Genomic DNA, 280175 nt, shown 5'->3' with positions numbered 1-280175 from the left:
TGACAGGGAGCATCGCAACTCAAGAACCAAACTCAATGATTAGGTTTGACAAATCAATACTAGCCAAGCTAGTATACGGAAATGACCCGCATCGAATTCACTTGACTTCGTGTAAAGGGACGTGCCATCCATAAGCCAATTAAGGAGAATAATTGACCTGACGAAGTGGAAGACATGAGACTTCATGTCCTCCTTGTACTCCAGGTCCACTTAATCGTTTGCAAATCAGTGAAGGGTAATGTTGTATCACTTCCAGTTGTTTAACTTCTAAAAAATTCGTGACTAACACGCTCTCTCTTACAGGATCACCTAACCATCAAAGATGCGGAAAACAAATCAATGAAAGGCATGTCAGACTTTGATAAGCTTTCTCAAACAAAGTATCATCAAAGCAAATGACAGAAAATCTTCAGGCCTCAAATCACATGCGATTTTGGCAAGACTAATTGATCTACTTGTACATCTTCTCTTCTGCGGGGGCAAAAAGCAAAGATGCCCGATCAGATTCCCAATCCTTGGCTGATCATTCATGTGCCATATCCCTAATCAATAGGAACAACCATTGACACCCCTTTGTGAATAACCCTTTTGATGTTCAAAACTTAACAATACTATTTTGTTGACCCTCAAAGCTACCAACAATGTCTTTTTAAGCCAAAACCATTCATTTGTTCTGAGAGTACAAACTCCATCACATTTAAAATACTGCATGCCTCTTTCCAGATGAATTTTGCATGATGATTTTGTCTGTCTAAATCTTTGATTCTATTAAGGATTATTAGAATAGATAGCTAAGTGAAGAATACAATATTAATTAAGCATGTCGGATGAGGCGCGTCAGAATGATGACAGGCAAACCATATCCTACACACAATCTCTTATCTATACACTTGTGAGATGAGCGTAGAAGATTACATGGCTGCAAGGTAAAGAGTTCTCTCGCGAATGGTACGATAACCAAAATAGTGAGAGGCATTCCATCACTCACCCCATTGAGCCCCATACACTGGTGAAGCTTCTCTCATACCCCCGTCAAGAACCACTCCACATTGGGGCAGAGCGGAGGCAAAGCAGCATCACAAGGTGAGAAGAGAGATAGAAATTCTCTTGCTTGCACTTGCATCAATCTTTGAGTGTCTTTATTGCATATGAACACTTGCGTTAATTTAAGTGCCCTAGAGTCGTGAAGAGCAATTCTTTCTTTACGCACTTGTATCCATTGTACGACATGATTGAGTCTGTAAATTCACCCTCACGTGGAGGCAAAGCAGAAGTTGCTGCCACTTGAGCAATATAATCATAAACGCCAACAAAAGATGAAGACTCCATAGTCTAACAAAGGCATTTGCTTGAACTTGTCAAGATCAGTTCCTCAAGCAACAAGAACAAAAAACTGGGGCATAAAAAAGCAGTGTACCTGGTAAAAGCAAGGTCAATGCCCATAAATGAAGAACTGGAATAAAAAATAAGGGCATGAAAAAGTAGTGTGCCTGGTAAAAGCAAGGCCAATGCCCTCCAGTCAAAAATATTCTCAAGAGAAGTTATTGTTGTGGTTCAATTGATAGAGCCTCCATTTGACAGTTAAAAAAAAAGACCGATGACAAATGCCAAGGCAATCACCAACTCTTACCCTCTTGCATGTGAGCCAAGTCTACGTTATATTCCCATTGTAAAAGTCTCTTCATACTAGGGGCACTTCAATTAACGTAGGATTTCATATGTGCATAAGCATCACTCGAAGAAGTATGACCAAGATTACTCTATCTCTTTTTGCAGGATTCTTGACTTGCAAACCCGGAGATGATCGTGTGGCACTTCGTTCACGAACCTTGACCTCAACGGTCCCATTTGATGAGCCGTTGACTAAGTCTTCATCACAATTTCAATGAAGACCTCTCACAATAGTAAAGTCGTACCACTTGCGAGAATACTCGGACCCCTATTGACATGATGACAGTGAGATAGTGTGGTCCTTATAAATCCTGCATTAATGGTCATGATAGCCTTTTCCAAGAGAGTGAGTGAAAAGTCCTTTAGACTGAAAGTCCCTCATCTGGCATGCTCAAGACATCTACATTCTAAATGAAGGTTGTCTTTCAAAATCTTCCCCAGTGGAAATTAAATGATGCAAAATTGACAAAATTATCATGCATGAATCTCATTTGAACTCATGAATTTACACATATACAATCATGTGTGCATATTGTATAAATAGTAGACATACTCTCAGAGATTGGAGATATTGCCAGGTAAGCATATCCTTATCCCCTTATCTTTGAGTACCCACCACTTGCCGAGTACTCCCTCTTATTGACACTCGACCTATTCAAGTTGTCCCCAGAGTATTGATACTTGTGACTGACCAAGTATCCTTTAATCTTTGAACACCTACCGCTATCTAGGTATCCCCTTATCTTCAAGTACCTGCTGCCATCTAGGTACTCCCTTTTTATGACACTCAACCTATCCGAGTTGTCCCAAAATTACATCATTGAATACTCAAGTATTCTACTGTGTTGTGCACCTGCAATTACCCAACCATCCAAGTAAGCCTTGTACTACATTCAAATTCCCACTGCCAGAAGGTGAGAGACCTTCATGAATATCCAAGGTACGTCCTCGACATTCCCAATTACCAGGAGGTGAGAGACCTTCACGAATATGCGGGGCACGCCCTCGATATTCCCATTACTAGGAGGTGAGAGACCTTCACGAATATCTCAGGTACGCCCTCGATATTCCCAATTACCAGGAGGTGAGAGACATTCACGAACATCCCAGGTACGTCCTCAATATTCCCTTTTACCAGGAGGTGAGAGACCTTCATGAATATGCGAGGCACGTCCTCAATATTCCCAATTACTAGGAGGTGAGAGACCTTCATGAATATCCAAGGTACGTCCTCGATATTCCAACTACCAGGAGGTGAGAGGCCTTCACAAATATCCCAGATACGTCCTCGATATTCCCATTTACCAGGAGGTGAGAGACCTTCATGAATATGCGAGGCACGTCCTCAATATTCCCAATTATCATAAGGTGAGAGACCTTCATGAATATCCAAGGTACGTCCTCGACATTCCCAATTACTAGGAGGTGAGAGACCTTCACGAATATGCGAGGCACGCCCTCGATATTCCCATTACCAAAAGGTGAGAGACCTTCACGAATATCTCAGGTACGCCCTCGATATTCCCAATTACCAGGAGGTGAGAGACCTTCACGAATATCCCAGATACGTCCTCGATATTCCCCTTTACCAGGAGGTGAGAGACCTTCATGAATATGCGAGGCACGTCCTCAATATTCTCAATTACCAGGAGGTGAGAGACCTTCATGAATATCCAAGGTACATCCTCGATATTCCAACTACCAGGAGATGAGAGGCCTTCACGAATATCCCAGGTACGTCATCGATATTCCCCTTTACCAGGAGGTGAGAGATCTTCATGAATATGCGAGGCACGTCCTCAATATTCCCAATTACCAGGAGGTGAGAGACCTTCATGAATATCCAAGGTACGTCCTCGATATTCCAACTACCAGGAGGTGAGAGACCTTCACGAATATGCGAGACCCGTCCTCAATAATCCCAATTACCAGGAGGTGAGAGACCTTCATGAATATCCAAGGTACGCCATCGATATTCCCGTTACTAAGAGGTGAAAGACCTTCACGAATATCCTAGATACGCCCTCGATATTTCCCAATTGCTAAGAGGTGGAACACCTTTACAAATATCCAAGGTATCTTCCAGAATTGATGCCCTGAGAAAGGTCCCCGCATCCTCCCGAGAAAAGTCGGGTACCAGCTGTTATCTTTGACAGAGGTCAGACACCCCCACAAAACAAATGCACTGAGAAAGGTCGACGCATCTCCCGAGAAAGGTCGGGTACTAACTGGTGTCCTCGATACAAATCAGGCACCCACAAATGAGATGCCCTCGAGAAAGGTCGGTGCATCTTCCGTCAAGGCGACCGAGGAATGGTTCGGGTCCTGGAGAAGGAATTTCCCGTCACGGCGACCGAAGAATGGTTCGGGTCCGAGACAAACCACTGATTACTCCAACAAGCGACCGAAGAATGGTTTGGGTCCTAGAGGAGTAATCTCTCGTCAAGGCGATCGAAGAAAGGTTCGGATCCTAGACAAATCATTGATTGTTTTAACAGGCGACCGAAGAATGGTTCGGGTCCTGGAGAAGCAATTTCCCATCACGGCAACCGAAGAATGGTTCGGGTCTTGGAGGAGCAATGTCCCGTCAAGGCGACCGAAGAAAAGTTCGGGTCCTAGACAAATCATTGATTGTTTTAACAGGCGACCAAAGAATGGTTCGGGTCGTGGAGAAGCAATTTCCCGTCACGACGACCGAAGAATGGTTCGGGTCCTGGAGGAGCAATCTACCGTCAAGGTGACCGAAGAAAGGTTCGGGTCCTAGACAAACCATTGATTGTTTTAACAGGCGACCGAAGAATGGTTCGGGTCCTGGAGAAGCAATTTCCCGTCACGGCGACTGAAGAATAGTTCGGGCCCGAGACAAACCACCGATTGCTCCAACAGGCGACCGAAGAATGGTTCGAGTCCTGGAGGAGCAATCTCCCGTCAAGGCGACCGAAGAAAAGTTCGGGTCCTAGACAAACCATTGATTATTTTAACAGGCGACCGAAGAATGGTTTGGGTCCTGGAGAAACAATTTCCCGTCATGACGACCGAAGAATGGTTCGGGTCCTGGAGGAGCAATTTCCCGTCAAGGCGATCGAAGAAAGGTTCGGGTCCTAGACAAATCATTGATTGTTTTAACAAGCGACCGAAGAATGGTTCGAGCCTTGGAAAAGCAACCTCCTCATATCACCAAGTAAGATGACGCCTTGATACTTGCCAAACTCGGGGTTCACACCCTATCTCACTCACTCCCGGTAAGTAACTACAAGTATCTTCTTATATGTCTTAGTATATGTAAAGCTATATTGCTTTTTTTTTTTGCATAGAATAATAGGTTTCAAATAAAATATAATATAATCTACTACGCATGCACGGGTAAAATTTAGGCATCAGTTTGTCTTTGAATGCAACCTCTACGAACTCACCTTCAAAGAGGGGTAGCTGTTAACGCCTAAATTATTTGTTTTTAATTAGGTTATTTTATAAATAAAAAAAGGTTTTATTTTATTTTCTTTGTCTCAGAAAAAATGAAAAAACAGGAAAAAAGCGGAAAAGTCCTTGCATGGGCCCGTAAGGCCCATTTCTGCATTGGCCCGGCCCCGCCAGGTCGTCTCCTTCCTCACGCCTCTGCAACGCACGCGCAGGGGGCACGACGGAGGGTAAGGGAGTGGACGGACAGCGATGGCGCACGTGAAGCAGGGGGGTGGTTGGCGTCGGATTGGACGCTGGTTCGGTCGGCGAGGGCTGTGGTAGCCGCCAGTCGACCCGGTCGAGCTCCGTCGACTAGCTGCCCCTCGGCCTATAAATAGGCCTCCATTTCCATCGTCGAAAGATACACACAGAGAGAGGAAGAGTCGGATCTAGGGCTTGCAAACCTCGAACAACCCACTAAGAGACTTCAGGGGAGGTCCGAGGTCGAACGGCCAAGGATCCGAGGCTCGCCGGAGGAGACGGAGAGAGAGAGAGGGAGCCAAATTGAGTCGCAACCCTTGGACACCCCACTGAGAGACTTCAGGGGGGCCGAGGGCTCGCGGCCTCAGATATGAGCCTCACTGGAGGGGAGAGCAGAGAGAGAGAGATAGAGAGGGAGAGAGAGACGCAGGAGGGAAAGGGATTCACGTGGGTCTCACCGTCGCCATCTTCGCCCTCGTCGCGCCGTCGCCGAGCAGGTATCACGCTTGTCCGTCGCCGTCGCCATCTCCCTCTCCATAGTCCAATCATCTCCGCCGTCGCCGCCGTCTTCGCCGTCGTCGTCACTGTAACTCCTTGGCGCCTCGATTCGGAAACCCTAGGGTTCCCGATTTTCCGGGTCGCAATCCCGGGTTGTCAGGTCGAACCCGGATCAAGAACCGAGTAGGGATTCCGTGAATCCCGGGGGCGGCGGAGTTCGGGTCGCAAATCGGAGCCGGGTCGGGTAGGGTTCGCCGAGGAGTCGAGTCGCAGAGCTAGTTTTGGGGTCGGGCGGGCGTCCCCAAACGCCCACCACGGCGTCGTTTGAGTAAAAAAAAAAAAAAAAAAATCCGAGTCGGGCCCGTGCGCGTGCGGTGCGGTCGCCGACCTGAGTCGGACCCAACCCGCGGATCCGACTCGGTTCAGTTTTTCTAATATTTTTAAATAAATAATAAATAATAAATAATTTATTTCAAAAAATAAAAAAAATAATTTATTTTTGAAAAAATATTAAAAAATGTTTTAATTTCCAGAAAATCGAAAAATATTTAAAAATGTTGAAAATTGTTTTATTTTCTAAAAAATCGAGAAAAATCAAAAATAATTTATTTTCCAAAAATATTTTGAAAAATATTAAAAAAATATTTTATTTTCCGAAAAATCAAAAAAATCAAAAATATTCCATATTTTCCAAAAAATACCAAAAATCCAAAAAAGCCAAAAATTCATGAAAAAGCCAAAAAAATTCAGAAAAAGCCAAAAAGACTTGTATTTTTCCAAAAATACCAAAAAATCCCTTTTATGTCCAAAAATTAGAAAAAGACTCAAAAAATGTTTTTCCTCCCAAAATGCATGGAAAATCCCTCGAACATCCAAAAACCTCAAGGTTTAAACAAGATTAGGTACCGAAAGGGTATTAGTAATTAATTAGTATAATCAAGTCCACGATCCTAATTTCTCTGGTTGTGCAAGAGTGAGTATTTCTCCCAATAATTCGCTTGGGTTTCTAATCAACCCACCCCAAATCGATTAGTGGCGACTCCATTTTAAAAATTGATTTACAGGTTAAAAACTTGAACCATTAAGTCGTGAATTGGTGGACTTGGGAGAGTCTGAGCTTAATAATTTCAGCCGAGCCATTAGCCTCCTTAGGCGCCCGTACCCAATTGGGCGCCGAAAAAAAGAGGTCGTGACAATTAGCTTATATTCGATGAACAAAACTATATGTTATATGATAGGCCCCGCCCCCATAAATCCATAACATTCCTTCCATGATTCTATGTTTAAAGTTTGGATAAGTCCAATATTAACAATACTTCGTAACAACATCATAGTGTACATTTGCAATTATTGATCTCAATGTTCTTCATATTTTGGGCGACTTCATTTACTCAATTAGCTTCTCTTCAATGAACAAGACCATATGTTAGGAAAATAAGCATATTTGTTAACGCAAAACCGAACTTGGATCTGTCTCATGCTCATTCAAAAGCCAAAAAATAGCTGCCTTACATTGATGGGATGGGGTAGTCAAGATCATGAAACTAAGCAAAACAATCGACGTAGGTACGTGACGCAAATATTTCCGACATAGGCACAAGGAGAATGGGGAGGTGCTAACATTGCTCTAAGTAGGTAATTCATGGATGGGATGGGGTATACAACCAAGCGGTCTAATGAGTTCCTCTCCTCTTTGGCAACTTCCTAATTAGGGTTTTGTCTAGTTATAATTAAAGGTCCTTGGATGACTATGGAAACATTTCACAAAGTGACATTGCTAGCCAGTAAATATCCCTATAAAAATACATTTTCGACACCAGAACATCTGGAGTACCAAAACTTGGCATGAAGGAACACTTAAGTGCCAAAAATTAGAAAAGTGACACTTACACCTGTTTCGTAATGTTTTATTCCTCCCAATTTCGGGTCTTTTATTTCTCGAAACAAAAAAAAAAACAAAAATCCATGTAATAACATTAATTACCTTTTCTATTCCCAGGAAGTAAAAAGTGGTTGGGGAATAAATTTGGAATAGAAATAAAAATTCTTATTCCCAGAAAAAAAAAAAAAAAAAAAAAAAAAAAAAAAAAAAAAAAAAATCTAGAAATAAATTATTTTTCTTTTCTTTTCTTCTTTTCTTTTTCGTTGCCCTTCTTCGCCCCTAGCTGCCGCCCTTGCTATACAGCCAACCGCCGGCTACCGTCACCCGCCATCAACCACCGGCTACTTTGCCACTCACCGGCCGCTGCCACCTACCGCCCATCGCTGGCCAATTGCCGGCCGACCGCCACCGACTGCCAATAGCCGATAAGCCAGCCACTGCTCGCCAATCAATCGCCAGCCATTGATTGCCGTCATTGACCTTCAACCCACCACTAATGACCATTGACGCCACCGCTTGCCTTCAAAAGCGCCGCCGCCCGGTTGGGCGATTGATTGATCGCGCGCCGCCCGCCGCCACCAACCATAGTGGTGTTGTCGATCAAGGCCAGCCAATGGCAGCAAGTGGCGATCGGCGGTCAACGATCCGCTAGCCAAATAAGCATTCGACCATGGCAATTAGTGGTGGAAGGCGGCGATCGGCATCTTCGGCGGTCAACAGCAACTAGGGAGGACAAGGAGTGGCAACGATCGGCGACGATAAAGAAGAATAAAAAATAAAAATAAAGAAATTCTACATTACGAAAAAATTTGTAAATTGTACCGAACGCATTCCTATTCTTTTTCATTCCAAGAATAGGAATTTTATGTAGTTATCAAACGCATTCTTTTATTGAGAAATTATTCTAGGGAATAGAAATAAAAAAAGACTATTTCTGAAAAAAAAAAAAATTCATGGAATAGAAGCGTTACTATACGGACCCTTAAGTGTCAAAATCATAGTAAAATGAATTAATTTAGTGTCAACGACAAGAAAATCTAGTCGAATACCGATGTAGCAATTTTCCAGCGAGGCAAATGCAAAACGATGTCGTTTTGTGCGTTAACATGGCTAGAGAAGTGCAAAATCGATGTCACTTTGTTGTTGACATGGCTAAATAAGTAATATAAAAATTAATTAAATTAAATTAAAACTAAATTAAAATTTAAAACAAAAAACAAAAAAAAAACAAAAAGAAGAAGAAGAAGAAAAAAAGAAGAATAAGAAGAAGATGATGATGATGATGAACAGCCGCAAGGATCATCTTCTTCCTCCTTTTCTTTTTTTAAAAAATTGATTTTAAATTTAATTTAATTAATTTTCAAATTCAAAATCAAATTCGCACCAAAATGACATTGTTTTTGCATTTCTTACCGAGTCAGCTCTCTGATAAGCCACATAGGCTAGCAAAATTAATAAAAAAATTGCCACATAAGATTTCCAGTGAGATTCACTAGAACTGACACTAAATTGTCCTATTTTTCAAAAAAGATAGCACTTAAATATCAATTTCCTAATTTTTTATACTTAAATATCTCTTTGTGCTAAGTTTTGGCACTTTGAGTGTTCTTTTGCCGTATAACCATCTGGGATTCGCCCTAGTGGCCACCCTTCCAACATGGAAGGGGGAGGTGAGGGGTTCAAATCCCTGAAGATGGGGTGGGGACGAGTAAGTTTCAAAAGTGGGTTTCGACTCCCACGCCCTGCAAGAAACAGGACAAAAAGTCTGAGAGTGAGTGTAGAGTAGGCATAGAGTAGGACTGATAAAAAAAAAATGTTCTTTTGCCGTATATTTTCTTAATTAGGTTTTGTATATGGTGAGTACATCTAATTATTTTCCTTTCCTAACAGTCGAAAAGCTGAGTAAGTTCGCGTGCCTGTTTCTCTACTACTAAGGGCCATTTCTTGGAAGAGGAAGGGTCATCCTAACCGCCTCTACCGTCTAATTGTCTATTGGAAAAGTGTCTTTTTCATGAAATAAAAATGGCATTGGTGTAGTTATGTTGGCTGTGCTTTATGGGTAATAAAAAGATTAACCAGTTAAAAAACGTATATCACTAAAAAAACAAAAACAAAAAAACAAAAAAGGATCAGGAAAACGTAAATGAATAATTACTTCCAGGGTCAGAATGTAACTTAATTGACATGGGATTCGTGGGAAGTTTTTTTTTCACTTTTTTTGGGTCGGTGGCGTCATGAGAAGATTAATTGTTCTAGACTTACTCGATCGAGATGGCTAATGAACACACTTGTTCTTAAACCGTATTCTCAAGGGTAATCACGATTTCTTTCTCTTTCTACACTCCATTTAATTACAGATTCCATGACTTAAAGTGGCTTCTTCAAATGAATGTTACGCATTAACCCAATCATATTAAGACTATGTAACGTGTAAATGATGAGTCAACTCTTCCAGTCGCATCAAAGAGCTTCATTCACTAGTTTAATCTCATCACATGTGATCTCATTTCAATAGTGTTCTACGATCATTTTGCAGGATGACACTAGAAATTTCCAGTATAAATTATGAGCGCATTTCTTCTCGGACAATTTCATTTTCCTAGACTTTCTAACTGGGATGTCCAACCTTGATTTGAGATGCCTTGATGAGGATATTTGGATTAGGACACCCAAAAAAAAAAACGATCACAGCAATGTGAATTAGATTCTAGCTGGACTAAACTACATCAATCTCACAATGTCGACCCTCCACAGAGGCGCGTTGCTATCATAGAAACTAGCAGAGGTAAGAAATATGCCGAAGCCAACACTGTATAAATCTCAGGACGAAGTATCTCGCAAAATATTCTTATAAGATAGAGGAATTAAAAATTAGCATATGGAGCCCGGTGGGCTCGGCGGATCTGGGCATCAAAAAAAAAAAAAAAAATAGCATATGGATATGATAGCGCATTGCCAGAGACCGCAATTCGTGCCTCTCGTATTTCTTCAGGTTGCCTTCTTTCGCGTCTTTGAGTTCTTTCCTTGAGATTCAGCTTTCTTCTTCAACCTGTTTACAGACGGTTTCCGCTTCTTGGTTCGCAGCTTTGCGGGCAATTCTTTGTCGCCATCGTCATTCTTCTCACTCGAAGGAGAGTCCCTCATCACTTCATCTTCATCGAACTAAGAACCAAGTCGTCCTTAATGTCTTCGTCTGAAGCTGCTCCTTCAAGCTTCTTTTTCTTACCCTCCTCTTCCACCTTGGCAGGCTTGACCCTGCGATTTCAAATGTATTGCATCAGAAAATTGACAACGGCGCCCATCACAAGCACATGGCCGTGCGAAGAGAACGAGGTGAGGGATCGGAACCATGCTTAGAGTCACTCCCAGGAAGCCAAGAAGAGCCAAAGACTGCAGCTTGCTCCTTTATGGCATCGCCCTCCCCATCAATCTCAGACATTTGTTCCCCAAGGACACGGGACTTCTCTCCAACAAGAAACATTGCAGACAAAGTCAGGAAACAGAAAAACGGTAATGAATTATGGTGCCAAATGCACCGACATAGCCATAATCAATGACATGATCAAGACCTAAATTGCCTCAAGGTATCACTACGTTGCTGGCCTGTTGTCGCAGTGTTACAACATACCGGGACAAAGGACTAGCCCTTTTTTCTTATCCTACAATCGAACAAACATCGTTTATTAAGACGATCTCAACTTCAAGAAGTTAAGGATTAATTGAGTAGCAACGAAAGAACGAATGAGATGAAATATGTGCTGGTCAACTGGTTTAGGGTTTTTCCGACCCAAAAAAACTGGTTGAGGGTTTTGAAGTTTTGGCCAAGAAAATACTAGTTTGTCTGAATTATTCAATCATGAAGGCCAGGGCCTTATGATGCCATAAATTGCTATCCCAGCAGTAGAAACTAATGTACAACTCCCTCCACGCAACTTCTCAACAAACTTTCCCAGAGTATCCAAATTGAGCTGCCCCTGTTATTTCGCTAACTATGAAATCGGCAGGAGCCACGTTCAGGATCAAAACTCACCCAGCTGTATGACCCGTACACTGGAAACACATAGCACTTATATGTTAGTAAGATTCTCCTAATTTTTACAGGGAAAACCCTTTCAAAATCAAAAGTAAAAAAATCACGGTGCCACGCTAGATAATCTCTTCGCTATCGATACTAAATATACTAGAAACACATGACCTATACAAGGTACTTTAATAAATATAACAAGATGCACCAATTATTAAATAAATTAGTATAGTATCAAATTCTCGTTGATTATTTAAGCAATACTTCATATAATAATCTGTGTAACTCCCATTTCGTGGAGGATGAAGTGATCGTGCTTATCGCACGAACCATCAGATTATCTAGTAGAAAAGTGTCAATTTGTCTTTTATGTAATTGTGTTAACTATGCTTTATGGGGTAAGTAAAAGGTTGGCCAATAAGAAAATGTACAACGCCCTTGTAAATAGAATAATACGAAACCGTACAACGTTATGTCATATTAGCTTTCCAATTGTAAATCGGGATAGAACATTATAAGATTTCCCGAAAACCAAAACTATCATTTTCCGATACTATCCTGTGATCAGCTGAGGGTGGAACTATATATTTCCTTGAAGAATGATAAGCTCGTTTCTTCTCAGACTATCCAGTTCTCCTCCCATATTTGGTACCGAAACTTTCTAATTGGAATGTCTGACCTTGATCCGAGATATCGACCAAAGCAATGTGCTAGATTATCGCTAGGCATCGATCTCACAATGTCGACCTCCCACACAGGTGCTCTGCTATCACAGGAACAAGTGTAGGTAAGGACAATGTCGAAGCCGACACTGATTAAATAAGACCGGAGTATCTCATCGCAAAATTTTCTCATGAGAGAGACGTAAAAATTAACTTATATCGCGCACACCGAGGACCACAAATGATGCATCTCGTTTTTCTTGTCAGGTTGCCTTCTTCCTCTTCTTTGAGTTCTTTCCTTGAGATTCAGCATTCTTCTTCGACCTTTTATTGGCCGCTTTCCGCTTCTTGGTTTTCTGCTTTGCAGGCAATTCTTTGTCACCGTCGCCATCCTTCTCACTAAAAGGAGAGTCCCTCATATCTTCATCTTCATCGGAACTAAGAACCAAGTCCTCCACAATGTCTTCGTCCGAAGCTAGTCCTCCTTCAAGCTGCTCGGCGTTTCTCTTCTTTTTCTTCTTTTTCTTTTTCTTACCATCTTGCTCCACCTTAGGAGGCTTGACACTGCGATTTCCAATATATTGCATCAGAAAACTGACAACAGCACCCACCACAACCACACGGCAGTGTGCAGAGAACAAGGTGAGGGATCAGAAACATACTTGGAATCACTCCCAGGAAGCCAAGAGGAACTAAAGACCGCAGAACCTTGCTCGTTTATGGCGTTGTCCTCCTCGTCACTGTCGGACATTTGTTCCCCAAAGACAGAGGACTTCTCTCCAACAAGAACGCTGGACATTGCAGACAAGTAAGGAAACAGAAAAACCAAAAAGAATTATGGTGCCAAATGCACCAATATAGCCATTAGTAATGACATGATCAAGACCTGGATCGCATCAAGGCGTCGCTACGTTGCTGGGCCCGTTGGCGTAGCGTTACAGCATACTGGGACAAAGGACTAGCCCCCGATTTTTTCTCAGCCTACGATCAATTAAACAACTTTTATGTCTGAAAGACCATCCCAACCTCAAGAAGTTAAAGAATTAGTAAGTAGAAATGAAAGAACAAACAAGATGAAATATGTCCTAGTCGACTGGTTTAGGGTTTTGCAGTTTTGGCCAAGAAAACACTGGTTTATCTGAATTATTCGACCATAGAGACTGATTTACGACTACCTCTACGCAACTTCTCAACAAACTTTTTCAGAGGATACAAAATGAGCTGACACTTTTATTTTTGCAAAATAAACAGCACGAACCACCTTCAGGACCAAAACTCACCCAACCGTATGACCTGTACACTGGAAAAACATCGCCCTTATATTGCTAAAGGGAGGGAGGTTGTGCACAAGTATAGGAACCGCTTTCAGAAGTTCAGAAAAACAAATGCCTCAATCAATTGTACTGTGTGAATTTCTATGCGACGCCTAGAACATGAAAGGCAAAGAGAACTCTACCAACCTCAAATACTGATGATGCCACAGGATCATTGGGAAGAAAAGAGATCGAAGTGCGCCTCCTATTTGTAAATTCTGAAGTGGCATCAATCTATGATGTAAAGTAACAGAACATCAGATAAAATAGCCCGAGTTTTATCAGCAGAAAACAATCGATAAACGTGTGGTCCACCTAACTCTTAATGTAAAACCCAGAGCTTGTATGCACAACCCTTTTTTGGTTTCATATGTAACAATTATTGTATGGTCTACCTTATACCTGACGAATAAGCTGCCTCATTTCTTTCCGGAACCTTTCAACTTTCGTAGACTTGCAAAAGCCTCGCAATCTCACTGATGGGATAAAAGAAAGCTCAAAAAATGCAATAGAATAACTCCATTGTGCCAAGTGTTCAGCAAGTTCTTCAATTACAGCATAGACACAAGCTTCCTGGAATGCTCTAGTTTTTAAGGTGGGTTTGCTTACCTGAAAAGGGAGACAGGGAAAATAGCAGAGAATTAAGCTTTGACACGCAATTTAGGAAAAAGTTAAAGATGGTTTTTCCCCAAGAACAACCACCTTTAAAATGGCACGCAAATCAACAGCTTTGCCAACACCTCCTGTGGCAGACCTATTCAGCTCTTTCATTTCCAGCATGTCCAAAAGAAGCATTGAAACGGGTATGAAAGTAGAAGTTGCAGCCGCAATTCGGTTGAGCATTCTGACACATCTTAATCTAAGAGGAAAATAGCGAGCAGTTGGAACTAGACGAGCAACTCCCAATATTATTTGGGTCAGAGGATAGGCAAGAGGCCGAAAATCAGCTTCTGAGCTGTAAGCACAGACAGCTCCAGTCCATAGCTCAAGGCAGTTTATAAATTTCCATTCATAAACCTTCCGAAATGCTTCCTACATAAGAGGAGCACAACAATATCAGGATAAGCAGAGAATTCTGAAACAAGAAGAAACTACCAGACATGTACGTAGATAATCACTTTATTCGCATGAAGCAGATAAAAGTCTTCCAGGTTATGTCAAGTACATGGATATTAATTCCAACCCTTGGAAGCTCATATGTCACGTACAAGGCAAGAATAGGGAATTTATACACTTGGAAAGGCAATGGAGTAAAGGGCACATAAAAGTGTGTATTTCGATTTGCTGCGACAAGCTGCCTCAAAAACTATATCAGGAGGGAGTCATTACTATATGAGAAAAGAAAAGGATAAACCATACCTTAGTCTTCATGGTAAGTGCCTCTCGCAAAATCATTCCCAGTTGCCTAATAAAAACAAAGGCATGTTGATATGCAGTTGCAAGATCTACCCCGAGAAGTTCGATTACACAGTTTCCAAGAAACTGTATGTGCTGAAGTTTAGAAGCATTCACAAACTGGCAATTTAGAACATAGGCTTTGTATACCCCTTTATAGCATTCGTCCAAACAATCAGAACCAATCCGAACACATAGGTCTCTTAAGAAAAGGAAGGAGACAACAGGTAATGCACCTCCCCCTGTTCCCCAGAAGTGAAGAGCAACCTGAAATGAGCAAATGAATATATCTTATTTCTTGAGTGCTCGAGAAATTAGCAAATATCATAACAACTTATCTGACTAAAGGCACACAATGCTCCTGCTAGTGCTATGACAAAAGTAGGCACAATCAGCCCCTGAATTTCACGTTACATATGGTAGAGAGTCACATCATATGCGTAGCAACCACTAGTTTATATCTGCACTGTCATAAGAGTGTTGAGAACTTGGAGAAAATGTAAAATTATGACCAGAAGCCAAGTAGAAATGGGAATACTCACACTGAGATTTCGAAGAGGTAGAGAAGACAAAAGAGAGTGTATACATTTAGTGCATACCTTAATGTACCTCCTCAAGAGGCTTGGAAGAGCGGCCAGCAGTGAGGTGGAACATTTGAGACGCCTCAGAGTAAAGGATATCATTTCGGTGTCCGTCATCTGGTTCAGAATGTGCAGTGCATTGCCAAGGTAAGACTTAACCATGTGATTGTAATTCTTCCACTGTCTTGTGTTCATCAGGTCTTTTATTGTCTCTTTCTTACCACCAGAAGCTGGAAGTTTCAACAATTTCCGAAGTATTCCATCCATTTCAGTCAGCACAAAGATCATGATTTTGTTAAATACACTGCTAGACATGGTTCCAAGCCTTGCAGAAGAATCACCCCCCTCATCATCACCATAGTGGCTTGCCCACCTGAAAGCTCTCATTAAAGAACGAATAGCTCCCACTTTCCCACTTTCTTTGATTGATTTACACCAGGAATCAACCATTTCGGCAGTGACAATGTTTTTAGAAGGTTTCTCCTCAAAATCTAGATCTCCTTGAATACTTTCATCATCCACCACTGTTTCTACACCTTCGATATCTGAATCAGCACTTTCCTACACAGTTAAGCAGGTACTATGGCAACAATTCCCTTGGACATACTTCATAGACAGTTCATTCAAGGCACCACTTACCTCAATGTCCTCATCATCAAATTCTAGAAGCTCTTGATCATGCTCCTTCAAAAATTGAAAGAAATCTGGATCCTGCAAGAAAATATTTATAGAGTAGTGATGCAAAAGAATCTGAAAAGGCAAGTAAAAAGTCATAATGGACATAGGGGTTGTTCACCCCAAAAGCAGAAAACCAAAAGAGAAATGGCCCAGGATTCAGATAAAGGGAGTTCCCACAAGCTGAACCAATATAGAACTTTTAAGATTGTCATTCGAACCTTTCAGTACAGTCTCCCTCTTCAACCATCATTGTGTAAAGTAATAAGAGGAAAGGGCAATGGTCAAATTGACTTCAACAGGTTAATAAACGTAGATGGTGAAAAATGCTAGCAAAGACACTTGCATCTGACGAGACAATGATCGTCACATAATAACTTAAAACGCCCCACCTTTTCCTGAAGTCTGTGTAGTTGCTCCTTGTGCTCCTTAGCTTTATTCTTAGATTTCGACATTCTTCTGCTTCCAGTGCTCCCTTCCTCGTCCTCATCGCTTAATTCATAATCTAAACTCTCCACTGGAAGAACATTATAAAAATCATAGGCAAAGTATGTAAGAACAATCGACCCTTTAACCGCAAATACAAGTCAAACAGAGCATATTAAGCCAGATTAACGTCTAAGCAAAGATAAATTAATCGAATGGATTTATAGGAAGAAGACCTGTATCATCCGCATCCATGCCGAATGTTGACAAGCTTTCTTGCTTTGCCTCCGGCAGATTAACAATTAACGCTTGAACCGAACGCACCAGACTTCACCGGCGCATGAACCTGAATCGAAGTTTCGGATACATTTTCCTTCAGATTTTCGCACAGTTCGCACGGAATTTGTCAAGCAAAGTGGAAGAACTAACGAGCAAGAAACACGGAAGAGCTAGCAATTGACCGGTGACTACGCCAGAACCGTCACTAACTTGCAAGAAATAAGACAGATGCAAGATGATAAATTTCCGAATTCACTGCGCAAAAACGTCGTGATAAGAGCATTTCGATAGAACGAGGACATCCATTGAGCAAATGCAATCTCGACTGCGATCAAAGAACATGCTTTTTTTCTTTTTTTGTTGACATCTTCTTCCCGCCTTTCCATCTATAAAACCTATCACCAACATTCGAAACCACAAATACCTCGAAGACGTAAAAAAAACAGGGCATAACAAAAACTCGTTTCGCCAGAGCAACCGAGCGCGAGCGAGACAAAAGAAGGAATGCGTCCGTCTCCTGCATCGTAGCTCCTACAGGAGTAAGCGAGACACGAGAGACACGAGCGAGCGAGCGAGCTTACGGAGTGCGGTAAGGCTCGACGGAAGCGCCGCCGTGGCGGTGGCGGCTGCGGCTGCGGCTGCGGCGACGGCGGTGGCTCGATGGCGGGCGGTCGGCTCGGTGGAGGAGGAAGGGTCGAGGGTCGGTCGGCGGGAGGGGCGAGAAACGAACGAGAGGGAGATGAGCCGCGCGCGTGCAAACCGAGCGCTGCGTGTTTTTTAGGGTTTTAGACTTAAAAAGAGTGAAGAAGTACTGAGCTTGGTAATTAGCGAAATTAATCAGAGATTATGTATCGAATAAAATCTTCGATCGCCAAATGCTGGCAACTCTTCGATCTTCGTTTCCCATATTCCTTCCTGCTTTAGGTTTCCCGAATGCCAGGTTGAGGGAGACTTGTGCAAATATGAGGTGGAAGAAGCGAAAGTAAAATCATGCTCAATCGACTTTTACATTTTAAAACTTTTTTGGAAATTCATGCATACGATTGACTTGTTTTTTCTAATTATTAGTGTCGAACGATGCATCATAATTAAGACATGAGTAGGTACGGGTAAGCTTATAAAATGAGATTTTTATATTTCATAGGAATATGTCTTATTTGAAATTGGAAAGTATTTGTCTTTTTATTTAAATTCAAAATATTATTCAAGCCTACAAAAATAGATTATATATGCCAATTACCATGATTTTTTAAAGGATTTTAGGTGTTTTGAATTGCATAGAAATCATTGTGCCATTTAGAAGATTTTTAAAAAAAATTAATAATAAGGTATGAGTAAAATGGGACGAATATATCGGTAGGATTACAGAAAGAGATAATTTAGAGTATTGAAATTTTATATATTTATTATCGTAAAAAACATCTTTATTCTTGCTAGATTCAATGCTTTTGTTCAACCCCTCAAATGTTTATGGCACATGAAATAATGTTTAAAATACGTATATTTTTTTTGGTCTGTTGAGCTAAACACGGTAATAAATCAAAATGGGGATAAAGACTATAGTTGAAGCAAAAGGTTAAAATTCGTTGAGGAATAAAAAGAGCAAAATTCAAACCGGAGGCACCGGGCCTCAAAACCCAAGCAGGATGACAAGAGGTGTAATTTGAAGCGGTGGACACATGTAAATAAATGCCCACTTTTGTTGCTCACATTACAATTTTGCCAATGGGAGGAAGGAAAGCATGGCATCCCCATTTTGTTAATTGTGGAGAGATATACTTTTTAATTTTTAATATCAATCGGCCCGGTCCAGGCCATTCGGGCTTCAGTGTCTTGAAGCAAAAAAAGTCGGACCGGCCAGAACCGAAAAACACCTTCAGGTCCGGCGGCCCGGCCCGAGACAATCAAAGCCCGAAAAGGCAGGGGCTGGGGTTTCCCGGTTTTCTTCCCGCTCCTTTTCTTCTTGCCAGAGGCCGTCTCCGTCAGTCTCCCGCGGGGCCCACCAATCTCTAATGGGCCGAAGCGCATTTCCGACCGTTTAGGCTTTTGGGCACAAAACTCTCCTGCAAGCATTCTATAACGCGGTACTTTGAACCTACGGGACTGATCAGTGCCAGTGATCAGCTTTGTTTGATGGCAGGGCACTTCTATGGTCCACCGAGGGACGAATTCTGGAGCCATTAACTCCTTACATATGCACAAAATGTTAAAAGCTCTGTGATTGACGTGTGAGATTCTCTTCTTTCTTCTCTTCTTTCTTCTTTTTTTTTGTCTCTGAAATCTTCCCGGATATAGATAGTCGTTGGTCACAATCGGACAATCTCGGGATTCTTACCACCACCTCAGTGAGGATATGCCAACCCATGCATATGTCAGTGGGAAAAGCATTTTATATGTCGGTCGGTCACATGACTAACATGGTATGCCACATAAATTAAAATATCTCTAATTTTTCGTTAGTTTTGTTACATCACGTCATTCTTACACGAGGTAACCCTGGAGTGAAGTACCTTCACCTGATGAGAAATTCCTTCCTTTCACTCGAATTAGTGGACACATCAATCTCCCTGTGTTTGTCTGCATATTTTTTCTTAAGACTCCACGATGATGACGGCGATGTAGCATCCAGCTGGGTTCGGCGAGGGAGGTGCCGGTGCCGGTGCCGGTGCCTCCTCACCCGTTCTGTAAAGTCAGCCGTGAGGATCCAGCTGCCGACATTTCTCGACAATCAAAGCCCCGCTGCGACGGAGGTACCCGTACACCGTCCCCCCGCGCCATGGCCACAGCTGTTTGATGTGAAGTAACATGCGTTCCTAAGGTAGTAAATACTCCCTGTGGTCGTCTGACAATAATGTTCCTTTTTTTCTTGTCAGAGTAAGTAAGGCCCCGTGTCGAAGTGGGCACCAGTGGACTAAAAGCAGAAATAGCCCTCTTCATCTCAAGGCACCTCGAAGACACAAATAACTGCACATTCTAATAAAATAATTTATTCAAATAGCAAATTTTATATTTTCCAAAATAGATTTAATAAGACTAGATGCCACAAAGAAAACACGATATTTTCCCATTGCGGCAAATTTGACATGTCCTTTCGAACGTAAACAACCAAAAAATCTGAGCCTCCTTTTACTCCTACCAATAATAGCATCATCTAACATTCCATCCATTTTCATCGTTTATCTCATCACATGTTAACAAACGCAACTCTCATCACAAGTACCTAGAAAGTTTTTACATAATAGGACAATTCGGATAAAGGTTTGGATTAAAACACTTTTTTTTTTAATAAAAGGTAAGAAATATATTAACTTAAGTCAAAAGAACAAGCTATATAACAAGAACTTAGCACCATGAACTTATACTCCCAAAGACAAGAATAGTCAAAGTGAGTGGAAAAGTGCCAGGTAAAACAAGCCCACTTGCACAGGAGCAAAGGAATGCCAACAGATATTATTTTTTGGCATGTAGGTGAAGTTTTGTACATTTTTTAGTAAATTTGAAAAGACGTATTTTTCGCGACAGCGAAAAGTGACGTTTTTTTCTGCTATTAAAGAGTCATGTTGAATTTATTATACGGTGAAAAAGTCGTGTTTCCTTCTTCTTCTTTTTTTCCTTTTTGACTTTTGGTTTATTCATTAAGACTAAAAACAGTGTTAAAAAAGGACACTGATTTAACATTTACTATTTACAAAAGATATTTAAGCTGGGGCTTTCCCATTTCTACAATATTAATCGATGGAAGAGTCTTTACTTAATTCAAATACCAAGATAGCACTATTGTAAATTTTGCTTCCGCTCGTATTCTTTTCCTTTTGCATACTGAAACGATGAATTGAATCTATACGAATTGGTTTATAACCCCATCAGAAACAAGAAATACATATCAAAGTATAGTTGCACGCATTTGTGTCGCGGCATTACGTTTGACATTCATGCTTGATAGTTTTGCTTAAGATAGGACAGATTTCACATGAAAAAGGTGCACAAGATGTAGACGGAATTGTGAATCATGTTACTCCATGGGACACGTGGGGCATCTTAATGTCCTATTTGCGTAACTCTCAATTTACACCGACAGATTATCTTAAAAGGATGTGGCCTTCTCACATCACGACACATACACACACTTGAGGAGGTCAAATCAAACACGACTCCAATAGCTTCCATGCTAAACACTTGAAAATCTACAAGGATGATTAATTGCTTAATAGTACATCATATATATCGAGCATTTGCGTCACGGCATTACATTTGACATTCATGCCTGATAGTTTTGCTTAAGATATGATGGATTTTACATGAAAAAGTTGCACAAGATGTAGACGAAACTGTGAATCATGTTATTCCATGGGACACATGGCGCATCTTAATGTCCTATTTGCAAATCTCTCAATTTACACCGACGGATTATCTTAAAAGGAATGGCAATGGCCCTTTTCACATCACAACACATAAATACACTTGAGGAGGTCAAATCAAACACGACTCTAATAGCTTCCACGCTAAACACATAAAAATCCACGAGGATGATTAATTGTAACAAAATGTTAGTAGCAGTGTATAAGATGATATTATTTTTAAGATACACGTATTGAGTTGTATTAGAGAACTTTCACATCAAAAAGTCGATGTGGTATAGAGTAAATAATATCCTCATTGATTTAATTTTTTAGTGAAGAATATGGGTCAAATTAGATATCTCGACAGGCTCATACTTGGGCTCCTTCTTAATGATTTTCTATAAATGTTAGCAAGAGTAGATGGCAGATTAAAAGGTCCCAAATCAGTCTCTTCAATTTAAGTTGAGATAGTTTGATGTATGAGGGCACGTGAATTAAAGATGTCAAAGAAATCCCATATTAAAGAACTGGTATGATATGGCGGCCCATTAATTCAAATGAATATAAAGGCGGCAAATAAATCTCTTTCTCGAATTTCTGCTTCCACGGTGCACTGTCGAGATGCATTAAAGTCCCAGGCGCGACCTGATCGAAGACGGGTGTGGAATTGCCGCGCGGATCTTCACCTCATTCGAGCAGCTATTCATAGGAGTTCGTCCTTACATCCGATGTCTCCGGACCACACAATTGATGGCTTAGGAAAGACTTGCTGGATTATTTCGACAGACGTACCCCCATCCGTTTTGGCGTCTCGTCGGAGGTTGATGAAGGTTGGTGAAAGTTGGCCAAACTGCTGGAAAAAACATTGAAGGCTGCACTTCCGAAGGGGCGTCAGCGAGGCAGATGCGGCTCATTAAACGTGGCTGAACCCTGCAGACGCGACTGCAGGTCCATCGAAGACCACGGAATTTTCTGAAATCGGGCAATGTGGTTGGGCTTTGATTTGACGTGGATTTGAGCTCGCGGCTCGGCCTTGGGAGGAGTCGCTTTCTCCTTTGTCGGATGACAGTCGGTGAAACGGGAGATCAGTAGCCAAGCGCGAGTCCCGACAGCTCGATCTTCTTCGATTGGAACTTGAAAAGGCAACTTATCGAGATCAACCAAAACTAGGAATGAAGATAGCAAATCGCAGCATGTCTCGAGAGTTTTTGTTTTCGTGGAAACCTTATGATTTTGGACGTGTTGCTATTACACACCACAAATGGTAAATGTGTCGTGAAAATTACGCATTGAATAGAATCAAGGCACGCATAACAAAATTTATATTTCTCGATTTTTTCGTTTTCTGCATTCACTGAAGCATTTAAAACAAAAATTCATTTGATAACGTAATTTGATTTCTTATTTTCGAAATAGATTTCTATTAAAAAAAATAGAAATCAAAGAAATCGAAACTAAAATTTTTAACTTCTCGTTTCGAAATATAAATCAGAAGTTGAAATCAAGCCATATAAAAGAATCTTGTGCTTTCTTGCTAATTTAATTCACTCATAACCACAACTTCACAAATTATTGCTAATTTTCTTTTTCTTATTTTGCTCATGTTTTTTTTTTTTTGATGACTTCCTCATTAGGATGAAAGACAGTCGAATGGTCCCCAATTTTCAAAAATGACCAAAGTTCTTAAATACTTACTTAAAAGCAATAGGGCTCTTTCTTCCTAGAAATGGCACACGTATGGCCAGTTGAAGAAAAAATTCTTATGCAATAGATGAATAAAAAACGTGCCTAGAAATTTAATCTTATATCTTTACGAATTCAAAATTCTTGCAAAATCAAAATAATTAGATTGTTACACAATCTTGAATTTTAATTCGAAGGCAAGAAATTCAAGAGAATCTCTCTCTTTGCTATGCAAGGGCCAGTAAAGATTCATTGAGCAACAATAAAAAAAAATTAGGGATAAGCAATTGAACTGATTTAATTCGAGAATCAAAATAAACCGACCTTCCCCCGATTGGTTCCTAACCATAAACATTATTTCAAGGTATAATTCTCATATATTCATTTACACCATCAATTTTATTTTGTTGATAATCTTATATAATACTAGTTTTTGATCAAATGACAGAGCTATATGGGTGCCATTATATATGTACCATTAATGGCACCCATATTCATGTTTCCGCGGTACTTGTCTGAATCTACACAGGATGAACTTGCAAACGATACATTGACCAAGGAGGGAAATCAAATAAATACGCTTAGGAAAACCATTGCCAATAAAATGACAATCGATAATAATATGCTGGAAATTTGATGAAATTGTATTTTCAACTTTTGTAATGTACTATTATTTTGTATTTGATGATTTCCTATGTTATTATCTAATCAATTTATATTCTTAGAAATATAAATTTTATTTTTTTATCAAACGGATTTCTGTTCTAGAAATAAAATTTTTGAGTTGTTATCAAACGAATTTCTTTGCTCATAAACTTGTCCGAGGAATACAAATTGAGAAATTAATTTATGGCTAGAAATCAATTTTGGAATAGAAATTTTGTCATGCGAGCCCTCATAGTTCTCGGAGGATATTGACTTCCAAAATCGATAGATAAAGACGTATTGAAGAGAAATGTAGAACAAGGAAAGATGAAAAGAGAGCCCACAACACCCCGCAGCTCATGGAAAGGCCTGTTGTGTTATGAGAAGTTTAGCAAAAACAATTTTATGCTAAGCACCACAAATTTAGCAAAAACATTATTGTATGATAAGTTCTAGGGCCCGTTTGGTAATTGGCCACTTTTTGGCTTTTTTTTTTATTTTTTATTCCCGTAATAAAAAAAGAACATAAATTAATTTGGTAACTTCATCTAATTTTTTTACTCCCAAAAACAAATGAATAGATTTAAAACAAAAAAAAAAAAAATTACTTCTTTATTTTCGAAAACAATTCTAGAATTAAGTCAATTTTTTTTTCTCTTTTTTTTTTCTTCCTCCTCATCTAACTGGTCGTTAATACGAAAAATTTTAAGAACTGTACCAAATGCATTTTTTCTTTTTCTATTCCAAAAATAGAACGGTTATCAAATCTTTCAAATCTTCGAAATTCATTTAGGAAATAGAATTAAAAAAAAAGTATTTATGAGTATAAATTATTATGAAAAATAAAATGATTACCAATCAGGTATTGCCACTTCGTTTCTACGTGCATTTTGATTTTCCACGAACGGTCTGTTGTGTTCTGCAAAACCAAAAAATATTTTGCCAGAAAGAATTTCTTATTTGCTGCCATGTTGTACAACTTCAAAAAACTAGCTGGCAAAAAGTACTTTTTATCATCCGCGAACGCTGATAGCTATTTTTAATTGAAAATCCCAAAAAAGTCATCTTCCGAATACGCTTTGGCTTACACCCCCTCCATCGATCAAAATACTGCCGCTGTCCAGCTGTCCATTGTACCTGGCATAGCCAGCACAAATTGCAACGCCATCCCTGACGGCCGCGCATGCATCATGGTTCACTCCTCTTGAAAGAACAATGATATTTTTTTTTTTCACTTGTTTATTTGATCTACTCTGTCAAGTGACAGAGATATGTGATTTTGCACTAGTGGAATATTATTTTTGTTTAAATTGTTATAAATTACAGTCCAAAAATTTGAACCAATAAGTAAAAGGAGACTGCATATATATGAAGAAAATATAAGACCCATTATCAAGTAATGTAAAATAATATTTTACCTTCTCTCTCAAGTACAAGCCAAATTAGAGTACGGTTTTCGGAAATAAATTTTACTCATAAATAATTATTTTTTATTTCATTCCCTATACGAGTTTCTGAATATTTGAAAACGTTTGATAAATGTCTAAAAATTTTATTTCCGAAATAAAAGTGGGTTTGGTACGAGCCTTAATTTTTTTTTTTTTTTTTTGTAATTTAAGGTTTCTTTTTAATTTTTTAATATTTTTTAATATTTTCTCTTTTTCTTTTTATTTCTTTCTTTTTCTTTTTCCTTCTCATTTTCTTTTTCTTCCTCTAATTGGTAGCTAGTCAACATTCGGCTAGGTGAGGTCTTGGTGACCTTGCCGGAGCCTCACCAAGCCAGGGCAAACTCAGTCTCGCTAGATCTAAGCGAGATCAAGTCTCGTTGATGGCTAGGCAAGGTCGTCGAAGCCTCGTCCGACCAATCGCCGGCCATTCGCTAGAGGAAGAAGAGGAGAAGGTAAAGAAGAAAAGAAAAATAGAAATGACTTGATTCTACAATTGTTATGGGTAAAGAATCAACTTTTTTAAAAATTTTATTCCAAATTTATTCTTGGAACAAAAAATGTTATCAGACAGATTTCTATTCTTTTTTTGTTCTGAGGATAAAAAAAAAAGAATTATTTGGCACGTTACCAAACACTCCCTTAAGAGCCGCACATAAAATTCAAATACAACAAACAAACATACGCCAAAGGGATAAAATTGGCTTTGATATCATATTTGAAAGTTTTACCTAAAAACTTAAATTGAATGCTAAACCTGCCAAAATAAATCGTAGCCAATTTCTTAACCTATATTTGAGAAGCTGAGTTGTTATATGTGTTAATTATATTCACTAAATTGGGCTGAAATGATAAAGCCCAAAAATATACAAAATAATTATATTCCTAAGCTTCGTTTGTTTTGTGAAAATATATTTTCCGACATTTGGATCACTTGGAAAAATGCATCAACATAAAAAGTTTTCCTAGTCAATGGAAAATGTTATTCTACTAAAATTTAAATTCAGGAAAATGATTCTTTTTTTTTAAATACAAGTAAGTGTTGGCACTTGGAAAACTCTGTACTTAGGCTTGGGAACCCGAACGCTTGTTCTTAGACCCTTAATAGTGGGGCCGGGTCCCTATAGCCCATGCTTGAGTCCATCTAGGCCACGCCCGAGACCCTCGTGCTTGTGCTTGCTACGTTCGAAAATATTGACGGCAAGCTCAAGATCTCAACGCCCGTGCTCAAGTCCGTCAAGGCCAAAAAATTTCCAAAATAATCGAATTTTCATGATATCGTTTTAATTTAATTTCTTTTTTTCCTTTTTCCTTTTTCCTCTATTGATTGCCGAGCCTTGGAAACCAGCCACGAGCGTAGTTGAGCTTAAGCCTTCCAAAGGTTGGCGAGGCTTGACCTTGCCCAAGGTCAATCCTCTCCTACGTCTTGTCGCCAAGGCTTGATGCCCCTCGACCAATGAAGGAAGAAGGAAAAGAAAGAAAGAAAAGAAAAGAAAATATTATTAAAAAATCCTTTTTTTTTTTAAAGTAAAATTTTTTATGTTAGCATAGCCGTGTCTTGTAAGATGGCTGTCGTCTACATTAGCAAATTCTAAATAGATTTTAATTACCAAACGGCTAGAGATATTTTCCAGTTCATTTTAAAGTTTCAACCAAATATTGGAAAATATTGTCACTTTGTATAGAATATTGTTTAGAAATGTCACATTTTTCGTGAAATAAATGGAGCCTTAGACCCAATTCATTTTTATGACTCTCTTTTCACTCTCTTGCCCCTCACTCGATTTTGCATTTGCTCACTTTACCCTGTTATCTTAGTTTGAGTATGAGTTTTTCTAAATTCGATTAAATATATAAGTGTCTTAGCAATATGGTTGAATTGGGTATGTGTTAGAAATACGTTGTTCGATTGCCGTTGATGCATCTCACCTAGCCATTCGCTCATGCCGCCCCACCGTCCTCAAGCTGCCCCATTAACTCATTGCAGATCGACAAACAACCAGGCGCAACCGTACTTTTGAGACCTCGCCAGAACCGAGTCAACACTTACTTTGGACTAGAGGCAAGTGAACTACTTTCCGTTCATGCCATGTGGGTCGACTTCCGTACGTCAAGGTCGATTTCCTCAAATTTTAGTTGCCTTGGTTGTTTTCATGCTTAATTGTGTTTATCGATGGTTTCAAAATATATGTGTTGTAAGTAGCATTAATATTTTCTTATGTTGCGTATATTAATATGTTGTTAGAATGCTGGATATTGAAGAGTACATTGGTTTGAGCTTAATTGACATGAGTCGTGGATGAATCCGAAGTTACGATGATTTTCGGGTCAATTTACGGTATGTCGAATTTTGTTAATTTTGTGCAAGTCTTTGTGGTAAAAATTTGATGGGAATTTCTTCATGAAAGTTATGCATTATGTCTTGTTCTATGACAAACTTTAATTTTAGATTTTTCAGAATTTGTACGTGCAAAATATATTTAAAAAACTATGCAAGTCCCAAATTATTTTTATAAGCCATTTGGAACCTTTGCTCGGTTTCCGTTTTCTATGAGATTTTTGATAAACAATTTGGACTAGTGTCCGTAATAATTTCCATGATTTTTGGAGTTTAATCAGGCATCCAAAATGCCATTTCCCGAACCTGTTGTAATTGGCTTTGTGCCCTGTTTTGTTCCGAATTATATAAAATTATTGGGACTTGTATGTGTTAAACCGGACTTCCAGTTTTTCATAGAAAAACATTCCTCAAATCTTGCCCATGTTGTGTTAAAGTTTCATGATTTTTCGAACTGATTTACTTTGTGAAAGCCCTTATTTTTGACAAGCGGGCACGCTGCCCTTTTTCTGCCAGTTTTAGCTAAACTTCCTTTTGTAAACCGACCTTTTTGACTTATGTGGTATAAATCGGTGGGTAGCTTGCTTGCTAAGCTTTGTGCTCACTAATGATTGATCATTAATTCTCAAATCAATGGCATTTTGAGAAGACCAAGTCAAGACTTTGGACATGTTGTGAGTGGAAATAGGTGACATTGTACATATGTGGTACCTAGGTTGGGATGACGTAGTTGACAGAATTTGGCATGGTTGGATTAGTGATGTTTTGTTGTTCCCCAATGTACCCGGCCTATAAGCTAAAGTACATAAATAATAAATGAAATAAGATCGCTTAATTTATAATTCAATTTTATATGTCATGGGTGTGCTTTGACTAGACACGCTTCTACATATTTTAAAAAAAAAAAAAAAAAAAGAAAAAAGCTGAATAAGTACGTTTTTTTTTTTTTTTTATCTAGGGAACCCCGTATAGCCGACAGCCGGTGGGTAAATTCTGGGGCGACGCTAGTAGAGCACCTAACCCCTCCATCCTGGGTAGACTTCATGGGAGCTCTTATCCAGCTAAGCCAGGCGGTGATTAAGTATGTTAGTTATGATGTGTTAGTTGTCACAATAACTAATTTAATTTGAAAATCCCGCAAAGTCATTTTCTGAGTACGCTTCGGCTTTCACCACCTCCGTCGATAGAAAATACGGCCGTCGTCCACTGTACCTGCATAGCCAGCACAAATTGCGACGCCATCCCTGCCGGCCAAAACATGCATCGTGGTTCACTCCTCTTAAAAAGAATACCGAGTTTTCATTTTATCTCCTCGTGTCAAGCGACGGAGATACGTGACTTTGCACTCGAAGTCGTTTTTCGATACCAAAAGTATTGTTCTAGTGGAATATTAATTTTCGTAAAAATTGTTATAAAGTACAATCCACAAATTTGAATCAATAGACGGAGGAAGACTGCACACATACACATATATAAACAAAATATAAAACGTGTTATCAAGTAATGTTGAAAAATATTTTAACTTCCCTCTTAGGTACAGGTTGAATTAAGTGCCGACTTAAAATTTGAATACGACAGACAAACATACGCCAAAGGGATAAAAATGGCTTTAATACCATATTTGAAAATCCAACCCAAAAACTTAAGTGAACGTTAAACCTATTAAGATAAATTGTAGCCAATTTCTTAACCCATATTGAACGAGCTGAGTTGTTGTATATGTTTGTTATATTCACTAAATGGATTTAAAATGGTAAAAACCCAAAATAATATTAATATAAATAGATCCACGACTTTTCTTGGGTTCCGTTTGTTTCGTGAAAGAATATATTTCAAATTTTGGATTGCTTAGAAAAATGAGTTAACATAAAAAGTTTTCAAGCTTTTCTATTAAAAACTTAAATCTAGGAAAATGATTTATTCTTTTAAAAGTCAAAAAACATTTTTAAAAATGAATAAATATTAGTATTTGGAAAACTCTGGCTTGAATACAACCTCAACGCTTGTTCTTTAGACACTTAGCACTGGGCTAGCTCCCTAGACCCTAGCACAAATCCACCTAGCCGCACTCGGGACCCTAGAGCCCCTGCTCCTAGGCTTGGTAATATCGATGTCGAGCTCAAGTCATCGATACTCGTGCTCGGGTCCATTGGGCAATATGGCCAAATCGACTACGTGTTAAGAATGAGTTGGGTCGAGTATGAGTCGTTATATATATATATATATATATATATATATATATAACATTCATGGTCAAGCGTTGTAGCGCAATATTTCAACGCCGGCAAAGACAATTAAGGAATCACCGGACCAACGTGGTGGGTCACTTGGTCATAGAAACAATGGCATGATTACGAATATTATCTTTATTCGCGCGGCGAGGAATCCTAGGACAGCCTGTTAATTTCGCTGCCCCGCTCGCGAGCCGACCCAAAAGGATAATTTAAAAAAAAAAAAAAGGAATATCTCCCTGGAGATGCAAAGTCGGAACCAGGAACCCGACCAAAGAATAGCAGAAAACGGACAAGGAGCGACCACCGTTTGGAGTTAGAGACAGAGGATTTCAAATATTCCAAGATCGCCCGTCGCGAAATTCGAGGGGGAACGCCACGTGAGGCTCACGTGTTGCCCTCCCTGTCTCGTCCTCTCCCCACGTACGCCGCGAATCTCTGCCGGGTGGTTGGCGACTTCCCTCGTTGTCGCCAAAAAATCACGACCATTTTCCTTGGAATTTACATATGATCCGTTAATTTTGAGAATGCGTTTCGATTGTGTTATTTCCGCGAAATAAAAAAAATAACCATATTTTTTAATCTGATGATATTTTCCAACGCTTCCGTCCAAAATGCAATTTTTTGGTGTCGTTTTTTTCACCTAGAGAAATTGGACCATGCATGCAACTCAAATAGGCACATATCATCTCAAGGAGAGTGAACTTGAGATATATCCGTCATAATTTGTTTACCAACTTTCCTAATGATTTGAGAGAGAGAGAGCGCATCTTGAGATTTCTGACCAAATTCGATGCATTCGAAATCGAAATGCACCTGTACGTACCTAGGTCGTAATAGGCTTGTATTTACCACGGTGACGATAAGGTTTAATTTTAATGACAGCTCTTGCGAGAATATCCATGTTGGATATGCACACACAAAGCTCGGCTTATTCCCTTCGACGGCATACACCAGTAATTATGCCTTGATTTTATTTTCCTCGTTACCAGTGTTTTGTCGATCAACAACTAAGATGACGACACACACGATCGATCATTTTCACTATGATAAGCAAGGAACCCTCGAATTTTAATTTCAGAGATGTATGATCTCTTAAGAAGCCGGGATGCGATGGAAAGAATTTCACCTAAGGGGTGGGGTTTCCCGATCTCGAACAAAGACGACGCTTGCCGTCATTGAGAGTTCACTTTCGTGGCAAGTTAGCCAACAACACAAAGCTAATCATCCCCCCACCGCCTTCCTTCTCTTTCTAAAAAGGGAACCAAATCATCAAACACAAAAATGGGATATCTAATAGATCAATCTATCGGTAGTTGGATAGGCACCTCTCCATTTCCACGAAAATCACCTGCTAAAATTTGTAACTTTCCACGTTGGCAAAATCGATGAGAAAATAAGATATCTGAAAATGCAAGTCAATGAGTCTATAATAGGCTTTGGTCCGTAGAGATCACGTCAAAGTTGCATACTATCGAAAAGAAGACCTCTCCTCATTATTCGAATTTTTGCTTGATTCAAATTTATCGTAATTTTTTTTATCGCAAAAAATTCAAAACTAATACATCCGTGATAAATAGAATAAAAATTTTTTTTTTTTTACCATGAAAAGCCTTTTACCTTTGTTAGTTTCCATTATATGAATTAATAACACAAAAAATTGCAAATTGGTATACCTCTCAACTACTATGTATTATCCAACTCAGTAATTTACAATAAAATTTAACAAAAATTAATGAATGATAAATTTATCATAAGTATATCAATTTGAGTTTTTTAATCAGTAAAAATTAATTTCGTGATATTAACTTGTGTAATTATATAATTGAGAAATGATTACATTACAGTTTTTATTGTATTGTGAGGATAATAGTTTATTTTGAATAACAAAATACTAGATCACAAATAATTATTACCTATTGTAGGATTCACTTTTTCAAGAATTTGTACATTAATAAATTGTTATTCTCACAGTATCCCAAAATTGTTATACTAACAAAACCCTTATATAATCTAATGCGATTGGATTCCCTTCTTTTCATCAGTAAAAAAAAAAAAAAGAATAGTAAAAATGAAATATATAATACATACGGTCGCGTCACGGGGAATATAGAGGCCACCACCCCAAGGGAACACGCCCGTGAACACAACAGAAAAGAAAAGAAAAAAAAAAAAAAAACCAAAGGGCAAAACGACTCATTTTTTTATTGAGCGCGGAAAGTCTGTCTGCATGCATCGCATTTTGACATTTTGACATACGGATCTCAAATCAAAGCGACGAATGCATGGCTCGTCGCTTTCAAAAAGAGCCAGACGGGAGCCCTTGGGAGGACGATCGGGCGGCAACTCCGCCGGCTGCCGGAAAGGGACCCACGGCCGGGACCGCGCCATTGACTCGTGGCCACGTGTCGGGGGGAAGGGAGGAGGATACACTTCACGGTCCGAGAGCAGCTGGCCGCGACGAAATCTGTGTGTTTTCCTTCTCTTTTACTACTGCTGTTGTCGTTGTTGTTATTATTATTATTATTATTATTATTATCATCTTTTTATTTTTATTTTTAAAAGAGTCCGAGGACGAAGCGACGCTCCATAAATACCCGGGGAGGCTCTGCGGAGGAGAGACGAGCTCCAGACGCCATTAACGCTCGAGAAGGAAGCTCCGCGACGGAGATCGGCGCAGCGAAGAAGCGCTTCTCTGGAGACACAGGAGAAAGAGAGAGAGAGAGAGAGCGCTTCCTCGTAGAAGGTAGCGGAGACCGAGGTTCGTTCGTTCCCCTCTTTCCTTGTCCAATCATGTATCAGTGCATGTCCAGATATCGATGGTCTCGCCGACCGATCTCCTTCTCGAATCCTGTTCCATGAATCTCTCGTCCCCGTTCGTACCTTAAATCCCCGCTCGAATCGCATGCGAACCTCTCTCGCGTCAAAGCTAGTGATTCTCCCTCGGGTCGTCGGATTGGAATTTTCTTCTCTTCTCCTGTCTCGAATCGCCGAACGAGAAGCGAAGCTTCGGCCGGCGTGATGAATTCGGGCGAAGCTTATTCAGTCTTTCGTTTTCCCGCTTACGTGTTTGCCGAGTTGCATGCGGTCGCTCAACGCTCCGTAACGGCGCGCTCGACAACGTCGCCGGCATCCGTTTTTCTGCTGCTCCTTTTCCTTCTCCCTCTCGACTCGCTTCAACGGAGGTCTGCTGGTTTTCGAAGAAGGCGGGAATGATCTTCCTGTCAAACATCGCCTTTTTAATTTCAGAAAATAAAGAGATTAGCTGAAGTTGCGAAGCAAATTCTTATTCTTTTTTTTCTATTTCGAAAGAAAGAAGAAGAAAAAAAACGGGATAATTACCAAATATGCCATCTTCTCTCTTTGTTATTTAAACCGCCGGAGCGATTTCTGATGTTTTCTGAAATCGACTTCGACCGGAAACTTTAACTCCGGAACAGTTCGAAGTCGCGATCCTTGATTATTTTGCGATCTTTGTCCTGATGTGTTTGGCTCGAAAGTCCGGACGGCGTTGTCGACGAGGGGCAAATCATCACCCTTTTTTCACGTGGGAGGGGATGAGTCACGGAACCTCCCTTCGTCCACGTCACGACCGCCACTCGCTAGGGGGTGAAGTTTAGTACCGATTGAGGGAGAGTGACGATGGGGACATTGTGTCGACCGTGCTGATGATGAAATCTCGTGCCTTCTTCCCTTTGACTTTTCGAGTTATTCATCGATCTCGTCGCCGGAGGCCGGCGTGAATCTGTAAATCAAAATGCATGGCATAAGCAAGAGATGTGTTTCTCTTTGTGAGGAATTAGAACGATTTGGTAAATATTTTTTTTAAGAATCGAACGGAAAAGATATTTCGGTAGTTCAGGAGAATTCTCTGTTAAGCAATCATTTTTTAAGGAGAATATTTGCCGTATTATTTATTATTCGCAAAACGATTGGAACATTGTCCTTTTTTTTCAAGTATTTAGCAAGTATCTCACGCCTGCTCTACGTATTATAAAAATTGGCACGTTTACGATGCTTGGCGATACGGTGTATTATCAAATGCACGTGTACGACGCCACAGATACAACACCAGATATATCCATCTCCTCTCTTTTTCTTCTAAATATGAATTTTGGGTCTGCCTTTGGGGGGCAAAATCGTAAAATCAAAAGTCCAGCACTTGAGCTCCCAATTCCTCGAATCATTGGCCTTTAAACTAGGACCTAAACCTTTATTTTTGTCCAACTTTTTCTGGGTCAAGTTCTCGTCCTACTTTGGTGACTTTAAAGTCCTCGCGATCTTCCGCCGAATTTAAGTTCATTTTCCTCGAATAGGCCCGACATCTGGAAAGTCGATTTGCTTTCTGTTAGGCCATTTTGCGTATGAAGTGAATACGGGCAAAAGGAAGAACCGGATCGACCCGCATTAGCGCCTAGTTCACATGTACGCATGTGAGACCTGCCGTTGAGGTGTTAGCGACGTGACTTCGGCCTGAATTTTGATCTGTGTGATATATAGGGAAGGGGTTGGTTTTTGCTTATTCCTCCCGGGGCAACCATACCTGGCTGAGGATTCTCTAGCATTAATGATGCGCGCGCCAGTGTCGTCATGTGACTAGCTCGCTTCGTTTGGCGCGAGATGTAAACCGGAAAGATTTCCCCTTTAAAGTAAGGGGGGAAGAGGCTATCCGTAACTCGACCATTCATTCACTGACCAAATCGATCCCTTCGTCTTCTAGCTCTCCCCGGACCGTACGCCACCTCAAACCACACAAGCGCTGGCGAACGACAGAAGCCCGTGAAGACCCCCCCCCGTCGTCTCTATCTCCCTCGTTATATATGAGAGGATGTAAGATCTTTTGGGTTGTCTGAGCTGTGGTGGTTTCCTTTCAGGGCGTGGAGGGGAAGTCCAAGTTTGAGGAGGTTGTGGCTGCAGCAATGGGGGCTGGAGGCAGGATGTCCGTGCCGAGCAAGACCGACGAAGGTGGCCTCCGGAGAGTGCCCCACGCGAAGCCCCCGTTCACCCTCGGGGAGATCAAGAAGGCCATCCCGCCCCACTGCTTCCAGCGCTCCCTCGCCCGCTCCTTCTCCTACGTCGCCTCCGACCTCGCCCTGGCCCTCGCCTTCGCCGTCGTCGCCGCCTCCTGCTTCCCGCTCCTCCCGGCCCCGCTCGCCTCCCTCGCCTGGCCCGTCTACTGGGCCTGCCAGGGCTGCGTCCTCACCGGCGTCTGGGTCATCGCCCACGAGTGCGGCCACCACGCCTTCAGCGACTACCAGTGGGTCGACGACGCCGTCGGCCTCGTCCTCCACTCGGCGCTGCTGGTCCCCTACTTCTCGTGGAAGTACAGCCACCGCCGCCACCATTCCAACACGGGCTCGCTCGAGCGCGACGAGGTGTTCGTCCCCAAGCCCAAGTCCAGCATGCCGTGGTTCTCCAAGTACCTGAACAACCCGCCCTGCCGGTCCCTCTCCCTTGCGGTCACGCTCACCCTCGGCTGGCCCTTGTACCTCGCCTTCAACGTGTCGGGCCGCCCCTACGATCGGTTCACCTGCCACTACGACCCGTACGGCCCCATCTACTCGGACCGGGAGAGGCTCCAGATATTCGTCTCCGACGCGGGGATCATGGCCGCGACGTACGGGCTCTACCGCGTCGCGGCCGCCAAGGGCCTGGCCTGGCTCGTCTGCATGTACGGCGTCCCGCTGCTCATCGTGAACGCGTTCCTGGTGACGATCACGTTCCTGCAGCACACCCACGCGGCGCTCCCGCACTACGACTCGTCGGAGTGGGACTGGCTGAGGGGGGCCCTGGCGACGGTGGACCGGGACTACGGGGTGCTCAACAAGGTCTTCCACAACATCACCGACACGCACGTCGCGCACCATCTGTTCTCCACGATGCCGCACTACCACGCGATGGAGGCCACCAAGGCGATCAAGCCGATCCTGGGGGAGTATTACCATTTCGACGGCACGCCGGTGCACAAGGCCATATGGAGGGAGGCGAGGGAGTGTCTCTACGTGGAGCCGGACGAAGGCAGCGAGAGCAAGGGCGTCTTCTGGTACAAGAACAAGTTCTGAGACGGGTTGCTCCCTCGTTTCGGGACATGGGTTGTCATAAGGAAAAGCAATATGTAGCAGCTTCAGTTTGTAATGTTATAACAAAGATTCGCTTGTCCCCGATGATGATAGGCATGTTTTAGTCTTGGGGTCGAATTGGATCTGATGGTGGGCTTTGTAATGGAAAGCTTAGTGTGTTAAAAATGTGTGGCTGGTTTGCTCTATTTGGAAGATTCACTACGTAAGCTCGTCCCCATCTCCTTTTCCTGGATATTCGTTACTTTACAAGTGCGATTACGTCTAGCGAGTCCCATTGGACCTTCCGCCGGTTTGCACTATTGTGACGCGCCTGGACTTGACATGTTCCATGGGGAAGGGCAATTCGCTGGACAAATGCACGTTGTAGGGGGCACTTATAATGGATCACCGAAGGACATGGATCTGTTCGAGCAAAAATTAAAAAGGACGCGGATTTGCAAATTCTAGGTCCTGTTCCTGCACGCTGAGTAATCATGACTGTTTGTCGGCAATTACTGCAAAGTAGTCGTGACGTTTCCACTCAGGAGATGAAGATGAAGGCAGGCCCGAGTTGATTAAGAACATGCCTGTGTGCTTAAAGTTCTCCCTCAGGAACAAGCAGAACCATGCAGCCAAATCCGCCGTACACTGATAATGATAGATTACCATGTTATGCGTCTACCTTTTCAATCAGTTCATATATCACGCCGCACTACACCCCAATAATGTTAGAGATTAGCTCTCAAATTCATTCACTAGCTACCACGGCCGATCCAGGAACCTCTAGGGACTTGCCTGAAAGTAATGATGAAAGAACACCAAACGCAGCATTTCACACAATAGGTTTTTACTACCGAGAATAATTTCTTTTCAAAAATAGTTTTTTTTTTTTCTATTCTTTGAAACAATTTATGAGTAAAAATAATGTGTTTTGTAACTATATAAATTTTCTGTTTTCGAAATAAAAAAGAATAATTGATTCATAATTTTTATATTTATTCGTTTTTTCTTTTTACTTACGGATTGTCAAACACCAATTGGCGGTTCCTGCCGCATGGCCGCCAACACTCGCCGCCAACCGCCGCTACACAATTGCCGCCCACAACCCACAAGCCACAGGAGGGTGTCGACAGTCAAGCAACGGCGATAGTAGTCGGTGGCGACATCCAATGGGTTGTGGGCAGCAGTTATGCGGTGATGAGCGATGGCAATGCCTGCAGTCGGCAGGCGGCCAACGGTGGCCGTGGCAAAAAAGAAGAACAAAAGAAAAATAGAAAAGAAAAAATTACTTATTTCTAGAAATTATCCCCGAGAATAATAAGTTACTTTTTTTTTTCTTATTTCTGTTTTAGATCTATCCCCTTACTACTTTTCTAATCCGAGGAATATAAAAATAAGTTAATGTTATCAAACGAATTTCTGTTCTTTTTTCGTTTCAAAGAACAAAAGAACATAAATCGGGATAAACAAAAACGTTACCATGCAGTTACTGTGCCGATTCATAAAGATATGTAACAACTTTTGCAGGCTGATTTTGTCATCCCTCTCTCTCTTCTACCTAACTTTTCGCTCAAGGCTATGAATGCTGTTGATACCACAGAAATATGTTTTACTCTCTGATACTAACAATGGACGCCCTAGCCATAGCCCTACTGGCGCTGACGGAGCAGTCACTTGATTTCCTGACTTTAATTTGCTGGGTTAAATATGTTTTACTCTCTGATACTAACAATGGACGCCCTAGCCATAGCCCTATTGGCGCTGACGGAGCAGTCACTTGATTTCCTGACTTTAATTTGCTGGGTTCTGCATTTCAACTATGAAACAAGTCTGTCTAACAAATACGTCGAGATAACACGCCAAGTTCCTGTCAATTTATACAGTAGAAGAACAGCTTAAGTGCCATAACTTAACACGGGAAGACACTTAAGTGCCATAACTTTGAAATGGACTTGAGTGCCAGTTTTGAAGTTAAATATGACACTTAAGTGCCACTTCAGCGAAAATCCGGCCTAATGGCTTATGTGACGACTTTCCGGCGAGTTTGGTCCAAAACGGCGTCGTTTTGCATACGACATGGTGGAGAAAATGTAAAAAACGACGCCGTTTCGTGTCTACGTGTAAATAATAATATAAAAATTAATTAAATTAGATTAAAAATTAATTTTATTTAAAATATTCAAAAAATTTAAAAATTAAGAAAAAATTTAAAATTTAAAAAAATTAAGAATTTTTTTTTTAAAAAAAAGGGGAGGTCGAACGAGGCGGCCGAGGGTGAGCCTTCACCGCCGCCGCCTCCCCGCCGTCGCCGGGAAGGGTCGGCGACGGTGGGGGGAGGGTCAGCCGGGGTCGCCGGCCCCCGGCCAACCAACGGCGGGGTAGTGTGGGCGAGGGCTCGCCGGCCCTCGCCGGCCCCGGCCGGGCCCGACGACCCCGGCCGACCCTCCCCACTCCGTCGTGGCCCTTCCCGGTGGCGACGGGGAGGCGGCGAGGGCTCGGCCCTCGGTCGCCCGTTTGACCTCCCTTTTTTTTTCTTAATTTTTTTTAATTTTAAATTTTTTAATTTTTTTGAATATTTTAAATAAAATTAATTTTAAATCTAATTTAATTAATTTTTATATTATTATTTACACGTAGACACGAAGCTGCGTCGTTTTTGCATTTTTTCCGCCACGACAGCGTGTAAAACGATGCCATTTTAGACCAAACTCGTCGGAAAATTGCCACGTCAACCATTTGGCCGGATTTTCGCCGGAGTGGCACTTAAGTGTCTTATTTTACTTCGATATTAGCACTTAAGTGTCTTATTTTACTTCGATATTAGCACTTAAGTGTCTTATTTTACTTCGATATTAGTACTTAAGTGTACTATTTTAAAGTTATGATACTAAGTGTCCCTCCGTGTCAAGTTATGGCAATTCAAGTGTCCCAACCTTTCAATTTATACATACATGAAGTGCATACTCTTTCGATTTTTAAAGTTCCCCCTCATGAACAAGCAGAACCATGCAGTCAAATCCACTGTACACTGATAGTGATAGATGACCATGTTATGCGCCTACCTTTCAATCTGTTCATATATCATGCCGCACTGCCCCAGTAATGTTAGAGATTAGCTCTGAAATTCTTTCATTAGCCAAACGCAGCATTTCACGCAACTAATGGCACACATAATAACGTTTTTACTCCAAGAAAAAATTTCTTTTAATAGATAGTTTTTTTTCTATTTTTACTCACTGGAACAATTTCTAAGTAAATAACGTGTCTAGTAACTATATAAAATTTTTATTTTCGGAATAGGAAAAGAATAAAATTACGTTTGGTATGATTCATAAATTTTTATATTTATCTATTTTTTCTTTTTGCTCATGGACCGCCGATCGCTGACCGCTGCTTGCCACCACACGGTCGCTGATGCCCACCTTTGACCATCGACCTTCACTGCCGCTGCACGATTGTCACCCATAGCCCACCCATGTGAGAGGGGGTGACGGCTCGTGGGCTGTGGGCAACTGTCATGCGACGGCAGTTGGCGATCGTCAGTTGGCGGCAAAGGCCAATGGATTGTGGGTAGCAATCGTGTGGCAGCAGGTGCCATCGTCAGTAGTCAGACAACGACAACGACGGCGATTGACGGTCGGTGGTCGACCGATAGTTGGCGAGTCAACCGGCGGTGGCGCAGTAAGGAAGAAGAAGAAGAAGAATAATAATAATAATAATAATAAAACAAAAAAATGACTTATTTCTAGAAATTCCGAAAATAAGAAGCTATTTTTCTTATTTTTGTTCCAAATCTATTCCTCAGCTACTTTTCTGCTCTTTTTTTGTTCTGGGAAACAAAAGAACGGAAATTGAGAGAAACATAAACGTTAACATGCAGGTCCTAAGTTACTGTGCCGATTGAGAAAGATATGTAACAACTTTTGCAGGCTGATTTTGTCATCCCTCTCTCTCTTCTGCCTAACTTTTCGCTCAAGGCTAGGAATGATGTTGATACCACAAAGAATATACGTTTTACTCTCTGATACCAACAATGGACGCCCTAGCCATAGCACTACTGGTGCTGACGGAGTAGTCACCTGATTTCCTCACTTTAATTTGCTGGGTTCTGCATTTCCAACTATGAAACAAGTCTGTCTAACAAATACGTCGAGATAACATGTTCTCCAAGTTCCTGCCAATTTATACATACATGAAGTGCATACTCTTTCAATTTTCAAATAACTAACAAAATTCCTCAACGTGGTGGCTACATAAGTTGTCGAGCCCAAATAGAGCGAGCTCTTCTTTTCAATCAACAGTCTTAGGACAGCATGACTCTATCCATTCACATTCGTAGTTAGAAAGACATAAGTAAGATGATAATGATGATTTATAGAATTTCCAAAGGAGAAACAAGCCTTAGGGTTTGTCATAAACAACATAAGAAGTACACAAATGAAACTGTAATAAGACAGAAAACTGCAGTCGACTCAAGATGCAAATTTACCCATATCAGAAATAAAACTTCTTTGTGAAACACGACTCTCAGCAAATGATCAGTACAGACCAGAGTCATGACAGACATACTAGGACTCATGACAGACTAAACATAACCTAACTATCACATCAAATGACAACTGTAGAGTCATGATGCTCAAACTAGGGACTCATTAAACACCACGGAGTAGATAAAATTCTCAAACATTGACAAAAAGACCAGAGATTACGACAATGATTAAAACTACTAAAGCAAAGCAAAATTGACCCTAAAACTGACAAGACAGTTTTCTTTGCCATTTCGACACATTACTACTTGGTTCATTTTCCATCCTCAGAGTCATTAAGGGAATTCCACTTTGACAACAGAAGCATTTTCAAACCCCTGGCTTGTAGCAGCTTCAGGAGACGACCCACCAGCACCTGGCTGAAGGTTCTCGGTGGCATTGAGGAGTGCCTCAAGTTTTCTTTTCCTTGCATGGCCGCTCATATGGCCTCCCAATGCATAACCAGTAGGAAAAGACATGTTACACAGAGTACACACATAATTGCGGGGGAAATTAGATTGGGGTGTGCTGCCTCTCATCCTTAGCAAATCCTCTTGTGAGTTCCTCAGCCAGGAATTGTTTGACATAAATCCAGCAGTACCACGGAATCCGAGAACCTGAGTGGCAACTTCAGTATCCAGTGGAACCTGCTGAGACCTCATGGGGATGAATTCAGGAGCATAGAGTGAAGATGGCAAGATCCCAACACGGAATGGCTCAATTACCAAAGCACAGTGAGGACCAGCATTTTCCAAAAATGAAGTTAGACCATTTCTGTCACCATAGGGGTGACGGTTGATCCGATAAATGGAACCATTAAATGGCTCAAAACAATATTGCAGGTTAGTCATGTCTCCTAATAGGCTAATAAGACCAGATACGTCAACCATGGAGAAAGACGGCTCAAAAACTCTAGAAGAATCAGAGATCAAGTAAGAAGCATGAACCTGATTGTTTACCAGAATAAGAGCATTTGATTCAACATTTGGTGATAAGGAAGATCCAAAAGCAACAGGATTATAAAAGGAGTACTGCGGCAAAATGAAGCGGTTTGGGCTGTATGTGGTCTGGATGTTATTTGGGAACTCAAAGGCTCTCTGAGTTGGGTCAGGCATAATGGGAAGCAGATTCCCAACCCTTAGTCCCCTAGGACAATTAGCTTGTGCCTCCATTGTTGGAAGAACACTCCCGTGAATCTCAAGAAGATGAAGAGAAATTGTGAGATACCTCTCTAAACCAGTAAGACACATTGTATAGTGCTGAAAGACAGAGTCTTAAATAGCCATATCACGGGTGTGGAGAAATCAATGCAGACCCATAGAAACATCGTAGGAGATTGTGCTAGTAATTAATTCTTTGCCGAGTTTAACATAAGCATAACCATAACCAAGAGTGATTTCAGCTGGCAAAGGTCAACCGAACTTTAGTGCATTCATTATATTTCCGCATCCGTGGCATTACATTTACAACACTAGTCGACAAACGAATTCAATGACATGCAATTGTTAGAAAGAGGAGGATATCCCAGCAAATTCAAGTACAATCTTCCCACCCCTTAAATAAATAAACAAATAAAGTATATTATAAGGAACTCAAAACGCTTATTGGTAAAACAGACTCCATTTACCCCTTTAAGGCCTTTGGAAAGTTGGCAAAGAAAACACAGAAATCAATATGATATCAAACACAACCAACAGAACTTATGTTTTAATCTCAGGCATGTCAATATTCTTAAACAATTCCATGATGGGGACATAAAAATGCCATTCCACGCATGAGAATAGTGTTCCCAGTATTTAAACATCACACGACACTCCCGTTATAACGATTGACACTAAAAGATTAACATAAGCTTCTGTGAAACCAGGGTATTGAATGGATGGAGGAGGTTATATTACACTCATTAATTGAAAAGATAAAATATCTATTACTGGCAAACAAGAACAAACGAACATTTAAAGAAGGTGCATAAAATTCTAGCATTGTAATGCAAGCACATACGTCAAAGAGAAAATATGGCAAACATCAGGCCCCGGTCAAACATGCATGAAGGAACAAATAAAGAAGGTGCATAAAACTCTAGCACTTTAGTGCATACACATATGTCAATGAGAAAATATAGCAAACAAGCACGGTCATTGGCCAATTGATTCTTTTCTCTCCTTTTGTGTGATTTTCTTCTCTATCGAACGGTTTCCCTTTAAGTCGGACTGCCTAGAGTAAATGTAACAGGGAGACCACAAATTAGATGTTCATATAACACAATGGTGAGAATGCAAGATCAACTATTCCAAAAGAGTGAACATATCCGATATCTTGGATCTATTCCAGAGATGGATACAAAAATCAACAAAAACATCATCCATAGTTTACAAATGGGAAAGATGAAGTAGAGAAGCGCATGTGGTGCTTTGAGTAGCCACCATCATTTAAGGCTTCTTTTTTTGGGGAGAGAATGGAGGGGATTAAAATGAGAGTTGGGTGTGGAAAATTTTGAAAGTGTTGAATTTTATGTGAGAGTGAATTGAAGGGAAATTCATTTTTCTTCTCCCACCCCATGTTTCCTCTCTTCTCCTAACTCCCAAACAAAACACAAGTCTTAGAAAAAACTCTACAAGAGACAATAATAAGGCTAGCAAAATGCTGTCGCACTCAAGTATGCATGGTAGGACATGTGGCACAGTTTTATGCACCTTCTCTTATGTGTATTTGAGCATCTTTTGCCCCGTAATGGTAATGGATGCTTATTCTTTTCAATTCATGGTTAATTCAACAACTTGTGACCCCACAAGCCCATGTTAATCTTCCAATTTTAATCATCTAGGAGGAGCGCCTTATAATGTCTAACTACTTTTGATGCCTTTCTTGTTTGTGACTTGCACATTTGTTGGGCTATAGCAGAGTTTTCAGAGGAACTCTTGCCTTGGCTAGGTTGAAACCATTGTCAAGATAGAAAAGCTTGTCTTTTTAGTCCTCACTCCCAATTTTTTGAATTATTATTTGAAACAAAAGAAATGGAGAGCTATAAAAAATGATAATAGTCATATGAAGCTAGTTGGCTACCAACTTTCTTTCTGCATTCTAGCAGTAACTCCTTAGATCTTTGTTGCAATCTTCTCTAACTTCTAGGTTACATATTAGATGCACTCCCCAGTGCTCTTCAATATATTTACCTCTCAAAAACACCAAGAAATCTCAAAATAGGTGTACTAGAGATAAAAATGCTTAGTAGAATGTCTTGGCCCCTCTGAGAAGATGAGAATAGGAATGAATCTAATACAGAGAAAGTGGGTTTGGCCCCAGATGAGGATAGGCAGGATGAAACTTATTTGAATCGGTTTGGACACGTAAGAAGATATCCTTTGGATGCTTGAATGAGAAGCCTCGAAGATGAAAGGGGTTAAGTGATCTTTCGAAGCTATAAGATGCAAAATTGCATTGGAAGGGGAGCATTGGCCTTAGGGGAGCCTCAGTTGCACAGGGGTAAATACAGCAGAAACAAGCGGGAGTTCATTGCGGTCATGGTACTAGAAAATAGAATCCTAGGATAGCACCTTATATGTCTGGCTAAGCATAACGTATTCCTATTATAGATCTTACTGAAAATGCTCATTTTTTAAGATAAGTGTGCTTTATTCATCTATGCGGAAAATGGGGGAAACAATGATTGAATAAGTCTCCCTTTCTCTGTAGTGGGTCACGACTCCTCCTTCCCCTTCTTCAAATTCCAAATTTGTATTTTCATAAAAATCATCTTTATGAGATATGACTAAGTGCTTTGGTCTAGCAAACTACTATATTTAACAGAAAGCTATTGATGTTCAAATATTTTCACTCCTCTTGCTCAGTGAAAGTGTTTCTTTCTTTTGTCTTGGATGAAAAGAGTACGGAATGACATGGAAGGAGACGATGAAGAAACATAAATAGTACTTAAATCTAACAAAAGGCTTTGTAAAAGGACAACAGCAGGAAGCAGTGGCATGACTTGACATATGCAATTCCACTTAGGGAGATAAGACTCTACTTCTTGCTTCTTCTTTGGGTTAATACGGCCATGGGATAGGATCTTCAAAACAAAGAGTTCACACGTGAGGAAAAAATTCACCTAAAGCCAAGAAGTCGCAAGAAAAGGGTGCCTGAGTGAACCTTTTCTCCTCCTTTCTCTGAGACTTCTTAGTTTCAGATGTATGTTTGTTTTAGACAAAAAGTCCAAGATCATGACAATTGGCTCTTTCATAATGCACAGGATTTATGAATGTTTAGCCAATTTCTTCGGTTATCACTAGCAAAATCTCCAATTGCTTATTTCCTTGATCCAGGGATTTCTGCCTATGTCATCACTTGTTATGCCATTTTATTCAAGATATAAAATCGTCAAGAAGATGTTGATTATCAATGGTTTGGATCCTGAATAATTCTAGGATGAGAAGTACTTCACGTCTCCTTATCAATCCCACTGTATTCTCCTTTATTTACAGGCAGTTTTGGTAAGTATGGGATCCTATCAGAGAAATATTAATGGAGGAGTACAAATCTTGCCTATCAAAAGGAGGAAGGACTGCTCTTGTCCCAAGCACACTGTCAAGCTTACCTCCTCTTTTATATCACCTTTTCTTTTTACCTTACTAATAACAAAAGGCGAGGGGATCACATGGATTTCAATCAAGAGCCATTTGCAAGGTTTCAAGTATAGTCTGGCAAGTCTGGGATGGAAAAGGATCAAATTAACAATCAGCAAGAAATTTGGGCATATTTTGATATAGCCTTTCGTGGGAAGTGACTGTCTGTGTAGGCCTATGGTCGAAAATAATTAAGTTCAGAAAGTTGTATTGTACCAAAAATTTTCTACTGAAAATCTAGTTCGACTTCAAAAGTTGGGCCAGACTCTCATGGTTTGGGGAACTTGTCAAAATATATTAGTCAACAGTGACAACATTTCTTTAATCAACTAATTTTGTCATTGGCTCTGTAAGTCGATTTCTTCTTGAAAAATTGCCGGTGTAACTCATCATCCTTGCAAAGCCAGTATCTAGACTTGTTCTCCACTGCTGGAGATAATTAAACAACAGCATGCTTCAACTTTTTGAAAATTGACAACAGAAGAGTATGAATGACAGATTTTCTAAGGAACTTCAGAGACTGGGTGCCAGAACGATTACTGGCCATTTGCATAACTAGAGAAGGCAGCCATTCCAAGAAGAAGAAACTACGAATGGGCTATTGCTTGTAAGACCCTTTAAGCTGTTGGTCTCAAGCAAATAATCTGGAAGTCTTTGTCTCAAGCAAAATCTTAGGAAGATGATCTAGAAGTCTTGGTCTCAAGCAAAATCTTTTCCCTGTTTTGAAGGCTTTTGAACATGTACCTTGAGGAAGAAATTCTTGGAAAACAGATGTCACCTTTGCAAAGAAAGGAAAAAGTACATAAACCACTTCTTATTCCACTGTTTGTGATACTGCCATATGGTCTTTTTTCGTTTTTTTTTTTTTTTTTTTTCGAGACTTCAGTGAAAATTGCCAAAGAAGCTTCTTGTAAAATAAAAGGGAAAATAACATCCTTCAGATCTACAAACCCTACAATTCATTCCTCTTCCAACTCTGTAGCTAGTGTGAAGGGAGAGAAACAGAAAACTTCATTTATGGAGAGGAGAGGAATATTTTCGATGGGATGATAGGATCTCATTATTGGGTGCCAATGGCCTTACTACACTTTTAACTGATCATTCCTGGAATATGAATCTTGTGTTTTCGATACATCACAAAATGAGTGCAGAGTTGTAGTTTTACATCTAGTAAGGTACAATAATCACCATTTTAAAATTTCTAGATACATCAGTTTCAGCTTAAGGAGTGCCCTGACATCACTTGTCAACATCTTCCTTGTCAAGCATCACTGTCTTGGTTTCTAGGATTAATTATCAGGCTGAATCCAAACCAAATGCGATCGATGTCCAATAACTTGTGGACACTTTCTCTTGTAAACGATCCTACATGGGCACCTTCAGGTGCTTCATAAGTCGAGTACTCTCCTTATTATCAAACCGAAAAAAAAAGTAACAATGCCATTTTGATGATGGCCGTAACTAGAAAAGCCAGGATAAGAAATGTCAATGCCGTCTCTTAGAATATAAAGCGTGAAATTATAGCATGTCATCCTTCACATTCTTACAATCGCACAGGTATTGGCAACATCGGCCTCAGCACACCAATCAACCAAAGTCATTGCTAGAGTAAAGACATCATGAGATGATATCCTAAACAGGTTTCTAACATGTGCCTATCAATTAGCAAGACTTCCCATCGAGAGAGTAGCATTCGTTCGCCAGGCCTTACCTGGAAGAGACGGCCGGCATTTGCTCGGCACGCCACGGCAGGTCAAGTGATTTCCGGCGCGAACCGAGCTAGGCTTTGGCCGAGCGCCCGCACCGGGGAGCCAAGAACGGTCCTGCTCCTAATCCTTCCTCGCCTGCCTGAAAATCAAGAGCCGGGATCCTCGAAGTCGGAAACGCGGGAAAAAACGAGAAACGGCTCGAGGCGGCGGTTCCTTTTAGCGGACGCCGGGTGGAGAGAGAGAGAGAGAGGGAAACCTGCGCGGCTCCGGCCACCGAGTTCGTCGTCCATGTTCCGGCGCGACTCGATCTTCCGGCGAACGTCCGCCGCTCGCGAGCCTTCCGGCGCGGGAAGAGAGACGGCTTGGGGTTTTGATATTTTGAAGAATCGGAGGGAGCACCGAGGGGAAGGGACTGATGGAAAAGGGGAGAGGGATCGCGCGCGCGCCTCGGCATTAGCACCCAGGTGTGAAATTTTTCCTCTTTCTTATTGAATATTATAAAAAATTAATACCACCATAAATCCCGACCTAGGATAAATTTATCTCAACCAACCAAAAATTCTAAACTAGTGTAATTATAATAAATTTAATTTTTATTTATTTTCATCAAATTTTATTGATGTCCCAAAAAATAATAAACTGATGGTATAAACTCCAAATTAATGCACTCGTTATATGTTATATGTTATCGAACTCGGTAATTTGAAAATAAAATTTAACGAAAACTAATTGATGGTAAACTTATCATAAATATATTTTTGAAGTAAATTTATCATGAATATATAGATGCTTTTGTTATATTAATCTTATTATAAATACAAACTTTTGGCCTAATATTTGATTAATTGTCGTACAGTACTCAACACGACGCATACTTCATCAAGTCCACATTTGCACTTAATCAGCCTATTAGATGGTGTTTCTTTCTGGGTTGCTTTCAGTGCGTGTGAGCCGACCTCACGTGCTCCCATGGACGAGGTTGCGTCTTGTAATGCTAAATTGACTTCACATGCACCGAGAGCGTAAAAAACCGCGCAACGTGGTAGCGGCAGATCACAAGCTCAATGGAAGCACAAAGGGAATGTACAGTGAAGTGTGAACCACGCAATGTGGTAATGACGTGGAGAAAAAAAAAATGTCGAATATGAGTAAAATATTTCAGAATTTGAAGCTAGTTTTTTTTTTGACATGAAAACACATATATATTGATTAAAGCAGAAGATTACATCCTGCAGCTAAAGCTTCCGAATAAAAAAGATCAAGCAGATCCTGCGGAAGAGGAAAGGAAAGAGAGAGTCTTTGGGCTGGGTAAGCTAACCGGGCTTTGGCGGCCCAGTCGGCTACTAGGTTAGCCGAATGACAACAGTGTTGCAAAGAGAGGAAAGGAAAATTGGAAAGCCAAATTAGGGTTTCTTCGACCACTGGACGCTGCTCCCATGGCGGCAAGCGAAGACCATTCATGATTTCAACAAGTTGAAGACAGTCCGTATGAAGATCGATGGGAGTATGATGGAGTCCTCGTTGATATAGATGTTGGAGGGATAGATTTAGCGCGTGGAGCTCCGATTCAAAAGGTGAGTGTGCTGTAAAACCTGTGGAAAAGATGTCGGTAAGGTTGCCGCGGTGATCTCTGCAGATACTGGCCATAGAGCCTTCCGAGGAGCCTTCTGTATAATTGCCATCGATATTGCATTTCAGAACACCTTTGGCCGGAGGTCGCTAGAGCTGATCGGGTTGTACAGTGTCAATACCAGATTGTAAACTCGATCGAGGGGGTGCCACACCTGAAGACTGATATGCGAGTACTTGGGCTATTGCCGATTCCACGACCATGGAGGGATTCAGACAGTGATTCCGAAAAACAGAGTTGTTTCGTTTCTTCCAGATCTGCCAAAAGATGGTCGCAACTGTCTCGAGCCGGGGAGAATGATCAGGTAAAAGTACACTCTCAATTAACCACTGTGTAATACTAGAAACCGAGTTGGTTGATGAAACCAAATCGATCTGTGAGTGTGACCAGATGGGTTTTGTCCATGGACACTAGATTAACAAGTGTTCTATTGTTTCAGGATCAGACTGGCAACATATTGGGCAGGAAAGGTCTGGAACAATCCGACGGTAGAAGAGATTAGCACGAGTTGCAAGAGCATTCTGGCAGACGGACCAGAGGAAAATACGGACTCTAGGGGTGATCTTCATCAACCATATTTGGCGCTAGAGCTGCTGATTCGTCCGGTAAGAGCTTAAACCCTGTAACTCTTGATGTGGCTGGGCTGATTGTTTAAGTGCATGATAGTTACTCTTAACCGTGTATGTACCAGTCGATGTAGCTGACCATATAAGCTTATCTTAGGAAAATAGTGGCCTGATAGGTAACGATTGTATTTGTTGAACTACCTGTTCTTCATAAAATTGACGAATAATAGACATCTTCCAGGATTGTGTTTGCTGATCAATAATGTCTGCTACTTTAAGTGGTTCCTCACGAGCAGTAGGTCGGTAGATGATTCCCATAGGTAGCCAGTGATCACCTCGAATGCATATAGAAGCTCCATCCCCAACAGACCAGCGTAAATTTGGTAGAATGGTATCCCGTCCTTTTAGAATACTTTGCCACCCCCATGATGGCCTACTTCCTCGGACAGCCAACTGAAAATTGGAAGACCGAAAATACAAAGCTTTAAACAGAGTCCCCCATAGCGAATCAGGATTAGTTAATAGACGCCAGGCCTGCTTCCCCAAGAGTGCCTTGTTCATAGATAACAAATCACGAAATCCCATACCCCCTTGAGTTTTCTAAGTTTGCAAAACCTCCCAACTCTTCAAATGCACCCCTCCCCTGTGTAGATTAGTTCTCCACTAGAAACGCGCAATACACTTCTCAATAGATGAACAAATGGAAATAGGCAACTGAAATATCATCATTGCATACTGTGGAATAGCTTGAATAACAGATTTAATAAGGATTTCCTTACCCCCCTTAGAAATGAACTTCTCCTTCCATCCCTCAAGCTTAGCGTTAACTCGGGCAATAATCCATGAGAACATTTCTTTCCTCGACCGTCCCCAATCCGATGGTAGGCCTAGATATTTTCCAAACCTTTGTAAAATTGGAACTCGAAACTCCTTAGACAGATTATGCTGTAAGGTGATAGGACAATTCTTGGAAAAGATTAGGCCAGATTTGTTCCGATTTATCAACTGACCAGTTGCCATACAATAGATGTTCAAAAGTTCTGCTAGATTGTGACATTCTGAAGTCGTTCCGGCTAAAAAGAAGATGACGTTGTCAGCAAAAAATAAATGTGATAACGTAGGACACCATCGATTCAAACGTAAGCCTTTGAGATGGCTGAAACTGATAGCTTGAGTGATTAGCAAGGATAAAACATTTGCAACTAGAATAAATAGATAGGGTGAAATGGGATCACCTTGCCGCAGGCCTCGAGTTGGAGAGAAATAGGGTAGGATTTCTCCATTAAACTTAACACCGAGGGTTGAAGTAGTAACACAAAGCATGATCCAACCTACCCATTTTGGGTGAAAGCCTAGCTTGAGTAGGTAATCTCTTAAGAAATCCCATTCAATCTCGTCATAGGCTTTTTTTCATATCTGTTTTCAGAATAGCATTGAAAGTGGTGGTGGTCTTATGTGTGCGGAAATGATGGAGAACTTCTTGTACAACGAGAATATTATCTTGGATTTGGCGGCCTTGGACAAAGGCTGATTGTTCTTTAGAAATGAGATCATTCAATAAGGGTTTGAGTCGATTGGCAAGCACTTTAGAAATAACTTTGTATGCGAAATTGCATAAACTGATGGGACGGTATTGGTCCAGAGTTTCAGGTTGGGGTATTTTGGGAATGAGGGTAAGTATAGTTTGATTGAGGGTTGGAGGCAAATCCTGAAATAGCATAAAATTCTGGACTAAGTTAAACAAGCTGTCTTTAACTGTTTCCCAATGCTGTTGATAAAACAGGCCCGTCAAACCATCCGGTCCCGGAGCTTTGGTGGCTGCCATGTGGAAAGTGGCCTGGCGAACTTCATCTAGGGTAATGTCAATGGTCAGCTGGTGGTTCATCTCCGGTGTTACAACTGCACTGCACCGATCGAGGAGCGGGAGGTAGTTACGAGAACCCTCTGAAGTATAGAGCGTTGAAAAATAGGAAAGGGTCATATTCTGAAGGGCTGGTAAGTCTCGTATCCACTGCTGATGTTCATCTTGTAAGACAGTTATACGGTTGCGTTGTCGACGCTGAATAGTGGATGCATGAAAGAAACGAGTATTTTTATCTCCCCATTTGAGCCATTTGATTCGAGAACGTAAGGCCCAATATTGTTCCTCTCGTTGCCAGATTTGTCGTATTTCTTCTTTCAGAAGTGATAGCTGTTGCTTATCAACTGGAGACGTCTGATTGATAAGGAGTTTTAATCTTTCCTGCAGGATCAGTAGTTGCTGTTGACCATTGGAGAATTTACTACGACTCCATCTTTGAAGGGCTACTGTAACATTCCTGACATTCCGAGGGAAATCAGCGTGTTGTGAGACAGGCAAATTCCATGCTGTTGAAATAATTTGGCTACATTCCGGGTCATCATTCCAGAAGGCTTCAAAGATAAAGAATCGGCTCACTTTGCGGAGGGTAGGTGATGTATTAAGTACCAGGGGACAGTGGTCAGAACCCACTGGTGGCAGGGCAATCACTTCAGCTGCAGGGAACATTAAACGCCAGCTCATCGAGCATACCATCCGATCAAGTTTGGCTTTGACTAGCTCCTCGCCATCTCGATTATTGAGCCAGGTAAACTTACAGCCTTTGCCTTCTAGTTCAGTGAATGCACAATCATCCAACATGGTTCGAAATGACTGCATTCGGTGTTGTAAGGCAGGTCGTTTACTAAACTTCTCCCAAGGGTAGAGGACATCATTGAAATCACCAGCACAGAGCCAAGGTAAGGTATTGTGGGAATGAATGTGTCTAAGGTCATCCTGCACCTTTGGCGTTGGTGAAAATCAGTAGGAGCATGGAGAAAGGTAAGACGAATTTTCCTTCTTTGCTGGCCTAGATCGCAAGACATGTCTAACCAGAATTGTGTGGCTGTGATGATCTTTAAAGAGATAGGATCATTCCAAAAAGCTGCTAATCCTCCCGCCTGACCAACCGGATCAACTATAAAGGAGTGTGAAAATGATAGAATTTGTTGCACTTGTTTCGGCTTTCTTTGCAGAATTTTTGTTTCCATAAGTAGTATAATATCGGGCTTTTCTACGGTCATCAAGGCCCGTAGTGTTCGAACTTGTCGGGGATTGCCCAAACCCCGACGGTTCCAACAGATGAGCTTCATTTGTGAACGGGTGGCTGTTTAGGGCCAGCCACCAGTGCCCGATCTTCAGCTTCCGGTGTTAAGAAGACAGGTGCATCCAGCAAATTAAGGTCAGAAGGTTCATTGATGATAACACTCTTAGATTCATATGGGCTATATCTTCTCTATTTTTTGGCCGCTCCAAGAGGAGGTTTCAATCGAATATTAAGTTGCTTTCTGGATATGTTGCTGTCCATAGGTGAGGGTAGAACAGCCTTTTGCTTTTGGTCAGCTGCTACCAGGGCTGTGCTGTGTGTTCCCACTGGAAGTTGAAGTGATACTGACGGTACAACAGACTCAATTCGGTAATCTGTTGGCTCTCTGTTTGAACTTGCATCCATTATCATAGAAGGAGAAGATAGCAATTGAGTTGTAGCTCTTTTGTAGGGGGAGTTTCAGGAATAATTTCCTTTGTTTGCTCTGGCAAATCTGGTGAGTCATAAAATAGCTTCTAATAAGGGCTATGTAGTCTAACTTCAGCTCGGAGCCAAGGCCCATAGGCCATCTTTTCTCTCCCCTCATGTTTATCGTCCATGTAGGGAACATCTTGACAGTACATGGCGTAATGGCCTAGTTTGCCACAGGAAAAGCAGAAATGAGGCATCCGTTCGTATCGAAATTCCAGCCAAAACGGTTTGCCCTGTATTCAAATCAGCTTTCCAGTAATTAGAGGTTCATTCACATTGAGCTGAACACGAACTCTACCTGTCTTAGATGTATAGCCATCCTTGGAGTCCATCTTCACAGCTTTGATCTCACCAAGGTGCCGGATGACTTTTTCTTAGCATGCGTTCAGAGTACCATTCAAGAGGTAAGCCAATTACTTGTATCCAAAAATCACAGGTTGAGAAATCATAGCAGTGGAGAGAGGTATTAGGGATCCAGTGTTTAAAATTAACCAAGTGGCCATTAAAAAGCCAATGTCCACCCTCGAGAATTTTTTTCATATCTTCATGGGTCTTTAACTTGGTAATATAAAAACCTGTGTCAGTCTGTTTTATCTCTGCAGTATCGATACGCCATGCCTTCTAAGTGTGGTTTGAAGTGCTGGAAGGTTAATAGATGGATCTGTCAAAATTTTTGCAACGAGAGTGAGTTGGCATTCCTCTACCGTGTCAGCAGGTGGGTCTTCATCCCAATCTTCAATAATATGTTCTGTCGTAAGTCGACTCAGACTAGAATAGAGAGCGGCTAGGCGTGAGGATGTGGTTGAGCTATGGGAGTCCATCGTGAGAAGAATCTCATGGAGTTAAGCGGATAAAATAGCAATAGTATCCACTAGAAGTGCTGTAGATGAAGAAGAAGCTACATTTCGATCCCATGCAAGGCAATCTCCAAGAAAAAAGACATGCAGAAGCTACCCGTGACTATCGGCGTCAAATTGTGCGGAGGCACCCGGATTCCGAGTCAGACCAGCGAGAGAGATGAAACCAATGCCGGAAGAAAGAGGAAATCTTCAAGCCATGCATTCCGTCGCAGGTGGGAGGAAAGCAATAACATCAAAATGGGGAAAAAAGATGATGGTTTGCCAAATCGATGGCTAATGATGTAGTTTCTGGGTTGAGTAGCTTGTAGAAATTACTGTTGATATTCAATAGATGGTTAAGGATGATGGTTTAGGATGAGGGTTTGAAAAGAAACTGCCATCTGAGGAAGAGAGAGCTCGACCTTCGATCGGGGTATTATCAAGTACGGATCGCTGAGGGGGACGAGCCAAAGACAGCATGTGTGACCCGCTATGGATCATACGAGTTCCTTGTCATGCCATTTGGCTTGACCAATGCGCCGGCTACGTTCTGCACACTCATGAACAAGGTACTGCACCCGTTCCTTGATCGGTTCGTTGTAGTTTATCTTGATGATATAGTGATATATAGCCGGACGCTTGAGGAGCATGTTGAGCATTTGAGTCGAGTTTTTTGGACCCTCCGAGAGAACGACTTGTATGTGAAACGTGAGAAATGTGCCTTTGCACAAAAAGAGATTCCGTTCCTTGGGCACATCGTTGGGGGCGGACGTGTGCGGATGGACACGGCCAAGATCCGTGCCATTGTCGATTGGGAGCCACCAACCAAGGTGACTGAGCTAAGATCCTTTCTTGGTCTCACGAACTACTACCGGCGCTTCATCCGGGAGTATTCGCGCCTCACCGTGCCACTCACGGACATGCTGAAGAAAGAAAGGCCGTGGGAGTGGATGGATCGGTGTCAAGAGACGTTCGAGCGGTTGAAACGAACCATGACCAAAGAGCCGGTGCTTATGCTGCCCAGCTACACCAAGCCATATGAGGTGGAAACCGATGCTTCTGATTTTGCCATCGGTGGTGTCTTGATGCAAGAAGGTCATCCGGTGGCCTTCGAATCCCGAAAGTTGAATGATGCCGAGCGACGATACACGGTCCAAGAAAAGGAGATGACCGCGGTGGTGTGCCTTCGCACATGGAGGCACTATATCTTGGGATCCCGGTTCGTCGTGAGGACCGACAATGTGGCTACGAGCTACTTCCAAACTCGAAGAAGCTCGGCCCGAAACAAGCTCGGTGGCAAGACTTTCGGCCGAGTTCGATTATGTGCTGGAGTATAAGCCCGGAAAGTCCAATTCCGTGGCCGACGCCTTAAGCAGGAAGTTCGAATTGGCCAATGTGATGAGCAGGCCCGATTGCCCGTGGGTTGATCGTATTAAGGAGGGGCTGAAGCATGATCAAAGAGCCCAAGCCCTCCTTCAATACGCACAAAAGGGCTTGACGAGGATATTTTGGCTAGAGGATGGCCTCCTCTACACCAAAGGACGGCGACTCTATGTGCCGCTCCACGGGAAGCTTCGGAAGGAAGTCCTAAAAGAGTGCCACGACTCCAAATGGGCGGGACATCCGGGGATCCACCGCACCATGGTGCTCGTTGAAGATCAATACTTCTGGCCGCATATGCGGGATGATGTGGAGACATACGTGCGGACGTGCCTTGTACGCCAACAAGACAAGATAGAGCAACGGGCCCCGCGGGGCTCCTTGAATCGTTGCCCATCCCGGAACGTCCATGGGAGAGCGTCTCCATGGACTTCATTGTGAATTTGCCCAAGTCCGAAGGGTGTCGGGCTCTCATGGTTGTGGTAGATCGCCTCTCCAAATATGCGACATTTGTGCCAACCACAACGGAATGCCCAGCCGAGGAAGCTGCCAAGCTGTTCCTCAAGCACGTCGTCAAATATTGGGGCGTTCCACGCACGATCGTGAGCGATCGCGACCCTCGGTTCATCGGACGGCTTTGGACCAAGCTCTTCAAGTTGCTGGGGACGAGTTTCAATCTTTCCACCAGCATGCATCCGCAGACCGACAAACAAACCGAGCGAGTGAACGGATTGCTGGAGATCTATCTTCGGCATTATGTGAGCAATACGCAAGCGAACTGGGCACGGCTGATTGACGTGGCCCAATTCTCTTACAACTTGCAGCGGAGCGAGTCCACGAGTCAAAGCCCGTTCGAAATTGTGACCGGACAACAGCCACTCACGCCAAGCGCAATCGCTTCGGGATATCGAGGAAGTAGCCCGGCCGCATACAAACTCGCTAAGGAATGGGGTGAGCACGTGGACTTGGCTCGGGCGTGTTTGGATAGGGCCGCGAAACGCACGAAGAAATGGGCTGACAGAAAGCGACGGCATGTGGAGTTTCAGGTCGGAGACTTGGTGCTAGTCAAGTTGCACCTCATCCTTCGGTACAGAAACGTGAACAAAGGGCTGATCCGTCGCTATGAAGGCCCATTTCGAGTGATACAACGGATCGGAAAGGTGGCGTACAAGCTGGACATACCGTCTAAGTTGAGGCTCCACCCCGTGTTCCATGTGAGCATGTTGAAGCCGTTTCACGTGGACGAGGATGATCCGGATCGGGGCACATCACAGCGAGCGCCCCTTGGGGTGAAGACCTCCTATGATCGGGATATTGAGTGTATCCTGGCGGATTGGACCATACGAAAGAAGTATCGGGCACCAAGGAAGGAGTACCTCGTCCAGTGGAGAGGCCTTCCTGAGAGTGAAGCAAGCTGGGAACCCTTCGAGGCTCTGTGGGAATTCAAGGGGCACATCGAAGCCTTCCATGCCAAGGACGCGACGAGGGCGTCGCCGCATTAGGTGGGGGAGAATGACACGGCCCACGGACAAGCATGATCCAAGATCGTCCGTGAGGGACCGTGTCACGTACAAAGGGCTGCCGAAGCGGCCCACGAACGACCCATGAGCGAAGGAGCGGAAGGCCCATGCGCAGCCCGTGAGCAACCCCGGGCGACGTTCGAGCGGCCGTGACGGTTCGGCCTGGTCGCGTGTCGAGACGGACCGCAACCCCGATCTTGCTTCGACACACGCCCGGGTCCGCCCAAGGCCGACGTGCGCGACCCATGGACTTCCCAAGGGCTGCCGGATGCGAGACCATCGAGTAGCCTTCGAGTAGCTGTTGTATAGCTGGTAATGATTATACGGATTCAAAATGAACCGTTGGATCGGAGGGACGATCCACGGTCGAGATGCAACCCACTCTTGTATAAATAGGGATCTCTCTCCCACTTTGTAATCAGTTCGTTCACAAGCAATATACACTCTCTTTGCCCATTCGGTTCTTGTGTTCGAGCGAGTGTGTGTAAGGCTAACTTGGGATCACCGATCCTAAGGCCGCGCGGTGTTTGATCGACCGAAATTGATCGACCCGTGACAAGTGGTATCAGAGCCATCATTTCCAAACAAAATGGCCAATCCTCGCGCTGATGTTTCGATCGTTCAAGACAATGAGCGTGAAGATCGTGGGCGTTCAGCCAGGAGGGCTAACCGGTTGAGAAAGGCTCGTGATGCCTCGTGTGCGAGGGATCCGAAGAGGGATCTGGAAAACCGTCTGACGGCCATAGAGGAGACCGTCACAGACGTCCAGGCGTTCACGGACGACCTGCACCAGACTATTGAAGGAGCGGAAGCTGGTAGGGAGGAACTCTTGGCCGAAGTGCAAGAGCTCCAAGCCGGCATGGGAGAGCTCCGTGTCGAGGTGCAAGGATCCTTCATGCACGAGCTGCAGCAGCGGGATGAGACTTGGGAAGCCGCGATGGTGGCCATAAGGGCGGAAATGGCGGAAGTGAAGGGCAAGCTCGTGGAGCTTGAAGCAGCACGCGTGAACGGGGTGATCACCGTGCGAGTCCGTGCGATGCACCCAAACCAAAGGAGTTCAAGGGCTCCCGGGTGGCAAAGGACGTGGACAACTTCCTATGGTACATGGAGCGATACTTCCAGACCACGGGGACAACCGACGACGTGATCCGGGTAAACACCGCAGCCATGTATTTATCTGATGATGCGCTGTTGTGGTGGAGACGTCGGTCGGATGGTAGGAATATCGAGCCTATCGTGACCTGGGCTCGGTTCGTCGAAGAGTTTCGGCGAACCTACTATCCCGCTTATGCGGAAGAGGAAGCCCGAGGGGAACTCAAGCGCCTAGAGCAGAAGGGCGGAGTTCGTGAATATGTGAAGCGGTTCTGAGTCTTGCTCCAAATCCCGTCCATGACCGAGACGGAGGCGTTTCACCGTTCATGGGCGGACTCAAACCTTGGGTCAAGGGGAGCTCAAACGGTGCAATGCAACGGACCTCACCTGAGCCACTTCGTGGCCGAGTCCCTTGTTGAATACGGGCCGGCAAACACCACCAAGCCCGACTTTCGATCGAGAGAAAAGGCCCTTTGGTGGGGAGATCGAGGCCGGTTCCCTCGACCAAATCTTTGGCGGACCACCGTCGACTCCTCATAGGAATCAACCCGAGTCGAGCAACGCGAGGTACCAACACAAGGCACGCACTTACAAGTGCTTCTTTTGTGACGGTCCCCATATGGCTCGGGATTGCCCGAAGAGAGGAAAGTTGGCGGCCCTGTGCAAGGAGGACAAGCCGCGAGAGGAGGCGCGGTTGGGATCGTTGCGGATCCTTGGAACGATCAAGGCCTCCAAGAAGGCCAAAGAACCGAAAGGAATGATGTTCGTAGACGTGAAGATCGGGGGTACCACGATGAGTGCACTCATGGATACTAGGGCGTCCGATCTGTTCATATCCAAAGAGGCTGCGAAGGAACAGCATCTTCCGGTCGAGGCAAATGAGTCCGGTTGGCTCAAGACGGTGAATTCCAGGGAAGTCCCGACCAGCGGCATGGCCAGGGGCGTGGAGTTTCACCTAGGTCCTTGGACCAGCAAAGAAGATATCGAGGTAATCCCCCTTGATGACTACGACTTCGTACTCGGTTTGGGATTTCTCGACCGGATCAATGCGGGTGTCATGCCCTTCGCGGATTGCATATGCATTCTGGACAAGCGGTGCCAATGCATGGTCCCGATCTATCGTGAATCGGGACGCGATAGGAAGATGCTATCGGCCATGCAGCTTGCTAAAGGGCTGAAGAAAGGAGAGGCAACCTTCTTGGCGGCATTGAAGGAGGAGGGCGCGGAGGAAAGCTCGGTACCGGAAGAAGTATCCCGAGTCCTCGATGCCTTCCAGGATGTGATGCCGCCTGAACTGCCCAAGAAGCTGCCTCCTCGGAGAGAGGTCGACCATCGGATCGAGCCGGTACCCGATGCTCGACCACCGGCCATGTCTCCTATCGCATGGCCCCGCCCGAGTTGGAGGGCGAGGAAACAGCTCAAAGAGCTGTTGGATCTTTGGATATGTTCGGCCATCAAGGCCCCGTTCGGTGCCCCGGTCTTGTTCCAAAAGAAGCATGACGGATCCCTCCGTATTTGAAGCTAGTTGAGATTTGTGGTTTGTGGTAAATAGAGAAAAAGTGCAATGGATTCCCGTCATCAATGGAGATTACAAGCCTGTGCTTATATGCAGGGTGAGAAGGCAATTGGATTTAATTACAAGTAATGTAAATTATGCTAACCCTATCAATCTCCTTAAACTCAAAGTGACTAGAATGAAGTCAGCTAGAATTTTGGAAAAAACATCCAAATGCCCTTAGTTACATGTTTCTTGGGGAAGAGATCAACAGTCTGGTTGACGAATAAACTGGAGATGAGTTGAATAGTGCCACAACAAAAAGTTATATCGAATGAAATGGCAATCTATCTCATTGCATTTCACGTGTTTATGGAAAATGTAATTATTTTGAATTTGGATAACACTCGATTGTTGGTTAAGGACTGCCCTGCTATGATGACGCAATCTCGTTTCTTTCGGTAGCCATCACAGCCATAATAATTTTGATGTCGCATTAGGAATAGCTTGCTCAATATTGCGTATCTGTTTTAGAGCAAGTAATAATGATTTGTTTCTTGATGCACCATGAAATAAGTGAAGTTCCCAAAAATAAATGATGGCCTCTAGTGGAGCGACAAGCTAAGTTGTTAGGCAACTTCGGAACAAGTCGTTAACTCCAATTTAGATTAAACAAAAAAGTGAAGGTCACGAAACAACACGCTTTCGACGCAGCGAAGGATTTGAAGAACAACGACAAATTTGGGTGCATATGGTAATATTTCTATTATAGGGAACAATTTATTTTGAGAAATAATTCTTTTTTATTTCTATTATATGGAGTAATTTATGAATAAAATAATGTGTTTGGTAAATATAAAAAAGTTATATTATCGGAATAGAAAAAAATAAAAATATAATTTATAAATTTTCATATTTTTTTTTTCAGTTTTGCTTCTTGCTCGCCAATTGTTACGTACGGCAATTGGCCAGCTGTGGGAGGTGGTTAGTGGTTAGTTGATGGCGGCTAGTGATGGCTGGCTAGAGGCAGACAGCGATCGATTGGCAATGAAGGACAGGCAGTCAGTTGGTGATGGTTAGGTGATTAGCGGCAACCAGCGATGGGCGGGGGTAGGTGGCTGGCAGTAAACAATGCCCGCAGGTGGCAGTGAATGGAAGGGTGACAATTGCGACAAGGAAGAAGAAAAGAAAAATAGAAAATGAAAAAAAAAATGACTTATTTTTATAAATTATTCCCGGAAACAATAAATTATATTTTTTTAAACTTTTTTTTTGTTCCAAATCTATTTCCGACCACATTTCTATTCCAAGGAATAAAAAAATTAATCGATGTTACTAAACGAATTTATGTTCTTTTTTTGTTATGTGGAATAAAAAAATACAAATCGAGAGAAATAGAAAGGTTACTATGCAGTCCTTTTAAGTACTGTTTGATAATGCTCTAGGGAACATTTGTTTATATTATTTTATTCCCTGTAACAGAAATATAATAGAAACGCGTCTGGGAGCGGAAACACGGAAACAAAAAACAAAAACAAAATTGTTTATTGTTCTTGGAAACAACTTTAAAAATAAGTTTTTATTTTTTCCTCCTTTCTTTTCTTTCTTTTTCTCTTCCTTTCTTATTCCCTTAGTTGGTCGTCGACCTTGGCAATGGCTGGCGATCGGCTAGATGAGACTCACCCCTGGCGAGGTCATCCTAAGCTTGCTGACCACCGATGAGATGAGGCCCCCTCGAGCCTCATCATGCTTAAGTGAGGCTCAACCTCGCCAAATCTGGGTGAGGCCGAGCTTCACTCAACCATGGCGAGGCTTGACCTCACCTAATCACCATGAGATCGGCATCACCTGGGTGGGTGAGGTTGACCTCACACTAGCTAGGCAAGGTTGAGCCAAGGTGAGGCTCAGGGGGACCTTACCGGCCCTTGCTTAGCTAGTCACCGGTTGGCTAAGAAGCACCGACACTCTTTAGAAACCTTCATGTCATGTTTGACACTTCAACATGCTTCCACATGCTTCGACACGTTCCAACATGCAATCAACGAGTGTCAAGAAATCCAACATGTGGTCAATTTTTCCTAACACACTTTGACACGCATGGGATCAATTTTAAAATTTTTCAATACTTTAGAGGTCAAAATATAAATATATGAAAAAATAATGAAAATAACAAAAATAAAAGAGAAAGAAGAAAATTATCATTCTCAAGTTTCTCAATTATAAGTTTTGACTTTTCCCGTGAGTAATGATGGAACGCCCCTCTTCTCACCGGCATTGCTCCATCGCCTCGCAAACTTAAAGTTGTGATTTTTTTTTTTTTTTTTTGCTTCTTTTTTGCCTCTCAACGCTTGTGACTTCTCTCTTTTGGTCTATGTCATTGGCTTGTGAGTTATCTCTCATATTTTCCATGGCAAATTTAGTTATTTCATTTTCTTTGAGTTTTTGTCCTAGATTTTCATTTTTCTTGAATCTTGTTTTGGAGAGAAGCTCAAAGCCAGTCTATATCATGAATTCCAAACTCTGTTTGGGACTAAGAAATCTCACTAATCTCTGACAAGTGTAAGAAAACAGGACATGTTTCTTCAAATTTACTCTTTTGTGTTAGCAAATTTTGAATTTCTCATTCAATCTCTGTTAAATTAAAACAATGAATGATATTAACAAAAGTTAGATTAATATTTTTAGTATAAATTAATTCTATGCTCATTTTATTATTATTTATTTATTTTCGCATTTATATATATTTCATATATAACGTGTCGGAACGTGTTAAAATTATCTATTTTTTTAGACCGGCGCATTGCGGCGTGTCGTGTCACGTGTTGCTTGTCCGTATTTGTGCTACATAGCCGGCTGGCTATGGCCAAGACCGACAATCGATTAGAGGAAGGAGAAGAAAAAGAAAAAAGAAAAGAAAATAATGTAATAAAATTATTAATAAATTAAAATAAATTATAAGTCACAAAAATATTTGAGGTAATACCAAATGTATTTTTGTTCTGAAAATAGAAATTTTATATAATTACTAAACACCTTAAAATACTCAGAAATTGTTCCCGGGAATAAAAAAAATGATTATGAAAAGAAAATATTTCCATGAATATAAATGTTACCAAACACGGCCTTAACTATCGTTAGAAAGTATGATTCCAAATAATAGTTCATCATGGACATTAAATTGGCATCAATCTTAAGAGGATACATGTTTTTTTTATGGTTGTTTATGTTATCTATAGTATGTAACCGGTACATATAATCTTTTTCCGTGTATCTTCCGTTAGACAACATATCAAATTTATATATCGGTAGGATATTATTCTTGATAATTTGGTTTGAAATTTGTTACCTAGGAATTGCATTAAGTAGCTTAAAAAAATCATAGGTTTTAATGCAATCTCCATTCTCGTAATGTCGATAATCAGTGTTATGGAAAATTGAAGATCTTTTGTTTTGTAAAAAATGAATAATTAAAAGATATAATTTGTTTCGCTTCAAAAAATAGATGAATGATAGATTTTTTTTAATCGAAGAAAATATTTAAGAGATAAATTTTTGTTAATAATGAAAACTAAGTCTTTTTAATTGACTAATTATTTCGAGTAATAAGCCCTATCATTTTATAAAAAAACTGGTTTTATCACATGCAGCAAGTGCCGTGGGGATCTCGCCATTAATGTAGATTTCCTTCCGTCCTAAGTTTCAAAATACTAAAGCGGCGTTTCTTCTTCGGAGGGCTTTAGAAAAGGGAGGACCCCCACGTGGCCACGCGGCGGCTCGCCATTCGTCGAAAGCAAAGGGTTTTGTCCTCTCTTTTCCGTTCCCACCCCAATCGAAAAAAGTCACCGGATCGCACCCGGTGGTCCGTTCCCGCAGAAGGCAGGTTGCTTCTCCGCGTCAATCGAAACATCATCTAGAAATCGAGAGAGAGAGAGAGAGCGTTCACCGAGTCCACGCGTCATGCCCGACTGGCTATAGCCGGTTAACCACCAGCCAGTCCCTCCCGCCGATCGGCTCGAATCGGATCCCGCTGTCGCGTTCCGTTCTCCATTTTTTCAAAACCCACTCCCCCAAACAGGCGAACAACCATCTCTCCTCCTTCGACTTCGAAGCTTGCTGAAGGAGGAGAAGAAGAAGGAAGGAAGGAAGGAAAGGAAGCTGAAAGAGAGGAGAAAAGCCGAAGACCCCCCCTGCTTGCTTCTGGCCTGAGTCAGCGAGGAGGGGAAGGGATCGGCTCAGCTCCTTCGGGGCCGCATCCGGTGAGCTCGCCCCGCCTTCCATTTCCGTCCCTCATCCCGTTACCGGAATCTGGAGTGACCGGGAACTGTCCGCGGATCCCAGATCTTCCGGTTTTTCCCGCCGGCCGCGGTCGCTCTTTCATCCTCTAAATCGGCGCGAGCCGGCTGGCGGGTTTCGCTTCGTTTTGGTTCGGGATTGGCGTTGGCGCGGCTCGATTCTTTCGGTTGTCCTAGCCACGGTGCAGTTGTCGAATTTTTTTTGATTTTTTTGATTTTTTGGAGTTTTAGGGGAATTGCTAGCGGTTGCTTGTTTCCGATATGGAAATGCTAATGCTCGCGGAGCATTCGCGCTCGGATACTCTGTCTAGTTTGGTTGCTTGCGGCATTCGTTAGGTCTGTAGGTGGTGGAACTGGGTTCGGCTGTCGGATTGGTTTTGACCTCGGTTGCTCCGAACTCGCGTTGCTTTTGCGTGCAGGGGTAGAAGATGTCTCGAGTCGAGCATCTTTGGGAGAGGCTCGTGAGGGCTGCGCTGAGGAGGGAAAGGACGGGGACCGATGCTTATGGACGTCCCGTCACTGGAATTGCCGGGTTCGTGCCATCTTCGCTCGCAAATAACAGGGTCATAGATGAAATCCTGAGAGCTGCAGATGAGATTCAAGATGAAGACCCCACTGTCTCTAGAATTTGTATGTATTCGTAACTTTTTTTTTTTTTTTTTCTTTTGGCCATGTCTTCTCCCCCACTTGTCCTGATTTTGAATGCACTTTTAACGTTTCCTTGGTGCACTGAAGTAAGTTGGTTCTGCTAATGGGGTTCATTTCGTGGCGAACCATTTTCCGTGGGAAAATGTTGTGCCCTGTGCTCTTAGAGGAAAATATCGAGTGTAGTTAGGTTCCTTGGTATTCTTGAAACTTCAGTCAAGCCTACTCCAATGATCTTATATTTCTTTTCACAATTGCCGGTGTGAATATTAAGTTGCTTTCAGTCATATTTGGTCAATGCTGTCATTATCACTGTTGAAGTACTTCTGAACCTATAGAATTGTTTTTATCATCTGACAAGTGACATAGCTGATGTCCCATGATGCATTATTTGCTTACAATGCGAAACTGTAAATTTTGCAATGAGAAATCCCAGCACATGAATTTCTCGCAATGCTTAATCTTCATTCTGCATTGGTCTCCTCCTTTATATGGTTAGTGGTTATTGCAAAGATGAGACCGTGAGATTGTTGTTTTTCCACATGCTATTCGGTAAACACATGCATTCTCTAGCTGCCTGGCATTCATTTAATGGATTAGTCCATCCATTTATACTATGGGGGGTCTCGATAAACTTTGTATACCCTTAAAGTGCATTATAAGCGTATACCCAACTGGAATGTATAGGATGTACGGGCATGTCTTTTACTAGTTTTACATCACAATGCACATGTCATGTATTCAAGAACTGTAAAAAGTACTTGCGAGTGTTATTTAGTATGTGATGTCGAGAACGATTGGGTAAAAGATATTTTTTTTAGGAAGCATGATAGAAGAACCTGGAAGAATTTGCCTGTACCTGGATATCATTGGTTACAAGAAACATCTGCATATACCATAGCTCCAGTAGCACACTCATGTTTAGTATCCTTACTGTTTTACTGTAATTCTTTTCTCAAATCGAGTAACATTTACCTTGCACAAATTTCCAATAATACTACTACAGAATTCTGGATATGGTTTTCAACATCTATGTATTTAGTGCCAAGTCCAACCATATTTGAAGTGGTGTCAGATAAAAGGTCATATTGTTGAAAAGGATCGTAGAGATGTATCAATAACTTCCATCGAAGACCTTAGCATGCCAAGAGAAAGCAATCATCATATGTAATTGCTTAAGGCTAGTCAGAATACTTCCTCTGATGCTTCAGAGGGCATCCTTTTCTTACAATCACCCAGATTTCTTATAACGGTGCTAGTGATGCACAATCAATCTGATCAAAAATTGCAAACCTTGTACTATTATGGAATAAACATCAAGTTATAAAAGTAAACTGTGGAAGCTTTTCAAATCAAGAAGAAATAGATTTTGTACGAGGAAGTGAAATTTGTGTAAAATGCACAATGTGTACCCAAATGAAGTAAAACAACACAATAGAAAATTTATGACCTATAGGAAAGTATGATGAGGAATTAACAAATCACAATTAAATTGAATACATACAGAATGGTCAAGGGGAAGTCGCAAAAGCACTCAGAAAACTTCCAGGAGCAATGTCTTACCCTATATTTGGATGGGCTTTCTGTCATCAATAGTCGGTTTGGACAGCATATTAGGGAACTTTTAAACAATGAGTATCTTTGGCGAAGGAACCTTACGATAGTTTTTGTTGGGGAGTGGGCAGTTCGTCCTCCTGCTCTCAAATATTGATAATTGGCTTTATAAACTTATTATGTCTCTCGCTGAAAGCCGGCGTTGTTTGACTATCCCTCAAACGGTCATAGGATGCCTACTTTCATGCAGGCAGTGCAAGGGTGTGGATTTTTGATAGGAACTTTTCGAGTCCTCTGCCCCCATATATGGTTAGAGAGAAATAGAAGAATTTTGGAAGGACACTAGATGAAGAAAATCTTTTGAAGGCATTCTTATACAAATCTCTCGCAGAATGGATGGCTTCCTGATCTTGCATATTGTTTTAGTCATTTTTATTTTCTTTCTTGCATACTATACTCTTCCCTTTGTTTTTCTTAATCTCTTTTTTGGGGTACCACCTCTTTTATACTTCCTGAACTCATTGGTTATGCTCTTCTCATTTTCTTTATTAAAGAATATTTTTTCCAACAGAAGTATATGACTGTTTACCTGTTTTGTTGGATTTATTGATTTACGAAGGAAGTTGGTTGCTGAAAGTGCTACCTTTGTCGTGTTACCCTTGCATGTCCAAGAATCCAAGCTGACTGGAAAAACTCATTTTTGGATATATTGTTTGTGGGACCCATTTGATCTCCTATTTTGCCTTTTCTAATACTTGTTGATTCTCTTCACCAACTTGCAGTGTGTGAGCATGCGTATTCAATTGCCCAGACTCTCGATCCCAACAGCGAAGGAAGAGGTGTTTTACAATTCAAGACTGGTTTAATGTCAGTAATTAAGGTTTGTATTCCATGGACACTGTTCTATGCTGCAGACTCTCTGTATATATTTTATTGATTGGCGATTTTAGATTTACATGCTAGTACCTATGTGCACTGGACATTGTTCTATGGTTGTGCTTTCCATTGATGCAATGTACTCTCTGTACTGTGTGCACACATGCACACACCCACCCACCCAAGGACACCGAGAAACACATCTAGGTACTCTTAGACTGATGGATTGACTAACTTTTGCCTATATAACGTGGCGAGTTGCTTCAATAGATCTACCTAAGGTGGATCCTGGAGCTGACTTTTTGAATGAATAGAGGAACAAATTTATCCACTGTTATAGCAGGACAGACATTTCCTTTCTGCCTTCGAAAACCCCAGCCCTAATTCTTTGTTTCCATTTATCCCCAAGTTCCCAACTTTTTGAGCACACAATTTCACTACCAACTCTCCTGCATCTTCCTTATTTTTATGGCTCCACCTGTTAATCTATTTATACTTTGATTATCATTTTTCTCACTTTTCTACTATTGGACAGCGTTCCCATTTAATGATTGAATTTCAAGCTGCTTTCTCTAGAGGTAGATGTATGGTCGAAAATTCAGTGAGATTGAATATATAATTGGGGAAAATGTATTAAGTTTTCTTGGGACATTTGGGATGGAAAGTTTTTGATTTTAGGGGGCTGCAAGGGCATTGCAGGTTGGCTCCAAGTCCCAATTGTTGATAAGCTCTGATACAGGGTAATATTCTTCTTAGATTCTCTTATTTGCATGGTTACTATGATGTTTCTCAGGATTTTGGCATAATGGACCATTTCAATTTTTTGTGCACAATGACGAGGCTCGTCTTTATTGAATTCCAAAATCTAGATGTTTCCTTCCACCTTTTTCATTCATGTTCTTTGGCAACTTACAGGTGATTTCACATCATCAGCAAAGCTAGAAATTTTTGTTCTCAGTCATCTCTTGTTGGGTATTTTGGTTTTCCTATCCTTGGTGCATATATTATTCACTGCGCTTTCTTTGCCCCTTCAAGCCTATCAGAACACCAATGCAGAGTGTATAGACATTCAAAGGCTTAAAAAGTTAATCTCAAGCAGCTTTATTCATAGGTCCATTCAATATCTTTGTCCATCATTTGAAATTTATAACATACAATAGCTGCTAAACCTATGAGATGGTAATATGTATTAAAGGGTGGTATCATGATTTTTTCTCCACAAGGTGCTTGCTTCATTTTCCTTCTGAATTAATTTTCAGCAAAAGCTTGCAAAGAGGGAAGGTGGGACCATTGATAGAAGCCAAGACGTTGCTCGTTTGCAAGACTTCTATAAACTCTACAGAGAGAAAAATAACGTAGTCAAACTGCGAGAAGAAGAGATGAAATTGAGGGAATCTGCTGATCACACTGGAAATCTTGGCGAGTATGTTTTGTCTTGGTCCTCCTTTTTTAGCATTTTTCTGGGTCTTTTAGTGAACTTCTTCCTATCTATCTAAAGAAGGTTGTTGTCAAATCTTCATTTCTCCTATCTAGAGGAAAGGACATGCATTTTTATCTCACTTTGCGTAGGCGATTTAGGATAAGATATTTTTCTCATCTTGATTGTTCTTGTTTCAGGAAGAGACATGAATTTGTTATCATGTTTTTGCATCTAGTTTCTGTGAATATGTAGAAGTTGATTGCGATGAAGAATTTGTCAGACCTTGTCACTTGAACTTATTTGTAGTATTGTAGGCCTTAAAAAACGTTATCGAGATTCATCTTTAGATCAAGATCAATGCTATGTTTTCTTGAATAGGACCTTTTGTCCTTCTAGTTGTGCAAGTTAGGGTAAAGTACATTCATTTGTATGACTACTTCCCTTAAAATGACATTTAATGCAGTATAGCATGGTAGACAGTTGCAAAATTTCACCTTTGCTACAGTAATCTCTTTACTGCAATGTTTTGATATATTGGTTGCTTGTGAGAAGGACTTACACGTGTATCCAACTTGATAGTAGCTCTGTATAGCAAACTCATAAACTGGCACTAGAATGGCTGAAATTCATAGTTGCTGGGCTCGATGCAGAATTTCACTGATGCAGAGGCCAATATATAGATTCATCCCTGTATTTCACATATTTCCCTTATCCTGTAGATAAAGGTGGTTTTTCTGGTATTCCCCTCATAAACAGAGTACAGTTTGTGTGAATTTGTATTATTGTACAATGGATGCATAACTTGTTAGTAAAAAGGATTATATTAATGACTTCTAGTTGTTTCTTTGCTGATAAATATAGACGTTGAGTGTCATGCTCTTAGACAATAGCATAAAGTACAGACAAACCTTTTTTTACCATGTGAATTTGACTGCATGGACCTTTATACGCTCTTGAGCTCTATCTTGTACCACATCCTCCATTATCCAAGGCCATTCTATCCTGATCTTGTTTCATGTCTTACCTTTATAATTTGCCGTAGTTCCCTATCATGACAACCTTTTCCTCTTCTGCGTTTTGGAACAATTACTAATTGTCATGGTAATTATAGGCTGGAGAGAAAGACACTGAAGAGGAAAAGAGTGTCTGCAACGCTGAAGGTTTTACGGTCAGTGCTGGAGCAGCTGAGGGCAGAAATTCCAGAAGAGGTTTGATTAACCACCATTGTTTCGAAAGAAAGCATATAAAATTGATGTACTATCATCTGTTGCCAAAGGAAGACAATTTATCCGCCCAAGTCCTTGGAGAATCGAGTGAATGAAACATTCTGAGCTTATGGCTGGAATACTGAGCTATAGCTTCCTTCACTGGTTTTTTTATTTTTTTTTAATATATTTGTGTATGTGTTCATTTTTTGTTATCTTAATGAATGAATGATACATCTGATTGGGAAAAATAAATCTCAGCTCAGCTCTCTACTAATTAGTCTTATGACATTCATTTTGGCAGCTGAAACGAATGATGGAATCTGATGTTGCCATGACGGAGGATCTTGTTGCTTATAATATTATACCTTTGGACGCTCCAAGCACAACAAATGTTATAGCGACTCTCCCCGAGGTTATTCATTTTTATTGCCAGACCAGATCTGCCATGCTTTTGTCATTTTCCTGACTTGGAAGGGTCTTACTCAGTTACTTTTTGTTAGGTTCGGGCAGCAATTTCAGCTTTAAGTTACTTTAGAGGCCTGCCAGAATTGCCTGCAGATTATCCAATTCCTGCTACAAGACATGCGGATATATTTGATTTTCTTCATTATGTTTTTGGGTTTCAGGTTTGTATTTGCGTGATGGCTTGCATCCTGAATCTCCTTTTGATATTCTGGATGGTTTAGTACAATTGTTTGTGTGTAAATAGATGACTATCCTGCATGATAACTTCTGCTCCTCTTTCACCATTTCCTCTTTCATTGGTTATATAGAATATACCAAAGAAAAATATGCCAATACTTTCTGTTCTTAAGGCACGCATTTGATTGACCCAATATGGATATATCAAGTTAGTTCTAGGTAGTTAATGGGGAACGAAAAGTATTTTAAGAGGTGTTAGCTTAAGAAGAAATTTTTTAATGCTGTGTGATAGAATAATCAAATATTAAATCACACTTTCATCTAATAGCTTAAGCTTTTAGAATAGTTGACTATGGTCCCTCAGAATCTAACATGTTGTCAAAGATGGAGGTCTTGAGTTTAAATTTTTCCAAGCCCCATTTGCCTCCTTATTTAAATATGTTCATGCTTAGTGTTCAGCAAGAAAAGATTAGACTAAGCATGAGGGTAAGTGATAGAATAATCAAATATTAAACCACGCCTCATCTAATAGCTTAAGCTTTTAGAACAGTTGACAGTATGGAAACGAGTGTAGGATTAATTTGATAAACTTAATTGCATTAATTAAGGTTGTGAGTACAGTTCCCACTGATTAATGTGAACAACCACTAACAATATACCAATATCTATGTATTTGGGTGCTTGGCACGGTAGTCCATTCGAGGGGAATGTGATGGCCCTTTTCTGTTCTGAATAAGGCTTATGCAACATGTGTGCTTAATAGCATACATTGTATACAGGTGCAAATTCATACAGATAGGGACTGGAGTCTGGATATTGTTGTAGCTTCTAATTTGTCATGGAAGGTTATGCCCTTTTGGGAGATTTGGTTTATATTATGTTTGGTGGTGGTGTTCATGCAAATGTATTGGTGGTACTGTACCTACAAGGCATTTGAATTTGGAGTATGTTTATGAAAAGCAGCACCTCAGGCGTTCTATATTGTAGCAGGTCTTGTCAGATGCTATGAAAATCAAGTTATAGTTTTGTTTGCCAAATCATGTCTGCTTTAGTGTGTGCTTTGGGTCATGGCCCATGTTCTGTCTTCGTCGCATTGTGGGTTATTGATGGGACAATATGTCTTAATTGGTCTTGGTCATTGGCTTGCGTTGAATTGCTGTATGGACAGGTGGAGCGTTCAGTTTGCAGTTCAATAGGTCCAATTAGTTGAACCCGACTGCTAGAACTATGGTGTACCAATCTACATATAAACCAGTTATTAAATAAAATTTGGCTGGTTGAACTTCTGGTTTAATATCTATGCATATTTATTTCACGGTACAGGCGGCACTATCGCTGTTTTCTTTATTATGCTTGCTCAATGAATATGCATATCCTGAATTTGCATCCCACCTTTACGCCCTTTCTAAACTTATTGTTCATTACACCTCCTGAATTTTGGCTATATTACAGCAGTACCCCTTGGATTCCCTGATTTTACTTGAATTGCCTTCCTTATTATATTACTTATGTCAGCAAGTGACATGTGAGTTCATCTCATGAGAATCTAATTATGCTGCTTTCAGAAAGACAATGTCTCCAATCAGCGGGAACATGTGGTTCATCTTCTTGCGAATGAACAGTCTCAACTTTCCATACTTGAGGAAACTGAACCAGTGAGTTACCTTGACAAGTTAAATTCACATGCTTCAAGTGCTGTATTTGCTTATTCGGTTATGTGTATACTGTCCAAGATTGTAATTTGACTGGTATAAAATGCTTCTGCCTGCACAGAAATTCCCTAGTTCTTTGTATCTCATAATTGGTAAAAATTCACTGATGGCACCACATTGATTTTTGTTATTAGCCTGTGGAAAATACCTTCTGAAAGCTAGAGCTCAACAGCTGTAGCACTTTTAATGAATTATACATTTGTGAATAATAGGAATATGATCAATTCGTTGATGTGGATGTTCTTTAAGGAGCAGGTTTGGAAAAGGATCTTAAGAGTGTCAAGGGTTGGGTTGGGAGGGCGTGCCAAGTCAAAAGTCCTTTTCTATGCAATCAACCATAATGGAATTGATGCTTTCATTATCAAAGACTTTCAAATGCAAAATGTGAACCGATATGCTATGTGAGAGAATATAATCCCTCCATTCCTCCTTTTTGCAGCAGCATCTGTTGAAGAAGATAACCCTTTTAGATCGTTGGAATGCAATCCCAACCTTACTAATGCGGATAGCGCTACCTTGATTGTCATTCTTCTCTTCTAATTAGTTCTTCCGAGAAATTATCTTAACTCCTAGCAAGATGATTTCCAGAAAAGCTGTAAATGGGAGCAAAGACTTTATGATCTGTACCCCTTCCTGGCAATGCACTTTTTCTACTGCGAATGTGCTGATTGACCTGACCCTAGAGGAACCAACATCTTCGGATCCATAACTCCCCTTTTATGATGAATAAAACCTTACTATCAACTTGTGCTGTCTTCTGAGACAAAGTCCTTGAAATTAATTGGAAAGTTCAATTGTAGCAACTGATTGTCATTGGTTGTCCATCATGACCAGTTGACGTGCTTTGTGCAGGGATTTGAATTTTTATTTGGATACTTTCAATGTGATTATTGGCTAATGGTGGATATTTATTTGTTTCACTTCAGAAATTACATGAAGCTGCTGTTGATAATGTGTATAAGAAGTCGCTAGATAATTATATTAAGTGGTGCAACTACTTGATCCTTCGACCAGTATGGGGCGGGTATATTTTGATGTTCCCTTCTCAATTCTTTTGAAATTCCATTTTGAGGGATTCCTGTCATGGTTTTGGCAATTGAGTATTCACTCGGTGAATCTCTGCAGTTTTGATGCTGTTAGCAAGGAGAAGAAGCTACTGTTTGTTTCACTGTACTTCTTGATATGGGGTGAAGCTGCTAATATTCGATTCTTGCCAGAGTGCCTATGTTACATATTCCATCATGTAAGATTTTGTCCTTTTACTTTCTCTCTGTGTTTCTTTTCTGCTTGTTCTTTCTTCCTTTTCACCATCCTTAATTTCCATGATGCCGTATGAACTCTGAGACTTGATGTGCAGATGGCAAGGGAAATGGATGAGATATTAAAGCAGAGGATTGCACAGCGAGCTCATAGTTGTTCTTCTGATGATGGTGTTTCACCGTTTCTTGATCGGGTGATTGCTCCATTATATGAAGTGGTTGCAGCGGTAGGCCTCGGATTCTTTGCTTTATATCTAATCAATTGCAAACGCATCTGTTGCTAAAGTAGGAAACTCTCTCTCTCTCTCTCTCTCTCACACACACACACACACACACATATGTACACACACACGCATGTGCCCATTAGGCAGTAACTAGTTTTTTGCCTCTATGAGATCTTATTTGCGGGTAAATGTTCTTTAGAATGGATAGGTTGTTTCGCTCGTCACCTCAAGGAGCTTTTTTGACATTCATTTTGATGGATGAGAGCACAAATGTTGATCACATCGTGTCATTCTGTGATAGTGTCAATGCTCAGTGGGAATATCAGTGGTTTTGCTGTTTTAACTTTCCAAATTCACAGTGAGTCCAGACTTAAGTAGGCACATTCATTGGTTGAGCAGTTTAATTTAATAGAAACGAATTTACTATGATCTAGCTATTACCCTTACTTCTTTTGTAACTCTTTTTTTCCACAAATGCCTTTTTCTTTGTCTTTAAATTACTTTTGTGTTCTGTGTTTTCTTCAGTACCACTGTATTTTTTAAGTACGGCACATACTTGACAGTTGGTTTTCTTTTTTTGCATCTTTGTGCAATGTGATTATTTCTTTTATTGCGTTGCAAAAGAAGATAAAGAAATTTGCCAGACTGTATATGGACTTTGTGCTTCTTGTTTTGTGAGTGATTGTGCTGGTCTTATTTTTTTGTAATTTGCAACGGGTGCATGCTGGATCTTGAGTTTGATCATATTGCCATCTTTGGGCTGATCTGAAACTACCTTCTGTATAGTCTTGTAGCTTTGGTTAGTATTTAGTAAGCAAATGGGCATGAGCATAAGACTCTAGTTGCATGGCATGGGAATGGTTAAGATTGCCATTTCGCAGTTTAACAATTAACAACCAATAAAACCAGGAGCTTATTTGCCATGCATTTGCTTCTTTGAAACTGTGCCATGGAAATGTAGATATCTGGACATAAAGTTGGTAAATTTGTCCATTATTGTACAGTGAAGGAAGAAGTGACACGTGGAACTCTTACTTTTTCTATGTAGAAAAGAGGAAGGTTTCTTATTTAGACTGTTTATTGCTTCAAAATGTATGTCCTTATTTAGTAGTGTGTCCTCAAAGGCTCTACTTGGCTGTGTGAAATATCAGTCCCAATGTCTGGCAACGTCTTTACTCTTTTCAGTGTTCTGATGGTAAATGGGCCTGGTGAATGTTTTGTTTAATTGATGTTTAGGTCCTGTTGGCGTGCGTTTAGTAGGGAATTGAATTGAACATACCAATTTGCCAATCATGAGTGGTGTCTACAATGTTAAATTTTGTGTAAAGAGGATTGGCAGCCGATGAATGCCATCTTGGCTGTAGATTGTGATGAGATGCTCCATCTATTGTCGAAAAAACTTGAATGACATTTTCACTTGCATCATCTGAGTGTTAGTCATCTATTCCTTTCCATTTTATCTTTGTAACATGTGACATACAGGAGGCTGGAAACAATGACAATGGCAGGGCTCCACATTCTTCCTGGAGAAACTATGATGATTTTAATGAATACTTCTGGTAATGTTTAGTATCCATCTTTGTGTCTGTCATTAGCGGCTTTCTCTTTGATGGTTGGCTCAATGTTATGGCACTGTTGGCAGGTCGCTTCATTGCATTGACCTGAGCTGGCCATGGCGAAAAGATTCCTCCTTCTTTCAAAAGCCAAAACCAAAGGCGAAGGTATAAATCCAGCCTTTGTATTTGTTTTTCAGCCTGTGCATCTATCACCTGCCTTTTTATCCTCCTATTCTACCTCTTATGCATGTTGACCAGTATTTCTTAATTTTCTTTTCGCTTATTACAGATTCTTCTTCGAACTAGTGGAAAGAAGCGTCAGGGGAAAACATCATTTGTGGAGCACCGCACTTTCCTTCATCTTTACCATAGCTTCCATCGACTCTGGATCTTTCTTGCTATGATGTTTCAGGTTTGCATGAGTTTAATTTGAATAACTCTTATTTTTCCTTGTCAACTTGATGCGCTCTCTTAACTCACTTAGTTTTTACGTCTTAGTCTCCAAAGCTCATATTGTGAAAACAAAATGCTAAATCTATTTTGCATTAGCTTTTTGATTGCTTATATGCCTTTCGATCTGCCATATTGACGTTGAAGCATAATGCTACTCCATTTCTGTTCTCGGATCTAAAATGCATACTGCTCGTGCTTGATTGCATGCTTTATCATACTTTATGTTTGTTGAACTGTGTACTCTCTCCTCTTCAATCTCTCTCTCTCTCTCTCTCTCACACACACACACACACACACACAACAGCACCTATTGCATATTATTTTTTTCTTATACTTTGACTCAGCTTCTGAGGCTTGTCAGGGTTGAATGTAAGACCCCATCTCTCTGCTAGAACTATTTTATGACATATTTATGGCCTCCTTTTGTTGTAATTTTGATTATTCAAGGCTTCTACGGAATCTACATAATGGATTTCCTTGACCCTTTTTTGGGGAAATGCTAGTCTACAGATGTTTTCTTGTGTGGTGCCTTAATATTATATTTACTACTTTTACAGAGTTATGGTGAAGACTTCATTCTTTTTCATGACATGATATTTTTCACTCTTGCTTTAGGGACTCACAATAATTGCCTTCAATGATGGGCGTTTTAACTCCAATACTCTTCGGGAGCTTCTGAGTCTAGGCCCGACATTCGTGGTGATGAAATTTATTGAAAGTGTGTTTTCTCTACGAACATGGACTAGTTTTGTCATTCTGAGATGGTTTTCTTTCATAGAAATCTCTTAACTTTTCATAGATCTTACCTTTCAAGAGATGCTATTACTATTAATTCTTTGTTATTTTGCCTGATCAAGTTGTATTTCCGTGATGAAGGTGTCCTGGATATAGTGATGATGTATGGTGCATATTCAAAAACGAGGCGCGTTGCAGTCTCTAGAATTTTAATCCGCTTCCTTTGGTTTACTGCTGCTTCAGTTTTTCTATCTTTCCTTTATGTGTACGTATTCTTGCATTCGTCCTAATTTTCATTTCCCCTTGACTGGTATTCAGTTTATTAGCATAGTTAACTTCCTATTTTTGTGGTTGTGAATACACTGCAGGAAGGCTCTCCAGGAGCAAAATCAAGCGGATTCGTTTGTATATAGGTTGTATGTGATCGTTATTGTCATCTATGCTGGTTTCCAGTTTTTCCTCAGTATGTTAATGCGGATACCAGCCTGCCGTCATTTGACAAATCAATGTGATCGCTGGCCTCTGATTCGCTTCCTGAAATGGATGCGTCAGGTTCTCTTATTTTTAATTTGTGTGTTTCTCTTGTCAACTTGTCTTTGTGTAGTTGACAGTTTGCTCTTTCTGCCTGGTTTGCCTTTTCCGTTTTTACAGGAAAGGTATTATGTTGGACGTGGCATGTATGAGAGGACTAGTGATTTTTTCAAGTAATATACAGACGTCTAATTGGCCAATCCATTTTTTTCAGCTTTAACTTCATTTGCTCATATCTGATATCTGTGTTACTAGTGTCTATATTTCTGTGTGTCTATTACAGTAGTCTCATTCTTCTTGGTAGAACGTCAATTTCGAGTCTAAGTTAATTTTCTGATATGGATAATCTTGAAATTGCAGGTACATGATCTTTTGGCTGGTTGTATTGAGTGCAAAGTTTTCTTTTGCATATTTTCTTCAGGTTTGTGACATCTCTTCTACTGATAATTATTGTCATGAGATTTGCCTTTTGTATGTCTTTAAATTGTTTTGAACCCTGATTTTTGCAGATCAAGCCTTTAGTGAAGCCAACAAGAGATATTGTTGAAGAGAATAATCTGCAATATTCGTGGCATGATTTTGTATCAAAATGTAAGGCAGTTCTGTTTTGCAATGCTCTCTTGCCTTCAAACCAAATCCTATGTTAATATACATTCTTTGGTATCGCATATAATTTGAATCTGACATAAAACTCTACCTAACATTTTCTGAAAAAACTTCCAATGCCTGGCTTTGATTCATCTACAAATATGTTAAATTGTCTTGTAATATGCAAGAGTTTAGCTATGTGGAAGGGATCATCGCATGCAAGGAATAAATTGAGTTAACAAAGTACAAGATAGGCCATCTATTATAGTGCTCTAAACATCTAAAATGCTTCTCCCTTTAGAGTTCTTGCTTTGCTTTAAGGTTCAATCTTGTATTCAAGGGCCTTTTGATTGAAGTCTATTGCTTCAAGTTGTGAAAATAACTTAACCAAAAAAATATTGCTAGGGGAAAGCTGCATATGGTGGATGGCCTTTCCCGACTCTAGTGTAGCGGGGAGTTTTGTGTATAGGGGTTGCCCTGTTTTCCTGTTTTAGTTAAAAAGAGGGTAACCAAATGGTGATCTTTAGCATCTTTTGTTTTGCCGGATAATTTGCCTTTCATGTAATCTCCATTTGTTTCTCCTGTTGATGCCATTTTGTTGTCTATAATGTTCATTTTATTGCAGATAACCACAATGCTTTGACAGTTGCCAGCTTATGGGCTCCTGTGGTTGCTGTAAGTTGGGATGCCTAATTCAGTTTTCTCCTTTGAACCCCTACTGGCCCCGAATTATACAGTAGTGGTAGGATGCAAGATAGGTTCTCCGGATCACTACTTACCCTGTACCTTCTAAGTTTTATCTGGTCATAAAGATGTAATCCAACTAGTTATTGGGTTTATCAAAATCTGATGGATGTTTTATGCTATGGTAGAGTGATGGCAAGGCTAAGGCTGGTAATTTGAGAAAATGAAGTTGTAATTCCAAATAAAGTGATGACATATTCCCTCTGACCCCCATGCTACTGGCAGCAGCTTCATCACCACCAACTCCCTATACCGCTCCCTTCACAACTTTAACCGCCTATTCCTTTTAGCATCTCCAGCACTACATCATCACCACCACGACCCTACCACAACCACCATCTATTTACCAGCTCCTTTTGTCGTGTCACTGCATTATCAACCTTTTATGCTGAATTTGAGATGGTTGAGCAGCTTTTTTTTTTTTTTTTTTTTTGGGGGGGGGGTGGTGGGGTTGGGGGAGGACCTGCCATTTCACATAAAAAGAAGAGGAAGAATTGAGTAAAAGAAGCTAATTCTTTCCAGCTTTTGGTTTTGGTTTTTAAGTAGAAAAATTTGTAAAATTGCAATACAAAATGGAGGATTATAACATACTTTGATTCTTTTTTCTGCCAAGAAGCCTCAACAATAATAATCGAAACATTAGAACTTCAAAAGAAATGAAGTTGAATGAAAGCCACAACTGAGAGCCAACATCTCCAAAAGCCACGATCACTCCAAATAGACCATGTACTTTTGATAAGAAGACTACCTATCGCATATGGATCCTGTGATGTCACTTCAATATTGTCATTTTAATTATGTCCTTTCTTTCTTTTTCTTTTTTTTCGAAAGCATTTTGTTAGTGTTGATTTTTTTTTTTTGTTCCTTTGTTTCTTTTTTGGTTTCTTCAGATTTATCTTTTGGATATTTATGTGTTTTACACCATCATATCTGCCGTGTGGGGATTTTTACTTGGGGCACGAGATCGTCTTGGGGAGGTAATTTTTCTCGTCCAAAATACTTTCCTGCTTTCCCTTTTACTCTTCACTTGTAAGTAGATGGAGGATGTTTCTTTGTATTTTTTATCATTATTCCTTTTGCTTTAATTTTCTAGCCATATATTTTCTGAAAGTCGAACATGTATGCTGTAATGTTGCAGATCAGATCATTGGAATCTGTTCACAGTCTTTTTGAGCGATTTCCCAGTGCATTTATGGACCACCTTCATGCTCCACTTGCCAACAGGTCTGACCTATTTATCCCTTTTTATTCTATTAACATCTCATGAAAGTTTGCAGTTTTTCTTCGATTATTAGAAAGCAATATTTTGCACTTGGATACCATCTTATTTCTTAATGGTCTCATCTTTTTCAGGACTTCAAATCACCTTTCCAACCAGGTGACTTTCTTGCTAGTTGAATTATGACAAGCATAGAAATCTATGATAAGCATAGAAAGCTCTTAGGATCTTTTGGTACTTATGCAAAAGCTGTATTTTATTCCCGTGGACTTACATATCTTATCATCTTACCAAACATATATTTTTGAAGTTCGTCTTTGAGCTGGAATGCTAAGGTACTTGTTGACTTTATTCATGCGAAGGTTGTGGAGAAGAATAAAGTGGATGCTGCTCACTTTGCCCCCTTCTGGAATGAAATTGTCAAGAACCTCAGAGAAGAAGACTATATCACTAACCTGTAAGCGTAGAGATATGCTTTGATTATGTCACTAATCTTAAATGGTGGCTTTGATAATTTCTCATTTCTATGATACATAATCTGCCTATTAGATCCTGCTTTTGTTTGCTCTAAGATACTTATTTTATAATATTACTTGCTCTTTCAAGAGAAATGGAGTTGCTTTTAATGCCTAAGAATTCGTGGAAACTGCCCTTGGTGCAATGGCCACTCTTTCTTCTTGCAAGCAAGGTAAGTCTCCCTCAATTTTCCCTTTGTCAATGTAATACATGTAATCAAGATCTTCACCTTCTTCTCCGGAGGTTTATTCATGCATTTGTCCTGTAATATACATCTTTTCTTGCCTTCTCTGCAGAGTTCATGTTTCTGTTAATATAAATGCAGATATTTGTAGCAAAGGATATTGCTGTCGATAGTAGAGAGTCGTTCCAAGATGAGCTATGGGAAAGGATCTGTAGAGATGACTACATGAAATATGCTGTGGAGGAGTGCTTTTATTCCATCAAATATATTTTGATGGAAATACTTGATGGAGAAGGAAGGATGTGGTAAGCGTACTTGGTAATTTCAATTGTCAAGTGAGTTGATATTGTAGATGCTTTGTCTTGTAATTGAGCTCCTTTTTTGGTTTCTTGAGGCCTTTAGTAGAATTATATTACCCCTAAGAAAAATGTCAATTGTCAAAGTCAGCTACTGAACAGTTAAGTGGTCTTAATGTTGTCCTCTTCTTGTGCCAGGGTTGAGAGAGTATATGATGACATTGAAGCAAGTATAAAGAAAAGGAACATTTATACGGATTTTCAGATGAATAAGCTGTCGTTAGTGATTCAGAAAGTGACGGTGCTCATGGGAGTGTTGGTTTGTATACTGCCTTTACTTCTGGATTTGCTTGTGCTTTGCAGACTGATGGATGCATTGGCAGTCATGATGTCTATGCATGCTTTGAGCTATTAATCCTTACTCATGTGTCAAATGCTGGTTTTAGTTTAGAAGTTTCTCTGAAGACGATAACTAGAATGCAGTTGTCATCTATTTCTAAATTTTTTTACATGTCCTGTCATTGCACCTTTGCCTTTTATTGGGGTTTCATTAGTATAATTGTTTCTCTTCTCCTCAAATTTTTCCCTGAATATATACTCTGTAAGTGGAGTGATTGGGGGAAAATTGAAGTGCAAAGATGATTTTTATCTAATTATATTGTTGAGCAGCATGTAGGGAGGCTGAAAGGATAGTTCCATTCTATCAATAAAAGTATCAAACTACTTTCTCATAGTTGTTTTATATTTGGACTTTCTTCTCTTCAGTGTCCATGCAGCATTGACCTTTCCAAAATCACCATTTCTGTTAGACAGAATCTTAAGGAATTGTAAAACTGTTAAATCGATAAAATTATGGAACATTTCGCAAATCTCATACATGTAGGATTACAAAGCTCCAAACTACTTAACTAAGCAATTACTAGCACTATTGGTTAAAGCTTTAAATTAAGTCATTTAAGTGAATAAGATTTTATTTGCAGAACTTAACTAGCTAAGTTTTTTCCATCCAAAATCTTTTAACTGGTTCCTGAAATAAATTCAGATTATGCATTTACAGTTCCAAATATGTTGGGAATTTCTGAAAATTATAAATATAAATATAAAGTTTGACTTTTGAAATTGATTACTAGTATTTCAACTTTGAGTTGACTATTATAATTAAATAACTAACTGATCTAGCTCAGACTTAAGCAAATAACTGCATAAATTCACTTCTATCACTGAAAAAAAGGATACTTAAAGCTATATATGGGTCAGAGTTGGGTCTTGGCTGGTGAGGATTGATGCTTGTTGTCGAGGCATTGGTTGAGCATATGCAGAAGACAGAGAGAACCTTGACTCTGGTTGTGAAAAGTGAACCTGAATTGATTTGTCTGTTCTTCTGAAGATGAAGAAGAGTTTATCCCTTAATTTTTCTTTATTTTTTTTGTCATTACACATTGTGAAACTCATGTTTTAATGAGTAATGGTTTTTGAGCTGCCTTGACTGGGATTGGCTTCCTTAAGCCCAAAATCCTGATGTTGGAAGATGACCCTGCAGCTAAAGTAAAATCCTAGTTTGTAAGAGTCAAAACGTGATCTAAACACATTTGCCAACTCAACTTGTGGGTTTTGCTGATTTCAACCCAGGCTACTTGATTTATAACTGCTGAAATGTTTTCAGTGAGTTGGCTCGTGATTTTACTAGTCAACCCAAGATTTGCTTCTGGAGGAAAACTCTCAAAATATGGATATACTGAGGGAGAAAAATTCAACCATTCTACTTCTTTGTTTTCTCTTTTATTTATTTATTTATTTTTGGGGGTTGTGTTTATTCATGTGTGGATTTTAGTACGCTGATAGTGATCTGGGCTATTATTATGCTGTTAGCCCATGGATATGTCATATTACTTTCAAATGTTTATCTTACAGAGAAGTTCATGGACAGCGGAGTTGGAGAAAGGAGCAATAAAGGCTGTTCTAGATCTCTATGATGTTGTGCAACATGATGTACTTACAATGAATATGAGGTTGCTCATGTTTCATTATATCTTCATAATTTTAGATAAGGTGGTATTTGCTTTATTTCTAAGTTCTGTTGCATTTATTTTCAGGGAAAACTATGATACGTGGAATGTTTTGGCCAAAGCACGGACTGAAGGCCGTTTATTTTCAAATTTAAAGTGGCCCAGAGATGCAGATCTGGTAAAACTTTTGTTGTTTGACATTGTTGTCCTTCCCTCCTTCCTTATTTGCCTTGTGCTTTTCACGTCAGAATTGATGAACCTTTGTTGATCTGCAGAAAGGACAAATCAAGAGGTTATACTCATTGATAACAATAAAAGATACAGCTTCCAATGTCCCAAGGAATCTCGAGGCAAGACGTAGGCTGCAGTTCTTTACCAACTCTCTATTTATGGACATGCCTCCAGCCAAACCTGTCCGAGAGATGATGCCCTTCAGGCAATAACTTTACTTCAGTGCATTGTCTTCATATTTTAGTAAGTGCTACGTCGCTGAAAATATTGTGATTGCCTTATATGCAGTGTTTTCACTCCGTACTACTCCGAGATTGTACTGTATAGCTTGTCTGAACTCCAGAAGAAAAATGAGGATGGAATATCCATTTTATTTTACCTCCAGAAGATATTTCCGGGTACTTCAGTTAATCTTCTTGGCATGTTTATTTAGTCTTTTGCTTATATAGTTAAAAGTGTACATTTTCCAGGATGGACCGTCAATTTTCTGTGTTTATTAGAGCTTTCCATAAGTTTTCTGTTTTGCTGAAATTCCAGAAGGTGCTTGAATTTGTCAATTTTGCTCAATTATTTTTTGCTGCATTTTACAAATTGTTGTCCCCTGGACTCATTATTCCAGGTGAAAGAATTTGTCTGATTGAGCATGTTCAATGCTTACCGGTGAATACTGACAGTTGGAGGAGTATATGCACTCCATTTTTAGAGTGAGAAAAAGTAGAGCAAATAGGAAAGGACTTGTGTTGTTGGTAATAGAAATGTTTATTGTAGAAGAACTTTATTGGTACAAAAACCATCCATCGTGATGAATAGTATCTGTAGTGCAGTTAAGCTATTGAGTTTATTATAGAATATACTGATTTTGATAGACTTAAGGGTGAAAAAGGTTCATTTGGTCTCTGCTAAATCTCAGCATTTCAAGTGTATTTCTGATGATTGAAAGTTTTTCTAATTTATTTCTCAATGGATACATCAAATGACTTTTCCCCTAGATGAATGGAAAAATTTCCTTGCTCGAATTGGACGCGATGAAAATACACTGGAGTCAGATTTGCTTGATAGTCCCAATGATATCCTGGAACTCCGTTTTTGGGCCTCTTATCGTGGACAAACATTGGCAAGGACAGGTGATTTCCTATATGATTCCTACATATATAAAATCTTTATATTCATTGTTGGTCTATGAGAGGGGTCGCTTCTTCATCATGCGCTCTTGAATTGAGATACTTTCCAATTTCCATGCTAAGCTTGGGATGTTGCCTTTGGGCATGAGAATGCGCCATATATTGTTATGAGTGGAAATTTGTGCCTTTGTCAATTGTCATTTGAACTAGTACTAAGTAGTGGTTTATATGTGAGATCTTTTTTCTTGTGCTGTTTTTATTAGGGGTGAGTAGTTCCAGGTTTCGTACAGGTTCCACCTGGAACCTGAAACCTACTTGTTGGGATAGGTTCCTCATTTTTTGGAATCTGGAACCTATCTTGCATACCCTATAACTTGAAACCTACCCTGTCACTAGTTCCAAGGTCGGTTCTAGAGTCTACCTAGGTTTCGTTTATATTATTAATTGAACGATTGTAGTGAATTAATATTTTTAATGACCATCACTTGCTGCTACAATTCACTCACTATAAAGACACATGGAAAATATGAACATTAATAAAGTAAAAGTCTTAGTTATAAAATGGAAGCTTAGACTAGTGCTCCTAACTTATACACTCATCATCAAACAGTATAGAATATCGCAAGATTGCACGAAGACATGGACCAAGAAAAACATTAAAACTTATTCTAGGTTCTAGGTTCCTCTAACTAAGAACTTGGAATTTACTCGTTGAAACAGGTTCCTCATTTTTTGGAATCTGGAACCTACCTTGCGTACCTTGAAACCTATAGGTTCCCATTGGTTTGGTCTCAAGTTCCAGGTTCCAGGTTCTACCTTGAAATCATGCTCACTTCTAGTTTCTATATGGTGATTCTCATGCATGCAACTTCATGTCGTTCTTCTTATTCTATTTATCACTTTAGGCGGCTGTGGTTCTGAGTTGTAGTGAGTCCATTTCTTTTTCTTTTTCTTTTTTTGGTAAAGAAGTGAGTCCATTTCTTATTCATCTCAAATTCGAGTTCTCGTGAAGATTTCTTTTAGGAAACAGTTTCTCTTATAATCAGATACAATATGTGAAATCTTGTAAAAATAATGTTAAAGTGCTCATTCCTTGGATTCTGGGTTCTTGTTTTATTTAAGGATAAGAAAAAAATGGGTTCCTGTTTTTCTGTTCCTTGGGTAAGAGATCCTTGGAACATAGATTACCTGAAGGAAAATCTTAGTGTTCTTTCTATTTGACAGTTTTTGTGTATTATAAATGTTTCTGCACAACGGAACTTTAAATGGTCATAGACTGACCTCCCTTAAATGGCCTGTAAATTAGGATCATCCTTCTCACTGGCTCTTCTATCTCTCCAGGGTATTAGTCACAATTAGTGACTGGTGCTTATTCTTTTTCTTGTCACAATGGCGAATCCAGTCCATTCGCATTGCTTGATGAGATAAAAAGATGCTGTTGTCTGATGTAATTTAAGATAACCGTAAAGTGTTATCTCTTAAGTCAATGGTGTTTTGTTTAGAAGACCTGTCACTTCGAGATGACCTCGAATTCAAATGACGGAGGAACAATGGGAATTGCTTATTGGTTCCACACTCATGCACGAGTGCATCGAATGGAGTCCGGATATATGTGGCTAAATTCATGATATTAATCTACTACTATGTGCTGGAAAAAAATAAATAAATTGCTGGAAGTTTTAAAGTACATAGTGTCTCAAAATGGATTAAACTGGAAATATGAAGTATATCGGTGAAGGAAACTGAATCTACGGATACTACACTACTAGGCCTGAAAAGCATGGGAAATAAACGTTTGCTTTGTGTTGTGTTGTTGGCCCCCTTTTCTTTCTCTGACTTCAAATTTTATTCTCTCTCAACAGGCTTGCTCTTGCAAATGATGATTTATCCATATCAGTTTCCACATTCTTGATTTTCTTATTTTCATTGACCATTCTTTTTTCCTCACGTTTGCCAACTGTCCAGTGATCTCTACCACTTCACAACCATTTTATTGAGGCGTAACTGGAACTTGTCCAATGCAGCTTCACATCCTTTGAACTTGTGATTTTCCATGAAACTTTCATCAGCACTGAGTTGTAACTGCCAAAGAGCACTAGCATTTCGAAACAAAATTAATTTCTTTTAAATATATGTCGTAGTTGACCAGGCCAAAGCATTAGGTCTTGTAACTTCCTCCATTTTTCCCTGCAGCCTATATAGTCTTTGGAGACTCTACTCATCGTTGACTGCCTATTGTACACCGACTTCCTGTAATGAACACCGCACATGTAAAATTGGGCCCTGACAAGTAGACATCATTTGGAACCCCAACAACTACTTACTAAAAGCCATATGCGGCTCATGTGGCTTTTGAAAGACTTATAATTTCACGGATTCCAAGTATAAGGGCCTGCCTGGATAGACTTTTACTATTTTTCTATTTAGTTATTCTGAATCTTGCAATGGACACATTTTGACTTTATTTAACACTAAACCCTTGAACTTTAATAATATACAAATGTCGGCCCGTAGATTTACCTATAGTTTTTCCATTTAATTTTGGTGGGAAAATGAGAATGTACATTTTGCTTATGCTTCAGTGTAAACAAACATGCCCTAAAATACTTTACGTGACAAAAGAACTGTTGATTTTGCTCATTGTCCATGGCTGTTCACTTTCATCACAGACTATGTTGCATTTATCTGTGAATATTGACTGATCTGAAATATGTCATCGAGCTGCTGGCATATGTGTTTTAAAGAATTGGAAGCAACCAACTTAAAACAGTTTTGCCAATTAAAATGAGCATTCTGCACACCTTGATGTTTGTAAATATATATATTATTATTATTTTTTAATACTTTGCTTTCTTCAATTGATTGATAATTTTTGGTGCCTGTATTGCCAATGCCTTTTTTACTTGGAAAGATAAGATCAATCAAGTTAATTATCTGATAATTCCACTTTCTCTAACATATGATTTGGCTGATATTTGCAGTTCGTGGGATGATGTATTACAGAAAAGCACTTATGCTTCAGAGCTACCTAGAAAGACCTGGTTTGGCAGGTTGGCTTCGAGGCCTTTCATATACATGTTATAGGACGGCTTTCACTGTCTTACTGATGCTTGATTTGGATATTTCAGATGTTGAAGCTGCAATTTCAAGCAGCGATGTAACTGATACTCAAGGGTTCGAATTTTCACCTGATGCAAGGGCGCACTCAGATCTGAAATTCACATACGTGGTGACATGTCAGATTTATGGAAAGCAGAAGGAGGAGCAGAAACCTGAGGCTGCTGACATTGCATTGTTGATGCAAAGGTAACATTTAGCTTTAGTTCTTGTTGCCTGCTTTCCTGTATTTCATTAGGTGCCATATCTCTGCTCATATGGAAACTCCTTTAGATTTTTAACTACATATTTGACGTGATGTGTGGATTTTTTTGTGTCATAGAAATGAAGCGCTACGCGTTGCTTTTATTGATGAGGTTGAGACTTTGGAGAATGGAAAAGTCCACAAAGAATTCTACTCGAAGCTTGTAAAGGCTGATGTAAATGGAAAAGATATGGTTAGTTTCTTCTTTGTTGTGTTCTGAAGTAGCTATCTTTTAAATTTCTAAATTCTCTTAGTTGTTTTTCTGATTTTCGCTTGCAATGTCCAAAGTGTCATTGTCATCACTTATTTCTTTTGTAAGAAATGACCCATTATTTCCTTTTTAAGTACTTAAGATGGTGCAGTTTCTCTTCCGTCGTTTGCTTTTTCAAAATCTACGTATGCATCTTGTGCATATAAAGAGCTTTCTGTTGCTTTGCCTATTAACTTTCTTTCAGGAAATCTACTCCATTAAATTGCCTGGAAATCCAAAAATTGGTGAGGGAAAACCTGAGAACCAGAACCATGCCATTATATTTACTCGTGGAAATGCAGTTCAGACCATTGACATGAATCAGGTACTTGAATCCTAGGGCTTCTCTTCAAGCTTTACTGGTTCCTGCTATTTCTATCTGATACTAATTCTTAAGGAGACAGCTAATATTGGATTCTGTTTGGTGATCGTTCAGTGTTGTGAAATTAGTTCCTTAATTGCATCACATGTAATTACTGTTTCTTCCTCTTTTTTAACTTCTCCATTATTGGTTGTCAAGTTCAGCGTCTTTTTCTTTCCTTCTTGGTTTTAAAGGCTGAGCAGTATTCATTTAAGTATAGAACTGCGAGTTTCCCTATATTTCCTGATGCATTTCTTGACTAAAAACATGGCGTCATTTAAGTAAAGAACTGTGAGTTTCCCTAAATTTCATGATGCATTTCTTGACTAAAAACACGTCGCCATATTATGAGACAGCAGTGGTTTCTTTTGTTGTTCTCCCTTAATGTTGCTTAAACTGTCAGTGTGGTATCTTCATATTCTTGTCTTGTACCTTGCATTGTCTCTCTACTGTCTGGTTTACACTTTGTGAAGGTTCTTGTATGATCCATACTCGTCTACATACACAGACATGAACTGTTGTTTTCTCGAAGCTATTGGTTATTCTAATGGAAGTCATTTAATTCAGGATAATTATTTTGAAGAGGCACTGAAAATGAGAAATCTTCTTGAAGAATTCCGTCGTGATCATGGTATCCATCCTCCTACAATTTTGGGTGTTAGAGAACACGTTTTTACAGGAAGGTACTTTCCTTTGATGCTATGCGTATGATTTAGGTAGTTCTGAGGAAACATCAAGCAAATCTGATTATGTAGTAATTCCCTTCTTTTTCTTGTGTTTGTATGTGTGACGACCTGCAGTGTGTCTTCTTTAGCCTCATTCATGTCTAATCAAGAAACCAGCTTTGTAACACTTGGGCAACGAGTTCTTGCAAATCCTCTGAAGTAAGTAAACTACGTGGTTCCTGTTTTTCGACTGACATTTTGGTATGAGTGCCGGGAAATAAACTTCTATTTTTTCAGGGTTCGTATGCATTATGGTCATCCTGATGTATTTGATAGAGTTTTTCATATAACTCGGGGTGGAATAAGCAAGGCTTCTCGTGTCATCAACATCAGTGAAGATATCTATTCAGGTATTGACTTGATGTATATTTTTGTTTATAAAAGAATCTTGTTTGAAGAACTAAAGTATACTTGTTATATTAATGTCATTTTACTAGCTGAACCTTTCTCTAAGTTTTAAGCTCTCTACAGAATCATTTTATGTTTCAATGCCTACTGGAAGTAGCCTACAGTGCTGGTTTGGGGATGAAAATTACTTGTGATAATGTTCGAACTAAAGAGATGCAGCATTTTGATTTTTATTAGCATCTCTCTGTTCTCTTTTTAAAGGATTTGGACAGTCAGTAGGACAATATTATTTATTGACTGTGCATGATCTTGTGGAATCACTGAGTTATCACGTGGCTATACTCGGGGCATTATAAAGTTTTGACTTTATCTACACAAAAAGAAATGAAAAGTTGGAGAAGAAGAACAGTGTTTTCTTCCATTAAGTTTGGCCTGTGTCATGAATAGTTCTGCTACTGATACGTATTAGGTATGAACTTTATAGCTCTACTCCTGTTTCCTTGGACAGAAATGGTGTTATAGAAATTCATTGCTTATTTGAGCATCTTGACTTTCGTTGATGTATTGCAGCCTGCAATGAGCTTTTTTTGTCTCATCTTCGACTCTTGGCATGTGCCTTTTAAATGTGATCATCTTTATTCTCGTAGGACTGAATACCTGGGGGATTATCACGGTTTTTGTTTTTGGACTAGAGGGAACGTATATAACAGCCAAAGAAACTGGTGCTAAAATTGAGTGCACCAATTACACGAGCCACACACAGAATTTAAGGGCCAAAATAAGAAGAGACACACACTGAATTAATAGTGAATGGGGCATTAAGAAATTGCAATTAGGCTTTGACCCTGTGCTAAAATTGAGTGCACCATTTTTCTCTTGAAGTTTAAGTTCTTAGAAAATGGTGCGGATATGTGATAGTGTTTTTTCCATACCTAATATTCTCCATGAGTGATCCGTGGAAGTTTTGACAATTTGGGGATAAACACCAGGGTTCAACTCAACGCTACGCCAAGGAAATATTACTCATCATGAGTATATTCAAGTAAGATCTCCCATTTTATATTAGAATTCTTGAATTCTATATCTAGTTCATTTTACTTAAAACACAATTAAGCTGTGAATATTGTAGGTTGGAAAAGGTCGAGATGTTGGGCTCAATCAGATTGCTTTATTTGAAGGGAAGGTTGCTGGGGGCAACGGTGAACAAGTTTTAAGTCGTGATGTATACAGACTCGGACAGCTCTTTGACTTCTTTAGAATGATGTCTTTCTACTTTACAACAGTTGGATTTTACTTTTGCACTATGGTATGCTCCTTTCTTTGACTTTGACATGTGCACTATGCTTTTGTTGTGTTTCTGTTGAGTGAGCTATGGTGGATGCCTGCTTACTCTCAATCTATTCTGAAGCAAAACAGGAAAGATACTAGGTTATAACACAGTCAAAAAAGCTCTACAGAAAATATTTTCTCATTATTTTCTTTTGTGAGATGTGCTAAATGATTCTTTTTCATAAAGATTATTCTATTCTCTTTCTTTTGATTCATGAGTAAATTGCTTTGGCAATGATTTGGAATTTTTGTGTCAACAATCTTGAGTTAATTCCCTGGTGAATGCGCTGATAATATGGAGCTTCAACCTTTTATGCTTGTCTTTTGTTCCCCACGCATCCTGTCAACTTTTTTATTATGAGTGTCATATTTTATTCTTTTTACGCTAGGTATACATCAAACAAATTGTTGTATTTGCTTGTGGACTGGTAAAGAGATTGTTTGAAATTCTCGTTTAAAAGACAATCAGAATGTGTTTTGTTGGTTAATATATACTAGCAAAATAAGAGTTCATAAGCAACTAGACTTTGGTCAGCATCTCTATATGGAGATTATATGTCATATTAATTTATTTATATTTGCCACATGAAATTATCTTTTGACTTCTGCTGATATTTAGATGCTGACCTGGTCATTGGACTATTTATTCTATTGTTACTACTTCGATATGGACAAATTTGTTGTTCAAATTGCTCTGAATTTGAAGGAAAAGGAAAATGATGAGTGTCTCTGATGTTTCTTGCAAAATTTGCAGAGATACCTGACATGAGTTGACCTATATGTAGTTGCATATTAGATAGGAGCATCTTATTAATCTTTATCATGCTGAATGTTTTCCCACCTTTTCCATGCAGCTAACAGTGTTGACAGTCTACGTTTTTCTTTATGGGAAGGCTTACCTGGTAAGATTTTTTTCTTCTTTTGATAATTCGAAACTAATTTTTATTTCCTTTGGAAAGATAATTTCAATATAATTGGCTTCTGCATATTGTTGCGTTTTCACTTTTTGGTTTTTGAAGCATGCTAGAGATTTTGCTGGATGTGAGTTATCCAATGTAGTTGATGTGGGTTCCTAGCCATCTGTATATTACTGTGAATTTTGCACTTCTGTGTGGTGGGGTTCCATTCTTGGATCAAAATGCTTTGATTGTACTGTGGATTCCTAGTCTTCCGAATGAGCTCTTTTGGCTAATGGGTTGGCATTACCTGGGCAACCCATAGTGAATTTCTCTTTCCTTATTTAAAGAAAAGAACATGAGACCAGTAGTCTTGGTATGTGGGACATAATAATGACATACACCACCTATTTTTCAAAAACACACCTTCAAGCTTGAGTATGTTTGTTATGGATGCTCAGCTTGTTGCAAAACACTTCCATCTCGTGCCAGGTAAGGATTTGGTGATCAGGTAGCAAACTAACTGTTGGCCACTTTAACATAACTGGCGTTAAATAGTCCATATTGAAGCTTTACTCACAAAATTACAGTCAACCTTGATATGCTAAGTATGCTCATAAAACATAACATTCATTCTCTTAGCCAGGGGATTGTAGATTTTCCTTTATGGGTCTTGTGGGACATAGTAATGGCACATAACACTTATTCTCTGAATAACCTTAAACTTACTTTTGATGATTACTTACTATGGAAATTGTCTAAGACCCATGCACAGAAGAAATTTCAAGGTAGACGAAGTAGTTCTAGAGTTGGGAAAGATTCAGTTTTGGGCAGATTGCTATTCCTGTCCACTACAATACATCAAACACCATGGATTCTCAACATTATCTCTTTTTCGCTCTTTCTTTCTTTCTTTCTTTTTTTTTTTTTTTTTTTTTTTTTTTGGGGGGTGGTTAATTTAAGAGGACCAAGTGTTATTGATGTTTGGGTGATGCAACTGTTAGTACTGCATATGCGTGTGCATATATACAATTACTGTGGAGCCCGACACAAGTGTTTATTAACTAGTGCACGGAAATTGGCTACCTTGATGAATTTTTTTGAGAAGAAGTTTGCAGGTGAGGATAAAATTAGGAAAAAAATGAGTAAAATATCTTAATAGGATGTTATTCAGCCAACCCATTGTATGTGCAATGGAGGTCATGCTTTCTGTATGTGCCGCTTGATGTTGATTTTGTTGAGGCTTGTTTTGCCATTAAATTTGCTCTTGAAGCATGTACGAGCTCCTTCTTGATTATTCAATCAAATTTGTTAAAAGCTTCAACTGCAATGTCTTTTGGTAGAGTGACTGATGGTTGAGGGCTCCTGTGGAAGTCAGTTGAGCTATCTGAGGTGGACTCAGAAGTTAATGTTCTTAAAATTCTTGATAGCCAGAGAGCCTTAGGATAGCTCTCACTGCGCTCAAGGGGCTGATCCATGCCTTGGTTTTTCTGGTCACCCACAGTCAGTTAATTTATAGTTGGGATCTAAGTTATCTGTGAACTTTATTTTGTTTATAGCATGTCTCCAATTCTTCATTATTTAAGGCCGTCATGTATCTCATTCTATCTGAGGTAGAGTGCTCTTAGATTAAGTCATGTTGAACAGCTAAGGGAAATAAACATCTCTGAGGCAGTTCATTTGTTGTCCTGCAATTTAAGTTGTTTGAGATTTTCAGAATTGTAGGAAAGCATTAATCCTGGAATATTAAGGCTGTCCAGGTTGACTTGAATTTTCTCTAACTTGCGAGTTTCATGCTATTCTAGCATCATTTGTTACCATATTTGACTGCCGGATGGTTGTCTTCTGAAAAAATGTGACTCTAGCATTGTAGAAACTTCGAGACCCTAGGCAGACTTTACCACTTCATTGGCCTTGGTTGGTATCACTTTGGCCTCTGTTGGTTTGGTGGGAACCTGGTCCTAATCTGGGTTTACTGTGGCCTATTCCTCCAGCGAGGGCGGGCTCCATGGAGGAGCTCCTTATTTACCTTTGGCCTCTGACCGACCTCAGTCCCCCCCTAAGTCCCCTCTTTAAACTTTTCTTCCTGGGAGAGGTGGGAATACCCAGGAGACTTATAGGTTTTACCCATGCTCCCAGTTAAGCCTTTTAAGGAAATGCCCAGGTCCAAGAGATTTTCAGTATTGTAGGGAAGCATTAGTTGTGGAATATTAAGGCTGTCTATGTTGACTTGAATTATCTTCAACTTGCAAGTTTCATGCTATTCTAGCATCATTTGTTACCATATTTGACTGCTGGTTGGTTGTCTTCTGAAAAAAATGTGAATCCAGCATTGTTGAAACTTCGAGACCCTAGGAGGACTTTACCTCTTCATTGGCCTTGGTTGGTACCATTGTGGCCTCTGTAGGTTCTGTGGGAACCTAGTCCTGATCTAGGTTTACCACGGCCTGTCCGTCCAGCAAGGGCGGGCTTCATGAAGTAACTCCTTATTTACCGTTGGGTTCTGACCCACCCCAGTCCCTTCCAATTCCCCTCTGTAAACTTTTCTTCCTGAGAGAGTTGGGAATACCTGGGAGACTTAAAGGTTTTACCTGTGCTCCCAGTTAAGCCTTTTAAGGACATTCTCAGGTCCAAGAGATTTTTAGTATTGTAGGAAAGCATTAGTCATGGAATATTAAGGCTGTCTATGTTGACTTAAATTTTCTTCAACTTCCAAGTTTCGTGCTATTCTAGCATCATTTGTTACCATATTTAACTGTCGGATGGTTGTCTTCTGAAAAAATGTGAATTCAGCATTGTAGAAACTTAGAGACCCTAGAAGGGGCACTCATAACTTACATGTAGAAAGACTTATATCAGAGTTATAGGTTGGATAATATTAGTGAGGCTCATTTTTTAAGTTGATGAAGAATGACGGGCTCAAACTATTTCTACTTTCTATATTCCCAGAGTGTGGCATAGCTGAAGCACATATTTCTACCATGCGCGTTGATGAGGAATTAAGCATTTTTCATACGAACCTAATTTTGCATTTAATCTGATATGATCATCATCTTTTGCATTTTTCTCTTTATTTATTCTTGTAAACGAGTATAATAAACAAAAACATAACCTCTTTGCAGGCACTTTCTGGAGTTGGTGAGCAAATCGCAGTGAGAGCACAAATAACAGATAACACTGCTCTGAGTGCTGCTCTAAATACACAGTTTCTCCTCCAAATTGGTGTCTTTACTGCTATACCCATGATTCTGAATTTCATCTTGGAGCAGGGTTTTCTGAGGGTAATACATATTAAGCTTCTGTTTTTTATTTCTCTGGTTGGGCAGTTTGTTATTCTTTTATTTAGTTGCTGTTCATTGTTTTATGTGATCTTGCTAGATGTCTAATGGCTGCTTAATATAGCTGTGCCTGTTGATCACTGAGCTCGGATGGCTACTGCCTTTTAATGCTTAATCTAGGATAATGACTAGCTCATTTTAATCTATGAGGGACTGTCAATTCCCTTCAACCTCTGTATTGTTGCTGTGGGTCTAGGATGCGTGAAACGTCACTGCAGGATTAGTGAAGTCTAGACAAGCGAGCCTTTATGACTGGGTTATCTTTTGTCAAAGTAATGGAGCTGGGAACATTTGTCAATGCTGCGGTTGATTGTTTGCTTTTTGCCCCATAAAAGTGAAACGAGCAGAAAACTTGGGAATTGAAATAAACATTCATCACTAGCTACTTTGCCATAAATTTTCTGCTTACTCAATTGAGGCAAGGTCAAAAGCACATGGATATCAGACAGGGCCAGTTATGCTATAGCCAGAATATCATCTCTTTGATATAGGTTAAGATTGACATCTTCGCCGTGCAAATTAATGCCTTAGTCCAGGGAAAGGCACGTCATTGACCGTATGTTCTGGCATTATCGTTAGTAAGGTTGTTCTTTGCTGAGAAACCATCCTGAAGTATATTTTGGAGCAGGCCTTTAGTGATGTCATTAGTTTTCCTAGTCAGAGTAAGTCCTAGTTCTTATTTTCCTCCTGATGCTTTTAACTTTGAGAGCACTGCTTTGCCTCTCTTTGCATGCAAGTTGTGGTCCTTTTCTTAAGTTTTTGCAAAGCACCCATATCCTCATCCTTTTCTTTTTTCCCTTCTCTCCATATACTATTGCAGGCCCTTGTCAGTTTTATAACTATGCAGTTTCAGCTTTGTTCTGTCTTCTTCACATTTTCATTGGGTACAAGAACACATTATTTTGGCAGGACCATTCTTCATGGGGGTGCAAGGGTTTGTTATCCTACTTCACTGCCTATTTTTCTAAAAAGTTCAGATTTTAAAATAGCTGAAGTTTGTTCTTTTTCAACAGTATCAAGCCACTGGTAGAGGATTTGTGGTCCGGCATATCAAGTTTTCTGAGAATTATAGACTTTACTCTCGCAGTCACTTTGTTAAAGCGTACATCTCTCTCTCTCTCTCTGTGGCTGTTGCATTTGCATTGAACTAAACTAATGCTTACAATAACTGTCTCCAGATTGGAAGTTGTGCTGTTGTTAGTGGTTTATCTAGCATATGGTTATAACGATGGTGGTGCGCTTTCCTACATTCTTCTCACAGTCAGCAGTTGGTTTATGGCTCTCTCTTGGCTCTTTGCTCCATATCTTTTTAATCCATCTGGATTTGAGTGGCAGAAGTAAGCACTTTGTTCTACCTATACGATTGGGGTTCTATGATTTACTTCAATCTTAACTTTCGGGAATGATTTCCTCTTTCAGGACAGTGGAAGATTTTCGGGAATGGACAAATTGGCTTCTTTATAGAGGCGGAATCGGAGTGAAGGGAGGAGAGAGTTGGGAGGCTTGGTGGGAAGAGGAACTGGTATCGAATCTCATGACTATTTTATTTAAGAGAAAAGAAAGCTTAAGATTGTTAAGTTCCATCTCCAATTCCATTCGTTGTTTTTCACCTGGATCTTTTTCTCTGATCTAATGGTCCCTCTTTCCTAAAACGCCTATGTCCTTATTGCTTCTTCTTAAGGATTTAATGCCCAAGCTTTTTTGGGTGCATAATATTGTATGGTGTAGCATCTTCTCTGATCTTATCTGTGTATGCTCTTAAGATGTTATTATTCAGTTCACTAATTTCTAGGTCTTGAACTCTCATTGGTTATCCCAATGGTGGTATTTGTCTCAACTCATGGATTTTGGATCTTTATTGCATACAGGCACATATCCGGACCTTTAGTGGAAGGATAATGGAGACGCTGTTGAGTCTGCGATTTTTCATTTTCCAGTATGGCATTGTTTACAAGTTAGACATCCAAGGAAATAATAGATCATTGACAGTAAGTTCCTTCTATTTGGTTTTATCTATCAATATCGGAAAAATTGCAGAGTTTATTTAGTGGCATTTTAGTGATAACATGATGCACCTAATGCAAGCTAAACGCGGTGTGAACATACACGTCCTGTAGATTATGATAACTACAACCCACTTTATTAGAACTAAATAATATATTTTATGAAGAGGGGAAAGGTCTCAGTAATGAAATTGTCAAATAACAAAAAGTGGCTACTCCTTATGTATATCTATAGGGTTAATTAATGTAAAAATGATTGATTACTAAAATATATAAGATAATAGTAGAAAGGATGCCCTCAACTCATAAAAATATTATTAACCGAAGCCCATGGTGATATTTTTAGATATTTTTATTGGTCAATTTTCCTTTTGCATATATTAAGCATTTAAAAATATATATTAAGTACTTACCAATATATATATATATATATATATATATATATATATATATTATATACCAATTTTTGTAACTTGACATTTTTATTATAAGTGACCTTTTTCCATTCCACTTTCTGACAATATCTTATTATATTTATTAATTACCATCAAATTTTAACAATTTTTATATGTTAACATTATTATTGATAGATGATAGTTATTTTTTCTGATATTAAAATTAGTTAATTTATTTTTCTTCGTTTCATTTTTCTTTCAATTTTCATAGAAATTGACAGTAAAAGAGAGATTCCCTTCAAAAAATTGAGATGAAAATACACTTATCCCCTTCAAAGTCGTGTGAATTGCACTAGCTAACAAAAAGTACAATGAAGAGTTTAATGAAAGTTCAAGGGTAATGTGTAACAATTGAAAATTTCGGGGCAGAAATCAATGGTAAAAGAGAGATTTCCTTCAAAAAATGAGATGAAAGTACACTTCTCCTTTTAAAAGTCATGTGAATTGCGCAAGCTAACAAAAAGTACAATGGAGAGTTAAAATGAAAGTTCAGGGGGAATATGTAACAATTGAAAGTTTCGGGGCAAACGTGTGCTACCCCCAAAGTTTGGGGGCATCTTGTGTAATTTCCCCTAGTTCTTAAAATAGGTAGAATTACAATCAATTGAACTTTCAACCATAAAATTTTGCTATAATGGTTACAATCATGCTCATCATGACCAAGATGATTTGTTTCCTTTCTTTTCCATTTACATTGTCCCTAAAAAGCACATCCTCTCCAATATTAGGTTTCTTGATTTGTTTCGGTTTCAAGTAAATGTGTCATGGTTAAAATGCGACCTTTTTTTTCCTTTTGGATCCATCACCGACTGGTTTGCCAGCTTATTAGGCAGAATCATTTCCATAATGCAGAGTTTTGTAAAAAGTGGGTAAACTAACAGTGAAAGAGCCCCCGCTTTACAAATTTTAAAATGCAGTAGTCAAATTCTTAATTCTGCCATTTTTTTTTATCCTTTTATGTTACGCTGTCATATCTCTGTCGTTGCCTAGTGCTGTCGTTATGCTTTGACTTTTATTGTGATATCAACTTCCCCGATGTTTATTCAGCTCTAAAAAGGAGCTTACATCTTTCTGTGGATATTTGTTCAGGTGTATGGCCTGTCATGGGTAGTGTTGGCTGTGCTTATACTTCTGTTCAAGGTATGATAGTGGTGTAAACCTCCTAATGCAAGGTAATTGTTTCATGTGCTTGTTGCATTTTAGTTTTCCTAATTATACTTCACATCTCCATTGCCTCAGGTTTTCACTTTCAGCCAGAAAGTATCGGTCAATTTTCAGCTTTTGTTGCGCTTCATCCAGGGAGTCTCTTTCTTGATGGCACTGGCTGGTTTGGCAGTTGCTGTTGTATTAACAGAGCTATCAGTTCCTGATATATTTGCTTGCATATTGGCCTTTGTGCCCACAGGATGGGGAATTATCTCTGTGAGTTTCTCTTCTTGGTTTTCATTTGGTCCAGTTTTCTATTTTTCCATGCATTTCATAGAAATACGAGGATTTGAGCCCATCAGTACTTGGAGGTCATCATTTGGCATAACCTTGAGCCCCACTCAATGCTGTAGAAGGTTTTCATTAGGTGAAATTAAGATCTTGATTTTCGACTCGCTGATAGCAGCTTATTCCATAATTGTGGGTGGCAGAATTTGCTTTTTTAGAAACAATATTCTCCACCTCCACTGAAAATGAGTTGAGCGCACTATTCTTTGAAGACAGAAGCCACATTCGAATGACTCTTAAGGAAGTTTAATGTTGGCAAACAAGCGGAGCACATGGCATGGCCCCACCTGTTCTCTGCGGCAGGCCATGCCAGCCCAGCATGGTTGCTTTGATGGGATGGGCCCATCCCATTTGGTGCCATCCCTTTTTATTGTTTTTGTCCTTTGGCCCTTTGAGCCCTTTTAACTATCTTGTTTTTTCAGGGCTAAGGGCCTGGGTCCACATACAGTAGCTCATAGGGGTGAGCAACCAGGCCAAAACCCATGTTCTGGACTTAATTAGGCCTTACCTGACTAATTAGAACTAGTTGGTTCTCCATCCAAAACCCATGGAATTAGCCGTTAACTGGTTTGGTCCGGGTTTTTGTCAGAGTCAACTTAGAACCAGTCTTTTGTGCTTTGTTTGAGATGCAACTAGGGAAAAATGGAACCCATGACTTGAAGTAGGTGCACAAGACCACTCAACTAACCATAATCTATTAGTCATAGGCTACAGAAATAACTTAATATCAACTATATGATTTTTACAAATGTGCCCTGGTTCCAGGATTACCTGTGGAGTCGGTCTGGAACTCACTGGTTACTAAACTGGTTCAGGCCAGTTATAACTGGTTCCAGGATTACCTGTTGATTTTTACAAACATACCCTGCTTCAGGCCAGTTACTAGTTTAACTGGTTTGGTTCAAAATACCAATTTTTTGGAACCTAGATCCTGTAGAGTAAGTTCCAGGTTCTGGGGCCGGAAATAGCCCATCTTGAAACCGATCACCCCTTCGTAACCCAACGACTAATTTTTAGGGTCAAACGAGCTATTGGTGGCCTTGAAAAAATTGTGGGTCCTGGCCATGGATGGGATGGCCCGGCACTGCAGTGTGCTGTGCTGTTGTAGGGTAGGTTCTGAGCTGGACTTGCCCATTTGCCAGCAGTAAAGGAAATTTCTGGTTGAAATTATGCAAAACAATGCTAGCTGATGACCGAAGAAAAGCTACTTGCTATTCGAGTGAGATGTTGATACCGCTATGGGATGGATTGATGTCAGCTGTTTCTCTCAGGGAGATGATTGTCGAAGTGTGTTAGGTTAATATTGTATTGACATCTGGCTTGTGCATCCTTTTTTTTTTTTTTTTTTTTGGCCAACTGCATCATCTCTCTCATTGGTTTTTGCTTTTCTGATGAACTAAATGTGATGGTTCTGGACTTGTCATGTGGAAGCAATATTAGTAAGTTCAGGCCTATGCCATTGGCTCTTTTATTTTGAAAAGAGGCCCTTGCATTTTTCCCATTGTTTTGTTATGGTACTGACACCTTGCTGCTGTTTCATTTACCTGTCAAGCACTGATATTTGTCGAATGCTCTGCAGATAGCGGCAGCTTGGAAGCCTTTGATGAAGAAGCTGGGACTTTGGAAGTCCGTCCGTTCGCTAGCCCGTCTATATGATGCCGGAATGGGGATGGTCATTTTCATACCCATTGCGTTGTTTTCCTGGTTTCCATTTGTGTCGACCTTCCAAACTCGCCTTATGTTCAACCAAGCTTTCAGCCGCGGGCTTGAAATTTCTCTCATCCTTGCTGGCAACAACCCCAATTCCGGGATATGAAGGCGATCAATGCCTCGCAAGTTCCTCTTTTTGTTGTGTATCAGATCCTGATATTGTCACAAGCGATAGCTTATTTTCAGGATAACCTACTGATTGGAACCTTCTGTAAATACACAGCCAATTGCACATTAGCGTGAGTTCGGTAGTAATATATCGATTTTGTTTTTTTCTCTCATGGGTTTGTTGCATCATTCTGGCCGTTGAATAGTCGGTATGTCAAATTCGCAAGTAAACGAAAAAAGAAAAGTTCGGGAAGACATCTGCATCACGGTACTTTCAGATTGCGAGTACTCTCTGCAGGAAGAGTTGTCTTGCATCTTTCGTTCAATTCGAAGAGTATACGTTCAGCTTAGAGAGAGAGAGAGAGAGATCGATTCGACATTCAACTGACATAGCAATCTGCGGAAGAAAGTGGAAATTAGAAACGGTCCATGTTTCTGAAAACGTATTGCGATCCACACGCTTTTGCCTGGCCAACCTTGAATTCTTGCTTTCGACTGGTTCCATTCTTGGGATTCATTGATTCTGAACGAGTGTATTCCGTACGATTGCGATTTAAAAAATGGGTGCCTTCCGATTACGGTAGAAGTAAAGTTGATTCTTAGCGTATCGCAATTGGAACGCAAATGCAAAATAAAAAAAATAAAAAAAATTGTTGCTCTGTTTAGCCTCTTTATCCACCCCCACCCCAACCCTCAATTATTCAGTAGATCGGTTTCATGTGGAGCTGTGTTAGGGTGATGAGAGTTGTGATATTGTATGCTGAAATTGGGTTGGAAAAGTAGTTCACAAAATCTATATAATCAATGATAGTTCTATCGCGTGATTCTATGTTAGTTATAAAAGGATCACGCGTGTATTGCACCTACATTTTTCTTTTGTCGGGAGCCGCTCATATATCGCGATGAATTTGAATAATGAGCTAATTAGCCAAGAAAAAAAGAAATTATAGATACCCACATCACAGGGTCGGCATGCTCAAAAGAAATCATAGACGACTTACCCAACAAGTAGGCCGACTTCGGGGACACGGTCACGTAAAGAAAAAAGCGTGCATCGTCGACGAACGCCTGCCGTCGGATCTCCTTTCGCCAACCGAATCAGTTGACCAAGGAAGCGACACGCGTCGTGGCCTCGGCCCTCCGATGGCAAATCCCTTCTGACCCGAGAATCGCCAAATCTCGACCCGCTTGTCCCTATAAATGGGGAAGGTCCTCCTGAAGCTTCTACCGCACAAAGGCGTCGCTGACGTAACCCGAGGAGCGCTCGAATACGATTCTCTCTCTCTCTCTCGAGGGAGAGATTAAAGGAACAAATTCGCTGTAGATTCCCTCCCAATCAGTTCGAGATTTAGCGTTTGGGGAAGGTGCGGGGGTTGTGATTCTAGGGTTTCCGATTTCAAAATTAACGGCTAATTCGATCTCCCGCGACGCGAGACGGAGGGCGAGGGTTCGATTCCCGCGATCGTATAGGTTTTTTTTCCCGGTTCCGGCGAACGGGGCCGGAGCGATGAACGATCAGTCGCAGCTGATCAAACAGGCGGCCCCGCCGATGGTGAGCCAGGGCCCGGTGTTCAGCCAGCCGCTGCCGCAGCCGCCGCCGCAGATGGTGATGAATCCGCCGCAGCTGCTGACCGCGTCCAAGGCGATGAGCCAGCCCCAGATTAGGGCCGTGAGCCTGCCGCCGCCTCAGATGTTGGGTCAGCGTCAGTCCCAGGTGTTCGCGCAGCCGATGTTGAACAGGGGCTACAAGCCGTGGCAGCCGCAGCCGCAGCAACAGCTCGGGATGGATCCGGGCGCCAAGTTCCGCGGCTCGAAGCCTGGGTTCGGGGCTCCGAAGCAGCAAGGTAGAGGTAATTGGAAGGGCAAGAAGCCGAACGACAACCGTGTGGACTTGAGGAAAGCCCCGAATCCCTCGGTTAACGCCGTCATGGCTGGTGCAATAGGCGCCGGAATTTATAAGCCCCCTAGCCTTAACGAGTTACAGAACCAGAATTACATGAAGGCTCGGAAGTTTTACCCGAAGAAGAAGTTTAATAATAGGTTCGCCCCTTTCGCGCCGAGGAACACTTCGTCGTTTATCATGCGGGCCAAGAAATCCGGAGGGATTGCGTCCTTGGTGTCCCCGAGCCCTGTCACCCCGGCTGTGCTGCCGACGCCGACGTTCTCGCCGACTACAGAAGTTTTAGGGGACACGGCAAAGGAGGAGTGGGGCGTGGATGGCTACGGGTCGATGAAGGGTTTGATTAGGCTCCGTAACGAGGCAGGGTTTAGGGAACATGAGGACGAGGAGGAGGGGGAGGATCACGAGGAAGATGATAACGATGGGTCTAGCGACAGTGATGTAGAGGAGGAGAAGAATAGCGTCCTTAGTAGGTTGGATCATGAGATGAGCCGGTTCGAGATGGTGTACCCCAATTATGGAGGTGATTACAACAATATCTTGGAGAACAGGGTAGATGATCAGGATGCTCACATTGCACAACTGGAGGAAGAGAACTTGACACTGAAGGAGAGGCTTTTCTTGATGGAGAGCGAATTGGGAGATTTAAGGAAGAGGTTGCAGCTCTTGGAAAGGAAGAATCGACGTACGGATTATGTCATTGGGGAGGTAGTTGAGAATGTATCTGAAAATGACAGTGGAGGAGGATCTGATAACCATGGAATGGAATGTGAAAGCAGGGAAGAGGTGATGGAATCTGGGGATGGCACCGTAGGAGGTACAAACATTGATGCTGGCAATGACTCTCGGAGGGAAAATAACGGTTTGGCGATTAGTGAGGGTGGGAGGGATATCTCCACGGACGAGTACGCTCCAAAACAAGCGGAGCCAGAAGAAGGCCATTTAAAGGGTGGGGAGATGCAGGATGAGAATATGCCTGTTGAAGCAATTACCAAGCAGGATGAGGTGGAGAACATTGGGCAACTGCAGGATTTGGGCATGGCTGAAGTCGATGGGAAGAAGCATGACATCAAAGATGAGGATTTTGGAACCGTCCATTCCGAGAAAAGCATTGGCGATGGTGACTGATCTCGTCCCTCGTTAATGTAAGTCTCTTGCATGAACAGTTCTCGGTTTTGGAAGACTAATCATGTGGTTGAAAACTGACGCAGTTGCTTGCCTTTCGGTTTTATTGTCTGAACGTAGTTTCGTTTAGGAATAATCTTCTTCTATGTTTTTCTTCTTTTTCTTTTTTTAGGGCAAAATAAGAAATAAAGTTTCTTCTTTTTTGTCCTCTTGTTCTCTTAGTATGGCATCTGTGAAGTTTAGTTGTTAGGGTTTCCTTTAATTCAGAGTTGGTTTGTCTCCTCTACATATACTGTAGTTGGCATATGTGCTTCCCTTTTAAGTGGATACATCCTTGTGAATATGATGAATGGAAAATTTGGTAGTACTTTTAATTTTGTTTGTGACATGTTTCATATATATATTTGATAATCATGTCGATGAAGCATTTGCCAACTGAAGATTTATATGGTTCTATTATATATAATTTCTCTGTGAATTGACTAGCTTGTTCTTATTTATACGGGGTTATGGAACTCCTGTCCTTTGGGAAACTGAAACTTATGACCAATTTAGGGCTTCGTGAAGGATGAGAAGTTCGCAGTGGGTTAGGCCACCTTTCAAAAGATCTGTCTATTCTATATGATTTGTAAAATTCTAGTCGACTTACAGGGAAACTTTTCTGTGCATATTTGTTCTTGACATCATCATTGAAGATTTTCTTATGTTCTCTTTCTTTGTTGGAGACCCATTTCAGTATTGAAGTGACCGGTAAGACACTGGAGATAAAGATGTGAAGGGCAGTCAAGAGATGCTTCTTCACAGGCATTTTAAATCTCTCTCTGTCTCCCTCTCTCTGACACCTTTCCAATGCAGTTGGAATGGCCCAACAGGGTAATTTTCACTATATAAGTGGAAATAAAACATCAATACTGATCTTCCAAAATGGAAAGGATAGATGTCATCTCTCTAAAGATTTTTAATTCATCTTAAAAGACCTGGATGTCCTCAGCATGTTAAAGGTACTTGAGTGCCAGAGAAGATGAGCAGACTTCATGTGGCATCATGTTGATGCACGAAAATCAAGTTTTTTCTGGTGTTTAATAGTTGTATAGATATTCAATGTTTACTCTTCTAGTGAGCAAAATCATATTTGTAATCTTAGCCTTATGAAGTAAATTCTGCAGATTAATGATACCTAGTAGAGAAATCAATACCTAGTAATGAAATTAGCATGTCCTAATTACACTGTAGCTTCTATATTTGATCACAGAATTTAGCAGCCTGAGCTGCTTTTTGTTGCTTTATGTCAGTCTTTCATGCTTGTCAAAGCAGGTCCTTCAGGGATTATTCTTTTGGAAGGTCTGTCGGTGATTTAGCCAATGTAAGTTGTTTTCAAGTTCATATTATTTCTATGCTTTGGAGTTAGTTTACTTTCTGTAAAGTTGTTTGTTTGGATTCCCCTTCTCTATGTAAAGTATTGTTGTGATTGTAAGTTGAGAAATTACTAATCCGATAGCTTATTGTTTGAGACATGCTTCAAGAGTCAAAACTAAACTATGAGGGGCAAAATATTGGTGTGTCATTGACTTCATAGGTTGTTCAGTAGTTCACATTGGTTAGCTTACATTGGTTGATGTGAAAAAACTGTAAGTATAGCTGTTCAGTATCTTAAACTGGGCAACGTGTACCCCCATTTCATTGTTTGCTCTGTGAGTATGATCTAAGAAAATGTTATTCTCATCTTACTATTCATCACCATTATGGCCTTGTTTGGTTTGGTTGCGGGGAAATGTCTCTAGGAAAATACAAATACCTTTGGATTTAAAGGGTTTTTCGAAATGCAAATAGCGTTTAGTGAATTGTAATTTTAAAGTGCATCAGGAAAGAATTTTGGCTTAAATGCTGTTTGGTAAAATTACATTTGTAAAGGACTTTTACTATTTTTTTAAAAAAAGGTTTATATATATATATATATATATTTTTTTTTTTTTAAGTTTAGCCACTGGCAGTCAAATCTGGCTGTCGGATGGCCTTGCCTGAGGTGGCGCGACCTCAAGTGGCGTCACCTAGGTCACGTGAACCCAGGTGTTGCGCTGCACCACAACCCAGGGGACTGTGACCTAGGTGCTGCCTGAGGTCAGGTGGCAGTCGTCGAGGTCAGGGACCGCTGCAGCGGTCATCAGCCTCCAATCGGCTTTTCTATGCGGTGGTCTATGGAAAAGATGAGCAGTAAACAAAGGGCTAAGACCCTTAGAACCCTTTGGAGATGTAATTGTATTTTCCCAAACTTGAGCAAAAAACAAACCAAATGTTATTTGCATTTGGCCAAGGGACTTTAGAGTCCCCAAGTCCTTTTGAAATGTTGAGCCAAATGGGGCCCATCACATGCTTCCTGGTGAAGTTTAAATCTTGACTGATGCCACCTAGAAGTGTGAATGTTGCTGTACTTGATGCCATCTCCCTCCCTTACATTTGATATTTTCTTTATAAATTCTGCAGTGAAGCTTAGTTGCGGGATTCAAATATGGGGACATTTGTTTGTGGGGTGTCGTATTGTCATCTCTGATCTTACCTTAGGAGCGTTTGTCAAAAGCCTTGCTGGGAGGGTTAATTTATTTGATGTCTTGTCTGTAAGAATGCTTCAATCGCTAATTAGTGTGGTGGTTATTTGATATCCATTGGCATGGCGCTGCAGTCCAACTGACCTCTTCCTGGCCACTTCATATTTCTCCATTTTAACAGTATCATCCAAGTAATCGACATTTAGATGAGGAGGGCATGGGAAGATTACGTCCTTGTGATCAGACATGGGAACTGTGATAACTTGTTTCTTTGACGGTTGCAATCAGCATGATGGGCATGTCCTTTCTGGCTAGCTGAAGTGAAATGTCTAGGTTGGCCCTGTGCTGTTATGCTGATCTGCTATGCTGACTGCTTTTGGTTCGTGCACATCTAGTTTTACAAAGCTACATCTTTGACTTGCTTCATTTTAGCGTATCTACAACCAAGTTTGGCATGCATACTGGAACTGACGGATGGTGATGTTGACAACATTTTGTCATGTTCTGAGCTCAAGCGTTGTGTGCTGCTGCCAATGTGGAAGAACGGTACCAGCTCCCCCTTGCTTTGTTCACAGTAATTGCATTAATGGTGACTGTCTTGATCTGATCTCTGTGATGTGAAGTTTCTCCTTCGGGCAGGTCCTCATGTTTTTGTTAACTCTGCAAATGGAAATTGTGAGACGGATGCAATCCCTTTGCCATTCTATATAAAATGTAAGGAAGGAGTAATTTTTAACCTTCGTTGTAGGTGGTAAAAAACTCAACATACCGGATCCATCGGAAGCTTTGCCTTGGTTATGTCGACTGAGTGGCTCAATCTGTTTCATGTGACTTTGGCAGCGGATTCTTTGCTTATCAGAATAGATGAGATAATAGTGAAAAACCGAAAGCGACAGGCTCTGCGCTCGGGGAATGCCTTGTCTACTACGCTTGAGAAGTATTGCATTGAAGGTTAGGAGGGTATAATCGATGTTTTCGTTTTGGCTGACGAGGCTATAAACAAAAGTTGATCGATGATCAATTTTGCATTTCTAGTTTGATACTCTGTCCACCCGTGGTAGCGGCTTGTTGGATCAATCTAGAAAACTCCGTTCCAGGTCTGGTTGGATGGAAAAGCAAAGTCTAAATTGGCCACGCGTTTGATGGAGGAAAGATAGATTGTCACCAAGATTCTTTTGGGAATGTACATGCTTTGATAGTAAAAGCCATTTAAAAGCAATTTTTCTTTTTAGGCAGAATAAAAAGTGAAAATATTTCTCGAGTAATTTCATGAAAACTAACAATTTGTTCTCACCATACATTCTACTTTGCTTAACTAGAAAAAGAATTAGAAGGCCAAAAGTGAGTAGTTCTAACAAATAAATAAACAATGGAGGAACCTATCAAACTTCCTAACCGACTGAAGAGGCTGTTTCCTGCTTCGTGCTGCGGTTCTGTTTCTGGGGAGGGCCCTTTTGCATCCTTAAGTTTCAATTCCGTTGTTTAGATTTTCGCATTTGGAACTGTGATGCTAAAGGACCAAAGAGAGTCCTTGTCGCCCTATTAACCATGCAAGTTTGTAGTTCTCCTTCAAAAGATATTGCTAATGGGGACAGCGGCTATATAAATTTGATTTGACTGAAAGCAAAAGTTAGCCTAATAAGGAAATAATGTTTTGTCAAGTAAAGGAGCGATCAATGTCGTTGACATTGCCCGATCTGTGCATTAGAGTTGCGAAAGTCCTAAATTTTTTTTAAAAAAATCAGAAAGTATAAGTTATTTTTTTCGTGGGAAAATTTCAAAAAAGAGCTCGAAGTGTCCTCATTTTATTAAATAATGGTCTAAAGTGGATTTTGTTAATAAAATGATAAAGTGTCATAATTTTCTTAAATAAGGTTTTGAACCGAATTTTGTTTTAAATAAGGGTCTAAAGTATTATGTTTATTTCAAATAGGATCTAAAATGACTATATTTATTTCAAATAAGGGCCTCACTCTCCAATTGATCACCAACAATGCCTACAAAGACTAGGTGAGGGTCACCCTCACCCGATTCGCTGAGGGCTACCTGCACCGGCCATAGGCGAGGGACGGCCTTGCCTAGCCAAGGCGACTCTCACATTGGGGGAGGCCGCCCCTCTATGGCCATCTGTGAGGTCAGCCCTCACTGGCTATTGGTAAGGGTCAGCAAGGACTTGCAAGCCCTTATCAGCAGTGGGCAAGGCATCCTTGTAAGATCTAGTAAGGGTTGACCTTGCTTGCCCCAAGTGAGGGCTTGACAACCCTCATTGCCCCAAGTGAGGCCGAGCCTCGCTAGTCGCTAACAAGGTCACCAAGTCCTTGCCGGGCCTACTTAGCGGTCGGGGAGAGTTGCCAAGCCCTCGCCCATGGCCGGCGAGGTCACCAAGTCCATGCCAGCCCTTCCTAGTAGCCGGGGAGAGTTGTGGAGCCCTCGCCAGTCTTTGCTAGCCAACGCTGGAAAAGAAAAAAGAAGAAAAAAGAAAAAAGAACATAAATTTTGGATGAAAATGCTTTTGACTAGTCAAAAAATTTAGTCGACCAACGACCAACCTGCTCAAGCCCTTATTTGAAACAATCAAATTCATTTTAGGCCAATATTTGAAACGATCAATTCCACTTTAGACCATTATTTGAAAAGACAGGCTATTTCGGGCCCCTTTTATAATTTTCCCTTTTTTCAATGATTTTGTTGAACTAGTTAATGGAAAACACTAACATTATATTTTTATTTTCTTATAGTGCATTATTATTATTATTATATATTCCTCAAACTTTACTCAAATTAGATTAAATAATAATAATAATAATAATAATAATAATAATAATAATAATAATAATAATAATTTTAAATTAAAAACAAAAAAACAAAGCTATAAAAAAGAGCCACAACCCACAAGTCCTCGTCAATGGGCTGTTATTGCTACCCATCGCTAGAAACGGCTAGCGGAGGTCGCCTACAGCCCTGTCGATGGTTGGTGACCCTCGTTCTAGTTTTGAAAGAGGAGGTGACCCTCACCCCAAATCTAGGGCCACCCACATATGGAGTGAAGGTCGGTCTTCATCTTCTCTACCGATTCAACCTCAATATGAGACTTTGAGTAGCCACGCAATCGTCTGTGGTTTCGCCCTAGAGAGTAGAGAGGCCTCCACCGGTCCTTGCTAAGCCAATGCCTTGGCATGCTCAACGAAACTAACTATGGCAACGCCATCAATTATGCGTTTGAGAAAGAATTCAGCACGTTACCAAACATTCATGATATAGATGCCAAGATCGATAGGAATGGGTGGGAAAGGGTCAGTGAGGCCTTGCCTAGGCTAACAATGCCTACCCAACCCAAGTGAGAGCCGTCAACCCTCCCCTAGATCTAAGCAAGGGCTTGGAGGCCCTTATTTGCAACTGGCGACCCTCGGTAGCCATTGGTAAGGCCTTGGCAATCTCTGCCGGTCATTTCTAGTAATGGGTAGCGATAGTGGCCACTAATGTTGGCCTATGTCTCTTTTGTTTTAGGTTGGGTTTTTAAAATATATATATATATATATATATATATATATATATATATATATATAATCTTTTTTTTTTATTTTTTAATCTACTATAAGTGAGGTTTCAGGGTAAAATAATTAAAAAAACATATGCTAGATAGGAGGGGGAATTTAATAAAAAATGTCACCACTATTTTTTTAAATAAAATTAATGAAGTTAACAAATATATATATATGCGATTGTATCGTTAGAATTCAATTTCACTTTTGTAGTAAGATCTCAAACATCTATTGTACTTATTCCTAAATAAACCTAGCAGGCTTTAGAGAGAGAAAATAATTTTTTGGGGATCCCACAAGGCATTAATGATCTGTCTCAAATATTAGTAAACGTGAATATCATCAAACAACTATCTATTGTGAAGCACTAATGAAAATGACAGCAAAATGTTTTCAAAAATACGATTTTAGTATTGCATCGCCACATATGGAAAGGCAAAGGATTACCCATGAAAATCAATGTTAAAACTCATGTGTAGCGACTAGCGGGTTGATTAAAATTTGTAATTCCATTTTGCTTAATAATTCCCTGTCATCTCATCAATTTAATAATTTCATACATTTTGGAACAAGGAAGGTGTAACTATAGTTCATACCACAAAAGAACAATTCACGCAAAGTGCGAGTAAAGAAGGTAATGAGACTTTTCCACCTTATCCCTTAAATACCTGTCATGTGTTGTTTCGGTAGCGAATTTTCATTGGGATTAGCAGATGATTTAAGGAGCAACTTATTTGATAAACATCCTTGTTTGAACCGGTAGCAACGTTTCCTGGAATTCCTAAACGGTCCAATCTCTCTGTGGAAATGAGGATGGACATCACCTGGCCGTGCAAAAACCTGTGACTCGGTACGCTCGAGTTTCCTAAAACCACGCTTCCGTGTTACATCTGACTCGTTCCCTGAGTGACTCCATTGAGGGTATGATCTTGGTGAAGAAGGAAGGCGTCTCTAACTCTCTCTCTCTCTCTTTCTCTCTCCTTTGTTCTTGACTAATCTGTGTATGCTTTGCTATCAATGAATGCAACACAAACGTTCATATGTCAACCAGATTTGATCAACCCCCTGACCACCATGGGGCTGCAGATGTCCGGCATCCTCGTCCTCTCCCATCTCTTTCACCTCGCTATGAAAGCCGTTGGAAATTCCGGGCCTGTGGCGCAAATATTGGTCTGTCATTTCCTGCATCTATTGCTTTGCAACGTCTTCATGTTTCGCATTCGTGGGCTAAGGCTCGATAAAATTTGCCAGATGCGTTTGTAACGTTTATTGTGTCTGTCGTTCAGGCAGGATTTGCACTTGGTCCAACAGGGTTGTCGCGGATCGACAAAGTGAGGAATTTCTTGTACGAACAATCGACCAAAGATTATTACCCAGTTATGGAATTCTTCTTCAGCATAATCTTCATGTTCCAGATCGGTCTAGAGATGGACATTTCTTATGCGATTCGAACTTTACGACCTGCTAGCACGATTGCCTATGGCGGGATCCTATCAAGTGTCATCCTTGGGGGAACTGTTTCTTTCTTCTCCTACCAGTACATAGATTTTATGGGTAACGCATCCATAGTCTACGGTCTCTTCATCATAATAGTTCTAGCAAATACAGCCCCTCCTGCCGTGATCCGCCTGACGGCTGAATTAAAGATCGCGACTTCTGAACTTGGCCGATTAGCCGTGTGTTCTTCATTGGTCAATGACATGTCGTGCTTATTTCTGTATGCTTTAATCATCGCAACTCACTCTTGGGAGGGCTTTGGCCGCGGAATCCTCTGCCTTATGATCACCGTGGGACTGATCTTTCTGAACAAGTATTTGGCTCTTTGGTTCAATGGACGAAACAGAAACCAGAAGTACTTGAAAAACACGGAGGTCTTCGTTATATTGTCTCTCGTTATAACTACGTCCATGATCATAGAGCTGATGTCTTACAATAGCTCAATCAATTGTTTCCTCCTGGGTCTGATGTTCCCTAGGGAAGGCAAATCGGCTCGTACACTGTTGTTCAAGCTCACCTATTCCATCAACAACTTCGTACTTCCCATCTATTTTGGCTATATCGGGTTCCAGTTTAACGGGCACTATTTCCAAAAGTTGGAGAACATCATTACTGTCATCTTATTTGTTGTGCTTAGCATCGGTGGCAAAGTCGGCGGTACCCTAGCAGCTTGCAAGTACATGGGAATTCCCCTGAATGAGGGCGTTTTGATCGGTTTCTTACTGAACATGAAGGGCCACGCTGATCTGGTGCTTCTGAGTGGTGTTTCAAAGATTCTGGTAAGTTCACCACGGCTTGTTAACTCGAATTGGAGACGAAACATATGAGATGTCCTCTTTTCATTTAGATCCTTATGCCATTTGTAGAGACTGAATCTTAAACCTTTGTCTGTTCTTTTTTGGCAGAGTTGGACTCTAAAATCCCATGACTTGCTGCTGATAATTATAGTCATTAACACGGTCATCTCAGGAGTGGTGATATCTATCATAATGAGGAAAGAGGAGAAAAGGCTAGCTCAGGCTCACCGATCGCTCGAGCTGCAAGACCCGGAAAATGAACTGCGGCTCCTAGCATGCGTGTATGGCCCGCGGCATGTAGCAGCGACGGTCGGGATTATCTCGGCACTGAGAGGCCCCCAGACGGCGCCAATCACCCCGTACCTGATGCACTTGGTCGAGCTCCCAGAGAAGCACAAGGACAAGTCTGCGCTGTATCATGAGCTCGAAGACGACAAGATTGAGGTCAACGAGGATGATTACGGCGGGAATGATGTGCTGGAGATCAACGATGCCGTGGATGCCTTCACGGCAGATACTAAAGTCTTGATCCAGCAGGTCAAAGCCGTGTCAACTTTTTCCAGCATGTATGAGGACATTTGCGATTATGCTGAGGATTTAAGAGTTTCCATTATACTAGTACCTTTCCACAAGCACCATAGGATCGATGGCAAAATGGAGAGCGGCAAGGAAGGGATCAGGACCACCAACCAAAGAGTTCTCCGGCACGCACCGTGCTCGGTGGGAATTATTGTCAACCGAGGCCCTGGAGGCGCCCCGGGGTTTACGCAAATACTAAGCTCCGAGACCACACAGCAAGTCGCCACACTGTTTTTTGGTGGCCCTGATGACCAGGAGGCTTTGGCCTGCAGCAAACGAATTGCTACTCATCCTTGCGTTAATTTGACGGTTATTAGGTTTGTGCCGTCGCCATCGCCATCGCTGTCGTCCTCGACTGAGAATGCGGCCCATCCAGATGATGATGTCTTCTTGGCAGACTTCTACAATAGGTATTACCTTTGTTCCTTTGTTCTTCGGATTACATTTTCTACAAGTGAGCATAGGAGAATTCAGAGTGCTAAGAGCACAGTTCTGCATAAGCATGCAAAACTGCGGTTTATGGGCTATTCATATTTTCTTATTCTTAAATTTGAAATGTCATGTTACATTTGCATAGATTGAGAAAGTCTTGACATCCTTGATTTACTTTCGTTGTGTGTAATTTTTTGTCAAAATGTAGGCATGTCAGATCGGGACAAGTTAGGTACGTGGAGAAGTGTGTGAACAACGGCACACAGACGGTGGCCGCCCTGACAGAGATCGGGGACATGTACACGCTATTCATCGTAGGGAGGGGGAGGCGAGGGCAGTCGCCGATGACCACCGGGATGAGCGACTGGGAAGAATGTCCCGAGCTCGGAATAGTGGGGGACATACTAGCTTCGTCTGAGTTCAGTATTAACGGTTCGGTTCTCATAATACAACAGCATAGGAATCCAGGCATATAGTCCTCTTCTGCATTCGACTTTGTTTCATTGGAATGAACCATGCTCCGCTAGCCGGAAGTCGCTTCCTTCGAAAGGAAGCGATGACCAGGCCCCTACACAGGAAATAGTGCATCTCCAATCTATGCAGTGTATCTAGCATGTTGGGGGAACCATGTATGCTGTGTATCATCGTATGAACGAGTTCATAAATCTTTTCGACTGTCAAGTTCCTGCCGACATGTATCTTACCATTGGCAAACTGCAAACTTCAAGCTTCCTCTAATGGATTATGCAATCGAATCGCATTGGTCATCGTGGTTTAGCGACAAAATCTTTCATTTCTGGCCAAATGACAAACTCAGCCTTTATATCTTGCAAAAAACACTAAACTTGGGAATAAAGAAAGTTGAAAAACTTGATGCCGTGACCTCCCCTTGTATAGTTGGTTAAAGCTCAATATAATCTCTTACTTCTTACCAAAAAAAAAAAAAAATGCAGCAATGACGAGTTGACAGATTTCACGCACTTTCATTGGAAAGGACACTAACGAGAACGAGAATAGAGTTTTGACAGATGAATAACCAAACATCATAAAGGATCGCGGGGAGTTCCCCCTATGTGCTTCTACTCCAATTGCATGATAATCCGAGATGGACAAAACTGGCAAAATGACAGCATGAAGTGAAACATTAGAGATGAATAAGACGAGCACAGCCAATCTACTAGATTCTGATCAAATTCCACATTGAAGGAAGCAAACTAAGGGGCGTTATACAGAATGAATACAGTTAGCAAGAAATTTTGCCTCGTCTCTACAAAGATCACAACTAGGAGATCTGAAATCTTATCTCATCTTCATCACCCTTTTACCAGTGTGAAAACAGGGTGACTCGGTACAGTAAACCACGTGAATGTTCAGGGACCATGTGCCTTTTCTGTCCCTTCCTTTCAAAAACAGATCTTCTTTATCCACCAGAAGAGCTCAGGCTGAACTGTGAATGGTCCTGTCATCTGGTTCGTGGAAGCAAGCTAGGAATGGTAAGTCAATTATTTGGTATAACCAAGAAGGCGGCGAGACCACTGTTTTCCTTTATGTATACTATTTTCCTCAGCTGTTTTCTTGCCACCCCTTTTCTATTTCCTTAATAAGAATCTGACTGTATAGGAGCTCATTCCATGTATCAGGAACGCCAGGCAGGCACCAATGGCTACAATCCTGCACTGGTGATCTCCTTTCCTCTTCTGTCAAATTCGGCTTCCTGTATATTGATGGGTGTGCATCCTTTCGCAAACCAGTAATCCTTGTTATATTGAGATAGAAGACTGGTGTCTTCATACCCTTCATCACATATTCCAAGATTCTCATCTTTCGAGGATATTTGAATGCGTATGTCTCTTCTTTGAATGGATCGGTCTCGCGGTCACATCGCCCACCGGAATTCCAGCGTCCTCCTCTGCTCATAAAGGACAACGTACTAAGAAATCAAAGAGAATTATCTGTGCATACATAAATCTTACTTTTAAGGGACAAATCCTACTTACCTAAAGTGGCCATAGGAATAGCCCCTGAAGAAAACGAGTGTTTTAGAGGAATCTATGTTGGTGTCTATCCATCTTCCCCAAGTCGTCAATGCTTTCCGAAAGGCCACTTTCACGTGCAATTGGCTGTAGATATGGCTGCCTTCCTGATAATAATCCTTTCTGCAATTATTTCATGCCTTGAGTTCTGTCTCAGATCCGTTAAAATCAGCAGAGAAGGAAGGAATTAAGAATTACCCCTTGGAAGTTTTCTCGTGAGTCCACCAATGCCCAGTGTTGAAAATAAGGATGTCTGCATCCTTGTACTTTTCAGATGATCCCTCAAAGAGATCTAGCCGAAGTGTCTCCCTCTTTGATCCATTCGCCATAGGCGTTTCCCATTCTCGCACCAAGAATGGTGATTGAAAGAATTCCACAGAGCAATTGTAATCCTACCACAAGCCATAGTCGAAAATTGCTTACGAGAGAGAGAGAGAGAGATTTAAAATCGCTGATTCTTCTGGGAGAAATGCACTGAACTTTATAGAACACACAAACAAAAAATAAGAAAGGCAAGGAAAAAATGAACGCTCTTCAACTTTAGCACCTTCAACTAGACATTATAGAGTCTCGAGCAACATTGACTCGCGACGATTCACATGTTATAACAAGAGCACGGAAAGAATCGAGTGAATTGCTCCAACAAAAGACAGAGATTATAAGCAAAAAGCCTAATCCTTTAAGTGTGTTCATCTCCGAAGTTCGATGACAGACCTGAAATATGAATGAGTAGGAGCCCTCGGCTCGGAATTCTTGCCTTCCAGAGGCTTCAAAGACTCTGCTCTTGTCCTCGACCGAGTTTCTAAGAATACACACAAGCGATTCCCACATATTCCTATTGAGCGAATCGCCGACGAACACGAGACGCTTTCCCCTTAACAACATCAACATTTTCCGACCGCTCAACCTGCAATCCACATTCATCTAAAAAGCCTCACCAACCAATCCCAGCATTGCGGAACGCATCCATGTGAACAAAGATAAAACTCATGAACACTGTGGACGCCGATCGAATGCATGCATCGGGAAAGAAGCAGCGAATCACCTGGGGATGTCGCAATCGTTCGGTTGCCATCTGTACTTGAGGTATCCGGAATCGCGCCTCCCGTTCAGGAAACAATCGAAAGGCTCGTCGATGTGGGGACAGGAACCGGGCAAGTAGAGCGGATACGACTCGTCCCTCACCCATCTCCCCGCGTACACATCGCACTTCTTCACCGACTGCACCCACTCCTCCGTCCCCTTCTTCTTCTTCCTCCACGGGCTCTCACCGTCCGCACCTCCGCCGTCCTCTCTCGACGCCAATGCCGCTCCGCTCGGTCCCTCCGCCGCGCCGCTCCCGCTCCGATCGGCGCCCGGGCCCGAGCGCGGGGCAGCAGCCGGTCCCTCGCCGGCGGCGAGGCCTCCGGGAAGGAGGCGAGGAGGGGCGGGGGCGGGGATTCGGAGGGGTTGCGGCGGAAGCGGGAGAGGAAGGAGGAGAAGTGAGATCTGTAGGAGGAGGCGGCGGAGAGGTTGGGGAGCCAGGGGGAGGAGGAGCTGAGGACGAAGAGGAAGGTGCAGGCGACGAAGGTGAGGAGGAAGCCGCAGGCGACGGGCCTGGCCGCCCTGGCGACGGAGAAGGAGAGCGGCGGCCACGCCATGGCGTCGGGCTTGGTTGGGGAGATCAGGTTGCGGGAGAACTTGTGCGTCGGAGAGGACGCGGCGGCGACCGCCATGCGGGGCGGGAGAGATCCCGGGAGGACGAAGGAGCTCCGCTCTCTGCCTGTCCGAGCGACGTCATCATGACGTTACCAAGAGCATGTTGCGCGTTAAATAAACCAATCCGTACGGTGAAGCACTTTAATCATTACAAATCTCCCGTCAATTTAATATTCGCATCTATTTTATTTTTCGTTCGCTTAAAATCATGCAAACGGATTTATTCGAATGCGGCGCGGTAATCAAGCGATTAATTAATTAATTAAATTAACTAATGCGCCGTATTTCCAGTTAGGGGCATTGAAATAAACTGGAGTATATATATATATGTCGAAAGGGGTCGACTGAAGAGGAAAGGGATGCTGTTGTGCCAGATGATGAAGATTTGTGGTGATCGTGCGAAGGCGGACCCATTCAATCGGCCGCGATTCGCGTCTGCGCGGGGACGCGAATAACGACCTCCTTTGTTTTTTTTTTGTTTGTTTGTTTGACAGCCAAAATAACGACCTCCTTAACCGTGCGACTTAAAGGCTTTGTTTTATCGGTGCCGTTCGGATTGGAGCATTTTTGTCTAGGACCAATGCGGTCTTCTCTTCTCCCGGATCTTGACCTGCTGAAGGAAGAAAAACCGGGGCCTCGCGGAATTCTTTATTCGCTCCGGACTCCATGGATGACTTTCGATGCATTGGCTCGACAAATTAATTAAATTTTTTTGCACAAAATTGACGATGGACGATCGATTTCAAGATAAATAGGTTTCAAATCTAGAACCTTAAAAATAATCACATTATAATAGGTTCCCAATTTTATGAATTCGGAACTTATTTATAGATATGAGAACTGACCCTAGAATCTACCCTTATTATTCTGATTAAGTCCAATTTTAGAGTTTACTTGAATAGACTCTGCAAATGGAGCATTTCAAAAGAGTGATGATTAAACGTTACTTCATACTTTGAAGAAATAAAAATGTTATACTATATTCTCTATTCAAGACTAGAGAGTAGGGAGCGAGAGTGAGAAACGAGAGAAGAGAGGGTAGGGCTTGGGTTTCTAAAATAAGTTCTAACATATAATTGGGAACCTAGCCACTAGGGGTGTCAAAAAAATCCACGTCAACCTAACTTGGTTTGACTTGACCTGGCCCAAAATTTAGAGTATTTTGGGGCTAGGCCTTAGTCATCTTCGAGTAGGGATTTTTAGATATTGATATCAGTAGGATTTCGATCAACCTAGGTTTGGTTAGGTTTGGTTGGCATGGGCTTTTTTTATACCCCTAAATATAATGTAGCTTTGAATAAATTTCCGTTTTTACCCCTCTAATAAAACCATTTTATGATATTTGGGTTCGTCCCAACTCAACTCTTTCTTTTGTATGATATGATATTCAAGTCTCAAGCGAGTTGCATTAGATCAGTCGCAACCATATAGGGTTAAGGTCTGGTCGGGAATCACGAAAACCAAGCCCGACCCAATCCCTTTAACACCCTTACCCACAGCAGTGACAGCACCCTAAAACTAAACCAAAATCAGTCGGGTAGGGCCGGTTACTAGGTAGATCCTGGAGGCATGCTGACCCCTAAAGTTGATTGGATCTTGACGGGCTTTCTATGGATTTCCATTCGGGCTGACCGGGAGCAGGTCTACCAAAGCAAGTCCATGACCTAAGATAGCGGGCTCCCGCAAATAAATCTTGTGAATTTCGTGGGCCGTAGCCCGAATCTTCTTCTAGGCCCAACATAGCGTGCTCCAGCAAATAAATCTTGTGAAGCTCGTGGGCCATGGCCCGAATCTTCTTCTTCTTCCCCACTTTGAGAACCAGAAATTCGCACCGCGAATACAACACAAGAGTCCAACTAACTCGGGAGCTATTCGGGCTTGAATAAAGCCGAAATCGAACCCCGAATAGCAAACAACAACCAGGAACAGAAAACAAAACACCAGGATGAAAATGAAAAGGCATAGGATAGTAAAAAGGATGGAGATGCGGGGTATCGATCCCCGTACCTCTCGCATGCTAAGCGAGCGCTCTACCATCTGAGCTACATCCCCCTCGAGATTTCGTACTCAAACCAAAATGATTTATTAATTCAAACAAATCTTCGTAAGCACGTTCCTCACAAATCGAAAGTGGAGCCACTTCCGCTCCCGACTGATTTACAGATGACTTTAAAATGAATCACCGCACAAAACCGTATTTACATCGGAATGATACAAGCGCTGTTAAGAATGATACAGGGGTCGCCTCGCAGGCCAATCAATTCACGGAGGAGTCGCCGCCATCGGTCCGGGGGCGTTCGGGCCTCGGAGAGAGCTCGCTGCCGGTCGGCACGTCGGAGATGGCCGCCAGGATGCGGCGGATGCTGTTGGAGCGGGCGGGCTTGAAGCTGAGGGACCGTGGCTTTTTGTCCTTGGAGAAGACGTCGGAGGACTTGGAGAGGATGAGGTAGACCAGGGCTTGGACGACCAGGAACATGGCGATCTTCGTCAGCACGTCCGACAGAGAGGACGAGAACAACTCCATGGCCGATCGGATTGGTGGGTCTTGAGTGTCGGAATCTGAATGATCGAGCGGAATCGAACAGGATCGAATGGGTTGCGTATCCAGCATCTGCCGAGCGGGACCGCGGCTTTTATACGAGAGGGAGAACGACACGAGGCGTTGAATTTTCGTGGGGGCGGAGTCGTGCTTGACTGCACGCGGTTCCGCATCGATATCCAATTCTGACTCGAAACCCGCGCAATGAATTGCTAATTTTTGCACGTGAAATAAGTGCACACGACATAAAAAGCCCACTAACCTTCCTTCCTCGTGATCATAAAATATTGGGTTGGCTGGCTCCTACACGTCAGCCCGGTCGTGAACCGCTCGGCCACGTCAGTGTGTGCGATCGAGTCGTCTGCAAAAAGTTTCCGCACAAAAATTAATTTTCTTTTCTTATCATTTGACCTGGACACACTTGCGCACACGTTTATTTCACCCTCTCTCTTTTATATTCTCTCGTCGTTCATTCCTTCTTTGAAAAAGAAAAGCGAACACTTTTCTCTCCCCTTCTCATTAATTCAAATTTTGGATCTCTGCCTTGCCCTTGGATTTTGCTGTTTCGGTGCTTGTTGATGCTTTTGCGCTTTGCTTGATGACGGACTCGTGGTTCAACGAATCTCCGTTGTTTCAGTGTTGAAGAGTATTGAAATATAATACGCGGAAACAACATAATCTTACAATTTACGTTAATACGAAATTATCACGAGAAATAATAAAGACACTAGAAATTTACGTGGTTCGATCCGATCCACTATAATCGAATAATCAGAGTTTTACAATCGCTTACATCCTCGAATATTTCTAACACCTAAATTTAACCACAAATCCAAAGTATTTATAAATAAACAATTCATTTGAAATAAACTCACTGCACAAAATTACCACGCGTTCAAAATTTTATCTTCGTACGCGAAAATTCGGAACTCCAATGTTTGTCCTCGGTTCGCATACGTACGTCTTCACCTTCCTAGATGTCTTTCTTGTACGGCTCCCATGTGCAGCTTACTCCTCCACATAAAAAAAAAAAAAAAAAACAAAAAAAACAAAAAAAAACCATGTCTTTTTATATTTGCCCAAAGTCAAAACTTTGGGCCCCACCATAGGTTATTTTCTTCAACAAGGATTGCTCCTTCTGCTGATAACAAATAGATAATTAAATCTATAGTGAGCCCTTCTTTTTGTCTTCTAGTGACAAAACATATCCTCCTTATTTCCTTGCTTATTTTGCATGTTCAAAAGAAAGTCCAATTAAAGGAAAGATTTCTTCATCTTATTTGTAATTAGCTTAAGAAATTTGATTTAACAAATCGTTATTCAAATTCAAACTTGAGACATTAATTTAACAAAGAAGTTATGAAAAAGTTGAGAAGTCAGGGATGGTAACATCATAAATGTTACGTTGTTGCCGCTGATATTGTTGGCAAATACATAGAGAATTCGAGAAGTTAGGGATGGTAACATCATGAATATTAGGTCGTTGTCGCTGATATTGTTGGCAAATATGTCGAGAGTGTGCAGTAGAAACTCGATGCCTTCTTCTGAGGGAATCATTAAGAGGGAATTCAAGAATGAGCCCATCGACATATCCAATTGGACTTATCTTCACTCAAAAGTTTAAGTCAATGAATTATAAATCAACTAGGATAAACATATTAACCACTATAGTTATTGACCAACTATGATAGATATATCACTTCTTTGATGTGAGATTTCTCTAACACAACTCACTTACACGTGTGTTCTAACAATGTCTCCCTCACATATGTGATCATGCTCACTTAGCCCAAAACCACACTATTGGCTCTCATACCATTTGTTGGAAGTGCGCAGCAAAAGCCCAATGCTTACTTCTAGGGAAATCACCGAGAGAAAGCCCATACTTGTCAATATATCCAATTAAACTCACATTCACTCAAAAACTCAGATCAATGAATTATGGATCAATTAGAATATAATGAATGCTTTATAACACATCACTTATTCGATGTAGAATTCCTCTAACATGACTCACTCACACGTGCATCCTAATAGAATAAGGGTGAGGACTTTGGGCATCCGAAATAGAGCCTTGTAGCAGGCGTAACTTTTGTCAAGTTGTTGAGTTTTGTTGAATTTTGCGTTTATTCTCTCTTTGATTTGAAGCAATGGGATTAGCCACTAGTTTTCCTCATTTTTTCCTTAATCTTTGCCTTGTACAACTTGAATAAGATTTTCGTTTTTGCACCTATATTTTGGGCTTCTTTGTTTCATGTTTTGTCCTGTACTCTGAATTTTTACGGGTGAGACTCTTCTGAAAGGTAACGGAGAGGAATATAAGGTGCTATAAAATGGCGGTCATTGGTTTCTCCAACATCGATGAGAACTTATATTAATGTAATTTCGACATGAGTGCTGGAGCAACAACAAGCGTGGAGTAACAAAATCTATAAGAAGTTAAGAGTGATGACAGAGATCCCAAATTTGAATAAACTAGAGGGAGAGAGAAAGCGTTCGTGTTTCTTCTTCAGGAAAGGAATGAACAAGCAAAGAATGCAAGAGAGGGTGAAATAAATGTATGCATGTCTAGTGATAGGGAAAGAAAATATATTTCGTGCGGAAATTTTCTGCATACAAGCTCCACAGCACGCTGACATGGCTCCACGCCTCGCTTCTTGAGTGGCTTGGACCTAGGTTAACGAGGAGGGGTGGGCCCACCAGATATTTTCCCCTAATGATTTTTGCTAGCGGCTACCTACCTAACTAATTAGTTGCTCAAGGTTCAACTGAAGGTCAAAGTCAACTAACAGGAGACCAAAACCCAAAACCTATGCGAGCGTCTTTCTCGGTAGAAAGTCGTGATGCCGACTCGTGTGATGTGGTTCCATGCACGAGATGTAACAATTTTCTGGTGAAATTGATTTTTGCTAAGGCGTGACTCTTGTGATTTTCTTGAGTTCTCCATATGTTACAAGTCTCTTTAAGTATGTCAATTACCGATAATCTAAAGTAGAACAAATGACGTGAAGAAAGAAATAATTGAACACTGTCTCGATTATAATTGATTGTGCGAGTTCCGAATGTTATGGTACCCTATCGATTTTTACATTCTGTCTTCAACTACTAGCAATGGGACTGGTTGTTCGCATGGGAATGATTTGCTTGATTATGGAATGCTGGGAAAAGTAGCTAGAGGTTGAAATTTTGCTGAACAACAGGTAAAATCAGTTTGTCCTTGTACAAGGAATGCAAGGGAATATTAACATGAATGTGATACTGCGATGTCGCATTAATGTACCACAATGTCACATCAATGCTCACTAGATAAAAGAGTGATAACATTTGATTAATTTTTTTTCCTTTTTTTTGGGGTTGAATGGAGAAAAATGTTAAAATTTAACAAAAAAAAAAAAAAAAAAAACTGGTGAAGGTAAGGTGGCCACGATGCTAAAATGATATTGCCTTGTTGATGATGGGATTATCATTTTAGTATACAATCACGAGCTCAATTCAGGTCGTGAGCGAACTTTCGACCCGTGTTGTACTCACTATTTAATCGTGACGTATTTTGTGCGATAAGATAGTTGTAAGTATCTTGATGGGTTGATAGTAATGGGCCCGCTAATTTCGGACCTCGGGTTGTTGGGGGAGCGAATAAGGTACAATCCGAACACGGTACAATTCAAACCAAACATTCTTTAATGAATGGAGAACTCTACGACGTCACTCAGATGGACTGATCAGTGCTGTGATGGCAAAACTAAAGACCAACGCACGGCACGTGACTTGTCTACCCCGGCTGACTTTTCTTTCATTCGAATCTTGCTTGCGTGGATGTGATCTCATTGCCACGTCCCAGCTCGTTATTTTTCGCAACTTTTTACATGGTGCCATCAATTCCACGTGCTCTCGAAGAGGGTACAGACCGTTCAAGATATCGTATAATAATTTTCTTCCATTTAAATTGGACGGTATCAACTCCCAAATTAGATCGGATCGATTAGACGATTACTAGCCTTTTTTGAACGATTTTTTCCGATCCGAAAGTACGTTTTGACTCGCCCGCGAACTGCGCGCGCTGGTCATGGGATTCTGGCACCTTGGGCACGTTCTCGAAATCGCTTCCGAGTTAGTCGGTCGCTTTTTTGGTCTTTGTATCGAGACAACCCGGCTTATGTTACGGTCCAAATTGGCTTTTGTCCTCGTCTGTTCCGGAAGTACGCTTTTGTCGAGCATTTTTTGGAGAGTTCATCGACTAAGGATCCGAGAATCCCTTGCATGCATCATCAAGCGCATCTCAATTTGGGAACAAATAGCATCTCGCCTAAAATTTAGCAGTACCATACTTTTGCATATTAGCTCAGACTTGCTCATTTTTTGTATTATATATAAACTTGTATTTAAACTTATTCACGGTCATATAAACTTATTATTCATCCTCGTCCAAAAATTAGTACCCACAGCATTTTGGAACGGCAACAATTTTCTTGATAGGAGAGAATTTCGTCCACTCAATATTTTAGTTGATGAGCTGTTAATGACTTAATTTACAATGAAAATTACCCACGTCTATTTTTGGCGAATTATGCACGTAAATCATTTCCATACCTGTCAACCTCCAACAGAGTTTGTGGTTGGAAAAAAAACGATTTCCAACTGAAAATATCGGCAAGACAAAGGATGATATTACTATAGAATATGTAAATTTTAGACCTTGCTATTTCGTGCATTAGTAGGCTCAAGCAATATAACGTTACGATGAGAAATGATTGTATATTCCAATTTAAAGATTTAAGAATTTTGATTATTTTTGTGAAAAACGAATGATTAGAGGAGAATTTTCTTAAAAATAAATGTTCGTGTTATCGAAATAATTAGTCAATAAAAAACATTCCCGTTATCGATAAACACTCGGGACGGGGAGGCAGACCGCGTGCCGGTGCGAAATCAACGGAGCGAAGGAGGAGCGCTCACGTGCTGTCGCGATGGATCTGAGTCCGGGTAAACATTCGCTTCCGTTGACTTTTGAACCGACGTTCGGGGGGGGGGCTGGCTCAGCTACCTCCTCCTTCTCCTCTGGGGAAGTCTAGGAGGAAGAAGTCCTTCTCCTCTGGGGAAGTCTAGAAGGAAGAAGAGGCGAGGAGGGGAATCTGAACGGGATTATTTAAACCCGCATTAATTAAACCGGCAGAGGCCAGCACAAGGCCACTACTTCGTGGCGATCCCCATTTAATTGCAAGGCAACAAAAAGAACTGGTCGTAAATATAATAACACGGGGTCCCGAAAAGGCAAGTTAACGGCGGACGAGGACGACGACAAAGGGCGGCAATGGCCTCCTCCTCCACCACTCGGTGTAGATAAAAAGCCACCGTCTCCTCCTCCCTCCTCCGTTCCGTTCCGTTCCGTTCCCTCCGTCGTCGTCTCTCTCTCTCTCTCTCTCTCCGTCGGGCGTTCGGTCGGTCCCCGAGCTTCGGCTATTTCGTTGTTTCTCTTCGAGGCGGGCGCCGGCGGGAGGTCATGGAGGATGGGGACGCGAAATCGCCGCTGCTGTCGTCGAGCGGGGGGCGGAGGAGCGGGAGATCGCTCCGCCGCAGGAACTCCGTCAACACTCTCAGGACGGAGTTCGTGGCGAAGCTGCCGCTGAAGATCCGCTCCGGCCTCGACGTCGAGACCGACCCGCACGACATCGATCTCTCCAAGACCGAAGGCCTGAGCAAAGGTCTCTCTCTCTCTCTCTCGAGCTCCGGTTTCCTTTGTTCTTGCCTTTCGGCGTTTACGGGAATGAGGAGGAGGAGGATGGCTCGATGGTCGGGACGATTCGCGCTCATCCTGTTTGCGTTCGCGGCGGGCTCGAGGAACAGATTGGAAAAAAGCGCGCGGATCATTTCTTAGTTTCCCTTTATCCTCATCGGAGCATCGTCTGCGATTGCTATACAGTGGTCTCTGTCCTTTTTGCTCCTTTGGGGATTCGTATCTGCGTTGACGTTGGGAAGCGTTCCGGAGAGAGAGAGAGAGAGAATGGCTCGTTGACTTTAATCTGATTTCAATATGACTTACTTGCCATTCTCTGTTATGACGCTTGAACGACTATTTTTCCTAATTTTTTATAAATTTCTCTATTCAAACAAAGATATAGTAATGTTCTTCAGCGGAATTCCGGTTTATTTTAATCGAAAGCTTTGCTTGTGATGCATGATCCCGGTAAAAATGCGTCCTTTCTCTCCCAGTAATATGACTGCGCATACAATTGCTGTGCTCATGTTTAAGTGTCTCCTTTCCATTCCATTGTAAAGAGAATTTCGTTTGGGGCCCTTGTCCAGTTTGAACAATGAGACGGATTTCCTGGAATTTACAGCGGAGAAGGAGTACTATGAAAAGCAACTCGAGACCTTGAAGTCCTTCGAAGAGGTGGACGCTTTGGTGAGCAATGGTGAAGAAGATGAGGAGGATACGGAGGAACAAGCGCAGCATGAAAGAGCGATGAAGATATCAAACTATGCCAATATTGTGCTGCTGGCGTTTAAGGTAGCACATCCGCCAGTTTGTTCGATTCCTGGCACAAGTGTTTTGTCTGTTAATTTGGCTGAAGATGTACACTGCGGTTGAGGTGCTTGTTGCATCAAAAGAGCCTTTTCTCTTTACATGGAAGGCATATTTGTTAAAGTCAATATCCGATTTTTTATGTTAAGCTTGCTTGAGTTGTTCTCGAATAGTGTTTCTATTTGGCAGTTTACATAACTTCAGAATTATCTAGAGTTGTCTAGAGCTCGTTGTTTGTCAAATCAATTGTACTCACATTGCAAATGCTCGAAGGATTCATGATGGAATACATGTTATAATACAGGTATATGCAACAGTTATGACTGGATCAATAGCTATTGCAGCATCTACATTGGATTCTCTACTTGATCTCATGGCTGGTGGCATACTTTGGTTCACACACCTGTCGATGAAGAAGATAAACATCTACAAATATCCCATTGGAAAAGTGAGGGTGCAACCGGTAGGAATAATCGTCTTTGCAGCTATCATGGCTACCCTAGGTACTTTCTCATTCATCACCTGGGGAGTATAATTAGACGAGGACATTGTGGCCCTTAATGCTAAACCTCTTAACAGCTTTCAGATTTGGCCTCACTTAAGAAAGTTCCAAGACTTTAATCATGTTGAGAAACCAGTTATCTGAGATTTTGAAACTCATGGCTAGCCTTTTAAAGCTGGCTTAAAAAGTTTGAAGCATTTTAGATGTTTGTGGCTGCTAGACTTACATCAAAGCGTATGCTTAGCGAATTCTTTTCTGCAGCCCAAAGTGTGAGACTCGAATGACTATTTATGGAGAAAAAAGTTGGTTGCCTAATACCTATGTTGTCAAATCAATGTGAAGGGACAGAAGTATGAATAATTAAGTAAATTATGCAGTCAATAGCATTCATCAAGAAGTTCAGCATGATTTGAAGTGGGTAGTGCCATAACGGGGAAGATGTTTGCTTTGTTCCTTTTTCTGATTTTAACACTGCAATTATCTCAGTATTGTGCACTAATGGAAATAAGCAGCAGATGGCTCCTCTCCCACTCTCTTACCTCCAATGACATGGATGGATGCTATCTGATACAGGATGTCTCATTTTTTTTATTTTTTACTTTTTTTCAGCAACTGAATCCTAGGGTCCTAGCAAAAAGAAGAAAACATCCTAGTTGATTTTCCGTTCAAGTGTGAAGGAAAATGCCTTTGACTCATGACTTTAGAAGAATGTGGTTGCTTAAGCTCACTGGGCAGGGTAACAAGCTCATTTGAGGGATTACTTGGGTCGATAAAGGGGTGACTGTATACAAGAAGCTTAGAGAGAGATGTCTATGTGCCAGACGTAGGGTGTTTTTTAAGCCAAGTTCTCATCCTTTATAAGTGCAAGGGTGTGGGAGAATTTTGTCTCATTTTGTCCTCCCCAAATGAAGTTTGTTAACTTTACTGATGTTCGACAGTTAGGAATGTTTTTCGATTGATGGGCAGACCATATTAAGAATCGACAATGACCTCATTTGATGAGTGTATTGATTGACAAATGCTTTTGACATGAATATTTCAACACTATTTTCTGAGAAAGTTCCTCTAAATCCAGTGAGGGAATTGAACTAAACATTTCTACCTCTTGATTCAAGGAAAATTCATAATCGCTACTGAGTGTTTGGATTTGGAATGGGAAAAAGAATTGATGCCTATGGATTAAATTTTCCCTCAGGCTTTCAGGTACTGGTCCAAGCTGTAGAACAGTTAGTCGAAGATGAAGCTACCGCAAAGATGGATACAAGCCAATTGATATGGCTATACTCAATCATGTTAACTGCTACTGTTGTAAAACTTGCTCTCTGGCTTTACTGTAGAAGCTCACCAAATGACATTGTCCGTGCCTATGCGAAGGTGTGACTTTAATTACTAGTCTTAACCTATCTCTGCCTTGACTGCTATTTACATCATAAGATGACAATTCCTGGTACATATTTCAGTGAGTAGATACACATCTGTTCAGATGCATGACTTGAATACCTGAATTTCCATTGCTGCCTATTGTCAGGATCACTACTTCGATGTGGTAACAAATGTAGTAGGTCTCGCCGCAGCAGTCCTTGGTGATGAATTCTACTGGTGGATTGACCCTGCTGGCGCTATTTTGCTTGCACTTTACACCATTACCAATTGGTCTGGAACAGTCATGGAAAATGCAGGTACCTCTTTTCATGTCATCTCTATCCTCTTCAAACTGTGCCTAGCAGGTAATCAATTAACCTTGACAGTTCAAAAGGTTGACTGGAAGAACTTTAACTAGGAAAAAGAAAATCTCATGGAGGGGTCAATCATTGCGTATGATCTTGCTGAGTAGAATGTTGTCTTAGAAAACTCAGGACGATGTGATGCTGATTTCAGGCTCGTTTCACGCCAAGGACATTTACCACGTATGCTTTTCAATGCAGTTTCGCTCGTAGGACAAACGGCGTCTCCAGAAGTCTTGCAGAAACTAACTTACTTGGTGATAAGACATCCTCAGGTCAAGCGGATCGACACTGTCCGTGCTTACACCTTTGGCGTGCTTTATTTTGTGGAGGTGAGTCCTTAAATACAGTCACTTCCTTTTAAGAGCCATGGATAGGTTCCAACTGTGCCTTTGGATTCCACCACAATGCCGAGTTTTGTTTGATGGCGGTGAAACTGATGAGTGCTGGTTTGTCGACTGAATTCATCACTTGTGACTTACTATGTTTAAGTCTAGTGTTGTCTGAACCGAGTTGATCCCTGAATGGATTGCTTGTTTAGCAAAACGTTGACTCGTCTTGCTTTCGACTTCTTGGGGAATAAACTGGATTGTGTCTGGATTGTGATCAGGTCGATATTGAACTTCCGGAGGAACTGCCTCTGAAGGAAGCCCACGAGATAGGGGAGACCCTCCAGATAAAGCTCGAGAAGCTGCCGGAAGTCGAGCGGGCGTTCGTTCATCTCGACTATGAATGTGAACATAAGCCAGAGCACAATGTTGTGAGCCGGCTTCCGAACAACTAGGTCCTGATACTCATTATATGCTCCCGAATCTGGGCGGTGAGAACATCGCCGTTGCAAATGGAAGAGGAGAATTTCTTCCCCAAGTAGGAAGTACTCGTCGGACAATTCGTTTGCTTGGGGGGTACTGGAAATTTTGTTGAAACAGAAGGCGGGATGTTGAATCCTGCAACCGAGTCTTTTCCCCGGTATCACAATTTTACCGTTTCATTTTTTGAGACGCCGGTTTTCTTTTTTTCCTATTGTTAATGAATTTCTGCAAGGTTTGATTAATGTTAAAAGCAGTTATTGAGGAAAAGGTCAAATGCCAAAAAGGAACAAAAAATTAAGGTCAGAAATACTCAAGTCACGTATTTTTATTTAAAAAATAATAATAATCCATCCGTCTACTTCTGAAGCTAAAAACCTGAACGACATTTTGGATTTATGACAAAACAACGTTTTTGTATACGTCATCATACCAATGCTTTGGGTAATCAATTAATTTCGCATTTCCAAAGTCTTTTTTTAAGTTAATTACCAGTGTTTTGGCAACGCGATAAATATAGTAAAATAAGAAAGAAAATCAAATGTTGGTAAATCAAACAAGTGCTGCATTTGGCCAAAATGAAAAATAAGAGCTAACAACTCAAAAGCTAATTGATGGTTTAATCTAACAAAATTTCGTAAGTCACTCAAATTAAGGCTGACGAATTACGTAAAGGAATAGTAAAATCGATGCATTATTTAAAAAAAAATAATAATATTTTCGTGAAAGTGTTAACAAACTACCAATAATTTATCGATCTTTATTAATGAACAGCATCGTGACACCCACTAATCTTTAAGGCTGCGTTTGGTAGTCCGGATTTGAGTCCGGATAAGATAATTTGTTATCCTATCCGATGTTTAGGAATGTCCACCGGATCAGACAAACCTGGATATATCTGGATAAAACGCCAGATAAAAAATCCGAAGGAGGGGGTGGGATAAGCCTGGATTGGATAAGATTTTTTTTTTTAAGGAAAGAAAGAATTTAACAAAAAGAGAAGATATCACTTGCCGTTTTCAATGGTGGCCACTATGGAGGTGGCCACAATTCCTAGATCTAGGGTTTTTCCATGGCCTTTAATTAATTGAATTTTCTATTTTTTAATTTGATAACTTAAATGAATATCATATTTATTTTTTAATCTTATCCTGAAGTGCACCAAACACTTGATAGGATTAGATATGTCCGCCTTTATTATCCAAAGAATTTAATATCCTACTTTACCCTATCATATCCTAATTATTATCCGGACGACCAAACGTAGTCTAAAGAAACTTAGCAGCACGGATAAAATAAAAATCCATACTTTTAGGCACGGAAAAATAGAATTAGGCTATTATGCATAATTGGGATTTTGTTATTCTAATCATTTATCCGTCTATTGAAAAAGAAATAAAATCGTACTTTTGGAATTATAGCTGCAGAGGCAATGGCGCCCGGAGGGCCTAAACTTCTTTTTAATTGCAGACAAGGATGCCCCCAAGCTTTGTAGTTTGTTCAATTAAGTACCCCAAATTTAGTGATGTTGCAGAATTCTCTACCTGCTCTATTAGTATATAGGAGCATACAATTTGTCCATCGAAACTAGAATGTTTCTCAAAATGCAGCCCAACCAAAGAGATTCTCAAAGCAAATCTCTAAAGAGTGGCTCCGACTGCATACAGTCGGTTTGCTTGGCGAGGAAGACTTTAGTACCTGCTGAAAGATGAAAAAGAGCTATACTGGACCAATGCGAACTTTTGAGCACTCTTAGGAGATCACAGAAGTGGGGAAGGATAAAAGAGCTATTTCCTGGCTGTGGCTGATGAATGGTGGATATTCAAAGCCATGTTGGACGGACAGCCTTTTCTTTGTCCATCCTTTGGAACTTCGAATCAGAAACTGCTGCGAGTCACGGTCACCAGTGCCCTTCACGAAGAAGCACCAGTGAAGAAAAAATCGTCAGCAAGAGAGGAAAAATTTTCTGCACCTAAATTACAATTGCAAGGAGAAGAAATAGTCTTTTTGACAATCGATATCTACTTTCCCTGGGAAAAAAAGAAAATATATATAGCTTCAAAATGAGAAGCACACGTGAAATTCACGGAAGTTATTCTGAACCTTTCCAAGTGTCAGAACATAAGTACAAACACGCGGGCAAATCTCAGTTACAACAGGTGGAGGCGGCGAGAGAGCTCACCTAAGAACCTGGGAGCAGGCGGCCATTGTACATCTTATCAAGTAACTGGCGAGCATCAGGCCTCCTAAGAAGACCCTTATTGTTGGGTAATCCAGTCCCCAAACAAACGGGACACACAAGTTTTCCTCGGCCTGAAAACAATAAACATAACAGAGATGTAGGTTCAACATACTTTCATTTTGCATTCCCTCATATGTACCAATGCTTTTGACCGGTAAAAAGTTATTTGGTTTCCCATGTCATGCAGGTAGAGATTTTTTCCAAAACTCAGTACAGAGAGAGTTCTTCAGAGACTACTGAAATATTCTCCTTCCATGTCTATGCGGGGCTAACAGGTAAAAACACTGCATTAAGCATATGCAACAGATGACGGACTCTTAAACAAGAGAATGATGCAAAATCTTAATAAGCCGCTATATCCAAAGTTCAATGTTGTCTTTCATGCTCCCCTAGATAATAACTCTCTGAGAGAAGCACAAATTTTCTGTAAAACATTAGCAGTGGTGACAGCACAGACCAATAAGGGAAAAAAGAGTGAAAAGGCTAAGTTTTGGTGCATACCATAACAATTTGGACATTCAGTAAACTCATAAACATCCTTTGCCCGTTTTCTGTTGAGAGCTTTCCATTTTCCTGTGCCACCACACATGTCACCTATATGAAACAGCACAACTAGTGAATTCTAGGTGGCAGCAGAGACAGCTATAAACTGCAAATCACTAAGAGGAGAAAAACTATCTGTTGATTCTTTCAACCTCATATAACAATTTTTTACAGAAGCAAGACGAAGGAATTTTGTACTCATCAACGTGATTATAGCTAAGTGATAAGTCATGTTACCAGGGACATGCATCTCAATACAGCTAAAATGAAAAGTTCCTGTAGTTTGACAATGACCCCTCAAAAAAGGAGGAATTAACAAGAGGAGTTGATCTGACCAAAAGAAAAAAACAAGAGAAGTTCATAACATTGGGAAGGAGAAATCATTGGACAGTCTGCAAGCAGATTTTGCGTTCTCAACTGGCAAAAGTTAAGTACTTGATATGTGAGCTACTCCGATATTAAACAGGGTACTCTCGCACTGCAGTCACTGACACTGTGCTACTTGCACAATTCTCATGATAACAAATTACAAGCAATTGTACCACATTACATCGCAGCATTGCACTCCCTTTACATATATAGGATTTGCATGTATTCAAGAAGAGATCGTATCGATAACACTGAATTTTAGAAGGGAAAAGAGTTCAAGTCTTACAGATTATAGCACCACCGCCCCCACAGTTTCGACAAACAGCTCTTTCCTTTGCATCTGGGGCAGTTGCCTTTGGCAGAGCTATGGATGAGCCGGACTTGCTGATCAATGTCACAGACGAACACAAACAGGTAAGACACCAGCGCCTCGAGGTCGACGATTGAGACTCCTGTAATTGGAAACGGGCAATGCTACATATGAAACTCAACCATAAAAGAAATTACATGAGCACATGGGAAACCTTAATTAAAACAATGAATAAAAAAATGAACCTCATGTCTTCCATTTAATATGAAGTTCAGGAAGGGAGAGAAATCATGGTTTTATTGGGAAGCAGTTGCATCAAATACTAATTAAAGGCAAGAAATATGACAAAGCGGAGTAGGATGGCCATCTCCGTACTGCGAACGGCATATTATAATGGAAAATTCATGAAATTGCTGAAATCGCTTCTGTGCAAAAGCACACTATATCAAAATACAAATCCAAAGCCCCTCAAAAAAGTGCTTCTTTCGACAAGAACTCATTCCAGTGCTCTCCTCGGATAAAAATGGAGAGAGGAGATTTACTGTCATTCCCTCTGCACTGGCTCGACTTTCCTCATTTTCAGTCAATGAAAACAGCTACAGAAACTTCACACACGTGCAGAGCAAAGCTATCGACAATCGCATTGCTCGTAACAATGGAGCGTTGATGACCATAGGGAGATTGCGGAGAGTCCCAACAGGCAAGCAAACACAAATTGCCCATTTCAATTCATCGCACAAGGACCCTCACCAGGCAACATCGAAGCAGGCGTCAAGCAGGAAGGCAATTCGGACAATTGGAAAAAAGAAAGGAAATGGTGAAGTGCGGGAAAGGACCTTGGAATTCCCCGTTTCTGGAGGGGGCGAGCCTGAAACTCCGGGACCAGGGCTACCATCTTCTCCCAAGCTGGACCTCACACGAAACTCAACCGACTTCGAATTACCTGCCGGATTCGCATCCCGAACGAATTGATCAAAAAACAATAACATGGGAGGCCCGGTTCACGTTAAAAAAACGTAGTCTTTCGCACGACTCGGAATTGTAGTAAGGGACTCGATAGTGGAATTGCATGACGACAGCTTTTGAAGATTTGGGTCAACTCGAACTCGCCAATGCAAACCGCCAAAGACCCGTTTATCTCGTCTCGCGTAACTTGGAACTTATGTGAGAGAGAGAGAGAGAGAGCTTACGGTGACCGTGAGAGAGAGCGGGGGCGAAGGAGAATCGCGGCGGGAGAACGGAGAGATGCGAGGAGGCCGCCATGGTCGCTCGCTCTTCAGCTCACCGATGGAGCTCGCGTGTTCTGATATTTTTGTGGGGAGGAAGGGAACCGACGTGGATTTTTTTCCTTTTCTTTCACATGATTTGTCGCTTCCTCCCCGCTGCACAAGAACATAATCGCCTGCGGATCAGGCAAAACAGCACACGAATGAAAATGTCATGATGAATGAAAATGTTATCAACCACACCCCAACGTTTTCCGACCGCGGCATGTCTTCAGCTGATTGATTAATGTCTTTTAGCTGGCTATGCCTGCTGATCATCGGATATTTTTTTTTTTTTTTTGTCCTACTCTACACTCATTCTCAAACTTTTGCCCTACTTCTTGGAGAGCGTGGGAATCGAAACCCATTCCTGAAACTTCCGCGTCCTATCACATCCCTCCCTAAAAGAAGGTAAGGATTTAAACCCCTCACCTCCCCCTTCTATGTTGATAAAGTGGTCACTGGGGCGAATCCCAATAGTTGATCATCGGATATTGATGAGGCGAAAGATTAAACCTAGTTGATCATCGGATATTGATGAGGCGAAAGATTAAACCTCGATCAACCATCCATTGCAAACCTTTGGGCATTTGTGTGATGCAACTTTCTATATTAAAAAGAATTTCGACAACGCATTAAGACACGAAATTCTTTAGATAGTGAATGCATCCCTCCCTCGACAGATCACAACACTCCCCTGAAAAATTCAATCGTCGCCTAAACATTTTTACGTCCAACCGAGTTGCTTTGGTTTCGATTTGTTTCGCGTATCAATTTAACTTTCTATGCCAGAGTCTCTTCTATACTTTATTTCTCACTTTAGGAGCCTTGGTGAATACTTCTTTCACCACCACGTTGACCCTATCTAATATGAGTATCCACATTTAAAATGATCGTTTGCATAGGGCGTGGTCCACTAGTACTGAATAGTTTAATCGCAAAATCAACGCAGTTGATCTTTTACATTCTATGCTCGTGATTCACGCTATGAAAACAAAGGTCTGATTTCACACAAAACCATAGACCAGAAACAAGCCAATGGTGCAGGCTTTAGTAAACCAAGACGAGATTCTTTATCGCTTTTATGCCAGAAAAACAGTTCAAGCCAAAAAAAAAAAAAAAAGATATAAGGCCAGAGACACAGTTGCCGAATTTCTGCAGCAACCGAGACCCTAATTAATCTGACTTTACAATTGACTAGGCTAAATAAAGAACAAGATACATCAATATGGAAGTCCATCTTGCTATAACAACCGCAGTAATACCACGGTCAAGACACAGTTCGCCCATGGCACAAGCATGCGAGATAGAGATTTTTCGCCCATTTCTCCTGCACCAGAGAATCGGACATGTTAAAAAGTAGTTCTTCCTCGTAGCGAAAAAATTTCATTTGCATAACTTAGATAGCTAGCATTGTAATAGGTTCCCAGCTTGTACCTTTACATGCACGCTTGGAAATTGGGATGTGCGCAGAGTTTCCTGAGTTTCATCACCAGGTTTGCGTTTCGGGATGCTCAAAACCAGGGCAGATTGATCCCAAGTTGCTGCTGTGGATGTAATACGATACCCACTATCCCATCGTCTGTGAATTCCCTCACTAGGATACATGAAATCAAGCTCCACAACCTGAAAAATAAAAGTTACTAGTGCAAAAGGAAGACGTGATGTAACTCACGGGCATTGCACAATAAAAGTAATGGCAAAGTATCCTGTCCTATTAAAATCCATTTCAGATGTCATGCTTGTTACGATCTAGCAAACACTCCTGGAAAACAATTCAGCTACGACATGGGCCATTTAAAAAGAGTGCCCATACAATTCCATCAATCTTAGAAAAAATTTCAGCTATCATCTAACTTTGAACTGAACAACAGGAGATATTGCCTGCTTCTCCATGCTCACCCAAATAAAGGGAACTTGTATGGGGGGATCAAGAACTTCAATTAGCCCAGCTGTCATTACAACTCACACACTGGCACTATAAGCTCCTAGATCCCAAAAGTCTATTCATTTATGCATAAACGTTCACACTATAAGAACAGAACCACTAATCAGTTCCAGCATTTTCCCACTATAATAGGAAAAGATCATATCAGGAGACTGCAAATGCATTATGTGAGAGAGAGAGAGAGAATAAGTATCCAGTCAGTATGGCTCCACCTGATCACTGAATCCAGCATTGCGAGACATCACAATACCCCACCGACTCCCAGCTGTGGCCATGGAGGTAACATGAAACCCTTCTCTCCACTTCTTGTTTATCCATTTGAAAGGAAAAGACTCGCTGACTTTGTAAGACTGCTGAGTGTACTGGGTACCTGAAGATAGTCCCTCTATGAGTAATTTTCTAAAAGACCTCATCATATCAGGAAAAACATTTGAGTTCTGCATGCTTTTTTAACAGGATAATGATCAAAGCAACTATGGGAGAAAACAAACCTTTAGACATCACAACTAACGAGCTTCCATTATTACAACCAGCAACAGAACTAATGTAATAATTCTTTTCCCATTGTTCCATAATCCATTCCTACATATCAGAATTGTCAAAAATTTGATATTAGCGTATCTGTTACAATCTAAAATATGATGGGCATCCCAAAGAGAAAGAGGATGATTAAATAAGTGAATAGCGAAGCAAGAGTGTGATAAATGAACCTTGTGTAGAAAGAAAGGTGACAACTCATACACTTGGCTTGAAAAACCAGTTCCAGCATCCATTATAAGGGCCCAGAGATTAGAAGACGAGGCCACACAACTTATTAGCAGACCATCTGCAATTCCTCTCTCCACATGTTGACCTAACCTTGCATCTGCTACATTGTAATGATACCTGCACATAAAATGAGGTCACACACTGGTCAGCAATGTCCCGTGGACAAGAATTTTTCTTTTGAGAAAGGAATATCAACAAATTGACATGTCCATTCATTTCATTGGATAGAAAATCTCTCCCTGAGTAACCTTCTTTCTAATCAGAATCTTCAAGATACAACCAAAACCTACCTCTGCTTCATGGGTAATCTTGCATTGTATATTGAAATCCATTGGGTAGCTGGAACTCCCAGGCGAACCTTCTTCTTTGGTTGGCCATCATCTTCTTCCTCAACATTCAACCTTCCTCGCTTTTGGCCAACCTGGACAGCCTAGAAATTGTGATGCTAAAATCGATATTATAGCTGCAAACACCACTCACAGTTAATTTAACAACCAATGGTTTACCTTTTGAGCACCATCAGTGTTTATTGGCCTCACAGAAGGATTTGGACCAATTAAACCATCAAACAAAGATATCAACTTTGAGTAGTTGGGCTCTTCATCGAACTTCATATTCACTACAACCTCCAGAAACTGTTTCAAAGGTGGAGGGCAGAAGCAGCATAACATTTCGGGAGAGGTCGCCATCTTCTTTTTGCAAACTAGGAAAGATTTGTTGTCCCCCTAAGAGAAAAAAGCAATTGTGTATTCTTAAATTAAGTTTAAAGGACCATAAAGTCTGTGTAAAGTGGCTGCACCTGATAGCCTTGCCAGGGTAACCTCCCTCGATGTAGAAATATTAATGTGTAAGCGAGAGATTCCAGATCATCTCTTCTGCTAGCTGTTCTCCCCAAGTGAGCATGAACACTAGCATACCGTACCGTTCCCCTGGAAAAACACAGCAAAAGAACATGGGAAAAGATATATCACATTGCATATACTTAACTAAAGCACCATCCAAGGGAACAAAAAGAATACAAATTTACCTAAACATGTCAGGCCGTTGATCATACTCAACATGACGCCCACTGGAACCATCCTTCCACTTAGTTGCTGTAAAATTAAATGTCAGAAAACTACTTAACAAAATGAAACACACAGCTTTCAATGATATTGTTATTAATCATGCTCACCCAGTCCCAGGTCAACAAGAAACAACTTTTTCTCCTGTTGTGTGGATGGCTGACCAAGCAAAAAGTTCTCTGGCTTCACATCTCCATGTACATAGCTAGCACCACAATGTCAGAGAATGGAAAAGTGAAAACCAACAACTAATTACTCCTCTTTTAACATAATCTCCAATCCAATTTTCAATAGAGGAAAATCCAGTTAAGTAAAACATCATACCCCTTTGCATGCATCTTCTCTAGGATTGACAATGACTCGACTGCAATACAAGCGACCATTTCAGAAGACATCCTGCACGATACCATCAATAATAAGCACAGATTGACAATGAGAAAATTCTAGTCATTTTGAATGTTGAGAATAAAAAATTCTGTCTCCATAGGGTAAAGAGCATCCAGCCTCAACTCAACAACACAAGATATAAGCTGCTACTTCAACTTCTCATTCGCAAAGCCTCTGTCTGGCTGGAGAGCAAAGACTCATGTAAATCAATACAAGCAAGCAAGAACAAATAGGCTGCAGATCATACCAGGAATGATCTGAACAAACTACTGCTCAGAAACATGACTAAACACGAGATACAGACTGTCAGTACCATGCTGGATTAACCGAACTGCTCCTCAAAGAGAAGCCAAGTGAAAAGTAAAAATAGAACTGTCAGCAAAGCTGAAGAACAAATCATGCTCCCCAAAACACCATAAGAAGTTCGCATTACGCGGTGCATAGTGACTAGAAGATTTCTCATGATCCTTTAAACATTAAGCACTGGTTTTGATGAATTTATTTTAAAAGCTACAGCTATTAAATGGGCACACTCGCAGAATATTCAGAATCTGAACTTCCTCTGATCAGATAGTCATTATTCAGTACTTTGATATGACAGAGAAAAGAAGCCACGAGTAAAAGCATATAAAACCATAAATAAAGATAAAATTACTTACGCCTGTCCAGAGGTATTCCATACATCCCACAAGCTCGGTCCAAGCATGTCCATCACCTGTGAGTAAATAAGTTAGATGCAAGAACTTGTTGTGAGCATACATAAAAGAACAAGAGACAAGGAGACTCGTACCATAACATAATACTCTCCCTGTCTTCCTTTGTAGTGCACCTTAGGCACTCCATAACTACCACCAAGAGCACTGTCAACCAGAGAAAAACAGTTAGGTACATGGCGTGGGCCACAGTGAGGGCGTCGCGGCCCTCGCACTAACTATGGGAAAAGATTAATACTCACTTGTAAACTTGCCATTCATATGGGGGACCATAATTACAGCCCTTGCTATTTCGATGCTCAAATTTCAAGGCTACCTGATACAGATGTCAGCAATGATACGTAAGGAAACACCCAAACAAATTGTTAGCGAAATAAGACAAATTAAAAACCTAGGACAAGATATTCACAGCGCATACGACGCCTTATTATGCTCTCACCTCGATGGCTCCTGGTCCTGTTGTTCGATCACTTCCCCCACTAATACGTCGACCAAGAAACACTTGACCAAATCCACCTTTGCCCAACTTCTTATCTATCTTGTAAGTTGGTGATCCTCCCACTTGTACCTTCATATATATAGAAGAAACAGAGAAGTTAAGATAAATCCCTAATTAGCACAGCAATTATCTTTTTCCTCAATCTTGATCCACAGCTACAGAACAAACAGATATTTCATGATCACTCGACATAAGTCACGTCCAACATCATTATAAGCGAGTTACTATCAAAAAATTGACATAATACTCGTTACAAGTTGTTCATGCCATAACATAAGATATTCACCAAAATCTATGGTTGACAATCCATAATTACGCCGCCGATATCATAATTCGTGCAGCCTCTAGATTGCGAGAACAATTTAATTTCTTTCCTTTTGATTAGGTAGCGGATCTTATTCCACCCGAAATGCTCAAACATCAAACAATCAACGAGTGGATTGTCAATTTTAACTCAATCTAAACACCCTTCATTATACCGCATTTCTACTTAATTATATGTAAACTACAATGCAATTAAACAATCAAAGATATCATAACACCAAACTACCACACAAAAAACGACCTTCTCAGTATCCATATGTAGCACCATCCAACCGTACCCAAAAACTGGGGAAAAAAAATTAACGCCCAAAAGAGAAAAACATACGCGTTCAGGGAACGGTGCCGTGCTGCCTTCTTCTTCTTGTCCTCCGGCCTTGTTGGCACTCAACCCGCCGCTCTCGTCGCCCATCGCTTCTAGCTCGACCTCCTCCTTGTCGCCCTCCCCGGCCCCGGCCTCCCCCTCCCTCTCCGACGCAACACCAGCCCGCCCTCTCCTCGCCTTCTTTCTCGTCGCCGGCTCGTCAGCCCCCAACTCCCTCTTCCTCCCCACTCCCCCTCGCCCTCTCCCTGGCGACGGCGGCGCGCGTCTTCACGTAGTTGTTCCCAGCGGCAGCGGCTGGCGGCTCCGGTCGCCCCCGCGGCGGCGGCGGCGTCGGCGGCGGCGGCCCCGATCGCTTCCTCGCTAGCGGAGCGCGGCCTCGGCGTACACCTCTGCGAAGCTCGGGCATCGTACGGCCTTGTAACCCATGCAACTCGAGCAAAAGGCCGGTTCTTGTCTCATCATATACCTCGCGCAGGCTAAGCTCCGGAGCACTCCGCACTGCTCATGGTCAACCGGCGATCGGCGGCGAGCTGCTCGGAGAGGATCCCTCCGGAAGTGAGGTCGCCGATCGTGCAGCGCCGAGCTATGGATCGATCCGATTTCGACCTCGTCGAGCTCGAATTCTGCAGATATAGGGGGGCTAGGGTTTGCTGGAGAGAGAGAAAAAGAGAGAGAAAGAGATCCGAGTCGGAAAGAAATTAGAGAGAAATTTCACCCGCCGACTCGAATGTTAGGTCGTGTGGGAGCAGGAAGGAAAATGAAAATCGAAATGTGATTTTTTTTATCTTCGTATTTAAAGTGCGAAAATCTTCATTTTTATGACGTCACTATGCACATGTTTTTTCTTCTCTTTTTTTTTTCAGGTCCCCCAATGGCAAAAACCGCAGCCCAATCCACCTGGTCGAGTGTTAACTTTCTCACCATCGTAACGTCCTCCCAGTTTTTTTGTATGTAACTTCTCTTTCGTGCGACGTTATTCATCTCGTGCCGGTGTCGTGAGTCCCGTGATGCTTGAGTAAAATTATAGATTTCTTTTTGTATTTTTTCGACAAATCTTTTAATGGATCGTAACTTCTGGTCTAGATATGTAATTCACCTCGCTGTAGTAATTTAATTGTAGAAGACCCTTTTGTAAGTTTCTTTGTACAACGTGATTTCCATATGGTGATCTCAAGTTTTTTGAAATCCGTGATTTGAAATATTTGGTAGGATCTTTTTAGGTTAACGATAAATTTCTTTCTTATGATTGTTAGTAAGTGCTTACTATGGCCGTTGACATGGATAAACACATAATTAGAAGGTGAAAAATCAAGAAAAACGTGACCCATTTTGATGATTAGAATCGGTAGCAATGTGTTGGCACGCATTAATAATTATCACAATCTTGTTATTGACTTACGATGACACTTGGATAAAAGATATCCGATGCAAGTGTCGAAAAATAGAAATGGATGAATGATCAAAGTGTTAGAAGGCTGAATATATAAGGAGCATCGAGATACGATTACCAGTTCGAAGTTATGAAAAATAAAGCAATCTAGATCGTAGAGCAACTAATATGATTTTCTAACGGTTAACTGCACAAATACTAGATCATAGTGTCCCAAGATAATTGGCACGAAAATTTTGGAAATAAAGGAACATGGATACAGCCGTTGGGAACCATTCAAAAACAGTTATGGCACATCTAATAAAACGAGCATCCATCTTTTAAGAAGCCTCGTGCAAATCAAACAAATTAACTATCTTTCAATTATTTTTACTTTCCCGCGCTGGACTTTCATTTCTTAGATTTGCATTGATCAAATTCCGATATGCTTCTTAATTGTAGTTTCCATATCAGTTTTAAGATTCACATTGTCAATTAAATCTCGGCATATATCTTTATCTTGCATTTTTATTAAATTCTAGTTGAGTTTGTTTGAGTTTGGTTCGTTTGTAATAATTATACTTCTCAAGCCTCATTGTCAATTAAAATCCAACATGGTTTGCATCTATATAGCTTCGTTTGAAGTAAAGTTGTTGATTTCCTTAGTTGCCTAGATATTTCACATCCAAAATCACCATAGAATCTATCTTCTTTAGTAAAAATCAAATAACGACTTTTGACATAAGGCACTTCGTCACAAAATTGCAACAAGATAGCAAGATACCATGTTAATGGTAACTCAAACTAAAAGTTTTGCAACTCATGTGTTCCTAATTTCCTTACTTGTTGCAACTTCTTTTAATTAGATGGAAGTTTGATCGCCTTTGGGTTTGTAATTTTTCTTCAACCAGAGTACATTATGAATAAGAGGACAATCTTAAAACATATCTGATCAACCCCATATCTTTTTTTTTCTCTCTCTCTCTTTTTATCCAACAATAATGGGAAACCCTACCCTTTAACAACTTAGGATCCATTTGGTAATTGACTATTTATGTTATTTTGTTCCCTAGAATAGAAAAAGAATAAAAATCAATTTAATAATGTCAGCTAATTTTTCAATTATAAGGAATAGAATTAAGAAATAGAAAAAAGTATTTATTTATTCTCAAAAGCAATTCATGAATTAAGCAATTTTCTTTTTCCTTTTTCATTTTTTTTTTTACGTTCTTTGACATGTTGCTAACCAAACGAGAGTCGATGACCTTGTCATGGTTGAGCAAGCCATGGCGAGGCTGAGCTCCTAGCCACGGTGAGGCTCAAGCCGACGAGGCTCCCCAAAAGTTTTGGAAATAATTGGCACAAAACTTTTGGAAATAAAGGAACATGGATACACTGTTTGGAACCATTCGAAACAAATATGGTACATCTAATGAAACCAAGATCCATCTTTTAAGAAGCCCTGTACAAATCCAAATTGACTATCTTTCAATTATTTTTACTTTCCCGCACTGGACTTTCATTTCTTAGATTTGCATTGATCAAATTCTGGTATGCTTCTTAATTGTAGTTTCCATATCAGTTTTAAGATTCACATCGTCAATTAAATCTCAGCATATATCTTTATCTTACATTTTTATTAAATTCTAGTTGAGTCTTTTCGAGTTTGGTTCGTTTGTAATAATTATACTTCTCAAGCCTCATCGTCAATTAAATTCCAACATGGTTTGCATTTATATAGCTTCGTCCAAAGTAAAGTTGTTGATTTCCTTAGTTGTCTGGATATTTCACATCCAAAATCGCCATAGAATTTGTCTTCTTTAATTGTTTTTTTAGAGAGTCAAAAAAGCACTATCTCGTTGAAAGGTTCTATACATCTGTCCTTTCTCAATGTATTTCTTTAGACAAAGACTCCATTTTTTCCTCTTTTCAAATGGTAAATATTTCTCAAAACATGGAATGTGAATCAAACCCTTGTTTGAATTGAAATTGAGATACTGATACAACGGCCTCCCATAGGAGTCTGGGCCGTGTCTCAGTCCCAACGTGGCTGATCATCCTTTCAGACCAGCTAATCATCACTTTGGTAAGCTATTGCCTCACCAACTAGCTAATTAGACCAAGCCCCTCTCTTCAACATGTAGAAAAGAAATAAATAAATCAATTAAATTCTGGGAGGCTTCATGAATGAGGTATAGACACCTAGAGTACCAAAACTTGGCACAAAGAGACACTTAAAGTGCCAAAACTTTGGAAATGTACACTTAAGTGCCAAAATCAAATTGCTTTAACGTAACGTGGCAATTTTCCAACGAGGTGAGTGCAAAACAACATCATTCTACACGTTGACGTGGCGAGAAAATGCAAAAACGACGTCGTTTTGTCTACGATGTGTAAATAATTAATATAAAAATTAATTATATTAAATTTAAAACTAAATTTATTTAAAATATTCTAAAAAATAAAAAACTTAAAATTTAAAATTTAAGGGGGGGGGGCGAAGGGAGGCAACTAAGGGATGAGCCATTGCGCCACCGCCTCCACACCGCGCCAAGAAGGGTCGGCGACGGAGTGGGGAGAGTCGGCCGGGGTCGCCCGACCCCTTGTCGTTTTGTCTCGATGTGTAAATAATTAATATAAAAATTAATTACATTAAATTTAAAACTAAATTTATTTAAAATATTCTAAAAAATAAAAAACTTAAAATTTAATAATGGGGGGGGCGAGGGATGAGCCATTGCCGCCACCGCCTCCACACCGCTGCCAAGAAGGGCCGGCGACGGAGTGGGGAGAGTCGGCTAGGGTCGCCGGCCCTTGTCACCGACCCATGACCGGGGCTTGACGACCCCGGCCAATGCTCCCTCCATCGTCACCGACCCTTCCTGGCGATAGCGGGGAGGCGGCGAGGGCCCGTGAGCCCTCGTGCAAATTTGGGGCAAGGGTTGTGGCCTCGCCCGGATCCGGCGAGGCCTCATTGCTCTCGCCGCTGGTCGGCCAAGGGCCGCGACCCCGGCCGACCCTCTCCCCTCCGTCACCGGTCCTTCCCAATGACAGTGAGGGCTCAGCCCTCAACCACCTCCCTTCGACCCCCTTTTTTTTTAAGTTTTTTTTTTTTTAGAATATTTTAAATAAATTTAATTTTAAATGTAATTTAATTAATTTTTATATTAATTATTTACACATCGAGATAAAACAATGTCGTTTTTGTATTTTATCGCCATGTCAACTTGCAAAATGACGTTGTTTGGCAATTTGGTCGGATTTTGGTCGAAATGACACTTAAGCGATCCATTTTACTCCGATTTTAGCACTTAAGTGTATATTTCCAAAATTTTTGCATTTAAGTGTACATTTCCAAAGTTTTGGTACTTAAATGTCCATTCGTGCCAAGTTTTGACACTACTTTTGCCCTTCATAAAGTGCTTCTTTAAGAGTTAAACTTCTATTTATCCATATTTCGAGAAAAAGTATCTCTTGTTTTTCATTTCCTTTCCCATAAAAATGGATACTATGATTCGCATTTTGAACAGGCATGAATACAGCATCTATAGGATAACTTCCATCTTGAAAAAATCAAATAACGACTTTTGATTGAAGGCACTTCGTCACGAAATTGCAACGAGATAGCAAGATACCATGTTAATGATAACTCAAACTAAAAAATTTGCAACTCATGTGTTCCTAATTTCCTTACTTGTTGCAACTTCTTTTAATTAAATGTAAGTTTGATCGTCTTTGGGTTTGTAATTTTTCTTCAACCAGAGTATGTTATGAATAAGAGGCCAATCTTAAAACATATCTAATCAACCCCATATCTTTTTTTTTTCTCTCTCTTTTTATCCAACGATAATGGGAAACCCTACCATTTAATAACACTTAGGATCTATTTGGTAACCGGTCAATTCTTGACTATTTATGTTATTTTGTTACCTAGAATAGAAAAAGAACAAAAATCAATTCAATAATGTTAGCTAATTTTTCAATTATTGGGAATAAGAATTAAGAAGTAGAAAAAAATTGTTTCTTTCTTCTCGAAAGTAATTCAAGAATTAAGCAATTTTCCTTTTCCTTTTTTCTTTTCTTTTTTTACCTCCTTTGGCCTATTGCTGACTAGACAAGAAGCGGTGACCTTGTCATGGTTGAGCAAGCCATGGCGAGGCTGAGCTCACCTAGCCACAATGAGGCTCATGCCGACAAGGCTCCCCCAAGGCCGACAAGGTTGCTAGCTCTAGTCTAGCTAGTCGTCGACCATGGCTGAGGCTGGCAACTAGTTGGAGGAAGAAGAAAAAGAGAAGAGAGAGAGAGAGAGAGTATAATAAAATTATTTAAAAAAATAGAATCATAAAAAATTAAAATTCAAAGAAAATAAATTTTATGAACAAATAAAAACTTATTAAATGAATAGAATCATAAAAAATTAAATAGAACAAAAATGATTAGAATGATTAAACAGACCCTTACAAACTGCGACTATAACATTAGTAATTAGAGCTTGGTGTTACCGCATTTTCACGTGTGTCCACCTTAGTTAATCAAATTTTATGCGTCACTCATAATCTGACTTGCATGTGAGGGGTATTAAAAATATTTTACTCACCCGATGATGATTCTTATATTCTATATAAATAAAAGTGATCTCTCTTCACTTAATGGTTTGAGTTTTTGGGTTGGATTTTTAAACATATCCAAAAGGAAAAATAAAAATTAATTATGGTTGGGCATGAGAAATTTTAGCAGAAATTTTTGTCAGGTATTAGTTTACAGTATTTAAAAAAAATTATATATTTTTCTTTGGGTTAATACCCTAAAAAACCCCAAACTGGTACACTTGTGACAAATTTACCCCAAACTATTTTTTTGACCACCAAAAACCCTAAACTGATATACTTTTGACAAATTTACCCCAAACTGGTAAACTTGTGACAAATTTACCCTCTGTTAGTTTTCATTAAATTTTATTATCAAATTATTAAGTTAAATGACACGTGACAATTGACCGGTATACTAATTTAGGATTTTATGCTCCGTTTGTCACAGTTTACAATTTTTGTGATTTTTTTGTGGTATTAATTCAATTTAGTATAGGGTATATTTGTCACAAATTTACCATTTTAGGGTTTTTTACAGTTAAATAAATTAGTATAGGGTAAATTTGTCATAAATGTAACAGTTTAGGGTTTTTTATAGTCAGTCGGGGTAAATTTGTCACAAATATACCAGTTTGGGGTTTTTCATGGTCAAAAAAATAGTTTGGGGTAAATTTGTCACAAGTGTACCAATTTGAGGTTTTCAGGTATTAACCCTTTTTCTTTTTCTCGAGATGATTGATGATGTGCAAAAGTTAAACGTTTTTAGTCAATATCACAACATGAACAAGACAACTCGTAAATCTCAGTAGAATTTTTTAATGAAAACTTGGATGCATAAACCTATTTTGAAACGAAATGCCGAGAAAATAAAAACGCAGAATTTTGATTTGTTAGATAGTAATAATTTATGAGTGCTTTCTTTTTTCATCTCTAGACTAAGGGCGTGTTTGGTAATGATTACATTAGGAGCGATTCGACTATAAATGATTATTTTTTATTCTATTCTCAATAACTGATTCTGAGTAAAAAAACGCATTTGGTAATTATCCAAAATTTTATATTTTGGAATAGAATTGCGTTTGATACCGTGCCAATTAATTATGTTCCAAATTAATTTCTTTTGATTTTTAAATAATTTTTAATAATTTTTAATAATTTTTTTTATATTTTTCTTTTTCTTTTTTTTTCCTATTATTCTTCTTCTTCATATGGCTGGTCGTCGGATTTGGCGACCCGGCCGACGAGGGCCGGTGACCTCATCGAAGCATCGCCGTCCCTCGGCGAGGTTGGCCCTCGTCGGCCAAGCCTCGCTGGTAGCTAGGTGAGGCTCGCCCGACCCTCGCCGAGGCTTGGCCTCACCTAGCCTCGGCGAGGCCAGCCTGGCCACCGACGAGGCTGGGCGAGCCTCGCCGGACCTCGCCCTGGGTTGGCAAGCCTTCGGCGAGCTTGCGGGACCGCGACCCGGCGAACGGCGGCGGCGGCGACGGTGGGCGGTGGCGGGCGGCGGCGCGGCGGCGATGGACGGTGGCGGGCGATGGCGGACGGCAATTGTGGGATGACAAAAGGGAAGAATGAGAGTTTCATTGTTTTGAATCTTTTTTTGATTCTCGAATGAAGAATCATATATTTTTTTTTATTCTTAATTTTCTTCCCAATCTGTTCTCGGGGAACAAAAATTTCACCAAACGCGATTCTCATCCCAAATTGATTCGGGGAAACAAAAATCGGGAATCGAACACTTTGTTTGGCATGTTGCCAAACAGGCCCTAAATATTTAAATGTAGATTCTAGAGAAGATTTAAGATAGTGACTAGAGAAGAGTTATGTAAGGACCTTGCAATTTTCATTTTATGCACAGCCATTTGATATTCCTTTTCTGCATGTACGTATAAACTAAAGCCAATGTTATCATTTCAATTTCAAATTTCTACAAAAAAAAAAATCACTAGAAATTCACGTCTTTTAAAATTGACGCAATTAGTAAATAAAATAAATTAATTTTGAAAATGTATATATTTAAGAAAAAAATCCTATTAAGGGCTCAAAATGCTTTCATTTTTTCAAATAAAGAAACAAAGAGTTCCTCGTTTCAAATAAGGGTTAAAGTAGCTATATTAGTCTAAAAAAAAGACCTAGAGTGATTATATTTATTTCAAATAAGGATTTAGCCTAATCGGCTTGCCGACCAGCAAAAATTCTAGTCGATCAATAATATTTCCATTCAATACAATTTAAATTTAAATTAGATTAGATTAGATTAAAAAATTTATTTTTTTTAAAAAAAAGAAAGAGGTAGGAGGGCGGTAGCCACAGCGAGAGGGAGCCTCCTTCTCGTGTGTGTTCGTCTTTTTTCTTTTTTCTTTTAAATTTAAATTTTTTAAGTTTCTCTAAAAGGAAGGAGTAGAAAAAAGAAGGAAAAAAGAAACAAATTAGACAAATTTAAAAAATGAAATCGCCTTTCACTAGACAATGAGGTTAGATTGTTCTTTGAGGCTGATATGACCACTTCATGTCATTAACTACAGACACTTAGGCCATGTTCCAAACAAGGCCAAATTCTGATTCTTTGTTCCCGGAATCAGTTTCGGCCTAGAATCGCGTTTGGTAAAATTTTTGTTCTGGGAATAGATTGGGAATAGAGTCAAGAACCAAAAAAGTTGATTCTTGTTCGGGAACAATTTGAGAATCAAAATCAAGAAATTTTCTTCTTCCTTTCGGCCAATCTCGCGATCGCCACCACCTCGCCATCCGCCGTCGCCGCCACCCGCCCCCGCCGCCGCGCGGAGGCAAGGCCAGACTAAGGCGAGGTTCGGCGAGCTCGCCGGAGGCTTGCCCAGCCATCGGCAAGGCTCGGCCTCCCAATCCGGCGAGGCGAGCCTCGCCGGCTAGGCGAGCGAGCCTCGCCCGAGGCTCGAGGCTCGACGAGGGCTGGCCTCACCAAGGGCGGCGACGCTCCGGTGAGGTTGCCGGGTCAGAAGAAGAAGAAGAAGAAGATGAGAAAAAGAAAAAAAAAATGAAAAAAGAAAAGAAAAAAAGAAAAAATGAAAAAAAAAAAGAAAAAAAGGAAAAAAAAAAAAATTATTTAAAAATTAAAAGAATTTGATTTGGAACATAATTAATGAACACGGTACCAAACGCAAATTCTATTCGAGAATCGAAAATTTTAAATAGTTACCAAACGGCTTAAAATGCTTAGAATCGGTTCAGGAACGGAATAAAAAGAATCGGTTTCGATCAAAATCTACTCGGGGAACAAAATCGTTACCAAACGTGCCCTTACTTTTGTGAAAATATGGGCACGTCAAGCCTTATACACATGACAACGCTTCTATTCCCAGGAAGAGTTTTTTTCAGAAATAGTTTTTCTACATTTTCTCAGGAAAACAATTTTTAGTAAAAGAACTCGTTTGGTAACTACACAAAATTTCTACTCCGAGAATAGAAAAATAATAGAAATGCGTTTGGTAACGCAACAATTTCTTTTTGTATTTATTCATTTTTATTTTTGCCGACGGATCGCCGCCACCGGCGGCGGCCGACGACCGGCGGTGGGGACCGGCAGCGGCGACCGCGGCGGCGACCGCGGCCCGGCGGTGGGCGGTGGCTCCGGCGATTGACGTTGGTCGCGGCAAGAAAATAAAATTAAAAAAGAAAATCAACTTACTTCTAGAAATTGTTAGAACACAAGAACTTTTTTTTGCTTCTCAAACTATTCCTAAGAACAAACGGGAACAAAAAATTGAGAAATTGTTAAGAACAAACAATGTTTCTGTTCTAACAGGTTTTTTTTTTTTCGAGAACCAAAGAACAGAAATTTTGAAGAACAGAAACGTTCACTGAGTGCCATCTTCAAATCCTTGTTTGCAAAAATTAGGACACTTCAGATTTATATAAATATATATGGACTATGATGAGCAAAATGAGCTGCGGATTTCATTCATCAGCTTGATTTATATGATGAATTCCGGCCAAATCGCCACCTTCCTCCAACGGTCGAGAACCGCCGCCCACCTCCTCCAGCTCCTCCCTCTCCTCCTCAAGACCGCCGCCCTCCGCCGCGACTCGCGCCTGGCCTCTCGGTTCGTCCACCGCGCATGCTCGATCTCCCTCCCGCTCGCCGCGTCGGCCCTCGACCGCCTGCCCCGCGCGCCTTCCCGCTTCGCTTGGAACTCGATCATAAGATCGTACGCGAAGAGCTCGACCCCGCTGCGGGCGGTCGAGCTCTTCGCTCGAATGCGGACGACCGGGGTCGGGCCCGACAAATTCACGTACCCTTTTGTCGTTAAGGCCTGCGGCAAATGCGGGAGGATCGGGGAGGGTAGGGGAGTGCATGCTCTGGCTCTGAAAGTGGGTCTCGGATCGGACTCGTATGTGGGGAACACCCTCGTTCGGATGTATGCCGCTTGCGGCGAGATTGGACTCGCGAGGCAGGTGTTCGATGAAATGCGCACCTGGGACATCGCCTCTTGGAGCTCTATGATTGCGGGATATGCTGCGTGGTATGTTCTCGGTGATCTCTGATCGTACTTCTGTGTGCGAGCTCAAACACCTTGTGGGGATAGGATTAGCCTAACATTTTCCGCTTAAGCAGCGTGGATCAGGGCCTTCTGATTAGCCTGCATATTCTTCTTTGCCTGCTTCTGTGGATGGTCTACATTGTCTATTTCTACTCTGCTTTTGTCTTTTGTTAATTTCTCCGGGTTTGTAATATAGTTGCAGTCCACGTTATAGTTCTCATCGAAACGTATCTAAGTACTCATATTCAATTTTTGCAGCGGCTTTCCTGAGGATGCTTTCAAGATTTTCGGACGCATGAGACTGGCGAACGAGAAGCCTATCTCTGTTACTCTTGTGAGCCTGCTCTCTGCCTCTTCTCATCTGGTCAATCTCCGAGCTGGGAGTCAATCCATTCATGCATCATCCGAAATTTTATGTATCTGGATGCGGCCCTTGGAACAGCTCTTCTTGAGATGTATTCCAAGTGCGGTCACATTGAGAAAGCTCTCCAGATCTTCTGGTCAATGGATGATAAGAATTTGCAGTGTTGGACAATAATGGTTTCTTGCCTTGCACACCATGGGAGGGGGGAAGATGTTATTTTTCTGTTCAACCAGATGGAACAAGCTGGGCTAAAACCAGATAGCATGTTGTTTTCTGGAATCTTGTCAGCTTGTGGTCACTTAGGTCTTGTTGATGAAGGTCGGAGATATTTTCAAATGATGGAGGAAGTATATGGTATCAGGCCTACAATGGAGCATTATGGATGCATGGTGGATTTGCTTGGAAGATCTGGCTTGATTGAGCAAGCTCAAAGAATTATTGAGATGATGCCAATGGAGCCCAACTCAATAATTCTGAGGAGCTTCATTGGTGCTTGCAGAAACCATGGCCATTTTGTTAAGTTAGATGATGACCTGATGAAACTTCTTATTAAACTAGAACCTGACGTTGGAGCAAACTATGTGCTTGCTGCAAACATGTCTACCTTATCTAGTAGTTGGACCGATGCTGCTGAACTGTGGTTATTAATGAAAAGGAGGGGTTTAAAGAAAGCTCCAGGTTCTAGTTGGGTTGAGGTGAATGCCAGTTCTGTTGAAGGGATCAAAGAAGAAGCTGCTGGATGAGGTTAGACTTCATTATGAGGAATCCTTCATTCTGTTTACTTCTCTCTTCTCCATCATGTTTTAAATACAAAATTAAACTGTCCTAATGTAGATCTTGGAGTGGAGGAACCTAACCTGTATCCTCTAAAGGTCTCTTCGACTTGGCAAGTAAATGATCCTTGAAAAAAGTGACATTCAAATGTATTGGGACTGAAATTCTCCATTTCCTAATGGTAAGGATTATACTGAGGCAATTGATCATCTCATCTTCATATGGACTTTCTTTGATCCAGTCTGGAATAGCTTCCAGCACTTTTATCAAAAGATGGTCAGAATTGTTTCGTTGGTAATTGGGCATCTACTCAGGAAATGATCCTGGCAATAAGTTTTAGATTGCTCTTCTGTGCTTAGCTTTATTAAGTTTGCAAAGTAAGGAGTAAGAGATGTTGAAGCTATTGCTTGTGTCCTGAGAATTAGAAATCTGACAGCAGTATATTTTTGTCGACTGTGCTTTTGAATATAGTTTTCCCAAGAATAAGATATTGGTAATGAAGATAAATCTGTGTGTACCTTGGCCTTGTGACTGGTAAGCGTCTCAGTTTAGTATATAACAAAACATATGAGGCTTTATCAGAAGGATGGATTCTTTCAGTCGAAGTTGGTGGGCGTGCACAGTTTTCATTTTCCCTCCTTCGACAGCCATTGCATGAAATATTTCCTTTTGAACCATTTCTTTTGATCTGGCTATAGAAAAGAATGAAACTGCACTACGACACCGTTTTAAATTTTTTGTGATGCAGGTGCTCCGTTGACTGGCAAACGTCTCATTCTTGTCGGCTTGAAGGATGGTTGTTCGATTGTCTCCAAAAGAACGGTTTCAGAAGGTCCTCATGCACATGTAATTGATTATTTGCATTGCCCTGGAAATCCCTTTTGTGGACGAGAATGTGGGTGTACCTTGCAGATTTCTGTGGATCTAGGGGTAACTTTCTTTTATGGGATGCGATGAGATTCACCGATCCAAGACCAAGCAGTACAATAGTAGTCCGGGTTGAAGAAGGGACCTCAGTGAAGCTGGATCATCGGTCACATGCCTACACGTGGTAGGAGGTAAATCTCTCACTAGGCGACATATGTGACTTACTGATAAGTCAGTCGTCCTCTGAACATAACGGGACAAAAGTTGGAAGAACGCAGGGCTCAATTATTTTTTCCTGCTACCAGGAAAAACGACACAACCCCTGCTAAATAAATGCAAAAGGTGTCCGCTTTCCATTCTCTAGTGTGTAGTGCCTCCCCAGAATTCATTCATCCCTTCACCATCAACCCTCCCTGGTAAATTCATGGCTTGGGCCACCAGATCAAGCATTGTGGGTTTCAACCTATCAGATCAGTGGTTCCTCACAGCAGCCACCATAGTTGTCGGCGGAATCCTGGGTTACGTAGTCTACGATGCGGTCATGGCCACAGCCTCCGAGCTACTGCAGCGATTACTGGTGATTTCTCCTTTGCTTCTGGTTATCACGGTCCACTGGCTCTCAGCAGGCAGCCACCTGAGCTTACCACTGCCAGGGTCCGAGCCCGGGGCCATCCATCGAGCTGGTGGCTCACCTTGGGGCGTAGCTTTTGTTCTCGTGCTTCTTTTATTTCTCATAGCCTACCAGCCTTCCTTGAACGGTCTCATCTTTTAGTGTACTAAACCAACTCTCTAAGCTCTAAGTGTAGGAGGTTGGTTTATTAGTTAGTCAAGGAGCTCATGAGACTCTGCTATGGCAGGATATGTATGTATTAGCAGAACAAGTGTATGCATATTTTAGCATAATAAGGACCTGGTCTGATGTATGTTTTTGTTGATGGATGGTGTTCTCATGTGCAAAGTGAAATGTTAAGCAGAAGAGAATATGGGTTGCGGAAATGTTGGAGAATCTCTCTCTCGTGCACATGCGCACGCGCACATACCCAGATCGGACGGAGGTGAGATTAGGATGTAGTCCTGATGGTTATATTTTTCTTTTGGCCAGAAAAGGATGGCTATATTGAACGTCAGTAGTTTTCTCCAACTCATAATCAAATGATAAGAGTTAGTTAATGCCAGTCGCCCATCACGTTAAGGACAGACCAACGTTGCAGAGCAGATGAAGTCGAATCTATGGAGTCCTAGTTGTAGTCTTGTCTTATAAGAGTAGGCGGATGCACGTTTTCCCACTTCTCAGTGAATTCTTCTAGTCTTGAGCTTCGCAATGCAGGGTCGTGGGCCTGCTAAAGTGACCGATGACTGGCGTGCATCGCAATAAGATAGAGAAAGATAATACGCTCACTGCCATTTGAAAGAGTACGGCTTCTGCTCTGTTGCCCCCGATGTAACGTTGCCTTTCCTCTCTTGTTTTGACTTTTCTTTGTTGGCAGCTTATGACCTTAGATAGATTCCCTCTATTTCTTCTCTTTTTTTCCCTTGAGATTAATTTTACTCTTTCTGAGTCTACATATTCCTACTGTAGATTACTTTCCTCTCTTCGTTTCCCGTCTCGTCCTTCACGTTGGATATAGCTTGGAAATAATTTTGGTAACACCATAAGATTCGATCGTGTGAAAATAGAACAGTATCAGAACGAGACGATCGATACATCAACACACAACCTTCCGTGGGTATTTGACTAAAGACATTCAATACCAGCGCGTATCGCGAGGAAGTTTTGCTTCTCGATCAAGGAAGTTTTTAACTTTCGAGGTCATATGTATCCGCCAACATCCATCTAAAGTCAGAGATGAAAAGCCGAAATAAATGATTTCAGGACCAAGTAGTCCCTATTATATTTTCTACCAAGAGTACAATAAATCCGATTTAGTGAAGCGACGCCCAATATCATCTGAAACTAAAACAGTTCAAAGATCAAAGTTCAATTCACATATATATTAGCGCATATATATATTTATATTCGTATAGTGCATACATCAAATCTGATCAGTACTATGAACCTCTTCAGGACAGGACAGTGACAATGTAACACACCTAATTTATGCCTCACGATCGTCTGGTCACCAAGGGAAACCATCGCACGTGGAAAGTAGACTGATGCGAGATCAGGTAGAGGAGAAACACGAGGAGGAGCGCGACGCCCCACGGGGATCCTCCAGCCCGGTGAAGCGACTCCTTCTCTGGGAGAGAAACTATCAGTGGGACCCGACGCCGGTCCGCGGCCGATAAGAAGTGGACGACCAGGAGGAGGACGATAGGGCAAAGCATGAGGAACAGCTTCATCTGAGTGACCAGGTCCTCAAACATGTACTCGTAGTTGATGTACCACGAGAATCCCAGTACGAGGAAGAGGACGAGAACGAAGAAGCAAAGGTGGAGAGGGAAAGATAAGTGTTCTAAGATAGAGTATCTGTTGTAGTAGTAACGAGCCATCTCTAGAGAGAGTATCTTGAATAAAGAAATGGGTCTTGCTGATGAAGCTTTTATATGAGCAGCATGACGAGAGAAAAAAAAAAGAAAGTTTCGAGTGACTAAAAACAATGTATTTTTTTTCTAGAATGAACTGGGACCTTTCTAGGGACGATTTCGCTAGATGCATAGCATCTTTTCCTTCTTTTAACATCTTTTTTTTCTGGAGGAAAAGTAGATGATCATATGGCATGAACTACGTGCACCACACCTCATTAATTTTCGCGGTTAGCAAAAGAAATAACTCGACTTTAGCTTTGGGCGAATCGAATGTGCCAAGGAGGGAGGTGGGAGAACTTTGCAAAGTGGGAGAGAATATCATAGTTGCAAAAGGTTCGGACCGCTAAGGGAACACCACGTGACACCGACCATGGACCAGAGGATGAGAATCCGCATGGAAAGCTAAGGGTTTTTGGCTTTCTGAATATCAAAAGGGAAAATAATTCATGGGGGGTCCTTTTCACCTGGCATCGCCTTTGCTTCTTCTTTTAATGGCTTCGGAGTCCAAAGGGATTGTCATATTCTTTTTGGACCTCAAAGGGCGTGAACTACTACTTTTTTCCTTTCACTTTACCACGGGAACTGGATGGTAATTAGCTATTTTTCTGCTATGGGATTCATTTAAGGTTGCTTTATGTGAGGATGCGACAAAAAGAGGAGAGGATTCGCAGCTTTATATAAAGATATCATAAAAAGAACTCTCAATCAAATTGCTTGTCTTCTTCATGAAGTTTTTTGCCCCCCTTCCTAGAGAATATGCCACTCTGAGGAAGAACAAAAGTTCGACCCCACCTGAGTAACTTTGAATTCCCCCCAGTCACACCTCTCTCTCTCTCTCTCTCTCTCTCTCTCTAGCAGATAGGATTCCCGCATCACTGAGCTTAAACTTGGCTAACTTTTATGCTTTGTATAACCATAGAATTGCAATTTATCTAGATGCCCTTATTCATGATGCTCTGGCTCAAAAAACTCCAAACTTCTAAGGTAGATACACTGTTTTTATATCGATCCTAAAAGCAAAGCTTTTGCGAGCTAATGGATATATTCCATAAGCTGAATTTCTACTGGATTCTTTTTGTGCAGTGACTGCACGTTTGAAGGGAGAGAGATAAAGGAGAGACTCGATAGGATTTAGCTGGCCATATTTTGGGTTACATTGGGAATTAGGGAATGCCCACCAGATCTTAGGAGGATGGCAGTGGATTAGTGGTTGTGCCCAACATCATAATCAAGTCAACGTGAGCCTATCTTACTCACATACTCGAGCTTAGCCCCTTCAAGGATAAAATTAGCGATGATACCGCACCTGAATTATCATTGTAATGGATTTAACAGCACGTTCAATTGACTAAGAACAAAATGATTATAATGCACATGGATGCGAATGGACTATGCGGTAGCAACCGCTCCACCGTCGGCAGATAGTTGAGCATGGTTGTCGAAGCGAATGGAAGAGAGGGGTCACAGGAGATCAGATGAATCGCTGCACTGCAAGTTTTGCTTGGTCCGCCATACGAGTCTCGCGAGCAAAAGTGGACACGGGTCTTCTTCTACTTCTTCTCCTTGTGTACAGATTATAAAATTTGTTTGTAGTCACGATATCTCCGGCTCTCGTCAAGATCGGGGTATATAAGGAACTTGTAGAAAAGAGAGGGATCATCAAAGTGAAAAAGCAGGGAATTAGATCTAGAGTGGCTGTTGTGGAGCAACGTAAACTGCGAAGTAACCTAGATTCTTGTGTTAAAAGATAGCAGGCCGTACGAGTTAGGGATAGAAAGCAGGCAGAAATGGAGATGATCGAGTCATATACTGATACTGCTTCCCAGGCTGGTGGCTCTCTTGATGATTAACTTTAAAAGGAAAATAATAAAGACGTATTTCTTTTTTTATTCGATGACCACTTACATATGTCTACTTTTGTCAATACCATTTATATATCTCCGAGCAAAATCCCACATTGAAAAGATCAAATTTCCTTTCAAGTTCATTTTAACATCTTGTTTAGGACTTGAGTGGTTTGGATTTTAGTCGATAACGTGCAAGGTTTTTGAATTTAGGATTTGAGAAATCATGTTTTTTCGAAAAAAGATACGTTCTCATAAGTAGAAAGACAGATAAATGGTGAGGATGTGCAAAATTATCTCTACAGGTAAAACTCGAGTATGTATTTGTTGTTTTTTAAAATTAAATTATGTAAATTGTTGTTGGATGAAATGGAAAGTGCGTTTACCATGTTCTCCCTAAATTTAAATCCATCAAATTAGGGCTTGAATTTAAGGCAACCAACTGTGCTGTACTCTATTTTCCCTTTGGTTCTGCATTCTACTCGCGAAACGGAAAGCGCCGGTCCCGCCGATAACCGGCATCTCTCTAACCTTCATGAAGACGGGGTTCCTCCCAAGCACGGTCGATGTGCTGCCTTCCTACTCTCCTTCCATGAAGACGAAGTTCATGGCCATCAACAAGGAGAGCTCCTCTTGCGATGCCGGCACATAGAGACCCTGACCTAAGCCCTCCCTATGATGCCCGAGCTCAGGGCCGGCCCGATTGTCAGCGCGTCATTTATCACGGACACCGACCCAAAGAAGGTGGGGGAGTTGGCTTGCGGGGGGACTACTGCGACCGCGCTTAGGTTAGGGCCGGCAAGGATGTCGTGCCAAAAGAAGTGAACGTGGGTGAGCTTCTCTTTCCAGGGCATTGTATTCTGTGGGTTCACCTCGAGGATCTCGGAGTAGCCGGAGCTTTTTCCAGCAGCCGCCACGGCTAGGCAAGAGAGGAGGAGGGAGAGAGCAAAGACAAGCCTCGACATGGTTTGACGAGTCCGGCCGGAAAATCCTAAGAAAATGTATGTAGTATGCGGTGCATGGCTAGGCCATCGACGCCATTTATGATCCCAAACTTACCTGGGTCGACCAAAACTTTAGGGGTCGTCGTGTCTTGCGGTTGATGGGTTGTTCACATGCCAATGGGGAACAAAACAAGAGCTGTATGCAATGAATTGCATCATGAATTGGAGACAAGTGCAAATAAATTCGTAAGTATACTGCTTGGTAGTATTATAGTTGATATGTATATATATATATATACATATATATTATTTTTGTCTTGTTTGCACATTAGCTATGTGTTAAGAGCACGTTCCCCGCATTTGGACGTTTTGACAAATACCGAGAGTCTTCGAAGTTAAATTTGGCATGACTTGATTGATAAATGATGAGGACAAGGACGGCCAATTGCGCATTGGCTCCTTCCTATTGATTGGGGAATAGTTATGGACCATAACAGCCCATTGCAAAAGCATTTTGATTTGTTGGGCCATTAGTGCCATCCCCAAACTACACCTAGAACCCCACTGGGCCCTAAAAGTAGATCGAGAAAGTTCTATTTCTACCATATTTTCAGCATTAGCTTGACCCCAAAAATAAAAATAAAAACAAAAGAGAAAATTCTCAATAATCGCCTGATGTATTCTTGTTTTCTCAAATAAAGGCCTAGAGTGGATTTTGTTTCAAATAAATGCCTGAAATTCTATCGTTTTATCAAATAATAGCCTAAGTAGAACTAGTCTGGGGACCTATACCACGTCTTGTTGATGGTTAGAATAGTCGCCAACCAACGAAAAGTCCTTATTTGAGAAGATTTGACCATCTTAGGCATTTTTTTAAGACAATTTGAGAACTCCAAGCCTTTATTTGAGATAATTTGACTACTTCAATCCCTTATTTGAAACAATTAAATGCTTTAATTAAGAAAATAAAGACACTTCAAGTTCTTATTTGAAATTTCCCAAAACAAAACAATGACGTGCTAAAGGCTAAGGCCAAGAGTCTTGAGAATCGACATTCCTGATAGGCTTTTCTATGAGTAAGATTTTCCAATCGTTTTTATCTATAGTGATGTAGTAATGAGGATTTTGGATTCTTCTTCTCCGATGATGAAAAAGCTAGGTTTATTAAAAGCTTTTCTATGTTGATCAAGATTGTCGAAAGATCTAGTTGTTCATTCTTCGGGTCTTGTATCACGTAGGATTTTGGGTCATCCCCTAAAAAGTCTATTTTTCAAATCCGACATGCCACGAATTCATAGTCACAAGTTTAGTCGTTTTACGTGTAAATAAAATAGAGGAAATTCCTGTCAGGAATCGCATGCATGTTATGCTCATTACTTGGTGTGAAATCTCATACATTTTCCACCCAGAAGAACTAATTTTTTCAGACGAGAATGATCGGCACGGACCGTCTTGGTTTCTAGAAGGTCGTGAGTCATGCAACAGAAATATGCCAAAGCGCTCACGAGAATCTAGAGCTTCCCTGTAAACCCCACAAATCCACATTAATTTAGACTTTATCCGTCCATGCGTCGATCCTAGGTTTCGTTAGACGGCCTTTGTGGGAAATTCCTCCCTTTTGAGGGCTTGACTCTTGAATTTTGCTTCACATTTCACATCAAGTGGCTGCGAATAATCGTGAGAAATTCCCCCCTTTCCGACGTCGTTTTCAGGTCAACATCGTCTCCACGATGGAATCGCCACGGCCCGAAAATAAATGATCCGCAGTATTCAGCCCACCGATTTGTCTATCCATACATATCACGTGGACCTGGGATTATCTTAATCTCTTTCATCAAGTCAAAACCCTAGCCAGCTTCTCCTTAGCTCGGAATATTTTAGAAGCAACAAATCGTGAATATTCCAGGATCTACAATGGAGAGATGCTCAAAGGCTACATTTTCCCTCATTAACTTAACTTCTCTACCACAGGTGTTATTTTATATCCGTAGATATACGTGAACATGAATCATTAGCAGGATAGATAATGGTGAAATATACATCAAACACCTTGGTCCAGCAAAAGTACAGATCAATTTCATCATATATAATTCGAGAGTCATTTGGACCTGCATTAAAAAATCCACATACCTAATTAGCATCTGTCTTTTTTTATGATTCAAGACTCACGTTTGATACATAATTTTTTAAGATCAAAATAACACTTGTCAATTTCGCATGCTTCTTCTCTAGAGAAAGCTAAAGTTACATACATACATACATACATACATACATACATCCTTAAGGCATGCTTTCATTTGACCTTCATTTGATTGAGTAAATCTCAATTAATTTAACGAAGTTAAATTAACCAGGACACTTAGACCCAAAAAAAAAAAAAATTAACCAGGACACTGCTAATCCTTGTATCTGTCTCATTCAATCAGGTCAATGCAAAAGGCGGCTTCATTCAAGTGACGACTTTTGGAAAATCCACCACGATTATCTCTGTGATAATAATTGGACAGGACACTAGAGAATTCAAAAAGGGAACAACAAACTTATGTTTGATTTTTTTTTTTAATATTTAAATTGGAACGTCGTCAAAGAGTTGAAACGTGACCATCAAGGACACAACATTTTGAAAGATAATCCACATTTCATTAAAATTAGTGGCCAGAATTTCATTTTGACCAGCTTAAAGGGACAAGAGATCACCATCTTTCCTTAAAACCTAAGAACGCTGGCCGAGGACAATTGCTCTAAGAAACCTTTCACACGAAGCTTATCCGAATTCCTGGATTAAACAATTCATAGACGTGGATCGTATGGAATCTCTCCATATGTCGAAAAGTCTTTGATTTGCAGCAAAAGATTTTTAAAATGAAAATATTATTATATATTTATTTATTTTGCCTTGGGAAAGCTGGCATCAGTGGTGATCTAACGAAATCTGATGGTATATTCAATTATCGACGCTGACTTAAATTTTCGAGCATTGAATGGTCTTGACGAGATCAATTGCGTGAAGCTAATTATATGTATAATAAATATCACTTCTCTGGACAAATGGGAAAATGGTGAATGTTGGTGGCAACTTCAATAGAACAGTAGCGGAAGTAAAAGTCCGTTAATTAACTCCTTTTTTAATCAGCATGCACCGTAAATTTTGATAGGAAAAAAACGGTAAAAACATACTGTGCATAATAAAACCATGGATATGGAAAATTAAGCCGACCAGAAGCTTTTTATTTAACTAATTCTTTTGTGCTAAAAAAGCTTTATTAGCTAGGGGTAAGTATGATTTCATCAGAGAATCGGACTAATCTGGTTTCTAGGGTATGTAAGGTAGGTTTCAAATTTCAAAATTTATGAAATATGTTCTAACTTATAAGTTTTAGGTAAAACTTGCTTATTCTATACCTTCATTCAATACTGCAGTATTTTATGACGTTTGATAATAAAAGTATAATCGAAAACTACTAGTCTAAGCCTCTTTTTCTGGCATATTCATAATTGAGAGTTAGTGTTTCATATTCTGCTTGTATCTAAATATGAGTTATGATTAGTGAATTGTAACGACAAATAGTGATTATACTTGTTCAATTAGGAATATAGGTGAAATTTGGGCAAACTTTAGAATTTGTGAGAGGATAAATTCCAAATTTCAGAATATGCACAGTAAGTTTTAGGTTCAAAAAATATAAGAACTGGTTCCAACAAGAACCTTGATTCATCCTGAAACCGCTCACCCTAATATTAGCCGTTTGTTTAGGTACAATTATTAATTTAGTGTAGCCCAGCTATAAAGCGTCATCCGATACGTAAATGACATCGCACTGTGGGAGCTTTGGTAAACAGAGAAAAAGATAAAGAAAACAAAAACCCTTGGCGCGATGGGAGAAATATTAAAAATCCGTTTACGTTGTCGTATACGCAACTGATGCGGATCTCTACTAATGCGGCATTTGAGCAACATCAAGTACAAGCATACACATAAATTAATTGCTCTAAATTAAATAAATGAACGAATGAAAGAGAAACGTGATACGTCCGAATTTTGCTTTTTAATATTTGTTTATTGCATACACATAAATTAATTGCTCTAAATTGAATAAATGAACGAATGAAAGAGAAACGTGATACGTCCGAATTTTCTTTTCAATATTTGTTTACTAGTAATTCAGCAATATCTTATTTGGCGTCTATAGTAAAATACGCAATTTCCATTTTTCAAAGAAAAATCAAGGAACTTGCCATACAACATTAACTAAGTTTGAAAATCATACATACATATAATGATAATAATATCTATGTCGATCTTCAATGTAATTTAATGGGTATCAGCAAATATTCTCACTATTGTTACTGTAGTTTTTGTCTACAGCGTACGTATTCGATGATTCAAGATAGAAATATCCATTCATACGCACACATTATAATGTTATTAATGCACATAAAGAAAGGGTAGATAATATATGTTACATATGCCAGAGTCAACTATACATGTGATGTATTCACTAACGGTATCCTCTCCCTTGCACTTTGCGTCATTGCATTCTTCAGCGTTTCTATAACTTTCCCAACATATCAAATCCTATTCAACCACGATAAGTATGACGATTGCCGAGGGAATAGAAAAGTCATATATAGACATATGGATGGAATTTTCTTTTTTTTTTTAAAAATGAGGATTAATGAGTTAAAATATGTTCTCTCTTATATTCCATCTAGGACATATATAGAATTGAGAACGAAGACGTTGAAATGGGAATTTCTTTTTCAATGTCGTTTTGAGGTGGAAATAACAACGTATTCCCGCATTTTCATTTACCATGAAGGAGGTGGAAATAAGCGAAAATCATCGAGACGGAATAATTAACATCATGATCATTAATGTTGCATGAAAATGCTAATACTATAATTTGGTTGCAAGGGCGCTTCCAAAATAATCAAATAACGAGTTCAGCAAATTCAAAAATGAGAGGGAAAGTAATTCTAGGCGAAATAAATACATGTCGACACAAATATTTTTTAGCTTCATAAGAAAGCTAAGCAAGGAAATAATTCGGGGAGCGAAAGGATAGGCGAAATTTCCAAGCGATTGATCGCCACTTTATGCCAAAAGTTCCACCTTTCAATGAAATCTCTTTCGCCACAAAAGCTGCGGTCTCTTTTACCCGCTATTGCCTCGAGGCATCTATAACCATTTTTGTCTAAGACGAATTGAAAATGGCATTGACAGAAAGGGCTTGCTTCTAGATGACAAGGAGAAATCCGGGTTTGCTTTTTGCTTTTAGATAACAAGGAGAAATCCGAGTTTGCTTTTTGATGAGAAGCCATTTTCTAAAAAAATGATAATATTTTTGGGTATTCGATCGAAACTTGAAAGCGAATAAAAAATATTTTCTATTGTTCATAAGGAAAATATTTTCCTCCATACACTTCTTTCAATAAATCATTTTACATTTTTAAATCGATTTTTAATTTTTATCTTTTTTATCTTTTTCTCTTCCTTTTTCTTTCTTGACCAGTAGACGGCCACGACAACTAGCCATAGGTGAGCTCTAGCTTTGCCGACTTGTGGCAAGGCTCCTTCTCACTTGATCCAACAAGGCAAGGTCTCTGGCAACCTCAGGCAAGCTCGAGCCTCACCTTGCTTGCTAGATTTGGTGAGGCCTAAGCTCACTCGAGGCTAGTCAAGGGAGCTCAAGCTTTGCCAAAATCTAGCAAGGCTCAAGCTCACTTGTGGTCATTCGGCAGAGGAGGAAGAAGAATGAGAAAAAAAGAACAAATATAATTAAAAACTCAATTTGAAAAATGAAAAGAAAAAATAAATTGAAAGGAATACTAGTTTGGTGAAAGAAAGTGAGGTGAAAGGGAATATGGAAAATGTTTTCTACAACTAGAAAGTGAAAAATATTTTCCCCAATTTCAAAAAACCTTTTGCAAATGACGGAAAATGTTTTATTCAGCTATTTCATTTTGTGTGAAACGAATATAAAAAAAATTAGAAAATATTTTTGGAAGTTATTTTTTGCCAAACAAATGGAGTCTAATATAATTAAAAAATTTGGCAAATGCTAAGTTTCACGTTTTTTTCATTCTTATTGCCACCGCCTAGCTCTCTTTTAGTTATGCCCTTCTCGCGGGTTCGGCCTTGGATTAAAGTCTCTAGTATCTTTAATTTAATGCTTTAATTTAATCAAGACTAGGGCCACTAACCTATACCCCAGAGAATCAACTTTTGATTGTGACATGGAATTTATTATCATGTTCGCCTACCTTCTTCTTTTTCTTTTCTTTTTTTTTGACTTAGCCCCATGTTGCTTTTGGCCTTAGGAGGCAAGGACCAATTATTTTAATTTCGTCAATCCGAATTAGTTGCAACTTGATGACCAAGTAAACCAATCGAATTTCTCCGTGCATTGATAATGTTACACGGGATGGTCCCCGGGCCATCCCTAATCAATCAAATCGCGTGATGTCATGAGCATCAAATCAATGTCCTCGCGATTTAAGGGTGCCAGTGCTTTGAAATCATCTGGTGAGTCCATCCCTTCATTTGATTGGATGTTTCGGGAAGTTGTTCTTTATATAGGATCTCTTGCCACGCGGAGGGAAGTGGGATTAGAGATCAAATTCTTCTTTTGGATTGGGGAAATTGCATGTGGGGTTGGCTAATATTCGTGACAAGACTAAGTCAAAAAAGGAAAATCTTTTGATTTCCTCTAATGATGTGTCGAATATTATTGTTAGTTGCTCCAAAAAAGAAAAGGAGCGGAAGAGGAGGGATTACTTGGAACGAGAAAGGTTTTGCTATTGAATCGCTTTATCGATAAATACCCTGTAAAAAAATGTATTTCACACGAGTTTTATGCAAAGATGTTGATTTCTTTTTCATTTTTGTTATTTGCGTGTTTTGCATATTTAATTTATATTTTAATGGCTCTAGACTTACATTTTCAAAAAAACGTTACGTGTGGCTCACTTGTGTTTTAAAATTAGGCTATGAGGTCATATTTTTTAAATTATTCAACCAATGCAGGACAAGAGGAGGCAAGATGGGAAGATTATCTTAAGGTTGGCAATGTGGGACACGTGTTGCCACGCGTGCCAACTTCACTGTGTAACATAGTAACTTGGTTTGTAGAAGTTGACCTTGCTCGACGGCCCCGCCCCGCACGGGGGAGGAAGCAGCGGCGGAGCAAGCCCCTTCCCTTTTCCGTTGCTACGTATATATAAAGTAAACCGATTGCTCAAATATGCTTCTCATGCCTGCGATGAAGTTTCCTTGTGAATATAGGAAATGAAATTGACTATGTAAGTTTCGCCGGCATCATTTGAATATAGCATCTATAGATTTTTAGTAGTGCTGGATATAATTCACTCATTTGAATTTTTCACTCGTGATCGATCTTATCAGTCAATATATTGATTTTCAGATTTATCTCAACCGACAAACATGTGAACGCGTTGCATCTATGCATAAAATTGGACATTTAAATGGTTAGACGGAACCTTGTAATTGCATTTCTTTATGTGCACGTCTGATTCTATATGGATTTGGGTTATTTTGAATAGGGAAAAAGACATGAATTTTAATGATATGTGCTCACCAAATTAAGAAATAACATTACGCGGCTTCTTAATTAGGCCAAACATGACAAGTGGGTTAATCCATTGCACATGATCGTAATCGACTCGCTAAATCCTATTTTCTTCTACAGGCTGGCACTGTCCGAAATCGCCACCACAACGGTTCAAGGAACGACCTTTCCCTTTTGCGTCGTCAACTTCATGCACGAGCCATGAGTACTAAACACTTCCCGCATGCCGGATTACATCGGGGAGAAGCCTTAGGGACATGATAACGGAAAACGGAGTGTCGTGCAAGCAAAACCTTCATATCATTCTTATGCAAAAGAACAAGATCGTGGGAAATTGCTGAGAAGCTTGACTCTTGGGGTAACGGACACTCCTCCTCTCCAATGAAAATGATTTTCATGTTTGTTTATCTTCTCGTGAGAATGGACCTGATATGCTATCTTATGATGTTTTGTTAAAAGAAGAAGAGGGCAGTTACGCAAGCAGACGAGGCAGGCTCGGTTTGGCTTCTTTTGTGCCGGATTGAAGAACGAACGACTTGACGGTCCTTGCATTCGGGTCCTTCGACACGACGAAAGTACACGAGATTCTTCTCTTTCTTCCTTTCTTCTCATTCTAGATTACCCCTTTTTTTTTTCACGGGAGCAGAATGAAGATGAGTACGACACGCCAAAATCCAAAACGGTCAATCTTAAGACGTGCGGAACCGTGTCAAAAGTCACTCGACTCATTCCCGTGTATTCGACGCGGGACTTCTTCAATTCATCTGGACTCGTCGTACGCTTGTGCACATCTCCCGCGAGCTTCCTTTGGCGACGAACTTTCTTTTGCTAGGTAAACCGAGCAGGCTTAATCTGGAAAACCTAAATATGATCTCCACTTTTTTTCTTGGGAGGACGGAAACAAAGGAAAGCCAACAAAGGAAAAGCCCATTGATCGAGAAGCGGGAATGTTTGGTTTTCTTCGTGTTTGGGACAGGAACTGGGAATGTAGCAACGATAATCGCACGTGAATTGGTTTTCCATGACACGCATGCGACTTTTAAAATTGAAAATGATGGGTGTTTATGTAATAAGGCCATATTAAGCACCTGATATGATTCTGATAGTCCAGTTTATTAATCCAAGTTGCTTATCAGTCTTATTATCCATAACCTTATTCCACTATTAATCATAAGAGTCTCTAGGACACCTTTTAAGTAATCACATGAGGAGAATTTTTAGTTTTTTAAGGAGATGATTAGTGAAAAAGCCATAGAGCTATTATGCTGATGTTAATTCGGTCATAAACTTTAAGTCCAAATCCTTTTGATAATTAGTTAATATAGTCTATCCGATCAATTGTGATTGTAAATTACTGATGTGGACGCCGACTATCTTACGTGATATGGTCTAATCAGCATTGACGTGAACAAATTTTTATTAATTTTTTGAATTTTTCCTATTCTTTGTTTTTTATTTTTTAAATGAGGCTAGCAAGGGCTTGTGGCCCCCGATTTGGGAAGGGTCGGGCTGTGATGCCCTTGCCCAAATTTAACAAGTGTTGACAAGGGTGTCCCAACTTGTGTCTAGTGACCTCCACTAAGGTCGCGGACCAGTGGAGGGAAATAAGAGAAAACGAAAACGAAAAAATAAAAAAAAGTAAGAAAAATTATTCAAAAATTACAAATTTTGTTTGCATCAGTGCTAACACGTAAAATGGCCAATGGACTATATTGGCAAATTATCAAAATGTTTAGAACTAACTGAGAAAATTGAAAATTTTAAAATTGAATTGACGTTTGTATAATAGATTTAAGATTTTTTTTTTTTTGGGTAATCATCTCTTTTTTCATTAATCACATGAGGAGTTTTCACTTCTTCAATGCATAAAATTCTCTCATAAATGTGTTCTTACATTCTTTTTAATATAAAATCCTCATTTTGTTAAGCGATCTTGATACCCACGTTAATGTAAACCCCATACTATATAAAAGAACTTATTCTTCATGAAATTAAATAGCAAGCTTGCTTCACACACAACAAATATATATATTCGAAGAGCATGAAATGTTGTCGTTTACATTCTCAATCAACGTTTGATCATGTCTTAATCGGAGCATAAATAACAATTTTCATTCCTAAAGGGAAACCATTTTGACTAACCAAAGTAGGAAAGACTGAATTGATAACATCCAGTAGATGATACTGTACCATACCAAGATCCTAGAAATAAATTTATGAATTCGATTGGCCCTTTAAAAACAGTCCTTTATTTTGCCAAGCGATACTACAAGAAAGACCCTCAAATTTTATTAGAATTCCCATGACCATTAGTTCGGAATTGGACCGCCAATTCTCGACTGCAACTGCTCTCGTATTGGCATTGATCATATATTTCCAACTCGAAACTTGCTCTCCCTACCTAACTCTACAATCAACACGAATCAGAGTCAATCTGACAGGAAAAAGCATTTTATGTATGTGTGCAGTCATTGTGATCTTTTGCGCTCCACATGATTTTTAAGGTTTTTCATTTTTAATGACGATGTATAGTTTCTGAAGAGAAAAAGAGAAGATTCCCACGAAAGGAGGCGACGATAACAGGTGAGAACGTTTGACTCCACGAATTTTCCTCGATCGATCACTCAGCCGAATTGACCAGAAGAAAGGCGTGGGAAAGGGAAAGTAGTCACGGAAAAATCAACCGCTCCAAAAAGGGAGGGGGGATTAGCCATGGTAGATTGGAACTCCGAGAAGCAGATGAGAAACGACGCGATTATAACCCCACACGAAAAGCACCAAAAGAAGCACCTGATCCTACATGTTCTTCCATGTTCGATCTGCAATAAGTTTCAAGGAAATGAATGCACACATGCTACCTAATCTATCTCGACAAGCATTTAGTTTACAGAACTGTGCAATTGCCAAAAGGCTAACTGAGTTAATAAAAGGATAAATGAAGGTTCCATTGTTCAAGAATCGAATCGCGCTCATTGCGACCAAAAAGATCCAAACTACACTAGCAAGTCACATCCTTTTTAGGAGCTCGGAACAAGGCGTGTCCTCGAGGGCCAAACCATGCGATGAATCGGCGGGGACAGTCTATGGTCAAAAAAGAGTCTCGTAGGAATGTTTTGAACGGCCCACCTACTCCACAGACGATGACACTAAAATTAAAATTTGAATTTCATCTTGGTAATCTCGACCAGGGCTCTCCTAATTGGGTAGACTTTTCCACCTATGGCAGACACGGCCCCCAATTTCATTAATCAAAGTCGGAGGGCCGATTTGGTCATTCTAGAAACCGGGGGGGACTACCCTTGCTCAACGAGCCGATTTTCATGTTGTCGGGTCAACTTTTTTTAGGTAATTTTTTCATTGGAAGACTCTAGAGCCTTTCGCAATTTTCAAACCTCGGCTTCGCACCTTCCCCTTCTCTCTCTCTCTTACCCCTCCTCCTCTTAAACAGGCCCTCTTCTTGATTTCCCCCCACAATTCCTTGCCTCTCACTCTCGCGATAAGCACGATGCTCTCCCCCTAATCAAAATCCCAAATCTCTCTTCTTCCCCCTCCTCCTAATTCCTTCAAGAACACGCAGACCACCCAAGAACAAAGCTCGGCGCTTTGCCCAAGAAGCTTGACAACCCGAGACTCTCTCTCTCTCTCTCTCTCTCTCTCTCTCAGTCCCTTCAAGAAAACGCACACCCAAGAACCGTGAAACCTTAAAAAGCTCAGAACTTCGCCCCGAAAAACAAGAACGCGCGCACCCGCGAGCCCAAGAACCGAGAGCTCGAAACTTGCCCAAGAAAATCCCATACGACCACAAGCGCATATGGGGACTCTGGTGGGTCACGTCGCGCCGGGGTTCGGCTTCTTCCTCATCGGGCTGTGGCACTTGCTCAACCAAATCAAGCTCCACGCCGCCCACCCCCGGTCCTACACGTCGCCGCCGTGGTTCGCGGCCTCGCGGCTCAGGTACGCGGAGCTTTTCGCCATCATGGCCGGCTGCTGCATGTCCGTGGCCATGGAGCTCTTCGTCGGCCCGAGCCGCCACCAGCCGCTCGACTCGGACTGGACCATCCCCTCCAACCACCTCCACAACTTCGAGCACTCCCTCATCTCCGCCTCCTTCTTCACCTACGCGGCTTTCGCGATAGTCCTCGACAAAACCCTGACCGGGCCCAAGACGGCCAAGACCAGGAACGGGCTGACCCAGCTGATCGGCGCCGTCGCCTTCGGCCAGCAGCTCCTCCTCTTCCGCCTCCACTCCACCGACCACATGGGCGTCGAGGGCCAGTACCACCTCCTCCTCCAAGCGGTCATCGTCGTCTCCATCGCCACCACCCTCCTCGGCATCGCCTTCCCCAGGAGCTTCCTCATCAGCTTCGTCCGGTCGGTGAGCATCCTCTTCCAAGGGGTCTGGCTCGTGATCATGGGCTTCATGCTGTGGACCCCCAGCCTCCTCCCCAAGCGGTGCTTCCTCAACCTGGAGGAGGGTCACGACGTGGTCCGGTGCCACTCCGACGAGGCGCTCCACAGGGCCAAATCGCTGGTCAACATCGGGTTCAGCTGGTTCTTGATCTTGATCACGGCGTTCTCGGTGGGCCTCTACCTGGCGCTCGTCAAGATTTACGGAGATACGGCGGAGTACCAGTCCCTCACGAAGACGGCAGGGCTTGACGAAGAGGAAGAAGAAGAGGAAGACGGCGGCGAGAGCGATGACGTCGAGTCGCAGAAGAAGATCAAATTCGGGGAGACCAAGAGCTTCATCCACGTGGGTAATTCGAAAAACTTCGCCGCCCTCGACATCGAAAGGTAGATATACGAGCATTGATAATAAGGAATAAAAAATGGCGAAAAGAGTTCGGAAAAAAAAGAGTTGGTGAAAATATTTGTGCAGATAGAGACGCGATAAAGGTCATTACTAGGTTTTCGGGTGTACAGGTTATGTTGGTGGGATCCATATTTTCCCAATTTTCTTCCTCCATCTTTTTTATGGTGATTTTTACAAAAATTGTGGAGTCATGTATTAAAAAAAGAGCTTTGCATATTTTGTGGGGTTGAAATTTATAAGTTGGAAAAAGAAAAAGTGAATGGTTTGTGGGGACATTTGTGGCTTAGCTGGCGTCTCGAATTGATAGCTCCAGCTTAGAGCGGGTGTGTATAGTGTATACATCGCGTCTCGTCGTTTGTATAGAGATACAGTTGATTAATATTTATTTTTCATTTGATGGTCATCTAATCTCATTATTCAACCCACTTGAAATCTCGGCTCGATTTTCATTCAGTTGTTTATGCACGACAAGGACGTGGCGAAAGCGACTGTGTTTTGTCTCCTGGGCTGGTAATCTCATCTTAGATCTTAGTCACACCCTTCAATCTAAATTTTCATGGATGAACGGTTCTCGAGTTTAAGCGGGTCATCAAGCCGGTCCCGACTTCATTCGCCGTCGCCTTTCGTCCCTTTTCCAGCCGGCGAGATGCGGTCGCGGAGGAGGTAGCGTCGCGAGATTCGGCCCCTGAGTTGTGAATGTGCCCGATGAGCGTTTGGTTTCTCTTTATCTACCGCTCGGTTCCGTGAACCGCCAGATCATAAAGCATTTTCAGCAGCCTTAGCGTCTTCTGCAAGAAAAGGTTGCCATCTCGGGCCACCTCGCGTCGGAGTCAAAACGACGACGACGACGAAATGAAAGAACGTTTTAATTAGTCAGACAGCAACGTGAAAGACCTCTCTCTCTCGGCCACGGAAGCGATCTTGATTGGCATTTGATTGGCATTAGACCATCAACTTGAAAATTAACTATAATTATACTATATTTTTTAGCGTACACACTAGTAATTAGTACAACAGTCCTTATCATCACCGGAAAATGACGTTTGCATTATGTCTCGATGAAATGAATGGTTGGTCTTTAATTTCTTTTCTATGGGAATGGTTACTGATAAAATATTTTTTGTTTTTTTTGGAGAAGCAAGGATGGATTATGGGGATGGGAGTTTGTTGAGAAAGTAACTGAGATAACTATTAAAAAAATTCATAAGTCGATTGTACTTGTGTCAATTCAATTCTAAAACTTTTCAATTATACTGATTAAGTCATAAATTTTTTGAGTACTTTTTCTCTTCTTCTTTTTTTTCAACTATACTAGTTCAAATCCAAGCAAGGGCTGTGACGCCTTCGCTTGGTCTAGGAAAGGGAGTCGTGACCTTAGCCAACCATAAGCGAGGGTCGCGACACCCTCACTAACCACAAGCTAGGGGCTCACAACCCTCATCAAAGCCCATGATTGAGGGAAAGAAAAAGAAAATAAAATAAAAATAATAAGGGTATATAAAATTTTAAAAAAAAATAACCAAGCGAATCACGTTGGCAAATCATCAAAAAATTTAAAGCTTAATATTGAATCGGTATAAATATAATAAGTTTAATCTTTTTTTGGGTACATTTGGTCGAGATAACTTGTGACTGACAACCTGTGCTTAAGAGTCTACAATCTCTCTCACAGCCTCACGATTAGGATAAGGAGCGCAATCAATTTTCCCATTTTATTTCCCGTGGCGTGAAATGAGGACTTCACGGGCATAATTTCTGGCCGAAGACTTTCATATTTCAGAGAAACATGGAAGACTTAATAATATAAAGTCTTCGCACCTGATTTAACTGCATCCGCCGCGCGCGCACGCACCTTTGGATGTTTTACGAGAAGTTGGTGAGTCCTTGTCTGCTCGAGACAGAAACTGAGTTGGGTTTACTTGGACCATCGTTGATCATGGATTTAGTTCATAAAATTAAATTCGTGACTACACGGTAATGATGTGAATATTTGTCTCATACGTTACTATGACCAGACATATTGCGATACTCGATCCCATCTCATTTTATCCTTATCAATTCATCTCTTTTCATCTCAATAACAGATAATATTAAATCGAGCAGGTCATGTTCGAGTTACATGGGTATTTCGAATTTAATCCGTCGTGATTATTCGTGAAATGATTATATTCTCTCTCGCTCCAGCTATACGTAGAATCTCCTGATATATGCTCTAGAAATGTTCAATTCCTCGTGACATAATTTAAGCAACCATAGGATAAGAAAAGGTGAGGTTATAATTAAATCTACCGAAATGCCCCGATCTACAACGCTCTGCGCCTACACCTAGTTAGGAGGGGGAGCACCACTATGCAATATCGAGAGGCTTCTAGCGAACGAATCAAAGAAATCTCCAATTCAATTCATGCTAAATACATGTAGGAATCGAAAATCTTGCTAGTGACAGCTCGAGAAAAACCTAACTTAAGATGGGACATTATTTCATAGCTGGAGACCACATCGTGGCTTGAGATTTAATGTAGAGCCAGGCTTCGAGAATAGGTTCTTTGTGTAATTTATTTACATATTTATGGCATGCTCTCTTTGGAAAGGCTGATGGCATAGGGACTCTATTGAGCTTGCGTATGAGAATCTTCTATTGGCTCTATTTTATTTTATCCTCTTGTTTCCCTTTGTCGGGTCTCATATTCCCAGTTCGTTTTCGATCACGTTAAAGAAGAGAAGCGAAGGCAGCTTCTTTCTGTTACTTTTCTCCCTAATCGCTGCTCAAGAATATTTGTTGCTGCTGCAAACGTGGTAGGTTGTGAATTAAATAGTACTGACATCGATACATAACATGTGATTTGACATGGTATCTGATACATTATTTAAAAAAATAAAATAAAGAATTCCGACACGTTCAGACACGTTATATTTTTATAATAAATGATCATTTCTATGATTATTTCAATTAAATTAATTTGATTCAAATCACAAATTAATGAATAATAAAAAAAGAATCTGTAATGAATTTACACTGAAAATCTCGAGTCACGAGAAGTGAGGGTTAGAAGAAAAGAGAATGCTGGGTTTTTCTTTTTCCCTCATTTATTATTTTATTATTTTTTATTTTTACATATATATATTTTGACAATTCATTTATTGAATTTTTTTTTTTTAAATTAACCTTGTACGTATTGAAACCGCCTGTCGAAATTCTGGATTTACATGTCGAGCGAGTTGATTACGTGTCCGATTTTCCATCACCTATTGACCACATGTCGAAATATCGAACACAATAAGAAGGCTTCCGAAGAGTGTCGATACTTCCTAAGTTATGATACTTCTAATGTTAAGGGCTAAAGTTGTCGGGATATCTTTAGAGGTCGTGGAATAGGATAGAAGACCGCCAATCGGATCCATCTCCCAAAAAAGTATCTCAAAGGAGGGCGAGAGTATGATTTTATGGAGTTTCACTCACGGCAGACTTGCGAAGTGCCCGAGAGGAAGAAGGCGCTCCTACCGTGTAGCTCTGGACTCTGAGATTTCGGTCAAAAAATCGAGCAAGGCCACCCCCTCTGGGGCCGCCGGCCGGGTATGAGCGAGTCGGGCTTGAGAGGTTATAAGAGCCAATTGTAAGGCTGGGTTTTGGCCCCCGATGGTTGGGCCGGTCCGGCTTAGATCGTGACGGTCAACTGGGGATGGGGACTTCCAAGAAAATGAAAGATGCCATGAGACGCTTGGGCTTTAAAATCCTATAATCCAATCTAACACCTATGACGGGCCCGTCCTTGTTCTGCGGTCTAGCTAAGCTGTCGACCCTTTTGTATCGTGATTTTTGATATGCCTAAGTTTTCAATTTTCATCCACAGTCATATGCCTAATTCTGTCTGATACGAGTTCAAGGTCAATCGTGTCCTCAACCGCGAGGGAGTTGACAGATTGGTATATTGGTATTCCCTGGAGTTTGCGAGTTTTACATTTGGCACTTTGGTTTTGCACTTAGAGAGCTGCTTGTATGATGAGATGAACAGCGACAGTTTAAACTAAGAGCAAGATCAGCTCTTTAGATCATAGCGATTCCGGCGTGCTGCTTACACGCCCGGCGCAAAACTCAATTTTCACATTCCATCAAAAAGCCAAGATTCTCGCATCAGTATGTCTTATCTAAGGTCAATTTGGGTGGGCTACCACTAATTTCTTTATTTATCTGCTAGTCCTTACAATGAACGGAACAAGAAATTAATCCTTCACGGAATCCAAGCGTCCAAGCGGATCGCGACGAAATGCTGCGCTGGAGAAGTGGAATTGGATAATGGTTCCGCTTTTGGCTTTTTTTTTTCTCCCCCTTTTACCTCCGACAAGATTTTATCGTCGCGAAAATGGATAATCGTCGTCCTTGTTGCGACGCGACGGTGCTGATCCGGAAGTCAAGAACGACGCGCGGAAATGCTTCTCTCCATCGCCGGAACCACTCCGGCTTCTTCCTGGCTCCACTCGACATCTTCGAGTCCCCACCACTTCGGCGCCCGCCATCCGCTCCTGCCCAAATCCCTCTTCCCCGCTTTCGAAGCCCGCTTCCTCGAGAGGCTGCTGCACCCGCCGCGGCGCGGCGCCGGAGCCGAGCGACCCGCGCTCGTCACGAGGGCCGTCAATGCCTCGCTGATGGAGGCGCCCCTTCTCTGGGCCGGGAGGCTCTGCGTCTTCTACGCCCTGCTCAAGGCGGGCTTGGCTGGATCTGAAGCCAACCCACTCGTCTCAGGTTCTTGTGACCGGGTTTAGAACTTCTTCTTTTTGCCTTCGTTGCGTTGCCTTTGGTGAGTCTTGGTGCTTTTCTGTGATGGGTCAGAGCTGGAGAGTGGTGAATCTGGTGATCTGGGTTTCTCCGAGTGGCTCGGGAGCTTGCAGAAGAAACCAGGTGCTCCTGAGTCCTTACCTCTTTTTGTTCTTTCTATGGCTGATTCTGTTGTGGTTTGATTTTCTTGAAGTTTAAGTATTTGACTGAAGAGTGGGTGCTCTTGGATTGCTTTGGAGTAACAAGATTACGTTCTTTCATGGAATTGACTCGTTCCGTGATTGTGCCGATCAAATGTTACCTAGAATCACAGAGTTATAGGATCGCGAGAGTTCTTTATGAGCACGAGTTTGCGTTTGTCTGATTTTGGTGTACGTGTGTCATGTAGAGGACACTGACTGCGGACTTGAACTTCCCATTGGCATTTTATAGGATGGATCGTAGTCTTTATTTATTCGATGCTTTGTGATCGCTAGATTGTTTCTCAAACTTTACTAGCCTGAGACAGGTGGGACCAAACATCTTGGACATAGAAGGTAATCTGTTTAAATAGCTTGATAAACGAGGGCGAGCAACTTGTCTAAATTAGAAACTTTGTGTTGAAGAAAAAAAATGAAAGAGAAATCTTTTTAATTGATTTTGCTGATCAGCGGTGCTCTGTGACTTTTGCATTACTGGTGAAGTAAGCTAACCCATGTGGCGATTCACTATCGACATTTAAAAAATGCTTATAGCAATCATAATACAGGGATGGAAATGTGGGGAGTATGGTTTGTTGTCAAGAAGATTGAGAGAACAGGGCCCAGCTTATATCAAACTAGAGATCATACACATTACTATGTAAAGATTTTAATTTCCAATGAACAGCATCTGTACTGAAACTGCACGCACCATATATCTTGACTAGAAGTGTAAGCATGATTCTCACTTGTCCCAGAAAATGAAAATAGTAGATCTCAATTTCACTTTAACTTGTCTGTCCGAGATGTAGGTATCTGGTATATCCTTTTACCTTGCAAGACATTATTTGTCTCCCATAATGCTGGTTTTCTGGAAAAATAAACCTGTTAAAGTTTGAGATGTCCAATCACTTTGTCAAGAGATGTTTTTGTGGTTGTATGATGTGTTTTGCAAACACGTGTCATAGGCACTCCGACAAAAAAAGAAAGAGAGTCCTCTAAGCGTGGTTAAATTTCTTTTGATGCTCGTGTTCATAAGTCTTCATTTGCATAGAGTTGAGTTTTGAGATATTTCGGACTAGTTATTAAGTCTAATTGGCTTGCCGAGAAACAATTGTTGCTTGTCTTATATTTGCTTGAACCAAAGATGATTGTCAAAATATGAGTATTTGCAGCAAGTTATCTATTTTTATGTAAAGTAAAAGGGCAGTAATGAAATTCCTATTCTCTTCCAGAGAAGGAAGCAGCTGACCGGCGAAAATTGGTGAGTAAATGGCATCCTACAACAAAGGGTACTCTCAGGCGAAACTACCGAGTACCTTCCAAGTCCGAAGGGCGGCGCCTTCTAAAAGCAGTTGCGTCCTTGCTCTCTGAGGATGATCACTTCACAGATGCCACTTCCCACAAGGTTTATGACTTTATTTGAAAGAAATTTACAGACTATTTTAGCATGCTCACCAGGGTTCATCACTGTATCTGCTTGAATTACTTGACCCAAATGTCTCTGTGAATTATGATCTTCTAGAGCACATGGTCATAGGCCTTATGACTAGATGATCTTGTGTGTTTATGTGTAGGGCTGTCAAATTAGAAGAGAGAGCGCGCATGGAGAAAGCGTATGTTGCAACAATGTGAGGGCTTTATTCGATGAACTCCCAACTCCACATTTAATCGTGGAAATCACGCCTTTCCCTGCTGGGCCTCTCACAGAGAAGGACTATGCCAAGGCCGAGAAACTAGAACGGGTGCTCAGATCTGGTCCTTCTGTTTGAGCCCTTTTACGGGTTGGGGGGCTATCCACCCTGTAAATAACAATTATAGTAGTATGGACGTTTGTGCTGTTATTCGAGTTCTGTCGTGTGAGCTCTCTTTTTCATCTGGTTTTCATTTCTTATATTTTGCTTATCAGCTGCAAATGGCGTTCATCGGTTTTGTTTATCTACCTGCCTAAATTCTTTATGGCACCTTAATCCAGAAAAAGATACTTGAAAAAGAGAAAAACCAAAGGTGCAGGATGTAGGCACATATGAAGCGATAAACTATGGAACGGTCTGACCTCAAGTTTTGTTTTGCTTGTCAACTATTCAAAGATACTCTTGACCAAACTCGCTGACCAGAGGGATACTGTCGATCTTCTTTACCAGTGCGCGACAAACGCTATGTCTTGAGGACACGAAAATTGCCCGATGTCTATGGTGTGTTACAACAATGACAAATCCACCAGAGAAGTTGGGAGAAATTCTTGCACACTTCAAGGATGTACTGTATCATCACATTAAGATGGGATATGCTCGAGTTTCCTTTCGATTTCATGAAGAATGAGGGTTGAAGTGATCAATCTGCTCCTAGACCCCAATCTTGTTCCCGATTCTCGCCAGTTTTCGCCCACCAGTTTTCACCTATCGCCATTCCGTGCATGTACACTAACATGGGACTAGTATCCGCACTAAGATGCTTTAAACGTATTTTGCAATTGTCTGTGCTGCTGGTATCCCGGTGGTCATGGCTATGGCTAAGCCCTAAAAAATCAGTTTGTGCAATGATGTACTCCGGGGACAAAAGGAAGTAATTTACGTATTGCAACTCGTGAAGGACATTATTTGCATCTGGAAAAACCCCGCTTTGGTACTGACTACTTTTGCTAGATTTGGGATGTTGCAGAGTTTTATGTGTCACTCATCGGAGTGGCTCAGACCCTGCTTTGCATTCTTTGCATTCCCAAGGACTTGATTTGCTCACCGCATAAAGAACACAGTATCTGTCAGGGCTTAATACTAGATAAGTTTGTGTTATAAAGCTGTATTATTATAGGAGATTTCTTGGAGTTCTATCAAATCCAAGGGAAGATTTCAGATGGGTCGTTTTCCTCCATAATTACACACTGCCAGGTGGCAAAAACCGTCCCCTTGCCATGCAACCCCAATTAATTCAACTCCTCCCTCCATTTATTTCGACTGCTCACCTCATCCTCTAAGCTTCTAACTTGCAGGAGCTACACCTGAGAAGAAGCGTGACAAAACGCCTTTAGCTTCCTCAATGGAATCAAGAAACATGGTTATTGTAGTCCCATTAAGCATGTTGATGCTGTTGCTAGGCTTGTCGAGTTCAGACTTGGCCCAGGACAGAGCAGAGTGTGCGGATCAACTGGTGGGTCTTGCCACGTGCCTTCCTTATGTTGGTGGCGAAGCAAGAGCTCCGACACTAGAGTGTTGCTCCGGGCTGAAACAGGTCCTCCAAAAGAGCTTGAAATGCCTTTGCATTCTTGTCAGGGACAGGAATGATCCCAGTCTTGGGCTCAAGATCAATACCACCCTTGCGCTCAGCCTTCCCACCTCTTGCCATTCACCTGTCAACATTTCTCAGTGCATTGGTAAGTTAGTTCTGAGAAAGTCTCTTGTGTTCATCACAAAATGAATAGGCAAAATATATGTGCTTTGTGGCGAGAAAGTATCTCTTGTTCATTGCAAAATGAATAGGCAAAATATCAGCACTTTGCAGTATGTACCATGAAGTATGCATTGGATGTTTAAGCAACTTCAGCAGAAATAAGCCAGAGGTGGCTTCTGAAAGATGTTGCATCAGTTTATCCTAACAGTCTCGGGAACAAACTCGGCATGCCCAGTTTTTGTAGTAAAATTTGTCCGATTTTTGCCTCTTTAGTCCGTTATTTCTAAACATGTGCAAAAATTCAGATCTTCTGCACCTTGCTCCGAACTCTACAGACGCTGAGGTGTTTGACAGATTTGAGAAAAGCCTTGAGAAGAGAAACAGCACGAAACTCCCCGATGGTAACAACCCTCACACTCATCTAGTTTTAAGCAGCAAGAACTAAATGAAGTTGTCCTCCATAGAAATTCTCCCCACGTCTTCCTGATGTTTTTTGTTGCAGCTGAGGGGAATTCAACTGACAGTACCGCAGGATCAAGTGGTCAAATAAAGAGCAATCGCAGTGAGAGGTCAAGAAAACCATGGTTGGCCACCCCAACCATTGTTTCCGTAGCTCTGCTTCAGATCTTCACTGGAGTTCATTTTCACTTCATGTCCATGTAAAAGAGTTAGTGGCTTGATATGATTTGGCATACCGCAGTGATGCAGGCCTATCGAACTTGCACTCTTTCTGATGTATCTCCTTAGTAAATGTCCAATCCAGAGTCCTCCAGTGACCGGCTAAGCTTCAAGCTCCGACCTAAGATGTAGTAAGGTACAATATGATTGTACTGATGGACAAGACGAAGTCAATGGCTTATAGTTGATTGTGTTGGCTCTCATTTTACAACTATCTCAGGAGAGCAAAATATATTGCCAATGGCTCAGATGAGTTGCTAGAATTTGCCTGGTAGGCTCTTCTTTGCCTTCTACATATGACCACCGTATCGTCAATAAAGTTGTTTGGCTGACCTGGTGTATTGGTATATAATTGGCCATTTAGCAATCTAATGTTGGCCATCCCGTGATTTGGCTAATCCACGCAGAATTCAATGGCGCTTCTGCAATAGACTACTGGCTAATTAATTTTGCAGATAATCAATTGAGCTGGCTTAATAGTCGATCTATTAATTTAGGTGTTGGGGAAAATTGCTCTCTTCGTGAGTTCAACCGAGTGTGCTCAAAGGCTGCTACAAGCTTCCAATCCAAATGGCCACATCTAGCCGAAACCAAAAGCAAAACTTGAAAGTTCAATTCCTTTTCCTAGCTCCTGCAGTTGCAGCTATTTCGAAGCTATATGCCACATATGGGCGCACATAGCAGCGGGGGCCCCCAGGGGGGCGGCGCCAGCTAGCTTTGCTTCTTTCATCGCAAAATTTACCACATACTTTCATCTATAAGATCCATTTCCTAGCTTCTCTGTCTTTTGGCTCAAACATTTTCAAGCTTTAGAATAGCAAAATAGAGTTGCTTACCCAATGAAGCAGGGCAAAGCAAACAAGCGGCCTCTGTGTTTCCAAAGCCTCAAATCTCGCGTCTGCCCTAATCCAACTTCCATTGCCGGATGGTCTTTAAGCGAGTTTCCCATATCTCGCAAAAGAAGGACCTAATTAGCAGATCAATTATACGAAAAAATGAAGGCAAATGAGGAACACTTCCCAGATGAACTTCAGAAGATTCCCACCCACCACACCCTCTATAAAATCTTGAGGTTATAGGTCAAGGCACGGCTTCATTATTTCCCGCTTTAATGAATGAACGCCTACATATAGGAAATCTCAGACATTGCTTGATGCTTCCTTTTGGTTCCTCCCACTTATCTTTTGGGCTCCCTGTTGCCGATAAAAAGAACTCGTCTCTTTCAGAAGTGAAGTGTTAGAAAAGCAACAAAGAAGCTGATTAAGTGACAGTCATATTCATTATTCAACAACCCCATTAATTAACTAGGCTTGCTCACCGATATTGATTGATAACCGTTCTTCTAGTTTCTAGCAAACATATGAGTTGGCCCGAAGAGAAACTCTTATCTAGAAATAGCTGCAATACCCAAAAATAGATCTCATGTATCAGCATTGTAGCTTGCTGTATAGGTGTTTATACTTCCCTTATCAAATAGTCCGCACGGGAATCCAACGTTATTGCATTGCCTTTGGATTTGATGGGTTCCGCATAGGTCCATATGATCCATATAGGTACATTGGACATATACAAAAGACAATCTTGTTCATCAGAAGACGCTAAGAGCAATCCCAACTAGCTAATGAGTACTGTGTTGGGTTTTGCAGTCACGCTTTGTCCCGCTAAAAATCACTGTATGGATAACCCATAGCTGTATAACCGTTCTTTTTCTCTGGCATTTCGACAAAAGATGAACGTTAAGATGGTCTGCAGTGTTCAGCCTACCTCAGTACTTACTCCATCTTTTCCATCAATTTGATTAAATAGATCCTCAACTCAATACCACTCTCTCATGTAGTTTAATACCCCCGTGGCCTTTCCTCTTTCACTCATCTTGAACCAAACCGACACCAGCGGCATTAGCAGTTGCTCGTCAGCTGCGTGAATTGAGGAACGACAGGCTCTGTCGATTAATCACTCAAGACAGACTTCAGATGATAACACCATCTAAAAGCATGATTAGGATGCCCAGTTGCTAAATCAACAGCAACGTGTCCGAACTACGGACATCACAGCACGAGTTAAACTCGAATGGCTTGATGTTTCGACATAGGACAAGCCAAGAGAATACTCCAGACGAGTGGTTGAGGGCAAATTGCACACGAGAGTTAATGCACATTCATGTGGCAGCTCAACGCAAGCTAGGGAAAACCATGGATTAGGACAGCTTCGATTTCTTCGTTTTGCCACAATGATGAATGACCACTAACCAGAAACATCAGTACGCGTATACGACGCAGAGTGATCGCGACAATGTCCATGGAAGGAGGACAATGAGGATGGTCCCTCAAGCCATTGTATCACAATAATGCTCATGAATGTGCACCGGAGGAGTTGGAAGTCAGAATGACAGGGGCTAGGCCTTAGCTCTTCGCAAGAGGAAACGCATGCATGGTACTCAATTTGCGTAACGAGGATTCACGAGAGCCACACGATCACAAGTCGCAACGACTCAGAAACTAATAAATGAAGCCACCCTTCCCAACAGTACTCTTCCCTGTTGCTATGTTCAAGCACATAATATGTACCTACTCTGGATTTGGACCACCTGTTTAACAGAGCCGCATTTACAGCGTGCGTGAATCTTTTTGAGCCGTTTGTTTCGTGAGATGTTAGCAATCGAAAAATGTTTTTTTTTTTTCTTTTCTAATTGCGAATTATTTTTATAGTTTTGGATAATGAGACGATGAAAAAATAATTTTTTACAATCAAATGCTTGCTGTGCCTAAACATTTTTTGAGCAATATAAATGTTTAAATAAAATAAAATTGATTATCGGATGGCGATTGCTGGATGAGAAACCTACAAGTATTGAAGGAGCCATAAAAACTTTATGGTAGGCTACATGGATTTAAAGAATGGAAGTTATTGAAGACTTCTGTTACTTTATTGTGCGTTTTAATTGTGTTTATGATTACATGTATGAGGCTGTTTTGTTTTAGTCATTAAATTCCCATCATTGACATTTGTGGGTTGTTAAGTAATCATTGGCGTTTGTAAACTTCAATTCCTATATAGAGGGATGAAATCGTGAGTTGTAAATCAAGCCACAAGCCATAATCCACGAAGACACAAATAAGAGAAAGCATTCTCAATAAAAATTTCTCCCTCAAATTTCCAGTGTTCTTATTCCATTCTTTTGGTTCCAACATTTGGTATCGGAGCTAGAAATGGCATTTACTAGTTCTGTTCAAATGCAACTTCCAAAGTTGAACAGAAAGAATTTCAACAATTGGTATGTCCAAATGAAGGTTCTTTTCAAATCGCAAGATTTGTGGAATCTTGTGGAGAATGGCTATATTGAAGTGGCTAATGTTGAAGCATTCGATGCTTTAAGAAGGGAGTAGAAAGATATTTTGGTGGAATCCAAGAAGAAAGATCAAAAAGCAGTGTTTGCGATCTTTCAATCCGTAGAGGAAGTTATATTTGAAAAAATATCAAGGGCAGAGACCGCGAAAGTAGCGTGGGATATTTTGCAACAATCCTATAAAAGCAATGATCATGTCAAACGGATGCGGCTTCAAACACTTCGAGGTGATTTTGAGTCTTTATACATGAATGACTCTGAATCAATCTTGGTGTGCTTTGATCGTGTGCAAACCATTGTTAACCAACTGAGGGTTAATGGTGAAGAACTCCAAGATGTTCGAATCGTAGAAAAGATCTTGAGGTCTTTGACTGAAAGATTTGACTATGTAGTCGCGGCGATCGAAGAAGCGCAAGATGTGTCGACCATGACGTTGGAGCAATTGATGTGTTCATTATGCTCGCATGAGCAAAGAATGAATCAAAAGTCCATCGGTTCGAATTCCGAGCAAACAATGCAAAGTCGGGTCGCTCAATCAAGTCGAGGAGGCCATCAAGCTGGCCAAGGTCATGGAGGTGGTCGAGGACACGGACATGGAAATTTCAATTCCATTGGAAAATATAAAACACGTGACAAATCAAAGGTCAAGTGTTTTAGGTGTAACAAATTCGAATGTCAAGCAAAAGTGGCATATGAGCAGGTAGAACGGGCACAAACCATTAATGTTGAGGAAAATGTGGTGCTAGCATGCAAGAAGGATGACTCAAGCATCGTGGACACCAACCTTTGGTACCTTGATACTGGGTGCAGTAAATATATGACTGGCCAAAAGGAGTTATTCTCACACTTGGATGAGATGGTTCGCAATGAAGTTAATTTTGGGAACAAATCCAAAGTTCTTGTACGGGCAAAGGTGATGTTAATATCAACTCAAAAGATGGTACTAATGTTACTGTTGCATATGTTTATTTTGTGTCAGGACTTTTTTGAAACTTAATAAGTGTTGGGCAACTTTCCGAAAGAGGCCATAAAGTCCACGTTGAAAATGGAGTTTGCACTATTATGGGTGTAAACAATAAATTGATCATGACAGTGCGGATGACAAAGAACCGGATGTTCCCTCTTACTCTTCAGACAAAGAATCTTTTGAACTTTCAAGCGATGATGAAAGATAGCAACTGGTTGTGACATCTTCGATTTGGTCATTCAAATTTTTGTTGACTAAAATTACTGGTCCAAAAAAAGATGGTGACCGGCATGCCTTTGATTGACATTCCAGATCGCCCATGCGAAGAATGTCTTGTTGGAAAACAACATCGAGAATCCTTTCTAGTTGGAAAAGCCAGAAGAGCAAAACAACCTTTGGAGTTGGTACATATAGACATATGTGGTCTTGTTGAGGTGGAATCATTCACACAAAAAAGGTATACATGAATTTTTGTGGATGATCCTACCAGAAAAACATGGGTATATTTTCTTAGAGAAAAATCTGAAGCTTTTTCGAAGTTTAAAGAATTTAAAGTCTATGTTGAAAAGTATAGTAGCTTTATTTTAAAGACGTTGAGATCAGATAGATTGGAAGAATTCACTTCGAATGAATTTGATAAATACTGTAAAATTCATGGAGTGAAACGTCAATTGACTGCCAACTATACTCCCAACAAAATGGAGAGGAGGACACCTGGAGTGCCATAACTTGGTACGGCGGGACACTTAAGTGTCATAACTTTAAAATGGTACACTTAAGTGCCATCATCGGAGTAAAATGGGACACTTAAGTGCCATTCGGCGAAAATCCGGCCAAATGGCTGACGTGGCGACTTTCCGGCGAGCTCGGTCCAAAACGGCGTCGTTTTGCACGCCGAGGTGGCGGAGAAAATGCAAAAACGACGCCGTTTCGCGTCTACGTGTAAATAATAATATATAAATTAATTAAATTAGATTTAAAATATTCAAAAAATTTAAAAAATAAGAAAAATTTTAAAAATTTAAAAAATTAAGAAAAATTTTAAAAATTAAGAAAATTTTAAAAATTTTAAAAATTAAGAAAATTTTAAAAAATTTAAAAATAAGAAAATTTTTTAAAAATTAAGACAAATTAAAAAAATTTAAAATTATAAAAAATTATCAAAAAGGGGGTGGGAGGTCGAACGGGCGGCTCCTTGCCGCCGCCGCCACCTCCACCGCCGCCGCCTACCCCCCTTTTTTTTTTTTTTTAATTTTTAAATTTTTTAAAATTTTCTTTTTTTTTTAAAAAATTTTTAAAATTTTCTTATTTTTTTTAAAATTTTTAAAATTTTCTTATTTTTAAATTTTTTTAATTTTCAAAATTAAAATTTTTAAAATTTTTTTTAAAATTAAAATTTTTAAAATTTTCTTTTCTTTTAAATTTTTTACATTTTTTAAAATTAAATTTTTAAAATTTTCTTATTTTTTAAAATTTTTTTAATTTTTTAAAATTAAAATTTTTAAAATTTTCTTATTTTTTAAATTTTTTTAATTTTTAAAATTAAAATTTTTAAAATTTTCTTTTTTTTTTTAATTTTTAATTTTTTAAAATTAAAATTTTCTTATTTTTAAATTGTTTTTAAAAATTTTTAAAATTAAAATTTTTAAAATTTTCTTTTTTTATTAAATTTTTAAATTTTTTTAAAATTAATATTTTTAAAATTTTCTTATTTTTTTAAAATTTTTTTAATTTTTTAAAATTAATATTTTTAAAATTTTCTTATTTTTTTAAATTTTTTTAATTTTTAAAATTAAAATTTTTAAATTTTTTTAAATATTTTTTAAATTTTTATGCTGATTTGGAGCTCCCATGAGCCACGTAGGCAAAAAATAATAATAAAATATCCACGTAGTGATTCCTAAGAAGGGTCGCCGGAGGTGGCACTTAAGTGTCCCACTCGAAAAAAAAAAAAAGACTTAAGTGTCATAGTTTTGAAGTTATGGCACTTAAGTATCGGCGTGCCAAGTTATGGAACTTGTGGTGGACTTCTGCCGAACAAAATGGTATACCGGAAAGAAAGAATAGGACAATATTTGAAATGGCAAGAAGTATGCTAAAGGCTAAAAATTTGCCCAAGAAGTTTTGGGCAGAAGCCGTTGCGTGTACTGTATTTCTGCTAAACAAGTGTCCAACAAAGAGTGTTCTTGGAAGAACACCAAAAGAAGCTTGGAACAGCAACAAGCTAGATGTTTCATTCCTACGAGTATTTGGGTGTGAAGCATATCCCCATATACCAAACAAACGGAGGAAAAAATTGGATGACAAAAGCCAAAAGTGCATCTTCATTGGCTACAGTGACATGACTAGGGGTTATAAGCTATATTATCAAGTCACTGAGAAAATTATCATTAGCAGGGATGTCCAATTTCTTGAAGATGAAGCCTGGGATTGGAACCAGAAGATTGACTAGAAAAGCATCACCATTGAAGATGAATCATTGGCGAGAGAGAAAAAAAAAACCTTCAACTGAAGATCCATCATTTTTGCCTAGTAGTTCAATTTCTTCACCAAGAGCAGTTTCAGAACCACCGATACGTCATTCACAGCAATTGCGGGAGATGCCATCAAGATTTGAGGATTATGTAATCACAAGAGATGATGATAGTGATAATGAAGGAATCACTGATGAAACTATGATAAATTTTTCTTTATTTGCATAATATGACCCCATATCCTATGATGATGCAGCAATAGATGAGAAGTGGATCCAAGCAATGGATGAAGAAATCCACTCCATTGAAAAGAATGACACATGAGAGCTAACTTCTCTACGACCCAATAAGAAGCCCATTGGTATCAAGTGGGTGTACAAGACGAAGTATAAGCCAGACAGTCAGGTGGACCGATATAAAACTAGGTAGTCATAAAAGGCTACAAGCAAAAGCCAGGTATTGATTATTTTGAAGTATTTGCACTAGTGGCTCGAATGGATTCCATTTGGATGATTTTAGCACTCGCAACTCAAAATTGTTGGAAGATCCACCAAATGGATGTGAAATCAACGTTTCTTAATGGTGTTCTTGAAGAGGAAGTCTACGTGGAGCAACCACGGGATTATGAGAAGAAAGGGCATGAAAATCAAGTTTATAAACTAAAGAAAGTATTGTATGGGCTAAAACAAACACCTCGAGCATGGTACATGAGAATTGACACATACCTATTAGAGCATGGTTTTTGAAAATGCCCATATGAGCATACACTATATGTCAAGTCAAACACTAATGGTGACATAATAGTTGCGTGATATTTACAAGGAGTTGTGAAGAGATGTTTGCTAAATTCAGGGAGGCTATGACTAGTCGTTTCGAGATGACAGATTTAGGATTAATGTCCTATTTTTTAGGCCTTGAAGTGAAGTAGACAAATGATGGCATAGTTATTTCACAGCAGAAATATGCTAATGATATTCTAAAGCGATTCAAGATGGAATCGCTCGAACCAATACAGACTCCCATAGCATAACGGTTGCAATTGAATAAAGAAGGAACCGATGAAGCAATGAACCCCACTTATTTCAAAAGCATTGTTGGCAGTTGAAGATACTTAGCTTTTACAAGGCCAAATATTACTTATGGTGTGGGAATTATCAGTCAATTTGTGGAGAAACCATACCGATCACATTTGCAAGCAGCAAAAAGAATTATACGGTATGTCAGTGGAACTCGATCATGGGATTTTATATTCTCATATTGACAATTTCAGTTTGGTGGGATACACAGACAGTGATTGGGTAGGTGATACCGAGACTCAGAAGAGTACTTCTGGATATATATTTTTTTCTCGGATCAGGAGTAATTTATTGGTCCTCGAAAATAACAAGTTGTTGCACTCTCGACCGCTAAAGCAGGATACGAAGCATAAACAAGCAAGTCCTACGAAAATAATGTGTGATAACGAAGCTATGGCTTTGGCCAAGAATCATGTTTTTCATGGCAAGAGCAAACACATCGATATCAAGTTTCACTATATTCACTAGTAAGTCAAAGATGGCGAAATTGAGCTTAACTTCTGCAAATCAGAAGATCAGATTGCAGATATTTTGGCTAAACCATTGAAGGCAGATTTATTTGAAAAATTGAAGATGATGCTTGGAGTTGTTGAATTCCAAAATCAATTTTAAGGGAGGCTATTTAAATAAAATAAAATTGATTATCGAATGACGATTGCTGGATGAGAAACCTGCACGCATTGAATGAGCCATAAAAATTTTATGGTAGGCTACATGGATTTGAAGAATGGAAGTTATTGAAGACTTATGTTACTTTATTGTGCGTTTTGATTGTGTTTATAATTACAAGTATGAGGCTGTTTTATTTTAGTTATTAAATTCCCATCATTGACATTTGTGGGTTGTTATGTAATCATTGGCGTTTGTAAACTTCAATTCCTATATAAAGGGATGAAGTCGTGAGTTGTAAATCAAGCCACAAGCCATAGTCCACGAAGACACAAATAAGAGAAAGCATTCTCAATAAAAATTTCTCCCTCAAATTTCTAGTGTTCTTATTCCAAGTTTCCAAAGTTTATTGTCATTCTTTTGGTTCCAACAATAAATGATCTTATTTTATAAAGTTGTTTATTTTATGAAAGGAGAACGAAGCCGCGTTGTTTGAATATCATGATTGGTAAAAGCATTGTTGCAGTTGGCCGAGTGATGTAGAGCTTGCTCCCAAGTGATTTAAGGCCCTCTGATCATGCATTCGAAACCTCTAGTCGCTCATTAGTTTGGGGGAAAATCGTCCAAAAAGTCTTTAAATAATTGTACAATCCAAGACCTCGCTGTTGAGAGCGAACGCAACCATTACCTGGCCAATGGCGAATGAGGCCTCCTTCGCCCGCTCACCATCGCCCAAATATGGGCGAAGCCGCCCGCCCACGGCCCCTAAGCCTCACTCTCATCCAGATCGAGGTGAGGCCAAGTTTGAGCCACGAACCTCAGCGAAGGCTCACTGACCACTATGGGAAAAATGAGCAAAGAAGGAAGAAAATAAAAATAAAAGGATACAAAAAATTAATAAAAATCTAAAATATATATATATATATATAATTAAAAATTGTTCATGTTAGCGTCAACTAGACGAATGATGCGGCCAATATCCACAGCAACATCAATTGACCAAAATTGGCTGGATAAACTAAATTAGTACAATTACAAAAAGTTTAGGATTGAATTGGTATATATATGTTTGAATTAGAATAAATTCAAGACTTTTTGGTAATTTTCTCATTTTTGACGATTGGTCAATGTAATCATTCTAGTTAACTTTGAGTGAATATCCCTGATATTGTGATTTAGTCAACTGATCATTTTACATAATTTGCTGTGGACAATTTTCACATTTTTTTTTAATCTCTTTTTTTCTTCTTCTTTTTTCATTTTCTTTTCTTTTCCAGATGCTTGTGGCTGGTCACTAGCCTGCACTAGCCACAAGCAATGGCTAGCTAGGCATGGTCTCGCCTGGGTTCACCTCGCTAGATCTCCATGAGGTAGGTTCCACGATCCCAAGGTGTAGGATGACTATGACTCTTCTTCCACTAGCACCGTGGTGGGGAACGGTTTTATGGTCGCTCCAAAGATGAGGAGAAGTTTTGGTCCAAACTAAACATTTTGTCGCAATGAGGAACTAATATAGTAATGTCCAAAAAAAGGGTCGCTGATAATGGTTGCTCTTTCCTATCCTTTTACTAGAAAAGGAAAATGATTGGGAAATTTGAAACAAAATCGGATCATGATTTGGTAAAGAAGGCCCCTCAACTCCCTCTCTTGATATCAAGATGCTTTCTTTATTTTTATAATTGCAAGCGCATTGGACATCGTGTGGACTCATGCACATAGTTTCGATTGAAAGTTATTATCACGGGGACCATCGGTCCAATGAAAGATTACTACTTCAGGCTCCTTTTTTCTATGTCCTAATAAATCATCACTTTCATCGATCAGTACTCTAGACATCTTATGATAAAGTTTGTTGTTTTCGAAGCAATGTCTTTCTCATGTTATATACGATCAATGCATAAGATGGACGAGTGTCTAGGCCCATTCGGTAACAAGGCCATTCGTTCTTTAAATATCATCTTTTGATGGACAAGCATGCTGGATTTTGGGATGATGACGACCACAATTTTGCAAGCATCTTCCTCGGTCGAGTGGGGAACAGGCGGTAGGTGGAAGTTGGAGCTCCATTCGATAAGTCAGAGACCCCTCATCTCCTTCTCTCCTTTAGTGGGATTGTTGGGACGGCGCAGTGGCCAGTACGGCTGCAATTAAAGTGCAGAGTCCTTTTACATCAAACGAATGAATTCGAACTGGGAAGAAAAATCAACGGCAAATGCATCAGAAGAAAAGTGGGACAACGGACGGCTTTCTTTTCTTCACATGCGAGGGTAGGCATTTCGTTAAAGGTTTCCCACGGGTTAAAAAATGTGCAGTGCTGCTGCTAAAAAGTTCGGATGCTTGCTTCTGTCCGAATGGGAATCCGTCTCGTGCGTTCTCATTTGGGAAAAGAGGACAGGCGGAATCTTCAATCGATCCGTTGGAAAAGCAATTTTAAATTTTTCCATCGAGACGTTAGAAATCGATCAATCTCCACATGAGCAACGTAAAGGACACACGAAATAATTTGCCGTAATCTCGTGTGCTAAATTACTCTTTTTTAATATAGTGTGTCCAGATAAAGATCTAATCTTCTCTTTTTGTTATTGAACTAATAAGGTGGGACCAGGCCAGCTAGAATGGTAATCACGGACTGGAGAGACTCTTGGGATCACGGGCGGGCTTCTTGATCTGGAGAAGAGAAAAACAAACATTCTAATGGGAATCGTCACGTTCACGGGTTGGCGTTGAGTTTATATAACTCGGATTAATTGAGCGTCTTATATCCATTTTATTATAGTTCCACCCTATCCACAGTTGGAATTAACTGACCCCCCCGAAAGGACCAGACACAAGCAGAGGACGAAAATTTTACTAATTTTGTCTCCCATTAAACACGTAAAACCAAATAAAAAAGCAATGTTCCTAGACAAGGGAAGCACGGATTAGCCACCGAAGATTATCGGGTACACTCGATTCGAGTGAGATTCGCATTATTCTCAATCTCTATTCTCCAACCGATATTCCGGCTGTCGGGTTACAAATATGGAACCTACCCATGTTGGATTTCAGTTAGGTTTTGTACGCAAACAACATGCGCAACTTAGAACTCGCGAATCAAATGCATGATCAGAGGAGAACTCGATCCTTTTTGGCGCGACCCAGCATACCTAAGACCTAGACAACCGTAATGTGTCGACATTGGTTTATCACCTTCGGCCATACATCAGGTGACGAGGAAAAGACAAGCTTTTTTTCTTCAACGTTAGACCAGGGGGACGTGGCCGAACTGTGTCGGGGGCACGGATGGTACCCCGAGCCTCGCATGTGAGTCTCTTTGCCTTCGTTCACTGGCGTCACTTCATTCGCTTATCCAAAAGCACACCACAATCATTTCAATCATCCCCGTCCCTTCTACCTACACTAATCCACTCAGGCTATATTATAAAAAAAAATAACAGAGACACCGAAATTCGTTCACGAGCTCCCCCCCACTTGCGTAGATTAAAAGAGGACAACCTGAGCCGTCGAGCTTCTTCACCTCGCACTAATCCCTTTCCCCTTTCTCTCTCTCTCGATCTCGAGCTTAGGAGAGTGGGCACGGGCGAACGTACATGATGGTGTCGAGGAAGTGCGAGAGCCCCGCGTCGAGGCTGCGCTGCCTGCTCGCGGTGGCGGTGACGGCGGCGGCGGTGATGGGGTCGGGGCGGTCGGACATGGACCAGGACCGGGCGGAGTGCGCGGACCAGCTGGTGGGGCTGGCGAGCTGCCTGCCGTACGTGGGCGGGGACGCCAAGTCCCCCACCATCGACTGCTGCACGGGGCTGAAGGGGGTGCTGCAGAAGAGCAAGAAGTGCCTGTGCATCCTCATCAAGGACCGCGACGACCCCAACCTCGGCCTCAAGATCAACGCCACCCTCGCCCTCGGCCTCCCCACCGCCTGCCACGCCCCCGCCAACATCTCGGCCTGCGTCGGTACGTGCCCCCGCCTCCCCCTTCTTTCGAGCGTTACTAACTTGACGCTCCTCATCGATACTGATCCGCCTCGAGTATAATGATGCAGATCTCCTGCACTTGCCGGCCAACTCGACCGATGCCAAGCTGTTCAGGGGGGCCGCGAACAGCACCACCGTCAGCAGCGCCACGGCCACCCCGGCCGCTAGCGGTAACTTTTCATCATTAACGCATGATTCGTTTTTTTCACATAGCAAATGAACCCAGTGATCGATTTTCTTTGCTGGGCTCACTAATCGTCATGTTTCAGCGAATTCCACGAGCACTGGTGGTGGATCGGCTGAAGCGAAGAGCCACGGCGGGGATCGGACGACGAAGAGGTGGTGGGCACTAGAGATCGTGTGCGGAGTCCTGATGATGGCGTTGCTAACACCGAATCGAATGTGGGGTGCTTGATTTGGTTCGCGCGATCGCGCTTTCTTTCTTTTTCTTTCTTTCTTCTTGTTCGATACGGACGATGTTGTCTTTGATTAGGTGGTCGATCCAAACCTTTCCATTTTCGCTGGCTTAACGATGTCGATCATTTGGATTTCGGATTGAATAAAGAAGGACGATGCACATAATTTGAGTGAGACCGGTCAGGCAGATGTGGAATGTATGCGCGCGAGTATCGTCGGGTCCATTCGATTGATCCACTAATTTGCAAAATCTAAAATTATTTGTTTGCTTTACCCGGGTCCGATTTGCAAATTTATGACGCGACATTACTTTGGGTTTTGTTATCGGGGGATCTCGAACTTAGCCCCAAAAAAATCTCAATTCTCAAAACGACACCGGTTTCATGGATCAAAGTAGCCACTTTCCTTTACCTGGTTCTTGAAAAAAAAATAAAAAAAATTGTTAATGGGCGTTTTGGTAGCTGGGGGCACTTGCTATTCGTTGGGCGTGTTTAATGGGTATTATTTTATTTTTCAGAATTATAAATTCACGTGACACGAGAAGAATATTCCAATAAAAGGTACAGTATATTATTAAATATCTGTCCAAAAAATGCTTTCGAGGCGACCTTTGAGAAATGACGAGTTGGGCTCTTGGAATCCTTCGATTACTTTGCGCTTTACAAGCTCTTGCTGATGGCGTGCGATCGAAGTGGCGAAGCACCACTTGGTTTGACAGGAGGAGAGACTTTCTCTCGCGTGTGCATTTGAAGTTACACCTGATCGATTTGGAGTTGCTCGTACTGCTAGTTTAACCCTACTCACAATCAAATAATCTCTTGCGAATCTCAACCATGGTGCAAGAGCGACACACTCTCCTTGTCATATGTCATATCGAGAAGGTGAAAACTCTCTTTCTTGACTAGAAATCACTCATTTAAATCGATCAATCTGAAGCTTGCAAAGAAATTCAGAATGCGACATGAACTTAACTTCGAAACATCAGTTGGATGCATGAGATTGTTAAACCTACGTGCTTGGACCCGTGGGGAATTAGGTAAAAAAAGGCCTAGACAATTGCATATTGAAACAAGCACAATTCAAGTGTATTTCTTAGACTGTCAATGCTATCTCAAGAAGTTGCTTGGAAAATAGATTCGGTCCACAATATGACTAGCCTAGATCACCACCAAAGTGTAACGCTGAATAAATAGGAAGTAAATTATCGGACATGGCCTTCATTCTTTAATCTCTAGGCGTCGAGGGAAAGAAGGAAAACATGGGTCAAAGTTGGATGATTTGCTTTTGTTTATGCGCACAAAGTTGGATGTTGTGTCGTGTTTTGACTTCTCCAAGGTCAAAAGGTCCACATCCCTCTTTCCGACAAACCTCCACCAGAGGCACTGGCATGAAACTGCCCCACGGATCTATTTTCATTTTTGATTTAGTGATAATTCAGTTTTTCACAGCTTTTTATAACGTGAAAGCATGGCCCCCGTCTTGGGGAAATAACCATTTCCCCTGATCTCGTGAACTATGCATGACATGGGCAATACACATCCAACATGAAATGCTTGATTCATCAAAACATCCAAGAGAAGTGCATAGATGAACCGTAAGGGCTGAATTCGACGATTAGCAATGGATTACAATCGATACGGTGAGCATACCCCACTTTTGTTTGTTAATTTGCCAATATTGATATGAATTCAAAACAATAAAATTCTAATTAGAAAAAAGTACGAGCTGATTTCGAAATATCTACTGAAGTCTCTTTAACAAATGGAGCCTAAAGAAATCATGTTGACTTTCAATGGCTTCCAAAGGATTGTTAGAAAGTTATGCTTCCCGCGTGTGGTCGCGTAATAATTTATATATATATATACATTTTCAAGAGAGAGCCTGGAAGATTCGTACCCAAAAAGATAAAAAAAAATTGGCCAGTGCCATCTCCTTTTATCAGAAGAAACCTTAAAGAAATGGAGAACACCAAGGAAGGTGGCAATATTATATTCGCTGTTTTCTTCTGTTTGTTCATTCAACCACACCGTTTCCCATGAAGTCCCTTGCACATTTCCCTTAGCTTATCTTTGAATATTATCTTAACTTCTCTATGCCTTCCTCCTTTTGCTTTCACTCATGCCAAACTCGTCCTCGTTAAGGCGCGTTCTTTTGACTATATATACGCATCGACGCGGGGTTCTCTGCTCATCGATTCGGCAACAATCTCAGACGCCCTTGTCAAGCAAAAGCCGGCCAACACTGCGAGATGGAGCAGAAGCACCAGGAGGTTCCAGCTTCATCTGCCCGTGTCAACCGCAGAGCGAGTGAGAAGGGGAGAGAGAACGATGAGACAAGAGTAACAAGGAAGAGGTTGGACATGGATGCCAATGCAGACATAAATGAGCTGGCAGACGCTTTCATCAGGAACTTCCGGAACCAGCTAAGGATTCAGCGCGAGGAATCGCTCAAACGGTTCCAGGAAATGATCTCCAGAGGAGTCTGAATGATCACTGTCCTTGTGCTTATTGGACCGTGAACCCAATTGAAGAAGGTCAAGTAATGAATGTTGATTGTTGGATCGTACCATACTATAGTTTTCCTCGCTTCTTGTCTTTAAATGGCTAACCATGCAAACAACATTTGAAGTCATCTCTGTAAGAATTATACCTTTGCAATAAGGACTGTCTCGATTGTCATCGATTGTCGTCATACGTATCACAACATATTTGGCCGACTGCCCTTGCCCCGGTAGACTGTCTCGACCGTTATCTCGCTCACGAAGGGGAAAAGAGTTAAATTGACCACAAATAAGAATTCAGGCTTTACTCGGGCAAATCCTTGGTCTCGCGCTCGTGAGTAATGTTAAATCACTAGATTTGGAAAATTTAATATTTATCACGAGTTACGTTTGAAAAGTAGTCATTCCGTTGACGGCTATTTTTGTAGTTGCTGGCGTCCGATATGCGAATCGCACTTGAAATGGCAAGGGCTCCGCCAGGATGTCTAGCTCCAGCCAGAACCTGATGGGCCTTTACCCTTCTCAAATGAAGCAACTTCTAACCCACTTATCATTGATTGGTGGGAACATCATGATGCCTAAGATCGATGCCATCACAAAACAGGGAGTTGCTTACTTGCTACATCATCACTATATCCACCAACATCCAGAGTCAATCAATCATGAAAGAACCAACCGTATGAAGCAGGGAGATCCAAAACGTAGTTAAACACCGTTGAAACACGCTGCCCCAAGCCAATTGGAGGTTGCACACGACAAATGATAATCTATCGGCCGAGATTTGCAATGGATGAGTATAAAAGGAGAAGTGCAAAATAAGCTGCTTCTAATAAGAGGTGTCTGTCAGTTCAATCACCATCAAAATGTTACAAGAAACCATGAAATGTTAAATTCCTTAGCTTGGGGGACATAAGACCCTCTGTATAAAATGGGGAGGACAAGAAACTCATCAACCTTTCGAAACCCTACGAAAATGGGTCACTAAGAATATGCCTATTGAGAAAAAAAGGAACAGGGCCGACAGAAAAACCCCTTTACACTCCCAACAGATATTCTACAACCCATCCACCCACCAGAATCAACAAAGACGGGAATGGATCCATTCAAGGAAAGCAATGATTCCCCACTGTATAGGGAAATGTCTAATCCAAACCCATCAGCATTCCAAAACCCTCCATCTGCGCATGCACCAATGTGAGAAATACATCCCCCTCATCAACCGTGAGACATACTATCAAACAGTATAAAGCTTGAACCACTTAGACAAGACAAAGACATAATATAACCAGCAGAAGCATGAATGCCACTGTTGCACTTCAGAAACAAGTGAAGAGTAAATTTCATTACTTAATCCCATGCACTGGTGACACCAGGGCCATAACCTCCTCCTCCTCCACCATAGCCTCCCGATGATCCTCCATACCCTCCAGATGATCCTCCATATCCAAAACTGTTGCTGCCGCCCCCACCATGGTAGTCAGATCCACCCCTATTAAAAGAGCTATCCCTCCGGAAGTCACGACCACCAAACCGGCCTCCACCAGAACGACGATTCCTTCCTCCACCATATGACGACGACCTAGCAGCATACCTGGAGAGCCAAGCTGGAACTTCCTGATTTGCTTCTTGCATCAGCTCAGCTAATGACCTTGCCATTGATGAGTTACTCTCGTTAAAGAAGGCAGTAGCTAAACCAGACTTCCCTGCTCGTCCTGTTCGTCCAATCCGGTGGACATAATCATCTATGTCATTCGGAAGATCAAAATTGATCACGTGGGAAACATGTGGAATATCAAGACCACGAGCTGCAACATCTGTAGCAACTAGAATTGGAGTCCTGCCAGTCTTAAATGAGCGGAGAGCTGATTCTCTTTCCTGCAAGCATGGAAATAGTGTTGATTATAAGTCAATACATGTTACATAGAGGAACAAATTTAAAGATGGAACTTTCTACAAGTAAAAATCAAGGTTGCTCTATTCAGTGCTGAAAATACAATGTCGCCTTGCGTCTGACAGTGCAACCACAAATGTTGAACGAGCACAATCTTCACCAATATTTTATCACGAAAAGATACAGCAATGTTGAATCTCCCCCACCCACCCCCCTTCTTTCCTCTCGTCCCTCCTCTCTCACTCTCAACAACTGCCTACCACACTCCTTTATTTGATATCAAAAATCACCTATAAATGGATCCAGTGAAATGCAAACAGTGCAGACTGAGAATGCAGGACTTGAAAGTAGAAATCCCTACTTCATGTTAATAAGATGCATTTGCAGCAAATGGACAGCAACATTTTAAGTAGTATCAAGTGAATTTTTTTTGGTGCTTGGAAATAGAACTTAGGTCACATCCTTGCCCCATCGGGTGCTTCACGGGGAAATCGAACTTTAGATGGCATCTTAGCCCCATCCAAATCTTCACACAAGGTCATCAGTCTGCTGTTTTATGTTTTTTTTTTTTTTTTTTTTTTTTAATACACAACAAAGTTGCCAACTAAAAAACTGACTCTAGAATCAGTTACCGAGAGCCTCACAAACTGTTATTCTGGTCTGCGTTAGAACCTTTAAGTCAGCTATGTATGTGATTGCTTTAACTGACATTGTGGATTCTTTGGACAGTAAATTAGGTCTTTTTTCAGCTTTGAGCGCTTTTTGCAAATAGTTCAATATCCCCTCGGCAGAATTTTTATCTCAGAGAGAGAGAGAGAGAGAGTTCTTGATGTTGCACACAAGGCACTTACATTCACAAATAAGATCACTGAGATAAAAAAGAAGAAAAGGAGAAAAGGCAAATTCTAATCTCTCTGAAGACTAAGTGTAAGTGAACTTTATGCCATCAGGGTACAGGCAACCGCACAAGCAGGACGATTACAAAGCAAATAAAGTTCAGTTACACCAAAGAAGAGAAAAGCCTCCGTAGCAAGAAGTTGGATCCCGGTGATGGGTTTTAAGTACACCAACAGAACCTTACCGAACTCTTATTGGAACAGAAAGAAAATCAAAAGAGGTAGAAACCTACTGCAGCCTTGAAGAAGAAACTAGTGTGACAATCCTTCAGAGAACCTAAAATCCAAACCATTTTTGACTCCATAATTTCTCATTACAATACCACATTTTTGTGTAATAGGGACTTATCGAGAAAGGGGGAGCCTATAGATAACAAAGAGATCCCGTATGAGTGTGTAAACTTCCTCATCAAAACTCAATCATGTCACGATCATGAACCCTCACAGAATGCCAATTTTGAATCACTTGGCCATTTTAACATCTTGAATGAAATTGCAATTTCAATAGCTAATGCCAACTATAGTCAAAATCTGTCAACAGAGCAACTCATATATGTGGACGCTCGCAAAAAAGCAAATGCCAAAACCTGCCAGCTTATTAACTTGTCAAGCAACAAATGAGAGAGATGTCTATGCAACATATAAAAGGCACAATAGCTTTCCAGTTTAAATATGTAATTATCTACCCAACCCATTCAAAAAGGTCATCAATAGGTTTGACACAGGGGGCATATCTTCAATTCTTCGAACATAGAACAGCAATGCAAGTTTTCAAGCAAGAGGTTATCAATAAGTTTTAAGTCAGATGGACCTTTCTTCATACGTATAGAACAGTAATATCAAGTCCTAAAGCTCTTCTCTCACTGTATTCAGTTAATAGCGCAACGAGTATCAAATCTCACTAACAAATAACAACCCAATCATCACCAGCTTGATTAAAAAAACACAAACTCTCATTACTACTTGCACTTGGCTATCTAGGCAAGATTTCCTTTATGTAGTATTGTTTAAAGCGTAAAGATTGGACAGAAGCCACAACATGTAGAGCTTACTGTAGATAACTAGATCCTGTGTAAAAAACCATCTCATAGAACAAGCATAGGCCATTATTTCTAAGAAGCCATCAAATTTAAGACAAGAAAAGTATTGGGGCACTCTTTTTTCCCCAGACATCCAAAAACCCCATTTCTAGAAGTTCATTTAACATGGTACCACAGTACCACAAGTGTATGGAAGAACTGAGGGGGAAAGGCGAACCTGTTGTGTTCTATCTCCATGAATAGAAGTAGCTGGAAAACCATTATGGCATAGCCAATTTTCTAGAGAATCAGCCCCCTTCTTTGTCTCAACAAAAACTAATGTCAAAGATTGTTGCTGCAAGAATCAATAGTCACACAGGTGTTATAATGGATCAGCCCAGAAAGGGCAACAATAACGCAACATTAGAAACTGGGCCAAAAAAAAAAAAAAAAAGTGAAGCAGAAAATCAAAACTTTTCTCATCCTAACTGATATATGATCATGGGTCTCAACTTGAAAAAAATTAAAAGGAAACACTTCCTCCCACCCTACCTTCCCCTGAACAACATTGTCTCTTTGTGCGTGAAGAAGATCCATGAGATAACTTCTTTTATCAGCATCATGAACAAACTCAACTCTCTGGACAATCAGATCAGTGCTAGATCCAACTCTTCCAACAGCCAAAAAGATATAATTGTATAGAAAATCAGCAGCCAATCTCTGCACAAAACCAAACAATATAACATGAATGCAAATAAATAAAGCCATACCAAGATATCCATTACACCAGATCACATGACATACAACCAGCAAAAGCAAAAAGTTGCAATATTTACATATTAATACATAACAAACAAAGTGCTGCAGAAACAAAAGCAAACACCAAACCCTATCAATGTAGAAGCTCATCATAGAATTTAAGATCGAAAAGGACTAAGGTTGACTCAACAAGTTTCCAGCTGCACCACTCCCTGTAAACACCTCCTAATTATCATATTTTTTCCTTGAGATGAACAGATCAAATAAATACACACTCAAGCGCCTTAATGACCAAAGGTTAACAGCATTTATAGTCAAAAATGGGAAACTATCAACATTCAGATAAACATTGCCAATACAGAGGCTTGAGAGGTGGCACCAAATTTACATTGCCATTCTTCAATTATGACGGATACCTGAATTTCCTTAGGGAAGGTGGCACTGAACAACATTGTTTGCCTTTCTCCACTGGGCGGCATGTCCATTTGTTCTACTATTTTTCTTATCTGAGGCTCAAAACCCATATCAAGCATTCGATCTGCCTCATCCAGCGTCAAATATCTGATCATCTGTAACGAAACTCGAGCTCTCTCCAGCAAATCCACCAATCTCCCAGGAGTAGCAACAAGTATATCCACACCTCTCTCCAATTCCCTTAGCTAAAGATATGCAAAATCACCAATTAGTACATATCGGAGGATTTTATGCACTTACAATAGCTTGATACATCACAGCACAGAAAAAAATACTGGCCAAAATCAAAATACTTACACACAAAGAACAAGAGAGAGTAAAAAAAAAAAAGTACGAATGAGAATGCCAATAAGCATTCTACCTTTCAAATACCATCCTTTTTTAGCCAAGAAGTAACTTTAGAAACTTGGCACTGATCTGGGGTCATATAAGGAAATAAAATACATCTACATATCTACAAAGACAGCAAAAACAGAACCATGGCATGTTTGGAAAACATTCATAAGATACTTATCAATTCTACTAATCACTTTCTTTCCAAATTCTCCAATTAAATTAAGAACATTGTGAATCTCTAAAAACTGTTAGAAAGCAATAGTTGAATTTGCATGTTGACATTATATAATAGAATAGATTTTAAATATTTCGAGCTTAAAGAAAAAGTCAAAAGTGTAAGCCACAAAATACAAAAAGTAAGTCATAGGTAGAAATCACTCAAAACAGGTGCCATTAAATTCTTGGAAGATAACAAATTAGTAACATACCAGAAAAACATTATACCGTGATCATGATACTGCAGAATCTAGGTGATGAGGAACAAGGAAAAAGAGAGACGGAGAAAATACAAACCTGTTGATTTATTGGTGCTCCTCCATAAGCAACAACCACCCTGACACCAGTTTGATAGGCAAACTTTTTAGCTTCTTCATGTATCTGCATGCAAATCACATAACTCCCTCAAGATTAAATCAGCAAGGAAAGATGACAGGTTGCATGAAATGATAAAGAACACTTACTTGCATTGAGAGCTCCCTCGTAGGAGAAAGAATAAGAGCAAGTGGGTAGACAGTACGCGCACCACGTGGTGGCCTCTGTACTTGGTGGCTGCTTTTCATTATACCACTGATGATTGGAAAACAGAAAGCAGCTGTCTTGCCAGATCCAGTTTGGGCACAAGCCATCAGATCACGCCCTCCCAGGGAAATTGGTATGGCATGTCGTTGCACAGGCGTTGGTTTCACATACTTACACCTCCGAATGTTCTGATTAACAGCTTCACCTAGATCAATTTCTGCAAAAGTACTCACTGGAGGGGGTACGTTATCCCCGCTCGTCTCCACCGGAATGTCTTCATACGCGTCGAAATTGATCCCAGAATTCTCTTGCTCATCAAAAGGTTGCGGAGTGTCCACATCATCTCCAAAAGGATTCACTTCCCGGTCTCTCCCACCCCAACCCCCACCTCTGCCACCCCATCCACCAGCACGGCCCCCACCACCGCCGCCACCTCCTGCTCCACCTCCTGCTCGAAAATCATTCCTGGGAGCTCCCCAGCGTGACCCGCCAGAACCAGGCCGATCAGTACCAAGAGCTGGCCCAGTGTTAGCAGGTGCCGGTGGATCTGCCGAAGGTGGACGGTTCCTCAGATGCGGAGGGACGTAAGCACTTCGACCAGGACCAGGAGCCGAGGCAGCAACGGCAGCACCATTGTTGGCAGAGGATCCAGCCCCTACATTGTCAGCTGCGGAAGACGCAGCCAAATCTGCCCATGAAGCTCGCATATCTCAATTGAAACACCCTCACTTGAATTCTCAAGAGCAAATATATCCCGGAACTTTAAAAATCAAAGTGAACACTTCTCCCCTTCGATTTCTACAATACAATAGATAAACTAGTCTCCCTGAGACAGATAAAAGTCAACTACGTCAGCGATTTCAAAACCTGATGAAAAAAAAAAGCCAAAAAACATCATCAAATCAAGGCACAAGCAATTAACGCGACGAAAATCAACAGAAAATGTAAATTTAAAAAAAAAAAAAAAAGGCAAAACGCAAACGCAACAGAAAAATCCAAAAAATCGGCCACGCATTAAACCCTCCCGAAAATCCCCTCAATTCCAGATGCATCCTCCCCTATTCCCTCCCATCTCCTCGCACGACCGGCCAAAAACCACACGGCCGTCGAAGTAGCCGAGCAGGAAAAAGGACGCGGACACGAAACGCGATCTAGGGCGTCCCCGGGGAGCGAACACGGAAATGCGGCAAAGCGACCCGCGATTCCCGCCCCCATGCAATCCCCCCCGACGCCGCGCGAGGACGCCGGGAGGGGGAAGCATCCGCTCGGAACGAGAGCCCGTCGCCGACCCCGCGCGCGCCGCAAAACCGCCCTCGAAAGCAGCAGGAACGGAGCAGGAAAGGAGCAGGAGAACGAGAGGCGACAAGCATAGAGAGAGAGAGAGAGAGAGAGAGAAAGAGGGAAGGAACCTGAAGAGAAGCTGCGGAACCTGTGCTGGAAGACGAGATAGAGAGAGAGAGAGAAGCGCTGTTGCGTAGGTTGAAGAGGAAGGAGAGGATGGATTGAAGATCCAATGAAGAAGAGAAAACCCTAGATGGTACGTTATAACGCGGACAACAACCCCCAAAAAAAAATATCTTCCCCCCTCTCTCCTCTCGCCTCTTTATATACAGAGGAGACCCCGAGGGGGGCACTTTCTCTCTCTAGAAAATTTGCCCTCTCCGTGACTTTTCGGTATTTTTATTTTCCGGGAGTCCTACTGCTTTCTTTCTCTTCTCATTTTTTCTGCGGATGGGGAAAAGGAAGAAAAATGGAACCAAAAAAAAAAAAAAAAGTGCGGAAAATGAAAATGAAGGCGGGGATAAAAATTAGGCAGCCCTTTGCAGGAATTGCGGCTGGCGTCATTATTCGGGGACGAGCGGTTTAAAAAGGACGGACGATCTCCCCAAAAATTCCTTCGCCCGAGGTGCAACGCGAGCAGGGGAGGGTAACTTCCGCTCGAAGGAGGTGATTGGGCCTGGGGCCCACCCGGCCCGTTTCCACGGACGGCCGAGATCGGGCGTGGCGTGTCCTACCCGTGTCCTGGGCCCAAAATATCTTGAGCTAGATTTCTTCTCCCTTTTTTTCTTTTTTCTGAATTTCATTTTAATATTCAAAACTGGAGCGGATCGAAGGGGGCGCGCCGGGTGCCAGCTAGACTCGGCTATGCCAGGCTCTGTGGAGATCTCGAAGTGAGTCATTTGCGTCGGACCATGCCCGAATTCAACCCCTCCGTCCCCCTCGGGGTGGCGGAGTACTAACCGAAGCTCGCTTTTTCACAATGAAAATGTTTATAAAAAAACATACAACAAAATTGATGTCGATAGGAATTGGATTCAATAAGTCGAGTTAGCTAACTTTTCGCGAATTAGGAAGTTTTCCCAAGCTCGCCTATGAGTTGACTTGTGTCAAGGGTTCGAAAAGTTGTGCCCAGATGAATGTTCGAGTAATCGGGCTTGTTTAGCTTGGGAACATATTTATTCAAATTACATCTTGATCTGGATTCATGAATTGCCCTCTTTTTCAATGTGCACCGTGACTTCATTTAGTGTTGAGGTTTGAGGTTTTGAGTTTTTTGGTTTCTTTTATTTATTTATTTTAATGAATGAGGGAGAAAATGAAATCGGAAGCTGTCGAAATCATTGTCTGGTCATACGGTGGTTTTCAAAATTAGCTCAAATCTGCGTTCCGCGATACGTTCTACTAGTTTTGACCGTAATTGTCGATGTCATCCGTGATTTGGTAGGCAATGGTGGATTGCCCAGCTAGCGATTCCCCCAAATCGCGTCAAATACACGATACATGTCCCCTCAAACATCACATACGAACTGCCACGTGTATTTTAGAAAGATATTTTCCCACGCTTTCTTATTTCTTTAGTCGTGCGGTTGATATTTTCTCGTGGTGCTGGATTAATGATACTCGAAACCTTAAAATCTTTTGACAGTGCTGAGTAGACAAAGGAGCGGCGGCTGGTCCAACTTGAGCGATTACGAAATAGACACGACGGTTGTGGCGAGCCCTAGGACCACATTTCTCTGTGATTCGCATGATGGAAGTCCCTTTAATTCTCGTATGGATCGAATTTACGAGTCGCGATGGCGCTGTAAAGCACGCAAGGCGCTCGATATGAGGCATTGTGACGAGGTCCTCGAGACTACCCGTCTGCCGCTAGCTCAATTATCTAATTGAGGTGGGAAAAAATATCGAAAAAAACTTACATTTATTGTATTTATATCAATTTAATCATGAATATTTTCACATTTCACTAATTGAGTCTATCCAATCAATTTAAGTCATAAATCGTCAACATAAATACTAACACCTTATGTTACATGACCGACGCTAATATAATTTTTTTTTACGAATTTTTTGAATATTTTTTATCTTTTTTTTTAAATTTCCTTTTCCCTTTTTACTAGTGACCGCATGCCATAACCGATAAGAATGGCCCCACTTAGGCAAGAGCAAGTGGTGACAACAACGGCCCCCCCTGCTAAGGCAAGGCCGCATAGTGATCGTCAACCTCGCCAAATCTAGTAAGGGGTTCTCACCGACCATGGCCTATGGGTGATTGCCAATGATTAGCCAATGGCAAAAGGGAAAGGGAAAAAAATGAAATCAAGGAAAAAAAAGTTATAAAAAAAATTGTCTACATTAATGTCAGTCTTGCAACATAAAATAGCTAGTGTCCACGTGAGCAATTTTTTTACATGAATTGGCTAGATTGATCAAATTAATAAAATGTAAAAATGTTTATGATATAATTGAAATATTTATAACCAAATTTGCACAATTTATGACATATAAATCACGTGGCTTAAAATTACAAGCGTCCGTGACTTTAATAACATTATTCGAACAATGTAGGATTCCAGCGAGATATGTACTGGTTCTCCCCAAATAAAATAAAATAAAAAATTGCGAGCTCGAAGTCAAGGTGGATGCATTATTCACCTTTGAGGTCGGACTGCAAAGTTCGTCGTGCCTTTTTCTTTTTGGTGAAAGGAACCAAACGAGACGAGGAAACAAAAGGGCAGAGATCCATCGATAGCCAAAAGCAAAGTATTATGCGAAATAAGCGGAGTACGATGTGGTTCAATCTTATTCGCTTTATTGGGTCCGTTCGCGAAAAGCAAAATTAGATCGTGCGATGGTCACGTGGGAATCGAGTAGACCTCCAATTTTATGTCGGGTTGGCTTTTAGTTGCGACCAATTTAGAGTAAGCATTTAATAAAACGACGGCTCCGTTTATTTTGCAAAAAATAAATTATTTACAATATATTCTTCAAATGATTGTTTACATTATTTAAAATATTTAATCAAAAAATATTATTATTGATGATAATTTATATTTTAATATTTTCCTTAATTGTATAAATATTTTTCATCAATTCGTTTTTATAAACGATATGAGTAATTTTTTTTAAGAAAATCATTTATTTTTCACAAAATAAATGGATATTTAGAGAAAAATAACTTATGACATAAATCAAAGTGAAAGTTCAATTTATTTAATTCTCTTTTAATGAAAAAATCTATCATGTCCATAGGATCTTCTCGTCTTTGTCTCCACAAGGAAATTCTACTCAAACGCTATTAGGCACATGCATCGACAACTTTACTTTGAATATCTACATATTCCGTAAGTTTACGTCAGACCGAAATTCGATATTTGTCAACTATCTGCATGCTTAATAAAGATAAACGAAAGAGAAAGGAAAACAAAAAACCATTGACACCCGTTTTTGAAAATAAATAAATAAAGAGAGGAGATTTATCATGTTTTAATCCCCTTATTTGTATCTTATATGTAATTAAGTATTCGAATTTTCAATTTATCTAATTGAATCATTTAACTTGTATGATTCCTACATTAAGGTCTCAAGACAATTAGAGTGTGCGTGGTAACACTTTTTGACTGGAGAATGGTTTCTTTTCAAAAATAGTTATTTTCTATTTTTATTCCAAGAAATACTTTCCGAGTAAAATAAGGTGTTTGGTAACTACACAAAAATTCTATTATTGAAATAGAAAAATAATATAAATGCGTTACGATTTTGTATTTATTTGTTTTTTATTTGCCGACCGCCGATCACCCGACGGCCTTCAACCAACGGTCGGTGGTTGGAGGTGGCCGCGGAAAGAGAGAGGAACATGAGAAAAATAAAAAAGAAAATTGATTTATTTATAGAAATTGTTCCCAAGAACAATAAGGGCGCGCATGATAAAATTTATACTTCTATTTCTCTATTTTCCGTTTTCCTAATGCAGGTTTGGAACATAAATCTATTTTGTAAGCAATTTGATTTTTCTATTTCTGAAACGGATTTGAATTCTATAAATAGATTTGAAAAAAAAATTAGAAACTAAAATTTTTAACTTATTAATTTATGAAATAGAAATTGAGAAATCAATTTATTGGCATAAATCAATTTTTGTTTTATAAATTTTGTCATGCGCACTCTAAGTTACTTTTTTTTTGTTTCTTATTTTTATTCCAAATCTATTCCCTAGCTACTAATCTATTATGAGGAATAGAAAATAAATTTGCGTTATCAAATGAATTTCTGTTATTTTTTTTATTCTGGATAACAAAAAAACAAAAATCGGGAGGAACAAAAATGTTACAATGCAGGTACTTAGTTAAGTTGGTTTGGCTTTTAAAAAACCATCATTTTAATCTTCTTTTTTTGTTCTAACATTGTTTTAAATTGAAAATAAGAAAAAGAACATCTCTCGTAAATTTCTAAAATAGGAAGCACAACTGTGGTAACCACCGTCAATGGATCTAGGCTCGCCCTCTAAGAGCCTGTTTGTTTATTTTTGTTTTATGTTCCCCAGTACACAAATTTCTGTTTTTTTATTCTGAGGAACAAAACAAAGAACAAAAATGCATTTGGTAACACTTTTGTTCTTGGGAACAATTTCGAGAGTTACTTCTTTTTATTCTTTCTTCCTTTTGGTTAGCAACCTCGCCCGAGCGTCGTTGGCAAGGCTCGATCTCGCGCATGCCACCACTGGGTGACCCCAACTTGGCAATGGCCTAGCAAGCTCAGCCTCGCTAGATCTGGGTGAGCTCAAGCTCACCCAAGCAAGGTGAGGCCGGCAACCGGCTAAAATGAATAAAGAATTAAAAAAAGAAAAGAAAAACATAATAAAAATATTTAAAAATTATACAAGTTATCAAACGCGTTTTTATTCCCGTAAAAATAAAAAAAAAAAGTCTTTTCGGATCCGCATTTGGGCTAGGTTAGCAGGTCGGATCGGGTTCATCCGGTCCGAACCCGCTCCATTGAATATTAATTATTAAAAAAAATTTGGAGTCCCCTAGGATAACTCCATACTCAGCGATTAACCTTGCATGGCTTGGGGGAGCCAAGAAGATAGTGTCTCATGTGGATTTGAGAAGCATTTAATTACTGTGGATCTATTCCTGAGGATTGTAATGCCAAGAAGACACCAGCTTCGTAGCTTGACTCGGAGAGGGCAGAAGTTTTCAAGTTGAAGGAAAGCCAATTTTTCCCTCAAATTCACCTTTATAAATTTTTTACAGTTACCAAACGCATTCTTATATTCAAAAATTGTTTCATGGAACATAAACAAAAAAATAATTTTTGTTCAAAATTTGTTCCCTAAAACAAAAATGTTACCAAACATGCCATAATTGTCCATTCCCTCCCGCTTCTCCATTGTCTATATTTTCATTTGTTTTTCTTTTTCAATAGTTGAATATCTTTTTATATTTTGAAACTTGCCATCATGGCTTTTACAATAAAAGAAAATGCAATTTCAATAGCCACATCTACGAAATTAAAAGTGGATTAACAGGAAAGCACTTTGAAAGTCTGGGATGGAGGCTAGACCACACAGTTCAGTTCAAGAAATACTCAACTATGGGGCTAATAAGAAAATGAATGCTCCATTTATTTTGTGAAAAACGTTATTAATTAATACAAAATCTTTTAAGAAAATGATAATATTTTTCAATAAGAATCTGAAAAATATTTTTCTTTATTTGAAAAGTAAATGAAAATATGGGCTCAAGCTCCAAGGATCCCAATGGACCCAAGCTTTACCATAGGAGATATGAGCACGGGCACAAGGTTCTCAAGCTCAGGTGTCGAGTACCCGAGCAAAGGCATCGAGGTCTCGAGCTCGATCTTGATGGAGTCGGGCTCAAGCATAGGCACTAGAGTCTCGAGCTCGGATATTAGGGACTTGGGTGCAGGCATCGAGGTCTTGTGCTTAGGCACTAAAGACATGCACCTTGGCCTCGATAGATTTGGTTTGAATGCACAAGATTCAAGCATGGGCATTGGCATCTCGAGCTTGCCCTCAATGGACTCAAACTCGAGCATTGGGGTTTAGGCATGAGACCCGTGGTCCTAAGCCCCACTTTTTATGGTTTTGGAACCTGCCTTAATGGATACATGTGCGAGCAAGGGCCATGAACGAGTGTTGATGTTTTTGTGCTCAAGTTTGAGTTTAAGTATTGATATCTAGTTTTATATTAATAATGAGAAGAGTGCATTAAAAGCTATAAAACTTGTCAAATTAGTTTATTAAGTTCTTCCCATTGACTCATTCCAACTTGGGCATCGTGGTTTCTTTTATTATTTTCTCTTTCTTACGGGAATGATTTGGAAGATCCAAAACAAAAAATAGTGGTATTTGATAGCAACAACATAATGGAGGCAGTCCTTACATGTCGCTAACGTGGCTAAAACATAAATGATGCCATTTTGGTTTAAATATGATATTTTAATCTAAATATAATATAAATTAGATTAAAAATTAACTAAATTAAAAAGGGAAAGCAAGGCAAAACAATGAGGACCTATTGGGCCCTTGTTGCTGCTGGCTTATCATTGCCAAGAAGAGCCGAAAATGGGGTTAGATGGTTAGCCTAGGGTTGGCAAGGTTTGTGCCTCGGCCAATGGCTAGCAAACCCTCGAGCCACCCCCACCCTCACTAGCCCTTCTCGGTGATGATGGGGCAGTGACATCGAGGGCTACAAGCCCTCTTCGCCTGGTCCAACCCTTCTTCCCTTTTCTTTCCTCAATTTATCTTTTTAATTTAAATCAAATAAAATTCATATTAAAAATTAGAGTTATATTAAAACGATATCGTTTTAGTATTATGTTACACATTTTAGCCATGTCATCGCAATGAAGGGAAGAAGAAATGTAAAAAAAAGTTATGTCGGCATTTTTTTAATAGAGTTAATGTAATATTTAAATTGTATCAATCTGATAATTTTTAGAACTCAAATATGTTTTTTGAAAGATTTAGAGTAAATGATTTTTGATATTTGTAAGAAAAAGGTAGTCACTTTAAAAAAAAAAAAAAATCAAGAACAGGTTTTTTTTTTTCTTTTTTTGGGTAACTATGAACGTACTTTCCGTTCTTAAATCATCTAGGCGTTGAAAAATGAAGAAGATGTTTTGTCGGGAAATATTTTTCCGCATAACAAGCCGACCCAAAACGTAACCGTATTTCTGTTGCGGAGAGGAAAACGATTCGCATCCACAATCTCAGACAGATCACAGCCAGCCCGGGCACGCGCGCGGGCGAAACGAACCGGGCACTGGCCAACCCAGGGCCGCCACGCGTCCCCGACCCCACCATTTCAGCCGGAACCGTCACGTCACGCGCTTGCTTGCAGACGGAACGCTCCGAGCGAAACCGAGGAGAAAAAAAGTTACCGATTTCTCATCATTAGCACCGGAAACTCTGTTATTTCGTCTTCAAATCTCGCTCTCTCTCTCTCTCCTGAAAAGATGTGAATGGCAATTTAAAAAAAAAAGAAAAAAGAAAGAAAAAAAGAAGAAGCAAGAGGAGCTCTCGAAACATTGATTTCTTCTTCCCCTTTCTCTCTCCTCCCCCCCGTCTCTCTTTCTCTCTCTTCTGTGTTCTCGTTCGCTCCGCGATTTGGAGGAGGAGGAAGAAGAAGAAGGAGGAGGCGGAAATTTTTTTCGGGGGTGGTTCGCGGGGCGGAATTAGGGTTTGGCCCGGGGGGAAGGTTTCGCGGGTGGCGATCTGTAGATCTGCGGCTGTGGGAAGTTGGGAGCTGGAGGTTGGAAGGAAGGAAGAAGAAGGAAGAAGGAGAAGATGAGCTTGGATTCGGTTCCTGCCAATTCGCATGGCAACATCGATGAGGAGATTTCGCAGCTCATGCAGTGTAAACCGTTGTCCGAGCAAGAGGTGCCTTCTCCCTTCCCTTCCCTCCGCTCCCTCCCTCATTTCGCGAGCTCGTGCGCCGTCGTCTTGTTTCGTCCGAACGCCAGCCCCGCGGCGCGCTCTCGTGTTCTCGCCATTTTTTGCCGTCGACGTTTGTGTGTGTCGGGCAATTTGTTTTCGAGGGAGGGCTGGTGATTGTGCCTGGGTGATTATGCGGATCAAGGTCGATTTGTGGCGTTCTTTTGCTTCTCCTTTGGGAATTTTTTTTTCTTTATCGATTCGCTTCGATTGGATTTGATCCGCTAGATTGGCTGAATTTAGGGGGGATTTTTGCCTTTTGAGGTCGGATCTGATGGGTTTTCCTTCTCGAGGTGGATCCATTTAGTATGCATAGTAAAAATGGTAACTGGTTTCTACTGGGTCCAAATTTGCTTTTTGGCATCTAATCTTATCTGGTATTGGACTAAGGATTCGCTCGGAACTCGTTTCTCAAGGTTCGTTTCTGTCGATAAGAAATGGAGATTCATGGCCTTGACCTTTTCATGAGCTATTCTCCTTTTATTGGTGTGATTGTTGTACTTTGTTGACCTGGTAATGGTCCGGGAGTGTAAGACAGCTTGTTGATTTTAAATCAATACCCTGTAGAGTGGTTTAGTCTAAGGAGACTTTTGGTCTGACTATTATTGCCCAACTAGCGATCGCAGTTTCTCTGGTGGGCTGTTGGCAAGGTGCATTTTCAAATATATCTGCTCATCCTAAGAATTACTAGAATCTTCATTTTAGTTCATGTTTGGGGCAGCTTCCACTTTGTCGCCATTGGACCTTTATTCTTATACTGTGCTAATCTGCCGATTTCATACATGAAATAAAATCTTCCTCTTTCCTCCCCACCTTTGTATTATTATTCACTTGTTTATTGGGAATTACTTGCCAAAAGCTCCTTTTCTGAGATTCAAGTGCTGAATATGGGCTGTCTTATTGTTTTTGCCTGCGATAATATGTTACGCAGTAATATGATGCCAGCTGAAAGAATGGGCTAGGAGAAAAGTTTGGGAATGAAGCCACAAAAATAGGATCTTGATGATCGATGTCTAATGCATGTTTCAAAAGCCCTTTTCTCACTAATGTTGTTGCAAGGATGCTAATTATCTCATTGGCAACTATGTGTTAAGTAATTGCACTCACTGCATAGTGTACTTGGTTTGATATGTATGATGTCTATATCACCCACCAAATGGTTTGGAAAATCTGCTGTTATCTTGCTCAGTGGTCCAATGGGGTTATCGATGGTTCAAGTTGTTGCTCAGCTAGGTTCTCCATTTCACATAGAGGAGTTGGATAGGATAAACTGCCGTGGGTCTGGGTAACGTTCTGCTTTCCCTCTTGCGCAAGGATGCAGCGTAAGTGATTTTCAGCAAGAAACAGCATCTCTTGTCAAAATTATAAGCTTCATTTAGCTTTGGCTTTCTTCTGGTGAGCTAGGTGGTGATCTTTTCTCTAGAAATTGTAGGTAGATTATTTACACCACTTCCACTGCAGGATTGACCTGACGGTGGTTTGCAATACAGAATCATGCTTCATTTGTGTTGGAATGTAGCCACAAGTATACTTTTACTCTAACTACAGTGGCCAATATTGATGACATGTTGTTACACAGGTAAGGGTTTTATGCGAGAAGGCTAAAGAAATATTGATGGAGGAGAGCAATGTTCAGGTGTGCCTTCTACATGGATATTGTTTTGCTTTTAATGTCGTTAAAACACTTTGATTTGGGTGTACTTTTTCATGATCGAATTCAACCTAATACCTTGTAACCTTGCTCTACCCCTGATATACTTAACTTCTCCATGAACTGCAATTTTAATTTCTGGGTGTTGATTTTTTAAACCAAACCCTTGAGGTTGAGTGAATTCCATTAACTTGGGTCACCCAAGCAAACCTTTTGAGTGTTGATGGTTGTCTGGTAACCAAAAGATGGATTCTCTCTTATTCTTCATAAAATCCTAATTGGGCTGCCGACAATTTCTAATTCTTGGCAGTGAGTAGGGATACTCGAAATTTTTGTTAAGTGTTTGCTGTTACATTGCTTTTAAAATTGGGAATATGAAATTCCTGCATAGCATATGGGAATTGGGAATTCTCATTAATATTAATATCTAATAATTGTTTGCTGACTGATTCGATTTTGGTCATCTTCATTTTCAACCATCCAATTTGTTTATCTTCTTCATGTATCCAACCTATTACTAATCATGTTGAAAGAAGCTTAACATAGCTGAAAATATTAAAGGTAGCTTGATTCGGTCTTTAATTGGGTACTCCGTAGTTTTCTTTTCATCCAACGCTAGTTGTCTATGTCCTAACTATAAGGCTGAATATCAGCCACAATCTGATGGGCTCATTAATCTTTCAAGATGCAATTGGTGTAAGTGTTCTCTCTTTTCATGTGTTGCAGCCTGTAAAAAGCCCTGTCACAATATGTGGTGATATTCATGGCCAATTTCATGATCTTGCAGAGCTTTTCCGCATTGGAGGAAAGGTATATGCTTTCCTAGTGGATCTTATCTGCTGTATATGTTTGGCTTTGCTTATTCCAATTTTGTCAATTTAATTATTTTCCATAAACAAGTGGAGATGTGAATCGTTACTTGTACTTACCTATGTGAGTAACCACTTATTGCTATTCTGCTGATTGACCACATCCACGGGCTTGTTGACTGGAGGGTATTTTGATATGTGGCATGCTTATATGAAGTGTTGATTTTGTATCTGATTTTGATAGACCTTGTTTTGAGATTTTGATTCTTTCAAATGCTTCCACCTAAATTATGACCCAGGTACCTCTGTCACTGTGTTTATGTTGACTAGAGAAAACGTCCACTATGTTTGGTGGCTCATTTTGCCAAACCCATGTATATTTGCTTTATTCCTGCTTCTTTAGTGAAAACTTATGGTTGGCACGTTCGATTAATGTAAGATAGGCAACTGCAGCCTTCATCTCTATTTGTCTACTCTTGCAGTGCCCAGATACGAATTACTTATTTATGGGAGATTATGTTGATCGTGGATATTATTCAGTCGAAACTGTTACAGTAAGCACTTTTACTTCTTCGTTCAAGTTTCTTATTCAGTTAGTGGAGTGCTGCTGAAACTTATCATTTTGTTTGACTTTTCTTACTCTTTTTGAATAGTTTCTGCTTCTTTAAGTGGATCCTATCTGTTTTAGAGAGTAAAAACAACATGAAGAGTACTGTATATGGCATACTTGAAATGCATTGGTGGAACTTGACATTTCTCGCGTTGTATGTTGCCTTTTCAGCATTTAAGTTTCTTAATAAATGTAATCTGGTGTCTTGCTGTTGATGTTAACAAATTTCTGCTTTTGGCGGGACATGTCATCTTAAAGGAAAATAAATTAAGAATGGCCTGGGAATTATACAACAGGGTTTGTCGTTGGAAAAACACCCAAATATTAAGTGGTGCATTGCTTATTTCATTGCCCTTTGTCCATCCTGCAACCCCATGATTGTTGGGACATTTGCTTGTATGTTTTTAGGTGGAGATATTTAATGTTACCTTTGGAAGTTAAGAGTGTTCCTATAATTGAAAATTATGCTGGGTAAGAAAAAATCTCCCTGTTAGCTAAGTTTGTTGTGGTGGAGTATTGTTTGGATCTCTTTAAATTTAGACAATCTGTGATGTTGACATTGAAGTTGTGTTGCAAGTGATAAGATTGTTCTTGTTATTCTAAGTTGAGGTTATTTATTCAGCTATTGGTTGCTCTCAAAGTGCGATATCCACAGCGGATTACCATTTTAAGAGGAAATCATGAAAGCCGTCAGGTAATAACTGTATACTGCTGCTCATTGTTATTTCAATTTCATTAGGGTTTTCTATGTTCATTTGTTGTCTCAGTAACTCCAGACAATTTTTTGGTTGTATTCAACATGTTAATGCTTTTATTGTTCTGTTCCTTCCATTCTCATGGCTGCACGTTCAGCAGCTTCCAAATTTTTATGTCATGCCTTTTATGGTTATATGTGTATATATATATATCATTCGAATCAAGTACGAGGCTTCTGGTTCTGATATATGTCTTGTACTTTGCATTGCAGATCACTCAAGTTTATGGGTTTTATGATGAATGCCTTCGAAAGTGAGTAACTGTTTGTTCTTCTTTTGAGTTCCCTTGCTGTTTAAACTTTTATTTGTGGTTCTTCTGGATGTGCTCGGTATAGGGTTTCCTTAATCCTTTTTTAATTTCGGCATTCACTTTGGTGAAGTTTACAACAATTGAAAGCTTTGTCCTCATGAGAATTAGCTCGCCTTGTTGTGGTTCAGTTGGATACTATGGCTGATGGTAACTATTGTTCCGTGAATTTTTCCCTTTAAAAGGTGTACTACTTTATGATCTAGTGATGTTTCTGTTTATGTTCTTTGTTTTCTCAACTTTAGTCCATAGCAGTGAGTAAAATGGAAAAGCGCAATTCTGTCCTCAGATGTGCTAGGAAGCTTGAATCAATGTTGGTATTAGTTGAAAGTTGAACAAGGTACCAGTAATATCTTAATTGATTTTACTACTCGGTTTTGATATCTCCTCTACGTTTGAATTTAAGCATCTGATCTGTATTTCTGGAGATTTTCTTGTGTTTATTGATGTATTTGTGCATTAGAGTTTAATTCATACTGATCCTTTTTGGCGCATTGTATAATGTTTTTTAAGGCGATTACTATCATTAAAAAAGCTAATCTTAGTTGCAACTTGCAAACATGTGTTGAATCAGGTTGTTTTAGTGGAGGCAAGTTAAAAGTTAATGAGAAACATTGCTAGTTTCTTTTCCTTTTTGAAAAAAAAGTTGCACAGATGCATAGATTCATCATCTGTGATGTACCTGAAAACTGCATGCTGCTGCCTTATAGTCATGCACTTTCTTATCGACTGTCTCCTCTCAAAGAGCTTGTGACAGGAACTCCATTCTCTTCGTGCAGATATGGCAATGCTAATGTCTGGAAGATTTTTACCGATCTCTTTGACTATTTTCCGCTGACAGCACTGGTCAGTCTGATCCTTTAATTATAATAAAAGATGTTAATTCGTAGAACAAGATCCTTCATCTCTCCACTAATACAATGGCATAAAAATGAAATTTCTACGGTCTTATGAGCTATTGCTTCTCCTTTGTTGAAGGTTGAGTCGGAAATATTTTGCCTACATGGTGGATTGTCACCATCTATTGAAACCCTTGACAACATTCGGAATTTTGATCGTGTGCAAGAAGTTCCTCATGAGGGGCCCATGTGCGATCTATTATGGTCCGACCCTGATGATCGTTGTGGTTGGGGTATCTCACCCAGAGGAGCTGGATATACCTTTGGCCAGGTTTGTGTTGTTTTTTGCAATATTAGCTTTTTGCTTTTTCTTGCCCTAGTCGGCATGTATTTATTTTTCTGCAATGTCCAGTTCAACTGCCTTTCCTGTTATTTTCATTTTGCTAAAGGTTTCTAAGAGTGGCCTCCCTGATTATCATGGCAGGATATATCTGAGCAATTTAATCACTCCAACAATTTGAAGCTCATTGCTAGAGCTCATCAGTTGGTTATGGAAGGATATAACTGGAGCCATGTACGTCTTACCTAGTTTGTGATTCTCAGCTTTTGGGTAGAATGGAGAGGTTATGTGATTGATAGCATGTTCTCTTGACAGGAACAAAAAGTGGTCACCATATTCAGTGCGCCTAACTATTGTTATCGTTGTGGAAACATGGCATCCATCCTCGAAGTAGATGATTGTAGAGCACACACATTCATTCAGGTCTCTCTCTCTCTATACCACACCTGCCCTCTTCTTCTCTCTCTATTGGGTTAATATCCTGAAGACTTGATCTATGATTTTGCAGTTTGAGCCTGCTCCCAGGAGGGGAGAGCCGGATGTAACCCGTAGAACACCTGATTACTTCCTGTGACATATTTGCATTGAGAAGCTAAGCTTATCGTGGTCTTCACTCTTGGGCTTTCATATACTTGGGTGTTCTTGACTGTCTTTCGGTGCTATGACATATATGTATCATGGAGGTTGGTGAAGAGTGCAGCAGGGGCTCACATTTTGTGTCAGTGCCTTTAGATCTCAAGTTACCGCGAGGGAATTGTGCGTCATAGGCTGTCGATGAGTGGCATATATAGCATTTCCAGGGAACAATGTGGCATCTTAAGTTCTCTCTTCTAGTTCTCATTAAAATTTTCTTCTTTTTCGCTTTTTATCTTTCTGTAGAAGTAATCACTAGAGGACGTCGGAGCTTGTAGAGGGATGACTTGACTTCTCTTATAATGGGCGCTTTTCCGATATCCCACCATTAAAGTCGTCTGGTCCTGCCCTGCATGGCATCTCTTTTTCCTCTCCTCTTACTGAAGAAGGCATGCTTCTATTGAACTATTGCCTGAATCGTGCTGGGGGCTCGATTAACTCTGCATAACGAGAGATGAATGCGTAATGAGATCAATTGCAGAGGCTTGTGTGACGAGCAATATATCTGTGAAATCAGATGCTGAAGAGTACGCCTGCCATACGGCCTGTATTCGATGCTGGGCTGCATCTACTCACTGGGATGGAGGGAGATGCAATGTTAAGAGCCGATCTTAGTGGACCAAGGTTTCAGTAGGGTTTGTTCTATTAGTCGAGTTAGCTGCATCCCGTTCTTTCCTGGATATAATTGCAGCATGCTCGAGCACCTTTCTAATTGCAATCAAGTGCTGACAGATTATTGAATTAGCGTGTCCACACGTATTTTATCTTGTATAGCTGTTTAAGCTTCGAGTGCTTGTTATTGTGCTGGCGGTCTGTTTGCATTTTCCAATTCTATTGTCTGTCGGTAAGCACGCCTGCACGTATCTGTGGACCATGAGGGATGGGAGTAGGTATAGAAAGATCAGGAGGACCAATGAATCGACAATCTCACAAGTAACCACTTAGAGCATCTCTGAATTACTGAGCTTTTCTCTCTTTTTTGGCGGACTGGACGTGAATTTTCTGGGTTTGGAGTACGTTTCCCTGAGCCCAGTTTACGCAAATTTTCAAAGCCACTCTTCCATATCGAAGATGCTGGTAAATTTTAGTGGGACCAAATTTTATTGCAAAGACGTGGCCACAAGAGACTTGTCTTTTACTTGACAGTGTAGATATAATTTTCACTTTCGAAGTTTCCCCCTTAAACGAGCCAAGGGAACTCTACGAATAATTTAACCTCGAATGATGACTCTAGAACCCACAGCTCAAAGGCCAAACCGATTCTCTGTGGGTTTTTCAGGCCTCGATGTGCGATTCAACTTTACAATCGGTGATATCGTCTCCTTTCATGTTTCGATTGATTCTGTCCTTCACGGGTCTCCTTGTATGTATGTGCTACCTAAAAATGAAGTTGAACGAGCAGCGAATACCACTATCCGATGGCTGCTGATATCCACTCGATCCCACTACTGTAGAAAGTGTAAGACGAGGAGCTGCAAGCCATTTCTTTAAAGCAAAGAGGACTGTACTTTTTTCCAAAACATTTTATTTCATGTGTATAAGCTCTCACAATAAGGCTGTCGATCAACGTCTCACTGTAACTACAAGAATTTATGCAAGCTTTGATGTAGTTTGTGGAGAGCTTCTGCTGTATACTACTTGGAATTGAAATCAATAATTATGAGTGCCAGACAAGGAGTGCCAAAACTTGGCATGGAGGACATTTAAGTCAAAAGTTAGAAAAGTGACACTTAAGTGCCAAAATCAGAGCAAAATTGATTACTTAAAGTATTACTTCGGCAAAAATCCGATCAAAATGCTGATGTGGCGGTTTTTTGGTAAAATAAGTACAAAACGATATTGTTTTGATGTTGACGTGGTAAAAATTAATATACAAAATAAATTTAATTTAATTTAAAACTAAATTTATTTAAAAAAATTAAAATAAAAATAATAAAAAAAATAAATAAATATTAAAAAAAAAAAGGAAGGGCGACTAAGAGCCGAGCCCTCGCCACTATCGCCGGGAAAGGCCGATGACGGAGGGGAGAGGGTCAACTGGGTCGCCAGGCCTTGGCTGCCCTTTTATCTATTTTTTATTAAATTTTATTTTAAAATGTTTTAATTTAATTTAGTTTTAAATTTAGTTTAATTAATTTTATATTATTTTTTACCACATCAGCACCAAAACGATGTTATTTTTGTATTGTCTAACCACGTCACTATGTAAAATAACGCCGTTTTGCACTTACTTCGCCAGAAAATCACGACGTTAGCATTTTTGCCGGATTTTCGCCGAAGTGGCACTTAAGTGATCAATTTTGCTTCGATTTTGACACTTAAGTATCACTTTCATAACTTTTGGCATTTAAGTATCCTTCCGTGTCAAGTTTTGGCACTTGAGCTGTACTTCTCCTTAATAATTTATTAGGGAGAACTCGGGAACACAATTCACCACGGCCAAACGCAATCCAAGGACCAATTTCTCCCCCGATACTAAATCAACTTGAAATCTACCCCAGCAACAACCAGCAATGTATAGCCTCACAATATGCATTAAATATAATGCCGAAATGATAAGTAGACAAAGCAAATAACGACACCAAGGATTTAACGTAGAAAACCCGATGCGGGAAAAACCACGGACCGCGGTGGCCCAGTTGGATAAGGCTCTCCAATGAAACTAACGAAAGTGGAGGGGGTCGAATCCCGCTGGCCGCACGGGATCTTAAGCGTGACGTCGGGGTGGTGGATCCTCTGCTAGTGTTGTTCCAGGGTTTACTCGCCGGTTACCGGCTGTACGGGGTTCCCTCGGTATCAAAAAAAAAAAAAAAACACGGACCGCCCAAAAACATTCATTAATCACCAAGAATAGCAGGATACACAAAGTATTATTTTCTAGTCACACATTAGAGGCTCAACATCAACATTACAATCATTTTTTTTTTCACCACATAGATAGATAAACAAATTTGAAGCAAGAAAACCTTAACCGCAACTGGAGAATTCGGAGACGGTTCTCGATGAACAAAAACCATCAACTTGTAGCCCTCGGTCTCACGAACAATATATTGAAATTTGAGCCGATTCCGACAATATTTAGCTTTCGAATTGAAGCCGCAAAGTTGCATCCCTATTCATTTCTTTTCTTCTCCCTCGCTTATGCAATTTTTGTTTTCTCTCTCCTCTCTTTACTTTTTGGGCGCACACCCACACGACCACTCCACTTCTTTTTGTTATTTTCTTTTCTTTTTATTTTTTTATTTTTTATTTTTATTTAATATTGGCTGGGCCCCAATGAAAGTGGACCTAGCCAACAAATCTCTCCCTCCACCTCATGTGGGAAGGTTCGTCATGCCTGCTTTTCTTCTACAAGCGTTAAGCTTCACCATGGGTAAGGTCTTGGTCATCATGTCGGACCTATTGCTATCGGTATGAACTTTCTCAAGTAAGAAGAGTTCTCTTCTAGCTTTTCTCGGATCCAACGGTACTTTACATCAACATGCTTGATCTTGAAAGCAACACCGGATTCTTGCTAAGATGGATGGCACTCATGCTATTGCAATATAGAACAAACTTCTTTTACTTTAACCCAACTCTTGTAAGAATTTTTGCATCAACAAAAGTTCTTTATCTCCTTTAGTAATAGTAATATACTTTGCTTCAGTTGTAGACAAAGCAGTACATTTTTGCAATCTTGATTGCCATGAAACAGCTCCCTTTGCAAAGATTATTATATAATTTGATGTGGATTTTTGAGAATCAACATCACCGGCATAGTCCGCATTTGAGTAGCCATTCAACTCAAGTTTTGCATTTCCATAACACAAGTAAAGTGTAAAAGTGCCTTTAAGATATCTCAGAATCCATTTAACAGCGATCCAATGCTCCTTACCTGGATTAGAGAGAAATTTACTCACAATAACAACTGCATGAGCAATATTGGGTCTTGTACAAACCATGGCGTATATCAAACTACCCATGGCCGATGCATAAGGAATTTTCATCATCTCAACCTTCTCTTTCTCACTTGAAGGACACTCATTACTACTTAACTTGAAATGGCCTGCAAATGGAGAACTCACCGGTTTACATGTGCTCATGTTGAATCTTTCAAGCACCTTCTCAATATACTTCTCTTGAGATAATCACAATTTCTTATTCTTCCTATCACGAGTAATTCTCATGCCTAAAAATTGCTTAGTCGAACCTAGGTCTTTCATTGCAAAAACTTTACTCAACTCATTTTTCAAGCTCTTGATTTTTTTGGCATCGTGTCCAACAATCAACATATCATCCACATAAAGTAGAATAATACGAAAATCATTATCTGATAATCTTTTCATAAAGACATAAGAATCGGAGTTTGTCTTACCATATCCTTGTTCTTCTATGAATGATTTAAACTTCATATACTATTGCCTTGGCGCTTGCTTGAGACCATATAAGCTTTTCCTTAATCTACATACAAGGTGCTCTACATACAAGGTGCTCATTGCCTTCAACTTCAAAATATATCTCTTCTTCTACATCTCCATAAAGAAAAGCCGTCTTTACATCAAGTTGTTCAATTTCTAAATTCAAACTGGCGGCCAACCCAAGAATAACTCGAATAGAAGACATCTTTATAACTGGTGAAAAAATCTCTTCAAAATCTATACCCTTCTTTTGACGAAAGCCCTTCACAACAAGTCTAGCCTTGTATCGTGGTTACAAACTATTTTGTTCTGTCTTCAACTTGTACACCCACTTATTTGTGAGTGTTCTCTTACCCTTAGGTAACTTCACCAATTCAAATGTGTAGTTCTTATGCAAAGATTTAAGCTCCTCTTGCATAGTTTCATGCTACTCATTCTTTCGTTCACATGATATAGCCTCTTCATAAGTTTCTGGCTCCCCTGCATTAGTGAGTAACACATACTCATGCGGCAAATATTTTTGAGAAGGCCTATGCTTTCTTTTAGATCTTCTAACTTAAGGTAGGATAGATTGCTCTTACTTAGTTATTTCACCTATCTCAGCTGAAGAATCAACATTATGTGAGGATTCACTATCTTCATAATTTCCATGCACTTCTCCCTAAGGGTGAGCATGGTCCGGGTTGGTCCGGGCCACCCCCTAACCCTAAGACCAACCCGTACAGTGTCGGTTATCAATTTTTAGGACCGAGGACCGACCCTATTGAGCTTGGGACCAAGGACCAAACCGATCCAATGGGTTCGGTCCGGTTCCAGGGTCAACCCGGGACTGATCGATAATTTTTTTTGTCTTATTTTTTATACTCTCTAAAAAAGCAAACCTACAAATTCAAATTACACATCCATTGACAATGCGGCATTATGCAACTAAACTATAAATACCAATACATATTTAGCAAATTTAAGACGACACAATAATATAAATTTCGTACCTACCAACCACTCATCGAAATATGGGACAAGATGAAAAGTTCTTGTAATCATCTATTTTTAATATTCATAACATCATATGCAAAAACGTTTTCCTGCATTTGATCATGTAGAGTCCACTCAACCAAAAAATTAACTTCGCACCACTTGACTAACATTTGATCACGTAGAGTCCACTCAACCAAAAAATGAGCTTCAGACCACTTGACTAGCAAATCACCGTAGCAACTGCAGTACTACTCTACTCTTAAAAAACTTCTATCATTTGACACAAATTGAAAAGCAAAGTGCAGCTGAAATTCATTAGTAAAATACAATTAAACCATAAAAAGTTCAAAATACTTAATATAAACCATGAATATACAACTTCATATCTTGTTAATTCACTTGAACTTCTAAACACCTAAAAACAAAACAAACGACACATAATTAATACTCAACAAAAGTTTTAAATTGAAATTACTATTGGTGTTATTGATAGAACATCTCACTATAATATAATATAATAGACATTTTACTTAGGTTTGAATATATAAAAGAATTATAAATAATATAATATAATATACAAGATTGATCTAGGGTTGGACCGACCCAAAACTCTTAGGATCAAGGACCAACCCGCACAGTGTTGGTCCTAGAATTTCAGGACCAAGGACCGACCTAGTCCCCTTGGGAACCGGACCAGGACCGGTAGGGTTGGGCCGGTCCAGGGTCGGTCCAAGGTCGACCCTAGACCGCTGCTCACCCCTACTTCTCCCCCATGATTTCTATTAATATTAGAAGGATTTGGGCTGAAACTAACTAAACGTTGAGCTATATTCTTTGGTCTCTCCGCCTTGCCAATGTCTTCAATAGTTTGATACTCACAAAACACTACATCTCGGCTTCTAATGACTTTCTTTGCAATTAGATCCTATAACCTGTAGCCAAACTCTTCATGTCCATAACCTAAGAAGATACACTATTTAGATTTGTCATCAAGTTTGAATATTTCATCTCTTGGAACATGCACAAATGCCCGATTACTGAACACTTTTAGATGGTTGTAGGAAATATCTTTGCCACTCCAAACTCTTTGCGGAACATCCCCCTTAAGAGGAACCGATGGAGATAGATTTATCAAGTTTACTACTGTTTTCATCGCTTCACCCCCAAAATGACTTAAGCAACTTCGCATGAGAAAGCATACACCGAATTCGATCATTAATTGCCCGGTTTCTTTCTCTCTGCTACCCTATTATGCTGTGATGTTTTTGGAATAATCTTTTCAAGCTTGATACCATAATCCCTGCAATAGTGTTCAAATGGGCCTCTATATTCACCACTGTTATCAGCTCGAACACATTTTAGCTTCTTCCTGATTTCTCTTTTCACATTGACATGAAATTGTTTGAAAGTCGAAAGTACCTAATCTTTAGATTTCAAAACAATAGCCCACACTTTTCTAGAACAGTAATCAATAAATGTCACAAAGTATAATGCACTTCCAAGAGTTCTAGCATTCATGCAACAAACATCAGTGTGAACTAAATCAAGTACATTTGGTTTCGTGTGTGGAGAGAAACTATGAAATTAGAATTTATGTTGCTTACATGTAAGATAATGAGTGCATTCCTTTAGATTTTTCTCCTTCAAAGGTAAAAGGTTCTTTCTAGCAAAAGTTTCAAGTCATTTCTTGCTAAGATGACCCAGTCTCATATGCCATAAATCAACCGAGAAATCCTCCACTGCATTTACCTTTTCTTTAATCAAGTTAGCTTGCATGGTGTAGAGAGAGTATGTCTTCTTACCTTTTGTCACTATCATGGAACCTTTAGTCAACTTCCATTTACCATCAAAGAAAGAATTACAATAACCATCATCATTTAAGGCACCCGTAGAGATCAAATGAAGTCGAATATCATGAACATGTCTCACATTTTTCAAAAGCAAATTACATCCGACATCAATTTTCAAATAAACATCTCCCATGCCAATAACCTTGAAAACATCACTATTTCCCATCCTAATACAATCAAAATCGCCGCTGCGATAAGAAGCAAAATAATCACGCCATGAGGTGACATGAAAGGAGGTTGCGGAATCAATAACCCCCGTAGAGTCTTGGCATGTAAGATTCACACATCCGTCATCACATACAAATACAATATTGCCATCAGATGCAACTACCGTTGTAGCTTATTTCTCTTCTTTCTTTCAATTGCCATTTCTATCTCCATTTCTATCATGGGATCTATCTCTCTTTAGCAACCAATACTCTTTTGAATAATGTCACATTTTGCCACAATTATAACACTTCACACTTCTCCTCGGTCTTGATTTCGACCTTCCTCTTGACTTGCCTCGAGTATCATTTCTTTGAAACCTTCTTGATTGACTTCTCACCCTATTTTCTATGACAAGAGCATCCAATGTAGAAGCATAATTCAAGCCTTTTCTTCTTGTTTCTTCATTGAACAAACTTTCTTTAACCATGCTCATAGAAAGCACATCAAAATGAGCCGAGTTATTTAATGCCACAACCAATGTGTCCCAACTATCAGGAATTGTACCAAGTAATACATTGCTTGCAATTTATCACCAAGATCATTCTCAAGATTTGTCAATTGATTTACAACATCTTGAAATTCACTTAAGTATTCCGCCATATTACTTCCTTCCTTGTATCTTAAATTCACAAGTCACTTAACTAGAAAAACTTTATTTTGTGGAGTTTTTCTCTCATAAAGATCTTGTAATTTCATCCATAAAGTGTCAGCTTTCTTTATTTGAGTAACATGATGAAACACACTATCATCAATCCATTGTCGGATAAACCCAACCGTTTTTCGATTCATTCTCTCCCATTCTTTGTCTTCCTTATCTCATTTGGCTTCATCACCCTCACTAGGATCAAATAAGTTTTTGCAATATAACACATCTTCCATCCGAGGCTTCCAAATAGAATAATTCGAGGCATTTAACTTAAACATAGTACTGCTAGTTTCTTCCATTTAACACTAGAATTTCAACCTTAGCTCTGATACCACTTTGTTGGGGAGAATTTGGGGACACAATTCACCACGGCCAAACGCAATCCAGGATCAATTTCTCCCCCGATACTAAATCAACTTGAAATCTCTTCACCCCAGCAACAACCAGCAATGTATAGCCTTACAATATGCAAATATAATGCCGAAATAATAAGTAGACAAAACAAATAACGACACTAATGATTTAACGTGGAAAACCTGATGCGGGAAAAACCACGGACCGCCCAAAAACATCCACTGATCACCAAGAATAGTAGGATACATAAAGTATTCTTCTCTAGTCACACACTATATGCTCAACATCAACATTACAATCATCTTTTTCTCACCACATAGGTAAATAGATAAATTTGAAGCAAGAAAACCTTAACCGCAATTGGAGAATTTGGAGACGGTTCTCGACGAACAAAAACCATCAACTTGTAGCCTTCAGTTTCATGAACAACATACTAAAATTTGAGCCGATTTTGACAATATTTGGCATTCGAACCGGAGCCGCAAAGTTGCAGCCCTCTTCCTTTCTTTTCTTCTCCCTTATGAAGTTTTTGTTTTCTCTCTCCTCTCTTCACTTTTCGGGCGCACACCCACACACAACCACTCCACTTCTTTTTGTTCTTTTCTTTTTTATTTTTTTTATTTAATGCTGGCTGGGCCCCACATGAAGGTGGACCCAGCCAACATAATTATACACAAAAACCTTCATCAGATTTTTGAAGGGCTCATGTTGAACTATCGACATTACTGTAATCGGAAAGAAAGCCACCCATAATTTGCATAGATAATACGTGTACACTAGGTAGGCACTGAAGTTGCTCTACTGTATGCCAGAGGCAAAGTGAGAAGCTTCTTAGTCCTCCCAACATAAGCTCTCTTTGTCAAGTTGTCATAATCATTCTCCTCAATCTCATCCAAGATCTTGCGGTATATCATTAATGATGACCACACCTGCAAATTGGCCCATCACTCTATGCCTCAGTTCACACAACTTTGAAACATTGTAAATTACCATCTGTTTGCATTCGTTATTAATTAGTTTGATTGCTTTGATGTCTATGGTAGTGAAGTCGGAATTACAAATTGTGTTTCTCATGATCAATGCATGAATTGCCTCTATTATCGTGTTACCGTTATCGGAATCCTGTTCCCTCTTGCTATACCAGTATATCCTGAAAATTACTTACCGGCCACCTGCTGGCCTTGTTGAGATGCGAAACTCCTTCCTCGGCCATGTTGAAATAAAATCTTGCCCTGGTGATCTGCTGTTTCATGAACTCCCTCCAACGATCTGTCACCTTTCTTGAGAAAACATCCTCGTCGGTTAACCCGAACTGTGCAAGCTCATCTTGAGGAAGGTAAACCCTGCCCCTCAGAGCACTGAAACAGATAAAAGCATATGGATATGAGCAAGTTTCATCGATGAGGAAAATACAAACTAGGCAAGCGAAATAGATTATATAACCCGAGTGGTGCAACACTTACTCCTCCCCAACATCCCGGAGAATGTTGGTAAGTTGATTTCCGATACCCAAATATAGAGCTGCGTTGTATATGCTTTGATTTGAAATGGAAGAATCCACTGTGATTCCCATCACCGGAACACTCATTAGGCCAACCGTTCCAGCGACATAATAGCAATAGAGATAAAGCTCCTGAAAGTTCTCGTAGCGGCATTTTCTTGTGTCCATTCTCATCCCCTCAATCATGTCCCTAAAGGGCTGCCAAAAGCAACGTACAACATTTTGCATCAATTCAAGTTATTCCCTAAAAGTCTCATGCCAGTAGTTTTGATAGACCTCCTATTTTTATTTATCTAACCATGACATTAAAGCCCTAGTGACGCATGGATCTCTTTGACAATGGAATGATTCGTTTGCTAACCACACATAATTTGTTGAAGCAATGTCCAGAAAAATCATTTACCGTAATGTCCAAGGGGAATTTGAATACAGTGTCTGCAAGAGCAGCATCGAGCATGTCATAAGGGTGTCCGTCAAATAAGTCCTGGAGTCGCTCTTCCCACCGATCAAGAACGGTGGAGCTCATGTAGGTGGCATTGGGACCATCGACCAATTCGTCTGTTCTTCTGCACCACACTGCAAGCAAAAACAATCTTTCTCAGTGACAAAGGAATGATCACATGTCCCAGAAGGATCTTTTGTAACCTCAGAAAGAGGGAACCTATTTTTTTGGATCGTTCTTGGCTGAGAACATCAGAAAGTTCAGTGTTCAGATGACTCTTAAATTCAAGTAAATGACTTTGGTGTCTAGGTCTAGCTATTCTACAAAGCACACTCACAGTCGCATGGATCGATAAAATTTTCATGAACATATTAATTCTAGATGCATAATGAGACATGACTTCTTGTTAATTATTCATCCCTACCGTATATTGCCCATATGGCCTTCTGCCTTTCCTCTGTCATTAATAAAGTTCCTGCATCAAGGGACATTCAAGAAAAATCAACCGCCACTCCTGTCATAATTTATACAAAGAAAACGGTCTATGACATTAGGATCAAATGTCATCTGTTGAAAAAACAATGTCCGTCTGAAAGATGTAGAGATAGTCACCTAAATAAAATGTTTTAGCATATTCAGCGCAAAGCTTCCGACACCTTTCGTAGGCCTCATCAAGAAAAGGGGGGTGAAACTGCAGCTTCCGGTGCTCACTCTCTGGGAAAGGGCTGCTGGTTCGAGATTGCTTTTCGACAATCTCCACCAACTGCAGATCAGTGAGAGAAATCACTTGCTTTGACAACTCAGGAAAAGTGTGAAGGCCAGAACTCTTAGGAGCGACTGGCACTTGGGCTCTTACTAAAGCCCCGGATTTCTGGGTCCATGGCCTGCCGATAATCACGGTATGGAAGGGTTTTGGTATTGGAGAACATGTCGAACACATTTGGCTCAAACTCTCGAATAAGTAAAGGAAAGTTGCTGCCTCAAGAAAACAGCCTGATTCAAGTAGCCTAAATTAAAAACATGCAGAGAGCACAAGCATGAGCATATCCTTATCCTTATAAACCCCTCCTTCCCAACGTTTCTCTCTCGAGAGCGCAAATGAAGTTATGATGATGGTTGATACTCATTTATATGGCAATCTTAATAAAAACCAATTCGGTGGGACACCGGAAGAGGGACAATATCAATATATCTAGCAGTTGTTTTATCTTTCAGAGGCTAATCATTGTTCCTTTCGATAAACAAGAGCAACTCCTGGACTTGGTTCTTCAGTTCCCGACAAAATGGAGTGACTTGTACCATTGATAACTACACCAACTTGGAGATGAAACTCTTGGGCATCCACAAACTTAAGAATATAGGGAAACAGTCAATTTGATCTTGATGCTCTCACGAGCAGTGATTACCTTTTAACTTTGGCCTGTTACTGTCTATCTAGAATAAAGCCATAAAGTCCTTTCATAAAGGAAATAACAGAAACAGAAAAATGAATCACATTAACTAATTAAGAGTGAATGTTGTCGAAACTCGGTTCTAGGATGATAATACAATGGAGCCATATATTTTATGAAAAAACAACAACAGCCACACTGGACCTGAAATAAAGAAAGCCCGGGTTCGAGTATTCATCATGCACTGTAATTGGCCTTGGCCACAGTAAATATTTTCCGACGAAGGCATACCAAGAACCTGGAAATGCTTCCCTCCGAATTATTCTTTTCAACCGAAGTTTTAGTGGTGTAATCTTGTTCTCTGAGATGCGGATTTGTCTGGTATAGGAGGAGCATTTCCACGTGGCAGCATAGTTCCAAGTTCTGTCCTCTTCTCGCTGCACCAATGAGAATATCTCTCCGGGAAGATACCCTCAGTCATCTTTGTTTAAGCTTGAACTCATCTGTTTCATCATTTTATGCATCAGCTTTGTAGTCTCGTGAGTTGGCTCGTAGTTCCAAGTGGACACAAACTATTAGGGAACACAAGGGTACAGGACAGGACAGTCCCTTAGATTTGAGCTCGCTCGAATTGAAAGTATCCCATTGTCCCCTTATGGCCAAAAGCGGTCGAGATGGGTTCCGCACGAATTCCTTTTGTTTTCTTTTGCTCGTACGTATCCATTGGAAAAGAATTAGGTCTGAGAAGGGGGCGGTTTTCGGGAATAGATTTATTCTGACGCGCAGACCCCTAGAGTGCCTTAACTTTAGCCAAAATGACACTTAAATGCCATAACTTACGAAAGGTACACTTTAAAGTGTCAAAATCGGAGTAAAAAGATCAATTGAGTGCCAATCCGACCAAAACGCCAACGTGGCGTTTTTCCGGCAAAGCGTGCCCAAAACGACGCCGTTTGCACGTTGACGCGCCCAAACGGGTCGTTTTGGGCTAACGTGGCAAAAAAAAATAAAATAAAATAAAATAAAATTAAATTAAATTTATTTAAAATATTTAAAAATAATAATTTTAAAATTAAATTTAGTTAAAATATTTTAAATTAATAATTTTAAAATTAAATTCATTTGAAATATTAAAAAATTAATAATTTAAAATTAAAAATTAAAAAAAAAGGGAAAGGGGGAGGCGGCCGGGGATTAGCCTCGGCCACTGCGCCGCCGCCACGGAAGGGCCAGGTGATGGCGGGGAGGGTCGCCGGGGTTGCCGAGCCCCAGCCGGGCCGGCGACCCCCGGCCGACCAGTGGCGAGGGCTCGTGAGCCTCGTCACATTTGGGGAAAACGACGCCGTTTTAGCTACGTCGGCGTGCAAAACGACGTCGTTTTGGGCGCACTTCGTCGGAAAAATGCCACGTTGACGTTTTGGTCGGACTTTGGCCGAGTGGCACTCAAGAAAGCGTTCTTTTGCCGATTTATTCTATGTCCCAATCTTTTGTGAAATAAATAAAGAAAACTTTAAAAATTATGGGGAAAATGATGATGGGTGAGTTCTGAATTTGTAACGAATCCAACTTACAGACCATTACTCCTTATGGAATATGCTTTTGGGTTATAGTAGGAACTGGCATCCAGCATCCAGCGGGCTAGGTGCCTAAAATGGTAAGTTTGTCTTACCCCGAATCGAAGAGAAAACGACTTTCCGGAAGCTTGTAACCTCCTGTCCTCTCTTCTTCAAGAAGTACGTTGTAAAGTGTCCTGTCCTGACTTCACTAGCAATGGGCCAACGGCGATGTTTTCTTTGGCACTATCCTGTTCACACGTGAACAGACTCACCATGGTCCTAGTCGGGACTGACTAGGCGGATAGGCTCTGGATTCGAGCATCGGGAGAAGCACTTGGATTCGCGAGAGCAGAACATTGCCGATGATGAGGAAAAGGCGGGCTCGACGCCGGCCATTCTTGTTTTCAAGTGCTTCGAACAAGTTTGCTCCCTACCCTGTTGTCGCACTTCATTTGCTACTAATCGCGGAGTTTCTCTAGCTCGATCTTTCTTTCTTTATTCATCTTTTAGGTTCAAATCCTGCTTTTATTTATTTATTTATTTATTTATTTTTGTTTTGCTGACTTACAAATGAGAATTGAGTTGAGTGCTTGTGATCATTAGATCAAAAATCAACTCAAAAAACAAAATGATCTAGCCGCATCACATTACTTAGACAATGAGCCAATATTGAAGAGAATTCATGAGACTCATTAATTCATCAACATACCTCTCGATTATATTTGTGAAATCCGATGCAAACAGAGCCATATTCATACCCGACCCTACCTACATTACTAAAATACTTTTATATGTCTACCAAAATTGAGGTGAGAGCTTGGAGTAAGGAACACAAAATCGAATAAGGGAGAGAGTGAGAGAGTGAAAGAGTTATAGAAATACTAAATCGATATATGATCGATTTACTAAACATAATATACCCATAGAATAATTCAGCCCATCAAGCATGAGATAAGAAATGGGTATATGACTCATTTTTATAGGTCTACTCTTGCTAGAGCTAAGCATGGGACAGGCGGGCCGGTCTCGTACTTAAAAAAATGGCCCAGCCCGAACACTATCGGGCCAATGACATCCGGGCCCGAGAAACTGGCCCATATCCAAAGGCTGCACTTCGGCCCAAAACAAAGAGGACCGGGCTATTTCCGGCTGGTCCGGATCAAAGCTTTCTTTTTGGGGTTACCACTGTACAGACCCTCTAAACCTCTTTCTCTCTCTCTCTCTCATAGTAAAAGTCGGCCCGACCATCATTCTTTTTGAGCTTTTTTGAAAGCTGGTGCCACCCGAGATCGCGGCACCGGCCGACTATCGTTGACTCCCGCAGCTCTTTTGAGTCATCCCGCGCTTTCTCCCTCCTCTGAACGTTCTTTGCGTGCACGAATTCCGCTCTTCTTTAATCTTAAAAGTCCCCCGCCTGCAGCAGCTCCTAAAGATGGAGATGGCTGTGCTCCACGTGGGATTTGTTTATTTATTTAATCCCCGCGCTCACTCGATTTGGGTATGTTAAATGCCCGGCATGTGGATGCAGTTTCCCATGCAACCACCTCTCAGCCATGTGGCCACCGACGAAGTAGTGGGCATCCAATCTTTCCTCTGCATTCACCGCCCCCCGCCGCCGCCCCCGCCGCCTCGACGATGAGCCCCGAAATCCACTCCTCCCAGAGCCTCCGACCTCCTCCCAGAGGCGGCCAAGAACACGCGCCGCCGAGCGCGTCGGCCGAGCTCCCCGTCACCGCCCCCGCCGCAGCTCCCGCCCCGTCGGCCTCCGCCAAGAAGCTCACCCTCGTCCCGCTCATCTTCCTCATCTACTTCGAGGTCGCCGGCGGGCCCTACGGCGAGGAGCCCGCCGTGCAAGCTGCGGGCCCCTTGCTGGCCCTCCTCGGCTTCTCCATCTTCCCCTTCATATGGAGCGTCCCGGAGGCCCTCATCACCGCCGAGCTCTCCACCGCGTTCCCCGGCAACGGCGGCTTCGTCATTTGGGCAGACCGCGCCTTCGGCCCCTTCTTCGGCTCCCTTATGGGCACCTGGAAGTTCCTCAGCGGCGTCATCAACATCGCCGCCTTCCCGGTTCTCTGCATCGACTACTTGGAGAAGATCTTCTCCGTGTTCGAGTCGGGCTGGCCCCGATACCTCGCCCTCCTGTTGTCGAACCTGTCTCTCTCCTTCCTCAATTACACCGGCCTGAACATCGTTGGGGTCGCCGGGATCGTGCTTGGCGTTGTTTCTCTGATGCCCTTCTTGTTAATGTCCTTGATCGCCATCCCCAAGATTAAGCCTCACAGGTGGGTGAGCTTAGGCCAAAAGGGTGTCAAGAAAGATTGGAACTTGTTCTTCAACACCCTGTTCTGGAACTTGAACTTCTGGGACAATGTGAGCACGGTCGCCGGAGAAGTGGACCGGCCGCAGAGGAATTTCCCATTGGCCCTCTTCGTGGCGGTAATTTTTACCTGCGTCTCTTATTTGATTCCTCTGTTCGCCGTGACGGGTGCTGTCTCGGTGGACCAGAGCGAGTGGGAGTCCGGGTTCCATGCGGTTGCGGCCGAGATGATCGCAGGTAAATGGCTCAAGGTCTGGATCGAGGTTGGCGCGGTGCTGTCGGCGATCGGGCTCTTCGAGGCCCAGCTCAGCAGCAGCGCTTACCAGGTCCTCGGCATGGCGGATATCGGGTTCTTGCCCACGTTCTTCGCTGTGAGGTCCAAATGGTTCGGCACTCCCTGGTTGGGGATCTTGCTGTCCTGCCTCATCAGCATCGGCATCTCCTACATGGACTTCACCGACATCGTCTCGTCGGCCAACTTCTTGTACAGCCTCGGGATGCTGCTTGAGTTTGCGGCGTTCGTGTGGCTGAGGAGGAAGCTCCCGTCGCTGAAGCGGCCGTACCGGGTACCGCTGGGCGTGCCGGGGCTGGTGGTCATGTGCTTGATACCGTCCGCGTTCTTGGTGGTCATAATGGTGATCGCCACCAAGGTCGTGTACTTGATGAGTGGACTAATGACTCTGGGTGGCATCGGGTGGTTCTTCTTGATGAGGTTCTGCAAGTCCAGGAAGATTTTCAAGTTCAGCATCAGCGATGTCGAAGTTGCATAAATCTAAACACAGCAATACGTAGCAAACTTCCAATCACCATAAAGATCTCATGTTGAGCTCTTCTAGTTGTTTCAATTTTAATTTGTTTCCCAATTTGGGGGTGCCTTGGAAGGATGATTTTCCACAATTTTTATTATTATCAATATTAATCTGTTGAGCTTAATTATTCTTCGGATGAGGCCTGGATATTGTCTACACTCAAGGAGCGCATGGCTGGCACTCTGCAATTTCTCGCTGTCTGTTTTAAGAAGTAGAAAACACGTTGGGTCCATTTTTCTGCATTATCTCTTCCCAGAGTCTGTCTGGACTGGAGCCTGCTTGAGTACGGAGGATGAACCTGCGAAATAGGATAATTCTAAAAAATCATATTAAATGAACCAATCAGTGCCGTTTCCAACCAAGTGCAGTGCTATATATATATATAACTTCACAGCTTATTCTTAACGATTTCCAATGTGGCATTGAATGACGTTTTCTACAGAGTCTGCAGAACAGTCCTCTCCAATCAAAAGAAGTTAAATAGTTAGAGAACGGCGATGGTGTAGATTGCACATCAAAGTACAGGCACGCAACACAATGTGAGTTGCAAAAAGGCCGACTCGGTTCAGTTTCATCGTGTCTTTTCCAGACCGATCGAATGAATCAAGATGACATGTCTTTATGATGTACCTCTCTTTCGAGCAGGGGTCCTGTCAAAGAGAAAAAGAAACATCCGAAAGAAATGGAATTTTCAATTTCAACAGTGCACAGTGCACCAACCGGAATCACCAACCTAACCATGTCCCCCTCACGGAATGCGAGAAGGGACTTTTTACCTGCAGGTCAAATCAATGTGATCGTTGAACGTTCAGTCCTGACTCTGTGATTCCATTTACCTCCATTTCTCTCGATTCGTGAGATCTTCTCGCTTCCAGACCAATCAGTCATCGGCCGAAACAATGGAGCCTTCCGATCACTCTCCGACTGCCTCGCTTCTTGAGCCGCCCGTTCCCCCGCCCCCGCCCGCCTCTGCCTCCAAGAAACTAGCCCTCCTCCCCCTCGTCTTCCTCATCTACTTCGAGGTCGCCGGCGGCCCTACGGCGAGGAATCCGCCGTGGGAGCCGCCGGCCCGCTGTTCGCCATCCTCGGCTTCATTGCCTTCCCCTTCATCTGGAGCGTCCCCGAGGCCCTCGTCACGGCGGAGCTCGCCACTGCCTTCCCCGGCAATGGTGGCTACGTCATCTGGGCCCACCAGGCATTCGGGCCCTTCTGGGGCTCCCTGCTGGGCTCCTGGAAGTTCCTCTGCGGCGTCATCAACCTGGCCTCCTACCCTGCCCTCTGCATGGACTACCTCGAGCTGGTGTTCTCGGTTTTCGCCTCTGGCGTGCCCCGGTACGTCGCCATCTTTTTGTTCACCTCGGTGCTGTCTTTTATGAATTACACTGGTTTAAGCATTGTAGGCTATACTGCAGTTGGTTTGGGTGTTGTATCTCTCTCGCCTTTTGTTGCGTTGACATTGTTGGCAATTCCCAAGATTGATCCTAAAAGGTGGATCAGTCTGGGTGAGGTGGGCGTGGCTAAGGATTGGACACTTTTCTTCAACACCCTCTTTTGGAACTTGAATTTCTGGGACAGTGCGAGTACTTTAGCCGGGGAAGTTGAGGACCCCCAGAGGACATACCCTAAGGCACTCCTCTCTGCCGGGTTGCTTGCTTGCTTGGCTTATCTGGTGCCTCTTTTGGCTGCAATTGGGGCAATCCCTCTGGATCAAGAGGATTGGGTTGATGGGTACTTTGCTGATGCCGGAGAGTTGATCGCCGGCGAGTGGCTCAAGATCTGGATCGAAATCGGTGCAGTTCTATCGGTCGTGGGACTCTTCGAGGCACAGTTGAGTAGTTGCGCATATCAGCTTTTGGGAATGGCGGACTTAGCATTTTTGCCCCAGTCATTCGGGTTGCGGTCCGCATGGTTCAATACCCCCTGGGTGGGGATTTTAATCTCCACATTGATAGCGCTGGCCGTTTCTTACCTGGACTTTGCGGACCTGATCTATACTGTGAATTTCTTGTACAGTTTGGGGATGTTGCTCGAGTTTGCGTCGTTTCTTTGGTTATGGAAGAAATTGCCCGCAATCAAGAGGCCTTTCAAAGTGCCCATGGCAATGCCGGGACTGGTGATCATGTGCTTAATTCCATCTTGCTTTTTGGTTTATGTGATGTCTGTGGCTTCTAAGATCGCATATATATTGAGTGCTGTATTGACTGTCTTCGCGATCTTTTGGTACTACTTCATGAAGATCTGCAGATCAAGGGCATGGCTTCGATTCAATGATGCTCGTGAGAAGTTTGATTATGAAGAGTGACCAGAGCTCTAGCACATATGAAGGTTGAGAACTTGAGAGTGAGTTATTCACGGATACGTTGAGATGGGTCATTCTGGTGTTCTTAGAGTTGTAAGGTTTTGTTAGGTTTAATTTCAAGCCCTGTAGTAGGAAAGGACGGTATAACTAAATCACCTTTTCCAGAGGACTAACAATAGGACTGAGACTAATGGAAAATTTTCCTTCTCCGCATAGTTTTGCAGAAGATAACTTCATCCATGGAGAGTTAATGGAATCCATTGTTCTAGGAAGTCCTGTCCGTATGTACGATGTAACCAAACCTGAAAACCTTTAAAGTGAAAATGGACAAAATTACATGCTTTCTCCAGGAACAGGTATCTGAAAAGGCGACACAGACATCTTTCAACATGGTCATGGTGCGGTGCATGTGATCGCTGTAGAAATCCGGGGAAAAAGTTTACTAAGGAAGATGACAGCTAGTTAGGGACACATATGATATCGGCATTGTTTCTCAATCTGAGATGCTGCATAGCTATTCGGGGGAGTTAGTGGTCTGGAACTTCTCAAGAACGGAACGAGTTTTGATGAGACAATCTTACGAGCGTGAAAATGGAGATCATCTCCTGAAATGGGATGCGACGATGGCCTAATTGGTTTAGCCATACTGCAGGCCAGTCATGCTTCGTCCCTCTTGAGTTGTGCACTTCCTAGAGTAGAATCTCGAAATCCAAACATCTAACCGGTTTACTTACACAGTGTCTGAGACATTGTAACAGAACTTTCGTGGCAAAGTTGATTTCAAATTGTTCATATCATGTTGGGTCCGAATCCTTTGCGATAAAATGCTTTTCCTTTGGCACTCTCTTGACTTCTGGTTATCCCAACTCAAGTCTCCTTTCTTTTCTTTCGGCTGGGATGCTGGAACCCAACTCAAATAAGTTCGCTATAAACATATGATGATGGCAGTAGTTATCCAAGTACTTATCTCTCTCTAAATGCGGATCCCCTCTTCCAACCGATGTCTTGTGAATTGAGCATGCACATCGCTATAGTGAAATCGACAGGTGAGCCGATCATGACAATGTATGATCAGAAATCTACAAGACTTTCCGACCGCCTTTTCGGCAAGTGGACCCTGGAGATGGCAATTTTTCCTTTCGACTGGCATTTCGACAGACTATGTAATCCGAGAGCAAGAAAAAGATTAGCAGCGTACACAGAAGATATGGCTCGCCTATGTGCCGTGTCCGAGTCCAATGAGAATGAGATGCATCTCTAGACCGTTCGCCAAGTGAGAATAACTCCACACCGCAACCTATTAATTCCAAAGAATTCGGCATTTACAGTGTTCCCTGTAACAACTTACAAGGGAATAAATTGTTCCCCTGGTAAACAAGCAGAAAGAAAGAGTGCACAATGGACAGTTCTAATGGCCTCCTCCTATCCTATGTACTTCTGCAAGAGAGACGGGAGGTTGATAGATGGGTTTTATAATTCGAATGTTATTGTCGGCCTCGTGGGAAAACAAGTGTGAACATTTTTGTTGGGCCTGGGTGGCTAGCAAAAGGAGACTTCGCCAAAGGGCATGTTTGGATGCGGGGAATTATTGGAGCCCCACTGTCGGATTCGAGATTTTTTTCGAACGACTTGGAGATAAGGGGCACAGCTTGGAACCGCCTGTAGTGCTGCTGGTCATTGTGTACGTGTCTCTAGTTAGAAGATGCCAACCTATTAATTGAGGTCCCACGTGTCAGAACATATAAATATTAAATTTCTAGTACAATTGACAGTAAAATCTATGAAACTTCACATGGTCCTAACTTAGGAAATTTCATACCACGCTCCCCCATCGTTTTCTCTTGCCATTTTGGCAAACAATTCTTGTACTTTTTCACATAATTTTGGTGATATGTATATTGAGTGTATATATACATTAACATGTGTGAATCACGCCATCATATGTAACACATGTCACTATTTCGCTTTCGAGAGCTTTCTTAGGGGATTCTCCTTGATAAAGGTGGAAGGGAAAGAACCTAAATTTATAACAAATCTTGACTTGGTGGCTCTTTTGCCTAACCACAAAGATATACATATCTTATATTTCATCTTGGGTGACATGGCTGGAAAACGACCTTCAAAACTTGAATTTTTCATTTTCGGTTGTAGAAAAAGTGCAATGGCATTTGTCTTGATTGATTTTCTTTTCGAGTTAAGGGCTGGTTTGCCTCCTAATGTCGACTAACCTTCTGCACTCTTCCCAACCTTTTTTTCAGAAGGGTAAAAAGTATCAGGCGTTCTTATAATCGTTGTGGTTTGGATGATGGATAAACCAGCAAGTCGTGTCTTGCCCTCGTGGAGTTGTTCATTTGCATGGGAGCTCCCTTGTAGCTCGAGTTGTAGTTCCTAGCGTTTCCACGACAAAACCATGTCTCTTTTTTTCCCAATTGAGATCCGCATATACAAGAAAAGAGTAAACGTCCATCATGCGATCGAGCCTCGCCTTAAAGTTAGTAAGAGATCTATATGTGATTTTAATGTACATCCTACTGTAGGCCTAAGTTCTATTACAGCCATTTCCTTTCAACTTCCAATTACCAACCCACGGTTCTAGTACCGCTAAAGAATATGTCTCTTCAAGTTAGAGGACTCGGACCATATTGCGACTGGCCTTGCGAGTCTTGTTACGTCCACATAGCTATCGATCTCTTTACCCCCAACCAAATCACAGTGACACTCCGAGAGCCCCCGCCTTTGGTCGTCAATAATGATGCCTCGGTATCGGCTCTCGCTCTCCCCCTTCTCTCCTAAAGAGCGTTGAATGTAGGGTGCCAGCTAGGATCTCTGGAAGTAGGATCCGCGGTCTACTAATTCGCTCAACACGAGAAGTCAACAGATCAAGAAAGTGTCCCTTCCGCCATGTGAAGAGCCCGGGGTTAGGAGTCGGCAAGGAGAGACGAAAGGCAAGGTTGGCCGAAATCTAGAGACGAGAATAGTAAGCATCTTCGCGCTTTGACGAGGCGATTGGGAAAGAAGGGAGCTTGAACTTCTGATTAGTCGTCCTATCGCAGCACCAGTGAGCAGTGGCGGATCTCGAGATGCGTGGAGATTTACCCCCGGGGACCATTCTTGTCTGGAAGCTCGCGATAAAGGGATGATTTTCCCCCGGACCATTCTTTTGATTGAGACAAGAGGGACCATTTCTTTAGGATGTGCTAGCTTTCACTGACCTTTTCGTAAATTTTCCCTGGACTGAAATGAAACTTTTCAAAAGATCGAATTTTTTGCGACATAAAGGGATGATTTCCCCCCGGACCATTCTTTTTGATTGAGACAAGATTGAATTTTTTGCGAGATGAGGGCGGCCACGCCTCAATAATTCCCAGAAAAGGATGCAAAATTAATCAGATTGTAGGCTGATCCATCTATTGTTTTCCCTCGGAATTCGCCGTCCAAGTTGGGCGAACCAAACGGTAGGGACGCACTTCGACGAATCGAGTCATTTCATCTACACCCCCGTTATCAATCAACTTGGATGGATATCCTCTGCTTGACCAGAACACGATTCTCGTATTAAATAAGACGAGAAAATGATACATCAGTTCTTGCTTTTCAAAGGAGGGGGAAAAATCTGCCCCCTAGTTTGGGCCGGACTCAATAGAGACAATACATTTCCCTTTTTTCAGCGGTCGCAGCGAATGTATTATTTTGCAATCTCCATCACTATAGAAAAGGCACCCAGAGATATTCTCTCTTCTTTTTTTTTTTCTTTTTTTTTGTGTGTAGAAACGATCCGTTCTCTTTAGATGTTCACGTGAGTGGAGGAGTGAGCGGGACCACGCTTAGTTCCATACGTTTTCACCACGAAAAGTATCATCATGCGTAGAGAAATATCTTGACTCTTTCAAATGATGACGATGGTTAATGTAAAATATAGATGTTTATAAACACTTTCTTTTCATTCTTTATTTGCAAAATGGATATTCTGCTTAATTTCCCTTATTGTTTTACGGCATATGAGAACCCAGATAAAACTTTTTAGGGACTTGTTTAGGTCTTCACTTGGATTCTCCTTCTAAAAACATTTTATCTCCCTTCCTCTCCCTTTTTGTTCTTTTTTTCTTTTTGAGTTTTTATTCTTTTTATTCTTTCTTTGCGAAATGGATATGCTACTTAATTCCCCTTGTTGTTTTACACCGAATGAGAACCAAGATAAATCTTTTTAGGGACTTACTTAGATTTGCGCTTGAATTCTCCTTCTAGAAACACATTCTCTCCCTTCCTCTCCCTCTTTGTTTTTTGTTTTTTGTTTTTGGGTTTTTGCTTTTGTATTCCCATAGCCTATCATTTTCTTCTAGAAGCCTTTTCAATAATCCAGGACAAAACCCGCCGTGATTTGGCAAATGGACATCATACTGTGCTTTTGGTTCCAGGGGAGGAATGCTTGACATCGCAATCCCCATTCATATTGATCTACCCACCGTTCTCATCATCATCCATGTTGTTGTCCAAATCGATAAGGCATGTCCTTACTATTGGATATTTTTTTATGATATAGGCTTACATTAATTAATTAATATTTGTTAAACCCTTAAGTGATATTATTGAATTGAGTTTTGGCATCAATTAATAATGAGCCTAGTTGAGCAGTAAAGTATAGGCAATTGTGTTTAACTGAAGTTCGTAATGGGAGAGGTCCAATTGACACGCTATTGATTAGGATTTACTATGTCTTCTCTCTAGCTTATAAAAGGGAATGTTATACCCATAAGTCGTTTAATCCCATTGAAAGCTGTTATACTGAAATAGGTCATAGAGTGGAAGATTTGTCATTTTAATAGATCTCTAATTATCATAGTGATATATTTTTCTTCAAGTGAAACAATGACTCAAATGGGTACACTTTAATTCCGTTGTGCTTATTGATCTTGGTGTTTTACAATAATATATATGGATCCAATTATTCTTGATTAATTAGTTGTTTATGTGAATAATTTTCTACACTTACATGAGTAAATAGTCTATGAATTTCGGTTTAATATGTAATATGGTATCTGAATTTTGACTTAATATGTAATATCATCCTCAGACTCTTAACTTACTCAATATAGTCCATAAATTATATGAAGATATTTAAAATTTCAAGAACCACATTTCACGAGGGACCAAGATTTAGAGATCGTATCAAAAAAACTTACAAACTTAAGGTTGACATTAGATATTGAATCAAAATTAAAAAATTCAGGATCAATATTATAGATTAGATCAAAGTAAAGGAATCTCCTTAGTGTTAGGGTCATCATCGTTCCCGAGCAACACTCCTGGGCAAAGGAGGGGAAAAAGATTAGAGAAGAAAACTTTAAAAATCGTGTCCGAAAGTGGTTAATGCGCGCAATCATGGTTGCCTGTGGTGCGAGTTCACTTCGGCTCGTCTGTCTCTCTCTCTTTTTGGGGCCCATCGTGGGGAATCTCTAGCTGCAAAAGGCTAAAGAGTGATTAGCAAAATGACAAAAGAGCCCATTTAGGGTCGGAATTGCGTTCTAGAAGCTCTCTCTCTCTGGTTCCTGTTGTTTTCTTTTTATAATTTCACTTTGGCTCCGGCATCGCAATCGGCATCGCCATTATTTGCTTCTAGAAGCTTTTCTCGTGCGTCAGGACAAATCCCGAATAATGCACACTGGGGCAAACACCAATCCAACCGGCGGTGTGCCCGAAAAGGACAGGTCCAGCTTAACTTGCATGTGCATGCCCTACCCGGACCTAATCTAAAGCGCATAATAACTCGAGTAAATGATTAACAATAAATTTACATATTTTAATACCTAAATAATTACGCAACGCTTCGACACGCTAATTGGCCCCACTTTGTTTTCGTGATGGCTGTGTCCACGCCTAAGCACTACTGCAAATTGATACTTCTTGTTTTTTTCTTTTTTTCTTTCTTTTTTTGTCCCCTCGATTTTCAAACCGCCCAAAAAATTATGATGTTTATAATAATAAAGATTATAGATGGTCACGTCACCGGTGGCGGAGTTGACTATGGACGTGGGCTTTTTATTTTTCCTCTTTTCTTTTTTGTGAACAAAGTGAGAACGAAGGAGGGAGACAGCTCGTTTATCTTTGACCTGCCATTAACGCGATGTCAATGTATCGATGGACCGATCATCCGTTCCGTCGTAACTTCTCGTGACTTATGATAGCAATTCACGCATTCCTCGAGGTTTGGGAGCCAATTCGTTTCCCTTAGGCGAGTGCTGAAGGGCTTATTCGCGAGTTGCTACCATTCGATTGTGGCTTAACGGGTTTCGTGGTCAAAGACATTCGAATGTTTGTTGTGTTTTTTTTTTTTTTTTTTTTTTTGCGTAGAAATATTTGATGCCAATGTCGATCTTTTCCCTCCTTAGCAATTCTCATTTGCCCCCTCAGCCAGAGTAAGTCCCCATTTGATTCAGTATTTGCAATAGGCTTTAGGACTCTAAAGCCTCTTGGCAAAATGCAAAGATGTGTGATTCGTTCTTTTGTTCAACTTTACAGAAATATAATTGCATCTCCAAAAGATTCTAAGGATCTCTGTCATTTGGAAAGTTACATTTTTAGAATGCAAGTATTGCCCCTCAATTATTGTTCATCTTCTCTGAAAAGCCAATCAGACACCAATGATCGCTGGCTAATCGTTGTCAAGCCTTAGGCAACACCTAGGTCGTGTGTAAAGATGCGTTATGGAAGTTGGCCGGACCGAACGGACTGGTTAGTTCTAGGCAGTTCCTAATGAGAGCAATCTAGTTCCTTGTTCTAAGGTGGGAATTTGACCGACCAGGCTAGATTGGTTGATTATATATATATTTTAAATTCTTAAGAAACAAATCATAATTCCTTCCAATTTTTCCCATTTTTCATTTTATTTTTGGTCTAAAACAACAAGTTTACTAGTTCCCGATCCTAGAATTTGGGAACCGGTTCAATTCTTGATTTCACCTCGGAACCAGATTAAATCGGGAACTAATTAGTACTAGTCTCATGATCTAGGTGACCATTGGCTTGAATTGCACGACCTAGGTGACCGCCGTCTAGATTGCACAATCTCAGGCGACTGTCATATGAGGTTGTGCAACCTCAAGTAGCCTCGCCTGAGGTGGGCAACCTTGGGCAAGGCTGTCTGTGTGGCCAAATTTGACTTTCAATGGCTGAACTCCAAAAAAGGAAAATAGCAAAAGCCTTTTCTTTTTTTAAATTTAGTAAAAGACATTTACAGATGCAATTTTTATCCAACGGAATTTAAGTCAAAATTGTTTTTCAATATATGTTAAAGTTACTATTCACTAAACGCTATTTATGTTTTGAAAAGCTCCTTTAGTCAAAGATGTTTGCATTTTTCCAAAGATATTCTCTTGAAACGGAATCAAGTGGGCCCTAATAATTATGGAGATGTCAGCACAAGCTGACTAATTTGTAAGGATCGCTCTCGTTCTTACACTGAATGTCACGAACAAAGCCAAAGTCCCATTTGCCCAATTTTATAATCCGCCCACCTTCTGTTATTTTCGTCATCAATTACAAACCAATCACCGTCCCTTCCCCCTGAAATCAAGTATTACGAAATGGCGGTAATAAAGTTGGCTTTCATATTATTCAAGTTCCGTTGGGTGTCCTCAGCACGGTCGAGTCAGCCACATCCAACTCTTTGTATTGGCTATGTACGGGATGGTTTTATAGAGACGTTTCTTATTTGAAGCGTGCAGCAGAATATTTCCTCGTCAGGTAATCCAGATACTCTTTGTAAATTGTAATTCCGGGCCTTGAAGGAAATACTTAAAAAATGGTAGGGGGCACCAATTCACGGGTCGATCTTAAATTCAAATCGGAATACCCTAAAAAAAAGGGAAAAGGACCCCCCTGAAAATGGGCATCGGCGTGATAGGGATCAGGCTGCAACGGCAGCACGCCCCAAGCTTAGCCAAATAGATAAAATCCCGCCCCCCTGCTCCCGCTGGTACTCATCCACAAATAGATAAATACCGCTAAACACGTCAGCAATCCCCCCTTTATCCGCGACGTGTCGTGCGCACGCGCCCCCGATCTCCCCGGCTCGTTCGTCGGCGCGTCATGCGGGGCCCGCGAGGCAACATGTCACGTGCCGATGTCTCCGTCGGGATCGGCGAGCACGCCTCTCCCCAGCCCTTATCCGCAACAGGGACGAGGACCCCGCCTTCAGAACCACCGGTCAACCCCGGAGGAGAGAGAGCTCGAACGCTCTCGGAAATCCCCCTCGAAAAGTCTCGCCATCTCTTTGCCGGATCGATCCAAAGGCCGATGTCCCCCGCCCAAACTCATTGAGATTCGAAATGGACCCCCACCCCACCCCCACCCCCAAAACTTTAGCGGTGAGAATTTCGAAATCGGGCGATATTTTCCTATTCTTTACGGCTACGGCGGCCACGTCACGCCGGTCGGACCCCACACGTGGCAGTTCCTGATTGCTCTCCCGTCTCCCATTATCCCAACCGTCTGCATAAATACCCGCGTGCCCCCTCCCAGGGCGTGCCCGAACCCAAAAAAAGAAAGACGAACCGTAAAGGTCTCTCCTTGGGTCTCTCCTTTCGATATTTTTTAAGTTAAACCCGGAAGGAAAGAGCTTCTACTTCCCACTTGAAGGGAGCACTGACTGCTGAAGAAAAGCGAGGAAGAAAAGATGGAAAGCTTCGAGCTGAGCGACCTGATCCCGGGCTTGCCCGGCGAGATCGGGCTCGAGTGCCTGACCCGGTTGCCCTACGCCTCCCATCCGGTCGCCTCGTGGGTCTGCCGGAGCTGGCACCAGCTGCTGGAGAGCCGCGAGTTCTACCACCACCGCCGGCACCTCGGGTACACCCGCAAGGTCGCCTGCCTCGTCCAGGCCCTCCCTCGGCCCCTGCCGCAGCCCGAGGCCGACGGGTCGAAGCCCAGCGACTCCCCCAGCTACGCCATCACCGTGTTCGACCCGGTCGGCCGGACCTGGGAGCGGCTCGACCCGGTCCCTGGGTACCCGGGCGGGCTCCCCCTGTTCTGCCAGGTCGCCGGCTGCGAGGGCGGGAAGCTGGTCGTCATGGGCGGGTGGGACCCGGCGAGCTACGACCCGGTGACGGACGTGTTCCTCTACGACATCGCGTCGCGGCGGTGGAGGCGGTGCGCGCCGATGCCGTCGAAGCGGTCCTTCTTCGCGATGGGGTCGCACGGCGGCCGGATCTACGTGGCGGGGGGCCACGACGAGAACAAGAACGCGCTGCGGACGGCGTGGGCGTACGACCCGTGGAGGGACGAGTGGGCGGAGCTGCCCCCGATGACGCGGGAGCGGGACGAGTGCGAGGGGATCGTCGCGGGGGGCGTGTTCTGGGTGGTGAGCGGCTACGGCACGGATAGCCAGGGCGAGTTCGAGGGCAGCGCCGAGGCGTACGCCGGCGGCGAGTGGAGGCTGGCCGAGGGGGTGTGGGAGGCGGGCCGGTGCCCGAGGTCGTCCGTCGCCGGGTTCAGGGGCGACGGGAGGCTGGTCAGCTGGTCCGAGTCGGACTCGAGGGTCCGGGTCGGGCCGAGCGGGGTGGCGCTGGGGGACATGACCCTGGTGACCGGGTCGGAGTACCAGGGGGCGGCGCAGGGGTTCTACGTGAGGGCGGGGCAGGGCGGTAAATTCGAGCGGGTCGGCGACGTGCCCGACGAGTTCGGCGGGTTCGTCCAATCGGGTTGCTGCGTGGAGATTTGAGAAAAGCCAGTTGACTTGAGTCGCGACCGGCTCCGCTTTTCGTACGGCGACGAGGGGGGCAGTAGTGTCATTTGGCTCGGAGCATTTGGGTTAACTTTAGTTCAAACTTTTATCAAAGGCATATAGGGGAGGTGCTTTCCGTTGTATTTTGCTGCTTTTTGCTTTTGCCTTTACTTTTACCATGTAAATTATAGCAGCTGGGTTGAGCGATTTTGTCGGGGAAAAAAGAGAAATGTGTTTTTTGAGGACTTCTTTATGGTGAAAAAGAGCATTTGAGCAAAACTGCATCATCCCCCGTTGATTGCTTTGATTGGAAGTGAATATCGGTAGAAACATCATGATGAGTTTTCTTTGATCGTAATATGCTTTCGAGCGTCCATCTCTATAATTGCCATATTGCATCATTAGCGAAACGGAATCGGGTCTAGGAGATAGATCGCGAACTTTGTGGGCCTAGCAGGGCACGATGGATACCTAGATGCGCATCTGTCCTATGGATGCTCTATTTGAAGTGATGAAATCACGTTTTTGTCCATGCTAAAAAAGGAGACGGTCTAAGGGTTGATAAGGGGCTCTTAAAGTGGGCAAGAAAATAATATAATTAAAGAATTATGCCCGTCTTATTAATGGATCTAGTAAGTACATTTAGATTACAAAGGAAATCCAATGAGTAAGATGAGTATAGCGACAGGTGAAAGGGATTGGAAAAAAATAAAGTGAAAAAGGACTGGAAAAACTAAAACCAAATGAGTCTGAATTAATACTTTGTTTGGATACCCAGAGGAAAGAAAAAGGAGAGAATATTCTGAATTTTCCTCCTACTTCTATTTACAAAATCTTTTTAAAGATTACCTGATTTGTTATATTTTCCCCGTGTACTTATTTCTTCTCTCCTGTCTAAAAAAGCATTTTTTTTTTCTTGTTTATAATTACGGCCTCGAGATTTGTGTCCTTGTCTTCGATGACGAATTCAAATCACTTCGCTGAGCTGATCCGACCGACAAAAGGGAGTGGGATTAAATGAAATTGATGCGAGTTTAAAAGATATGCGGATGCGAACCTAATGATGCCTTTCAGATTATGACTAATCAAATGAAATTTCAGAATCGATGACGACTTGGGTTAGTTTTGTTTGGTGCATAAACTTCGACCTGCTCCTCAACAAATTCCATAATTCTTCCTCAAAAGATTTTGAAGTGTGACTAGTGACGGAGCGACACATTACCCCAAAACCCTCAATCATTCTAACCACTTCCCGAGCCACGGGACGAAAGCGCAATCAGCACAAACGCCCGTCGCTGTTAAGTCTTCAACCCATTAATCACGACGAGCGATCCTTTTTTACGGGGACCAATTCTTCCTTCGGCATAATGCCCCTTCAAGCACGAAATTTTTGGAAATTGTCCGATCAGGTCGAAGCGTAAGAAAAGGTTCTAGACCGTGCAAGATCCTCCATCGTTATTTTATTCATTTATCTTTGTCTCATGTTGCCCTCGCACAAGGTTGTACAGTAGCCCATCCGGACCGAAACCTAATCCCGTTCGCACGGAAGAAGCGATTTGCCAACGTTGTTTCAGAAAAGTCTGAGATTGTCTACCGTGCGAATCGAGTTAAAGAAGATCCTCCCTCAAAGAACAGACATGCGTTTCCGATTGGGAATTATTATTACGCACGTGCTTGGCAATCTCCTTGATGACAATGTTTGAAGAATTCAACTCTAACCCTCTTAAAAAATTTCGGTTCTTGTTCAATTGCAAGGCCCGCACATGGAGTTAGTTACTGGTGACATATGGCGCATGTTCGGATGCACATGCCGAGGTGTGAAGATTGGAGATGCCGCAGTTGTTGGCGTTCTAATTTTCTATGACAGATTCTTGAGCTAAAAAACTCTGTCCAGCTAGATATACTGATGAACGGAGATTTTGGTCTTTCTATGATTTTTAATCACGCCCTCCCGCCTGATGGCCTATCGGTTTGTAGGACCAGAGGGTCTCATGAGAGGGCCGGAAGAGGAACCTAGGGGTTTGATCAAACAGAGTTTAGTCCATGGACAGTCGAGCTCGAGCTTGATTGAGTATTAACTTTCTCACCCGAGATCGACTCAACTAGAAATCCAAGTCTCAAGCTTGGTTCAGTTAAAATGTTTAAGGGTCAATTTATGAGTCACGTTAGAGCTCGAGTTCAGTGACTATAAATGCTATGTAATTTTGAAGATTTTTATGTTTATTTATACAACTTTGAGATGTTTTTGATGAAATAATGAAAGCTCGATTAAGCTAGAGGGCTTGTCAAGATGAGTATTGACAAGCTCGACTCAAGAAGCTATTCTAGCTTTACTCGAAATTACACAAATCGATCTCAAGTAATCATCAAACGAGCCCGAACTGCTTGCGAGTAGCTTGACTCGATCTCACCTCCAAGTGGAATTACAGGTCAGATGGCTACCCCCAAAATGATTCCGGTCTTATCATGGAGTCTATAGATAAAACAGAGCTCACTAGTCCTGTCACATTGCAACGCTTTAGAATTCAAAATGATTTACAGTCATCCAATGTTGAAAAACCCTGTCGTACAATTAAAACCGACAGATGATTGCGTTTAAGAAACTGGACTCTTCTCCGCAAACATTGGTTCTCGACCTTTAAAGTCTGCAGCATGCGTTGAACGTTTTCAGCAATGTGCTGTGTGATGAACATTGAAATATCCAGAATTTTGATGATCATATTCAAAAGTCAGATTAGTCGGGAGGCAAGGTTTTGACCGAAAAACGCCAGATCTGATGGGCGCGAAAGAACTGGCAACTTCCAGAACCATCTGAAAATGACGAGCCCCATCATCTAATTTCGATCATCAAACCAGAAAGTCCTAACATCTACAATCCTCCACCTCACGTCTGTCAGTCAAGAGAAAGAAAAGTACGTGCACCTCCCAATTCAAGCACCTTAAATTTTCGGATCCGAAAACGGATATACCTGCATTTCCTTCTGGAAACTTGGACCTGATAAGCCGGGTTATGTTTATGGTCCATTTTGGAATAACTACCTGTGGTTAAGTTGACAGCCTTTTCGCTATAAAGGGTAGGGATACATCGATGCTTAGATCCTTGATCCCGACTCAGAGCCATGTTTGAAATTGTAATCCTTCGACAATTGCAATTGATCAGAAGCACGACTTGTGTGCTGGTACATGGGACGATAGATCCCGTTGTAGGTACTACATCTGTGCAGAGAACCAACATGCTATAAAATCGGGAGAATTACCAAAAAAGTCATAAATCTATTGTAATTGCGTCAATTCAATCCTAAACTTTTTTTTTTTTTGTCAATTTAGTCCTAAACCTTTTACAATTATACCAATTCAGTCCATCCAACCAAAATTGACCGGCCGACGCTAATGTGGATGTCGGCCGTCTAGTAAACACTGACGTGGCATTTATATATATATTTGAATTTTTAATATTTTTTTGAATTTTTTGAATTTTTTGAATTCTTTTTTTCCCATCATATTCTTCGCCTCCTGGCCAGTCGGCGCCGGCCAGAGGCGAGGGCCGGTGAGGGCGAGACCCCGTCGGATCTGGTGAGGCTCCTCGCCCAGCCAAGGCGAGGGTCGACCTCGCCAGTGGTCGACGAGGCTCCTCGCCCGCCATCCACAATGCGGCGGCGATTGGAAGCAGCAAGCTCGCTCGCACACTGGAGCCGCAATTGGAAGGCACGGATTGAGGCGAAGAGAGAGAACGGTTCCGAGCGAGCGCCGCAACTTCAAACGAGAGAGAGAGAGAGGGATTGCCACCCATAGATCCTCCGGTTGAGGAGGTCGCCTCGCGGCCACCGGCGAGGTCGACCCTCGCCGGTGGCCGGCGAGGCTGACCTCGCTAGATCTGGCGGGGCCTCGCCCTTGTCGGCCCCTCGCCCGCCGGGCTGGGTCGGCCAAGAGGCGTAGAAGATGATGGGAAAAAAAAAAATTCAAAAATTCAAAAAAATATTAAAAATTAGAAAAAAAAATTTAAAAAAATTTAAAAATGCCACATCGGCGTTCGCGGACGGCCGGCATCCACATCGGCGTCGGTGATCGTCGGTTGGCCAATTTTGGTCGAATGGACTGAATTGGCATAATTGTAAAAGATTTATGATTAAATTGGCTAAAAAAAGTTTATGACGAATTGACACAATTACAATAGATTTAGGACTTTTTTGGTAATTCTCCCCTATAAAATCATAGGTTAAGAAAGCAAAGATGGGGTTGCTAAGGCGCACATAACAAAATTTCTATTTGTCTATTTTTTTTGTTTTTTTTGTTTTAATTTTCTAGAACAAAAATATGTTTAGTAATGTAATTTCATTTTTTTTTAATTTATGGAATAGATTTCTATTTCAGAAATAAATTTGGAGCAGAGATCAAAAGTTAAAATTTTTAGCTTTTCTATTTTTGGAACAAATATAAGAAATTAAAATTATTTTCATCGTTTACTCTCATTATTGTTTGTCACTCACCTATTGCTTGGTTGTCAACCATCGGCCACCTGCCGCATGGACGTCGATTATCGATTGTCGATTGCCGGACGCCAATCATTAGAAGTCAGAAGTTGATTGCCGGATGAATGCCACCCGACGCCAAACATTGCCTACCCACCTATCGTCGATTGCCGAACGTTGGCCACCCGCCGCTAATTGTTGGACGTCAATCGACTGCCATCGGATGCTCAACGCTGACCACTCGCCCGCCCGCCTGCTCGCCACCGGTTGCTGATTGTTGGAAGTCGACCGCTAGACACCAACCGCTTGTCGGTATCTTTGTAAAATAGAAATTTTGTTCTGTTATCAAACGAATTTTTATTCTAGAATTAAAAATTTTGAGTCGTTATCAAATGCGTTTTTTTTTTCAAAAACTTCTTCGGAAAATAGAAATTGATTTATGTTTCATAAATTTTGTCATATGCACACTCTAAATTGCTAAAAATAGATTTTCTCTTTCGTTACTAGTGTGACCAGGTACATGGTGCAGGATGTGCCTGGACATCGCTTGTGATGATGAAAGAAGGGCTACTTTCAACAGCCATACAATACCTCTTCAATTCCTGCCCCGATTATATTTGATACCAGAGCAGAGTACATAAGGTAAAGCCCGAAAAGAGAAGACCAATGAACATGGAGAGGTACAATTGCCAAGTTGATTGCCACGCACATAAAGTAATAAAGTAACAGCTCTATTTGCTTACGATCGATTCTTTTCCATCATCATCCACCGGCTATTTTTCCATTCACAGAGATCATTCAGCTGAGATTTTAACGCCGCATTTGCCGAAGGCTAACTCACCGGTAACATCTGTTCACCAAAACTAAAGTAAACAAGCTCATTTTACATGTTGCCACTGTACGCGAATCCACCTGAAAAAGGCGTGATGCTGGAGCAGGAGGCATGCATCATATTCATCTCTACAAGTCTCAAAATCAAGTTGGTTTTTTAGGTCGTGCCATATTGCCAACCCTGTCATCTTCTGTGGTAAGAGTTCCACACCAAGGTAGTCTGCTCTTTCCATCTAATGAATTTCATCACTTTGCGAATCGCAGTGTCCATTCAGCAGCCAGTTGATCATGTTTAGGGCGGTCCACTGTGTACAGGTGGGCAATGCCAGGAACCAGTAGATTATCTGAAACAAGAGAGCATTTGAATGAGGCATGATGCATTTTCATTTAGAGGATGCACTACTTTGAAAGAGAATTTGAGTGGTGGTTCTCCTAGAAAAATTCCTTCCACCCCACCCTGAGTTTCTTGCTTGCAACATAAAATTGACATGCGAGAACCATATATCTGTTTCTATTCCGTGACCAATTAAGGAGTTCACTCTTCCCTAGCAGGTAAGAAATATTGAAGATATAGTGAGTCAAACAAATGCAACCATAGAAGCATACGCGGATCGGGATTTGTGAAGATTGATCGAATGGCAAAAAGAACTTTAGAAATCGTAAGTGCCGGGCTCCAACCGTCCTTCAAGATGTCCAATCCAAGATTGCCGGACGAATCAACATTGCAATGGTAAATTCGAGTCTTGAATGTGACCTGTGAACTGACGTGACTTAAATAGACATACATGCAAACTACTCCAACTATTGAAATTCCATTGACAAACTTAAGGAGATAATCAGCAAAAGCGACAAACCTTTGGAGGATTGAATGGATAATCACTCGGAAAAGTTATGTCGAGGAAAAATATCCCGCCTCCATACGGTGTACCTAGAAACATCCACGCGAGCATGCTCATCATGTCACTACAGAAAACCAAGAACCTTGCAATACCAATCGACTCATCGAAACTAGAGAAGAAGGGGACAGAACAGATCACTAAGGAAACCAACAGCAGGATCCCATGAATACCAATCAGTCAAGATGACAAATGCTGTTCATCGAAGACATATGCCCGCAGACCGGTCAAGCAAGACGGGCAGCAATAGCCGAAGAAACCCCGGACAATTTTGCAGACACGAGGGAAAAAAACAAGGCAAAGCTATGATCTGAATTCATCAACCAATCCAACATTAAGGAAACATCAGATTAAGCAACAGACAACCCAGAATCGCCACATTCGAGGAATCACTGCTTGTCCACGAAACGCCCCGGTTTACCAGTTAAAAAACTGAGCTTTACAGATCAAAGAAGAGCCACGATTAGCGTCCAAACAAGAACCGTAGCTCCCGGACGGAAACCCTAGGTGCTTCAGGACCGAGAGAGAGAGAGAGAGAGAGAGAGAGCGAGAGGGAGAGATGAACCTGGAGGGCCCATGATGGTGGAGACCCAGTGGTAGAGGTTGTCGCCCATGGGGCCGGCGGAGCAATAGGGAGGCGGGTCCAGGTTCAGCTCCAGCATCTCCCGCTGTATCCTCTTCCCCGACGACGACACCGAGGTCGTCGACGCCCACGCCGTCGCCGACGACGGCGTCGCCGACGACGACCCTATCATCCCGGAGCTCTTCATCTTCCCAGGTACGCGCGAGCTCGCAGCAGCCGAAGCCGAGGGTTCTTGCTTTACCCTGCTTTCCTTCTTCACGGTCCGGCTCTCTGCGCGCCGAGCCGCGTTAGAGCCGGGATTATAGGCCGGATCGGCTCGATTGTCATTCTCAGAACTCAACTTGAGTCTTGACCCGGTTCTGATCTGAAACCGACTCCAAATGGATTTTTTTTTTTTAATCTGGAAATGCTAGTGCTAAATTCCTATGGATTTAATTGTAAATTAGTTTAATTGGAAGCTAATGCTAACATTTTCAACTAATCATTTCTAAGAGAGAAAAAGAAGTCTATTACGCTGCAATATGATGTTCCATCTAGACATATGGCAAATCATGTTCATGTGTGCAAAATGAATTTATCGGCTAAATGTCTCTACTTAAAAAGGTCACGATGAAGCTCGGAAAAATTTGCGATCAAACCCCATTAACTACTCTTTTCGAAATGGTTTTGATCTCGGTTGGCTAATGCGTGATAATTTTCATGTGGGTATGATGAAATGTTTACTCGGAACATTTCAACAACTTGAATGATGTTTTCAGTGTTCCTTTGAATTGGATCATACTTGGTGCACAATGCACACATCTTGCTATATTCCGCGCAAGCCAGCTCTGTCGCCGTCAACATCGATAGCCATGCTTTTTACAATTAGACTAATTATCCAAATCAATGGCGACAAAATTTGTTCGGGTAAAGATCGAATCATGCATTTTGCAACACTAGATGGATAGCATGTCCTCATGATGAATTTGAAGGACACCATCTTACTTCTCTACCATAATTTGGTGGCTGATTTTCAGGGAAATTGCAAGGAAGCAAGGGGATCCCGGTCGCATCGGTCCATTCTCATCTCCCCCCCTCCAAAGAATCAATGCTCTATCCACAGATTCTATAATCAAATGTTACAATGACATAAAACAGACCACGAGGAACTAAACGCAAGGATCTCTAAAGCACATTCAAAAAAAATGAGAAGGGATGGATGAACAAGAATCCTCACTAAGCTCAAGAATCTCCCACCAATTTCATCACAGCCAAGATCTACCAGTAACCCGCCATCGACTGCTCTAGCTGAATATGCGCCCACCCCTTCATCAAAGCAACGTAAGAACAACGGAGATTGTGCAAATCACGTATTTTAGTTTGGAGGCTAGCACAGCTGAAGTTGGCGAACCTCCGCCTATAGGACTGAAAGGTGCAGATGCGACCGGAGTAGTCACAGTGGAGCTCGAGTTTGAACTGTTTAAAGCAGACACATAAGGAACACGTTCAGAACAAACGCAACATCAAATGAATAAGTATATAATGACGGCAGCAGAGCAGATCTTTCAAAGATATACTACAAATCTCTCACCTGCCAGTGAATTTACATGACCCGTAACCTGCATTTACATCACAGCAAGTCAGCAACCGAAAGAACCGAAAGTTTCCTCTCGAAGTATTGCAGGAAGGAGATGCATATTCAGCCCTTTTTATGTGCCAATATTAGCAAAGCAGGATATTTAGAGCTCATAAACTACCCAAAGCTTTAGGAATGTGGTCTATGAATCAATCCTAATGACATTTGCTTAAAACTGTGATGCAACTTCTTGATGAGGAAAAGAAAACACATAGCTCATAAACTACCCAAAGCTTTAGGAATGTGGTCTATGAATCAATCCTAATGACTTTTGCTTAAAACTGTGATGCAACTTCTTGATGAGGAAAAGAAAACACATTCACATGTCATTTTCTTTTGAGATAACTAACGTGACGATTCACTGCCCATCTGCAACCCTCTCCCTCCATAAAACACGTGTGCACCTCGTAAAAAAGGGGAAGATAGACAGTTTGTATGCAGAATCCCAGCTGTCCTTTGCAGAAAAGAACATTAAAAAAAAGAAGGAAACTCACTGGGATCAACCGTAGTTGTCATAGCCGTGCCCTGAAAATCGCACGTCCCGCCAACACCCTGCATCTTCTGATAATAGTCATTGTAGGCATATGAAGCATGGTTTGCCACAGTATTGGGTGAGTAACACGGCTGTCCTTCCTGAATAGCCGCGCAATTAGCATGACCTTGACCACAAGCCCAGTTTAGCCCATCTTGCAACTTGTCGGAATCTGCATCCTGCTTTGCTACACAGAAGATCCCGGAAGAGTTCCCCGTGATTCGGCCGGATGTGCCCAAGCTGAGAGGATACACAGAAGTCCCATTGGTGAAAAACACGCCCCAATTTTTCTCCGACACAGGTCCTGGTCTCTTGTCCTCGTTAAATAACTCATAGATGTATGTGTTGATTGGCACATCTGACTGGCTAGGTGGACCTGAGCCATTAAGCACCCGCTTGATCAAGTTGTTATTGAAGGTTTGGGCATTTTCTGCCGTCGCATCAGGTTCATTTGATCCACCAAACCAAGGCCAGCCGGTTTCTGTCACCATAACAGGGATCCCTGAAAAATTCATAGCCTCGATAGAATAATAAGTAGCATCAACCATGGCATCAAACATGCTGCTGTAGTGAAAAAGGGTATTCGGGTCAACGATCTGCTTCACCGAAGGAAGTGACCGAAAAAGAGCATAATCGAGTGGGAAAATCCCATTCCCTTGAGTATATCCATAATATGGATAAGCATTTAACATGTATGAGGAATTTGTGTTCTTCAGGAATTGAAGCAGCTGGTAAAGTGTAGAGTTCCATGAAGAGTTGAAGGCTGCGGCGGAGGGAGGGAAGGGCTTCGGTATTACATCCGTTGATTGTGGGGTCGAGACCTTAACAACAAAATTGAGATTAGAGGCAACCAAAGCTTTATGAAGGTTATTCATTGCTGGAACTAAAACCGGAGCTGCATGAGGTATTGCAGTAAGAACTTCACTGCCAACTGCAATTGCAGTTATATTGGTTGCAGGCAGGTAAGCGGCAACATTTTTGTTAATCCAAGCAGCCGCTGTTGCTGGATATTCCCCAATCCCTAAAACTTCCTCATTCGTGACACCAACCATGACGTTGATCCCGCTGTTAGCAAGGGCTTTTAACATGTGAGCATCGGCATTGTAAAGTCGCACATGAGTTATCTCATTGGATTTTAAGACTGCTACTATATCTGAAGCTTCTGGCAGGTTAGTAACATCAGTACCAATGTTTATTCCCACGAAGGCACCTGATGTATCAGTTCAAGATATTGTTCAGGAATAGAAGAAAATGCAGCCTGCTGACTTCATGTGCTTGTGATGTCAAGTAAAGTTGAATGAATGAGAGATAGCAAATCATAGAGAGTGAAGGGGCTCAGCAAATTGTCAAGCATATAATCGCATGAATTCGCAGATTACCCCAGATTCCAATTGATAAGGTCAGTAGACTTGTTTAATCCATAGTGAACATTAAATTATTAAAGTCGAGAGCTTACCCATTTCCTACCATACATATGGGAAAAGAAAAAGAAAAAACGCACGATTGAATAGGGACATAGAATTGTGAAGCCGGATATAATCATGACCATCTATGACAGAACATCTTTTTCATCAGGGACAGTGCCACTATCATCAGCTTCAACAGGAATCTATACCCACTGATTACACTCTCAAGCAATATCAAGCCAACGAAACCTTAGGTATGCAATCCTATTATATAAACCTTAACAATGTATAAGTCTGCTCATAAGTCACAACCAGGAAGTATAACCATCCAAAAAGTTGCCCATCACCATCATTGGCTTCAAAGGAAATCTATACCCACTGATTACACCCTCAAGCAATATCAAGCCAATGAAACCTTATGTATGCAATCCGATTGTAAAAACTTAACACTGTATGACAAGCTCATAAGTCACAACTAGGATGTATAACCATGCAAAAATTGCCACTGATTGGATTAGCTTGTTTCCCCAGGACCAGATAAACCATTGAAGCAGGATGCTTCACAGGCACTAAATGCAGAAAAAGATTCGGCAGAGGAATCAGAGCTAGTAGGACTAAAAAGGAACCCAGGAGGGTTTCTGAATTACCCAAGGCAATAGGCAAGAATGGAAGTAGAAGCAGAAGAATTCTCCCCAGCCCTCTTTCACCCATCATCTCCAGAAAATGGAGTACAAAACCTCCCACTCTCTTTCGTCGCCTTTAGATGGAGCTTAAACTGCAAATGCATTGAATTTTCCACAAGGCATGGTTAGAGACTGCATTCATATTTCAAGCAGGGGTCAAGATTACATGGAAATGAAGGCGAGGACAGAAGGCATAAACGATAAAAGAAATGCCATGTCACGTCCTACTTCTAGCAAAACGAGCGTAAAACCCCCAAAAGAGCTGTATGATAGATAACCAGCTCATCTATTTCGACCAAATGTTTTGTGGGATTGCCAATTTCTCTAAAAGCTTAAACTGATAAATGAATGCGTGAATTAATATTTAAGTGTTCTAACAATCAAGACCTCCTCCTCTAATACCATGAAAGATTTTGTGAGACCACAACCAATTGTTCTGAAAAGTTACTAGATGAAAGTGTGGTTTAATATTTAAATATTCAAACACCTCCATCTAAATAGCATTGATCATGAAGTCTTGGTTTATAGTAACACAACCTGCTTGTGCCCAAAGGCTAAGAAGTTTATTTCACCTATCCAGGTCCACAAAGTTTATTTTGCGCCATTGAGTAAACTGACAACCTACTTCAAAACAATAAGGAAACCAATAGACCTTCATTAGGTACATTATATCTACAAAATTAACCAATCTCCAAGCACCAAAAAGCCTTTGATAATATTTCTTATTATGATTGCATTAAGAGAATCTTCCTTTTCCTTTCCCATCATTAATTGCATTTGCAGCTACCAACCTGAAATATCTCTCTAAAATTCCAAAAGAAAAAGAGAGAGAATGTGCCAAATCTTAAATGTCACCTTTCAGAGCTTCAGTGCCTCGAGATAAATCATTCCAAGATGACCTGCTAGGATTATTGAGCTAAATTATCTGGAATAGCGGCCTGCTTTAAACCAATAAAATGAACTAACTCTGAAGCGCATACGGTACGAATATTATCCAATGTTGCCAAATAGTAGACAAAAGTAATACTTTGCCATATACGGTTTAGAAATTGGAACTGGAAGACCTCATGAAATGGAATTAGGGACCAAAGTTGCAGTTCATTATAACTTCTAGTTCAGTTGATAACCTCACTACAGTCTAGAGATGCAAGTAACAAAGATTTCCAATTCCTCCCGTTTCCTTTTCTTTTGCCCCTTCTTGTAAGTGTAACTAACCTACTTTAATTCAACTTTGCAGTCATTGATTATTCTGACTCTATAGCGTATTAGGAATCCCTTCTTCACAAAAAAACATAGTGTTCAACCACAAGATTCACAAAGTATGCCGCAAAGGGCGAGAAATTTTGAGGTCCATGACTGTATCTGACACCACCAAAATCAAACAGCCCAGAAACATATTGTCCAGCTGTAATGCAGCTAAGCTTAGAAATGACCGAGCATAGTGCCAGCACTAGGAAGGGCAGGCCGAACAAGCTCTTCGTCGGGATCTCTAATACGTCAAATGCCATAATAAGGCATCAAAGTAACTTCTCGTTTGTTGCATAAGCATAGTTTTACAAGAATCAGCGACCAGCTCAGGTGAGAGTCGCGATCTACAGACCATTCTAGCGAAACCTCCCAAAGCAGGACAACGAGTATACAGCAGACGAAGAAACTGAGCACGGGAGAGACATAGATGCCGAAAGCTGACAGATTGAGAGGCCCCAAAGATACAGACATTGATAAATCGAGAGGGAAAACAAGACAACTTACTCAGTCTCTTGCGCACAAAACCAGCTCAAAAGAAGAAAATCGCACATGGATATCTCTCTCCCAAAAAGTCCGAACCCCGCGTGTTAAATCTCGAGCAGAACCTACCAAAGATTTCATCAACTTCCCACCCTTTCCTGAGAACGCAGCACTGACTGCCGAAGCTGAAGACCAGAAGACTCCAGACAACACTCTGCTTGTCTAAACCTAAATGGCCTGTGGAAAAGAAACATCACTCTATTCCCACTACAGAAAACCCATCTGAGAAAAACGCTCCTCCGGACTATACCCCACAAGCCAGTCTCTTTTCTACAGCATAAAGTGGCCTTTTTCTTTTTTAAACTAAAAATACGAGCTTAACAAACCCAGTGACAAAGATTTGAAATGGGTACGCATTAAATTCAAAATAAAATAGATCCCGGAAGTTCAGAGAGATGATAGAGACCTGTAATGGCAGCTTCTCTCTGCTCCCAGCAACGCAGGGCCGACCAGAACCGGTTCACTATGGCTTTGTCTTTTGTGCAGTATCTTTTTCTCAAACGTTCTGCTGGGTTCGAGCTTCGTTGGAAGTATCGCCGTTCAATACAGTATTCTTGTACAGGAGGGAGATTCGAGGGATGCAACGCGTGGGCGTTTGGAATTTCTCCCTCCAAGACAAAGTCTTTAATTACTAGCTCCTCGGTCCAAAGGAGTCGAAGGGGTACGGAAACGGCTCTCGGCTGTAATTAAGGCACCATCAGTGAGGGAAAGTAGGGAACTTTACTCCCTCGCCGCGCTTTATTTTATTCCTAGGATTAAAAAAAAAAAAAAACATTTTCTTTTGCAGGAGATCTCTTCGGTCTCAGGATGTTTTGGAGACTCTTTCTTCTTTACAGGGTGATGTCAGTTCTATCTGGTGAAGCTTTGAAAGTCATAATATATATAGGGGGAGATGTAGTGTCGCCTGAATTTGACATCCACCATTTATTATGTAAATCATTGTCGTCAGGAATTCTTTGAGAGGACTTTGGTGCATGGTTTATACAAACCACGATCGTTCATCCATTACCCTCTATTCGGTTCTTGTTTTGCCTGTCAAGGTAATAGAATATGTGATAAGTTGAAATTTATCGACATTTTCGAGTTGAAAGGGTAAAAGAAAAACTTCAAAATGGGAAGGGAGGTTTTGTTTTCGAGAGGGAAGGGCAGTTGATTTGTCTTGTAATGGGAGATTCTAGTATATCTCCAAAAATCAATTCATTGTCCTATGCACATGATACCTCGGTACATTTTGGCACATACCCTACGCAAAGTGTCGTACTTCACATATGTTTTAGAAGTTTTAGGGAAAAATTCAATTAAGGGCCTAAAGTGGAACCGTTTTCTCAAAAAAGTACCCAAAATGGATATTGTCTTAAACAAGAACCTGAAGTGACCAATTTAGTTTCAAATAAGGGCTTCGACTTAAAAACCAATCAAATCTTATTTGCATCTAGGGGTATTTTTGTCTAAAGACTTTTTTTTCCTTCTTTTCTTAATTTATTTTCTCCTTCTCTTTCTTTTCTTCATCATCATCAAGCCTTCGCCTTTTTCATTATTTAGATCACGTTCTCCAAAGTGCATCTCTATCTTCCTTGCTAAATTAGCCATCAACGCCCTCGGCCTCATTTGTCATTGCCCTCAACAGCAATTCCAGTATCTTTGTTGAAAGATGGAGGTCAATCCAAGCCCTAGATCAAGCACGAGTGGACCAAGATGTGACAATCAACTCGATTTGATCCCCACATCTTGTGGTCGTGGTCAAGCACGAAGCATGATGAGATGTAAGCCATTAGCTTGCTACCCTCGTTGTCGTCGATGCTTGAATTCAAATCAGTGCTCACACAAGCTATGATTGATCTTAGCAAGGAGAAGCTAGATTGAAGTGCCTAAGCCAAATTTATTAGAGGTTTTTGAGAAATCTCCATGATACTTATGTGCATTGATTTGTTCAGTGAAATACGTGGTTTTGGGAATTTCTGAGCAATTTTGCACTTTTTTCATCTTGTTATTCTCTCTCAAATCTCTGTAGATAATATTTCAAAGTTAGAGAGGCAAATTTGTTTGAACATGTGTAGACCAGAGTCATTCGTTTTTTAGATTGAGTGCTGTTTTATTCGAATCGCCACCAAAGGCGAGTATCTTCAATCACGGGTCAGGATGATTCAGCAACTTTTGAAAATAACCAGCATGTACGACACAATTGGACCCTCTCAAGAAGCCACATATTTCACCTCAATGCAAGCTGCGTTTATGAATGTTATGAATAATCCAACCCGGACCCAATAAAACATTCCCAAGAAGATACGACTGAAAGTTATCGTGGCATAGGCAATTTCATTGGTGGGGAGAGTATGAAATTGTTACTTTAATTGCCATAATAAGTTTTTACAAGCAAATTGAATGAAAACAAAACCCACTTATGGATATTTCTTGATTCTCAAGTTTATTATCGTTATTGGAGAAGGTGAGTGGTGGCGAATAACTTAAAAACCGGCTTATGCCGAAATCGATGAGTTCTTGGGTGAGGATGCAAAATTGCATAATGTAGAGCATGCGCTTTGAAGTTTGCTGATGGGGAGGCTGCATAACTGAAGCACGCAATTTGCAATTTTGCAAAACTGCATAACTTCTCGAATATCTTTTTGTTTTCTTCTTTTCCTAAATTGTTCAAATTGTTTTGCACCTATGCAAGCTTGTGCGTCAGGAGTCTGATGCATTTGTCAAGAAGGAGGTGAGCAAGATGAAAAAAGAAAGAAAAGAAAAAAAAAAAAGGAAAAAGAAAAAAAATTCTTTAGACGAAAATACCCCTAGCTGCAAATAAGATTTCACTGGTTTCAAGTTGAAACCTTTATTCGAGACTAAATCAGTCACTTCGGACCTTTATTTGATACAATGTCAACTTTAGACCATTTTTTGAGAAAATGATTCCACTTCAAGCCCTTAATTGAAATTTTCCCGAAGTTTTATGATTGATTGAAATCTGTCTTTTGCGACTTGAGGGTCTTGATTTTTGAGGATTAAGTCCTGATTTACAAAAGTGGCTGTAATGCACCAGGCAGAAAAGTTTTCCGAGCGCCTGGCATGTGCAAGTAGACGCCATTAGGGGTCATAATATTTGTAATTCATTGATGCAACTTAGCGCCTGGTTAGGGGCTCAAACATATGGTAAAAATGGAATGTTAACGTACGCGACAACACGAAGTTCCTCTATCTCATCACTTTCTTGACCGCAATTTATGCAAATCAGCATCAGTAACACCCATTAACATAATTAAAAAATAAATAAAAACTAAAAACATAGAGACAATTCTGCAACGATGTTTACCACCTAGGCCACAAAAGCCCAGGGCACCAAAATGCACATGCACAGTGCAAAAAGGTTGGACAACGTGAAATTCATTCCTTTACCCCTCTGTCAAAATGACAAGCATGTCATATGCATTAAATTATAATTACGAGGGTGGAAATAAGCGGTAGGTGGGAGTTTCATTCATTGACGAATGAGATGCGCATTGATAACCGTATCTCATCTAGATTTTCTAAACGCGCTTGAATTTCACATGACGGATATAATAATGACATTTAGAGTACAAGATCGGAATCCACCGTTCTTACAAATAAAGAGATGAAAATGAGCGACTGGCAAAGACGATTGCCCTAACATTACCACGATAGTTTCGCAGATGTGGTAGTGATATTGAATTTGAGTCGTAATTACTGTTCATTTCAAGTTGGTCCGTCTCTTCCGGAAGTTGGAATAAAGTTAAGATTCTGGTGCTGCGTGGGCACCGGGGCAAATCGACACCATATGCAAAGGAATGCTCGGCTGTAAAGCTAACAAACAGTCAAGGAAAAGGGCGGGGGTGTGTGTCAGCATGAAATCCCCATCAAGACGTCAAAAGGAGCGACCTTTTTGGCCTCTTTTCCTCAGAGGGCCGGCAAAATGTAAAGAATCGTCTTTGAGAGGGGATCGAGTTAGTGGATTACAAGCCATTCACATCCCATCCGCCCCCTTTCGCACTTATAAGACCTTGACCCCTTTTCTCCTTCCCCACTTCAGTGGAAACCGGACTGGAGATCTAGTCGAATCATAGCGATTGGAGCCCGGTCCGGATTGGACTGAGTCGGAAATAAAGGTTGTCGAACGGATTGTACTGAAAATTAGATCGATGGTCAACCGAACCAATGAAGATTTGATTAAGAATTTTCGGAAATAGAGGTCCCCAACTGCACGAGGACGAGGAGAACGGCTCTATTTGCTCCGACTGATTGAAGATAAATTTCGATTGTATGATTTGAATTGGGAAAAGTTCACGGATGATGTTGGCACTTTGGCCCGGCTGTGTTGGGAGAAGTGACAACAAGAGTAATAATTAGACACGACTGCACCTATAAGAAAGTTGCTTTACTGCTTCAACCCAATGTGAAGCATTGAAGTGACATTTACGAAAAAGTGAAGGGACAATATTTTTTTTTTAAGGATGCTATTTTCCCAATTTGAAAGGGAACAGCCTAGATTTGATCAATTGTGTGCTAGTTAAAATCGTATTGCGTAAAAACAAGTCGATATGGATCGAACATACCGGACTCATTTTCAACTCACTTAAATCCAACTTAACCCACCTATTTGGCAAATCTACTTGGAGCTGCTCTTCTAGGTTTCAAAGTGCACATAAGAGGCCCGAAGGGAAGCTTCGCCAACAAAGAAGCCCAAAGGCAATGGAATCCGAAATATGCTTTCAGCCCATATTGGTGGGCCTCACTAGAGAGCAAACGGAGATGGCCTCTGGTGGAAATGCAAAGAGCCGAGAGATGATAGTCTCGGGCCGGGCCACGGGGCTTCGGTCCGGTATTTTGGGCTTCAATCGACTGAGGCCCGAATGACCCGGCCCGGCCCGCTTAAGCCCTCCTCTCTCGACCTATAAAAGGTGGGGATGTCCGGTGGCGAAATCGTAATATGATCGGAGACATGCTCTGGCCACAGTAAAAGGAAGAACCGAGCACACCCGCGAAGCGCTCGATTCCACTCCCTGAGGCGAGGTCGCGCCGGATTCCGATCGACCCCTTCGTCCCCTCGAGAAGGAAGAAGAAGAAGGACGCGTGGGGGCATCCCTTCTTTCCGAGATCCGTGCACTCGCGAGAGGCACCGTTACAGGTGAGCTCCCGCACTCGCCCGTACTGCGCCGATGATCGTGTCGCCGTGCTTCTCTAGTCGCGTGGTCTTGTTTCATCGCGTCGGGTGGATTCGGTGTTTGTGCCTGTGTGATCCGCGGGGGGCGATTTCGTGTTCTGCTTGACCAGTTCTCTGGATTTGCGCACCAACCGTTTGTCTTATTGTTCGGTAGAAACGCAAGTGAAGACCGACTACTCTGTATGCTACTACGCGAATGACCTGTTTCCGGCGAAATTTTCGGCGGAAAAGTGATACCCAATTGAGACGTGGCTCCGGAAATTGGGAAAAATTGCGAATTTTTGGAAGTGATGCCCGAGTGCCATTGAAACTACTACGTAGTGCTGTTAAATGACTAGTTTGAGTTGAACGAACACTAACCGGATTATTTCTACCGTGGCTTAATCGTGGATCGATATCTAGTACCTTGAACATACATAATCTTTAGATCATTGATTCCTGATGTTATCAACATTCACCTTCCCTTTGATATGCCTTTTTGGTTAATACTATGTAATCGGACTTGTTGCATTGATTTTCTTAATAACCTTTTCCTTATTCCTCTTTCTTTCTTGCTTCTTTATGAATGTTCCCTTTGGTGTCGATGACTGGAGTGGAGCTATGCTGCTTTGGAGTAGTTCTTGGAACTTTTGCTTATCTGCTTTTTCAGATTTGGATTAATTTGCTGCCCTTTTTTTGTGTGTTTAGGCATGGAGGAACAGTTCATTCTCCGGGTTCCGCCTTCTGTTGCCGAGCGAATAGAACGACTATTGAATGAAGATGCATCTTCTTCTGATGACAAGGAGTTAGATTTATCTTTCTCTGGTACGAAACCCATACCATCTGTGTCTCTTAAAAGAACTACAAGAATTTATGACAAAAGCACCCCAGAATAGCCAAGATGTGTAGTTGTTATCATTGACTATCTGGCAAGGCTCTTAAGCTTACTGAGGATTTACTCTTCTTGAAAGGAAGGCGCATTCGATCTGTGGATCCTGACATTCCAAATGGAGATTCTCTCCTTTCTTGGATGTTTGGCTGGATCTGGATGGACGTTTCATCATATTGACATAATGGGAATACTAGTGGTTATACCTTTTCTAGTTAGGCGCTGCTCGTTCTATTTAATCATTCTCATCCTATCATATTGTGTGAGCTCGGGGCAGGGTCGGTTTTTACATCCTATGAGGGCTTAGCATATTTTGGTTTCAAATTTACTTTTTTTGTTCCTTCTCTTGACAGAGGATGGGAGGACTGGAACTTTTGTCATTGGAAATGACCGTTTCACTGCCTCTCTTATGGATCTACCAACCGTTGTAGAGTCTTACAAGACCTATGATGATACTAATATAATCAAAACTGCTGACATTGGTCAGGTGAAGAGCACATTTTAAGAGTTTCAGCACTGTTAATTCATCTGTGCTCCTGTTTCTTAAAAGTTGACTCATGTACAGATGATAATGGTCAGAGAACCGGGAGATCCTGCCCCAGATGTGGTGGAGTACAGACATGGTCTGACTCCTCCTATGAGGGATGCACGCAAGAGAAGATTCCGCAGAGAACCTGACCTAAATGTAATTATCGCCTCATTCTTCTTTGAGCATGTGTCTGTTTTTCCAACCCCTTGGGGAGGAAGAATTTTATTAGGAATGGTAGGCTAGATATATTGTCTGCTATCTTGTGATGAATTGCATTGTAAACCATAAAGCATCTGCTAAAAAGTTAAGGATATAAGTTTAGTAGATTTACAGCATCATCACTGAAGTAGAAGTGTTGTCTGACATGGATTCGTAGACATACTGATAAATCTAAGTCAGAGTAAGTGGTTGATGTATGTTGAAGGTAATATCAGGTGTAGCTTCTGGATATATAATCACCTCATCTTATTTACTTGCTGCAGCCTGAGCTTGTGCAGCGTGTTGAAAAGGATCTGTTGAACATCATGGCTGGTGGGACAGCAGAAAATGCTGATATCCTTTGATTCTAATATCTATTTCTTGATGCTGTCAAAAAACTAATAGCTATTCCTTGATATAATAGTTGGCATATCGGCATCTTCTTGTTAATTAACTCGTATCTGTTGCTTAGGTTGGTCAATATGGGTTTTTGGAGTGCCTCATGTGCTTCAAGCAAGGTTTCATCACATTGATTGAGGCATCTAAGTTGTTGAATCGATGATCCCATCACTAACGTCAGGGGATGAATTGGTGATGCATATTAAATGCAGAGATTCTAGAGCTCTCTTTTAGGTTCTTATTTATGGGACATTTAGGATGTGAAACGTCTTTATCGCACAGATAGCAACTGCCATTGTTTTCTATTCTTTTTTTTTTGGAAAGGGGGGGGTGGTATCTACGAAGATGTGCATCTGGCTTCTGTCACCTTGGTTGAGGCATCTACTACGTCCAACTGATGATCACAGTAGTAAGGTCAAGGAATGAATTTGATGCATATTTAGTATAGGAACTATGGTTCTCTCTTTGGGCTCTTATGATGGCACATTCATTTAGCATGTGAACCCACTTTATTTGGCAGATGGCACCGGCCATTTTTTTTTTCCTTGACATGGTGCCGTACATGTGGACATGGCTGAGCAAGAGGAAGATGGAGATGAAAATTCACGCAAACCAGGCAAGAAGACTGCTCCTAAGCCCGCTGCAAAACCCAAGGTGCTGGAGGCTGAGACTAATGCGGGGGAACCTGAAAGAAGTGATTCTGATGAATCTGATGAATCGGGCTAATTTGGATATTTCTGTTTTCTCTTGGTAGATAGTGAGGTCTATAGTAGTTCTTTTGAGAGGTGTGACCGTTCACTGCAACACATTACCAGTAAAATGTTGGCTGTCCCCTTGTTCATTGCCATTACATCAGACTAGTTATACAAATGTGAATATGTTAATTATTTCTTTATTTTCTGGTTGCCTGGAATGGACAAAAGAAACCTCTTGTCCTTTCTTTAACAATCCGATCTCTAGTGGACCTCTTAGTAGGATTTGAACTCAGATGAAGTTTTGACCAGCAGGTAGACAAAATAGATACCTTACACCTTACATATTGGGATGCTTTGCTTCTGATCTGTTATAAATCACTTGGCAAGAAATGTCCAGAAAAATCTGAAATCCACATGGATTTCAGCTGCCTTGAGACTTTGCTGTCAAGTGATGTTCTTCTAGCTCGCTCTCTTCAGTTGTGACTGTTCCTGGGTTTTACTTATGGTACACCGCAGGCCCTAGCACTAGCAGGTAACATCATGAAAAGCGGGAGCCCAATGGAATGCTTGTTAACTTGCGAGGAATTGCTAACATTTTGGGTTGGATCAGTCGGGTGCTTAGCTGTGGAGCTTCCTGGCCCAGTTGTATCAGCTATACCCTACTAGGTCCTTAGACTGGAAACGTAGCCCATAGTGTTTGGTAAGGCTTTTTAAATTCTGTTTTAGACAGGGGATAGTCGTATCGATATCTGCATAGCCAGCTAATTCCGACTTCCTTGCTGGTTATATTATAGAAATATGTCTCAACTGAATATTCCATTCCCCATATGATTCGTGCATGTAATATGATTTGCACTCCTGAAAATGTTATGAGCTATTTCAGATCCGAGGGTTCCATGGTACCTTCATTGTAGCCTCAGGTTCATTGCTCGTGACAGGTGCAACGGATGCAATTATTTAGGACCTTTGTTTCCGGGGATATTATGAGAACAGCGAATGCTGCTTCTTTGTTCAGGAAAGTACCCTTTTGTGTCGGGGTTCCATGAGGGTATCTTGTTGGATCATAAATCTTGCAGCATCTTCATAATATTGGCAGTTGAAGAAAGTCCTATTTTTCAAGGTTGTCCAGATTCCTGATAAGAGTTATAATTTAGAGAAAGATTGTGAAAGATCACGAAGCGACCTGCCCTAGAAACTTACTAGATTTTGCCAGATTAAGAGTTTAACTGGCATTGTGCCGTTGGTGTGTTGAGCGGCTTTAGTCTGGGTTGGGTTTGGTTGGCAGATTTGTGCGGAGATGCCAGCTTGCTCAGTAGGTATTAGGGTGTTAAGTATTGACTTTGTCCGTGTTCTTGGAAGGATACAAGTCTCTGGGCTAAATCTTGGGTTATTAAATGGTCAAACGATAATTCTAATTAATGTTTCAACTGTTGGAACTCAGATGGGAGTTCTTATATCATCCTCTCTAGCTATTCTAATTGGTCCTTTTTTCCAAGAAGTTCAAACGTGAACCCCTCTTCTGTGTAACATGCGCTGGATCACGTGAAGCCCTACTCAGTCCAGTTCATTTACACAGAGGAGGAAGAGACTCCAACCATCTTTGCTGGTTTTCATTTTCTAAGCTGATGTTTCTTGCTTTCTCCTCATTTCTTTTTTAGTGCTTTCAGACGCAAGTCGGTTTGGTCTTTGCATTTTCCATTTCGCCATTGACAATGTACCTAAGAAAGGTGGACGTTCTATGTAATTACCTGTCATACTTTCATTTTATGAGTATAGAACTCACTAAACGTGCATCGTAGGAGCACATGAAGCTGCTTATGATCCTCCGTTCCCAGACACCGACCCTCATTTCTTTTAGAGGCTCTTCTCAGAGGCAAAGAAACTATGTATAGCCAATTTAAGGCAGAGAAAAAACATTTTCGATGTTAGAGAGTGAGACCACCTTGAGATTATCCCTAATTATTGCCATGTCATGTGTAACATACTTGCCAATTATGTTAAAACAATAGCGAATTTGAAATACTTTTCAATAGATGTACTTACAAGAACTAGCTCAACACGCATATAGTTGAAAAAGAGTATTATGAAATCCCACCGATATTATGCAATTAGGAGGGGGATGAGAGGTCGAACATGCTATATTAGTATATACTTAATTAGAACATGTAATGCTGCCTTGAGGAGTTACTGATTGGGATTACTCGGAATGACAAATTTTTGCCTCGTTGACATTAGCGTTGAACCCAACACACTGACAAGTCAAACAATTACTTTATGCTCATTGACAAGTGGGCTAAATATTCCCATGAAGGGCAGCTCGCAACTAGAGAAGACTGAAAGTAAATTAGTGTATCTAAGGTAGGTTGGTTATGCAAGCCCTAATCAAGGGTCACGCAAAGAAATCGACCTTAAAATAAACTCCTTTTAGCAGTCAAGAAGGTCAAACGATGACGATGCCAACAAACTCAAAGAACTGAAATTAAGACATGGAGAGCATCGCAAGTTGGTCGTTTAAAAAGTGTTTAGACTCGAAGGTTAGCTTAGACTTAGGTTTTTAGCAGATCACATGACTCAATTAAGACTTAAAGTATCTCGGATTGATTTGGTTGGATGCACATTCTTTTTGGGGGCAGTTGTAGTTAAGACATGGAGAGCATTGCAAGTTGATCGTTTCAAAAGGGGTTTCCACTTCCAATAATGTGCAAAATATGCGGAGAGAAGACTCGAAGATTAGCTAGACTTAGGCTTTAGCAGATCACATGACTCGATTACGAAAAAAGGCATGTCAGATTGATCCGGCTGGATACAGAGTCCTTTTTGGTGCAGTTGTAGTTATCCAAGGCTTGTCTTAACTTACTGACTTTGTCTTGGTTTTAATTAACAATCTCTCCGACATAAGACAATGCTTTCCAGCACAAGCGTAGTGTCCTAAGTCTAGGTACAAGATGACATTAGTGAGAGTAGACTGGTTTACGCACTGGGGTTAATTTTTCACTCTTTCGTTCAGTTTGAAACACTATATGATGAATTCAATGTCTAGAGATATATGTCTTTTCTCCAAAGTCGCGCTTTTAAGTAGGTTTTCGTTTTATCAAGATTCATATATTCAACGAATGCGTCGACCTTATTTGGCCAATGACAAAATGGTTTGAAAAGTGAGTAAGATCCATCTACTAGAAAGTTTAAAGTATAGGTTGTGAAATCGAGATTTGACTTTTACTATCTTTGAATTTCAATGCACCTATATCATAGCATATAGTAGTTGTTCTTTGAAATTGAGAATTCTTGAGATCGTGACGTCTTGTTATGACGGTATACCTACACATCACAGCTTTGGAATAGGGAAAAAGTACCAAAAAAGTCATAAAAATATGGCATTGATACCAATTCAATCCTAAATCTTTTCACATTGGTATTAATTCAAATCAATCCAACCAATTTTGACCGTCGACACTAACATGGATGATGGGCATCCAACCAACGTTGATATAGCAATTTTTACTATTTTTTTTTTGAATTTTTCTTTTTCTCTTTCTCTTTCCTTTTCTTTTTTCTCTTCTTTCACCTTAGGTTCCTTGCAATGATCGGTGAGCCTCGTCGGAGGCTTGCTGGCAGCGGGCGAGGGTCGCGAAGCCCTCGCCGACCACTCGGTGAGGGCTTCGCAGCCCTTGCCTAGTGGTTGGCAAGCAACCGAAGGCATGCTGGCAACTCGTTGGCCACTACCAGAGAAGAAGGGCAAAGGAAAAAGAAAAAAGAAAAAAAGGAAAAAGTTAATAAAAAAAAATTGAAAAAAAACAAAACAAAATTTTAAAACTGCTATGTCAGCATTTGTCAGCTGGCTAAATTTGGTTGGATTGATTGAATTGGTACTAATATGAAAAATTTTAGGATTGAATTGATCTAATTGAAATATTTAGGATTAAATTGATACCAATATGAAATGTTTAAAACTGAATTAGTACCGATGCCATAAATTTATGATTTTTTTTCTACTTTTCCCCTTTGGAATAAGTTAAGTCTGGATTCTTTGTTCAGAGGGATTTGACCGTCTAAAGCAAGTTTAATGCGTTTCGATTTAGGCTTTATTGAATCGTTTACAATCTACTGAAATGTCACTGTCGATTTGACGGCTTGAAGCACGAAATCGGCTCTGCATGCATACACAAACCCTTTGACGCAGCAATTTTTCACGTCCCATTCAATGAGGAGAGCCTTAGGTCGGACGACTTTCCGGGTTCGCGCTGAGTACGACCTTTGAATGTAGCGTGCGCTGCGTGCGCACACTGGTTTTGGTGTTTGACAAGGTCAAATGGGTTGCCCATTTTATGATCCATCCGGTCCGACCCATGTGGTCCACGGATTATCCAGAGGCAAGAAGAAAACACCGTCCTATACAGAAATGCACCGATTCCTACTTTAGAATTAAGCGAATATCTATGATAGAGTCATTTAATTCGAATTCACCGATGGACTGATCGAGTTCACATGCATCGTGGTTTCTCCATCACGATTGTAGTTCCATAGGCAACCCATGTTTTAGTCTCACCAAAGTCGGTGTGAATTTTTATTTTCAAAAACATATTGATTGCGATAGCTTTTCCTATCATACATGAATTTACATGATAGTTACATGCAAAGCGTTTTGTCATCTCAAAAGTTATATGACATGGCATCAGATAGCGGAATCCAAAAAAACATTTTCAATAGAATGTTGCATTAAGGTTATCGGTATTAGAGTGGGTTTAAAATTGGATCGAGTAGGATCGATCCCTGATTTGTGGAATCAGAAACCGATTCACTGGGTCTTGAAAATGGCGATGTTTCCCTTTCCTTTTTTTTTTCTTCTCTTTCCTAGAAGAAAATAATTGTCTCTACGAGGAAAGTCTAAAGATGATTCCATTAGAGAATAAAATAACCATCAATTTCAACAAGGAAACTCGCATAATGGGAATCTAACTGAGGGTTTGCCGAATAAATATATTTAAAAAATGAGGTACTTGGGAATAGCTCCGTCAGTTCGGTTTAGTGTGGTCTAATTTTCAATACTGATAACTAGATCGATTCCCTCGGAAATCAATGGATCCGATTGGTTCAATTTAGTTCCCGGTTCAACCTAACGTGCACGTTAGGACATAACACGTGAGGCATGGCACAACCCCCTCACACACTCGTACTCAATTTTCCAATTCCATGGGCTGCGAGTCTTAGGAGGAATGGTATGTGGAGACGCGTGGGATGGGTCCGGTGGTCCAACCGGCTGACCAGAAAACCGGCCGGCCTTGAAGTCATGAAGACCCCACCGCCGCATTTGACCTCCGGCGGGCCCTCCTGTGTTGTGTGATGCATGTCATTGTCAGCTCATTCGTGAAGTGACTGTTTTAACTTCCCAAACCATGAAAAAACAAATGTTAATCAGATCAAATTCGGACACCGCTAATCTTATTTTAGTGTCGTCTACATACAACACTTGATTATATTTTAGTGAATCTTGAACGGGACAACTGTCTGTTATGACTGTACATAATCATTTTATATTCTCTACCATTTTCCTAAGTGATGATAATATGGAGCTTTCTTTGTACTTACCTTGTTCAAATTGATGTTACATATATCTATATGTTCTCACATTATTTATTCATAAAGTGGCATAGATCTGAGAATGGCCGCGAAGGAGAATCTGGTTAGGTAGAATTTAGAAACTAACCCTTTTATTTTCCTAGTCAAATCCTGCCTCAATTTCCGTTCACCCAGATTGTCATTGTTGTTCAGTAAATCAAGGGTTTTATTTGGATTATGGAAAACTAATCAACTTATGGAAAAAGCATGTTCCATGGATTAGAAAGAAATAATTTTTCCAAACCAGCAAACAACCAACAACTAATAATTTTCATTGAGAATGATTCCCATAGAAAAAATATATATATATATATATATTTATTTATTTATCGTGAAGTTCTTGATGAAACAAACACATCATTAGTCAAAATTTCAAGGCAAGCGCAATTTAATTTTTCAGAAACTCGAAACGCCTAAAATTCATGAAATGTAAACATGGATAGATAAATTCACTTAAATAAAGTACTTTTCATTTCTACATAAATTCACATAAAAAAACCTGCCGCAAATAGGTAAGAAAAATATGAGTAAGAAGAGCAAGGGAAGAGTCATCAAAAACTCAAAATTATATCTATTGTAATACAATTATTTAAAAAAATTGTGACATAAAAATTCTAAACTTATACTCATATAATATATTTACTTTAAAAAATTTATAGTATAAAAATCACAAACTTATACCCACATAACACATTTACTATATTCTTTTATAGCACCAAAAAACTCTAAATATATATTCATGTGATACATTTACCTCAAATTTTAAATTAAATGTGTCATATCAATATAAATTTAGGATTTTGGCATCACAAAAAAATCTTTATACCGGTATAAGTTTGAGATTTTTTATACTATGAAAAAAATTTAAACTAAATGCATCACGATGGACATAATTTATGATTTTTTTTTTTTTTTGTGATTTTTTTCCAAAGAACAAATTAAAAAAGGGGGTGGGGAAACCCAGGAGCTGGGGAACCAAGAAAAGGCAAGCTAGAATCCACCTGTCAAGGCCGAGTTTCGTGCAGGTTTTTTAGGCGGGGGGGGGGGGAGAGGACAAGACACGATCCAACACATGTCAACCTCTGCCCGAACGTTGACTTGGACTGTGTTGCTGAATTCTGCTTCTCTGTCGTCGAGTTCGTGTTGGATGCGCTCTCTTTCCCTCCTTTTCCTTCTCCCTTTTTGTTTTATTAAAGAAAAGAGAGGAAAGAGGCAAAACTTTTGCCGCAGAAGTGCGTCGGCGGCCGCACTTAGCCAAGCGCCTTCTTCCTTCTGGCCTCTTTCGGAACTTTCACAGTAAAAAAGCGCATTCTCCAAACCAACCAGACGACGACCCACATTCCCTCTTTTTCTGGTTTATTATATTCATCTTATTTTTTTTATATATCTATTTACTTTATTTTATTTATTCTGCTTTACCTGGGTGCCGGCCAGCTCTATTATGCTTGCTCGAGAGTGAAATTTGCGAGCGTGGTTCTTTCTTGAGTTCGAGTTCGAGTTCGATTTCGAAATCGATGGCGTTTGTTTTAGGTTTGAATCGTATAGTATGTACCACACACTTCTCGTTTTGGCCGCCAAGGATAACGGTTTCAACTTTTCGGCGTTTCCATTCGAATGTCGCTTTTGGTCCCTCTTCTTGGCTGGGCGGTGGAGGAACTGTTGCAACGTAGAAATTCGAACCACAACCTCTCGCCCGTCTTCATCCGTGATGTTCCCTCGACATGGCAATTGTTTCAAGATAATCACCAAAAAAGTTTGCAACATGTTGTGTTTATACTAGTTCGATTATAAGCATTTCAATTTAACAATTTTAACTGTGTATATTTTGATAATATAGTTCATTCAATCAATTTTGACCGGAAATTAATAATATATATGCCATTCATTCAACATATATAATTAGCGTTGGCATGGGCGATTTTTTTTTAATAAAAAAATTGGTATTTTCTAAGTTTTTTTTATCGTTCTCTTTTCTTTTATTCAACCCTCCCCCCCAACTAAATAGCTAGCAAGAGTTGCTAGTGCTCACTAGCCACTGGATGAGGGTTGTGAAGCACGCTAGCCACCTAAGCGAGGCCAACCTAGCTAGTCGAGGGTGAAGGTAGCCACGCCTATGGCAGGGATCATTCAAGTGAGGCCAGCCTCGCGATGGCACAACGAACTATGGCATGACTGCCTTGCCTAGATTTCTATGAGGGTTGCGCGCGGGCACAGTGAAAAAAAAAAAAACAAAGAAAGGAAAATGAAAAAATATATATAACATAAATAAAAAGCAAAAAAATATAAAATAAAATAAAATTATTAACATTAGTGCTAACCGTGCCACGTAAGATTGGCCAATATCCACGTCAATAATTTCCGATCAAAATTGGCCAGATAGACTATATTGACAAATTGTTAAAAATATTTATGAATAAATTGATCAATTTATATACTTATGACTGAATTGGTACATGCACTATAAATTTAGATTTTTTTAAAAAAAAAAAATTTAGTAATTTTTCCCAAATGTTTTCTTACGTATTCTCTGTTTCGTGCTTTGTATTATTCTATTCATGACATTCTCTCTAAAATCTGATAATAGAAAATCGCGAATAAGGGAAGATGTGTATAAATAATTAACGATGACCAGTGTGGATGTTTATACACGCTTGATAAGGAGTCTGGTGTTTCTCTTATGGGAAAGTCAGAGCATGTGAATCGTGAGATTGGAAAAAAGCAAAAGTTTAACAAAAAAAGACGCCCCGATCTATTGTTTTCTTTTTATCTTTTATGTTTCCACCCTTTCGCCGAGGTAGTTAAATACCAAATGTCTTTCTTAATGGACGTATAGAAATGAAGATGGTAGGTTGTAAATAGGACGAAGTTATAGGACAAAATTATCCGTTTCATATTGGGTCAATTCTTTGTATATATAGACATAAGCAACCCATGATCTAACAAGAGTAATTAGAACTGATTATCTACACTAGTTTGGGGTATTGCTAATTTGCTTATTAGAAAAGAATAATAAGCAAACACGGTTTATAGAACATTCACAATTGATAATTGCCTTATACCAATAAGTCTTATATCAATCATACCATAGTGATGATATGAAAGAATCTCAATCACGATCTCAATTAGTGAACAAAAGAAACGGCTTACCCACAAATCAATTGTATCCACACACGCAGACGCAAGAAATGCGCAGCACCACAAAATTGGATGTGGACGCAAGTGAATCTCCATAAAAATGAAGTAGGAGGAGAGAGGGGAAAGAAAAAAGATAGGAATTATTCCCGCATTAATTTGACGTGGCAACAAAAATCTTTGAAGAGGGATTTGGCTTGTAGTTGTACCAAAGTTTCCCGGCAAGCACGACGTGTCTCGAACGATCTTCTGACTCATGGGAGCCAACCAGTTGGACTTCCTATGCTCGTACGTACGGCACGTCGTACTCATCATTACAGTGTATGTTGATCATGGAGAAGAGAGAGAGAGAGGCTTTAAATTTGCATGGAGATCCGAGATGGACAGTTGGAGATGACGGGATCGTGTCTGGTCAGTCGTCTTCTTCTTCGATCTCCCCATGATTAAATTAAACCGTAAAAACTGGGTTTGACTTTAATCTCTCGGGCTTTTAAAACCCGAACACGCGATAATGGGCACGACGAAGTAAAAGAAGAGAATGGTTCAGTTCAGGGCGGCGGATTGAAGTCACGCTGGTCGTCATTTCGATGCTGTCACTCGGTTAATCGATTGCTGCTCATCTCCTGCTGACTGATTTCCGTCAGTGTGAAGTGGACCAACCTTAATTTTCGACCAAGCAATTCGTTCAAAATTCAAATCTTCTTATTCATTGTCAAGACTTCTCTCTTTTCACAAAAAGTGAATATGATTATATGTGCCGCTTGAAAACAATCCAAGTATTTCCATATTTTTTCTCCCCAAAATCATTAGTTTCTTTATTAAGAAGGAAGTGGCTGACTGATTTGTGTTGATTTGTATGGAATTTAGTTTATAGAAAATGTTTGTTTCATCACCCACGGAAGCATTAATTGAATTATTTGTAAAGTTCTCGACATCTCAATTTTCTCGTTATAACCTTGCCATCATTATTCATGAATATAGACATTGTAAAAGGGTCTTGGTAACGACTGCCATTTGGGCATTCATTAAGTTCACAAAAACTGAAAACGATGCTTTCCGCCACACGTTGAAAACAAAATAATTACATGTCCACTTACTTCAATAATTAAATATTTAAAAATTTCAAAGCACTGTTATATAAAGCCTAACAAGTGTTAGAGGATGCACTTTTTGATATTTTCAACTACAAAAAGCCTATCAAACTAAATCCCATCTTTGTCCCCTCAACTTTTTCTTGATGTCATATTTGAAAACAAAATAGTTTTAGTCGCCGCATACAAACACAAAAAGTTCTCTTTGTCCATACACATGAGTTGTTCTTGTATGAGTTTTTTGTAGGCACGTATCATCTCAAGTTACCTTTCACATGCCAAATGATAACTAACCTCATTTTAGGTCAATTGAAAATCATGCTACTAATATGGTGAAATAAACTTATCGCCCATGTCGTGTCTTGACTTTATACTTGATTCAAAAATATTCTCAACTTGTGAGATACATCTAGTTCAATAAATAAAGAAAACCCTTTATAGCGCAAAACCTTTTGTGTCATATTTTCCACAAGAAACGTTAAAAACTGAACTAGTGCGATCAAATATGTCCTAATCAGCTTGCAGGTCTCACTTCCTCCATTTACGTCTACATTGCATGGAATTGTCCATGTCCTTGAGGTTTGAATATCCAACCCTCAATTTCTGATGCAACATATATATGCATGTGTGATGAATATAAATTGACTTTTTTGTTATGATATGCCAAAGCTTGTAAATATGGGTCGAAGCATCGGATGGCACGAGCCTTCGCGAACTTGCGATTCACGGAACAAGTCAACCCTTCCCTCCTTCCCCCCCTCTCTCTCTCTCTCTCTCTCTCTTCTTTATCTTTGAATTGACTTGGAAGGGAAAACGACCGGAGTTGAAGAAATCCTCCATAGGCGTGACGCGCGAGTTTTAAAGACTTTCTGGACTGGAAAAAAATGGAGGATTTTTTTTTTTTTTTTTTGGGAAATGGTAGAAAGAGCTCAGTTAAATCGATTTTGTATTATGTATTAATAAATGTCAAACGAGACCTAGGTCTCTCCAGTGAGAGATTGGAAAGTAGCAAGAAGCAAGCGAGCAAGCCTTCCATGAGCAGAAAAATGAAAATGGCTAGTACGGGCGTAAATATTCTAAGAGTCTTGGGATATAGACGAATAAGTTAATATAACCATATTCAATAAAACACTTTTTATTTAATTTTTTTTTTTATAGGATGATTGAGTCGAAATAGACCATAGTGAGTTTTGCTTTAAAAAGTTCTCTTTTTTCATTTCTTTGGGCAAAAATAAAAAATTCCCTTCAAGTGATTGAAAGGCACTTATCTAAGGACACTTCAGAAAATCATGGAAATAATACACACACGCATGTCAAATTTCATATATTGCGTAAGTTTCATAGGTTTCGAATTAAGAAAAAGTCAAAGTACATCTACTGCATGGTTTAGATTCTACACATAGAAATAGTTACAGAACGCATATAGAAAAACCTTCTGTGCACGGAAGGAACTGAATCCAAATGGTCCCCGATCCATACAGGCATCTAGAGAACTCAATCAGAAGAACTCGCAATCCAAGAGCCTGTGCGCGTTCGTACGTGCGTGTGAAAGAGAGAGCATGCAACTGCACCGAAATTTTCCGTTCACTCCCAATCGCCGACAGCCCAAATGGTCTGCTCCACGTGGTCAAGACCAAAGGAAAAGGCAGACTCGCGTTCCCTCCTTGCGTCCCTATAAATGGCGAGCGCATACGGCAAAACGAGATGCGTGACTTCCTTGTTTGCGGTTCGCAAAAGGCAGGGACTTTGCGCGACGATAGCCAAACTGAGACCTCCCCGTTTGACTCTTCTTCCCTCTCGACGACGACGACGACCAAGTTCCTCTCGAGTTCACGTCGCGACTGCGGGACTTCCTCCCCACATCTTTGCGTCTGTTCAATCACGTTCAATCTCGGGTACTCCCATGTTACAGGCATTTGCGTTGCCATTGCATTTCATAAACTTGCAGGCTCTCTGTTTCTGTTCCCATAATTCTCTGTGCGATGGGTGGTGGTGTTAGAATTTTTGGCTGTTTGATCTGCTGTCACCTCGGATGGTTCCTGATGATTATTTTGAATGGAATAGATTGAATTGGTTCTCCTGCTAAGTCTCTTCCTGCTTCTGGTGGTTTTTCTGGTACTGGGTTCGAAGGACGGGTGCTTTAGGACATAGCATTTTGTTCACCAGTTTATCTGCACCGGTCATAGATCAGTGGTCGACGCTGATTTTAACGACCTCTTCATCGATGTTGCATTGGTTCATTTCCACTAGAGCAGTTTATTTAGCACGGTTTAGATAGGGATGCATACCATGGTTACCGTGTACTCTTCTTTTTCTATTCTCTAACATTGTTTCCCGACATTTTGGTTTGTCACCATCAGAAGGAAATTTGGACCCTGTTGTATAATTCGTCGTATGGGACTTTCTTTTTCCTGCCCATTGGCCGACTTTGCCAACTTGGAAAATGGTGTCCAATCCTTTATCATCAAATCCATACGTTTTGGAGACGATGGAGTCAAGACTCCAGCTCGTTCTATCAGTTCCAATATCCAAGGTTCAGAGCCGACAATAACCAAACCCTTGGGCTCTGGAGTGATGGCACTTGAGTGTGCCGTGTGCTTGGATGAGAGGAATTCGAAGATGGTAAATTCAATCAAGTCCCCATCTTTGATATCGAATGAACAGAAGCAAGTGCCTGCTACATCAGTTAGCCCAAAACCTCATGATGGGAACAATCAGATCCCGAGATCTGTTGGGATGGCTCAGGAGCGGTCTGTTTTGGATCCCCGAAGTCCTAAACATGAGGCAGCTGTGAAATTACAGAAATTTTACAAAAGCTTCCGCACTAGAAGGAAGCTGGCAGATTGTGCGGTACTTGTTAAGCAGAGCTGGTAAGCATTCTAAATGCTGATGGTGATATATTATAGGTCTATGGTGCGAATGTAATTAGCTACTCATACTGCTGTTCATGGAACTTACAGGTGGAAGCTCTTGGATTTTGCTGAGCTCAAGCATAGCTCTATATCATTCTTCGATGACAGGAAACAGGAGACGGCCATTTCACGTTGGTCGAGAGCAAGAACAAGAGCTGCCAAGGTAAGTCTATGAGCTTCAACAGGTTGATATGTGTTTTCTGGCGTTTCCTGGATATGTAACTAAGCTATTTCATATTGCAGGTTGGAAAAGGTTTGTCGAAGAATGATAATGCTCAGAAACTTGCATTACGACACTGGCTTGAAGCGGTAAGTTCACCACGACAAGAAATTGTAACTAGTAACTATCTGTCTTCATCAGCTTCGCTTATTCTCCCAAACTCTTCTACAGATTGATCCGCGTCATCGTTATGGGCATAATCTCCAGTTTTATTATATCAAATGGCTTCACAGTCAGAGCAGAGAACCCTTCTTTTACTGGTAAGGGACCAGATCTGACCACACGATACTTTCATGTCGTTGATATCATAACATCTAATCTCTGACAGAAGGGGGACAACTTCGACTTGCTTTGCAGGTTGGATATAGGAGAAGGCAAAGAAGTAAATCTCGAGAAATGCCCCAGAGCAAAGCTTCAACAGCAATGTATCAAGTACCTTGGCCCGGTTGGCTTCCAACTCCACTCGTGATCGTCCTTTGCTATTGTTGTATATTTTAATGTCTCACCTAGAGCTTTCTTGTTCCAAACAGATGGAAAGGAAGGCCTATGAAATTGTCATTGAAGATGGGAAGCTCTTCCACAGGCAGAGTGGCAAGCCCATCCACACCACAGGTGAACCCAGGGACGAGAAGTGGATTTTCGTCCTGAGCACGTCGAGGGTAATGTATGTCGGTAAGAAAAAGAAAGGTTCGTTCCAGCATTCCAGCTTCTTGGCTGGAGGAGCTGCAGCATCCGCAGGGACATTAGTTGTCGAACATGGCATAGTAAAGGTAATTTTTCAGGCTTATTCTTGGATTGGCGATTATTCATATCAGCTTCTTCTAACAACACTCGTTCTCTGTTTGTTTGCAGGCAGTCTGGCCTCACAGTGGCCATTATCAGCCCACCAAAGAAAATTTTGAGGATTTCATCTCCTTTCTCCAAGAGAACGATGTGGACCTCACTGATGTAATGGTAAGATTGATAGAGATAGATTATTGGCTATGGCTCATATCTTTGTGTTTGATTAATGGGGATCCGCTGGCTGACACTTAGAAACACGAGTTGGCACTCATATTGATAGATCGTGCAAGGAGATGTGCCTTGTTCCCGCATGCCAATCCTTGTATAGGCAGGATAACGCCTTAGATCTTTTGGACGATGGCGAGAGGCTTTATTAATTATGTTTTAATGTACTTCACAACAAGCAAATAGCTGACTCATTGGAGTCTTCCCATTTCAGTTGAGTCCAGTGGATGAGGAAGGCATGACGCCTAGCAGGAAAAGCAGCGGTCTTTATTTACGAAGCAACCCATCGGAAGAGGATTTAACGCAAAAGACGGATGCCTCGGAGATTGATGTTTCGACCTTGACTGAAATAGAAACAGATCCACTGAACAAAGAGGGTGGCGATTCTTCAGGACTGGAGTTGCCCAAGCCAAGGCACCTGCAAAGCTTCGTTAGGAAATTGACCAGTCTTGAAGTACCAAACCAGCGTCAGTTATTTGAAGACCTAGAGAGCGAGAATCTAGATGGTCATGAAACAACGGAAGAGCCTTCTGTGTCTGAACCCAATTACATTGTTCCAAAACCTAACTGGTTTGACGAACATGGAGAGAACGAAGTAGAAACTACACCAGAGGAATTGGTCGTACAAAGGATTAACTCGCATAAAGAATCAAAGTCATCTCAGCAGGTAATGCAATTTCCCTACAAATGGACGACAGGAGCAGGGCCCCGCATTGGTTGTGTGAGGGACTATCCCCTGGAGGTGCAGGCTCGAGCTCTAGAACATGTGAACTTGTCTCCGAGGAGTGCAGGTTTTTCAAGGTCATATTCCTCTCCGCAAACAGCTAGTGCAGTTACACCGAGGAAATTGAGGTCGCCTTCTTCAGTGCCAAGACTAGACTCAGGCTCATCCGAACACAACAGTACTTCTTTATCTAACATCGGTGTTCAAGACTCTGCAGTGATGTCCTCACCTCTGAAAGGGAAAGCATCAGCATCGTGGACTAGTGCCTAAGTAGAGGAATATTTTATCAGTTTCTTTTTTTTTTTCCTGTGTGTGTAGAGAATCGATTCTTTATACTTGAAGAAGAGAAATTACAGCAAAGAAACTAGGAGGGAAGACTAGAACTTATAGGAATTCGTTCTCATTCTTTTACTTAGGAGAAATTTTTTTTCCTGTTCATCTTCGCACATATGATTGTACATTGTAGAACTCAAGAGGTTTTTTGGCCCTCAGGAAATGCAAATCACTTCTTTTCCCCGACTGTCAGATGAATACTTGTTTTTTCGTGAGGTCGCCACTTCAAATACTTTACATCGGCAGTCCAGTTTATCCATAATTGAAAATTTATTTTTTTCTTACTTTTGCTGCTGCTGCTGCTGCTGCTGCCTCTGTGGTCAGCATAGTCTCTTGAAGCACGAAATTAAACAAAAAAATTACTGGTCAAGTTCTTCTAACTCTGCTTATGGTTATTATTATCATCATTACTATTAATCATGGGAGCATGAAAGTAAACTTTGGCGGGTCAAATGTACACATTGGAGAATTTTTGTTGTTCCAGGCCACTGACTCAACTCATTTATTCTTGAAAGGTTCAACAGATCTCCCACGGTGTGTCCAGAAGTTGCCTTGTAACTGGGGAAGTCTACTATAATGTCATCAAGAACTACGTTGCTGAACAAACTAATGACTCATCTGTGAATCGGTCCAAAGTTTGCTCGATATCTCATTTCGCAACTTCAGTTGTACAATCTAAACCATAAAATCTTGCTGACCTTGACAGAGATCCCAGGAAAATTCATGGCCTCCATAAAATAATAAGTAGCATCAACCATGGCATCAAACATGCTGTGGTAGTGGAAAAAGGTTATTCGGGACAACAATCTACTTCCCAGGAGGCGAAGTAAGTGTAAATCCGGTTCCCTTGAGTACATCCATAATATGGATAAGCATTCAACATGCACGAGGAATTTGCATTCTTCAGGAATTGAAGCAGCTAGTACTTTGTAGAGTTCCATGAAGAGTTGAAGGCGGCGGCGGAGGGAGGGAAAAGCCTTGGCATCACAGCCGTTGATTGTGGGGTTGAGATATTAACCATAAGATTGAGATTACAGGCAACCGGAGCTTTTATGAAGGTTGCTCATTGCCGGAACTAAAACCAGAGCAGCACGAGGTATAGAAGAATTTCGTCAGGGAAGAACGAAAGTAGAAGCAGAAGAGTGTTCTCCCCAGCCCTCTTTCACCCTCCTCCTTCGCCTTTAGGTGGATTTCCTAACTGCAAATCCAATGAACTTTTCAGGAGCAGGGGTCATGATTACATGGAGATGAAGGCAAGGAAACAAGACACGGACCACCCGGATAAACTAATAAAAGTGAAAACTGCCTTTCTTCACTCACGCCTCTCTCTCTCTCGCTCGCTCGCTCGCTCACGACGCTCGTTGCTCACCCTGCCACCCTCAGTCCCTCTCCACTCGGCTCTGTCTAACTCCTGCATTCATTCTCAACGTCGTCCGTCACCTTGGCCGCCTCACAGCAGCCGAGCCGAGCTAACGACGCCTCCAGCTACTCCTCTTCGCCCTCTCTCTCTCTCTCTCGCTCTCTGCTTGGACAATCTCCGGCGGCTTGTTGTTGCGAGGTAGCGGTCGCCGTATTTTGATTTTTCATTTTTTCTTGTCTAGAACTGCTAGTGGCCCTATGGGTTGATAATTTTAGCTTTGATCCTTGGCATCATATCGGGCACATGTGAAAAAATGAAAATTTGTTTCGGCTTACTAGAGTTGAAATACTCGAAATTGAAGGGAAAAAGAATTCGGTTTTGCTCTGCGGAAGCAAGAGCCCTCGCATGTAAATGTCGAATTTTCCTGCTAATAAAAGGGAAAAAATGAGTGAATTGAAGCAAGGACATCCGGTATGAGTAAGGGAGGAAAATGAGAGTATGATGGTAGAACGGCTGGTTCATGAACCCACACGGGAATCTGGTTGGTCTGGTTCACGGGTGGTCCAGGACCAATTGGGCCAGTTACTAGTCCCACAAACTGGGGACCGGCTCTTTTGCTCCGGTTCCTCGGT

At 41.0% G+C, this 280175-nt stretch overlaps 28 protein-coding genes, 2 long non-coding RNA genes and 1 other non-coding gene across 50 annotated transcripts; 17 read left to right on the top strand and 14 right to left on the bottom strand.

Moving 5' to 3' along the window:
• Nucleotides 1-12161: 12161 nt before the first annotated feature.
• On the bottom strand, nt 12162-17901 carry LOC104433806 (nucleolar complex protein 2 homolog). The gene is made up of 12 exons (XM_010046675.3): nt 17648-17901; nt 17024-17133; nt 16754-16878; nt 16326-16397; nt 15705-16247; nt 15070-15372; nt 14413-14742; nt 14113-14319; nt 13858-13944; nt 13284-13378; nt 13060-13188; nt 12162-12961 (listed from the first exon to the last, which is right to left on the bottom strand). The coding sequence occupies exons 2-12, from the start codon at nt 17040-17042 to the stop codon at nt 12661-12663; spliced, it is 2211 nt and encodes a 736-aa protein (XP_010044977.2). The 5' UTR covers nt 17043-17133; nt 17648-17901; the 3' UTR covers nt 12162-12660.
• A 14452-nt stretch (nt 17902-32353) lies between these two features.
• On the top strand, nt 32354-36029 carry LOC104433804 (delta(12)-acyl-lipid-desaturase). Its single transcript, XM_010046674.3, has 2 exons — nt 32354-32509; nt 34623-36029. The coding sequence occupies exon 2, from the start codon at nt 34668-34670 to the stop codon at nt 35808-35810; it is 1143 nt and encodes a 380-aa protein (XP_010044976.1). The 5' UTR covers nt 32354-32509; nt 34623-34667; the 3' UTR covers nt 35811-36029.
• A 4132-nt stretch (nt 36030-40161) lies between these two features.
• Nucleotides 40162-47089, bottom strand: LOC104433803. Its single transcript, XM_039306001.1, has 2 exons — nt 46918-47089; nt 40162-46800 (listed from the first exon to the last, which is right to left on the bottom strand). Exon 2 carries the CDS (start codon nt 41581-41583, stop codon nt 40630-40632), a length of 954 nt encoding a protein of 317 aa, XP_039161935.1. The 5' UTR covers nt 41584-46800; nt 46918-47089; the 3' UTR covers nt 40162-40629.
• Nucleotides 47090-62739: 15650 nt separating this feature from the next.
• LOC104433802 (callose synthase 9) lies at nt 62740-99321 on the top strand. Of its 2 annotated transcripts, none has more exons than XM_010046671.3 (52): nt 62740-63014; nt 63470-63680; nt 66032-66129; nt 67385-67548; nt 68657-68753; nt 69055-69165; nt 69254-69379; nt 70961-71050; nt 72034-72131; nt 72233-72350; nt 72465-72593; nt 74073-74149; nt 74233-74311; nt 74436-74558; nt 75215-75317; nt 75476-75599; nt 75703-75886; nt 75986-76038; nt 76226-76286; nt 76375-76456; nt 77079-77128; nt 78088-78174; nt 78336-78421; nt 78551-78575; nt 78779-78873; nt 79023-79104; nt 79258-79421; nt 79611-79731; nt 81324-81421; nt 81506-81596; nt 81694-81854; nt 81938-82047; nt 82639-82773; nt 85752-85820; nt 85899-86076; nt 86210-86324; nt 86587-86706; nt 87310-87425; nt 87543-87626; nt 87705-87817; nt 88805-88857; nt 88945-89121; nt 89999-90046; nt 93163-93321; nt 94199-94312; nt 94392-94480; nt 94557-94715; nt 94798-94900; nt 95247-95366; nt 96926-96976; nt 97076-97258; nt 98910-99321. In XM_010046671.3, exons 2-52 carry the CDS (start codon nt 63479-63481, stop codon nt 99144-99146), a joined length of 5712 nt encoding a protein of 1903 aa, XP_010044973.2. In that variant the 5' UTR covers nt 62740-63014; nt 63470-63478; the 3' UTR covers nt 99147-99321. The 2 variants fall into 2 exon arrangements, with proteins under 2 accessions (XP_010044973.2, XP_018724726.2); XM_018869181.2 differs by lacking the exon at nt 62740-63014 and adding an exon at nt 63083-63232 and having other exon boundaries at nt 98910-99146.
• A 1107-nt stretch (nt 99322-100428) lies between these two features.
• On the top strand, nt 100429-105843 carry LOC104433801. 14 transcript variants are annotated; one of them, XR_005547694.1, is made up of 4 exons: nt 100429-102193; nt 102910-105049; nt 105149-105262; nt 105465-105843. XR_005547694.1 is itself a non-coding variant. In XM_039304763.1 (2 exons), exon 1 carries the CDS (start codon nt 100656-100658, stop codon nt 102174-102176), a length of 1521 nt encoding a protein of 506 aa, XP_039160697.1. In that variant the 5' UTR covers nt 100429-100655; the 3' UTR covers nt 102177-102193; nt 102910-105816. The 14 variants fall into 14 exon arrangements, 1 of the variants encoding a protein (XP_039160697.1); XR_005547690.1 differs by having other exon boundaries at nt 105356-105843; XR_005547692.1 differs by adding an exon at nt 105356-105430 and having other exon boundaries at nt 102910-105262; nt 105557-105843.
• Nucleotides 105844-109685: 3842 nt separating this feature from the next.
• LOC104435676 (cation/H(+) antiporter 1-like) lies at nt 109686-112218 on the top strand. The gene is made up of 3 exons (XM_010048386.3): nt 109686-110534; nt 110661-111541; nt 111772-112218. The coding sequence occupies exons 1-3, from the start codon at nt 109686-109688 to the stop codon at nt 112037-112039; spliced, it is 1998 nt and encodes a 665-aa protein (XP_010046688.3). The 3' UTR covers nt 112040-112218.
• A 496-nt stretch (nt 112219-112714) lies between these two features.
• LOC104433800 (protein trichome birefringence-like 1) lies at nt 112715-115372 on the bottom strand (the record flags this gene model as incomplete). The annotated part of the gene is made up of 5 exons (XM_010046669.3): nt 112715-113472; nt 113561-113719; nt 113795-113988; nt 114311-114503; nt 114642-115372. Coding segments are annotated over 5 exons (1623 nt in total), but the record flags the coding sequence as incomplete, so codon positions are not given.
• A 1901-nt stretch (nt 115373-117273) lies between these two features.
• On the bottom strand, nt 117274-117346 carry TRNAA-AGC. Its single transcript has one exon. It is a non-coding gene; the product is annotated as a tRNA-Ala (tRNA).
• A 1-nt stretch (nt 117347) lies between these two features.
• LOC108956322 lies at nt 117348-118057 on the bottom strand. Its single transcript, XM_018865637.2, has one exon. The coding sequence runs from the start codon at nt 117903-117905 to the stop codon at nt 117552-117554; it is 354 nt and encodes a 117-aa protein (XP_018721182.1). The 5' UTR covers nt 117906-118057; the 3' UTR covers nt 117348-117551.
• Nucleotides 118058-122999: 4942 nt separating this feature from the next.
• Nucleotides 123000-127661, top strand: LOC104433799 (metal tolerance protein 4). The gene is made up of 7 exons (XM_010046667.3): nt 123000-123535; nt 124172-124341; nt 124661-124859; nt 126054-126232; nt 126387-126537; nt 126784-126914; nt 127193-127661. The coding sequence occupies exons 1-7, from the start codon at nt 123334-123336 to the stop codon at nt 127364-127366; spliced, it is 1206 nt and encodes a 401-aa protein (XP_010044969.1). The 5' UTR covers nt 123000-123333; the 3' UTR covers nt 127367-127661.
• Nucleotides 127662-128813: 1152 nt separating this feature from the next.
• On the bottom strand, nt 128814-132250 carry LOC104433798 (protein PHOTOSYSTEM I ASSEMBLY 2, chloroplastic). Its single transcript, XM_010046666.3, has 6 exons — nt 132046-132250; nt 131692-131798; nt 130832-130997; nt 130135-130227; nt 129574-129704; nt 128814-129302 (listed from the first exon to the last, which is right to left on the bottom strand). The coding sequence occupies exons 1-5, from the start codon at nt 132116-132118 to the stop codon at nt 129574-129576; spliced, it is 570 nt and encodes a 189-aa protein (XP_010044968.2). The 5' UTR covers nt 132119-132250; the 3' UTR covers nt 128814-129302.
• An 858-nt stretch (nt 132251-133108) lies between these two features.
• Nucleotides 133109-138893, bottom strand: LOC104433796 (casein kinase 1-like protein HD16). Of its 2 annotated transcripts, none has more exons than XM_010046664.3 (16): nt 138149-138893; nt 137440-137568; nt 137243-137316; nt 137078-137147; nt 136947-137002; nt 136225-136296; nt 136011-136105; nt 135864-135930; nt 135636-135765; nt 135343-135561; nt 135127-135266; nt 134779-134953; nt 134560-134650; nt 134281-134438; nt 133558-133746; nt 133109-133450 (listed from the first exon to the last, which is right to left on the bottom strand). In XM_010046664.3, exons 1-16 carry the CDS (start codon nt 138230-138232, stop codon nt 133391-133393), a joined length of 1809 nt encoding a protein of 602 aa, XP_010044966.2. In that variant the 5' UTR covers nt 138233-138893; the 3' UTR covers nt 133109-133390. The 2 variants fall into 2 exon arrangements, with proteins under 2 accessions (XP_010044966.2, XP_010044967.2); XM_010046665.3 differs by having other exon boundaries at nt 135127-135257; nt 138149-138891.
• Nucleotides 138894-147977: 9084 nt separating this feature from the next.
• Nucleotides 147978-151601, top strand: LOC104433795 (pentatricopeptide repeat-containing protein At2g34400). Of its 2 annotated transcripts, XM_039304029.1 has the most exons (4): nt 147978-148602; nt 148879-149728; nt 149819-149939; nt 150507-151601. In XM_039304029.1, exons 1-2 carry the CDS (start codon nt 148004-148006, stop codon nt 149156-149158), a joined length of 879 nt encoding a protein of 292 aa, XP_039159963.1. In that variant the 5' UTR covers nt 147978-148003; the 3' UTR covers nt 149159-149728; nt 149819-149939; nt 150507-151601. The 2 variants fall into 2 exon arrangements, with proteins under 2 accessions (XP_039159963.1, XP_010044965.2); XM_010046663.3 differs by lacking the exon at nt 149819-149939.
• Nucleotides 151602-152474: 873 nt separating this feature from the next.
• On the bottom strand, nt 152475-153327 carry LOC104433794. The gene has a single exon (XM_010046661.3). It carries the CDS (start codon nt 153113-153115, stop codon nt 152729-152731), a length of 387 nt encoding a protein of 128 aa, XP_010044963.1. The 5' UTR covers nt 153116-153327; the 3' UTR covers nt 152475-152728.
• Nucleotides 153328-155657: 2330 nt separating this feature from the next.
• Nucleotides 155658-155960, bottom strand: LOC104435675 (dirigent protein 20). The gene has a single exon (XM_010048385.1). The coding sequence runs from the start codon at nt 155958-155960 to the stop codon at nt 155658-155660; it is 303 nt and encodes a 100-aa protein (XP_010046687.1).
• Nucleotides 155961-166996: 11036 nt separating this feature from the next.
• On the top strand, nt 166997-190395 carry LOC104433790 (non-specific lipid transfer protein GPI-anchored 6). 2 transcript variants are annotated; one of them, XM_039306155.1, is made up of 4 exons: nt 166997-167189; nt 189386-189782; nt 189871-189972; nt 190072-190395. In XM_039306155.1, the coding sequence occupies exons 2-4, from the start codon at nt 189422-189424 to the stop codon at nt 190215-190217; spliced, it is 609 nt and encodes a 202-aa protein (XP_039162089.1). In that variant the 5' UTR covers nt 166997-167189; nt 189386-189421; the 3' UTR covers nt 190218-190395. The 2 variants fall into 2 exon arrangements, with proteins under 2 accessions (XP_039162089.1, XP_010044958.2); XM_010046656.3 differs by lacking the exon at nt 166997-167189 and having other exon boundaries at nt 189293-189782.
• On the top strand, nt 167189-168744 carry LOC104433793 (transmembrane protein 45A). Its single transcript, XM_010046660.3, has one exon. It carries the CDS (start codon nt 167340-167342, stop codon nt 168324-168326), a length of 987 nt encoding a protein of 328 aa, XP_010044962.1. The 5' UTR covers nt 167189-167339; the 3' UTR covers nt 168327-168744.
• LOC104433792 lies at nt 172566-175232 on the top strand. The gene is made up of 4 exons (XM_010046659.3): nt 172566-173082; nt 173170-173238; nt 174530-174702; nt 174872-175232. Exons 1-4 carry the CDS (start codon nt 172770-172772, stop codon nt 175064-175066), a joined length of 750 nt encoding a protein of 249 aa, XP_010044961.1. The 5' UTR covers nt 172566-172769; the 3' UTR covers nt 175067-175232.
• Nucleotides 176306-177573, top strand: LOC104433791 (non-specific lipid transfer protein GPI-anchored 6). The gene is made up of 3 exons (XM_010046658.3): nt 176306-176664; nt 176987-177082; nt 177184-177573. The coding sequence occupies exons 1-3, from the start codon at nt 176331-176333 to the stop codon at nt 177342-177344; spliced, it is 591 nt and encodes a 196-aa protein (XP_010044960.1). The 5' UTR covers nt 176306-176330; the 3' UTR covers nt 177345-177573.
• On the bottom strand, nt 176504-178394 carry LOC120290282. The gene is made up of 3 exons (XR_005548156.1): nt 178196-178394; nt 176800-177480; nt 176504-176640 (listed from the first exon to the last, which is right to left on the bottom strand). It is a non-coding gene; the product is annotated as an uncharacterized LOC120290282 (long non-coding RNA).
• Nucleotides 190396-191737: 1342 nt separating the features above from the next.
• Nucleotides 191738-192906, top strand: LOC108956321. The gene is made up of 2 exons (XR_001982484.2): nt 191738-191858; nt 192361-192906. It is a non-coding gene; the product is annotated as an uncharacterized LOC108956321 (long non-coding RNA).
• Nucleotides 192907-193516: 610 nt separating this feature from the next.
• LOC104433789 (DEAD-box ATP-dependent RNA helicase 37) lies at nt 193517-200418 on the bottom strand. Of its 2 annotated transcripts, none has more exons than XM_010046655.3 (7): nt 200242-200418; nt 198775-199699; nt 198608-198691; nt 197701-197943; nt 197078-197245; nt 196764-196880; nt 193517-194594 (listed from the first exon to the last, which is right to left on the bottom strand). In XM_010046655.3, the coding sequence occupies exons 2-7, from the start codon at nt 199537-199539 to the stop codon at nt 194067-194069; spliced, it is 1905 nt and encodes a 634-aa protein (XP_010044957.1). In that variant the 5' UTR covers nt 199540-199699; nt 200242-200418; the 3' UTR covers nt 193517-194066. The 2 variants fall into 2 exon arrangements, with proteins under 2 accessions (XP_010044957.1, XP_010044956.1); XM_010046654.3 differs by having other exon boundaries at nt 198775-199658.
• A 7270-nt stretch (nt 200419-207688) lies between these two features.
• Nucleotides 207689-214758, top strand: LOC104433787 (serine/threonine-protein phosphatase PP2A-2 catalytic subunit). Its single transcript, XM_039306483.1, has 11 exons — nt 207689-208019; nt 209653-209709; nt 210451-210534; nt 211016-211087; nt 211766-211837; nt 212111-212151; nt 212985-213051; nt 213184-213375; nt 213529-213618; nt 213700-213807; nt 213893-214758. Exons 1-11 carry the CDS (start codon nt 207927-207929, stop codon nt 213956-213958), a joined length of 942 nt encoding a protein of 313 aa, XP_039162417.1. The 5' UTR covers nt 207689-207926; the 3' UTR covers nt 213959-214758.
• An 8470-nt stretch (nt 214759-223228) lies between these two features.
• On the bottom strand, nt 223229-225335 carry LOC104435673 (phytoene synthase 2, chloroplastic). Its single transcript, XM_010048382.2, has 6 exons — nt 225008-225335; nt 224820-224870; nt 224357-224529; nt 223916-224151; nt 223618-223810; nt 223229-223381 (listed from the first exon to the last, which is right to left on the bottom strand). Exons 1-6 carry the CDS (start codon nt 225333-225335, stop codon nt 223229-223231), a joined length of 1134 nt encoding a protein of 377 aa, XP_010046684.2.
• Nucleotides 225336-228610: 3275 nt separating this feature from the next.
• On the top strand, nt 228611-230592 carry LOC104433786 (probable polyamine transporter At3g13620). The gene has a single exon (XM_010046652.3). The coding sequence runs from the start codon at nt 228843-228845 to the stop codon at nt 230427-230429; it is 1587 nt and encodes a 528-aa protein (XP_010044954.2). The 5' UTR covers nt 228611-228842; the 3' UTR covers nt 230430-230592.
• Nucleotides 230593-230995: 403 nt separating this feature from the next.
• On the top strand, nt 230996-233608 carry LOC104433785 (probable polyamine transporter At3g13620). The gene is given in 2 exon segments (XM_010046651.3): nt 230996-231503; nt 231506-233608. Coding segments are annotated over 2 exon segments (1401 nt in total). The 5' UTR covers nt 230996-231367; the 3' UTR covers nt 232771-233608.
• Nucleotides 233609-241277: 7669 nt separating this feature from the next.
• Nucleotides 241278-242761, top strand: LOC104433784 (F-box/kelch-repeat protein At2g44130). Its single transcript, XM_010046650.3, has one exon. It carries the CDS (start codon nt 241439-241441, stop codon nt 242477-242479), a length of 1041 nt encoding a protein of 346 aa, XP_010044952.2. The 5' UTR covers nt 241278-241438; the 3' UTR covers nt 242480-242761.
• Nucleotides 242762-247519: 4758 nt separating this feature from the next.
• Nucleotides 247520-249571, bottom strand: LOC104433783 (constitutive photomorphogenesis protein 10). The gene is made up of 4 exons (XM_010046649.3): nt 249244-249571; nt 248637-248710; nt 248389-248536; nt 247520-248126 (listed from the first exon to the last, which is right to left on the bottom strand). Exons 1-4 carry the CDS (start codon nt 249446-249448, stop codon nt 248029-248031), a joined length of 525 nt encoding a protein of 174 aa, XP_010044951.2. The 5' UTR covers nt 249449-249571; the 3' UTR covers nt 247520-248028.
• A 632-nt stretch (nt 249572-250203) lies between these two features.
• On the bottom strand, nt 250204-255901 carry LOC104433781 (glucan endo-1,3-beta-glucosidase 4). 2 transcript variants are annotated; one of them, XM_010046647.3, is made up of 5 exons: nt 255692-255901; nt 253462-253589; nt 251371-252618; nt 250832-250859; nt 250204-250716 (listed from the first exon to the last, which is right to left on the bottom strand). In XM_010046647.3, the coding sequence occupies exons 2-5, from the start codon at nt 253526-253528 to the stop codon at nt 250572-250574; spliced, it is 1488 nt and encodes a 495-aa protein (XP_010044949.2). In that variant the 5' UTR covers nt 253529-253589; nt 255692-255901; the 3' UTR covers nt 250204-250571. The 2 variants fall into 2 exon arrangements, with proteins under 2 accessions (XP_010044949.2, XP_010044948.2); XM_010046646.3 differs by lacking the exon at nt 255692-255901 and adding an exon at nt 255250-255558.
• A 4326-nt stretch (nt 255902-260227) lies between these two features.
• Nucleotides 260228-263416, top strand: LOC104433780 (transcription initiation factor TFIID subunit 7). Its single transcript, XM_039304204.1, has 6 exons — nt 260228-260422; nt 261146-261262; nt 261680-261813; nt 261892-262011; nt 262338-262407; nt 263015-263416. The coding sequence occupies exons 2-6, from the start codon at nt 261148-261150 to the stop codon at nt 263176-263178; spliced, it is 603 nt and encodes a 200-aa protein (XP_039160138.1). The 5' UTR covers nt 260228-260422; nt 261146-261147; the 3' UTR covers nt 263179-263416.
• Nucleotides 263417-275380: 11964 nt separating this feature from the next.
• On the top strand, nt 275381-278121 carry LOC104435672 (IQ domain-containing protein IQM2). Its single transcript, XM_010048381.2, has 8 exons — nt 275381-275856; nt 275947-276061; nt 276142-276207; nt 276290-276378; nt 276476-276563; nt 276649-276888; nt 276971-277072; nt 277341-278121. Exons 1-8 carry the CDS (start codon nt 275381-275383, stop codon nt 278118-278120), a joined length of 1956 nt encoding a protein of 651 aa, XP_010046683.2. The 3' UTR covers nt 278121.
• Nucleotides 278122-280175: the final 2054 nt, after the last annotated feature.

The sequence above is a fragment of the Eucalyptus grandis genome, chromosome 2 (assembly GCF_016545825.1).
Source record: "Eucalyptus grandis isolate ANBG69807.140 chromosome 2, ASM1654582v1, whole genome shotgun sequence".
NCBI classification, from domain to species: domain Eukaryota; kingdom Viridiplantae; phylum Streptophyta; class Magnoliopsida; order Myrtales; family Myrtaceae; genus Eucalyptus; species Eucalyptus grandis.
The sequence above is the reverse complement of the archived record's forward strand: the minus strand, read 5'-3'. Positions and strand labels throughout refer to the sequence as shown.

Excerpts from the sequence above, each read along its gene's own strand:
- LOC104433806 (XM_010046675.3), bottom strand. Across the intron at positions 16,248-16,325 it reads TTGATGATGAGGACATTGAG|GAAAGTGCTGATTCAGATAT; the intron begins GTAAGTGGTGCC and ends TTAACTGTGTAG. Across the intron at positions 13,379-13,857 it reads TGGCATCATCAGTATTTGAG|GCTGAGAAAAAATCGGGGGC; the intron begins GTTGGTAGAGTT and ends AATTGATCGTAG.
- LOC104433804 (XM_010046674.3), top strand. The coding sequence starts at position 34,668 with ATGGGGGCTGGAGGCAGGATGTCCGTGCCGAGCAAGACCGACGAAGGT.
- LOC104433803 (XM_039306001.1), bottom strand. The coding sequence starts at position 41,583 with ATGTGTCTTACTGGTTTAGAGAGGTATCTCACAATTTCTCTTCATCTT.
- LOC104433802 (XM_010046671.3), top strand. The coding sequence starts at position 63,479 with ATGTCTCGAGTCGAGCATCTTTGGGAGAGGCTCGTGAGGGCTGCGCTG. Across the intron at positions 71,051-72,033 it reads TACTTGAGGAAACTGAACCA|AAATTACATGAAGCTGCTGT; the intron begins GTGAGTTACCTT and ends GTTTCACTTCAG. Across the intron at positions 81,855-81,937 it reads CGAGAGATGATGCCCTTCAG|TGTTTTCACTCCGTACTACT; the intron begins GCAATAACTTTA and ends CCTTATATGCAG.
- LOC104433801 (XM_039304763.1), top strand. The coding sequence starts at position 100,656 with ATGAACGATCAGTCGCAGCTGATCAAACAGGCGGCCCCGCCGATGGTG.
- LOC104435676 (XM_010048386.3), top strand. The coding sequence starts at position 109,686 with ATGGACATTTCTTATGCGATTCGAACTTTACGACCTGCTAGCACGATT. Across the intron at positions 110,535-110,660 it reads GTGGTGTTTCAAAGATTCTG|AGTTGGACTCTAAAATCCCA; the intron begins GTAAGTTCACCA and ends CTTTTTTGGCAG. Across the intron at positions 111,542-111,771 it reads TTGGCAGACTTCTACAATAG|GCATGTCAGATCGGGACAAG; the intron begins GTATTACCTTTG and ends GTCAAAATGTAG.
- LOC108956322 (XM_018865637.2), bottom strand. The coding sequence starts at position 117,905 with ATGCTGGATACGCAACCCATTCGATCCTGTTCGATTCCGCTCGATCAT.
- LOC104433799 (XM_010046667.3), top strand. The coding sequence starts at position 123,334 with ATGGAGGATGGGGACGCGAAATCGCCGCTGCTGTCGTCGAGCGGGGGG. Across the intron at positions 126,538-126,783 it reads AACAGTCATGGAAAATGCAG|TTTCGCTCGTAGGACAAACG; the intron begins GTACCTCTTTTC and ends TTTTCAATGCAG. Across the intron at positions 126,915-127,192 it reads GCGTGCTTTATTTTGTGGAG|GTCGATATTGAACTTCCGGA; the intron begins GTGAGTCCTTAA and ends GATTGTGATCAG.
- LOC104433798 (XM_010046666.3), bottom strand. The coding sequence starts at position 132,118 with ATGGCGGCCTCCTCGCATCTCTCCGTTCTCCCGCCGCGATTCTCCTTC. Across the intron at positions 130,998-131,691 it reads CAGAAACGGGGAATTCCAAG|GAGTCTCAATCGTCGACCTC; the intron begins GTCCTTTCCCGC and ends TTCCAATTACAG. Across the intron at positions 130,228-130,831 it reads GGGCGGTGGTGCTATAATCT|GTGACATGTGTGGTGGCACA; the intron begins GTAAGACTTGAA and ends TGTTTCATATAG.
- LOC104433796 (XM_010046664.3), bottom strand. The coding sequence starts at position 138,232 with ATGGGCGACGAGAGCGGCGGGTTGAGTGCCAACAAGGCCGGAGGACAA. Across the intron at positions 135,267-135,342 it reads ACACTGATGGTGCTCAAAAG|GCTGTCCAGGTTGGCCAAAA; the intron begins GTAAACCATTGG and ends CACAATTTCTAG. Across the intron at positions 133,451-133,557 it reads TTCCAAGCGTGCATGTAAAG|GAGAAATGGGCGAAAAATCT; the intron begins GTACAAGCTGGG and ends TCTCTGGTGCAG.
- LOC104433795 (XM_010046663.3), top strand. The coding sequence starts at position 148,004 with ATGGACTATGATGAGCAAAATGAGCTGCGGATTTCATTCATCAGCTTG. Across the intron at positions 148,603-148,878 it reads ATTGCGGGATATGCTGCGTG|CGGCTTTCCTGAGGATGCTT; the intron begins GTATGTTCTCGG and ends CAATTTTTGCAG.
- LOC104433794 (XM_010046661.3), bottom strand. The coding sequence starts at position 153,115 with ATGGCTCGTTACTACTACAACAGATACTCTATCTTAGAACACTTATCT.
- LOC104435675 (XM_010048385.1), bottom strand. The coding sequence starts at position 155,960 with ATGTCGAGGCTTGTCTTTGCTCTCTCCCTCCTCCTCTCTTGCCTAGCC.
- LOC104433793 (XM_010046660.3), top strand. The coding sequence starts at position 167,340 with ATGGGGACTCTGGTGGGTCACGTCGCGCCGGGGTTCGGCTTCTTCCTC.
- LOC104433792 (XM_010046659.3), top strand. The coding sequence starts at position 172,770 with ATGCTTCTCTCCATCGCCGGAACCACTCCGGCTTCTTCCTGGCTCCAC. Across the intron at positions 173,083-173,169 it reads AGCCAACCCACTCGTCTCAG|AGCTGGAGAGTGGTGAATCT; the intron begins GTTCTTGTGACC and ends GTGATGGGTCAG. Across the intron at positions 173,239-174,529 it reads GAGCTTGCAGAAGAAACCAG|AGAAGGAAGCAGCTGACCGG; the intron begins GTGCTCCTGAGT and ends ATTCTCTTCCAG.
- LOC104433791 (XM_010046658.3), top strand. The coding sequence starts at position 176,331 with ATGGAATCAAGAAACATGGTTATTGTAGTCCCATTAAGCATGTTGATG. Across the intron at positions 176,665-176,986 it reads CAACATTTCTCAGTGCATTG|ATCTTCTGCACCTTGCTCCG; the intron begins GTAAGTTAGTTC and ends GCAAAAATTCAG. Across the intron at positions 177,083-177,183 it reads CAGCACGAAACTCCCCGATG|CTGAGGGGAATTCAACTGAC; the intron begins GTAACAACCCTC and ends TTTTTGTTGCAG.
- LOC104433790 (XM_039306155.1), top strand. The coding sequence starts at position 189,422 with ATGATGGTGTCGAGGAAGTGCGAGAGCCCCGCGTCGAGGCTGCGCTGC. Across the intron at positions 189,783-189,870 it reads CAACATCTCGGCCTGCGTCG|ATCTCCTGCACTTGCCGGCC; the intron begins GTACGTGCCCCC and ends ATAATGATGCAG. Across the intron at positions 189,973-190,071 it reads GGCCACCCCGGCCGCTAGCG|CGAATTCCACGAGCACTGGT; the intron begins GTAACTTTTCAT and ends GTCATGTTTCAG.
- LOC104433789 (XM_010046655.3), bottom strand. The coding sequence starts at position 199,539 with ATGCGAGCTTCATGGGCAGATTTGGCTGCGTCTTCCGCAGCTGACAAT. Across the intron at positions 198,692-198,774 it reads CGAGGGAGCTCTCAATGCAA|ATACATGAAGAAGCTAAAAA; the intron begins GTAAGTGTTCTT and ends ATTTGCATGCAG. Across the intron at positions 197,246-197,700 it reads CCTTCCCTAAGGAAATTCAG|AGATTGGCTGCTGATTTTCT; the intron begins GTATCCGTCATA and ends GGTTTTGTGCAG.
- LOC104433787 (XM_039306483.1), top strand. The coding sequence starts at position 207,927 with ATGAGCTTGGATTCGGTTCCTGCCAATTCGCATGGCAACATCGATGAG. Across the intron at positions 208,020-209,652 it reads AACCGTTGTCCGAGCAAGAG|GTAAGGGTTTTATGCGAGAA; the intron begins GTGCCTTCTCCC and ends GTTGTTACACAG. Across the intron at positions 210,535-211,015 it reads TTTTCCGCATTGGAGGAAAG|TGCCCAGATACGAATTACTT; the intron begins GTATATGCTTTC and ends CTACTCTTGCAG.
- LOC104435673 (XM_010048382.2), bottom strand. The coding sequence starts at position 225,335 with ATGTGTTCGACATGTTCTCCAATACCAAAACCCTTCCATACCGTGATT. Across the intron at positions 224,871-225,007 it reads TGCTAAAACATTTTATTTAG|GAACTTTATTAATGACAGAG; the intron begins GTGACTATCTCT and ends CCCTTGATGCAG. Across the intron at positions 224,152-224,356 it reads AATTCCCCTTGGACATTACG|CCCTTTAGGGACATGATTGA; the intron begins GTAAATGATTTT and ends TGCTTTTGGCAG.
- LOC104433786 (XM_010046652.3), top strand. The coding sequence starts at position 228,843 with ATGTTAAATGCCCGGCATGTGGATGCAGTTTCCCATGCAACCACCTCT.
- LOC104433784 (XM_010046650.3), top strand. The coding sequence starts at position 241,439 with ATGGAAAGCTTCGAGCTGAGCGACCTGATCCCGGGCTTGCCCGGCGAG.
- LOC104433783 (XM_010046649.3), bottom strand. The coding sequence starts at position 249,448 with ATGAAGAGCTCCGGGATGATAGGGTCGTCGTCGGCGACGCCGTCGTCG. Across the intron at positions 248,711-249,243 it reads CACCATCATGGGCCCTCCAG|GTACACCGTATGGAGGCGGG; the intron begins GTTCATCTCTCC and ends GGATGTTTCTAG. Across the intron at positions 248,127-248,388 it reads CTTCACAAATCCCGATCCGC|ATAATCTACTGGTTCCTGGC; the intron begins GTATGCTTCTAT and ends CTCTTGTTTCAG.
- LOC104433781 (XM_010046647.3), bottom strand. The coding sequence starts at position 253,528 with ATGATGGGTGAAAGAGGGCTGGGGAGAATTCTTCTGCTTCTACTTCCA. Across the intron at positions 250,860-251,370 it reads GACAACTACGGTTGATCCCA|GTTACGGGTCATGTAAATTC; the intron begins GTGAGTTTCCTT and ends ATGTAAATGCAG. Across the intron at positions 250,717-250,831 it reads TCATGTAAATTCACTGGCAG|TTCAAACTCGAGCTCCACTG; the intron begins GTGAGAGATTTG and ends TGCTTTAAACAG.
- LOC104433780 (XM_039304204.1), top strand. The coding sequence starts at position 261,148 with ATGGAGGAACAGTTCATTCTCCGGGTTCCGCCTTCTGTTGCCGAGCGA. Across the intron at positions 261,263-261,679 it reads GTTAGATTTATCTTTCTCTG|AGGATGGGAGGACTGGAACT; the intron begins GTACGAAACCCA and ends TTCTCTTGACAG. Across the intron at positions 262,408-263,014 it reads TGGGACAGCAGAAAATGCTG|ATGTGGACATGGCTGAGCAA; the intron begins ATATCCTTTGAT and ends ATGGTGCCGTAC.
- LOC104435672 (XM_010048381.2), top strand. The coding sequence starts at position 275,381 with ATGGGACTTTCTTTTTCCTGCCCATTGGCCGACTTTGCCAACTTGGAA. Across the intron at positions 276,564-276,648 it reads GTATCAAGTACCTTGGCCCG|ATGGAAAGGAAGGCCTATGA; the intron begins GTTGGCTTCCAA and ends TGTTCCAAACAG. Across the intron at positions 277,073-277,340 it reads TGGACCTCACTGATGTAATG|TTGAGTCCAGTGGATGAGGA; the intron begins GTAAGATTGATA and ends TTCCCATTTCAG.